This window comes from Dromiciops gliroides, chromosome 1 (genome assembly GCF_019393635.1).
Source record: "Dromiciops gliroides isolate mDroGli1 chromosome 1, mDroGli1.pri, whole genome shotgun sequence".
NCBI lineage: Eukaryota > Metazoa > Chordata > Mammalia > Microbiotheria > Microbiotheriidae > Dromiciops > Dromiciops gliroides.
This window is the reverse complement of record NC_057861.1, coordinates 303,931,437-304,219,794: the sequence shown is the minus strand read 5'-3', so window position 1 is coordinate 304,219,794 and position 288,358 is coordinate 303,931,437. Positions and strand designations below refer to the sequence as shown.

The 288,358-nt window shown below is 39.6% G+C and overlaps 1 protein-coding gene and 2 long non-coding RNA genes across 5 annotated transcripts; 2 read left to right on the top strand and 1 right to left on the bottom strand.

Moving 5' to 3' along the window:
• Positions 1–43,049: 43,049 nt before the first annotated feature.
• On the top strand, positions 43,050–47,167 carry LOC122735199. The gene is made up of 2 exons (XR_006354109.1): positions 43,050–43,269; positions 46,673–47,167. It is a non-coding gene; the product is annotated as an uncharacterized LOC122735199 (long non-coding RNA).
• A 54,276-nt stretch (positions 47,168–101,443) lies between these two features.
• On the bottom strand, positions 101,444–282,335 carry ALPK2 (alpha kinase 2). Its single transcript, XM_043966972.1, is given in 15 exon segments — positions 101,444–102,249; positions 132,552–132,600; positions 140,379–140,596; positions 154,734–154,822; positions 158,361–158,635; positions 168,204–168,239; positions 168,344–168,471; positions 175,491–175,638; positions 179,841–180,254; positions 180,257–183,131; positions 218,420–220,139; positions 261,140–261,257; positions 266,235–266,362; positions 281,251–281,363; positions 282,112–282,335. Coding segments are annotated over 13 exon segments (6,429 nt in total). The 5' UTR covers positions 266,344–266,362; positions 281,251–281,363; positions 282,112–282,335; the 3' UTR covers positions 101,444–101,999.
• LOC122728434 lies at positions 218,595–279,015 on the top strand. Of its 3 annotated transcripts, none has more exons than XR_006353284.1 (7): positions 218,595–218,725; positions 219,811–219,957; positions 221,818–221,906; positions 227,783–227,978; positions 246,036–246,120; positions 262,152–262,262; positions 278,883–279,015. It is a non-coding gene; the product is annotated as an uncharacterized LOC122728434 (long non-coding RNA). The 3 variants fall into 3 exon arrangements; XR_006353289.1 differs by lacking the exon at positions 218,595–218,725 and adding an exon at positions 219,473–219,554; XR_006353286.1 differs by lacking the exon at positions 227,783–227,978.
• Positions 282,336–288,358: the final 6,023 nt, after the last annotated feature.

The following is a 288,358-nucleotide window of genomic DNA, read 5'->3' as shown; positions in this document are numbered from 1 at the left end:
TAGGTGATGGCAAGATCAAGGGTGTGATCATCAGTGTATGGCTGAGGTGGTGTGGAGGAGTAGCTCATGGTAACTGAGTAGCTTGAGGAACTGAGTGGTTAGGGTATTTGAAGGAGAATCTTTATGTATGTTGAAATCCCCTAGTATGAGGATAGGACTTGGGGAGGAGAGGAAAACAATGTGAGCCATATACTGAACTCATTGAGGAAGGAAGAGAAGCAATTTGGGGGTCTGTAGGCAACAGCTATCAGGACTGAGAGTCAGAATAATTAATCTTCATGCAGACAATGAGAATGGGCTATGCTTTTCCTGGGCTTTGGTTTTCTAGGCTTCTATGATATATACTGGAGTGGTCAGAGCTGTGGTTATGGAGGATAATAAAGGGGTAGTGTAAGGTTTAATCAGCCAGTGAGGGAGACTGACAGAAACCACTGCTGCAGGAGAGAATATTATATTATATTATATTATATTATATTATATTATATTATATTATATTATATTATATTATATTATATTATATTATATTATATTGTATTGTATTGTATTGTATTGTATTGTATTGTATTGTATTGTATTGTATTGTATTGTATTGTATTCTATTCTATTCTATTCTATTCTATTGTATTCTATTCTATTGTATTCTATTCTATTGTATTCTATTCTATTGTATTCTATTCTATTGTATTCTATTCTATTCTATTGGATCAAGGATAGGGATGGAAGTTGCAATGAAAGAAGACTGTAATTGATTAGACTGCCAGCTATTGTGAATCATATTTGAATGGAGAACTAGACAGGGGACACTAATTTCCATTATTGTCTCTCCTACTTTAGTCCTATTATCTCTTATTCAGAGATAGGACCCCCACACACACACACACACATACACACAAGTACACAACACATATACATCCCCTCTCTTACCACTTTCCTTGATAAGAGGGTTAAGTAGCAAGTACCCAAGGTTTGGCAATTTACCCTTTTATTCCTGTAGACCTATGAGAGCAAGTGGAGGCTGCTTAGGAGATGGCTGGAGGCAGATGACTTTTTACAAGAATGTGTGAATGATTTCCCTTTTTTCTGTTGAGTTCAGTTAACTTTGTGCCTAATAGGTTAAGTATTTGAGTCCTGTGGATATAGGAGGAATAATAATTAGAGAAAGGAAAGAAAAACCCAGAGTTGGGTTGGGGGTTCATCAATGGGGTGCACAGACCATAGAGTAATATTTTATTTTATTCCTGAGCTTGACCCTAGACCCAGCCAGTACTGCTGCTTGAAGTTATCAGACTCAGCAGTAGGAGACACAATCTGCTGGTTAAACACCATCTGGTGATCCATGAGGATGTTGTAGTCTTTCAGTAATACTATCCCATGCATGCACCAGAGAGATTCTGATGATACCATTTGGCGTGTGACTCAAGTGGGAAAACACCTTGTAGGCAACTGAGGTACTACAGTCCTTTGCTGAATAATAACACAGTGAAACAATGTCTTTCTATCAGTTGAAGGAATCACACTGCTCGAGCTACATGACCCAAGAACACCAGGGAAAGGGCTAAAAGAGTGAGAAGTATCACCCATACTATAGTAGAAAGAGTCTGGATTTGAAATCAGAGGTTCAACTACATTCAAATCTAGGGTTTGTCATTTGCTAAGTAGATTTCCTCTGATGTTCCTACCAACTCCAGTTCAGTGATCCTACTGTGTGAAGCTGGATAAGTCACATAACTTCTCTGGGCCTGTTTCCCCATCTGTAAAATGAGGGGTTTATACTGGATGACTTTGAAAGTTCCTTCCAGATCTAAATCTATGATTCTATACAGAAAATATCTTGGTCAGGTGTAGTTTAGGTTATATGGCCTCTAAGAGTCCTTCTAACTCAAATTATGTTATTCAGAATCATATTCATGTGTATACAGGCACTATTGCTCCTATCAGATTACAAGTTCCTCCAGAATGGAGAGGATTGTTTTGCATTTTCTATCCCTAACCCCTAGCTAGTGCCTTACATAATTAAGCTAGTGCTTAATAAATTATTACCAAATTAAAGAATTCCTGATGGCATCTGGCACAGGTTCTTCACCAACACGCAGGATAACCACAGACTTGAACCTCAGATCCGAAGGAGCCATCCTTCCTCTCTGTTGCCTCTCTAATCACTGATGTAGCTCAAGCCCCTAAAAATTCAGGACATAGGACAGTCCTGCCAATTTTCCACACTCCCAAGGATAGTTCTGGTTTTGAATCATATACAAAATCCTTGTTGCTTGATCAAATTTTATGCTTTCATTTTCAAGTTTATCAATGGTATTTTTGCTTTAAAGCTTTATTTTAGGCCTTGATTGATTTCTCAATTAGCTGATACTAAAAATAAAGGTGTCAGAAGATGTGGATTCTTCCCTGCAAAGATGGGAATGGAATAGATGATCTCTAAGGTTCCTCCTCGCTTTAATATTTGGGGATTTGGGAAATATTATGTTGAGTTAGGATACATTCCAATCCTGGGTGTCCTTCTTGTGTCTGATATTAGGAATGGTAATCCCTATAATCCTTTCTTGTTCAGGGATTCACATATGTCCCTGATTATGATACAATTTACTTAAATACTTGGGTGGGATTATTCTAATTATCCAGGGGTATGAACCATCTATTCCAGTTACCAACCTCTCCTCTGGTGGCAGCTGAATCATTAGCTGCTATCCATCCCGAAGGCACACAAGCCCTCAGGCTATTAACTTTCTACTGAGTCATTTTATGGGAGAAGGAGAGAAGAAGAAATAATTGAGCCCAGTCTCCCTAGAGATAAAACTAATACCTATGACCAATTAAATGATAATATAATGTAATTTTAAGATTAAATTATCTTCATTGTGAACTTGACAAATGGTAAACATGAACATTTATTTGCAAAGAACATAAAAAGATCACATAGGATATTGTGAATATTACATAAAGCTTCATTTTAAGCCTATATTAAAATTAATGTGGTATTAAGTAACATTGCCCTATTTATCTATGTCTCCTTCTGAATTTTCTTCTGTGTTTTGTTTTCCAATTGTTTCATTTCAATCTTTTCTTTCTTTCTTTCTTTTTTTAACACAAGGAACTTCCACAGAGGTTAAAAGGCAGCATGTGTTTAAATAAGTTCCCCCTTAATTCTAATATGGTCTCCCTGTTGATTTCTAGTGTATCCTATAAATAGCTTGTTTGTACATAGTTTGCAGTGAGAGGAAGGACTGACTATCTTTTGCCTTTCTCATAACCTCAGTGTTTAGGACAGTGCCTGGCACACAGAAAGCATTTAATAAATGTTTATTTACTGACTGATATGGAGGGAACAACTATGTCCTACTTAAATGTTTATCTCACTGAATCTCTATCAGTGTTCTATCTTAACCTCTATTGGTCACAATTTTCTCATCTATAAAATGAGTGGGGTGAACTAGGTGACCTCTAATATTCCTGCCAGTTCTAAATCTACAATCCTATAAGCCTACAAACAGGAAGTGCCTTATGAATGTGTGTCAAATTGAGTTGTTATAAACTAGGGAGGGAAAATGACACAGGGGCAAGAGCTGGTTCTGGAGTCAGAAGATCTGGATTCAAATCCTGCCTTTTGGCGCTTACTACTTGTGTGGCCTTGAGCAAATTGCTTAACTTCTCTGGGTCTCAGTTTCTTTATCTGTAAAATAAATGTTTGACTAGCTGGCCTCTGGGGTCTTTTATAGCTCTAGAACCATGAGCCTAAGGCCACTGAGTTCAGAGGAAGGAGACATTACTGTTGGTTGGAGTGGTCATCTTCAGAGATGAGGTGAAACTGGATCTGCATCTTGAGGCTTTGATGACTATGTAGATTTGAGTGATATAAATGAATATAATATATATCTATGGGGCTATTTACCCATATTATATCTATACCTACATATGTATATATATATATATGTTACATATGTGTTACTTGTGCATATGTGTATGTCTGCATGTTCATGTACGTGCCATGTCTTGAGCATAACTTGGATAGATAGAATTTGACACCTGTTCCACTTTTGTAAGAAGTAGGAGGGCTGTGCTTACTCTACTTAGCAGCTTAGCTTGGGGCAGGGAGTTAGGGAGATGGGGAACAAGGAAAGAGACAGTTAAATGATCTCTGCTATCTCAAAAAGGTATCAGGCTAGAGTTGTGTCTATTTGCCACCCCTCAATAACTCTAGTTGAGAGGTATGATGTTTAGGGGATCATAATGAAAGTCACTTCCTTTATAACTAGTAAGCTGGAGGATAGCTCTTAGTTTAAACACACTAGTTTGGCTCCTTCTCATCAAATGCTAGTTTCACAAAAGGTCATCATAAACAGCCATGATGCTAGCATGAGTGCTGTTGTACTCAGGGATTGGAGAAGTTCTATAAATTAGAATATACCAAAGAGTACACAAAAGTAAATGAGCTCTTCAGTTGAGAGTGAGATAATATCTAAGATGAAACCATGAGAAAGAGATTGATTTCTCCCAGAGGAAGTTCAGTGTCAGCCTTTGCTAGAATTATAAGCCTTGGAGGTCAAGGAAAATGCTAGACCAGGGGGAAGCTGGTGGCACAGTGGATAAAGCAGCAGCCCTGAATTCAGGAGGACCTGAGTTCAAATCTGACCTCAGACACTTGATACTGACTGGCTGTGTGACCCTGGGCAAGTCACTTAACCCCCATTGCCCTGCAAAACAAACAAACAAAAAAGAAATTCTAACTGATAAATGAAAAAAAAAATTAAAAAAAAAAAAAGAAAAGAAAATGCTAGACCAGCTCCCATACATGCCCAATGGCTCCAAGGACATCAGTCCAATATTTTAAAGTCACTTTCTCACTTCTTCCTTTCTCTCTCCTTCTCCCCTTTTTTTGTTTCTCTCTCTCCTTTTTCTCTCTTCTTCTCTTCCTCCTTCTTTCCTTTTCTTCTTCTTCTTCTTCTTCTTCTTCTTCTTCTTCTTCTTCTCCTCCTCCTCCTCCTCCTCCTCCTCCTCCTTCTTCTCTCTCTCTGTCTCTCTTTATCTTTCTCATTCTGGAGCTTCTCTTTCCATGCACATCTCCAATTTATCTCTCTGAAGTTTCTGGAACAAACTGATATAAATCCCTTCCACAAATCAGAATCATCATTTTCTCAGTCAATCAGGAGTCATGTAGACATAGTATACAACATAGGACTATCTCTCCACAAAATTGCCCTAAGTTTGAATGTAAGCAGAATCACAGAGACCTTCCAAGGAGAGGATATGACATGACCACAACCACTGAGGAGGGAAAATGCAGACCATGAGTGATGATAAGTAATCCTATCTGCTTTCCCAATGGCATGTCCATCTCAGACCATTAACCCCGCCCCCTCCTTCTACTGAATATACATATCCTACTCTATAACCCTTCTTAATTAAGGCATGAATGCAACTGATTACCTTAAAGCTTTACAGGTGATACAACTCACCCCCAACACACACACACACAAAATCACACACATAACCTTAACTCTCTTATCTTTTCTGGACATTTTCCCAAAAGGTAGATCTAGGGAAGGAAGCAAAATCTTCCAAGAAGAGTCAATTACTTTCATGCCAAGTCCTCCTAGTCCATGAAGTTGGAGTAAAGCAGGCTACCCATCTGATATCTACATGAAGCTGATAAAGCAGATTAATTTTTTTTTGTTTTTTTTCTTTTTAGTGAGGCAATTGGGGTTAAGTGACTTGCCTAGGGTCACACAGCTAGTAAGTGTTAAGTGTCTGGGGCTGGATTTGAATTCAGGTACTCCTGACTCCAGGGCCAGTGCTCTAACCACTTCGCCATCTAGCTGCCTCAAGCAGATTAATTTTTAACATTTTCAAGTTTATGTATGGTAAATAGTTCTATCCTCAGATGCTTCCAATAACTTTCTTGATTCATGCTTCCACAGAAAGGGACCCATTCTACATAGAATTCATGTGTCTTCCAAGGCCCTGGAATTGAGCATATGTATGGGAAAATATATCCTATGAGGAAAAGTTAACAGAATCCACACAATCAGAATGACAGGATCTGATTAGAAGAGTTCTTAGGAACCACCTGCTTCTGAAAGGAATCCCAACTATAATATACTTGACAAGTGGTCATCCAGTCCTGGCTTGAAGACCTCCACCCAGTTAGAACCCACTACATCCTGAGGCAGAATATTTTGCTTCAGAATAGCTCTAGTTGTTATGATTTTTCCTGACAAAAAGCCTAAGCTTACCTTTATGCAAAGTGTTCCAGAAATGAGGATGTTTACTTTAGAGAATAATAGGCTAAGGGGTCAATTAGTTACTGTATTTACCCATTTTAAAATATCTGTCCTATTTTCCCCTTCACATGGTGGTTATGAGGAAGAAATGGGATAATGGATATGAAAGTATTTTAGAAATCATGAAGTATAAATGTAAAGCATGCTACTATAGTAAGATTTATGCGGGGGGGGGGGAGGGGGCAGGTGTGGCATAGCGGATAAAGCACCAGCCCTGGATTCAGGAGGACCTGAGTTCAAATCTGGCCTCAGACACTTGACACTTACTAGCTGTGTGACCCTAGGCAAGTCACTTAACCCTCATTGCCCCGCCAAAAAAAAAAAAAAAAAGATTTATGCAGGGGTAGTGAAGTTACCAGTGAATTGCTGTAGACAGGTATACACAATAAAGGCAAGAGGCTGATAGCCCGGCCTGCTTTTTGTTCTTGCCCCTAGCCTACTTTACTTGCTAATCAGGAAAGATGACCGGAGGGAGGAGAGCCTTCTGACCCCAGCATCCATTTGGTATTTTGCTTTATTTTTGTTTTGTTTTGTTAAGCAAAGTCCATAAAATTAGTTTAGGAGACAGAGATTCTCAATTAGGGATTTGAATCAGTAAAACCAAAGCCCAAACCAAATAAACAAACAAACAAACAACAACAAAACACCCCACTTTCTACCACTACTAGGTCAGTATCCAAAAAGAGATAAAACCCCAAAAGCTAAAGGACCTATATGTACAAAAAATATTTATGGCAACTCTTTTCTGGTGCAAAGAATTTGAAACTGAGGGAATGGCTGAACAAATTGTGGGATGGGATTATGATGGAACACTATTATGTTATTAAAAATGATGAACAGGATGCTCAGAAAAAACTGGAAAGACTGAGTTGATGCAAAATGAAATGTACTGTATACAAAGTAACAACAATATTATAAAATGATCAGCTGTGAATGACTTTGCTATTCCCAGCAATATAATGATCCAAGACAACTCTGAAGGACTTATGATGAGAAATGCTATCCATTTCCAGAGAAAGAATTGATGGTGTCTGAATACAGACTGAAACGTAATTTTTTTTACCTTATTTTCCTTGAGTTTTTTTGTCTGTTTTCTTTCATGGACTGACTAATATGGAAATGTTTTGCATGACTACACATGTATAACTTATATTGAATAGCCTGCCTTCTTAAGGAGGGCAGGGAGGGAGGAAAGAAGAGAATTCAGAGCACAAAGTTTTTTAAATGGACGTTGAAATTGTTTTTATATGTAATTGGGGAAAAAATAAAATTCTAAATAAATGAAAAGCAGGAAACAAATACTTTCTAACCTCCAGTCAAATAGTTGCCTGGAACTAAATAATTTAGACAAGTGTCTCAAAATTTTATTTTATAGGGCAGCTAAGTGGTTGCAGTGGATAGGGCATTGGCTCTGGATTCAGAATAACCTGACTTCAAATCTGGCCTCAGATTATTTTTATTATTAGCTGTGTGACCCTGGGCAAGTCACTTATATCTTTGTATTATGATCAATTTTGTTGGTATACATTGGCAAAATAGTTTTAAATGATTTCCTTTTCGTTACTGTGAATGCTTTTTTGTTTTTGATATTGATAATTTGCCTTTCCTCTCCTTTTATCACATTAGTTAATAGTTTATTTGCTTTATTAGGTATTTAAAAATAGCTCCTAACTTTAGCAATTCAATTTTACTCTCAATTTTGGGTTTTTTTAATTTAAAAATGATTTTTGCTTGTTTACATATTTTTTTTGCTTTTCTAATTGTTTCAGTTGCATGCCCAATTATTCATTTGTTCTTTCTCGCTTTTGTTGATGAAGGCATTTTGATATATACATTTTCTCCTAAAGACTGCTCTGGCTATATCCTGCAAGTTATGGTGTGCTATTTCAATTTTCTCATTTCCTTTGATGAAATTGTCATTTAAAAAATTTCTTCTCTAACACACCTATTCTTTGTATTAAACTATTTGATCTTTATTTAAATTTAAATGCTTACTTCAAAGGTCCTTTATTGATTATAATTTTAATTGCATTGTGGTATGAATATATTTACTATTTCTGTTTCTCTGCATTAGCTTAAGAGGACTGACCAGTTTTTAAAGGTGTCACACACACATGAAAAATATGCATATTCCTTTCTGTTCACAATCAATAATCACCAGAAATCTTTCATATCTATTTTTTCTGAAATTCTATCTAGGTACTTAATTTGCTTATCTATCTTTTAGGTCTAAAAGAAGTACTACTAAAGTTAAGGTCTCTAACTACTAAAGTTTTGTGTTTATTTTCCCTATAATTCAAATGATTTCTTTCCAGTATTTATTATGTATATCCATATGTATCAATTAGCAATATGTTTCATTAATTATGGTACCTTAAAATATAATGTAGTTTCCCTGATTATTTCTTCTTGCTATATTTCTTTTTACTGTTACCTTGTTAAGATCATAATTACTACTTTTGCTTTTAAAAATATCACCTTCAGTATAAATTTTACTCTGGATTTTGGTTATGATATTCTGAGTGTTTTCAATATGAGGTTCACTTGTTTGAAGCATGCACATTCTCTCTAAGGGTCATAACTTAGTCTTACTAGAATAACGTAAAAGTCAATCTTGTGACAACTTTTTTAAAAAATTCTCCTTCAGTACTCATTTTAACTCTATGCAAATCTTTAGCTATTTCAAGTATGTTTCTTGCAAAGATGTTAGATTCTGCTTTCTAATCCATTCTGTTATCCTCTGTTTTATGATTGAACTTGTCTCCTTCATGTTCACTGTTATGGATGATGTTAATTGTTTATTTCTCTCAATTATATCCTATTATTGCTTTCTCCCTCTTCTTCTCCCATTTCCTTTATTTAAAAAAAATGAGGGGGGGAAATAATAAAAGAGAAGAAATCTGATCAACATTAGTAATCTATAATATAAGTAGTTTTTCCTACTCTTCCATCCCTTCTCTCTTTACCAAACTCAGAGCCTCTGGTTCTTAAATTTTTCTCATTTTAATTGTACCATTTATGATCAAAAGCTGAGATTTCTTTTCCTTATGAATTTTTCCCTCTCCAGTTCTACTCTCTCTTTTACCTATCCATCTCTCCTCTTTCTTTGTCCTTTCCTGTTTCCCTCTGAAGCTTAATGTATTTTATATCAAACTCTTTGTGTAGTCAACCTACCTTTATCCAGTTCAGAAAAGATACTTACCTTCTGTTTGTGTGTGTGTGTGTGTCTGTCTGTCTGTCTGTCTCTCCCATCTCTTCTCTCATTCCTTGTCTTTTTCTATTTCCTTGTGGAGCTTGATGTATATCTACATTAAACTCTTTATGTATTCAACATTTCCTTTATTCACCTCAGATAATAGTATAACCATGAAATACTTGATTCTCTACCCCTCTCTCCATGTTGTATGCTCTTCTTATATACACCATTTATATATTAGGCCCCTCCCTATCTTCCTCCTTTATTTTCTAATATATTCATTTTTTCTTCTCTTAAAACCTCCAAAATAGAATATAAACAACCCCCATATGCTTTGATTTATTTGTCTTCCTCTCTGTTCCTAGAAGACATTAAGGTTCTGAGAGGACATTTGTCTCTTCCCCATCACCCCATGGAATAAAGGCAATTAATCATCATTTACTTCCTTCAATTGTTCAAATATATTTACCTTTTCAGATTTCTTTTGACTCTTGTGTTTACATTTCAAAGTTTCTATTTAGTTCTAGCCTTTCACCAGGAATTTTTGGAAACCTTGTATTCTATTAAAAGTCTATTCTTTTCCCCAACAACTCATTGTACACAGTAACAACAATGTTGTGATGATGATCAACTGTGAAATACTTGGCTATTCTGATCAATAAAATGATCCAAGATAATTTCATAGGACTCATGTTGAAAAAAGGCTGGTCACCTCCAGAAAGAGAACTGATGAACTCTGAGTTTAAATTGAAGCATAATTTTCTCACTTTGTTTTTCTAGCTTTTTTTTTGAAATATGGCTAATATAGAAATATGTTTTGCATGATTTTACATGTATAATTGATATCGTATTGCTTGCCTCTTAGTGTTTATGGGAGGGTGTAAGGAGGGAAAGAATTTGGAACTCAAAATTTAAAAAGAAAAGAATGTTAAAAATTTGAAAAGTCTATTCTTTTATAGATTATACTCCATTTTACAAAGTTGGTTTTCATTTGTTTGTTTGCAAGCTTGGAATTCCATATTCTAGGATTTTCTCTCCTCTATGGTCATTGCTATTAAATCTTGTGTATTCCTGTCTGTGGTTCCTTTGTACTCTTCCTGGCTGCTAATAGTATTTTTTTTTTCCTGTAGCCTTGAAACTCTGGATTTTGTCTATGAAATTCCTGGATGTTTTCAACTTGGGTTTTCTTTTAAGGAGACAATCCATGATTTTTATTTTTCACTTTGCCCTCTGGAACTAACAGCTCTGAGAATATGTGTGTGCGTGTGTATGAATATTGTATGTGTATGCGTACGTGTACATGTATATATGTGCATGCAGGCACATTTACATTTCTATTTATATAAAATTTTAATTTTATTATTTATTATACACACATACATATGTATTCTTTATTTTTTTTTTTATTTTTTAGTGAGGCAATTGGGGTTAAATGACTTGCCTAGGGTCACACAGCTAGTAAGTGTTAAGTGTCTGAGGCCGGTGCTCCAGGGCTGGTGCTCTATCCACTGCGCCATCTAGCTGCCCCCATATGTACTCTTTAAATATTCTATCCTGGGTTTTGTTTGGTCATATTTTTAAGGAAATCTGATGACTCTTAAATTCTTTCTCCACAACCTATTTTCCAGGTCACTCATTTACTTTACATTTTATTTTATTTTTTTCAACATTTTAATTTTGTTCAAATATTTCTAGTTATCTCAAAGAAACATTGAGTTTTGTTTGCTCTATCCTATTTTTTTTGAGAACTCTACTACTTGGACAAGGTTTTCCACTTTCTATTATAAGTTATTTATTTTCCTTAAAATTTTTTTCTCTACTGAAAATTAATTTCAATTATAATTTCAGTTTTATGTCTCAATTCTCAGAGCTATTCTTATAATCCTGGTTACTAAGACAGGTTTTCCCCCTGAGGTTCTGCTTATAGTTATTGTGAGGTTATTTTCTTTTTCTGCATTTACCTTTTGGGTTTCTTTTAACCCACAGTTTTTCTTCACTGTTTTCAGTGTCTTCTTCCGTATGCTCATGTTTTTAGCCTCGGTTCTTGGATTAGGATTTCATGCTTATGCCAGTTACCTTCAGCATTCTCAAATGGATTAGTTAGGCTTCATCTGGTCTTGTCCCCTCTGTTGTCTGAATGACACTGCTTCTGATGATCTGGTTGGGGTAGCTAGGACTAAGATGTTAAATCTGTCTCAGTTGTTGGCTTGCATCTCAGTCTCCTGGTGACCAATAGTGGGTTCTGTATTGGTCTTATGTCTACCATCTTTCCATTGCACGGCCCCCAGTCAGGAGTTAGTTCTGTGCCTTGATGTGGCCCTGACAGGCTCTAGTGGGATGCTGGAGGTCATGCTGGTCTCAAGCCTCCTGAACAGCATTTCCCCTGGTGCTGGCATCCAGAACTTGAGTCGGCTCTGTCTCTTGCTGTGGCTCCCAGCAATCAAAGAATGCACAGTTGGTGTTTGTCTCCTCATGCAATGGCCTTTGGGGGCTGGCTCTGTTCTCTGCTTCTATTTTGACAGGCTATAGCTACCATTTGGCAGTCCTTCATCCCTCTCCCACTTGTTTCATTTACCTGAAATCTTCCTGGCTTTCCTGGCATGGCTCCCCTCCTCACTTCTCTAGCTCTGTTGTGCAGATCTGCATAGAATTAATTATGGGATGTTTCTATTTGTTACTAATTTTCTTTATGATCAGTTTCTGAGGTTCTTTTCAAATACTTGCTAGGGTTTTGTGGGAGAGCTGGGCTGTTCTGTGCCCTTTTATTTTGCCTTCTTAACTGTTAGCGTATTGAACTTTCCCTTTGTGAAAAAGAAAAACCAATTAATCAAAAACATCTCATCACTTTAAGCATATCAGACAACACTGTGTTGTAATGGCCACCTCCACTCCCCCACCCCACCCCCCAACTGCAGTAAGGAGAGGAATGTTTCATTACCTGTCCTCAGGGACCCAAAACAGTTTTTTAGTAACTCACAGCCTAGCTTACTTTTAGTGATCTTTTATTTCCATTGTTGTAAGCATTGTGCATATTGTTTTGTTATTTCTCTGTGAATCCATTTATAAATGTTTCCACATTTCTTTTCTTTTTTTTAAATTTTTGCAGGAAAATGGGGGTTAAGTGACTTGCCCAGGGTCACACAGCTAGTAAGTGTCAAGTGTATGAGGCCAGATTTGAACGCAGGTCCTCCTGAATCCAGGGCCGGTGCTTTATCCACTGCGCCACCTAGCCGCCCCCTATTTTTCCACATTTCTCTGAAATACTCATAGCTATCATTTTTATTGTACAAAAATCCATTATATTTATATGCCAGTTTGTTTAGCCTTTCTCCAATAAATGGGCACTCACTTTGCTTTCAGTTTTTTGCTTAATAAATTCTTGCTGACTGACAAAGAGTGGGGCTATGAATAATTTTGGTTTACATTAGGCCTTACTTTCTCTTTTTATCTTTCTTGGCATATCAACCTAATAATAGGATTGCTAGGTCAAAGGATGTGAACAGTTTAATGTCTTTTCCTAGGTCAAGGACAAGGTCAATAAGCATTTATTAAGTCCTTTCCATGTACCAGACATTTGGCTAAGTGCTGTGAATGCAAATACAAACAGAAAGTCTCTACCCTGAATGAGCTTACATTCTTCTTCTTTTTTTTTTCTTTTTAAGTGAGGCAATTGGGGTTAAGTGACTTGCCCAGGGTCACACAGCTAGTAAGTGTTAAGTGTCTGAGGCCAGATTTGAACTCAGGTACTCCTGAATCCAGGGCCGGTGCTCTATCTACTGCGCCACCTAGCTGCCCCTACGAGCTTACATTCTAATGGGGGAAGACAACACAAAAAAAAAGAAGCTGAAAAGGGATGGGGTGGGTATTCGGAAGGGGCATCATAGACAAAGTCCTATGGAGATGGGTCAGGACTACAATCTGGAGAGTAATGAAGAAATAGTTGGCTTGGGCCTCCTCCTTAAAATGGAAGCTCTGAGAAGCACCAGCCAATCAGAAGAAGAAGCCTCAGGGGCAGAGAATACTTCTAATGTGGATTAAGAGGTTTCTATAGAATGGTAGACAAAATCCAACAGAGATGAGTCAAGAGTGAAGTCTGGAGAGAAGTTATATAACAGTAAATAATGATCATGGTATGGATGTTTGGAATGTATGTCCTCTCTCTCTCTCTCTCTCTGGGTCAAAAAATAAGGACATTTTTATCACTTGATTAACATAATTCCAAATGGTTTTCTAGAATGACTAACAGATATGCCAACAGGATGTTATTGCACCCATTTTTCTGTAGTTATTCCCTCTAACATGGACCAGTCTTATATTTTGCCGTCTTTGCCCATGTGTGTCAGGTGAAACCTTGGGGTTGTTCTGATTGTACTCTTATAATTACAACTTCTTCCCTAAGCTGTGGTTATAATCTTCCAAATATGGCTGACATCTCCATGGTTTTTTGTTTGCTTTGGCATTTTTCACAAGTGGCAGCTTATTTCTGCCTTTCTTAAAATCTAGAGGATATGCCCGACTAGCTCCATCACACCCATTTTATGTGAATTTTCAGCTCTAATCACATTACAGTAGAACTGTTTAATGGCCTAACTCAACAGTGGCCTCTCTTTAAGCAAAATAATTACTTGTGATGATTCTTCTTCTTGGAGCTCATGCCTGGGCTTTTTCTACCTTTTTTTCCCCCTTTACACAAACATGGTCAGTACACTAAAAGAAGACTCGATTACTATTTTCTCCTAGCTCCAAGCCTTTGCCTGGGTTATTATTATCCAAAACCCCTATAACCTGGTCTGAAAGGGGCATTAGTCTTAAAGCAGATAATCCTAACCTTTTTCACATTATATGAGCACTTATTTGATTCTGTAGTTACTTTGGGACTTTTAGTAAAATTGCTTGCAAAGTTGATGTCTTCTCCTTCTTCTCTACATTCAGAACTGATTTGTTATTCATTACAGTGTTTTAAACCTTCAATATGCAAGCAGAGTTGATTTTTCCTGGGAGGAATTAGTGGCCTGTGAGTTAGCTATATTTTGCTTCTGGTGAGACAAAAAGTAGGAACAGCAGTTGTCTGAAACTCTGTCACTTGTCATAGCATGGTGCAATCAGAAAACAAATGCTGGATTTGATTGGAGTGAGAGGACCTGGCTTTACATCTCCCTCTTACTTCCTCTGTGTTGATAGGTAAATTATATAACTTCTCTTGGCAGTTTCCTTATTTGTAAAACTAGGGGATTGGGTGACCTCTAAGGTCCTTCCCAGCTTTAAATCTATCCTGCAGTCCTGATGCCTTGGGTATTTTCTCTATATACTTTGTGGAATTCAACCTTGTCAGCCATCTGGTTAGAATGGACTTCTTTGTCAAAGAGTTAAGATGTAGATGCAGTCATTAAAATAATGAGGCTAATATAGAGATTGAAATAATCAGAGAAACTTGCTACTCCTTTTTTTCCATATTTGATTGAGATTCTCTTAGCACTGAAATGAAATGGATGGGGTCACTGAAGGGGATGATCAAGGAATCTGGCAGATATTGGGATTCATTGGATAGTGACTGTTGACCAATAGCTTTAGTTATTCAGAATTTATGCTTGGTCTGGGGAGGGTCACTTTGAAAGAAAAAGTAGTTTCCTATGCACACAAAGGAGGAAATCTTGTCAATGAACAGTTAACTAACTTCACATTGTATTGTATAGACCAGCTTGGGAGTTAGGGACCCAGAAGGTTTCATAAATAGCATTTAACAGAGAACTGGCAACACTTTATGACCATATGATATGGGACCTTCTTGTTAATTCTAGCCTTAGAATTAGGGTCTATATGGTGAGGCTGCTTTTTTATACCTTCACCAAATGTATAATAATATTTAATAGTTTTCAAAGAATGTATTAATTCTTTTTTTTAAGTGAGGCAATTGGGGTTAAGTGACTTGCCCAGGGTCACACAGCTAGTAAGTGTTAAGTGTCTGAGGCCAGATTTGAACTCAGGTACTCCTGACTCCAGGGCCGGCACTCTATCCACTGCGCTACCTAGCTGCCCCAGAATGTATTAATTCTAATAAGACTATAAGTTCCATATTAACAGACCACTGAGTAGTATCATCAATAGGGCATAAAACAGGTAGATGCTTACCTAAAATGTTCTTTTATATCTTGGTGGATGTTCCCAGAGTACAAATAGAAGAGAGATTTCCTACTGATGACATTTTTTGAATGTTCTAATTACAGGTGACTGTACTAATTACATAAAGCCTTGGAACACTACAAAGCTGCTGGACTGAATTCAATTATGATTTGAGAGATTGAACTAACCATATCTTTCAGAAAAACAAAGGTATAAACACCACACACTGTCCAGATTAGGACATTCAGTTAGTGATACATTTAGGTATACATAGTACAGATATTCTAGACAAGTGATAGAAATGGACAATGAGCTTGGCTCAGAAATGCATCAGAAAGGAAGAGCAGACTACATTGTATTTGGCAAATTATATAGTGCTTTCCTTGGAACCAAGTTTTTTCCACTGTCAAAAGAACCTTTTAAATGTAAATCTGGTGTCACAGACTCACTCATAACACAAAGGGTCCAGGCTCACTTTGGCTTCCAGCCCCTACCCAAGAAACTCGGGACAATTTAGATATAGTACCCTTATTATACTGAGACCAACTTCTTATCTACAAGCTTGTAGTTCACAGCATTATAGAGGAAAGTTTCATTTACATGAGGAAGACAAAGTAGGAATTGCAGAATGAGCAATCATTAGTTTCTCATCTTCAGTCACTTTTTTGTAAGAAAATGTCTCTTCTTGTGGAGGCCTCTCATACAAGTCTTGTGTTGTTATTTTGTCATTTTCACTCATGTCTATTCCTCATGACCCCATTGGGGGTTTTCTTGGCAAAGATACTGAAGTGGTTTTCCATTTCTCCAGCTCATTTTACCCATGAGGAAAGTGAGGTAACTGGGGTTAAGTAACTGCCCAGGGTCACACAGCTAGTGTCTGACACTGGATTTGAACTCAGGTCTTCCTGACTCCAGACCCAGTGCTCTAACCCCTGTGCCATCTAGCTGCCACAAGTCTTGTCTTAGCTTACTATATGCTTTCTGATCCTCATAATGAAAGGGGCTATATAAATGAGTAGTGCATACCTCTTCTCACCTCTTCTCTCTTCTCTTCCTTTTGCTCCCCTCCCCTCCCCTCCCTTCACCTCCTCTCCTCATCTTGTCTCTTCTCTTTCTCTTTCCTTCTATCTCCCCTGCCTGTCTTACCATAGGGCTTCAGTGGAGAAAGAAATAATTTGTGTCAAGTTATATAAGGCTCTACATAAGGGGTAACAGCTGGTCCTATACCAAAGGGAACAAACCAAGGGGAGAAAAGAACTGAGGACAGGTACAAAGGTAGGAAAGTACAAGGGCAAAGCCTCTTGGTTGGATAGGGACCTTGAATGAGGTCCAAAATTAATTCTCCCAATACCAAACTTTTCTTTGTAGAGAATGGCACAGTGAATTCTAGCACATTATCACTGCTCTATAGAGTACAGTGAAGATAAGCATCCCAAAGTGCTTTTTACTAAACCCATTTGCTAACTGACAGAATCCAAACTTCACTTTTAAGAAGCCTTTTTATCATCAGTGTGTCCCATGTGAAGTATTTTCAGACCTGAGAACAAATTGATGAGGTCGTCTTTGACAAGATGACAAATAAAAGCTTCCAGACAGAGGCAGGATAATTTGCATCTGCTTCTGGGGTCAGCCTCAGTGCATTTAAATGATGTATAATGCAAGGGATAAAAAGCACTACACACATATTTATTGTGCTTGTAAAGAGACACTTTTATGGGAATGCAGAGAAATGAGTCCATTTGCTGAACAGCTAGTCTTCAATGTAACAAATGAGGAAAAATTGTGTAATCAAACCTTTGCAAATGAAGCTTCCCCATTAAGTCTGACGAGGGAAGCAGGTTGAGAGAATGCCCTTGCAGGAAGTTCCATGTCAGTGACAAGATCAAATTAAGTTGAATATTACTGGTTCAAGAGATTTATAGTTTAAACAAGTCTCTGCATTTAAACAACTTACATTAGCAACTACAAAGGATGACTATTTCTCTGCTATTGAGATGACTCAATCATAAATCATAGTGTTACAAGGGACCTTTGGGGCATAGAGTCCAACCCCCATGTATACAGATGAACTAAGGCCCAGAGTTCCAAGGTCACACAGGTCATTAGGGGGAAAACGGGGGCTAGAAGCAAAGTTTTCTGATTCCCAACCTTTTACTATACCATACTGTGAACCCTGGGCCCTTCTCATGGGACAGTAGTCCCCACCATCATCACTGTCTGACACACGTGAAGAGAGATGTCTGACCCACCTGGGTCCCTTTAAGCCCTTCTAGTAGCAGCACTGGGAAGAGGGGGCCCCAAGACAAGAACCATCAGGTCATCTGGCTGCTGTGTTCTGGATGAATTCAGATTTATTTAAATGTGACATGGCAGGGGCAGCTAGGTGGCCCTGGAGTCAGGAGGACTTGGGTTCAAATCTGGCCCCAGACACTTACTAGCTTTGTGACCCTGGACAAGTCATTTAACTCTAATTGCCTACAAAACCAAAACAAAACAAAAATGTGATATGGCAGTGGAAGAGAAGGGTAATTCTGTGAGTCTTAGGAATGATGAGAGAGAAAAGAGAGCAAATCCCTTCACTTTCAATTTTCATTGAAAGCCAAAGATGCATCTGAAGTCCCAGGAGGAAAGGTTGAACAGTATCAAGTGTCACCAATAACTTGCAAACTAGAATCAAACTACCACAATACCTTCTCTCCCATTGAGGTTCCATACTGCTCCTCAATAGTTTTCTATTTTTACTACCACTCTCTAACCATCAAAAAGCTTCCCATAACCCATTCAACCAATGCCAAACTCTTTAGCCAAGTGCCATGACTCTCCATAATTGGAACAGATGATTGTGTAGGTGGCAGATAAACCAGTTGATGAGATGCCAGTGATTAAGGTGGGGGTGTACATGGGGGAAGGAAGGAAGAATGCTCTTATTCCATATGCCCAGGTATCTTCACCAAATTGCCATTGAGCATATTTTTTATATATTATCTTTCCTTATTAGAATGTAAGCTTCTGGAGAGCAGGGACTATCTTTCTGCTTGTATTTGTATTTCCTTCATGTAGTATAGTGCTTGGCACATAGTAAGTACTTAAAAAATTTTAGTTGACTTACAGTAGAAAATCAACTGCAATTCTGCCTGTTCTCTTTTCATATTTTCACCAAGGTTACCCCTGTTGCATTTGTAGAACATTCTTGTAAAGATTTTCCTGAGGTGAGAAGGCAGGTATATGGCTCAGCAGTTGCTAATGTCTTCTTGATTGCTTTGGGGTGGTGGATAATAATACTATGATTCCTGTCCTGTCTCAATCATTTGGTATAGTCACATTGGGTAATATCTTAAAAACTGATACCTCAAAGTTTTCAAAATTGCATCACCCCAACATGAATTTATTCTGTGTTTACTTTGTCTAATCTAATCACTTTTATTGATGTTAGCCATTTAACTCCCATTTTATATAGCACAACAGTCACTACTGCAGGCTAACTGTGATGGCTGTACTGTCTTCAACAATAAAGGTGAATCTCTATAAAAATGCCAGCAAATCTTTCTTATTTTTCCATTTATTTATTATGCTTCTTCCAGCTTTCCTTATAAATGCTCTTGAAATGATCAGGCTTTCTTGGATATCATGTCATGTTTTCTACAGACTAATTTTCTTCTCCAATTTTTGTTGTTCTGTGAGGTGATAATATTAAAAATCTTATTCCATCTTCCTTCATAATGTTTTAAAAATAAACTTGTATTCCAAGAAAATGTTCTTGGCTTCCATGTATTGCAAGAGATTGGATACTTATTGACTAAACTTAACTTTTCATTGTGGTGATTTCTTTATAGTAAACTTCCCAAGGAAATCAATGATAATCAAAACCTATGTCTTTACTGTTATCAATTTCCTTTTGTATGCATGAGTGTTGACAACCCGTTTGAGCAGATCAAGATGGAGTGGATGTATTTGCACATAGTGTCTTTGTGGTATGGAATTCAAAATTGGATATACAGAGCATTCATCTCCTCCTTTGAACTTTCCCTTTTATATATATATATCTCCCAGGCCAATAAGAAAAGGAGCCTCCGAGCTTTAATCTGTGAGGGATTAGTTTTTATTGCTTGGGAATTAATTAGCCAACAAAGGTGAAACCAATTAGGGAAATAAGGAAGTAGAAATACAGATGAATAGTCTTAGATCTAAGTTTAGTCTATTTGATCCTAGAGATTAAGCTGGTTTAAAGGAATTTAGGATTTTCCTTTTTAAAATCACCAAATCCCAAACTGCCCGCCAGTCCACGAACCAGCACAGCCAAGACCAAACACCAACCACGTGCTTCCGAACTCCCCTCACCCAAGTGCTGCCATGGCTAAGTTTAACAGCCAGAGAGAGCAAATTTCCATTCCTGCCCTCACTTTTAAGTTGTCATCCTGGAAGTTCCTCGCATGTTCCTCCCAAAAAGGGGAGGTCCTTCAAAAGCCGTTTCAGTAGCATGCACAATCTCTCAAATGATTCAGCTAAAACTTCCAATATTACTCTTTACCACAAATAATTTTTACCACAGTGGTCTGATTGCACATATATAGTTTATTTGTTTGTTTGTTTGTTTGTTTGTTTGTTTTGTTTTAGTGAGGCAATTGGGGCTAAGTGACTTGCCCAGGGTCACACAGCCAGCAAGTGTTAAGTGTCTGAGGCCGGATTTGAATTCAGGTACTCCTGATTCCAGGGCCGGTACTCTATCCACTGCACCACATAGCTGCCCCCCATATATTGTTTATTTTTAAAATGACTACCATAAGTTGTGAATTTGTCTAACCATTTTATTTACTTATTTATTTTTTGTGGGGGAATGAGGATTAAGCAACTTGCTCAAGGTCACACAACTAGTAAGTGTCAAGTGTCTGAGGCTGGATTTTAACTCAGGTCCTCCTGAATCCAGGGCCAGAGCTTTATCTACTGCACCACCTAGCTGCCCCTGTCTAACCATTTTTAAAGGCAATTTAGAATTATATTTAAAAAGGGATTAAAGTCCCATACTCTTTGATGTAGAGATGCCCTTGGATATAACCCAAGGAAGTCAAAGAAAGGGCCTATTACATATATGCATTTATATATATGTATACATACACATACATATAAACATATATGTATGTGTATATGCGTGTGATATATATGGAGGTACAAAAATTTATACATAATATTCATTGCACCTTTTTTTGTGGTAGCAAACATCTGGAAACAAATTAAGGCTCTGGGACCCCAACTGAGGAATGGCTAAACAAATGATGCTACATTAATGCAAAGGAATATTACTTTTCTATGAGGAAAAAATGAATATGAAGATGATAAAACTTGCATGAACTAGTGAAGAATGAACTAAGCTGAAATATAAAAATAATATATACAATGACCATGGGGATATAAATGGTAAAAAATGTAAAATGCATGCTATATAATTATAATGGGCAAGTTTGGCCCTGATCATTATCATTATTAGAGAATAGAAAATTGCCCCACCCCCTTCATTGGAGAGGGGAGGTAATATGGGTGTGGAATGTCAGATAATGCTGATTGCTTTTGCTGAACTTTTTAAAAAAAATCTTCTAAAACTAAAAAAAAATCCAGAGGCTTCCAAGGAAGGCTCATTTTGTAAAAACAAAAGATGCCAATAAAAAATAAATCCCTACACATTAATATTTCTTATCTGTTTATATATGGTTGATTTAAATTTTATAATGTTGGTTAATTCTTATCATCAATAATGTCTTCCAACTCACCATAAAATATCTCACATGCCTCATTGTGTCATGGGCTCTCAAAAGCTATGATTAAAGAGCTTGAATTTTGATAGATTTTATGAAGCTGGAAGACTTTAGTATGTTCCAAGACACAAATTGTGTTGACTATCTGAGAATCAACCTAGAAGTATAAAGAGATTTATTACCAATGAATTGATCATCATATGTCTTTTTTATCTGTCAATCTACAAGGCAAAGAAATACAAATGAGTAATCATATATCATCATTCCTTTTCTACTTCTCTAGTGATGGGGCCAGAGTGGTATAATTAGGGAAAAAGGGTCCCAAGAATCACACAGGTTTTAGAGCATCTACAAACATGTATTTAACCCTTGGCAATCTAAATGTTAGTTCCTTTTCCAATGAATTGATATACGATTGGAAGAACTGTTGATGTTAGCATTTTTATTATTAATAAATCCAGAAGATGAAAGGAAGCTGCAGTTAAATTGAAGGAAAAACGTTTCATGGGTTTTTCTTGGAAAAGCAAATAAAGGAGTTGATGAATTAGATTTCTTCCAGTACATAAAAATAATGCAAAACATACATTCATGAGATAGTTGATTATCTCACCTTGTGTTATTAATTTGAGCATAAGCAAAATGTTCATCATATGATAATTATTTCTTTGGCATCAATATCTTGCTCTGTGGGATATGGAGAAAGATAAACCACAGTGCCTTCCAGGAGCTTACAATCTAGTTGTGGAAACAATATTAACAAATACTAGCTATGGAACCAAAATGCCTAGATAGAAACAAAGCATGAGCTGTTACTAGGGCCAGTGTTTTAGTGCTGTGTATGGAGATTTATCAAGTGAAATAGCTGATTATTTAGGAGACATTTTTACACACACACACTTACATGTCTGTATTAGTTTGTTGTTTATCCACATCTTTGCTATTATTTGTCTCCCTGATTTTCAGCCCTTTCAATTGCTTTTTAGATAATGGGAATCAGTCATTTCAAGAATATTACTTGATGGCAGATTTGGTGAAAAGTTAATGGGGGTATGGAAACCAGGTCCCAATTTATACCAGAAAATATATTCTCCATCTTTTAAAGAAACTAAGGATTAGATAGGTTAAAGCTTCATAGAAAATCATGAGGCTAGTAACCTGGGGTTCAAACCAGTCTTTTCATTATATTAGTTATTCAGTCAGTCAACACAGGCTTCCTGTAATTCTATTCTTTTTCTTTTCTTTTTTTTTTTTTTGCGGGGCAATGAGGGTTAAGTGACTTGCCCAGGGTCACACAGCTAGTAAGTGTCAAGTGTCTGAAGCCAGATTTGAACTCAGGTCCTCCTGAATCCAGGGCCAGTGCTCTATCGGCTGCTCCACCCAGTTGCCCCCTGCAGTTGTATTCTTATGGACCAGGTAAAGAACTGGATATCAAAAACTGGATCTCTGTGTTCATGATACCCAGATGAGGCAGGATGGACAAGGTCAAAAACCACTTCATCTATAGAGAATTTTGTCAATGAAGCTCAAGGCCTTAAATTAACCTTGGAAAAATCAGTTATTACTCAATCATGGATGCAGAAAACCTCACAGGATCAGTTTGTTGATGAAATAAATGGGCCTTCTGCCCTGTGGCCAGTGGAGAAAAGACGTGTTCAGTGAAACTGAAAGCAGTATTCTTTAAGCCTGAAGAGAAATCTTGTTTTTGAGTAATGGATAGAACAGTGTCAAATTTCAGGCTTAGTCACTTTGCCTAAGAAAATGAGTTCTATGTAGCACTATAGAATTTTAGAAATCATTTAGTGCAAGTCTTTGATTTTATAGATTATGAAATTGAAAATTATCCTTTCTTCTAACCAGTTTCATGTTTTTTTCTTTGAACAGGCCAGGTCAGTTGTATCATTTGCCTTAAATGGTGAAAGAGTGGGCGGGTGCTGATAGGATAAGACTGATCCTTTTATCTCACTTTAAAAACATTGAACTTAGTAGCCCATCAACAAAAACAAGGTTTCAAATACAATTTTTAAAACGATTGAACATAAAATAATAAACCCCATTATTTATAATTTGTTTTAAAATATGAACACAAACTTTAACAAAATAACAAATGTCCTTTTTACTTTCATGTCTTTAGCCTCTTTTATTTTTTAGACTTTGTTTTAGTTGTAGCCAGTGTATGTTCTTCAGTCTGAAGTTTTCTTTCTTCACTTTATATTACTTTATATGTATGTCTCTTCATTTTGGAGGTATTCTTCATCTTTGTATTTTATGTTGCAGTAACATTCTAGTTTTTTGCTGTTCTATTTTTTTCCTTAGTAATAACATCCTTAGGGTATTATTCAAATGAAGAATCACTGGATATCTGGACCTTCTATTGCCTCTAGTGGGTAAGGATTCTTGATTATCATTTCATAACTGACATCCACAGAAATGAGTTTTTATTGAGTGCAGAGTGCAAAGAGCTGTCCTAGGTATCACGAATTCAAAGGAACTATAAGCTATGGCCCTTGCCATGTAGGAGCTCACACTTTGGGTGGGCAGAAGATTTCTATAAAATGATAAATAACAAATAAAAGCAGCTAAATGCCAAATGAGGCTGCGGAAAAACCCAGGCCAGAGATCAGGGATTTCTGGGGAGCAACCTTTGTTCCAATTTACATAATCCCTTAGAAAGTTAATCTTTTTCTACATTCCTGATCTGATCTTGTCCATGCATGAGTCAAAGGTAATTTTTAACTACAATACCCTTCCTGAATCAGGATGCAGGTTTATTATTATTTGTTGTTGTTGTTATCAACTGATAGTGTTTATAAAGCACTTAATTGTCTACAAAGCACTTTCATCACAACAACTTGGGGAGGTACCCAATTTTACAGGTAAGGGAAACTGAAGCTCAGAAAATTTAAATGACTTGCCCAATGTCATATTCTGCTTATTCAGTAGCAGAGCTGTGAGAGGAGCAAGGAGCTCAGGTATTCTGTTTTCAGTTCCCTTTTCAATATAACATGTATGCCTCCTCTATGATCAGTACTAGGCAAGCACTGAAGGTTAAAAAAGAAAAAGCCCCTACAGAGCTTATTCTAGTTGGCGCATATATAATAATTAGAGAAAAATGAAGACACTATCAAACCATATGAAGGATTGTGTGGTATAAGCACAAGAGGTATTCAAGAATGGAAGACATTGTTATTTTTGGAGATATTCTAGGGAGTCTTCATAAAGAAGGCAGGGCATAGTATGCCCTTTGAAAGGTAGAAAGACCCTTGATAGATAGATGGGAGGGCAAGAAGAATTTTAGGCAGGGAGAATAGTATAAAACAAGTTTCAGGGGAAAGAATAAACATGGTACAGGAAAAGAACAAGAAAACCAATTTATCTGACTGCAATGAAGGGTATATTTGTGTTGAAGAATAATCATTGCATAGGTAAAGGTGTAGTCAGGCTGTAGAGGACCTTAAATGCTAAGCTAACTAGGTTGGATTTGGTATGACAGAAAATGGTGATACAATCACTGTAGATTATTAAACCAGGGTGGCATGACGAAGTGGCTATGCTTGAAGAGTTAATCTTATGGTGAGTACACGGGGTAAGAATTGGAAGAAAGGAGGTTGGTGAGAAAGCCATAGTGCTCTCTATGGTCTGTATATCTGTGTCTCATCTCTCATTAGTAGCTATGTTATCATATGACCATGTGATATGGCCATATCATAAGTTAAGTAGCCAATCTTTGGAGAAAGGCACAGAACCAGACAGTCAGAGCTAGAAAGGATCTTTGAGATCATCTAGTCCAACTTCTTCATTTGAAAAAATAAGGCAAGTAAGGCATGTATCACAAAAGGAAGTGAAGGAGGCAGGAACCAAATAAGATATTAGAGATATATACTACTGATGTACAACTTTGCAATAATGATTGCTTACAATTATAGGTGTATTTATATAGTGCTTTATGGTTACAAAGTATTTCATGGTCATTATGTCATTTCATCCACACAACAATCCAGAGAGGTAGGTGACAATGTTATCATTCCCATTTTACAGATGAGGAAACAGAGGTTCCGAGAAATTAAATTATTTTATTACAGATCTTTTTATTCTATCTAGTACTCTTTCCACTATATGAAACTGCCTCCCAGTTTTCATATATGTATATGTATGTGTGTGTATGTATACATACGTATAGATATAGATATAAATATGAGATTCCAGATTCTTGTGTAATTTAAGATTCTAAATGTGGATTCTAATCTGTTCCCCCAGTTTTGGGGGAAACTGACTAAAATCACTGATAAAACGAGTTTAGGTTTTTAAGGGTTTATTGGAAAATAGAAAGAAAAAGATTGAGAACAGAATTCCAACAGCCTGGCATTCCTATCTTTCCTCAAATTTCCTGTGAAGTCCTCTGCCGCCACCACCATCAAGTCAGGAACCCAAAAAGCCCCAGAGCTCTCCGCACAGGCTCCCTTTCCTCCTTCCTGTCTCCTCCCAGACCATAGGAGGCTCCTCAAGTTGATTGGCTGGTAGCCTTGATAGACAGCACCCATGAGCAAACGTCATTTCCTGACGCCAAGGAAAAGCCACAATGCCTCTGAGGCATTTTCCTCATGGTGGAGCTTTCCCACAGCAAGTTTCCAGTAGGTGGCATCATTCCAATCATTACAGTCTCCCCTTTTGTTCCTCAAGAAACAAAATGTTTCCTTGACAGAACAGTAAAAAGAATATAATAACTATTGCTAACTAATAATATGTGAACAACAATATAGAAAAGGAAGACAGGAAAGTTTTGTCCAGAGGGGCGATTTTTTTTTTGTCCTCATGAACCGTTGCTTTGACATTAGTCTTGCAAAGGGAGAGCCTCTGCAGAGGGTACATGTTACAGATGATGTTTATTATAACAGAAAGGAGATAGTAAAAACTAACAAAACAAAACAGTTTATATAGAGTCTCTGATTTCTCTTGTCTTCTTGAAGTGGTAAGATGTCATCAGGAGGAAGCTGGATTCTGGTCTGGAAAACTGGATTCTGGACTCTGGTCTGGAAAGCTGGATTCTGGACTCTGGTCTGGAAAGCTGGATTATCTTCTTTAACTGTTTGAATTGCTGTATTTTTACTAAACCTTAGCATAGCATTGTCAATGATCAAATCAATAAATTCCATTACATTCCCTCCTTTATATCCTTAGACTTTTAATAAAGGATTGAGGTAGTTATGCAATCAGTAACACTTTTTACCACCATGTGTCTGGATCAAAGTCAAATTTAGTATGTGTTCATGACACCTGAAAATGTTATGGAAAGGTTATCATACCATATCTCATGGTTCCGAGACAGCCAGTGATTGTGCTAGGCCACAGGTGAGTTCAACTGAGTGAGATAAAAAGATAAATAAGTTCAGTTAAATTAGGTTAAATTAGGAGGGAGAGAGGATGAATACTGGACTGTGCCTAGTAATTGTGCTCTACACAGTCACCATCATAAGCAAACCTGTCTCTCCTTTTGTTGCACATATATTCTCTCCAGGGCCTGCATCAGAGTTCACAGCAAGTTAGTCTCTGAAATGATGTTTCCATACTTCCGAAACCTCATTAATTTCACCAAAGACAGTATGATGGTAAAAATGCGTGCTATGCTGCATAACTGAGAATACATTAGTGATATATACAATAATTCCAAACCCTACCCAGAGTATAATGACATATAAATAATAAATGAATGTAAATAGCTGATTATATCAGACATTATTACATAATCTTCTTTTAGACATTATTACATAATCTTCTTTTAGCAAGTAAACCACATCATCTTATACATGAATTCTCTAGTATAAGAGTTAACAGATACTTAAAGTGGTGATTAATTTATCAAAAAGAAATAAGACTTCAATTGGCAAGATTCAATATTCAATGTTTTCAGTGAGGTATCAAGCAATAGGGTTCAATAACCCTTCCTGGTCTTTTTTAGTTAAACAGAACAACATAAAAGAGAAAGGAGAAAAAGAAAAAAAAACTCATTAGAACTCATGGTTCTCTCAAAAAGAGAGAGTAAAAAAAAAGAATTCTGGTAGTTTCTGAGGCCTGATGGCCTCACCCACAGCATATACTTAAAATGTCTTTGAAAAGTCACTTAGTTTACAAAATTTAGTTTTAAAGAAAAGCAAAAGAAACAAAAGTCAAAAAACAAAGCAAAACCAAAAACCAAAAATAAAAAACAAAAGATTCGCTAAGCACCCTTTTGTGCTCTTAAAGAACTTAAAGGTGTGGTGAATTCCAGGTCTTTTCAGTGACTTTCAAAAATCAAAACAAAAAACAAAAAGGATTAAAAAAAATAGGTATAGGGTAGGGAAAGGGTGGGGGAAATTGAGGTGGGCCAGAAAACTAGGCCATGTGCTTCAAGTGCTTTTGCCTGTAGAAGGAAATGCTTGTTAAATTTTAAGGTATTTAAGCTGCTAGAGTTTGGGGTATGCCACATTGTTTTAATTGGTTCCCCAATTCTCTGTATGCCAAAGTGGCAGGGGTTTCTGAATTGTCATTGATCTTTCTAATGCTGTCATAATGTTCTTTATGGTAGAAAATGTGGAGTTCTCTAGCATCAGTTTTGTTTGTGCCACTGATTTTCAATAAGGGATGATTTAACTGATGAACTACCACATTCAGCTGATGCTGCTTAGCAAATGCTACAATTGTATCATTTCCTCCCCACTTTCCAAATTTCTTTAATTCGTCAACATATTCTTCAAAAGGGGAGTCATTTACTCTAAAAGACTCAAACTCTTGTCTATGGTTAATCATATAAGAAGCAGCTTCTTGTCTGTGTCTGAGATGATTTCTACAGTGACCTTCTAGCTGGTCTGCTAAAGCCATAAAAAGGCTTGTTTTGCCTTAAATTTCTTTTTCCACTTTTCTAATTCAGAATCGTTGTAGGTTAGGTTGGAAGGAATATCCTCAGAAGGTGAAAGGTTAAATACATGTTCAGGAGCTTCTAATGCAGCAAGCTTGACTGCAGAATCAGCTCATGCATTCCCCTTTGAAACAGGATCACTATTCCCTGTGTGGGCAGGGCAATGTACAACGACTAGGGAAGAAGGCAGTTTCAGGGCATCTAAGAGGTCCTTGATAAGGTCCCCATTGGCAATAGCCTTGCCCGAGGATGTTAGGAAGCCTCGTTGACACCAAATCATACCAATAAAGTGGCATATGCCAAAGCCATATTTCGAGTCAGTAAAAATGGTGGCACTCTTATCTTTGGCTATATTACAGGCCTGTGTAAGAGCCACAAGTTCAGCAGCCTGTGCACTGAAATGGGAAGGCAGAGAAGCTGCCCAGAGGGTGTCATAATCAGAAACTACAGCAGCTCCAGTAAAATGGGTTCCCTCTCTCATAAATGAGGAACCATCTGTATAGAGGACAAGATCAGGATTTTCTAAAGGTGTATCAAAAAGATCATCACGGGGTTTTTCAGCCATATCAACTAAAGAAGCACAGTCATGCAACGGTTCCCCTGAGAATGGTAAGTTAGGGAGTAGTGTTGCTGGATTAAGAACTGTGCAGCGTTTTAAAGTGATATTCTCATTACCTAACAGGGTTATTTCATACTTAGCCAGCCTTTGATCTGAAAAGGCTTGTGTCCTGTGACGTAGTAAGAGAGCCTCCACTTCGTGAGGGCATTGCATAGTTAGAGGGTTACCTAGGACCAAATCAGAGGCTTTTTCTACCAAAAGGGCTGTGGCCGCCACTGCTCTAAGGCAAGGTGGCGCTCCAGCCGCTACAGGGTCCAGCTGAGTTGAATAGTAGGCTATAGGGTGTTGGTTAGGCCCCAGTGATTGAGTCAGAACTCCAGAAGCCACCCCTCTTTGTTCATGCACAAAGAGAGTGAAAGGCTTACTATTGTAACGATTGGAATGACGCCACCTGCTGGATACTTACTGTAGAAGAGTTCTGCCCATGAAGGGAAGGTCTTTGAGGGCAAGACCAGGAGTCAGGAAGTGACGCAGACTAGTGGGAGGAGGAAGGAAGAGACTGGCGCTCAGTCTCGGTCTTTTTTCCTGAGGACTCTGGCGGAGAAGGGAGCTAGAAATGTGCTCTCCCTTTAATAGATAGGAATCTAGGCCTTTTTCTCTCTCTTTACCAAATTCTTATTCTCCTTAATAAATGCTTAAAAGTCTAACTCTTGCTAAAGCTTATAATTTATTGGCGACCACTCATTAGATATTTTAGACAGACTAGCTAGAATTTTAGCCCTTAACAGATGGCGACCACGAAGAGGACACTTCTGATCTTCTGGTTGGGTAAGAAATTTCCCTTACCCTTTAAACTGCTAAGTACTGGCGTACTGGCTGTGTTTTCCCTTTAAATTTTTTCGAATGGATCTTTTAAACTCCCTAATTACCCTATTTTTGATTTTAGTCTGTTTAACCAGACAAATGGGAGATAAGATCATGTTAATGCTTTGTTTTTGTGGATTTTCTATTTTTCTTTTTATTTTTGTTAAAAGAGCCAGCAACTTACTCACACAAGGAAATATCTCTCCCTCTCCCAACCATGCTTTTTCAGAGAAACCTGAAGAGATTCCTGCAGCTTTTCCCAGTTCTAACACTAATTGTTGCTCTAATTTTGCATGCCTGGAGGCAATGACCCACCCTCTAGAAGCTTTTAATCCCCTAGCACCTGGAGGCAAAGTGGGGGAAGAGGAATCCAGGCCTGAGTTCAAAATCAAGTCGGATTCAAATTGCGCTGGTCCCTCCCCTCCTCCCCAGACCCCACCCTCTACTCCTCCTATGGCCAAGCCCATAGCTTCCCCTGCCTGGGAAGTCCAGAGATCTGATGCGCATGCTCAACTTTTTCTACCTGCATTTGCAGCTTCAGGCTCAGCCCTTCCCTGGCCTGGCTGTGCTTTTGAGACAATCTTAGAAAACTCTTTAAATTCCAGATATGCTCGTTTTGTTCATAATTTTGCTAACCTGCTTTTGTCTTTCATTAGTAATCTTATAAAGCATTTGTATGGTGAAAAGCCCGACAGACAATGTAGAGGGGTTAAAGAAGAAAAACTTAAGCTGAATAAGAATGACAATCATCAACATAGTTCAAGACTCTGCTTCTTTTGCCATGGAAGGGTATATATTGTACAGAAATGTAGAAGTAAGCAGCAAGGTATTGATATGAGTATTGGGGATTTTAGATATCGGAATCAAGAGTGTTCTGAATTCACTCAGATTATTAATGTCAGTTCAGAGGTTACATAGGATTTCTATGCTATTACATATACATTTTGGAATTAATGGTATAGGTTTATTTTCATAGAGATTTTAATGCTTTTGAGATTGTGTCTTATACTTAGTTTCTAAAACAAGGAGAATATTTGTAAAAGCTTTTTATAGTCATGCGATCAAGTTTATATTTTGTAATACTCTTATTAATATTAAGTTCATATTCATTTAGATTTCCCTAGTTTGAATTTCATTGTCTTTTATTATTCCACGTGTATTTTCTTCTGTTCATTCATCTATCTAATTTTGAAACATGGTTTTGATTTCATAATACAATGTTAATTCTAGGAGTATTGTGCTCCCATATTCTGAGTTATTTGTTTTTGCTATTTTTTCTCAACTGATTATTTGATCAAACTCTTTAAAGCATTTCCCTGGCAAATTGTTTGCCATGGCAAGTGTAAATTGATTCTAGAAGTATTATTTTTGATAAGCATATTCCAAAAAAAAAAAAAAAAAAGAGAGGAACATTTGTAAAAGTTGTCTTTGAGATTGTGTTGTGCTTTAACTTGTATTTAAATATGTTCAGATTTTTCAAAAAAGTAATTGTATACTAAGTTAAAAAAGGGGTATTATTTGAAATTGTTGCATAATTATATATTATATTCTGAGTCAAGATGTATTCACATTTTTTGCAATCATTTATTATCCTCAATTTTTAAATCCATATGAGACTTGGATTATGGGAACTTATCATTTAAGACATTAATTGCCTTTATTCTGAGTTATCAGATGCCAGTTGGCCAAGATGCCATCCAATCACAAGAGGAATACATGCAAGAGCAGACACTGAACTGTCACATGAGGGGAGACTCGCATGAAGTCAAGGTATGGCCGAGGGAACGGCTTTTGACTAATGTTGAGGTTGGATTCTCTTGGTTTAATATTTTATTTTATTTTTCCCCACAATATTGTACAGATGGCTGGAAGTATTGATCCCACCCATCTCACTTCTACACCTGGCTTCTATGCTCCCTCCTATATGCCTGATGCCATGGACCATTTCAATCCCATGCATCTGATTAAGTCTGACTCAGTTTCCTCCAATATGTTTGGTGGCATGGACATGTATTCCATCCACCTATTTTAAGCCTGGCATACTGCATGGACAGTATATATTGCTCAAGTGTGGGAATGTTCATATCCCATCATTTCTCTGTTCTTTTATGGTAACCCCCATAATTATCTCAGGTGTCATGATAAATACAGTGTTGAATTTGGCCTTGACACCTGTTACCAATTATATTAGATTTTTTAATTTCTCATAATGGCATGAGGATAATTAGGCAGATGATGCAAAAAGTGATAAAACAAAGATAAAAATTATTTTTATTAATTAATATTGCAGCAATTGTCTTCTCAATTACCCTCCATAAGAGGGGACTATAGTAATATTATAATTTTAAAGAATGGTTCAATTTTTGTTTTATTATATGTTTCATGTGTAACAACTAAGATTCTGAATTCCCTTAGACATGTTTTTGAGAACTTTCATTGTTGGATTTGATTATTGACAAAGCTATTTTAAAGTTGTGTTAAGCTCAATTTTGTAGGAAATTTCCTGGCTGATTACCAGCATCCACACATCAACCCCTGAAAAGACTTCCATTCCACGACTACACCTAGAGGACATCTGAGAAAAGACTTTCAGAGACTTTAAATGAACAGTTTTGATTTGTTGTTTTTGTTGTTTTTTCTCTTTCTGTTATAATATACACCATCTGTAACATGTATTCTCTGCAGAGGCCCTCCCTTTGCAAGACTAATGTCAAAGCGTCAGTTCATGAGGACAAAAAATCGCCCCTCTGGACAAAACTTTCCTCTCTTCCTTTTCTATATTGTTGTTCACATATTATTAGTTAGCAATAGTTATTATATTCTTTTTACTGTTCCGTCAAGGAAACATTTTGTTTCTTGAGGAACAACAGGGGGGACTGTAACGATTGGAATGACGCCACCTGCTGGATACTTACTGTAGAAGAGTTCTGCCCATGAAGGGAAGGTCTTTGAGGGCAAGACCAGGAGTCAGGAAGTGACGCAGACTAGTGGGAGGAGGAAGGAAGAGACTGGCGCTCAGTCTCGGTCTTTTTTCCTGAGGACTCTGGCGGAGAAGGGAGCTAGAAATGTGCTCTCCCTTTAATAGATAGGAATCTAGGCCTTTTTCTCTCTCTTTACCAAATTCTTATTCTCCTTAATAAATGCTTAAAAGTCTAACTCTTGCTAAAGCTTATAATTTATTGGCGACCACTCATTAGATATTTTAGACAGACTAGCTAGAATTTTAGCCCTTAACACTATAATCTGGTAGTCCTAGGGCAGGTGCTGATAACAAGGCCCGTTTTAATTCTTTTATGGCTGAGAGATGCTGGGGATCCAACTGTAAAATGTCTGGGACAGAACTTTTTGTTAGAGCTATGAGAGGTTTAGTAATTTCACCAAAAGAGGGTATCCATTGTCTACAGTACCCAGCTGCTCCCAGAATGGCTCTTAATTGCTTCTTAGTAGAGGGGGCAGAAAGTTGTTGAATGGCCTGGACTCGCTTAGAAGAGACAGAGCGAGTTCCAGCAGCCAGAATAAATCCTAAATATTCCACCTGGGGCAAACACCATTGTACCTTTGACTTGGACACTTTGTGGCCTCTCTTGTGCAGCTCTAGTAGTAAGTGACGGCTATCTTCTTGACAAATTTCAGCATTAGGGGAGGCTAAAAGTAAGTCATCAACATATTGTACTAGTGTGGAGCCTTTAAAGGTAATGGAGGCCAGATCCTGCTGTAAAATTTTGGAAAATAATGTGGGACTGTCTACAAATCCCTGTGGGAGTCTAGTCCAGGTCCACTGTCTATTTTTCCAGGTAAAAGCAAATAAATATTGAAAGTCCTCATGTACTGGTATGGAGAAAAAGGCAGAGCAGAGGTCTACCACTGTGAAGCATGTAGATTCACAGGGAATGGAAGAAATTATGGTAGAAGGGGAAGCCACTATAGCATGTCTAGGGATAACATAATTATTAATTGCTCTAAGATCTTGCACAAAACAATAAACAGATTTACCATCTGGCCCAGGCTTGGGTTTTTTAACTGGCAAAATGGGAGTATTGCATGGAGAGTGATGACATGGAATAATAATACCCTGGCTTTTCAAAGCCTCAATTATAGGGGTGATCCCTTCTATTGCTTCCCTAGACAATGGATACTGTGGAATGGAGGGGGGTGGTCCCCCCTTAACTTTAAAGGTAACAGGCATGGCAGACTTAAGGAGCCCCACCTCATTAGGGGATGAGGCCCATAAAGACTCAGGAATGTCAGAGGGAATTTTGGATACTTCCCCTACTGTTCCTTGAGCTTCTGTAAGTAAAATTGGTAATAAATGAACAGTATCCTCTGGCAATTGTAGGGAGACAGCCCCATCTGGAGCACAAGATATGGTTGCTCTATGCTTGTAAAGGAGATCATGACCTAATAAATTTACAGGGGCATCAGGCATGAGTAAGAACAAATGTTCCACTGTTAAGGGCCCCATAGATACCATGCGAGGATTCAATTTTGCCACTCTCTGGCTCTTTCCTGAGACTCCTACTACATTCAAAAATCCTACAGGTCTACACCCAGCATCTGGTTTTCTTACTAAAACTGATTTAGAAGCTCCTGTGTCTAGCAAACAATCATAATACGTGTCCCCTACTTTGAGGGTCACATGAGGTTCATTACTCTGGGGAGGTGAATGGACTGGCACAAGTGCATTCAAAAAATCCAGATCTGGGAATATGTTGCTTTCATTATCTATGTTCCATTCCTCCCCTTCCTCTTGTCAATCCTGTGCCCCCCTTTGAGGGAGTCCACGGTTACCCTGATTCTGGTTCTGTCCTTCTGTTCCTCCCTGATAGGGTCTACGGTTATTCTGATACTGTCTCTTTGTATCCCCCTGAAAAGATTTATATCCATTTTGATTCTGCCTATAATAAGGCCTATAATTACTCCGGTTGTTTCCTTTCTGATAAAAGTTTCCAAAATTATTTCGATTTCCCCCAAAGAATTCCTCAAATCTCTCGGTCATTGTCCTCTTAAGGTCTTGTTTTCTAGTTCTACATTCCCTCAAGAAGTGTCCTTGTTTTTTGCAGTACTCGTAAAATCAAGGAAAAGCCACAATGCCTCTGAGGCATTTTCCTCATGGTGGAGCTTTCCCACAGCAAGTCTCCAGTAGGTGGCATCATTCCAATCATTACATTCTGGAGCTCAAAAGAACACCAGTGATCATTTAGGTCAACTTCTTCATTTTACACCTTAGGAGACTGAGGTAAAAAAAGGTCAAATTACCTGTTAGGATTTAAACCCCAAATCCTTCAACTCCAAATCAAGGAGTATTTATCTTTTTTTTTTTTTTAATTTTGTTTTTGTTGTTGTTTTAGGTGGGGCAATGAGGGTTAAGTGACTTGCCCAGGGTTACACAGCTAGTATCAAGTGCAATACATCCAGTTAGGCTGAAATTAAACAGAAAAGAAAAAAAACCCTTCAGTTGATTTTCCATTCAGTCCTTTTTTATTTCAATGTTATTACATAGTTTTCTTTTCTTTCCTTAAAGGGACAACTACACACTTCAAATCAATCCCAATTCAGGCCTTTGTAATGAAGATCATCTGTCCTATTTCACTTTTACTGGGCATGTAGCAGGTCTGGCAGTTTTTCATGGGAAGCTCCTAGATGGTAAGTTATTAAAAATGCCAAAACAATGAAAATTGTATTCTGTTCTAATTTTGTTTGTTTCATTTATTTTTCTGATTAGGGATTCTTTTTTTAAAATATTATTTCATTTTTTCCCCCAATTACATGTAAAAAACAATGGGGGGGCAATGAGGGTTAAGTGACTTGCTCAGGGTCACACAGCTAGTAAGTGTCAAGTGTCTGAGGTTGAATTTGAACTCAGGTCCTCCTGAGTCCAAGGCCAGTGCTTTATCCACTACACCACCTAGCTGCCTGAGTATTTATCTTTTAAAGAGGTAGGAAAGTTTAAAAGGAATTTGAAAAGCATGGCATAGTGGGTAGAACAGTAGACTTGAAATCAGGAATACCTGGGTTCAAATCCCCCTTCAGACATTTACTAGCTGTGTGACCCTAGGTAAGTCATTTAAATTCAGTTTTGTCTTTTGTAAAATTGGGGTTGGTGCATGAATGGCCAAAGCTACCCCCACTGCCCAACAGGTGTGCTCTGGATGTGACTCATGGGAGTAACAAGGCTCAACAATGTACTGATGCCTGAAGAAGCAATATTGCAGAGAGGAAGAGAGACAAGTAAGTGAGGATGGACAAGGGTTTGGGGACATCTTAACACCATGTTGGGTGGATGGTCAATATGGAAATCTTACTGAGTTTGTCTACAATTTTGAGGAGCTGTTGCTTGCAATTGACCCACATTCAATTAGTGAAGTTCAGCATTTTGCACTCTACTCCCTCATCAGCAAAAAGGAAATCCAAAGCCATACAGTTTTCTAAGACCGTGGTACCCCTGATGCAGTGGTCTTCAAGCAATAGGTACAGGCTCACTACTACCTTGGCAGTGTGACTGGATACTTCAATGGAGAGTATGCACTTCATCTTCCATAACTTTTCAAGGGTGTCCCATATGGTGGAAATCCCCATGGCTCCATCTATCAGTCCACCTAGCAGGAGGGCCACAGTTCATGAGGTGAGCCAAAAACAATGGTGATGAAGCCAAATAGAGACTCCAATCCCACTTAGGTAAAGAACAGGTTGGCAAAAAAGGACTTAGGTGTATGGGTATCGAGTTGCCCATTGATATTGGTGGCAGGAGGTCTTGAGTTAGGAAAGTAGTTCAGCTGTCCTGTTGCCAGCAAACCCAGTAGGTGCTGAGTGGTTCTGGGAGGTTGCAACTGACAGTTATTGACAATGGAGGCATAGTGATACCAGTCTCCCTCTGTAATGACCACAAGAGCAGTAGAGTGTTTGACAACTTCAAGCTTGAAGGTAAGGTGATTTAGTTTTAAATGTCACAAGCCTGTACCCACACCTCATCTTCAATCAATTCCTCACCCCCTGGGTGCCAGAAACAGATATCAACATCCAATGTCCACATACCTGTCAGACTTCCCATTGGGGTAGTCAGGGTACAACCACTGGGAGTATTGGTGAGGGTCGTATGGAAATCACTAGGGTGTCATCTTTTGGATGGTAGAAATGACTGCAGCAACCAGTGTAGGGGCACCCCTGTGCTCTAGCCACACCTAGGGGTTTAGGGTTGGGGTGCTCTCTCAGATCCATGGCATGATGGCAACCTCCACGTGGAGGGTAATGAGATCTGGGGTGTTTAGGGATTCCATCTTGGTGAGGGCCTAATAGGCCACCAGCAGCTGTGTTCCTTTTTTTTGTGGGGCAATGAGGGTTAAGTGACTTGCCCAGGGTCACATAGCTAGTGTCAAGTGTCTGAGGCCGAATTTGAACTCAGGGCCTCCTGAATCCAGGGCCAGTGCTTTATCCACTGTGCCACCTAGCTGCTCCACCAGCAGCTATTTCTTGAGGGTGGCATATCATATGGAAGACTTGGGAAGGCCCCAACTCCAGAATCCCATGGGTAATTGCTGTGTCAGGTCCACAGGCTCTAGGAAGCATATCAAGAGCCAGGCACTTGAGTACAAAGTCTTGCCCTCATGGGGTCAGAGGAAGAGCAATTCAGACAGCTTGTTGTGGCAAAGGATAGTTGGGGGGAAGCACCATGTAAAGGGAACTTTTGTGAGTCACTTGGTAAATGGGGGCCAGCAGGGTTCTCAGACGGGGAAAGTGCTGGCACCAGTACCCAAAACGTCCAGCCAAATGTTGAGCTTTCTTGATATTTGCCAGAGTCTGAAGAGTGAGCAAAGTATCAATTGTGAATGGTGTGTCCTTCCTGAGACCAGATGTATTGCAGGAATTTGACAGAGTGAGCCAGATCCTGGACCTTGGAAGGAGCCACCATCCACCCTCTGAAAGCCAGGAGGAGAGTGCTTGCCAGGACCTTTACAGTCATATCACCCTCTGATGAGGTGCCAATTAGGATGTTGTTAATGTAATGTCACTAGGAATGGAAGACTTGGGGTAGAGAGGAATCCAGGACCTGCTAGTAGAAGTTATGGGTGATGGTGGAAGCTGACGAGGTACCCCACTGGGAATTGGGTATAGGTATACTTGAACCCATCAAAGGTAAAGGCAAATTGGGACTAGGATTCAGAGACAATGGGGACAGAGCAAAACACATTTGTCAAGTTAATGGACCTTGTGTTATGGGTGGGCCTGAATGTCTTCAAGGAATTCAAAGTTGTTAGGCACAAGGGCTTTGATGGGGGAATCTGGGAGTTCAGTTGGCAACAACTGTAAATTGCTACTCATTCTTCCCTGGCTTTAGGATGAGCCAGACAGGAAATGAATGGGAAAATGGTGGCAATCAGGGCTTCTTTCTGAAGGAGGGACTAGATAGTGTAGTGGAGAGGATTGGGAGGTGATTGTCAGTGGTGGATATTGGGCCTGGAGGCTCTTTGGGGTTCCCTAAGAGGAATGGCCCACATTGTGGATGGCTCTGAAGGTGGAGATCTTGCCTACTTGTAAGCCACCTAGATGGTCCCCCATGCTGTTCCCAACACCTTCGGATGCCTCCTAATTCTGAGACTGGGCCACCAAAGATCAGCCAATTCAGGGCACCAGCATCTCAGAGTTGCCAGTTGCAGGTGACCCTGCTCCAGTGATCGTCCAGGAACCTGGGTCCATGTGGGGTAGAATGCCCTGGGCCAGAGGAGTGAGCAAGGGAGCTCACAAAGATAGCTCTCCCATCCTTTTCATTAACTTTGATCAGCTCTATGGTAACTAGGGCTTTCAGATTGGTTTCTGCTGCCAAGATCATTAGGAGAAGGGGAGCACCCTGCAGCCTCCTGAGGCTGTGCCACTGCTTGTTCTGGCTAAGCATGGTCTGATGCCACTGTGGGAGAAGGGTGGGCTGCTTTCCAGGCAAAGAAAACCCAATCTAACAAGGTGTGTGGGGGAGGGGTTGGAAGTCCTCTGGGGCCTTAACTCTTTCTATTGGCTTTTTACACCTTAGTAGCTGCCTAACTTGTAAGTAGAGGTTAGACATAACTCATCACACTATCAGTCAAACACACACACACACACACACACAATAAAGCCATTGGATCCTTTTTTCCTGTCAGGTCTTTTAACAAGGTCTGGACTTCTGACCTGGTGAGGGGATAGGCACCTTAAAGGGCACTGGATGGGGAAGGGGGGAAAACAGGTGAGGGAGGGGAATGCTACTGGAAGTAGGGGAAACAAGACTGTGCAGCCTCTTCTGCTAATTTGTCCCAACTGACCTTGCCCAGATCAGGGTCACTCATGGGGAGGCTAGAGCTGCTGCAAGGCCAGAGCCAAGGGGCACTTAGGGGTCACTGGGGCAGCTTGCTATTGGGCTCTAAAGTCTTACCAAGTGGCACATTTCAGGAGGAGCTCACAGGCTTCCCTAGGGCTGCTGCATTGTCTAAACCAAAGCTTCTTAAACAGTGGGTCCCAAACCCACATGGGGTCATGTAACTGAATGTGGAGGTCCTATAAAAATGTCTGGGGCAAAAAGGGGTCACAAGTAGAAAAATTTTAAGAAGCCCTGATCTAAAGCATGAGCCAAGTGGGTTGGCACCTTGGGTGCATCAGGGGCAGGGGTGTCCTTGGCCTTCAAAGGGTCATGACAGGGTGAGGTTGATGAAACCCCTCCCTACCAGCAACAACAACCCTTCGGGGGCTAATGAGGTCTTGGACTTCTGGACTGAGACTCAATACAAACTCTCATACCCTGGGCTCCCTCACCCCAAGGCATCCCCCCCTTTTCAAATGCCGGCTTCCTGCGGCCCCTGGGGCGTGGGGAGCTGGGGGGGAACCCGGGTTTGGCCACATCATCAGTTCCTCCACGTAGCTTCAGGAATCCATACAGGGAGACACAAGCGAGGCGGCCCAGGGGAGGCCCCTCACCCCAAATGGCGCCCGGAGGATCCAGGGTCTGGCCCGCACGTGGGGCTTCCCTGGAGGGAGCGCCGCTTCTCAGGCGTCACAACCCACTCCTGGGGACCGCCGGGAACTCGGATGTGACTCGTGCGAGGGTGACCTGATGCCCGGAGAAGCCTGACTGCGGGGCCGGAGGGTGGAGGCTGAGTGAGGGCAGGGAAGGGCTGGGAGGCCAGGCCATGGTCAGCCCCGCCACCGCCTCCCCCATTGCCGACCAACTGGTGATGGCGTCGGTGCCCATCAGGCCCCTCAGCCGCCGTTGGGTCTCTCTGAGGGGCCGGGAACTCTCCTGGACCGTGGCCAAGGGAGAGTCCGAAGGCTTCGCAGGCTCTCGGGGCTCCTAAGGAGCGCGGAGTGGCCAGAAAGCTGAGGGCTGCGTCCTTTGTAGGTTCATCTGCGCAGGCGTTGGCAGGATTGGAGACACGTGGTTTTCCGATTGGAGACACGTGGTTTTCCGATTGAAGCAATGACGTTGACTTCTGGTTCACCGTCAGCTTTGCACAGGAGTCATTTGTACTGGCGTTGAAGACCGGGGACAGTGGGGACATGTGGTTTTCTGGTGGAAGCAATGGGAGGAGGGAAGATTTCGTTAGCCAATGACATGGGCATCTAGTGCGGTCAGCTTTGCAGTCTTCTGCGCAGGCGTCATGGGACTGGGGACACCGTTCTTCTGCCTGAAGCAATGGGGTGGGTCATGAGGTTGCGTCAGCCTATGACCAGCGTTTTTTGTATCTGGATATTTAGAGCACCTGCCTCCCTGACTTGTAAGGATCAAGTGAGATTTCAAACCATAAAGGCTATATAAGGGTTAGCCATTAGCTATTTAAACCAACAAGGGCACGGCACCTTCTCCAACCCCCACCTCTCCAGGATTCAGAAACTTTTCCCACAACAATAGGTTGCTTCCCAAAACTAGTGATCGTAATTAAGCACAATCATTTCCTATTCCCATGTTGTTTCCAAAGGCATCTATGTAACTTTTCACTCGGAAAATTGGAGAATGATGGAAACCCTTCCATAGGCTTACTCCAGGAGGGGTGAGGGTTCTGGATATTGGCTCCTCGGAGTGAGTGGAAATTAGTTTCTCTTTTCAGTGCTTGTTACACATAATTCTGGAAATTCTCTCTGAATTTGTGGTGAAGATAGTCCAGTGGAACTTTGACTTAAGAGGGTCAAAATGGTCTCTTGAAGTTGTCCCCCATTTCTTTCTAAGGAAAGAACAGCTTTAGAGGAAGCTGGGGCTAAAAGGAACTGGAAGACGGCCAAAGTACAAAGACCATCTTACTTCCGACATATCCAAGTCATTGAGAGGCGATGCCACTGGGAATTTTAAAGAAATTAACCCATAACTTCAAGATGAACATTTCCCCTAGCTGTGGTTTTAAAGATGAAGAGAAAACGGGCTAGGTGAAACAAGCTTCAGATTTCACCGAGCGAGAAATGTTGGGGTAAAGTGTTCCAGATGTGCATCCCGCTGAGACTGGAGGTGGGAGGGATCTACTCGTCTCTTGTAAGAATATCTGCCTGGGGAAACTCACTTGGCAAACCTTTTCACTTCTCCCTAAAGGGTTTTAACTAATAATAATCCAGAAAAGAAATATGATCACTGTAACCAAGCCAGGTGGGCGAAACAAATTAAAAAGTGAGTACGAATCAATTTACCACACACCATGCCAGACAATGCCTGCTAAATTCCTTTTTTTTTAAGTTGGGCTTTCTCTGTCTCCCTTAGACAAAAATCTCATGGGTTTGGAGGTTTTGTTTGGGAGCAGGGCAGGAAAGCCTTTTGGAGAATGCATTATATGGTCCCCTATCAGGATGACAGATTAGACTTTTATGGCATAAATGTTGTGCCCTTAAATTACCACCTTAAGTCATGTACTCCTTTTATGGACAGCCCAGGTGATCTTGGACAACCCACTCTTTCTTGGATAAGGAAATAAACCAAGTTGTCATTGGGAAACCGAAGAGAAATGGCTTCTGTTGGGACTAGTATCCTCATTCCTGCTTGGGCCAGCTCTGTACAAACTCCCTATACTTTACTGAGAAGCTGCCTTTGGGGGCCTCCGTTTTAAAAGTGCATTAAGATAAGTGGGAAAAGAACAGTCGCAATTCCTGGACATGCCTCAATGCCATTTATAAAAAACAAAACAAAGCCAGAAAGAACCCCTTTCTCCGTTGCACTCAGTCTTGCCATTGTAGTAATTATGAGCAGAAGAGACAGACAACCACTGCCATTCAGACTTTAAGAGATCTGTCTCCTCAAATTGTTTGTTCACAATGGGCTTTTAGAATCATGATAACACAACTTTTAGAGTCACAAATGGTTGTGGAGAATGTTTTAAAATATATTTTTCTATTGGAGCTCAAGAAAATGAGATACACTTATTACCAAACTGACTTTCTCCTCACAGAGAAGGAAAAATATCCCTCAAATCCCAGGAAAATTAAGAAGTCATAATAAATTAAGTAATGACAGGCAGTAAAGTGTAGTAGATGAGGGCCCAGAATACCCAAGGTCCAGTCTTTCTGACACATATAGGTTGTGTGACCCAGGGCAGGCCATTTAACCTTTCACTGTCCCCTCCCCCCACCATCCCCAAGATAGCTTCCTAAGCATCAAATTACAATTTAATTGTTGATTTAAATTGGTGGAGTTTTCACACCAAGAGTTCACTAGATGGATGAAAACCAAGGTCTGCCACCCTCAGCCCTCCAACTCCCCCAACATCTAGACTGAGGACTAGTGACTGTAATTTAATTTATGACAGTAGAAGAAACGATCACTTTAAAAGGCTAGAATATTATCCAAAGCATTGCTCAGGAACTTGAACTAGGTAGAGCCAGTGAAAAATAATTCAATAGACTAATACTCTCAGCTCATTTTTATTTTATTCTATTTTGTTTTGTTTTGAAAATCAAGAGAAGACACAGTGACTCGTTTCCCCTTTCCAGCCTAAGCCATCTCTTTACAAACTTCCTAGACTTTAGACAGAAGTTTCTTTAGGGAATTTAAATTTTTAAAATGCACTGAGATAGGTGGGAAAAGAACAGAGGTAAGCTGCTAGCTGATGTTTGGTGTGGTAAGAGTTAAACAGGCTTGCTCGGGTTTCAGAAGAAGCACTGAGTTACTGGCCAGGTGTCATTGCCTACGTTCTTCTCAAACCCAACTTTTTAGCTCTCAGCCTCTGCCACTTTTCCTGCACATTAAGCGTGTGTCCACCCACAAGTTGGGGGGGGGAGGGGGAAGGAGGAGGGGAACCAAACCGGGATTTCCAGTTTGTGCTTGGTCTATTTGGCCAAAGGTGACTCTAACTTAGTGGACTGAGGTCGACCTCCCCCTCCCCCAAATCAATAATTTAATGTGACTTATCAGAAAGAGAAAGAATTGTTTACTTTAAAACCCTGGATCCCATAAAGGGAGAGGGGGAAAGGCTTGGGGGAACAGACACTCCGGAAGGCCTTGTTTCTGCCTCTGGGCTGCTGAAAGGCAAGCAAGGAGAAGGCTCTCCAGAGGGGTACAGCTAGCACTAAGAGATGCAGGGAGCAACAAGGCCCAGTCACCATTCATACCAGAACTTGGGACAGACCCTGCCAAGGAGAAGCTCCCCACCATGCAGCCAGTCTTGGAGGTGGTAAGTGTCTCCTTAGGTCCCCTTCTGTCACCTCAGGTGAACTAGACTTTGCTTTGGACGGGCAGAGCTGGCTAATATTTCAGAGGACTGTAGACAAAAACCGAGTAGCTTCTGGGAGTTGTAGGAAATGTGTTTGTCTTTCTGCTAAAATGATAGAACTGTGAGCAGAGGCCTTGGGAAGAAGATAGGCATCTGCCATGTAAAGGACTGGCAGTGCCCTCTCTAGGAAGGTAAATGAAAAAAAGAAGCCTGGCAGAGCCAATTGCCTGGGGTCTAAGAACCAGGGTCAATTAATGTTTTGCTAGCCCAGGTTAACAATAGCATTGAAGTCTTGAAACAAATGGGCAAAATAATGAATGAATACATAAATAAATAAAGCCCATAAAAGAAAGGGGCAAGTTCCAACACCCCAGGTTCCCTTTATACTATATCGCTTTCGTTTATCCTTTGATTTTATAAAATACCAACCTCCACAGACATTCCTCTTCTCTTCTTCCTCTCTCAACTTTAATTGTTCTGTGGATGGTACTTAAGGACAGCTAGGCATCAGTTTAGAAATTAAACCGGCCCCTAAGAGTCATCAGGCAAACAGCCTTTCCCTTTAAAGTGTCAGCCACTCAGCTGATGATTTACTGAAAAGAACTCCGGTTAGCCCTTGGATTGGTGATTGCCTTGGAGAACAGTTGGCAAGAGATCTCATGAGCTTTGATGTGGTAGAAAGAGCCCAGGGCCTAAAGTCAAGAGACTTGGGTTAATAATAACCACCTGCCTCCAAGGGTTGTCATGAGGAAAGTCCTATAGAAATGCTGCCTAGTCTTAGTTTTATTGTAGGGGTATATTATCCACTAAGTTACAAGAGGATTTCAATCTGCATGGTGAAGAATTATTTATCCTGACAAAAATCAAACCTTCTCTGAGGATCATAGAATGTAACCTAGGCTTTTTTTATTTTGAAGGAGCCTTAGAGATTGTCTAGGACAACCCTTCATTTCATTACAAGAAATTGAGGCCCAGAGAGGCTAAGAGATCTGCCCAAATTCACACAACACATAGACATGGATCCAGGACTCAAGTCCATCTCTCTTTATTCCTAATTTAGTGCTCTTTTAAGTTATACCATACTGCCTCTCCAGGGATAGCCATTTTAAGTTGGTAGGCTAATTTTCCATGTGCTGAGGGTAAAAAGTTTTATTGAATTTAGAGGGAGACAGATCAAGGCAGTAATTTTCTTCATGGCATCTTTAAATTCCATTCAGGGAGCCACCATCTCCCTCAGGATTCTTTCCATTGCCTCTGATCACAACTCATTCTCACCTTAGAGTAGATGATCTTCATAGTTTGCTGAGACTGAACAGATTTATCACCTGATGGTCAGCTTTGTGATCTGGACTCTTTCTGGCTGTAAAAAAGTTGGTCCTCTGCTGACACAGACATAGTCCATCCGTGGACAGTACTCAAAGTATTTCCAGCATAGGAACCCTTGCCAGGGCTCATGCTCATGAAGCCAGTGTCCTCTCCAGCTAGCAGCAGAGTAAGACTTTGGTACAGGAGTTCCCTAATTGGGTCAAATTAATGGGTAGCAGGTTTTTAAAAAATACTATTTGATTATTTAAATTACTTTGTAAGCTGAAAACCTTCATTTCGCTCTATACCAGAAACAATAATGTAATTAAGAAAATAAATAATAGCACACTTTTAAGTAGTTTTATATACATGTATATGTCTGTATGTGTATATATGTATTTCCGTGTGTGTGTGTCTAAAAAATCTGCTGGAAGACATTACCATAATTTAAACTCTGAAAATCTTCTTCAGACATAACAAGGTTATACAGGAGAAAAAAAGAATAAGCATCATCACATCATCAGTAAACTGAATGACTGATCCTTTCAATGAACCAGAATAGAAACTTGAGTTTAATGTGCACTCTCTGTCTGTCTGTCTCTGACTGTCTGTCTATCTGTCTGTCTGTCTCTCTCTCTCTCTCACACACACACACACACACACACACACACACACACACACACACACACACATAAAAACAACTGGAGGGGGCAGCTAGGTGGCGCAGTGGATAAAGCACCGGCCCTGGATTCAGGAGTACCTGAGTTCAAATCCGGCCTCAGACACTTGACACTTACTAGCTGTGTGACCCTGGGCAAGTCACTTAACCCCCACTGCCCCGCAAAAAAAAAAAACAAAAACAAAAAACAACTGGAGCACTCAAAGAACTTAGATCCTATGGGAGCTTACAGTCTTTATTCTCACTTGATCTTCTTAACCAGACCTGTGAAGTAAGTACTTGAGCTATTATAATTTACTTTTTACAGATGAAAAAAACTGAGAGTTAAGCAGCAAAGTGACTTTCTAATGGTCATATAGTTTAGTATGTCTTAGGGGCAGAGTTTTAACATAGTTTCTTCTTTTCTCTAAATCCAACCTTCTGTCCACTAAACTACTTCATTTGCCTTAATACCCGTATTAGCAATGCTCTGCCCCCACCCCCCGCAACCCTGGGCCACCAATGGTTGCAAGGATCAAATTAAATAACATGTAAAGTGTTTTGCAAACCTTAAAACATGACATCAATAGCAGCTATTGGTACCATTTTTTATTTTCTTTTGCGGGGCAATGAGGATTAAGTGACTTGCCCAGGGTCACACAGCTCATAAGTATCAAGTATCTGAATCTGGATTTGAACTCAGGTCCTCCTGAATCCAGGGCTGGTGCTTAAACCACTGCATCACCTAGCTGCCCTCACTACCATTATTATTAAGAATTATTAAGAATAAAAGGTAATGATCATTTGAGATAGTAGCAAAATAAAAAAATAACCAAGTTCAAAATTCAGAGTTAATAACTGGCATTTTGTAAATCTTTGTGAGTTGATGTAATTAGGCAAGACAACTAGATCTTACATGAACCATCTGAAGGACTCTGTGGAGAAGTTACTCCGGAGACAACTTTTTTTGCCAAGGTGCCACCTTTTCATGTTCTTGGTGGAATATGACCTTGGTCTACTCTCTGAGTAGAGCCTTTGGATCTCTCTGCTTTGAGAAGGTGTGGAGAAAAAAAGTCCAATGGGAAGACGGGGGTCGGGGGTGGAGGTGTGGATCACTTCTGAGAGCTCCTTCACTTTGTGTTTCAGTGAAGAAATAGGAAATTGAAAGCGTAATGGGGAGTGAAGAAGAGAAGATGGTGTAGACATCACATTAATTTCCTGTCTTTTCTTAGTTCTTATTCCAGCTCCCCTCCATTAGATTGCAAGCCCTTTTTGAGTAAGGACTACTTGTTTGCTTGTATTTGCAATTCCAATACTTAGTGCAATACTTGGCTTTCTTTCTGTGTGTGTCTCTGTCTGTCACTCGGTCAGTTCTTAGCTCTCCTTTTTCTTCCTCCACAGGATTCTTAACAAGTAATGATTGTCGCCCAGCTGGCAGAGTGAAGAGAAGTCTCCACCTCCACCATGGTCTCAGACAATGAAAGGTAGCCAAAAATCTCCACTCAGTACGTTGGTCCTCAAGTAACCACTAAAACTCTTACGGAACAAGCAGTTCACTGCCCTTCAGCTGCTTCTCCACTCTTCCTGGGTTTACCTACATTTACTGTAAGTCCCAAGAAATGGTATGAGGACTACAGCTAAGAAATTGTATTAAGTGATACAGTGTCATTCAATACCAACAGATACTTGTTAAATATTTCCTGTGTACAGAGATACTTTGCTGCTCCCTAGGGATAAAAAGATGAAAAACCCCACCATCCCTGTCTTCAAAGTGCTTTCATTTCACATACTAAGATGTGTGAGTGTCTTTGTTCTAGGGCCCCAGGCACCTGTGAGCAAATGAGAGAAAGAAATCAAATACGTGAAAAAGAAATAAAAACACATATAACTCCCCAATCAACAGATTAAGCATGTATGTGTTTGTTAAATGAGTTGAATGCATCTGAACTATATGAAAGATACATAAGCCATCACAGGTATGCTCACATCCCTTGCATCTGAGTGCTGAGAGGTTGCTATGGCAATAGGAAAGCAGTAAGAACTCAGTTTGGGCAAGTTTTAAGGAAGCTCAGAATTGGATGGCACAATTAAGGGTGCAGAAATGTCTGAGGGTAAAAATAAGAAATAGCGAGTGCACTACCTGTGTTTTAGCTCACTGAAGCTGGGGGCCAACAGCTATCTTGATGTTTAGTGTTTTTAGTGACCCATTGACAGAAAAACACTCAGCTTATTGGAGAGGATTTCTTCAACTAATTCATGCTAGACTACCGATGGCTGATTATAGGCTGTGTGCTTCATCCTTCCCAAGAATATTTGGAGTTTGGCAAAAGACAAAAAGAATCTAGTGCTAGAATAATTGAAATTACTAATGTCTAGTCTATGGAGACACATTTGAGGTAAGAAAGGGACTGGGAAGGGCCTTTCTAACATCCCTCAACTCACACTACAGAGGCAGTCATCTATTTGGCCAATGGTTATAAGCCATCTTTGTCTATATATACACTATGGACCATAGTCAGGTCCCAAAGGGAAATGAGTAATCCTATTGAAAGGATAAACAAACTAAGAAGATAAACAAATGGCAGGAGTCAACTCCCCCAATCTGAGCATGATAAGAATGGCTTTTAAAAATATACCAGTCTTCACAGAGCCTGGAGCCTGGTTGTTTTTGTCAAGGATGCTGATTTCATTTACAGGGAGCCAGGAGACTGGATTGTCTTTAGGAAATACAAAGAAAATTGGTTTTAGGTGCACAAGGATATGACAACATTAGGCGTATAGAATATTTCTGGTTATATTTGGGGAAAGAAGCTATTCTGGGAAACATGAATCTAACTCAACCTCCCTCTTTTTACTGCAAAGGACAAAAGAAAATCAATGAACTGAAATACTTAGCTTCCTGTCTTTTTCTCCTGTGAGAAGGAGTTTATGGTACCATTCAAAAAGTAATTCAAACAGGAAACCAGTGCAAATCCAGAGCAGGGCTTCTTCACACATAGGTCTCCTTTTGGTTAAGAACTGAATGCTATTGCCTCTACAAGGAATTGGTTCTTCTCACTATCCTTATCTCCCATCTTCTTAATTCCACTCCTCTTCCCTTCTACTGCCATGGTAGACTGAGATTTAAAATCCAAACAGAGCCTGGTTCTCAAGCAACCAATGCCATGCTGTTAATATGTGATTGAAACATGTCAAAATGCTATTCCCTAATAGAAGTATGTTTTCTTTCTTGTGAAGAAAACACCTTTCACCAATTAAGTCATAGTCTTTAAGCAGGCACTAATGATATTCTAGGAATTATCAGAAAAGGGGAAGGGAGGGGGAGGGAGCCTTTTCACATTTTTATGCCTGCTTATTATATGCATTCCCACAAAATGTTTTTCTTTTTCAAAGTCTGGTGTCATGTGTATAGTGTCCCACTATGGTTGCTTTATTTTCTCAGCCTTAAAAAAATAAGACATGAAAGCAGATATCCCAATGGGCTCATTACACATTTAATTTCCATAAGAAATTTGCACATATTTTAAATGCTATCTGATAGGACAAAGAATATGTAACATGGAAAAAGTACTAGCTCTGGAATCAGAGAATATGGGTTTAAATCCTTCCTCTGTTCCTTCTTACGTGTGTTACCTTGTAAGTCACTTAATTCCCTCAGCCTCAGTTTCTTCCTCTGTAAAATGAGTGGCCTAGACTAGATAGATGGCCTCTGAGGTCTCCTCCAGTTCTAGATATGTGATCTTGTGATCCTTTGAATGTGGGCGAAGGGCAGATTTGCTAGTGCCCATGTGAACCAAATGGCTACTATCTCCGAGGCAATATGTTTGCACAGGGCGAGGAGTATCTCCTGCTTTTGGATATGGCTTCCTTCAGCTTGTCTCTCCATTTCCTGCAAAGTTTGTCATGGTATCTACTCTTACCTCTCCCTTACAGGTAACATACCAGGATCTGGAGACTTCCTTTACGGTGGGCCTCCGGGGCACGGCTGGCATGTATAGGTACAGCTAACATCCTGCAGGCTGTGCATTATCCCCTGCCAGAGCTATGGAGTGTGACAATGGTGTTTGTGTCCAGTCTATCAAACGCCATTATCACACTAAATAGCTACTGTAGGGCAATCCATCTGTTCAGGGAAGGGCATGTCAAGCATCGAATCATCTGCTGAAGTTGGACAGACCGAAGTTATGCTCCCATTAGTGCCCCTACTCATTCATGGGTGCCAAAGTAATTGCTAAAATGGTGGGCTCATAACAGGTATGTGCTCTGAGAGCCAGAGTTTTCTCGACTTTGCCTTTTATCCACTGCTAGTAATGGATGGTTTCTTGTAGAGTGTAAGCTCCTTGAGGGCAGAGATTGTTTTGTTTGCATTTTCATCTTTGTACCCCAGCTTGTCACAGCATCTGGAACATAGTGGGTGCTTAATAAATGCTTATGGAATTGGAGTGTATTTCTGATTCACTAGAAGGGATGCACATAATCCACCACAGGGCTCAGTATGCTGCTAGACACAGAGGGCCCCACAACAAATATTTCTTGAAATGAAACAGCAGGGAAGGAACAGATATAGGAAAAAGAAATCATCTGGGAAATTCAAAGAACTTGCTTATTATTTAGGTAGAAAATGAAGGTATGTGACTTTTTTCTTTTCATTATAAAATTCCTTTCAAAAGCACACTTGGTAATAAACTTACATCTGGCCTAATTGACCTTCTAGAAATGCTAGCACACATGTTTGACTCCTATCGATTTTATTCAATTACTGTGCTGATTGCTATATTTGTATGCGAGATTCCCCCTTCCCTAACGTCTCCTTTAATTATCTGCTATGTTGAACTGCTGAAAACAACTTTTGAAATTGTTAACTCTTATGGCCTATTTAATAACTGAACTCTGCAGAGATCCTAAGCTGAAATGTTTCTCTCTCTCTCTCTCTCTCTCTCTCTCTCTCTCTCTCTCTCTCTCTCTCTCTCTCTCTCTCATACAGACAGAGAGGCCCTTCTCATATCCTAAACAAGGAGAAGATCTAAAGGTGTGCTAGTTTTAAATGATTTGGGTTAATCAATCAATTGTGTGTTAGTCCAGGTTTGGTCTTTTTCTCAGAATGTAGTTGTTGGGTCCAAATTCTTGACACTACAACTGGAGTGCCTGCTACTTTAAAGCCCAATTTGAGTATGAGGCAATCCCCTTGTACTGATGAGGCCTCACCCATGGTAGGTGCTTCCAGTTGTGTTGAAAATAGAGGCTATATTTTGTGATGTAGGTTGCCTAACAGCACATAAGAATGCCCCCAAATGCCTGGTGATTGATTAACAAAAAAAAGAAATGGAATAATAGAAAGAACACTGGACTGAAACAGGGAACTTGATTCTTTCCTTTGGGAAGTCATTTAACCTCTCTTGCCCTCCTGGGGCAGCTAGGTGATGAAGTTGATAGAGGGCCAGGCCTGAAGCAAGGAAGACTTGAGTTAAAATCCAACCTCTGACACTGACTAGCTGTGCAACCCTGGACAAGTCATTTAGCCCTATTTGCCTCAGTTTCCTCATCTTTAAAATGAGCTGGGAAAAAGGAAATGGCAAACTACTGCAGTATCTTTGCCCAAAAAACTCAAATAGGGTCACAGAAAGACATGTCTGAACAACAAAAATGGAAGACTAGCCTAGATGATCTCTTTAAGTTATAGCTCTAAAGGTTTCTCAATCTAAGTGAAATGAATCAAATGAGTAAAATTTACAAAATAATTCAAAATCCTTTGATGAATACATTATGTTAGTTCAATACACTTAGCAAAAAATCACCCAACTCTTTTTTTTACATTTATGATTTACAAATGTAACATTTCAAAGAATTGAGTGTGTTTATATAGAGTACATAAATACAAATAATTCCAAAGAACAGAGCTTATGGAAGACTGGGAGCAAAGAAAGGAAATGAAGGGGCAAAAAGAGAAGATGCAATACCATCCCAATCCATTCTAGTAGTCTGGGGGGATTTTTTTTCGGGGCAATGAGGGTTAAGTGACTTGCCCAGGGTCACACAGCTAGTAAGTGTCAAGTGTTTGAGACTGGATTTGAACTCAAGTTCTGTCCTCCTGAATCCAGGGCTGGTATTTTATCCACTGTGCCACCAAAGTGAAACAGTTTTGGGGATTTTCACAAAGGAGATTCTTACCAGCCAATGAAGCTGCTAAAAGCAAGAGACCTTTAATTTGACACAATTTCAACTTACCAAGGAAGATTTGAGGCCTCAAGGAACACCCGGGGATGAGAGCAAAGAAGAGGAAGGCAGAAGCAACCAAGGAAGGATACAACAAGATTTGTCGCAATGATCTTCATGCCACAGCAGGAGGAGGAAGGGAGTTCAAAGATGGTCCCATGTAGAGGCTATTTGTTGTCCTTTGTACACCTACCTTCATTTCTCTGTTATCCTTCCTAAATGATATGTAAGATGTCTAGGATCTTGTCTCCTCCACCAAGGCAGCATACCAACTACTCCCACTCTCCCCAAATTAGGTGGGGATTGACACAAATCAATTCCCTATGCTAAAGACATTCCATAGACTATGATGGCCAACCTGTGAGAAGAACTTAAAGAAATGATCTTCTAGAGAAGCAACAAAACAAGTCAGAACTAAGACCAAAGGGTGGGGGTCTTGCTCATGCCGGGTTGATTGGTTTCCTTCATTTGATGTCATAGGCAATGAGATGCCAATTAACCAGGTGGAATGGAGGCATGGAAGATTCTAGAAGACCAAGGTGCTGAATAAAGAGGTGTGTCTGAAACATAGCTTGATTCAAGAAAGACTGGGCCCCACAAAACAAGAGGGGTGTGGAATGTGTATGTTTGTATGTGTATATAAACGCACACATATGTATGTATACAAATAACATATACATGTATATATTCTATGTATAAATTACTACCATAGATGTAGAAAGGGAAAGTTTTTGTTTGGTCCTCAGCTATTGAAAGGCACCTTGTCCAATGACTTTTATCATCTAATTCAATTCCTTTTATTTTTTCAATTGTGATTTTTCCTTTTCCTATTCCCTGGTGTCCCTCAGACTGTTTGGGTAATGACTCATGGAGCTAAATACAACAGGTGAGACCCCTCCCTGTCTTGCTACTCTTATATGATTTTTTTTCTCCTAATTCTTATACCTAATACCTTCCTTTGCCCTAATGGACCCAAGTCTCCTCCTGGTTCCTTCTATGCATTAGCCACTGATCTTGAGAAATGACGCAAGGACCTTCCTTTCAAGGAACATTGTCAGTGGCCTGTTTTGTGTCCTTTTGGGAAGGAAGTTGAGTTGGTTTGGTCACTTCATAGACGTCTCATGTTTCATTGATAATTCTATACAGAATGGCCCATGTTTTATACAAGCTTGGCCAAGGGTCTCAGAAGTACAGAGTGGCATAACGAGGCTGGATCTATATCCAAGATTGCTTTTTGAGCATACAAAAAGTGAGGAAAGGCAAAATACTGGAAAATAGTTTTTTTCTCTCTTTTTTTTTTAGTGAGGCAATTGGGGTTAAGTGACTTGCCTAGGGTCACACAGCTAGTAAGTGTTAAGTGTCTGAGGCTGGATTTGAACTCAGGTACTCCTGCCTCCAGGGCCGGTGCTCCATCCACTGTACCATCTAGCTGCCCCTGGAAAATATTTTTAAGTGATGGTTTAAGGGGCGTGGGGATATATGGAAATTGCCTGTGTCATTAGAAATAGATTCCTTAATGTCTCCATCACATACTACCTGTGTGACCTTGAGCAAATTACTTAACCTCCCTTAGTCTGAGTTTTCTCCTCTGTAAAATGAATGGGTTGGAGCTGATGGCCTCTGAGAACCTTTTTAGTTCTAAATCTGTGGTTCTATGGATACTGGGCTACCTCAGTGTACAGATATAAGCTACTATAACCCTTCAGGAAGAACTGCCTGTATATTGTATGGTACTAAATACAATATGAAAACTTATAAGCTAATGGACAAGATATCAAATTTACCCATCCAAATTGTTTTCCTTCTCAGTGTTTTTACTTCTAGTGGCAATGCCTCAGTATAATGAGCCATCAGAGTAGGGCCTGAATGAACTCAAGTCCTTAACAAATCCTACCAGTCTGACCCAGTGATAGTCTCCATTTTTATGATGAAAATATCACACCCCTGTAATATGGGCATGGCACTCAACCCCCTCTAGGCTGACTCACCTAACTTGAGAGGTTAGGGTGCTCTTAGAGGGGGTGGCCACGCAGCTACAACTCATTCTTAGGGTCCTGGTACAAGGGAGCCACATGACTATTACTTACAACTACAGCCCCTGAGTCCCCACCATTGTGTATCCTGTTTATACAAATCAGCCAACGTGATATCATTAACTAACAATCATGAAAAGATTCTGCTAAACAAAAGATAAGCAAAGATATTCATAACATTAACCTACCCATAAACTTGGGACACATTCTCCCACCAAAATGCACCATGTCCGTGGGGAAGAACAAGCAAACATATAGAAACTTAGCAGGGAGACACATAAGTAAGCAACTCATGTGCTCAGTGTAGCTCAGTAATCTGAAATGCAGTCCTTAATATCCTTGGTCTTCTTAAGGAACAGTACATACCTCAAGTCACCTGCAGTTTGGACTCACTTCTCGGTTGGTTGTTCCACATCAGCTATTCCTTGGTTGTGCTATAAGGTAGGATTATACTCATTTAAGCAAAAACAATTTTCCTAAGCCTAGAACTAACAGAACTACTCCCATCTATTTTCTTGGCTGGGCTCAGAAGGGTTTTCTCTTTCAAGCTACAGGTGATTAAAATAAAAAGGGCAAGGCAGACAAGCCTCTCCTTTTTCCCAGTCATTTTTAAAAAATAAACATTTTTATTTAAAATTTTGAGTTCCAAATTCTATCCCCCCGTAGTTTCCCCCCTTTCCCCTCCTTGAAGCAGATATACATTATACATGTGCAATCATGTAAAACATTTCCATATTAGTCATTTTGTATAAGAAGACTCAAATAAAAGAAAAAGAAAGTGAAAAATAGTATGCTTCATTCTGTGTTTAATCAATATCAGTTCATTCTTGCTTCATCATTACTCCTTTGGGATTGTCTTAGATCATTGCTGAGAATAGCTAAGTCATTCATAGTTCTTCACTGAACAATATCACTATTACTGTGTACAATGTTCTCCTGGTTCTGATCACTTCACTATATATCATGTAAATCTTTCCAGGTTTTATTGAAATTATCCTTGTTGTTATTTCTCACAGCACAATAGTAAATATTACAGTCATATACCACAGCTTGTTTAGCCATTCCCCAATTGATGGGCATCCCTTTGATTTCCAGTTCTTAGCCACCACAAAAAGAGCTGTTATAAATATTTTTGTGTATGTGGGTCCTTTTCCCCTTTTTATGATCTCTTTGGGATATAAACCTTCCTGAATAAAAGGCTATGCACAGTTTTATAGCCCTTTTGGGCAAAGTTTGAAATTGCTCTCCAGACTGGTTGAATCAATTTACAAGTCCACCAACAGTGCATTAGTGTCCCAATTTTCCCACATCCCCTTCAATATCCAACATTTTTCTTTTTTTTTCATATTAGCCACTCTGATAGGTGTGAGGTGGTACTTTGGAGTTGTTTTAATTTGCATTTCTCTGATCAATGATGATTTAGAGTATTTTTTCATATGACTATAGCTTTGATTTCTTTGTCTGAAAACTGCATGTTCATAACCTTTGCCCATTTATCAATTGGGGAATGACTTACATTCTTTTTTGAAAAATTTTTTTGGGACAATGAGGGTTAAATGACTTGCCCAAGGTCACACAGCCAGTAAGTGTTAACTGTCTGAGGCCGGATTTGAACTCAAGTCCTCCCCATGACTTATATTCTTATAAATTTGACTCCATTGTCTATGTATTTGAGAAATGAGGCCTTTATCAGAGATACTTGCTGCAAAAATTCTTTCCCAGTTTTCTGCTTTCCTTAAAATTTTGGTTGTAAAAGTTTTTTAAATTTTATATAATCAAAATTATGTATTTTATAGTGTGTAATGCTCTCTATATCTTCTTCAGTCCTAAATTCTTCCCCTGTCCATAAGTCTGACAGATAAACTGTTTTATGCTCTCTTAATTTGCTTATTTCCCAATCAGTTTTAAGCAGCAGAGGATTCTTCTTCATCCAGTCCCCTCCCAACAACAAATGCAAAGACTATCTCCAATCAGTTCTCATCAGTTCAGGGTTAGGGGGGTGGAGTGGAGGAGAATTCAGGATGTAGGTTCCTCTCTAGTTCTCAATTTGATGCTTTCCTCTAAACCATCTGCTCAGCTGAGCCCATTTTGGACAGAAGAGGGCAATTTCAGTTCTGGGCTTTCTACTCAACTGGAATTAGTAGAGTGTGGCAGCTTTTGCTCTTCTTCTATGTTCTCTCTGCTTCTTTGATGTCTTGTCTTCTATCACAGTCTTTCTTCGGCTTCAAAGAAGAAGCAACTCACTTCTGTTTTATGGTGAAAAACAAAATTCACATTCTTATCATTCATACCACAAATGGGCCATATACAGTTACCTCATAGGCACCAAAAAGTTATACTTATTGGTTTTCTGGGGGTCAATTTCAAAATCAGCATAATAGTCATATATAAATTAGTTGCTGTGAAGCAAGGCACTTTCACTATCTTTGCCTTCAGTGAATACTTTTCTCTAAGAACTGTTTTTTTCAGGTCTTCTTGGAATCATCTTTATTTCTGTTCATTTACACAAATAAAGTTGTTTAAATAAAAAATCCATTAGACAACTGAGGAGGAATATATCACTAGAGGGTACAACTACAGTATTGCAAACTTTGGACACAATGACTCATGAGGATCATAAACTAAAGTGTAGAGGAATTGGCATCTGTATTACTAGAGGGAGGAAATCCTTTGGAGTATCTGAAGTTTCTATTCCACTGGGTTTTAGTGGGGACTACATATTTCATCAGTGTGAGAGAAGTTCTGGTGTAAATGCTCCTTCTATCTGTGTAGTCAACAACTCATTCATAGCTTGGCTTTTAGCATGTTGCTGCCTAGAGTTCAAAGAGATTAAGTGACAAGCCCATGATAATAGCTAACGTGTCAAAAAACAGGACTTGAATCCAGGTTTTCTTGACTCTTCTTGGGGAAAAAATTCCAAAGAATAAGAAGAGCAAGAAAGTAAAATGGCTATCTGATAAGGCATTACAAATAGCTGAGGAAAGAAGGAAACTGAAAGAGAAGGATCTACCCAACTGAATGCAGAATTCCAGAGAATAGCTGAGAGAGATAAAAAGATATTCTTAAGTGAACAATGCAAAGAACTAGAAGAAAATAATAGAATGGGAAAGAGTAGAGATCTCTTAAAGAAAATTAGAGATTATAAAGTGAATGTTTGATGCAAAAATGGGCATGATAAGAGTCAAAAATGGTAGGGACTTAACAGAATTAGAAGAGACTAAGAAGAGGTAGCAAGAATACACAGAAAAACTATACAGGAAAGATTTTTTAAGAATTTTTTTTTCCAATTACATGTTACAGTTTTTGCATTCATATGTGTAAGATTTTTAAGTTCCAAATTTTTCTCCCTTCCTCCCTTCCCTTCCCACTCCTAAAGCCAGAAAGCGATCTGATAAAGGTTTTACATTTGTAACGATTGGAATGACGCCACCTGCTGGATACTTACTGTAGAAGAGTTCTGCCCATGAAGCGAAGGTCTTTGAGGGCAAGACCAGGAGTCTTTTCTTTGGCGGGGAGGAAGTGACGCAGACTAGTGGGAGGAGGAAGGAAGAGACTGGCGCTGACTCTCGGGCTCTTTCCTGGGGACTCTGGTGGAGAGCGGAGCTAGAAATGTGCTCTCCCTTTAATAGATAGGAATCTAGGCCTTTCTCTCTCTCTTTACCAAATTCTTATTCTCCTTAATAAATGCTTAAAAGTCTAACTCTTGCTAAAGCTTATAATTTATTGGCGACCACTCATTGGATATTTTAGACAGACTAGCTAGAATTTTAGCCCTTAACACATTACAATCATGTTAAACATATTTCCACATTAGTCATATTGTGAGAGAAGAATCAGAATAAAAGGGAAAAAACCCACAAGAAAGAAGAAACAAGCAAACAAACAAACAAAAAACCCCCAAAGTGAAAATAGTATGCTTTGATCTGCATTCAGACTCTGTAGTTCTTTTTCTGGATGTGGAGAGCATTTTCCATCATGAATCTTTTGGAATTGCCTTGGATCATGTTATTGCTGAGAAGAGCTAAGTCTATCACAGTTGATCATCATACAATGTAGCTGTTTATATGTATAATGTTCTCTTGGTTCTGCTCACTTTCATTGGCTTCAGTTCACGTAAGTCTTTCCAGGTTTTCCTGAAATCTGCCTGCTCATCATTTCTTACAGCACAATAATATTCCATTACATTCATGTACCACAATTTGTTCAGCCATTCCTCAGTTGATGGGCATCCCCTCAGTTTCCAGTTCTTTGCCACCACAAAAAGAGTAGCTATAAATATTTTTGTACATGTGGGTCCTTTTCTTTTTTTATCATCTCTTTGGGACATAGATCTAGTAGTGCTATTGCTGAGTCAAAGGGTATACAGTTTTATATTCTTTTGGGCATAGTTCCAAATCGCTCGCCAGAATGGTTGGATCAGTTCACAGCTCCACTAACAATGCATTAGTGTTCCAATTTTCCCAACCTTCTTCAACATTTATACTTTTCCTTTTTTTGTTATATTAGACAATCTGATATGTGTGAGGTGGTACCTCAGAGTAGTTTTAATTTACATTTCTTTAATCAGGAGTGAGAACATTTTCCCATATGGCTATAGATAGCTTTAATGGCTTCATCTGAAAATTGCCTATTCACATCTTTTGGCCATTTCTCAATTGGGGAATGGCTTGTATTTTATAAATTTGATTCAGTTCTATATGTATTTGAGAAATGAGGCCTTTATCAGAAACACTGATTGTAAAAATTGTTTCCCAGCTTTCTGCTTTCCTTCTAATCTTGGTTGCATTGGTTTTCATTGTGTAAAAGCTTTTGATTTTAATGTAATCAAAATGATCCATTTTCTATTTCATAATGTTCTTCAACTTATTTTTGGTCATAAATTCTTCCCCTCTCCATAGATCTGACAGATAAACTATTCCTTCCTCTTCTAATTTGCCTAAGGTATCACCATTTATGTCTAAATCATATACCTATTTTGACTTTATTTTGGTTTATGGTGTAAGATGTTGGTTTATGCCTAGTTTCTGCCATACTATTCTCCAGTGTTCTCAGCAGTTTTTGTTAAATAGTGAAGTCTTATCCCAGAAGCTGGAATCTTTGTTTATCAAACAGTAGATTGTGCCTATCCTATTCCACTGATCCACTACTCTATTTCTTAGCCAGGACAAATAGTTTTGATGGTTAATGCTTTATAATATAGTTTTAGATCTAGTATGGCTAAGCTACCTTCCTTTGCATTTTTTCCATTAATTCCCTTGTTCTTCCAGATGAATTTTGTTATTTGTTCTAGTTCTATAAAATAATTTTTGGTAGTTTGATTGGCATGGCACTGAATAAGTAAATTAGGCAGAATTGTCACTTTTATTATATTTTATTATATTAGTTCAGGCTACCCATGAGCGATTGATATTTTTCCATTTGTTTAGATTTTATTTGTGTGAGAAGTTTTTTGTAATTGTGTTCATATAGTTCCTAGGTTTGCCTTGGCAGGTAGATTCCCAAATATTTTATATTGGCTATTTCAAATGGAATTTCTTTTTCTATGTTGGTCATATATAGAAATGCTAATGATTTATGGGGGTTTATTTTATATCTTGCAACTTTGCTAAAGTATTAATTGTTTCAAATAATTTTTAGTTGATTTTTTTTAGGATTCTCTAATTATACTGTGAGAAAATAATGGGATTTGGCAGATACTCAAAGGCTCACCTGGAGATTAATCTAAACTGATTGAATTAAGTGAGAGTGGCTGACTTTGCTGATTAGCCTACTTCAAGTAAATTATATTGTAACTACACCTAGCTAGCCCTTAAGAAGGCATTGTTCTCAGAAGTTAAGGACTTTGAACTCAACTTGAGACCACCTTCAAGTCCAGGAAACCAATGGATTTGGATGACACTAACCAGTCCAGCTTGAAGCAGTGTTTAAGGCCACCTTTGCTCTGGACCTATAAAATGCTTCCACATTCAGTTTTCTGGGGAGTTCATGGCAGAGGACTTGAAGAAGAACCCGACCAGACTGGAACTCTAGAATAGATAGGCCTTTTCTTAACTTTCTGAACTCCACGTGAATATCTGGTATGCTTTAATAAATGCTCAATGCCAAAAGACTGGTGCTAAAGCATCTAATTTAAGGTGACCCACACATTTAGATTTTAAACATCACAATACCATCATATCATCTGCAAAGAATGATAGTTTTGTTTCCTCCTTACCTATTCTAATTCCTTCAATTTCTTTTTCTTCTCTTATTGCTAAAGCTAAACATTTCTAGTGGTAATAGTGGTAATAAGAGACATTCTTGTTAAACCCCTGATCTTATTAGGAACATTTCTAACTTATCCTCATTACATATAATGCTTGCTGATGGTTTTTGTTGTTGTTGTTGTTTGTTTGTTTTTTTGTTTTTGTTTTTGTGGGCAATGGGGGTTAAGTGACTTGCCCAGGGTCACACAGCTAGTAAGTGTCAAGTGTCTGAGGCTGTATTTGAACTCAGGTCCTCCTGAATCCAGGGACATTGCTTTATCCACTGTGCCACCTAGCTGCCCCTCTTGCTGATGGTTTTAGACAGATACTGTCTATCATTTTATATTTGTTTCTATTCTCTCTAGTCTTTTTAATATGAATGGGTGCTATATTTTGTCAAAAGCTTTCTCTACCTCTATTGAGATAATCATATGGTTTTGGTTAGTTTTGTTATTGATGTGATTGATTATGATGATAATTTTCCTAATATTGCACCAGCCCTGCATTCCTGGTAAAAATCCCACCTGGTCATAAAGTATTAACTTGGTGATAAATTGCTTTAATCTATTTGCTAATATTTTATTTAGAATTTTTGTATCAATATTCATTAGGGAAATTGGTCTATGATTTTCTTTCTCTGTTTTGGCCCTTCCTGGTTTAAATATCAGCACCATATTTGTTTCATTAAAGGAATTTGGCAAGGCTCCTTCTTCTCCTATTTTTCCAAATAGTTTATATAGTATTAGAATTAATTATTCTTTAAATATTTGGTAGAACTCACTTGAAATCCATCTGGCCCTGGAGATTTTTCCTTAGGGAGTTCATCGATGGCTTGTTTAATTTCTTTTTCCAAAATGGGCTTATTCAAGTATATTTATTTCCTCTTCTGTTAATCTGAGCAATTTATATTTTTGCAAATATTCACCCATTTCATCTAGATGATCAAATTTATTGACATACAGTTAGGCAAAATAACTCCTAATTATTCTTTAATTTCCTCTTCATTGGTGGTGCATACATTCTTTTTTTTTAAATACTTGTAATTTGGTTTTCTTCTTTCTTTTTTTAAATCAAATTAACTAAAGGTTTATCTATTTTATTGTTTTTTTTATAAAACTAGGTATTAGTTTTATGTATTAATCCAATAGTATTTTTACTTTCAATTTTATTACTCTCTCCTTTGATTTTCAAAATTTCCTATTTGGTATTTAATTGGGGATTTAAAATTTGTTCTTTTTCTAGCTTTTTTTATTTGCATGCTCAATTCATTGATCTTCTCTTTCTCAATTTTATTCATGTAGGCATTTAGAGACACAAAATTTCTCCTAAGTACCGCTTTGGCTACATCCCACATAAACATATGGTATGTTTTCTCATTGTTGTCATTCTCTTGGATGAAATTATTGATCATTTCTATGATTTGTTGTTTGACCTACTCATTCTTTAGGATGAGATAATTTAGTTTTCAATTGATTTTTGGTCAGACTTTCCATGGCCCTTTATTACACATAATTTTTAATGTATCATGATCTGAAAAGGATGCATTTACTATTTCTACTTTTCTGTATTTGACTGTGGGGTTTTTATCCACTAATACATGGTTAATGTTTGTATAAGTGCCATGTATCACTGAGAAAAAGGTATATTTCTTTCTATCCCCATTCAGTTTTCTCCAGAGGTCCATTAAATTTAATTTTTCTAATATTCTATTCACCTCCTTAACTTCCTATTTGTTTTGTGGTTGGATTCTCTCATTCTGAGAGGGGAAGCTTGGGGTCCCCCACTGGTATAGTTTTGCTGTCTATTTCTTCCTATAACTCACTTAACTACTCTGCTTTCTTCACATATGGTTTAGTATTGATATTAGTTCATTGTCTATGGTACATTTTAGCAAGATGTATTTTCCTTCCATATCTCTTTTAATTAGATCTATTTTTGCTTTTGCCTTGTTTGAGATAATGATTGCTACACCTGCTTTTTTTTTTTTTTTTTTTTTTTAGTGAGGCAATTGGGGTTAAGTGATTTGCCCAGGGTCACACAGCTAGTAAGTGTTAAGTGTCTGAGGCCGGATTTGAACTCAGGTACTCCTGACTCCAAGGCCAGTGCTCTATCCACTGCGCCATCTAGCTGCCCCAACACCTGCTTTTTTTGAACTTCAGCTGAAGCATAATCTATTCTCTCCAGCCTTTTACCTTTATTCTATGTGTATCTTTTTGCTTCAGACGTATTTCTTGTAAACAACATATTGTAGGATTCTATTTTTTTAATCCACTCTGCTATCCAGAGTTCATCCCATTCATATTCACAGTTATTATTACTAACTGTGTATTTCCCTCCATCCTATTTTTCCCCTTGTTTATACTTTTTGCTGTCATTTCACACTGTCCCTTCTCACCAGTGTTTTCCTTCTTACTACTACCTCCCTCAGTCTGCCCTCCTTTTTATCAGCCCTACCTCTCTTTTCTTTCTCCTTTCCCCTGCTACTTTTGTTGTCCCTTCCATCAGCACCCCACCCTTTTCCCTTTCCCCACCCACTTCTGTCCTCCCTTCTATCAATCCTCCACCCTTTTCCCCCTTCCCCTCTTACTTCCCTATAGGGTAAGATAAATTTCTACACCCAACTGAGTGTGTATGTTATTCCCTCTTTGAGCAAAATAAATGTGAGTAAGGCTGAAACAATTCCTGCTCCCCCTTCTTTCCCTCTATTGTAAAAGGTCTTTTGTGCCTCTTGATGTGATATGATTTACCCCCTGTCTTTCATTTCCTCTTATCCCAATATAATCCTTTGTTGTCACCCTAAACTTTTTTCTATAATCACATCAAAATCAACTTATACCATACCCTGTGTCTATGTATATTCCTTCTATCAGCCCTAATAGAGATACAGTTCTCAAGAGTTACAAGTATCTTCTTTCTGTGTAGGGATGTAAACATTTTAACTTTATTGAATAACATGGCGGTTTTTTCCTGTTTTACCTTTTAATTCTTCTCTTGCATCTTGTTTTTGAAGATGAAATTTTGTGTTCAGTTCTTTTCATTAGGACATTTTTTAAGTCACCTATTTCATTGAATGTCTATCTTTCCCCCTAAAAGATTATGTTTAATTTTTCTGGGTAGTAGATTCCTGGTTGCAATCAAAGCTCCTTTGCCATCTGGATTATCATATTCCAAGCCCTCTGATCCCTTAATGTTGAAGATGTCAGGTCCTGTATAATCCTGATTGTGGCTCCTTGATATTTGAATTGTTTCTTTCAAGCTGTATGCAGTATTTTCTTTTTCACCTGATAATCCTGGAATTTGGCTACCATATTCCTTGAAGTTTTCATTTGGGGATCTCTTTCAGGAGGTGTTTGTTGGGTTCTTTCAATGACTATTTTTTCCTCTGCTTCTAAGACATTGGGGGGCAATTCTCTTTGATGATTTCCTGAAATATCCTGTACAGGTGCTTTTATTAATCATGGCCCTCAGGTAGTTTAACAATTCTTAAACTGTCCCTGCTGGATCTATTTTCCATGTCTGTTGTTTTTCCAATGAGGTATTTTACATTTTCTTCTATTTTTACATTTTTTTGATTCTGCTTTACTGCTTCCTGATGTCTCATTGAGTCTTTATTTTCCATCTGCCCAATTCTGATTCTTAAGAAATTATTTTCCTCAGTCAGCTTTTGCACCTCCTTTTCCATTTGGCCAATTTTATTTTTTAAGGAGTTGTTTTCCTCAGTCAATTTTTATCCTTTTCCCAAGCTATTCACTCTCTCTTATATAGCTCTTGTAAGGAATTGGTTGTGATTTGGTGTTTCTGTGACCCCAACTTAGACTCACAACCAGTTGCTTACACTCTCATTTCTTTTCCCAATTTTTCTTCTTCTTCTTCTCTTATTTGATTTATAAAATCCTTTTTGAGATCTTTCAAGAGGGCTTTTTGTCCTTCAGACCAATTCATCTTCCTCTTTGCGGCTTCACATGTAAGGCATTTTGACATTGTTGTCTTCTTCTGAGTTTGTGTTTTGCCCTTCCCTATCACCATAGTAGCTTTCTATGGTGAGGGTTCTTTTTGGTTTCTTACTCATATTTTAGCTTATTTCATGCCTTTTAAAGTTGATCTCTCCTCCTGGGGCACAAGGGGCACTGCCCCAAACTTCTTTGACTGGGGGCCAGAGGCCTGATCACTGACTTTCTGCTCTGAAGCCTCAGTGGCTCTTTCTCACTGCATTGGGGTGGCCTGGCATATGTGCTCCTGTTATGTAACAGATACCCAAACTGACAGATTGCTTTTTTCATTGAAGTTGGGGGCCTCACAACTAGCCTGCTGTGCCACTAGCCTGCTGAGCCAGTATTGAGGGGCCTCGGTTGTTGAACTGTGCTGTGGTTAAGAGGCTTCTGCTGGCTTGCCCAGATATCCTTTGTACTGCACTGTACTCCCCTTTTTTCCAAGTGAGACAGAACTTTCCTGAAGTCCCTCTAGATTATCTTAAGCTGGAAGATTGTTTTACTCCATCTTTTTTTAGGTTCTATTGCTCTAGAGCCCAGTTAGAGGGTTACTTTAATGTTGTTTCTGAGGGAAACATAGGATAGTTCAGGTAACTTCCTGGCTTCTTTCTGCCATCTTGAACTCTCTCACAAGAGAGATCTGCATATCACCCATATTCACAATGGTGTGATTACTGATCTAGAACCAGACATCCTGGAGTATGAAGTTGAGTGGGCCTTAGAAAGCATTGTTAACAATAAGGCTGGAAGTGATGAAATTCCAGGTGAGTTATTTAAATTCCTAAAAGATGATACTGTTAAAATACTGGGCTGAATATGCCAGCAAACTTGGAAAACTCCATAGTGGTCACTGGTTTGTAAAAGATCAGTTTACATCCTAATTCTAAAGAAGGGCAATGCTAAAGAATGTTGGAATTACCAAACATTTGCACTCATTTCACATGTCAGCAAAATTATGCTTAAAATTTTGTAAGCTATGCTTTAGCAATATGTGAACTGAGAATTAGCAGAAGAACAGGCTGGTTTTCAAAGAGGTAGACAAAATAGAGAGCAAATTGCCAACATTTACTTGATTATGAAGAAAGCAAGCGAGTTCCAGAAAAACATCTATTTCTACTTCATTGACTACATTAAAGCCTTTAACTGTGTGGATCACAAAAAATGTGGCAAGTCTTCAAAGAGATGGGAGTACTAGATCATTTTACTTGTCTCTTGAGGAAACTGTATGTGGGTCAAGAAGCAACAGTTAGAATTGAAGGTGGAACAACTGATTGGTTTAAGATTGGAAAAGGAGTACAAGAAGTCTGTATATTCTCACCTGATTTATTTAACTTATATACAGAGTACATTATGCAAAACGCCAGTCTAGGTGAAGAAAAAGCTAGAATTAAGGTTCCTGGGAGAAATACCAATAATCTTAGATATATAGTTGATACCACTTTGATAGCAGAAAGTGAAGAAGGATTAAGAAGCAATTTGATGAGGGTAAAAATGGTAAAAATCTAGCTTGAAGCTTGAAAATAAAACTAAAATCATGGCAACTGGTCCAGTCACTTCCTGGCAAATAGAGGAGGAAAAATGGAAGATGTGTCAGATTTTATGTTCTTGGGCTCAAAGATCATTGTAAATGGCAACTACAGCAATGAAATTAAAAGATGATTGCTCCTTGGAAGGAAAGTTATGGCAAATCTGGACAGCATACTAAAAAGCAGAGATACCCCTTTGCTGACAAAGGTGCATATAGTCAAATCTATGGTTTTTGTTTTGTTTTTTTAGTAGTAATGTATGGCTATGAGAGTTGGAGTATAAGGAAAGCCGAGTACCACATAATCAACACTTCTGAATTGTAGTGCTGGAGAAGACTCTTGAGAGTCAGAAATGAAATCAGTTGATACTTAAAGAAATTAATTTAAACAATTCACTGGAAGGTCAAATACTGAATCTTAAATACTTTGGCTACATAATGAGAAAATTGAATTCATTAGAAAAGAACCTGATGTTGGGAAAGTTTGAAGTCAAAAAGAGAAGGGGACAGTGTCATGGAAGCAACAAGCATGAATTTGGACAGACTTAGAGAGATAATGGAGGACAGGAGGGCCTGAAGTACAATGGTCCATGGGAACATGAAGAGTTAGTCATGACTGAATGACTCAATAACAACTTTTTGACTCCATGGTTAGCCTCTATCCACTGTACTTACTCTCTTCCACCTCTCTAGGGTTTTATTGTGAATAGAATGGATTAAATTGGGTATAGAATGAATAATTCCATTTTACTGAGCACTTAGCACAGTGTTTGACACATAGTAGGCACTTAATAAATGTTTATTGACTGAAAGCTTATTGATCGAGTCCTTCTATTAAGATTACTAGTTTCTCTGAGTGAATACAGGCTAGTGACTATTTCCAAAGCTGGCTTTTTAATGCATTGTTGTGATTATAACAAATAGGAGCCTGGAATCTCAGATTTCAGGTTCCTTTCACTCAACCATTGTTCATCTCTAAAAAGCAATTGCAGGTTGCAGACCTCCTGATTCATCATGTTAGAGCAATCTTTAAAAGAGATAAACAGGGGAACTACATTATGATAAAAGGCACCATAGATAATTAAGTCATATCAATACTAAATCTATATGCATCAAATGCTATAGCTTCCAAATTTTTAAAGGAAGAACTAAATGAACTATTAAACTGAGGAAATCAAAGAGCTGGACCAAAACAAACAAACAAAATTATACATTGCAAAGTAGTTGCCAATCTGCTTCACTGGAGTCACCGTCCGAAGCTCACTATGATGATGATATTACAGGTTTGATCCAAAAGTAGACAGAAAAAAAAAATTAGGAGGAGTGTATCAGGCTCCTCTTGGGAATACCTTCTTCATAAAGAAAAGTTTTGTGGACTGATAAAAATGAACTGGGATCAAGGAAGATAAGAAAAACCTTGACCTAAAGAATTTAGCTCAATTGATTTCAATAAATGTATATTAAGCATTCATTTCATACAAAGATTCTAAGTTTTACTCTCTGGAATCTTCCAGATCACTCATGAGGTCTGCTTTGCCAATGAATTCAGTTTTTTATTTGGCAAAGCCAAATTGATAAATTCTTGGAAGAATTCCATACATAGTAGGACTACTGACCAGTTAAATACACTCGACGAGAAGCTAATCTTGTTCAACCTGCGGAACAAATCCTTTTATTTCTATTTAGTGGTAAATTTTTTGAAGTCATGAGCTAATTAAAATCCTGCCTGTTCTCTAAGTCCAGCATTCTTACATGTAACACATCCAGTCCTACTTTTGTTCATAGCTTCCAATTTCAGTACAATTCAAAGAATCTCAGTGATTATCCTATCTTCTTGTTACATGGAGTTCTCTATTGCGCCAGCTGCTGTATTTAAATTCCTTTTCTCTGAAGACTGTCAACCTGACCCTGTGGTTGCTTTTTTACCCTTTGCTTTGCATTATTCTGCATATTAGAATTTCTCATTCACTTCTCCTGCTCAGTGTGGGTGTTCTGAATGACTTGGTTGGTGTCCTGCCCTCAACTCTCTCTTCAAAGTAGTAGTGAATCTGCTTTAGTAGAGCTAGGTAGAAATTCCTTGCTTAGGTGAGATCTGGGTAGTTCAGCTTTCCAGAATTGTCCCAACAGGACTAGGCCACCTGACCTTTCCCATTAAACTCATACTACAACTCTTCATGAACACTATGCATTTAATGCTGGAATGCCCTCTATTCTATGCTAGAATATTCACACAATATGTGAAACACTCTTTCTATGCTGAATTCTTATCTAGCCTTTAAAGTCCAACTTAATTGTGACCTCTTTCAGCAAGCCTTTCATGTTTTCCCAGTGAGGAACAAATGAGAACAAACTCACAAAGCCTACTTTATCTAATCTATCCCAGACCAGGTCATGCTTCACATCCAATCCAATTATCCACACTAACTATCTTCTTCCTTTCACAATGACACTAGAGACATGTAACATGTACTCTCTGCCCCACCCCACAAAATCTTTTTTTTCCTTTTTGTGTGGGTGTGATTAAGACCATTTATCCAAGCCTGTAGCAAAGAAAAATCAGAGAGGTTGTACAGATTAGAATGTGCCTGACAATATATAGAGTGAATGATATATCCAGTTACCAATGATCTGTTCTTTTACCTTTATTATTTTAAATTATATTCTATTTTATTTTTAGATCTGCTTTATCTCACTCCCATATCCCTGCACACCCTCCCCCTACTTCATTGAAAAAAGCAAGAAAAACAAAATATATATTACAAATGTGGAAATTTATTTTGATTTGGGGACCCTACCTTTAGGCTGAGATTAGAAAGCCTTAGGCCCTCAGGGTCTCTTCTGTGTGGGAGGTGCTGATGCCCCTCCCCCTCTGCTTCAGATGAGCCAAAAAGCCCCATGGGCTGGACAAGATGCCAGGTCAGACAGCTGGGGGAAAAAGCCCCCAGCTCCCTCCGACCTGAGTGGAGCTATCCGAGAGATCCTGGCCTCATCCAGGCCAGGTTCTGGTGTAGCCTGAGGCACGTGAGGCTGGAGTGCACCACCCCCCCCACCAGCTGCAGGCCTGGCTGGCAGATTAGCTTGGTCTGTGGGGGTGTAGGAAGCACCGAGATTTGAGTGGAGACAAGAAAAGGTATATATAGACCTGGGAGTTAGATTAGAAGGGGGGACGAGAGGAACAGTAACGCAGGACTAGGAGCAAGGAGGAAAGGCCAGCGGACAAGATTAAGAGAGGCGGACAAGATTAGAGGGGCAGCAAAGGTGGCAGAGGGCAGACTGACGGAGCAGACAGACAGACAGACTGACCAAGAGGCAGCGGAGAGCACAGAAGTGGTCAGCACAGGGTACAGGTTGGAGAAAGTGAAGATCAAGAGGAGTTAGAAGAAAGTAGCTGAGCAGGGAAAGTGTAACATACCCTGAGGCGAGAGGTGGCTAAGGCCCTTATTGTATTAAAGAAAGTCCAGGGGCAGCTAGGTGGCACAGTAGAAAGAGCACTGGCCCTGGATTCAGGAGTACCTGAGTTCAAATGCGGCCTCAGACACTTAACACTTACTAGCTGTGTGACCCTGGGCAAGTCACTTAACCCCAATTGCCTCACCAAAAAAAAAAAAAAAAAAAAGAAAGTCCAGGCCCAGCAGGTGGGAAATAGACGCAGTGGAAAGAGATGCACCACAATGTAGTCAGGTTGTACATTTTATTTTCCTGTATTCTTTTTTAAATAGTATCTCATAAAGAAACTCTGCTTTAATTATTTAGTTAAGAGGCTTCTTAATATTTTGTTTATCAATTTGAGAGTGGAGCAGTGTGGTGGAACTTTATAAACGGCCCACATTAAATTAATAGACAGTCAGATAGTCAAACAGTCAAATTAGTCCCCCCAAATTAGCCCTAGTCAGTAAAAATATTTCTCACAAACATGTTCAGTATTGTATTGGCCATGTTAAATATATCTATAAATACATAGATATATCTCAATTTGTACTTGTCATCCATCACTTCTCTATCAGATAAGTTTCATCTTGAGTCCTTTGGAATTGTGGTTAGTCATTGTGTTGATCAGAGTTGCTAAGTCTTTCAAAGTTTGTTTGTAGGGCAGCTAGGTGGCATAGTGGATAGATCACCAGCCCTGGATTCAGGAGTACCTGAGTTCAAATCCAGCCTCAGACACTTAACACTTACTAGCTGTATGACCCTGGGCAAGTCACTTAAACCCAATTGCCTAACAAAAAAAAAAAACCCAAAACAGTTTGTTTGCTTTGGTTTTTTTCAGGACAATGGGGGTTAAGTGACTTGCCTAGGGTCACACAGCTAGCAAGTGTCAAGTGTCTGAGGCTGGATTTGAACTCAGGTCCTCCTGAATCCAGGGCCAGTGCTTTATCTACTGTACCACCTAGCTTCCCCCATTGTTTGTCTTTATAACCCTGTCTATGTCCACAGTTGTTCAGACAAACTCAACAAATTCAAAATTTAAAATATTCCAAAAATATTATTGTCCTGCAGTCAGGGAGAGGGAGTTTAACCCAATTAGTTGGAAATCTTTGTTACCCAACCTATCATATTGCTCTCCTCTCTTATTGCTCAGAGGAAACATGAGAGAAACATTTCTTTCACTAATAGATTCAACAATCATGAATTCATGAAATTGTTCTGGGTTATTTACAAACAGGGCAGCTAGGTGGCACAGAAGATAGAGAGCTGGGCCTGGAGGTAAGAAGATTTGGGTTCAAATCTGGCCTCAGACACTTACTAGCTGTGTGATCCTGGGCAAGTCAATTAACCTTGTTTGCCTCAGTTTCCTCATCTTTAAAATGAGCTCAAGAAGGAAATGACAAACCATTCCAGTATCTTTTCCAAGAGAACCCCAAATTGGGTCATGAACAGTTGGACACAACTGAAAAATGAGTGAACATTTACTAACTGACAAAACAGACAAACTGCTGCCATTGATTCATAAAGGATTTTGTAGGTCACAGAATCACATATTTAGAGAGTTACAGGAGTCCTCAGGAGCTCTCTAGTCCAACCCATACAAGAAAGGAATCCTCATTAAAATATGCATAAGAAGTAGTCATCCATGCTTTGGTTGAAGACCTCCAAGGAGGGGAGTCTGAGCACTTCTCCAGCTAGGCTGGTCTATTTTTGGATATCTGCTTGTTTGGAATTTTTCCTGATATCAAGCCTAAATTTTCCTCTTTGCAACTTCAACCCATTGATTCTGGTTCTACCCTCTAAAAATCAAAGAATCCCTTCTCCACATGATAGCCCTTTAAATACTTGAACTCCACCATCAGGTTTTTTTCTCCAGACTAAAGATGCTGAAGCTCAGTTCCTACCCCGATATCATGAGCTTAAGGTTCTCCAAGCTGCCCTCCTTGGAACTCTTTATGACTTTTAAATATACCTTCTTAAACTTCAGTGCCCAGAACTAACCATAATACTCCATATGAAGTGTCACAAGGAAAGAACACACTAGAATCATCACCTCCCTATTCCTGAAAACTACGGACTTCCTAATGAAGTGCTAAATTTCATTAGATATATTTGTGTGCCACACCTCATATTGTACTTTCAGTCCACTAATGCCCCCTAATCTTTTTCAGAGCAACTGTTTTATATCAATTCCTCCTCCATCTTATATTTATATTTCTGACATTGATTTTTTCATTCCCAAGTGTAAGACTTTAAATTTCTCTCTATTGAATTCTATCTTTTTAAATTCAGCCAAAGAATCTACCCTGTCAAAATTGTTTTGGGTCTTGACTTTGTCATATAGTGTTTTGGGTATCTTTCCCAGCTTCCCAGCTGGGAAAATTTGATGAGAATGCTTATGTATGCCTTTATCCAAGTTATTGATAAAAATCTTAAGTAACATAGGACCAAGTACAGATCCCTAGGGTACTACCCTGGAGACCTCTGGCCAGGTTGACAACTGAAGAGTTAGCATCTACATATTGAGTCTGGTCATCCAATAATTCTGAATTCATCTGATTGTATGACCATCTCATCTTTATCTCTGTCTTTTTCACAAGATTGTAAGAGATACTTTATCAAAAACTTAACTAAAAATCTAGGTAAACTATATCCATAGTATTTCCCTCATCAACTAGTAATCCTGTCCAAGAACCAAGGTTAGTCTGGCATAATTCATTGATAAAGCCATACTAGCTCTTCCCTTTCTATTCACTTGCCAACCATATGTTTTAACTATCTTTTTCTAGAATTTTCCCAGGAATATGTTTATTGGCTTGTAGTTTACAGCCTCTTTACTCTTCCTTTTATAAAAAACTGGGGCATTTGCCCTTCTCTATTATCGTAGCACCTCATCTACTTTCCATGGTCTTTCAAATATCATTGGAAGTGGACCAGCAATCAAACCTGCCACTTCTTTCAGCATGGCGGAATGTAATTTATCTAGTCCAGGTGACTTGAATCAATCAAGGGTTGTCAGGCACTTGCTTTCTATCTCTACTTACCTTGCATGTCAACTTCTCATTAATCATTTTTGGTTTGTCATTTCCAGTGCAAAAGTAGGATGATTACAATTCAGAGGGGAAAGAACTATATTTTATGACATACAAAAGTATTTAAGTCTAATCCCCATGTGGATAGGGATCATATCTTCTCAGTTCTTTGTACCCCCCCAAGGTCTCTTTCAGCTCTAAGTCTAGGATCATATGTTTCTATACACCCAGCATAGTGATCCCTATGAAGTAGGGGACTAATAAATGTTGACTGTCTGAGAAAGTTAGCAATAATTTAATATCTTTATTTATTTCCCTGCTCAGGCTTCAAGTCAAAGAATCATAGAATCTCCAATTAGAAGGGACCTCGGAAGCCCCCTAATACATCCCTTACTGAAATAAGAATCCTTTCTATAGTGACCCCATTAGGCAGCCATCCAACCTCCGATGATGGCTAATTCATTACTTCTTCTTCTTCTTCTTCTTCTTCTTCTTCTTCTTCTTCTTCTTCTTCTTCTTCTTCTTCTTCTTCTTCTTCTTCTTCTTCTTCTTCTTAATTTTGCAGGGCAATGGGGGTTAAGTGACTTGCCCAGGGTCACACAGCTAGTGTCAAGTGTCTGAGGTCGGATTTGAACTCAGGTTCTCCTGAATCCAGGGCCAGTGCTTTATCCACTGTGCCATCTAACTGCCCCCTCAATTCACTACTTCTTGAGGAAGACATTTCCACTTTTGGATAGTTCCAATTCTTAGGAAGTTTTTATTTATATTTAGCTGAAATTTTGCTTCTCTGCCATTTCCACACATTGTTCCTAGATCTGACCTCTGAGGCCAAGGAAAACAAGTCTATTCCCTTTGATACTTTAACAAAGTTGTGATCTCATCAATGTTAGTACTATCTCTAGCAGTACAGACAGCAGTTTATCCATGACTTCTCCAGCCATGACTACGTTACTCTTATCCATGTCCTCCTATAAATTCTTCATAAAGAGTCCTCTTAATATACTGGGAGCTTTCTCTAGATCTCATGATAGTGTATGGGTATAAATGGAGTAGATGGGCTATCTATCAAAGGGTCATAGATCTAGTGTTGGAAGGGAATTTTGAGGACATCAAGTCCAATCCCTTTATTTTACAGATAGAGAAACTGAGGAACAGAGAGATTAAATGACTTGCCCGAGCTTAGACAACTAGTAAGTATCTAAGGCAGGAGTTAGACTAAGGTCTTCCTTACTCCAAGTCCACTATTCTAACCGGAAACCAGAGGTTGCTAGGTGGTGCAATGGATTGAATGCAGAATATGGAATTAGAAAAACCTGAATTCAAATATGGCATCAGACACTTATAAGGTGTGTGACCCTGGGCAAGTCACTTGACCTTTGTCTCAGTTTCCTATCTATAAAGGGGGGATGATGATAATATTGCTTACCTTCCTGGGTTGGTATGAGAATCAAATGAGATAATATTTGTTTTGTTTGTTTGTTTGTTTTTTTGGTGAGGCAGTTGGGTTTAAGTGACTTGCCCAGGGTCACACAGCTAGTAAGTGTTAAGTGTCTGGGGCCAGATTTGAACTCAGGTCCTCCTGAATCCAGGGCCGGTGCTTTATCCACTGCACCACATAGCTGCCCTGAGATAATATTTGTAAAGTGCTTTGTAAATCTTAAAGCACTATATTGATGCTAGCTAATTTTAATAACCACTGCACCAAGATCTAAGCTTCATCTTTAGCTTCTGCTAGATGAATTGCCTAATTTTTCATCAAATATTTCTCTGCTGATATTTTTTATGCTGCTTCTCATATGCCATGCATCAGTAATATGCTGCACTCTATTTGTATCCATCATTCACCTCTCTGTTGACCTTTGGTTGACCTGCAACTTTAATCCTTTGGAGACGATAGTGTTTCATAGTTCAGAGTCATATAGCGTCCTCAGAAGAATAATAATATTAAAAAGAGGGCTTTTGTTTTAAGGAGAAGCATGAGGTCATTAAAAAACACTCCATTCCACAAATGCAATTCAGTCCCCTCCTTGTGTTCAATTCAGGTCCCAATAAATAAAGAGTGGCTATCCAAGATATGGGGACTAATGGACTAGCTTTATGCCTGGTCATTCAAATACATTAAATTGGCTATTCTATTTCCCCCATCTCTACTTCTTAAACTGATGCTTATATGGAGTGCCTGTCAGTCTTCTCACCATCCTCATAATTCATGTCTGGATATGCTGTAGTTTGTCATTTTCCTGCTAAAAATATGGTGTATGGAACCAAACACAATGATCCAACTTTTGCTTGAATGGAGCAGAATGTAACTGCTATCACCTCCCTTGTTCTAGACACGATGTCCCTATTAATGTAACCTAAATCTACATTACTCTTTCTGTCTGCCATACCATACTAATGATTCACTGAGTGTGAAATTAATGATTACCACCAAATCTTACTGTTAAAACTGTTGTCTATACAAAGTTGTAGATGATTTTTGGAAGCCAATGTTGAACTTTCTAATTACCCTTATTAAAATCCATCTTATTACATTCAACCTATTCTTCTCATCTGTTAAGATCTTTTTGGAAACTGATTATGTTTTCCACAGCACAAATTCATTAAGTATGGCATGTATTTCTTCAACTGAGACATTGATAAAATATAAGCAAAGGTGATCATATGCAGCAGCCAAGGGATAGGTACCCCAGCCAAGGTGTAGAACTTAGAAAGGAAAAAAATGCTTATAGCACAACATATTTCTTTTAGATGTTTGACTCATGTTATAGGACAGTCATTAAGTGAAGACTCAGAAACTCTGGACCTGGATCCTAGCTCCTCCTTGTGACAAGGGGTTTGGATTTAGGACTGGTTGACTTTCCATTCTATGATGGGTCCCTGCAGGGGCCTCTGACAGAATCTGGCTACAGATATTCATCACTTGTAGAACAGGCAGATTGGAGTCAGTGGCAGGCCTTGGCAACGAAAAGTGTGCCATTACCATTTTGCCCTGGCGCCTCTCACTTTGTACTATTCCGTTCAATTTTCCATTTGGCCAAAAGGCATGTCATATACTTTCTTTCTTTACAAGTCCTACACCTTGTCTGAGGTGCCTATCCCTTGGTTGCTGTATATCATTACTTTTGCTTACATTCTTTCCTCATACATCCCATTGGAGTAAAGTCTACCTGATTCACACAAAAGGAGATGAACTAAAGACATGAACATCAATATGGTACTCAACCCTTTTATCAGTGTCTCAGATGAAGAAATAGATGTCATACTTATATGAATTTGCAAATGACATACCAGGGGAAAAATGGTACATTTTTCCTTGCCAAGGCCTGCCACTGAATCCAATCTGCCTGCTCAATAAGTGATAAATGGAGAGTCAAACAGTCCTAAGTCCATAATGCCAGTTACTTGTAAAAACAATTTTTAACATTTGACGGTTTTTTAAAGTTTTGAGTTACAAATTTTATCCCTCTCTAGCTCCTTCCCCTCCCTCTTTCTGTCATGGTAAACAATCTGATATATATTATACATGTACAAAAATGTAAAATATTTCCATATTATTCATTTTGTGCAAGAAGACAGGAAGGAAGAAAGGAAGTAAGAAGGAAAGAAGAGATAAAGAAAGAGAAAAACAGCATGTTTCAAGCTGTATTCAGACAACATCACTGTATACATTTCTTTGCTCACTCATAGGCATAAGCGGTTACAGAGGCTAAGAAAGTAGAACCGTACCTCCCCCAGAACTCCTGGGTTTGGAGGAGCCTATGTACTATCTGGGAAATGCCAGGAACAACGGAAGCTACAGTTTCATCTGTGTAACATATACTTTTTACTTTATTATTTTATGTTTTTGTGTCCATGCAAAGAATAAATGTATAAATCAAGCCAAGCATGCCCCTTTGGTCTGGTAGGGAGCTGATACCACTATGCCAAAGTCAAATTGACTAGGACCTGGTGAAATATAGCAAGTTTGTGGAGGATATGAGGCCACTAGGTGAGAGCTCAGAGCTGATTCTGATTTGGTATATCCTCACTAACCATAGTGAAATGAAGTTATTACCCAGAGAAAGACAGAGTGGGAGAATAGATAATCATTTTGTCTCTGAGAACCACAGAGACCTTGATGGTTTCCTGGCACTTCCATTCAGTGGAATGAATCTCTATAACAAGACTAAATGTATGTATGAGCCTTTCGATTGAATAGGATCAGGTTGTTGGCTAACAGTGCCGCCTGGTGGTTAAATTAATATTTAATTGTAGCAAATGTCCATTAGGCTACCAACTGCTCCTATATTATTGATGCTCACTGATTCTTCTTGTGGCAGATACCTAGTCATTGTATAGTGAATATTAAGATGATACACTCCAGCTATTATTCCACACATTATACCAATCCAATAGTTTCTGCAAAGTTGGGTTCCTGCCAGATCTCCTTGACATTTGTCAGTATCTCTAAACAAATCCAGTTGTTGCATTTTTTTTTCCTGCTCTTTGTTTTTAACTGGACCTGAGATTGATTTCACTGGTGTAGGGAGCTGCTGGTGAGGAAACTCCCTCCAACTTCAGATTAACGACTGTTCTCTGTCTATATTCTCGGAGAGTCCTCAGAAGTTGAACAACTTGCTCAGGGTCACATAGGAGTAAGTGTGTTGAAGGCAAGATTTGAACCCTGGTACTCCTGACCCTCCTGAATCTGGACAAGCATACTATTCACTATGCATGGCTTCCTTTTGTCCAGGCACTTTTGATCAGAACTTTTTAAAGAATACGACTGAATCTGAGAAGTGTTCTTTCTCCCTCCAGGTCTAAGTGGTATCACCTAGAGGGATATTTCTTTCTTAATACTCTAGCCAGTTGTCATCAAAGCCATTCTCTTCATTTCTAAGTAAGGATCTTTTTTTTTTTTACATTCCTGTAAATGACACAAGCATAAACAAACCAGAGCCAAAATAGACTTTAGGCTTAGGGGTATTAGAATAAAATATAACCAGGAAAAATGGAAGGGGGAAAATGGCAGACTAGGATACTGTGAGGCTGCTATTGAAGAGTTTAGGGAGGTTGGCATAGGGAGGACGAGAATGTAGCTTGAGTTGGGTGTCGGTGGCTACTAGAGACAAGAAGAACCATGTTGTTGCTTTTTAAACTAAATATTCTAACTAAAAGCTCCATATAGTCGTTTCAATGTTGCTGAAGAACTTTGAGGATTGTCAGTAACCTCTAAATTTCAGTGGCCTGGGGCATAGCCTGGGTTGCTCTGTCCTAGCTATTGCTCTGAAACAGAATTATCTTCTGCTAGTTAGGCACCCTGAATGAGCAGCCTGCTCTTATTTCAAGGAGTGAAGTCACAGAGCAGAATGTCAGGAACAGGCTGAGACCTGTTTTTTTTTTTTTTTCTAAGAGCCCTTGGCAGGGCTGAGTACCTTCACTTTAAATGTAAATTTTAATGAATATGATGAACTGGTGTCTGATTTACATTTTCTGTCAATTATCTGAGAGGTAGGGTTTGCCTCTTGCCAAGGTTTTCCTCCATTAATCTTAGAAATGGAGAATTGGCAGTTGTGGTGGGGCAGACGGGACTTCTGTTGCGGGGGTAGGGGAGTAGATACAGATTTCTGATCAGCAGTTTTGCTCTTGGTAATAGCAGTGGTCTGAAACGATTTCAAAGTGTAGCTTGGGGTGCTTAATTTTGAAACTGTAATTTTTTTGAGCTTTTTGAAGGGGCCTTCTTTTCCTTTCTAAGAGAAGAACTCTGTGATGTGTAACTTTTTCTGCAAAGTTCTATATGTAAAAACTATCTCCATCTCTCCACTGTGCTGGTCCTCTCTCCACCTCTAAGACAAAGAGAGATGGGATCTCCCAGAGAATACTCCCTTTCCTCTTCAGTAATTATGCAACCGTTCTTCTTGGAAGAATTCTCCTGTCTTCTTGACAATAAGCAGTCACTAAACTCAACCAACCAAAAATAGTAAAAGAATACACAGAATAAACAGCTGTCAAGTGGATTTGTTATAGAAATAGGAGGAGGAGTGGAGTTATGGTGGAAATTCACGACTAGGTCATTGACTCCAGAAATTACAAAAGGATTTCCCTTAAGAAGCTCAGACTTAGTGTTTACTGTGTAGTTTATTCAGGGCAACAGTAGAAACTCTACAAGGTTCGAAGGCTGTAAACATTTAGCACCTAATTAATACCTAGCAAGACATGACTTGATCGTTAGAATTGTGCATGAGAAGCTGATTACTTTTCATGAACTGACAGGCCTCAGCATTCCTCACCACTACCACCCCAGCTAGAGATACAAATATAAAAAGATACTGGAGAACTGAAGAAACAAACTATATGGGAACTGGATCATTATCCCAGGCTTTGATTGTCAGTCACAATCAATCATGTAAAACAATGGATCATTAAAATTTAAGAACAATGTTTTTAAAATGTCACTTATCAGATCCTCATCAACTTCAAGGTATATGCAGTGAAAACTTTAAAAATATAAACTCCTAGGAGAGGAGATCAAAATCAGTGGAAACAGTATTCATTCCCTATTAATCCCATTGGGGACAGTGGATAGAACTCTGGGCCTTGAGTCAGGAAGACTCATCTTCATGAGTTCAAATCTGGCCTCAGACATTTACCAGTTGCGTGACCCAGGGCAAGTCACTTAACCCTATTTGCCTCCGTTTTTTTCCATCGGTAAAGAGACCTAGAGAAGGAAATGGCATACCACTCAGTATCTCCACCAAGAAAACCCCAAATAGGGTCTTGAAGAGATGCACATGACCGAGATGACACAACAACATGATTCCCATTGTCCTGTTTGCTATTGGAATTGTACTGTGGATGCTTTCAATCAGCCTGCCAAAAATGAGTTGTCATTCTAATACTTTGATTCAGCTACATAATTTTGTCATTTTATAAACTTGAGTAAAAGTTTATAGATCATTAGACATAAAAGAATAATAGCAGGATAACAACTTGTCCTAGGGCCATCTCTAGCTAAACCCTCTAGAAAATGATGTGATGAAGAAGAAGAAAGAGGAGGAGGAGGAGAAGAAGAAGAAGAAGAAGAAGAAGAAGAAGAAGAAGATGAGGATGAGGATGATGAACATTTATATGATACCTTAAATTTGCATTAAAAACCTTGAAGATATGATCTAATTTGAGTCATAATAACCCTGTGGGCAGGAGCTACAGTTATTATTGTCTCCCTTTTACAGATGGAAACTGAGGGTCAGAAAGATGAGGTGACTTGCCCAGTCACACAACTAGCAAGTATCAGATGCAAGATTTTGACCCAGCTCTTTCTGGCTCCAATATCTGCAGCTATGACAAGATCAGCTTGCAGACTTTCGAATGGTCTTAGAGGAGCCCAGTTCTCCCACTAATCCCCCAGCAAAAATCTAAAAGGGCAAGAGAGGAAACAGTGATCAAGAAGACAAAGAGAAATATTTGTCAGTTTCTCCATTCACTTCAGGATGGTACAAGAAGATTATGAAAGGCCTAAGGGCACTCAGAGGGTGTACTGAGGCAGTCAGAAGGTTTGGCAGATAGGACATGAAGCATAAGTAGTTCTGATTTTGGAAGCATGCAGGGCCTGAAGCCAGCTCAATCTCCAATAAAAAGTGAATGAAGCCTATAGATGTCTGCTAGAGATTTGAAAGTTAGCCTGACCTCCTATAAATGAGACATAGAACTAGTGGGAACTCTAAGTAGGGATATACCAGGAGGTCATGAAACCAAAAAGAGGTCCCCTAAATAAGGACTGAAGACAGCAGGATCTTGACCCTGCTCCGTCAGAACAGCAGAGGCAGACAGAGCCAGTCCCCTGGTAGGTCCATATGCACGGAGATAGGGATAGGCACTGTATGTCTTTAAGGGAGGAAGTAGGAAACAGCCAGCTCAGTTAATAAACTGTGCTCAAAGAGCCCTTGCAAGTAAGCCTGAGGACAACATATTTTCCAACATCAGTGCGGGGCTGGGGGTGGGGGGTGGGGTACGACACTATCAGAACTTAAGCAATGGATAGAGCCAAATCGTGACTGAATTCAAGAGCAAGGAGATAAATATGATTGAGTTGAGAATTAGCACTGGATCATGAGGAGACAGATTCTAGAAAGTGTGGCAAAGGTCAAAGCCTCCAGAGCTACACCAGCATGAGCCTATAGACCTTACAGGGGAAAGGAACAAACAGAGGCCTGCTCAACCCACCCAACCTTCCAAGGGAGGAAACAGAAGTTTATCTGAGGACAGATTCCCAATTCAGGAACTGAGGTTAGAGATATAAATAAACAGAAGAAAACTCAAATACAATGAAGAGATATTATAGATTAAGAAAAGCTCAATGGGTAAACAGAAGCAGAGAGAAACTCCACAGCAAGCAAAAGTAGGAACTCTGAGAAAAGAATAACTTGGCCACAAGGAGCATAGGAATGGCTGGAAGAAATGAAACGAGATAAAAATAAAATTAGCGTTCCCAAAGGAAAAAAAAATGGAAGAAGAAATAGCTTAGGCAAGAAGATTAAAAGTCTAACTGAATTAGAGAACTCCCTGAAAAGACATAATAGAATAAATTATTCAATTACTCCATGAGACAATAAGAAATGTTAGAAAAAAGACAAAAGACTAAAAAATTAGGACATGTAAGTTATTGACTACTTTTTAAAAAAATGATATGGAAAACAGGTCAAGGAGAAAAAATTTAATAACCATCAGACTTCCTGAAAACCATAACCAAATAGAATATATGTATTTCTTGCTTCAAGAAATCATGAAAGAAAAATCTCCCAGAGAGGGCAAAGGAAAATAGAATCCACCAGTCACCTCCTAAAAGAAATCCCGAGTAAAAAACTCCCAGGAATGTCATAACCAAAATCCAGAGCTTACTGGCCAAAGAAAAAAAATACTATAAAAAGCCAGAATAAAAGAGTTCAAGTTTGTGGGTACATCATTTCTAATGCCATCAGCCTGAGTCCCTACTCATTATGTTCCTTCTCTGTTTAATTGACAGTGACTGGTCCCCTTGTTCCATTTAATCACACAACATCAATTAGCTTTGATAAACTTTAATTTACTTTGAAGATGACTCAATAACAAAAGACAAATATTTCCCTCCAACACCTCAGGGACACACTTTCCCCTATCCCGCCCCAGTCTCTGAATAAGCTCAAACTTAGCCCAGTTTCTAGGTTGCATTGGTCCCACCAACATCACATTGAAATACGGCATCACAGCCAGATGAATCATTGTCTCAGCTACTGTTGGAATGGGTCCTGAAGGTTACTCCCATCCTCCTTGGGGTGATGATGCTGAGTTGATGACAAAATGTCTGAGGTCATCAAAGGACTTTTTGAAGATGTCCCCAGTCCCAGTTACACAATCAATAGACTGAAACCAATTACAGAATAGCTAAGCATACTCCAGTTGGAGTATGATTCCAAAAGTTTGTCATGCCGGGGTGGTAGTAGGGATAAGCTCCCACTCTATAAAATGCTCCAATAGCTGGGGTGGCTAGGTGGCGCAGTGGATAAAACACCGGCCCTGGATTCAGCAGTACCTGAGTTCATATCCGGCCTCAGACACTTGACACTTACTAGCTGTGTGACCCGTGGCAAGTCACTTAACCCCCATAGCCCCGCAAAAAAGAAAAAAGAAAAAAAGAAAAAAAAATGCTCCAATAGCGTGCTTCTCAAATAGCCTCTGACAACCGAAGCCCAACTCCTGGCCTTCTCGTGGCGGAACTGTTTCCACTAACAGGAGAAGGGGAGAAGGCGAGTCACTACCGCCTTAAAACCAGTCGCTTCGGGCAGGTGGGGCTTGTCAGCCTTGGCAGGCAACCCGCCTAGGGGAAGGAAACCTTGATTTTAAACCTCCGCTGCCTTGCATCTATGGGAAAGGCTTCAGGAGTTAACCCCGAGGGAAAATCAGGAGTCGGAGTCCCTTAGGCAGCTGGATGTTGGACATCACATCCCTCTGCCAACTCCTGTGGTGGCACTGATGCCAAACAGTATTGGCTCTGCCTCTCCTTTGGATCCACCAATGTCGAGGAGAGGGAAAACCTGCTGCATGGGCAACAGCTTGTTTTCCATATTGATCCGCCCAGGCCAAAGCCCTGGAGAGGACACTCCAGCTACTCCTCATGGAGTAGATACAACACGGGATGCGGCAGTTACTGGTTATAAGTCACTCAGGAGCTACGGCTCCTGTATGGGACAGCACAGCCACACTGTGGCCTGTGGCTCTTCAAGGTGCTGATCCATGGTTGTCCGCGACTGATGGAGGCCTACACACACTCCAGTTGGAACACCAAGTCACTTCCATTTCATGTTAGCTTGACTCTTTCATAGGCTCTGTGGGCTCCCATGTGGGGAGATGCCATCAGGGGTGTTATGAAAACGCACCAGACCCATGCTCCCCATTAATTGATACATAATCCTCTTTTATGTTCTTCACTTGTGGAAATGTTCATATTTATTGATGTTTGTAAAGTTCATGATAAAAGAAGAGAAAATGCTAAACAAAGAAAAGAAAGCCCAGTTTATTCATTTCAAATATGCCGATGCTTCTCTTAGTGAAGAGAATGGATGACAATGATCCATGCTGTTGTCAGGAAAAAGCACCAGAGGAGACAGTGAAGATGTTCCAGGATATGAGGAGAGTGATGTCAGGGAAAATATCATTAAATACTCAATATGCAGCAACTATCCTAGAAAACAATTAAAAGGTGTGTGGGAGAGTCCTGGGTGTGTGTGTGCGCGTGTGTGTGTGTGTGTGTGTGTGTGTGTGTGTGTGTGTGTGTGCAGAGATTGGGCTATAGTTCAGGGAGGTGAGCCCTGTGCACAGGCAGGAAATGAATGGAGAAAAGACACCTAATAGTAGGCAAACCTATGCTACAATGGGAATCACCCCTTTTTATCTTCCTCAGGGAAGTAGCTCCCAATTCTGACCCCTAAATTCATTCATTCAACAAACTTTAAAGTGCCTACTGTAACGATTGGAATGACGCTACCTGCTGGAGACTTACTGTAGAAAAGTTCCGTCATGAAAGGAAGGTCTTTGAGGGCAAGAACGTGTGTCTTTTCTTTGGCATCAGGAAGTGCCGTTGGAAAAGGAAGAGCTGGGTGCTCTGACTTGCGCTTTTTTCCTGGGGACGCTGGTGGAGAAGGGAGCTAGAAATGTGCTCTCCCTTTAATAGATAGGAATCTAGGCCTTTTCTTCTCTCTTTACCAAATTTTTATTCTCCTTAATAAATGCTTAAAAGTCTAATTCTTGCTAAAGCTTATAATTTATTGGTGACCACTCATTAGATATTTTAGACAGACTAGCTAGAATTTTAGCCTTAACATTACTTTGTGCCAAGCATTGTGCTAGGGGGTAGGAAATGGACCTATGAGGTCACTGGTGCCCCCCAAGTAAGGAAGCTCCTCTACCGATGTAGATCAGGTTGGCATCTTCTGTGCAATTTAGTGTCTCAAAGAGTTGCCTGGAAAACTGAGAGATAAAGTACTTTGCTGAGGGTCACCCAGCCAATATTTATCAGAGGCAAGCCTTGAACCCAGGTCTTCCTGGGCTTTGAGGCTGGCTTTCTATCTACTAGGCCCCACTGTCTCTCTACAAAAACAAAAATTAAACATTTCCTGTCATCAAGGAGCTTATATTCATTCCACTGGGTGATGTAGCATATGCCCAGGCAGGTAAAATAAGATAATTTGGGGGTAGAGAGAAACCTTGTACCTTGGAGGGATTGTGGGTATATTCACAGTGGAAGTAACACCTTAACTGAAGCTTGCAGGAAGCTAAAGAGGGGCAGAGGTGAAGAAACAGTTCATTCTGGGCATGGGAGATGGGGTACATGAAAATAGTCAGGAGATTTATATTGTTAACATGGAGCAAGTACCGCCCTCCACAGAAATAGGGAAGGTAGAAATGGGGCATGTTTAATGGGGGAAGAGAATGTGGTCCCTTTGGAACCTGTTGTATTTGAGATGCAGGTGAGACACCTGAATGGAGAGATCCCATTGGCAATTGGTGATGTGAGATTGAAATTGGAGAGTGTAGTTAGGGCTGTGTGAGATATAAATTGGATATTAGATCATAAATCTACCCTACTTAACCTTTCCCTTAATTTATCTCCCAGACTAGTAAATGGAAGAAGTTTCTAGTTTTCTAGATAGACCTTTTATTGTATGGTAGTCACAAGGTGATGTTGATTAGAAGGATAGGAAAGTAGAAATACAATACAAATCATCTTAAATCTAGGCTTAGTCTATATTCTGTATAAAACTCACCAAAAGCCAAGGCCACCTTTGGGGAGAGAGACCGAGTCAAGCGTGTGCTGTTAACCGAGAGCCGGGCCGAGTCAAACTTCAGTCCGTGTCTGTCTGTGCAACGCAGCCAGGAGACCAGTGGAGCAGGAAAAAAAAAGCCCCACTTCTGTTCTCTCCTTGCCTTTTAAGCTCCCACCCCGGAAGTCAAGTGCTCAGCAGGCAATCTGGCATGCGTTGCAGGCGGACTGGCGTGCATAGCTCATGCTGTTGGTCTCCTCCCCAAAAGGGTGGTCCTAAAAAAAAACCTGGCATCTCTCCATTATCTAACAGACCGTTAAAACTTTTTACCACATTCCCCCCTTTTGTTCCTCAAGAAACAAAATATTTCCTTGACGGAACAGCTGAGTGTATAGATTTGGGAGTCATCGGTAAAGAACTGACCATTGAACCCATGGGAGCAGATGAGATCACAAGGGAGATAATGCAGGGTAGAGGAGAAGAGGGATCAGGAGAGACACTTGCAGAACATTCACACTTAAGAGGTTAAATGGGCAGGAAATTGGTGATGATGCAGCAAGGGAGATTTGAAGGGGCTGTCATACAAGTAGGAAGAAATCCAGGAGAATTAAGGGTCACAGAAGCCAAAGGAAAAGAGGGTATCTTAGAGAAGAAAAGGATCAACTTGTCAAAAGTTACAGAGAGATCAAGGAAGATGAGTGAATCAAAGCCAATCAGATTGAGCAATTTAGGGAGTGTTGTATCAATGACTGGGAGTGGCAGTTGTTTGGCTCAAGACTTCCACCATTGTGTAAGATGAATCACTCTCTAAACTCTTCCTTTTAGATGTGTTTTCATTTCTAGTCCCAATCTTTGGCTCCAATAGACAGGGCACAGGGATTTCCTTGAACCTCCAGTGAGAACAGAACAATAGGAAAGGTAATTGAGACTATTGCCTCAGAGGAGCTTTAGGAGAAATTTTCGCCTTCCCCTTAACACCGTGCCACTCTAATGCCCAGAGGATTCATGATAATCTTGAATTGTTTGAATTATTTTTTCTCTGCTTTTGAGGAGCCATCATACTATTTAGTAGTAAGATCTCTTTTATTAATTTTGAACCTCCAGCTAGGAAAAGCTCAGTAATGTAGAGTCTCAGTCTCTGTCCGTCTCTATTTCTGTGTCTCTCTGTCTCTGCCTCTGAGCAAAGGAGAGTCACATAGACCAATAATGCATTAGGTCAACTACAGTTTTATCCTAATATGGGTCTTTAGAGGCTAAATGAACAACAATGTAAATATGAACTTTCAATAAACGTAGGTACGTTTTGAAATGGATATTCTTTTTCTTGGGGGGGAGAGAGGAGAGGGGAGTTTCACCATTTGTAATTCCTGGCAAATGAAGACAGCTTACAGCTCTCTTTTCTATAGAGGCTCAGGGTTGTCCGGAATCTTTCCCCCCCAAATCCCACCCACCTATCCCTGGCCTTTGTGACTGTAGCAAGGATGGGATCCTCAGTAGCTCCTCCCCTCTCTTTCTTGGTCACTCGGCCTCTATTTTCTGCTTTGGTTGAAACTCCATGGCAGTGGAGGCCAGGGGCAGCCCTCTTGCCTCTATACACCGTACTGGTTAAAATCTCAAAGGCTGATTGCAGCAGTAGTATGCTCTAGGTCCTAGTTTAAACTGTGAGTTGTAATACCATATGGGATCTCATAAGTGAATGTGAGGGGTCATGAAAAAATTTGGCAACAGTAAAAGTTTATGCATAACCTATTTTATATACCTATATAGCTGGGTTGCATAAAAATTTCTCAGCAAAAATGGGTTGTGAGTGAAAAAGTTTGCAAAGCCCTAGTCTAGGTCAACTGACTTGATGACATTTCTCACCACTTGACCCAGATGGCTCTGGACCCAGATTTTGTTGTTGTTTAATTGTGTCTAACTCTTTGTGACCCTGTCAACCATAGCACACCAATATTGTCCATGGGGTTTTCATGGCAAAGATACTGGAGTGGTTTGCCATTTCCTTCTCTAGTGGGTTAAGGCAAACAGAGGTTAAGTGGCTTGCTGAGGGTCACACAGCCAGTGAGTGTCTGAGGCCTGATTTTATCTCATGTCTTCCTTACTCTAGGCCCAGAGCTCTAACCACTGAGCCCCCAAGCTGCCTCCATTCCTTTTATATAGTGCTGCTTTATATCCCTGGTTCTAGAAAGTGGGCATTTACCTCATGTCCGTGTACCATCCTGCTCTCACGGATGCTGGCTCCCTGCAAGCTTGGACATGTTTGGATGCTCTGCATCTTGCCTGCTCCCTTATTCTCCTGACATTGCTCTGGTTGCCCACTGACACATCTACTTAAAGCTTTCCAGTAGACACGAGAGTGTGCTCAAACTGGTTCAGCAGAATCAATTGCTAAATTTTCAGTGTAAGCATTTACACTTCAGAAATCAGCAGTGCTACAAATCAGGGCTTGATTTATTGTTTTGTTTAATGTCTAGAATTAAGAAAGTGAGAAAGAAAATGATACCACTGGACCCAAATGGCTCTGGAGGAGAGAGTGATTTTGGTGACCTTGCACAGCCCTCCCTCACTTAAAAATCCAACTCAGTGCAAATCATGACATTACCCCAATATCATGGTCCTCTTTGAGAATGAAGGACAAACATCAACAGATGAGGAAAGTGAGGCAAAGAAGGTTAAGTGACTTGCCCAGGGTCACCCAGCTAGTAAGTGTCTGGCACTGGATTTAAGCTCAGAAAAATGAGTTTTTCTGACTCCAAGCCCAGCTCTCTGTCGACTGTGCCATGTAGCTGCCCCAAGAGTTGAATAGAATGATTTAATGTGTATTGCTCTTCCTTACCTCAGTATGTATATTTCAAAAGTTTGATGACTTTATCCAAAAGATCAAAGGACTAATGTAAAAATGATTTATTCATTTTACCTACCTGTTAAAAAGTCCTGTTTTAAATACTAACATTTTGCCTATGTTGCTGTATGACAGCAAGACTTGGAACACAGCAGGGCATGGAGTGTGTGAGAAGTTTGCAATATCTAACCAAGGAAGAATTCTGGAACTAGTTCAATGGATGGATGAAGTGAAACAGTGTGGCTGGGGATTCCCAGCCCTGGGGTATGTAGTTATCTCAAGAAAATCTCAAAAGCAAGACTAATTTTAATTTGCTTTAATTAAAATAAACACAAGCCATACAAGTACTTTTGGGGCTTCTGCTGGAAGTTAGACTTCAAGATGAGAGGTGGAAATTGATGCATAGGGATAGTCAGAGCAATAAATGAGGCTACAGTTGCTTTGCATTCTGGTTAATAAAATTTTGAAGCCCTGTCAAGGTTTGTTATCTGCATAGCTGGGGTTTGCTACTCTGCTACCATTGTCCTTTGTAGCTACCACTCTTGCTTCATGGGGATCCCCACCCCTCCACAGGGAGACAATTTGATTTCTCTGCCTCCCATTTCAGAGACTTTGAACTTTGATTTTATATGATTATGGGTTAATTTGGGTGGGTTGCATATTTTTTTGTTGAACAGGAAAAAGTGATGAACTTAGATGAGGGAAGAGCTGTGTGACCTTTAGCTCACCCACTCATATGCTATGCATTTGGGACTGTTTCTTTTTTTAAAAAAAGTAAGAAATAAAAACCACTTTTAGTTATTTGAGGAAGAGCGATGGCAGCTCTATTGAAAAGTCTTCCAAAAGGAAAAAAAAACATAAAAAGGAACAAATTTGAAGTTTTTTGGCTGAATAGTTCATAAGCACCCCAGGAAAAAGGGTATTTTTGCAATCGTCTTACTGAATTTTCTGCTAGGCCTCCCACTCACTTCCCCTGTCCCCCTACCTCCCAGCCTGGCCTCCCTGGGTAGTGCAATGATGTCTGGATTCTAGTCTTGGCTCTCCTGCTAACTAGCTGTTTAAACTTGTGAAAGTTGTTTGAGTTCTCTGCACTTGGTTCCTCATTGTAAAATAGAAAGAATATGTTCTTATTTCTCCATCCTCACCCCATGTCTTGGTATAGGGATCAAATGAAATTATTTATGCTTCAAAAAAAGACTTTGGAGTGGGAGCACCTGAGTCTGCATCCTGGTCCTTTCACTTACTTCCTGTGTGATGTTGGTCCTTCTCTAACATGTTGATCACTGTTTCCCAGTGGTGAGTTTTTCTTGGTGCCTCCACTTTGGGGAAATGTCCCCATTGACCATGTCTCCTTCCCCTCCTGGCTGGGCTTCTGACTTTCTGGACTTCAGAACCATGTACCCATGTGAGTACTTCCCATTCCCCCTTTCAGCTTCCTTTTCTGTCTTGTCTTCCCCCATTAGAATGATAAATCCCTTGAGGGAAGGGATTATTTCTCTTTGTGCTTCTATCTGCATGCCCCACGTTTAGCTCTGTGCCTTCCATAGAGTAGTAAGCTTGTTGCCTTTCCTCGGGTTAGTCCTAAAATTCTCTGAGCCTCATTTTCTTTTGGAAAAATGAGAGGAGTGTACTAAATGATTGTCAGGGTACTTTTCAGCTTCCAATCTCTGATCTGAAGTTTAAAGTATTACCCAAATAAATGGCAGTGGGATTATTGTTCCAGTTTCTCACTTCCTCACCAAAACCAACTTGTTTTGTGCCTCATCCTTCATGGCTCTGTTCCCTCATAAATTAATCTGTTTTAGTGAATTGATTTTACTTTCTCTTGATTTTATATTACTTCCTCAGCCCAGGTAACATCTTTGCATTTTGAGGCATTTGTAGAAATGCAATATTTTTATCCTGAAGGTCTATTAGAGTTAGAGTCTTCTTGTTGGCAGGATAGACTGGACTGGGGATGGCTAGGAATCAAATATTGGCCAGGCTCACTCAGGTAGGGAATGACAGTGGAGAAAAGTTGAGGTAGATGGGCAGTTAGCAGCTAGGAGGTCTGCTCTCGGTGTGCAAGTAAATGGTTAACAACTGCTCTCCATTGTCAGGTTAATCTTTTTCCCCCTATTTTACCTTTTATTTTTATTTTTTTAAAGTAATAAACATTTTTCTTTATAGTTTTGAGTTCCAATTTTTATACCTCCTTCCTTCCCTCCCCTTCCTCCTCCCTTGGGCTGCAAGCAATCATATATATGTTATACTTGTATGATTATGTAAAACAATACCATATTAGTCATTTTATATGAGAAAACTTGAATAAAAGAAAGAAATGAAAGAGTGAAAATAGCACGTTTCAGTCTTTTTTCAATCAATATTAGTTCTTTCTCTGGAGGTGGATAATATGCTTCATCATTAGTCCTTTGGGATTGTCTTGGATGATTGTCTTGTTGAGAATAGTCAAGTCCTTCACAGTTCTTCATCAGACAATATTGCTGTCTCTGTGCACAATGTTCTCTTGGTTCTGCTCACTTCACTATACATCGGTTCATACAAGTCTTTCCAGGCCTTTTATTGTCAAGTTAATCTGCATCATTATCATTTTCTTTCTCACTTTCTTAATTCTAGACATTAAACAAAACAATAAATCAAGCCCTGATTTGTAGCACTGCTGATTTCTGAAGTGTAAATGCTTACACTGAAAATTTAGCAATTGATTCTGCTGAACCAGTTTGAGCACACTCTCGTGTCTACTGGAAAGCTTTAAGTAGATGTGTCAGTGGGCAACCAGAGCAATGTCAGGAGAATAAGGGAGCAGGCAAGATGCAGAGCATCCAAACATGTCCAAGCTTGCAGGGAGCCAGCATCCGTGAGGGCAGGATGGTACACGGACATGAGGTAAATGCCCACTTTCTAGAACCAGGGATATAAAGCAGCACTATATAAAAGGAACGGAGGCAGCTTGGGGGCTCAGTGGTTAGAGCTCTGGGCCTAGAGTAAGGAAGACATGAGGTAAAATCAGGCCTCAGACACTCACTGGCTGTGTGACCCTCAGCAAGCCACTTAACCTCTGTTTGCCTTAACCCACTAGAGAAGGAAATGGCAAACCATTCCAGTATCTTTGCCATGAAAACCCCATGGACAATATTGGTGTGCTATGGTTGACAGGGTCACAAAGAGTTAGATACAATTAAACAACAACAACAAAATAGAAAGGAAGAATTGATTTTGAACTCCTGGTCAATGGATTCTTAATTTCCTGGGCCTGGAGGTTAGATTAGTTTTTGAGCTTATAGCAGGTCTAAGATTTCAGGTGGGAACTAAGTGGTACCAACTGATTGTGGCTATTAGTAGGACTACTTGGGCATGAGCCCAGGGAACCATTATAGGTCCGACTGTCCTGGTAGGAGTTTCCCCCACAATGAGTGGGGGAAATGTTTTTGATGGGCAAGAACTCTTCAGGGCCCTTCCAATCCTAAAACCAAAGTGGCTACCTCAGGTGCCTACTGGCAGAAATAGCCTAGAAGACGCTTATTTTCATTGTTTTTCAAAAATAATTCTTTATTTTTCTGCAAATTGTTACTTAATTGCTGTAGTATAAGAAAATCAACTTTAATATGTCTCCTTCTGCGGAAGTGGGCTAACCGAAATTATAATCAATGATGAGTGTTCACCTTATCTCCCTTCAATTCAATTCAACATATAAGTGCCCACCATGTGCCATGAAAGAAGATAAGAATTCTAAGAGATAGAGCCAAGGAGGGAGTGCATTCCAGGCACAGGGGTGGGAGGAAGCTTATTAAAAGGCATGTAGGTGGGAAGTTTTCTTCATAGTTTCAGGTTGAGGACCCCAATTCTTGGTCTACTGTTAGAATTTCTCTCTAACTAGATGCATATTACAGAGTATTTTCACTAGTTATGTTTCCCAAAGCAGAAATTTCAATGGCCATTTAGAATCTTTCAATTGTTAAGACCAAGAAGTGTGACTTTCAGTATGGACCCCCTGGCAGGCCCCAGAGATGGATTTAGGAAAAGAAAGTATGAGGGGTGGTTGTGATTTCTGTTTCTCTTCCTCCCTGACTTCCTAAGTCTTGCTTTACAGTACCTCCAAATGTGTATGAGAATTAAAAATAGTTCACTAAAAAAATACATCTTATAGTAGAATAAATGAATGAGCTCAAAAACTGACATGTTACCCCCAGCCAAAGGAGGGCAAAGGAAAATGGTTGGGACAATCAGTCAGATGTGCTCCCACATGTCTGCTTTTGGAAGAACTTCAGCTGCATGGGTAAGCAGGCACGACAAAAAGTAGTCCTGTATCTTTCCATTTACCCCCCTCTTTCATTTCTTTTCTCCATGTGCCCAGGAGAGGAAACCGCATCACATCTGCTGTCCTTGGTGCCACTGCTATTTAAAAACAAGAGCAAAACAAAACAAAAACACAAACCCCTGTACTCAGCCTTTTCTCTGCTGCTATTGGGGAAGGGAATGCCTCCTCTTCTTCCTCTCAATATTTTACTCTTTTCTCCTGGCCTTTCTAAATCCCACGGAATCTCCAAACCACACATTTCTTTGCCCCAGGAAATAAGGGAAAACTCAATATCCCATAAGTCTATGTGGGTGAAGGCCATTTCTGCCTGTTGAGCAGTAGGTTCTGTCCTTCTCTAAAGTTGTTAACACTGACCTTTGGCAATAGCTTTCTCTTTGGTGTCCCTCCCTCAACTCTCCACTGCAATCCATCCTCTACTTAGTACCATAGGGATTTTTCTAAAACAGAGGTCTGACTATGTCACTCAGTAAACTCCCGTGGCTCCTTGTTGCTGACAGGATCAAATATAAACTCCTCTGTCTGGTATTTAAAGCCCTTCAGACTTGAACCTCTCTAATCTTCTTATGCATTTCTCCCCCAAATGAACTTGCAGTCCAGCCCTCCTAGCTACTTGCTATTCTTCACACCCAACACCTCATCTCTGTGTTTTTGCAGTGCTGCACCCCTTCCCCCCACCATCCCCTCCCATTCCTGGAAGGCTTGTCCTCTTCACTTCAATCTCTTGGAATCCCTAGTTTCCTGCAAAACTCAGCTCAACCTCTACCTTCTTTCTCCATAAAGTCTTTTGTAATTTCCTCTGCCCATTGTCTTATAGTCATTGGGTATGTATTTTGTATATGCTACTAAATATATGTATATGTATGTATATATATATATATACATACACACACACACACACACACATATATATATATATATATATATATATATATACATATATACATATATGTAGTTTCACAGAGGGTAGGGCCTATTTCTTTCTTGTCTCTGTATTCCCAACACTTAGCCTAGTGCCTGGAATGAGGTTATCATTTAATAGATGTTTAATAATTGATTGCTTCAAAACAATTTAATAGAGACAGTAGCATATCCCAAATCTCGAAACCTGAAAATTTTGGTTTACGTGAAAGGTACATTGAAGGGTGATATATTTCCAATCAGATTCCTTCAAGGAGCAAATATCTGCTCTACTATCCTGAAAATATGATTCAATTGGTAATAATTGGGTTTGTACTTTTTCGATTGATTGGACTTTTGAAAGGCAACCTTGTTAGACAGTTTGAAATATATTCCAAAACATGCAGTGAATTTATTTAGGTCTCCAAGGGAAGTGGGGGAAAGGGTTCATTTGTATTACTTTTTGTTTTCCTTTTTGAGCCTGGTAACACTTATCAAGAATGAAGGCTGTCACTAGGAGACAGAAAAGATAGGCAATTATACTTCTATCCCTACATCCTGGCTTCCTTCAAATTCTACCTTAAATCCCTCCAACAACAACAACAACAACAACAAAACAAAAAAAACCAATCTTTTCCATCGTCCTTTACTTTTAATGCTTTCCCTTGGTTGATTATTTCCAATTTATCACATATAGTTTGTTTTCACATGGTTGTTTACTTGTCGTCTCCCCAGTCAAACTGTGACCTCCCTGAGGGCAAGAGCTGTCTTTTGCTCCTCTTTGTATCCCAGCACTTATCACCCTGTGCTTCCCAGACAGTGGATGCTCAACTTAAATTGACTGATAATTCACTTAGAGGTGCCCCTTCTGTTCATCTGGGCCTTGATTTGGTTGATTTCTTTCGTTTTAACTTTAACCCAGGAGCAGCAATACAGACCTCATTGATACAAGAGAGGATACAATTAAGCAGACAGATCAGTTCTGGCAAGAACAAATCACAGAGCATGGCTGTATCAGGAGAAGTGGGAGGGACATAAGATAGCCTAATCATCAGTCAGAAATCCTCTATGGTGTCCTCATCCTGTGTCATCTTCTGGACTCAGTCACTATCAGTGGACACCCACAACATGAATATTTATGAATCACATCACCTCTGAGAGGCAGCTCTCTAAGACTATAAGCTGCAGAGAAGGTGGGGACTTGCATGGGTAGGTTACCTTGCTAATAGATTTACAGGCCACCAACTAGTGAGAGCCATAGAGCTATCACAAAGAGCTTGACTATAGCTTTGAATCTCCAGGACCTAAAATGGAAGCTGGCATGAAGTTTTAGGCTTAGGAGCTAATTAGAATTTTTATTTGGGACCATTTTGTCCTCTACTGGAAAAGTGAAATTTTAAAATGTTTTCAGCCATGTTTATAAATATCTGTCGGCAACACAGGAATCTGTCAATAAAATTTGTGACTCACTTCAGTAAATAATTCAATTGACCTTAACCTTACCTTCAAGCTGTTCTGGAGCTTCTCAAAGGATCCTAGATGTCTGAAAGAGAGAGAGAACTGGGAGATTCCCCCTTTGGCTATCATGCAGAATCAAAACAGTGTCTCTTGTTTTGTTTGTTTTTTAAAACATTCCAGTCCAAGTAGCATCTGTCCACCCCAAAATGACTTCAATTGAGTCAGCCCTTCTGCTTTGGGGCTACACAGCTCCTTTGGAACAGAGCCAGAAAGATAAAATCCATTTGTCAGCATCTCTCTCTCCTGGCTGGTGTGGCACATGCAAGCACACACGTAACCATCTATATATTTAGAAAAGCACTTTATAATTAGAAAATAATTACTTCTTCTGGCATTCATTTAAAATAATAATCCTATTGAATCTTTGGCTCTAATTACAGGGATGATCAGAAGCATCCCTAGGGAGGTGTGGGTATAGCAAGCAGAGAGTGGAATATTCAGAAAAGCTTCCCATCCATCCAGGGTGAGAGCCAGCCAAGCTCTTATGCTATTGGCATGATGTCGTGATTTTCCTGCCATCCTTATTAGAGATGCACCCAACTCCAGGGACACCAGACACATGTTAATGAAACATTCATTTACTGTGACTTGCAAGGCACAAATATAGCTTCATGACAGAGTCCTGCACAAAAAGAATGCCCTTGGGCATCTATGCAGTCATGGGAGCAGTCAGAAAGGGACAGACTCCCAGGGCTGAGAAATAACAACATTTAAGACTATCCTAGCTAAGTGATTTGAGAAAAGCTGGGGGGAGGAGGTTGGGGGGGGACAATAAAGGATAAAGCGTGAGGATATTTTCAGTATATGAGTCCTTGATATATCTAATAATAAAGCTCACTGATTGGCCAAAGCAGGAAAATCAATAACATCTCATTCTATTACCAGCCTTGGCCCTCTGAAGCAATTACAAAGAATGTGTGTATTTCTGGGACTTCTTGTGTCATAGAGCCCTTGGTGTGAGCACCCTGTTATTTCCCAATACAAAGAAAATAACAATTAATTCTAAAGAAGATGGTCATGATTTGGCTGATTGGGCAGATGGCAAAACAATCCCACCCAAGACCATCCCTAGGGAGACTGAGGGCCAAAGATAATTGGTAGGGGTGGAGGGAAAGGAGGAGCTGCTGAGTGGAAGAGCACATCATCACTCAGTATGTTCTTCCTATTCCCTGCTCCCCACTATTTTTAACTTTGTGAAATTGGGTAATAGCATCATAGGCAGTCTTGAAAGGAGAATGGTAGGGGCCCAGTGGAGACTTTGAAAGGAAGCCTAAGGAGGCTGTCAGTGAGCGTGTGAGAGATGAGGAGATAGTGGGAGGCTGATAAGGGGCAGCTGGGAGTTAAGAAGACCCATCTTCTGAGTTCATATCCTACCTCAGATACTAGCTGTTTGATCCCAGGAAAGTCACTTAACCCTGTTTGCCTCAGTTTTCTCATCTGTAAAGTGAGAAAATGGCAAAACACTCCAGTATCTTTGCCAAGAAAAGCCCCAAATGAGATCACAGTCAGACATGACTGAACAACAGCAAAGATATAAAGGCCTTGAGATGCCTTTGGGATCAGTTTGCTGGGGTCACTTCTTTCACCCAATCTGCTTAAGTCACTGCCCAGCCACCAGTAAAGGGGTGGGGCAAAAAGTAGGATTAGAGTTGTCGATATGAGTTCTAGGATGGTAGGGATCAAACAAGCCAGCAGCAAGCATTCATTAAGCCCTTATTATATGTTGCACACTGTGCTGAGCATTAGCAATAAAAAGAAAAAGGGGAAATAGTCTGTGCCCTGAAGGAGCTTACATTCTAATGGAAATAACATTCTAAGGGTTACATAGCTAGTAAGTATCTGAGGTGATATTTGAACTCAGGTCCTCCTAACTTCAGGGCTAGTGCTCTATCTACCTAGCTGCCCCAGAAAGAAAGTAAGAATTGGAATGAGGGGAGAAGGTTTTTGTTTTGAATTTGCTGTTCACTTGCCTGATCTGGGACAAATGGCTCCACCTTTATAGGCCTGAGTTTCCTAAGTTATTAGGAAATGAGGAGTTTGGAATAGACATTCTCAAAGATCCCTTCCAGCTCTTAAATTTTGTGACTTTCACTAAGAAAGGAATCATTTTCTGACATAAGGGCCAAGGGAATTAATTTGAGAGTGAGATGATTTTTTAGAGACAAAAATATAAACAATAACAAGAATTTTTCCTCCAGATTTTTTCTGACAACAACCTTTTGCCACTGTGATTCCTATTTCTTAAAACATTTTTTGGAGGGAGAAAAATTTTAAATGAAAGAAACTAGGAAATAACTTTACATCTCCTCGGGCAAAATGTTTTGATAAATTAGAAATCTGATAGCCGAAGTTTATTGACTGATTACTTGACTATAGGATGGAGGCAGGAAAAGACTTGTTCTCACTCTAGAAGAACCAAATTCCTTGAGTTTCTTCCTCATATAATTTCTTCCTCAGAAATGTGGTCAAAACAATTGTAGAAAACACCAGTCTATAAAGGTCAGAGGGACCCATAATCCCCTTTTTCTGGTACCACTTATTGGGGTGTAAAGGAAGAATATAGACTTTACCTGTCAAGTTGTCAAACTAAGTCAAACATGAAACTGTCCACCATAGCTATGAATGGGGTGGTGCTTTCTATCTGCCGAATGATCATCACATAGACCACTTTGGGCGATAAAATGTAAGCTCCCTGAAAGTAGGGATTTTTTCATTTTAATCTTTGTATTCCTAATACCCAGGACATTGTAGGTGCTTAATAAATGCCTGTTGAGTGACCTAGACTAAAACATTCTCTTTTTGTCTAGTGGATCTCAAGCATTCAAGTCTGGGCTCCATCTGTTTAATGGATTCAATAAGCCTTTTATCTCTAAGCTTCTCTCTCTGGAGATTGGTAGGAAACAACTCTTTAAAGTTACCTTGGGCAGGTTCCCCATCTCCCTGGGCTCATCTGTAAAATGAGAGAGAGTAAACTAGACAATCTGGGGTCCCTTCCTGCTCTGCCATTTTATCATTCAATGAACACAATTTGCTTGCAATGCTGGGGGAAATCAATGAACCTCTTAGAATGGCAGTAGCAAACAATGATTGGAGCAACAGTCACCCAGAATTTTCCCATTGCCAGAAACTAAGGAAAATAAGTTAACCCTATGAATGAGACTCCACCTGGGTAATATTGACTAAACTCTTATATAAAATGGCTACACAGCTAGGTGGTGCAGTGGATAAAGTGTTGGACTTGGAGTCAGAGAGATCTGTTTTCAGATTTTACTTCAGAGACTTACTAGCTCTTTGATCCAGGGCAAGTCATTTTAATCTTGCCCATTCCTATCTGTAAAATGGGAATAATAATAGGATCTACCATGGAGAGCTATTTGTGAGGATCAAACAAGCTATGTAAAGCTCTTTGCCACCCCCCCTCCCCCGCCTCCTTATCCAATCCATACTCCAACAGAATAGATCCTAGCTCTGGAATGAGGAGGGGGGATGAATGAGGTGGGATGAAAGAGCTACTTCTCAGGTTCTTATCTCCAACTGTAGAATACTTTGTATGAGCTTGTGACCTCATAAATGTGGGCATTCCTTCCATTGATAGAAATTGCAATACATCCATACCTTCTTATCACATATGATTCTTATCTACATTCTCCCATAGATCTCCACAGAAGATGTAGCTGGAGGCCTTCTGTTTCTTTTTACATTTCCTGGGGACCAGAATAGCACATGGATTGTTCATCTAGCATTGCTCATATTTTGCTACATGACTGGCCAGCCTCTTTTTTTGAGCATACATTTCTTTTTATTTGTTTGTTTGCTTGTTTGTTTTCTTAGCATGCATTTCTTGAATGATATGCCTTAAATTGCTTCTTGCTCACTGGCTATCTCTGGAAATATGCTGCATTCTACTTTTGCCCACTATATATACCTCTCTCTGTTACCCTTTGAGTAGCCTACAACTTTAATTTCTTAGAGGTTAATGCTCCAAGATTTACAATTATACAGCATCACAAGAAGAACTTTTGTTTTGTTGTTGCTTTTTTGGATAGTTTTTTATGCTGGGGGAGCAATTTGGAATTATACACTGTACAATTTCCCAAATAAGTTGGTATCTCAGATTGGAATCTGAATTTCTGGAACAGATTTCAAAAGAGTTCATAGAAAAGACACATAAGATGTCATGAACTCAAATTCTGCAGTAGTAATCAATCCAGGAAATATGGGAAGTTAACAGAGATGAAATTCTGAAGGCACAAAGAGAAATAATTCTGATGAGTTCTCTAAAGAGGCCTGTGTTGTTGCATAAAGAATCATCAAAAAACTTACATTTTGGGGGCAGCTAGGTGGCACAGTGGATAAAGCACCAGCCCTGGATTTAGAAGGACCTGAGTTAAAATCTGGCCTCAGACACTTGACACTTAATAGCTGTGTGACCTTGGGCAAATCACTTAACCCTCATTGCCCCGAAAAAAAATAATAAAGTAAAAACCTTACATTTTAAAAAGCCATATACAGAATAAAACCACATCAAGTCCTGGAGAATGAACACTAAAGTGTAGCCTGGTCTGACAAAAATAACACTGGGAACAATTAAACTTGGAATCAATCAGCTATGGCTGACTGGTGGATCTAAAGACAAAAATAACAACAGATTTTTATGTTTTATTTTTGTCTTTAGATATATTAGGGGAAAGGGGAAAAATGGGACAAGATCTCTTCTCAAGGTAAAAGAAGAAATTATAAATAGACATTGGAGATCTCAAAGGCAGAAAGATTCAACTCTTTTTTTTTGGTTTGTTTCTCATTTCTGTGCTAAGGGAATGATTTTTGACTGACAGGAAGTTGATGCCCAAGGTAAGTTAAGGAGAGAGTAAGAGAATACTTAGTTGCTTTTGAAGAGTTCAAGTCATAAGAGGCCTAGATGAAGTATTTCTTGGAATAATCATGAATGTTGAGGTACCATAGGACTGGGGAGAGGCAAATGTCCTAACTTTCCAGAAAAACCCCCAAAAACCAGAGTTTGTAAAGTATAGGTCAGTGAACTAGATTCTGAATCCTGACAAAATGCTAGAATGCACTATTCGAAGGATTATTAATAAACAGGAAAAGAGATAAAGACCACGGTGATCTAGGGTGGCTTTGTCAAGAAGAAATTATGCCAGGGGGCAGTTAGGTGGTATAGTGCATAAAGCCTGGTCCTGGATTCAGAAAGACTTGAGTTCAAATCCGACCTCAGACACTTGACACTTACTAGCTGTGTGACCTTGGGCAAGTCACTTAACCCTCATTGCCCCCCCCAAATATGCCAGACTAACCTCATTTGTCTCTTCCATAGGATTACTAGACATGAGAATGAAGTAGTTACAGGCTGACTTGATTTTAGCAAAGCATTTAACACAGTTTTATAGAAAAGATGGAGAGATGAAGCCTCCACAGTAGTACACTTAGGAGAATTTAGAACTGTTTGAATGAACAAATGCAAAGAGTATTCATTGATGGTTCAGTGTCAACATAGAAGGAAGTTTCCAGTGGAATAACCAAGGCATCTGTGCTTGGCATTCTTTTGTCCAACATTTTTATCATTGACTTAAATAAAAGGAATAAATATATATGCAGATGACACAAAGTTAAGAGAGAAGGCTAACACAGTGGATGAAAGGATACAAAAACATCTTGCTAGGCTAGAACACTAGGCTGAATGGAATAAAATAAAATTGAATAGGGATAAATGTAAAGTCTTACTCTTGGGTACAAAAAAAATCAACTTTATAAGAAGAATCAATTGCCCTAGGGCAACAAAATCTTGAAAGTACTAAGAGCACTACCCTGGTGCATATTTCCTTCCTCCCTTGACCCAACCCTCCATTGATTGGCATTGGCCAATCCTTTAGAAGTAGAAAAACCTAGTGGTATCCTGTGGTACACTTTTTTCCCCTTCAGTGGTCACATCCCAGATCAGCTCCTCCATGACAACACCCACCTTGATGGAAGGAGAGCCCATTAAGGAGCATGTTCTCCCCCCAACCAAAATCCCTCCCCTCACTCCAAAGAAGTGTCCATTCCTTCGATAGCATAGAAATCTCTTGGTGCCCCAGAGGCTAGCTTCTTTTCCCTTGGTGGCTATGCCCCAGGTGAAATTCCTTCCTGTCTGTCTGTCCAACCCCTTGTTCTAGGCAGAAAATCCTTAGTTATAGCTCTTTTCTTTTTTCTTTTGCAGGGCAATGAGGGTTAAGTGACTTGCCCAGGGTCACACAGCTAGTAAGTGTCAAGTGTCTGAGGCCGGATTTGAACTCAGGTCCTCTTGAATCCAGGGCCGGTGCTTTATCTACTGTGTCACCTAGGTGCCCAGTTATAGCTCTTTTCAAAAATACAAGATGAATAAAGCATGGATAGACAACAATTTCTCTGAAAAAGGATTGGGGCTTTTAGTGAACTGCAAGGTCAATTTAAATAAATGGTGCAATGTTGCAACCCAAAAGGGTACTGCAGTCTTTGGTTGAACTAAGAGAGCCATAGCATCTTGGACTAGGGAGGCGATAATAGCTCCATACTCTTCTCTAGTCAGGCCACATCTAAAAGACTGTGTTTAACTCTGGGCACATTTTGGGGAGGTCTCTGATAAATTAAAAGTGTGTCCAGAGTAGGGAAACCAAGTTGGGGAAGTGTCTCAAGTTCATACTATATGAGAACGAGTTAAAGGAACTAAAGGCATTTAGCTTGAAGATCCAAAGACTTAATGGAGATACGGTAAGAGTCACGGGATATTTGAAAAGTAATGAAGAAAAGGAATTAGATTTCTTCTGCTTAAGCTAGAAGCAATGCCTGGAAGTTTCAAAAGGCAAAGGTACTAATGAAATGAGGGGAAAATTCCCAATAATTAGAACTATTTAGCAGGAAATGGACTATATCAGGAGATTGAGTGCATTTCCCATCATCAGAAGTCTTTAAGTAAAGGCTGGATGACTATTTGTCAGATATATTGAAGCAAGAATTCTTTTCTCAGTAGGATGCAAGTTGGGCTACATGGTCTTTCAGCTCTGAGTTTGTGTAAAATGCACCTAATATACCTAATATCTTACTTTCATTCACTTCAGAGCTCAACTCATTGTCCATCTGAAATCCCTGTCCCATATATGCCCTGATGCACTAGTCTCTTGACAGGAAAATTCTTTGGCAGAAAGGAAGAAGAGCCAAAGTTAACAACTTTTCTTCCAACCTTAAAGGTTCTTTGGTGGAGGGTGGATGGTAGAGGGGGAAGGAGGGGAAAGGTCTATGCAGTTGTCTTTTGGAAAATTTAGTGTTGATGTCCTGGGTGGAGCATGTCTGCTCATATGGACATGATACCAGTAAATCTGTCTAGCTATTTGACAATAGCCTATCTCATCAAAGGTCAGCAGATCTGTTCTATTTTCCCAATAACTGCTCAGAAAGAACTGTCATAATCAAGTGGTGAAAAAACAGTTAGTGAGAGCTGGGTTGGGGGTGGCAATAGTAAGGAAAAGGCACAACGTGAGGAGGGACCGAGTAAACCCAGAAGGGTGTAGAGCTAACACCCTCCTGTGTGTAAAGGAGAAAATACGGCCCAATGTTTATGACTCTTTGTGTAACCAGAGAAAGCGTCATCAATCTTTGGGGTTCTGGATTTATAGAAGATAATAGAAAGTTTGTGCCTTTTCAAGTGTAGACCTAAGAATAGAGAAACCACAGATGTCCATTTTTAGAGCTTTTCTGTTTTAAAAAGGAAATGTCATATGAGTAGGTCACCTTATTAGGTGATTACTAAACCCAAGAGATCTGGCTTATGGTACCAATTACACAGAAAAGATGCCGGCAATGATCCAAGTACTCACACAGCTTGCTTTTGTTTAAATAGGAATTTAATTAAACAGAAAAGTACACCTGGTTGTCAAAGTTTCATAAGGGTAACAACTGTGCAAATAATTATGAAAAAGGTCATTATTACTGAAAAATTTCAACAATAAGGCTAGTAATCAACACTAGTGCAAAATCTCAATATAGAGAGTCAGTCATTCCTATTTTAAGTTTATATAGCAGCTGAATGCCATAGCCTCACTGGTCTAGTTTTGAGTGGGAAGTGAAGTAAGGAAGGTAATAGGACAAGGGATAGTCCCATCCTTGCACCAAGTCCTCGATAATACAACAATGTGCAAAACCCACAAATACAAACATGTGAAATTGGTAAAAATTCTGAAAAGTTTGTATGAAGAGAGGACTGACTATCACTCCAGTGGACAGTTTGGTTTGCTTTCCCAGTAAGTCTCTCCTGCTTAACATTTCAATGAGGACAGCAGGTCAGAGTTTCCAAAGCATCTGAAGGCACTGGAAACTGGGAATAGCTACAGTCTTATAACTGACTGTGAAGTCCCTCTTCCATGAGGTCTCTGCTCTTCTCTCTCACTCTCTGCTCACAGGTGACTTAACTGTGGAGTCTGTTTTCTTCTCTGTGGGGGCATTGGCCCCAGCCTTCTTGGCAGAGGTGGCGGGTGGCTGAACTTTGCCTCTCCCAATGACTGGTTTCCTCTGTTTCTGGTTATTGGTTTGAAGGGATTTTAGCCCCAGCATTTCACAATACTTATTACACTGGTGCAGGGCTTTAAACTGATCAATGAAGGTCATGGAACAGTTGCCTTTAAAACCTTTGTACCTACAAGGGAGAAAAGAGAAAATTTTAAATGGAAACCTTGTCATAAATAGCAGGTCTAACTGACTTGAAGGAGAAGATAAATTTATGGATAGAGGAGAACCATATGATCTACATTTAGAATCATCAGATTGTAGAGATAGAGTGGGGAAAGACCTCAGAGGCCAACTCATTCAACCTTCTTCTATTACAGATAAGGGGGACTGAAATCCGGGGTAGGGGGATTATATGGTTTGACTCTTTGTCACACAGGTAGTAAGCAACAGAAGCAAGATATGAGCAAATAATTGAAAGACAAAAATATAACTAATGGTTAAAACACAGTGGATACAATGGAATGAAGGGTTAGTAAAATTAGTCTTATGCAGTAAAGGTCAAATCACCTTTGACATAACATAAAAAGTTCTAAGTCTTTAATAGATCTTATAATGTCAATGTATTTTGCATTCTTGCTTTTATTCATATAGCTTGAGATAGACCCTTTTGACAGGAACCTGGGAGGAATCTCAGTGGCATGAAAGTCCAAAAAACAAACACAAGTAATCTTCACCCTTTCTTTTTCTTTCTATCAAGTTGTCCTTAAGAATGGAATAGTATGATTTTATTTAGATCTGGGCAGCATCTCAAAGATCATGCAGCCACTCTGACTAATATATTGCTAAGAAAACTAAAAAACAAGGAAATAAAATGACTGGTCCAAGGTCACATAATTCCATAACAACAGTAGGAGGACCTCACTCATGATTTATTGCTTTTTTTCCCCCATTATCCTAAGCTGGATCCCCAAAAAGACCATTTGCATTAGACTTAGTAGCCTACTCAGGAGCTTGTCACAAAAAATAATTTTTAAAAATTCTGAACTTAAACACCAAACAAAATGAGCATATCTACACACAAAGTAGAATAGATAGTGAAGATTATGCATGAAACTGTAATCTCTTTTGCATATAGCTTCCCTTTTTTATAAGTATGTAATGAAATTCAATGTTCCTGTAAAGCCAACTTGCTTGTGTTTCCTTCTACATGTCACTCTGTTCTCTTCTGTACATTTGTATATGCCTCATTGACTCTCTTTTCATTTTTTCCCTACAACACTATTGCTAGCCTCTCTTCCTTCCCCCACCAGTTTTTTTTAAAGGAAACACAAATATGCTTACTAAGTAAAACAAATTAGCAGGTTGGCCACATGCAAAAATTATGTCTCATTTTGTACCTTGAGACTATCACCTCTCTGTCAGGAAGTGGATAGCACACTTCATTATTGGTCCACTGGAGTTGTGGTTGGTCATTTCTTTGATCAAATTTAAGCCTGACATCATTCAATTCATTCTGTATCATTTCATACAAGTCTTCCTAGGTTTTCCTGAATCCATTCCTTTGATCATTTCTTATATTACAATTCCATCCATTCCATTTCATTAATATACCATAATTTGTTCACCAGTTCCCAATTGATGGGCACTACCTTAGTTCTAATGTCTTTGCTACAAGAAATAGAACTATTATAAATATTTGTATACAAATGGGTCTTTTTACTCTTTCTTTGATCTCCTTGTATACCCCTAACAATGGCATAGCTGAGTCAAAAGAAATAGAATTTAGTGACTTTTTGGATATGGTTCCAAATTTCTTTCCAGAAGTGTGGGACCAATTCACAGCTCCACAAAAAGAGTATATCCATCACTGTATCTATCTTGCTATAGAATCTCCAGTAATCATAATTTTGCTTTTTTGTCCTCTTTGCAAATATGATAGCTTTGAGACAGCAACTCAGAGTTTTTCTAATTAATATTTAACTAGGGTTTTAAAAATGATTTAAAGTATTTTATATGGTTTTTGATAGCTTGAATTTCTTCCTGTGAGAACTGCCTGTTTCTATCCTTTGATTGTTTTTTTTTTTGGAAAATGGATCTCATTACTATGTATTAGAATCTTTTCCTTATGTATGTTGGATACTAGATCTTTATCAGAAGAAGCTGCAAAATGTTTTTCTAGAAAACTGTTTCTATTCCAATTTTAGCTGCATTGATTTGTTGTATAAAACCTTTTTAATTTATGTAATCAAAACTGACCATTTTATTCTAATTTGTTTATGATATGACCTTTTTTCTCTAGGTTATGTGTCCATTTGGAGCTTATTTTGGGATATTGTGTGAAATATTGGTTTAAACAAGTTTGGGGTGAATAGTGAACCATTACTTCAATAATTAGGGTCTTTGGGTTTATTGAACATATTGTATATTTAATATGTTCTGTTGAGTGATTTTGCTATTTTTTAAACAAATACTAACTAATTTTGGTGATTACTGATTTGTAGTAGAGTTATAGATATGGTACTATTAGTACTCCTTTTACACTATTTCTCTTGAGATTTTTTTTTGAGGGGTGGGGCAATGAGGGCTAAGTAACTTGCCCAGGGTCACACGGCTAGTAAGTGTCAAGTGTTTGAGGTTGGATTTAAACTAAGGTCCTCCTGAATCCAGGGCTGGTGCTTTATTCACTGTACCACCTAGGTGCCCCATCTCTTGAGATTCTTGATCTTTATTTCTCTAAATGAATTTGCTAAAAATAAAAAATCTATCTCTATAAAGTAACAATTTGCTATATTATTAAATAAGTAAACTAATTTAAGTAGCATTCCAATTTTAATAATATTGACCTGGGCCAACCATAAGCAATTAATATTTCTTCAATTATTTAGGTTTTCTTTTATTTCTCTAAGGAATGTTTTATAGTTGCATTAATATAATTTATATGTGGACATATATACATATATATGTATGTATCTATGTTTCTATACACATATATAAGCAAACTTCCAAGTATTTTGTATAGTCTAAAAATGTTTTGAATGGAATTTCTTTTTCTAGCTCTAACTGCTGAGTTTTGTTGGTAGTATATAGAAAAGCTGATGATTTAACAGAGAAATCATTTTGACAGTTCTCTTAGAGATGGTTGTCTTCTAGAATACCAAGACTGCTTTGGGAAGGAAATCAAACTAAAGAGTCGTTAAGAACAAAAAGAAAAAAGTACCTAAATATTGTCATGTTTGTCATCATAACGGGTGATTAGGAAGACTTGATAGATGTAAGCCAAAGACAAGGCTTAGCAAAGACAGCAGCCATATTGACTGATCCATTGAACTTTACTATATCTACAAATCAACATGAAAATAACTTTTATTTTGTATTCTTATTCTGCTATTACTTGGTGTCATCAAGGCTTGGTTAACAAGATATGCCATAGAAAGTATTCAGTTCCTGAACTATGAAAGTAGAATGGACTGCCATGTGAGGTAGTGAATTGTTCATCACTGAGGATATTCAAGCAAAGACTAGATGTTCATTGTTGTCAATTTTGGTGAAGGGGTTTCCATTACCCACCATAGGAACAACAAGCACTCTGTACTTTTTGTCACTGAAGTTTGAAAAATTGCCCAAATATTCTGGGAGCCATTGGGCCCTACCTTCACTCTCTGAATTTGAACTGATAGCCATGGAAATCAAGGTAATCTACCTGGGTCTGAGACTGTTGGGAGCAGTATCTTCTTGGAGAAGATCTTAAAATAGTTCCTTGCAAACTAACCACAGAAGGACAAATCAACAATAATCCTGTGATTTGGATTTGAGTCCTAGTGTTACTGTAAGCTATATATACTGATTTGGGGCTAAACACCATTTTAAAAAAAGCAACCACAACAATTGCACAAGTACTTTTTTTTTTTTAAAGGGAAGACATGGCTTGAAATTTGATCATGTGAAAGTGGACTTAGGTCTCCAAATGAATCAGCAGCATGATGTGGTGTGATTGCTTCCTTCCAAGGTTCAGGGCATTTCCATTCCAGTAACCAGGCCCTACTTATGGGTTGGAATGAGGTCCAGAATAGCAATCTCTTTACTGCTTCCTCCACCTTGCTAACAATGAAATTCTCAGCAAGGCAGGTCCCGGGTTGGTCAGTGGCTCTGTTTTTAGCAGAATGTCTGCTTCAGCAGATGCTTAAATAGCTGAATTTCCCCACTGTGACAGAGCAGCCAGAAAAACTCATGCAATCTTAGTCTACGCAAATAGAATTAAGATGTCCAAAGTGAAAGAGGTGGTAAGTCGACTGTACTCTGTCTGCTCATGTCAGACCACATCTGGAGTTCTGTGTGCACTTGGGGAGCCATAATTAGGTCGAATGTGGAAAAGCTGGAGTGCATCCAGGGAGGGCAACCAGAGTGGATAAAGAACTAAAGCCATGCTGAATGAGGATAAAGGAACCGGGGCTGTTTAATCTAGGGAAGAGAATACATAGTGGGGTTATGATAATAGACCTCAGTCATCTAGATAGCTCTCTTGTTCTACTTGTCCCTAGATGGGAGAACTGAATCCAATGGATAGAATGTATATAGAGAAAGATTTTGGCTTAATACAAGGGAAAATTTCCCTAATAATTAGAATTGCTCTAAAGATGGATTGGCTTTGGGGGGTGGGGTGGGTGAGTAGTGAATTCCCTATCACTAAAAGTCTTTCATGTGATTATTGCATGACTAATTGTGAGGAGTGTTATAGAGGGGATTTGTAGTTTGGGCTGGGGCTGGATAAGTTGACCCTTCCAAACCCTACAATTCTATGATTCTGGCTATATGGTTCTGGGCAGTTTGCTCAATGAGGATAAAAATAACCTACCTTACAAAGTTGTGGGAATTAGATGTGAATGTATAGAATGGGCTTTGGTACTCTTAAGTGCCATGTAGTTCAATACTCCTGAAAACTGAGGCTCAAAGAGGGGAGATGTGCCTTGTCCAAAGCCATGATTCTTCTTAACATAGGAAGCCAACTGAGAACTCAGCACATTGTTCTTCCCATTAGATAGGGCATCCTCTTCCAATTTTGTTCCTAAAATGCACTTGCTCTAGTCATGGATATCACATTAATTGTGGACTTCGAAAAAATCACAGTTTTGTTTTTTACCTGTGTATATTTTCACCTTTTGCCCAAACTACTGCAGTAGCCTCATAATTGGTCTCCCTATCTCTGATCCTTCTTCTCTATAAGGGAATATCCAAAGGGATATTCCTACAGCATGGGTCTCTCCATGGCCCTCCTCTGTTCAATAAACTACAGTGGTTCCCTCTTCCCTCTAAAACCAAACACTAACTTCTCTGCTTAGGACTTAAATCTTCTCACAGCCTGATTCCAACCTACCATGGCACCTTTATTATACACGATTCCCCTTCATGCACTCAGTTAAACTGGTCAACTTGCTGTTCTTCACACATGACATTGTCTCCCACATCCCTGTCTTTGCACAGGCCATTCCCTATACCTAGAAAGCTCTTCCTGAATACCTCAGTCCCTTAGAATCCCAAATCAAACACTTCCACATGTGGCCTTTCTTTATCCCCGGGCTGCTAGTGCACCCTTCCCATTGACTTGTACTTACATGATGTGTTTTTATATGTGTGTATATATATATATGTATAAAACAAAAAGTTATCTTGTTAAAGATAAAGTTAAACTCACAATAGCCCTTGTCCAAAAGAGCCTACAGAGCACTGGGGGAGATTTTATATATATACACACACACACACACACATGTATATATGTATATATGTGCATGTGTGTTTATACATACACGCACATGTGTGTTATTTCCCCTAGTGCTCCATTGGCTTCTTTGGGCAAGGGCTATTGTGAGGATAACTTTATCTTTAACAAGATAACTTTTTGTCAAAGTGCTATATAAAAATCAGCTGCTAGGGGCAGCTAGGTGGTACCGTGGATAGAGCAATGGCCCTGGATTCAGGAGGACCTGAGTTCAAATCTGACCTCAGACACTTGACACTTACTAGCTGTGTGACTCTGGGCAAGTCACTTAACCCCAATTGCCTTGTCAAAAAAAAAATCAGCTGCTACAATTGCTGAGTATTTATTCAGCTTGACTTTTTCTTTCAATCATCTGAATCAATGATATCTCTCATAGAAGTCCAGATCTGTGAGGGCAGTGGCCACATATGTGTAAGTGTGGTGAGGTGCTTAATAGTCTCACATAAGGCAAAAAGCACTTTTTAGACTTGGGATAGGAATGACAGAGAGCCAAAGCATCTGGCTACTTTCATTCCACAGCTAAACTGACTAGAGGACTTTCGCTACATTCAATTTACTTCTGGGAGACAGAAAGATCAAACAGTCCTAGAAAGGATGGAGTCTGGAGCCTGCTTTCTTCACTATGCAATCCGAGCTGGGCTTTAGACAATTATGGGCATGACAAGTTTTTTTCAGCTCTGGAGCTGAAACACCAAGGCATATCATCATTTTGACATGTTTGTTATAATTTTTCTTCTCCCTACCTCTCCCTCTCTATACCCTACGTGGCTCATGCCAACAAATATGTCCTCTCCTCTGGGAGGCTGCATTCCATTGTCTTGTGAAAGATGGATGCGCATGTTCCAGAAACCATGCTCATTCACTGAAAGAAAGTCAAGAGAATGGAGGGATATGAATCTGGCGGAACGAAAAACCCAGCTGTCTCCTTACTTCATTTTTACATCTCTATCTTCCATTTGAGGGGAGCAGAGAGGGAAGTTGAAATGTCAGCATGTCCATTTTCCTACCATGCTCCAGGACTCCCTGGCAGGATGTGAAGCCTCTTGGGGCCTCCTGTGTTTGTCAGACTATGATGGAAAGCATAATCTCACTCTCTGCTGAGGAAAGGTCTTTGATGGATCCCACAGATTTCATGGCTCCTCAGACATACTCCAAATGTAACGCACTCAGGCTAGCACCAATATTTATGCGCATGCAAACAGGGACAAGGGAAGAGACGGTCATGTTCATCCATGCTGTGAATGTCTTAGGGTTGTTAAACACATAGGCAGCTCTGGAAATGACCACTGCACAACAATAATCCGCAATACCACAATTCCCCTGGAAGGATGCTGATGGATCCCTGCCGTGGACTATCAGTTCTGTGGGTGGCTAATGGGTACAGTGGGACTGTGGATTTTTGTCCTCATGCTTCTCTCATGGAAAAAGAAGCATATTCTTGAGCTTGTCAAATGAGGACCAGGGTATATATGTGTGATATGTGGATCAATGGATATGTACAACATACATACACACACACACACACACACACACGAGTCTATACACCTAAAGGGAAAGCACTAAAAGGAAGCATTTAATGGGTACAACATATTCCAAGTTCAGCTGTGTTCAGATTAGATGGCAATGCTTTCTGAGTTCCTTCTGTCTGGACATACTTGCCCAATCCTCAAGAATCCAGACTAATATCCAAATCATGTTCCTCCTCTGTTCCCACCTTCTACCCCTATAGGAAGCCCAACAAACATGCACAGAAGTCAGCTCCAAATGTCTGTTATTTGATTGTAACTGGGCTGGCATTAGCCCAAACATTCCTTTTACTTATCTCTAACTAGCATGATAGCCAAAGAACAGAAAGATATTTGGGCAAGTCACTTCATCTGTCTCATGAGGACCTCAGGTGTTTGAACTAGATGGTTTCTGGGGTCCCTGCCATCTCTGGTCTATGATCCTTTGCAGGTAGCCTATCCACTTTGCTACATCAGCTATTCCAAATCTTTGCTTCTCTCCCTAAACTTCTCATATTGCTCATGTCCCCTTCCCCCTCGGGAAATAATCTCCACCTTCATATTTCACTGAGAAAATTGAGGACATCTGTCATGATCTTCCTCCTCTCTCATCTCTTATCTCAAACTTCTTGATACCAACCTTCATTTTCTCTTCCATTAGTCCATTTTAGATAAAGAAGTAGCCCTTCTCTTCTCCAAAAGCAACTCTTCTACTTATACCCTTGATCTCACCTCCTTCCATCTATTCTGACAGATTGTCCCACAATCAGCCTTTCCTTTGTCAAACTCTCCCTACATATTGTAGACTCCTTCTCTACAAACATGCCCAAGTTTTCCTCATCCCCCTACACAAAAAGCCTTTATTTCACCATACCAATCCTTTATTTTTCTATAATCATCTTTTTTTTACATCCAAACACCTAGAAAAAGCTGTTTACACTTATTTGTTGCCTTCATTTCCTCTTCCATCAATCTCTTGCAATCTGACTTCCACTATCATTTAATTGAAGCTACTCTCTCCAAGGGCAGCTAGGTGGTACTGTGGAAAGAATACCAGTCCTGGAGTCAGGAAGACTTATCTTTGTGAGTTCAAATCTGGCCTAAGACTTCCTAGATATGTAACACTGGGCAAGTCACTTAATCCCATTTACCTCAGTTTCCCCATCTGTAAAATGAGCTAGAGAAGGAAATGGTAAACCACTCCAGTATCTTTGCCAAGAAAACCCTAAATGGAGTCATGAAGAGTTGGACGTGACTCAACAAAGACTCTCTCCAAAGTTCTTCATGATCACTATTTTCACTTTTTTAGTAGTTTTTTCCTTTTCTTCTGATTCTTGTTTCACAACATTACTAATATCCAAAAATATTTTACATGATTGCACATATGTAATCTATATCAAATATTTTACTATCCTAGGGAGGAAGGTGAGAAGAGGAAGGAAATGAGATTTGGAGCACAAAATTTTATTTAAAAATGAATGTTAAAATTATTATGTGTAATTGGAAAAAATGAAATACTATTTTAAGTGGAAATTAATTTTAAAATGTTCTTCACAATCTTTTTATTGCCAAGTCTAATGGCCTTTTCTCAACCTTCCATTTTCTTGATCCTTCTGCAGCCATTGACACTGCTAACTGCCTTCTATTCCAAGATGTTTTCTCCTCTCTGGCTCTTACCATTCTCCTCCTGCCTGGTTGACCCTTCTTAGTGTCCTTTACTTGATCATTATCCATGTCTTGCCCACTTTGTGTAGGTTTACCCCAAGGCCCTCTTTTCTTGTCCTTCTTCAACCTTTCTTGGTGATAGCATAAGTCCCAATGTTCATCTCTATGAAAGTGACTCACAGATCTCATTATCCAACACAAGTCTCTTCTGAGATAGTTAAGTGGAAGAAGAAGAAGAAGAAGAAGAAGAAGAAGAAGAAGAAGAAGAAGAAGAAGAAGAAGAAGAAGAAGAAGAAGAAAATGGGAGTGGTAGTAGCACTTACTTTCTAGAAAGATTGTGAGGGTAAAAGGATTTGACATTTATAAAGGACTTTGCAAATGTTAAAGTATTCTATAAATATTAGCTATTATTATTAGTTAGCTATTATCCCAAACTCTAATCTTATGTAACCAATTGCCTTTTAGATATTTCCAACTAAAACTCAAGTTCAGCATGTCCAAAGCAAAACTCATAACATTTTCCCTTAAATCTCGCCCCAACTTCCTTATTTTTGTCAATGATACCCTCCTCCTACTCCTCCCAGTCATTAAGGTTCACACCATCAGAGTAATGCTCAGCTCTTTACTCTTCTTCAACTCATGTAACTCACATAATCAGCTGACAAATCTTGTAACTTTTACCTCCACAACATCTGTAGCATCTATCCCCTCTCCACCCACACAAGTGTTATTCTGGTTCAGGCTTTCATGATTCTCTTCTGGTCTACTATGATAACCTTGTCACTTATCTCCTGCCCTCATCTCTTATAACTCTCCAATTCATATCCCACACAGTATCTTAGGTGATACTCTTAAAGCACAGTCCACTGCCTAACAGTCTTCTGTTGTGTCTAGGATAAAATACCATCTGACTGGTATTCAGTGCTCTTCATAATTTGACTCCAATGTACCATCCCAGGCTTATTACATTCTATTCTCCTCCCTGTACTGAACAGTTTGGCCAAACTTACTTGTCCATCTCCCATATCCAAGCTTTTATAGTCTGTCACCCATGCCTAGAACACATCCTCTCCTCTCCTCCCCCTCTCAGAATATCTGGCTCCATCAAAGTGCAGCTCAGGTGCCACCTTTTTCATATATAAGGCCTCTCCTGATAACTCCAAGGGTTAGTGCAGCCATACACATTGACATTGTGTATTTTACATTCTTTCTAAGGGCATATGTTGTTTCCTCCCATTAGAATGAAAGTTCCTTGAGGTCAGAAGCTGGGTATTTCTTACCTTTTTATCCCTAGAGCCCGGCACATACTAGGTGTAAGCATAGTAAATGCTTGTTGTTAGTTGATTCATGAACATTCTTCTTTGTGCTCCATTTGGACTTTTCTTCAGGTAATCTCTATTCTACAACTTTTACATGCAATTGTGGTTGGATGTGCCTCCGTGAAAGAGATATTATTTCTATTGTCAATGATACATGAAAGGAAACTCTACCTCTTCCACATTCATAACAGAAAAACAAAAAGACCATAGAACAACTAGCACATCTGTCTGAGAAAGACAATAATAGCTCACATTTATATAATGCTTTAAGGCTTACAAAGCACTTTCCCCACAGCAATCCTAAGTATTAGCAGATGGGAGAACTGAGGCTCATAAGGTTAAGTTTCTTGTTCAAGGTCACACAGATAGTAACTATCAGTGCTACGACTAAAATCCAGGTCCTCTTGAATTCAAACCTAATGCTTTTTTCGTGTTGGGAAAAAAAGAGTATGAACATGAAGAAGCAAAGTAAAAGAATTAAAGCAGCAGTGTGCTCCCCTCCTATTGGAGGACAAACTAATTTATAAATAGCAGCAGCAGCAGCAAAAAACCCCTTGTGCTGGTGGTCTGGCTAGCATCTTGCCTTCCCATCAATGCTCTGACAAACCATCACAATTTGTGGGCAGAAGCTCATGCAAGTCTTAGATCTCTAAGAACTAATTCTAAACTCTATAGTTTTGATTATCTGAGAGGACTCTACGATTGCGAATTCTAAGAAATTTCTCTTTCTAAGGGAAAAGACAATGTTTCCCATGAATCTTTGGTCCTCAAAGATGGGTCTGGTCAAGGTGCCCAGGACTGTAATAATTTTGAAACTGTTTGACTGCCTCCCACAGTGTCTTTTTTTTTTTTTTTTTGGTGAGGCAATTGGGGTTAAGTGACTTGTCCAGGTTAGTAAGTGTTAAGTGTCTGAGCCTGGATTTGAACTCAGGTCCTCCTGAATCCAAGGCCAGTGCTTTATCCACTGCGCCACCTAGCTGCCCCCTACAGTGTCTTTTTATCAGCAAGGTGATAGAAGTTTCTAAGGAAAAGAAAAGGGGAAACACATGGAGGTTGTTTTTTTTAATAGCATATAAGAATAAATTTTTAATAGCATATAAGGATAAGGGGTACCAGCAATGCAGTAGCCTGACTTTTGGCTGCCAAGAGTAAGGTGAGTTGAGTGGAGCACTTCTTGCCATTACTAGGTTGGTGGAAAGTAGCAAACTTTCTGCGGAGGGGACCAAACATTTCAGGAATGCGTTTTCCCTAACCTTTAGTCCAGAAAGAAACATCTGTCATGCCTTCCCTACACTCTGAGCACGAGTCTCACAGGAGTCTCTTTCCCCTACTATGAGAAATATGCTGGGATCAGAACCTAATCCTCAGGGTGAGTGATGAGAGAAACGTTCTCCCTATTCTTTTAAAATTGTTTTAGTCTTGATCAAATGCCTTACTTTTCAAATTCTTATCTAATCGGTTAGCTTGGTAAAAACTGAATTTTAGATGATGTTTTTTTTTGTGTGTGTGTGTGTGTTTTTTGTAAGGCAATTGGGGTTAAGTGACTTGCCCAGGGTCACACAGCTAGTGTTAAGTGTCTGAGGCCAGATTTGAACTCACGTACTCCTGAATCCAGGGCCGGTGCTTTATCCACTGCGCCACCTAGCTGCCCAATTTTAGATGATTTTGAACATCCCCAGCTAAGCTGGACTAGGGACTCAAAACAAATGAAATACACTTATCCATATATCATATTATGTGAACCTGAAGTTGGGCTCCATTCAGGCTGCCTTCCATATGTTTACATGCTTTCCTTTGGGTTCATTCCATTAAACTTGATACCCAAAGGGTGTGTCCTGCTTGTATGTTCCTGTGAAAACAAAGAGTTTGGGTGGAGAAGTCCATAAGTCTGTGTTTAGCTGTGAGCAGAAGAAAGAACTGAGGATCCCAACTGAGCCGGTCAGATTGCTTGGAGAGGGTACCAAAGATGGAGCATGGCCCTCAGACTGAACTTATTTAGCTTGTGTGCATCTCTAGGGTTTCCCTCGTCTCCACTTCTAAGGAATTACATCCATGGTTTCGTTTCTTCTAGCTGCCCTCTGCCTTCTGCCTGGATTCTCCTCTGATAGATTGTTCTCTTAATCCAGGAGTCATAAAGTATCTCCTGAGGGAGACCGTGAGGTGTTTCTTGTTTAGCCAATAAAATGCAGTCAGGTACATACAGTTCTCTACAGCATTATTTCCCTTCCACATTTCTTATGGGGGATTGGGGGAAGGAACTAGGTGGTGTGAGAAGGAAATGGCAAAGCACTCCAGTATCTTTGCCAAGAAAACCACACATTGGGTCACAAAGAGTCAGAAATGACTGAAACGACTGAATAACATCAATAATTCCTTATGGTGACTTCTATGCCTTCAATTATACAACCACTAGCCAAGTCTGAGCTCTCTAAGTTCTGTGAACCAGCATGCACAATCTGTGGCCTTCTCTAGAGCTGGAGGGAGCCAAAAATTCAGGGGTCTATTAATTAGCTCTTCTCCCACTGGCTCAATTTCCAACCACCTCTCCATTGTTTTTCCTGTTCAGTACGTCATAAATTTAGAACTGAAAGGAATCTTGGAGCTCATCTACTCCAACTCCCACATTTTACAGGGGAAAAAACTGAGAACTCAAAAAAGAAGTGACTTAACCATGGTCATTATACTAACAGTAGAGTCAGCAGTCAAATACACTAGAATATTCCACCACATCCCATTGCTAATGAAGTAAAATGCTATATATTTGAACTCTTCCTAATGTTCTCCTCTAGAGAGCTTACTGATATTGAGGCCATACTGACTTGATTTTTAGTATGATATGGTTTGTCTCTGTCTCCCACCTTCCCTATCCTATAGGCTGAAAGGACAGGGACAATTCACAGGCCTGATTCCATTCTGATCTGCTCCATTTCCAACCTGGAAAGATTACCCTTCCTTAGGCAACCTGGAACCCTCTGCCCTGAAAGGGTCCTCCATATTAATGCCAAAAAATTCAGGTGCCTGATCAGCTTAGCTCATTTTAATCCTACTGAAGCTCAGAACTCCTGAGCTCATGAAATCCACCAGTCTTAGCCATATAGTAGCTAGGATGACAGGCATGCTCTACCATATGTCTAACCTAGTTTCTTTACTTCTATTGTTAAACCAAGCACTGATGAAGACATTCACTAGATCGTGGCCAGATTTACTAAAAACTGATATCAGCCAATTTCATTCCCTTGGATCCTCAGTATTGTGTACCTATTCATTTCTTAGTGATTCACAGAATTTCAGGCAATATCCCTGACCAGTAGTCACTCAATCTTTTTATGGAGCCTCTGGTGAGGCTAAAAGGGAACCCATTACCTCCTGATACTCTCCATTACACTTTTGGATAACTCCAATTGTTAGGAAGTCCTCAAAATGTCTATTCCAAACTTTGTCCTCTCTTCTCAAGCCCTCAACTCCACCCCAACCCCTCTCTCAGATGATGACACAACCTTATTCTTTACAGAGAAGACTGTTACTGTTTAACACTAGATTGATACTGTCTCATTTCCCATCCTATGTACCATAGAATCTCTCGGTGCCTTTTGTAAGCTTCTCCTCTTTTCCTCTATTACTCAAGAATGAGGTAGATTCTCCTCCTTACCTAAGTTACTACACTCACCTCTGCTTTTGATTCCATCCCCTCATGTTTCCTACTGAACTATGCTTCAAGAACCATCCCAACTTGATCTATCACTTTCAAATCTCTCCGTCTCTACAAATGGGGGCGACTAGGTGGTACAGTGGATAGAGAACTGGTTCTAGAATCAGGAAGATCTGAGTTCAAATCCAGCCTCAGACACTTGACCCCTATTAGCTGTGTTACCCTGGCAAGTCACTTAACCCTGATTGCCACAAACATCAAGGGACATCTTCAGTCATCCTGATGTATATCTTGCCACTGGATCCAGATGGCTCTGGAAACGAGAGTGACACTGGTGATTCTGCACAGCCCTCCCTCACTTAAATCCAATTCATGGTAAGTGGTGACATTGCCTTCCAATGTGATGATCCTGCTCAAGCAAGAAGGACAAACAACAAACAGCAACAATAACTCTACAGTTTTAGGGAATCATAGCTTTAGAGCTCGAGGGGACCTCAGAAGGTATCTTGTCCAAATCTTTCATTTCATATAAAAGGAAACTAAGGCTCAGATAGGTTAAGTGATTTGTCCAGTCAGGAAGTTAGCATGGTAGAGAAGGAGTTTGAACTCCCATTTTCAGACTCCAAATCCAGTGCTTTTCCCACTGCCTTTCCTCCCCACCTCACCATCCAGTTTTCCTCCCACTTCCTATAACCTTGCTGAGGCATCTACTAAATACAACTCTACACCCCCCCCCCAAAGTTCAATCTGCTCTTGAATCTATTTCCCCTTTAAGGTATCCTCTGACTCTCCTCTTCTTCATTGCCAAACTTCCAGGATGACTAGTCTGTATTCCCTGCTTCTACTTCCTCAACATTTGACTCAGATAGTTAAACCCATGCAACACATGCCCCTGTCTCCTGACTGAAGTGTAGCATCTTTCTCTGCCACTCCACTGAAACTGCTCCCAACAGTTATCACTGCCCTTCTAATCGCCAAATCTAAAGGTCTAATTATAGTCTTAATTCTCCTTGGATTCTCTGTATTGACTTCCCACAAAACTGTTTTGGTGATTAGGAGACAAGAATCCAAGAGAAAGAACAGGGGAAATAGGTTATGATATAAGTCAAACTTGTGACAGCTGCACCAATTAAGTCAAGGTCATGATCACTAAGGACTCAGATCAAAGGAGTTATATATGCTAGATGCTGTTGTTTAAAGGAAGCTGAGCTTAGAGATGAGAAGACCTGATTTCAAATCTAGCCTTAGATGCTTACTAGTTATATGATCCTAGGTAAGCTACTTAACCTCAGCCTCATTTTCCCCATCTATAAAGTGGGGACAATAATAGCACCTATCTCACAACTTTCTTGTGAGGATCAAATGAGAAACATATACAAAGTGCTTCACAAACCTTAAAACACTCTTATTATTGTGAAAGGTCTTCATAAAAATGGTCCCAAATTTAGGGGTCAAAAAAGCCAGGAAAAACACACACTATAGGATTTCCTAGAGACAGAGCCAAGATGGCAGAGTATAGGCTGGGACCCAGCCAACCTCTCCCAACATTCCTCTCCAAACAACTTTAATGCCTCAAATAAAATTTTGGAGTGGCAGAGCCAACAAAAGGTCAGAGGGAGACATTTATCCAGCCTAATACAACTTTGGAGGTCTGCAAGAGAGGTATATAAAACTGGGGTAGCAGGAGCACCAGCAGTAAGCCTTGGGTGGTGCAGTGGATAGAGCACCGGCCCTGGAGTCAGGAGTACCTGAGTTCAAATCCGACCCCAGACACTTAACACTTGCCAGCTGTGTGACCCTGGGCAAGTCACTTAACCCCAATTGCCTTGCTTAAAAAAAAAAAAAAGGAAAGGAAGTAGCTGGATAGCTTCAGCAGCAGCGGCAACTTTGGGAGCTTTCAGCCCAGAGACAGTAAAGGAGTCAGACAACTGGTCAGAAAGACATAATGGGGGACCCTTTGCAGGTACTGGATGTAGTTAGCACTAATTGTCAACTCTATTGCCCATAAGCAATTCTGGGTCAGTTTCAGAGTGGAAAGGAGCACTTAGGATCTGTCACAAGGAATCAGGGGTCTTGGTCACAGTTCCAGGACCAAGAAGAATGCTGGTGATTACACTGCAGGGGGACAGGGGCGTTTTCCTGGGTAAAGATCAGAGCTAAGTCCAAGAGAGCAGTGACCACACCTCTCTCTGAATAATATCATCTTGAAGCATTGAAAACTCGAAGATGTCCAAGAACTATCTCTGAAAATCGTAGCATGAAATAGCCTGAAGCTTGGCACAGTGCCTCACCACCTGCAAGGTAAGCAGAGTCCAACTTTCACATAAAGTTCAAAATTAAAAAAAAATAGACAAGGAAAACGAGCAAATAGCAACAAAAAAAGAACTTGACCACTAAATGTCACTATGGTGGCAGGGAAGACCAAGACATGGTTAAAAGACAACGATGTGTAAACAGCTACAAGCAAAGCCTCAAAGTCAAAATGCTAATTGGATTCAAGACACGTAGCCTTACTGGACAAGCTAAAAAAAGGGATAAGGGTTGTAGAGGAAAAAAATAGAAAAGAAATGAGAGTGATGCAAGAAAAATATGAAAAGAGAATTAAAAGCTGGTAAAAGAGGCACAAAAGCAGAACTGGCCTAATGGTAAAAGAGACATAAAAGTTAACTGAAGAAAAGAATTCCTTTAAAAGCAGAATAGGCCAAATGGAAAAGGAGGTACAAAAATTCACTGAAGAAAATATTTCTTTAAAATTAAAATTAGGCAAGTGGAAGATAATGACTCCAAGAAACACTAAAATGAAAGTAAAAGAATGAAAAAATAAAATAAAATGTGAAATATTTCATTGGAAAACCAACAGACCTGGAAAATAGATCTAGGAGAGATAATTTAAGAATTATTGGACTACCTCAAAACCATGATCAAAAAAATAACCCTAGATATCATATTTCAAGAAATTAGAAAGGAAAATTGCATCAATATCTTAGATCTTGAGGGTAAAATAGAAATTGAAAGAATCTACTGATCACTCAAATGAAAACTCCCAGGAATATTATAGTCTAATTTCAGAGCTCCAGATCAAAGAGAAAATATTGCAACCAACCAGAAAGAAATAATTCAAAAATCTTGGAGCCATAGTTAGGATCACACAAGGTGTAGCAGCTTCCATGGTAAAGGGGTTGAAGGCTTGGAATGATAATCTGGAGAGCAAAGGAGCTACGATTACAATCAAGAATCACCTCCCCAGCAAAACTGAGTATAATTTTTCAGGAGAAAAATTGATGTTTAATGAGAAGAGAAGACTTTCAAGCATTCCTGATGAAAAGACCAGAGTCAAATAGAAAATTTGGTATTCAAATGCAAGACTCGAGAGAGGCATAAAAAGGTAAGCATTAAAGAGTTATCATAAGGGACTCAATGAAGTTTAACTGTTAACATTCCTATATGGGAAGATGATAATGTAACCTCTAAGTGTTTTCTCATTATTAGGGCAGTTAGAAGGAGTCTGCATAGACAGGGGGCAAGGGTGTGAGTTGATAATGTCGAGATGTTCTCCAAAAAAAAATGTAGGGGTGAGAAGGAAGGATGCATTGGGAGAAGGGGGAAAGGAGAGGTAGAATAGGGCAAATTTTTTCACATAAAGGAGGTACAAACAGAAGAACTTTTATAGTGGAGGGAAAACTGGGGGCAGTGGCAAGTAATTCTTTAACCTCAATCTAACTGGAATTAGTTCAAAAAGGGAAGAATACATACACACTCAGCTGGGAGATAGGAAAGGAAGTGGAAAAGAGACATTAAGGGGAGGATGATAAAGAGAAGGGTAGATTGGGGGAGACAGTGGTCAGAAGCAAAACAGATTTTTGAGGAGGGACAGGAGGGGGGAGGAAGGGAGGGAGAGAGAGGATAAATAGAAGAAAATGGGATAGAGGGAAATGCACAGTTAGTGATCATAACTGTGACTAGGAATGGGATGAGCTAACCCATAGAACCAGAAGTGGATAGCAGAATGTATAGGAAGCCACAATCCAACAATATTTTGTATGTAAGAGACACACTTGGGACAGAAGGACATATACATGTTTGAAATTAAGGACTGGAGCAGAGTCTATTATGCTTCAGCTGAAATGAAGAGGGCAGGAGTGGCAATTGATGATTTCAGACAAAACAAAAACAAAAATAGACCAAATTGTGTAAGAGATAATCGAGGAAACCACATTTTGCTAAGAAGTACCATGGACAACGAAGTAATATAAAAAAATTATAGCAAGTTTCTTGGATGAAGGCCTCATTTCTCAAATATGTAGGAACTAAGTCAAATTTATTAAAATAAGAGCCATCCCCGAATTGATAAATGGTCAAAGGATATGAACAGCAGTTTTCAGAAAAAGAAATCAAAGTTATCTATAGTCATATGAAAAAATGCTCTAAATTACTACTGATTAGAGGAAGGCAAATTAAAACAACTCTGAGGTACCACCTCACACCCACCAGAAATGACAACTGGTGGAGAAGATGAGAGAAAATGAACTGTTGTGGATTAGTGAACTGATCCAACCATTCTGGAAAACAATCTGAAACTATGCCCAAAGGGTTATAAAACTGTACGAACTCTGTGATCCAACAATATCACTACTAGGACTATACCCACAAAGAGATCAAAGAAAAAGGAAAAGGACCTATATGTACAAAAATGTTTATTTATGTACAAAAATTCTTTTTGTGATGGAAAAGAATTGGATATTGGGGTTATGCTCATCAGTTGAGGAATGGGTAACAAGTTGTGGCATATGATTCTGATGGAGTATTGTACTATGAGAAATAATGGGGGTGGTTTTGGAAAAAAAAACCCATGAGATCTATATGAACTAATACAAAGTGGGCCAAAAGTCATGATATTTTAATAATTTTTTGAAATGTTTTTCTTTATTTTTGCTGTTTACAAGATTCGATTTTTCACACATAATGTGAATTCATTTCCTATATATGATGCCATGGTATTGTAAATTAAAAACAAAAAATAAAAGAGTTATTAAATATTGAAACCCCTTCATGGCTTTTGGCCCACCCTGTACAGAGTAAAGTAAGAAGAACCAGGAGATTATTGTGCAACGTAAAATGGCAATGTTGTAACAAGGTCAACTATGAAAGACTTGGCTACTCTGATCCAAGACAATTCCAACGGACTTACAATGAAAAATTGCTGTCCACCTCCAGAAAGAACTGATGAACTCTGAGTGCAAATTGAAGTATAATTTTTCTTGCTTTACTTTTTTTGCTGTTTCTGTGATATGACTAATATGTAAATGTTTAAATGATTTCACATGTACAATTGATATATTGTTTGCCTTCTCAATGGGTGGGGGAGGGATGAGAGGGAGGGAGAGAATCTGGAATGCAAAATTTAAAAAGAAAAGAATGTTAAAAAATAAATTTTCTAAAAACTGAAAAAACCCACACTATATAGAGAGTAGCAGTAGGTATTAGGAAAATGATTGTTTTCTCCTTTTTTTCCTAGAGAGTAACCCTTTCATTTTTTCAAATTGTCTCATATCTTTTATGTTGAAAATAACTCATGATCCTAATCACTAGTGTTAGAAATAGGGAGAAAAGCTATTTGTAGATATTATCACCTGTGAAATAAAAGGTGTTAGCAATTGATTTCTAATGCTCCTTCTAGTTTTAACATGCTATAGTGCTAGGGGCAGCTAGGTGGTGCAGTGGATAAAGCACTGGCCCTGGAGTCGGGAGTACCTGAGTTCAAATCCGGCCTCAGACACTTAACACTTACTAGCTGTGTGACCCTTGGCAAGTCACTTAACCCCAATTGCCTTAACGAAAAAAAAAACATGCTATAGTGCTGACTTTTCATAGTGATCCTCAATCAGCATTCTAACTGGTGAGGATAAAAGGACTGGCTAGAAACCTAGTATTCTTGGAAAATAATAGATGTGTGACCCCAATACCCCCAGCCCCAAGAACTCCATGCTTACCTACTGGGAGTCCTGTTTGTATGACTTCCAAAGGGCCTTTTATCAGTGATCTAGGATTCCTGAGCTCCTGGTGAAAGTGCCAAATTCTGAGTATTATATTCAGTTCTGGGCATTTTAAAAAGGATGTCGACAAACTGAGCAGTATCATATGGTCAGCATCCCTTATGGAGATCAGTGGGAGGAAAAGGGAATATTTAGCCTAGAGGAGAGGAACCTTCGGGTAGATGTGACAAGTAATTGAAGGGCTGTCACATATATGGAGGAGGGATGTAACATTAGAAACAATTTGTGTAAGTTGTGGAGTCAAATCCAAGTTTGCTGCAAAGAAAAACTTGCTAAAAAAAAGTAACCAAGATGTCTTTAATTGCAGTGGGCTGCTGTAGGAGGTAGTGGGTTGTTACTCATTAAAAGTCTTTTAGCAAAGGCCAGACAACATCTCGTCAGGGATGTTGTCAAGGGGATTCTCAGTCAGGTATGGGCCCCTGAGGTACCTTAAGCTCTGAGGTTCTACAATTCCATCAGTCAGGACTCAGGAGATGTTAAGTATCTTGTTTGCTGTTCTATATCCCTTTGAGGGCCAGAATCAAGCAAACAGGGCATGCTTTGGCCTTTTCCCTCTCTCCTCAAGTCTAATAACTGGCCCAGACTGCCTCCATGGAAACCAAACCTAGCACACTCTCTCCCTATAGTCACCGTGGAAGAAAAAAGCAGTATACTAAAAATATCCTCATTTTTTTTTTCAGAAAAGTGAGAGAAGATGGAGAGAGCCTCCGTCACAGAAGGCTGACTAATCAAGCAGCAAACCATCCAGGTGCTAGCTGTATGACGTGGTTTCTGCTACCATTGCAAACTTCTAAAGGTCATAGAGCTAACTTTCCACAACAGGACAAAAACCTCATTGAAACCAAGAGTATTTCAGTGACAAGCAGAAGAGCTACATGAATAAAGCCACAATGAGGCTATCGCAGAGAATGGCCAACTATCAAGAGCTTTTATTTTTAAAATCCACTAATTCCATATACTATCTCAAGCCAGTACCCCCTGGCCCAAGAATCCTTAGGATTGTATAATGTACTGACAGATTATTTTGGTGAGCTTTTGACCAAACTATACATCACAGTCTGAGCAATGGGATTCTTCTTCCCACTTGGTTCTTACTGTGTGGATTGTTAAGCTAACCTTTTCTGAGTAGTTGTGAATCTCATTTAGGAGGCTCTCTGGTATTTCTAGCACTTTTTGTAATGACCGCAATGTCCCCTGAAAATGGAACCCTCTGTAGCACCTCTTTCATTGCGACTCAGTGCTGAACATACTCCATGACACTGGCAAATGCTTTTGGTGACCATATTGTGGAAGCACATGAAAAGCCTCTTTTTCTGTTTTTCTAGAAATATTAAGAAATTATTCTTTCTCTAGCCAAAAAATCCTTCCCAGACATTTTCCTTTAGGAAAGTTGGTAGGACAAAAACTAAGGCCTTTTCAGGGGAAATAGATTATGGGTGATAACTAAACTTAATTCTTGTCTTGTTCAGACTATTGGCTTTCCCTACCCCTTGAAGTGATTGGGCTATTATTGACCAATCTAAGAGCAGTCTCCTCTTTGTCTACATCCATAAGAGACAGATGCTATGACCCACACTTCTCTGTTTAGAAAGAATGTTACAGATATTGATCAAAGGGTGACTTTTCAGTCATGTCTGACTCTTTGTGACCCCCTTTGGGGTTTTCTTGGTAGAGGTAATGGAATTGTTTGCCATTTCCTTCTCTAGTTCATTTAGTTCATTCTAGTTCTCTAGTTCACTTTACACATGAGGAAACTGAGGCAAACAAGATTAAGTGACTTTCTCAGGGTCATACACTTAATAAGTGTCTGAGGTCAGATTTGAATTCAAGGAGATGAATCTTCTTGATTCCAAGTTTAGTGCTCCATCTACTTTGCTACCTAGCTGCCCTTCAAAAGGCATAGGTCTCTAAGATTACTCGAGGGAAACATTTGAAGGCAGGAGTCAGTGAAAGAACTAAGTAGTGCCAATTGTTTTGGAATGTTAACCCAGAGCTGCATTTGAACATACAACTTTTTCCCCCTCGCTCATTATTCCTATAAATGTTACCTCAAGAGTAAACTCAGGGCAGAGTCAGGTCCAAGGGAATGAGGAGTTGATGTAAATTTAGATATTATTCTTTCTAGACTAGAAATGCTCAGATTTAGGATGAGGATAAATTCAATAAAATTGTTTCTCTCAGATTTGTGCCAAAAATGAGGATTAAAAAATTAATATTTTTTCCACAGATGACATATCTCCCTGTTTTATGCTTCTTATGTACAGCTCTTTACTCAATAAAAGTAAAATGGAGGTTGGAGGTTGGGAATTAGAGTCTGAATTGAATATCAGTGTTCATTGAATTGAGTGAGATTTCCTCCCTAACCACTGGGGTTTTATTCATTAGAGACCATCATGTCAATTTTCCTATTATATCCTCTTCTCTAGTACCTTCAGCCTCTCCTTCTCTTTTTTTTTCTTTTTTTTTTTTTACTGAGGCAATTGGGGTTAAGTGACTTGCCCAGGGTCACACAGCTAGTAAGTGTTAAGTGTCCGAGGCTGGATTTGAACTCAGGTACTCCTGACTCCAGGGCCAGTGCTCTATCCACTGTGCCACCTAGCTGCCCCATCAGCCTCTCCTTCTCTATGGGTTACTCTGCTGTCAAACAGGTTCCTGACACATGTGAATGTGAGGGTATGCATACCTAACACATGTAACAATACATATATGCAACAGCATATATAGAATGTAGCACATGTGTGTATACGCACACATATATGTTATGTATGTAAATAACAACATTTGTTGTGTGATGGGTGAAAGATGAATTGACTGAGGAAAAAGAAAACTTTATCCCATTGCTTGAACTTAGTCCTGAGTGGCTGCAAAGCTGGACCATCTCTGCTGGCGGCTTTGAGACCCTTATCAGAACCTAGGTTTGCTGACCAGATCCAAAGATGGATGCAAGGAGTTTTCTCATAATTGTACATCTCAAGCATCTCATAAGTCTTATCTGAAAACTGGCCTCATAGTGATCAATTGTTTCCATGTTCCTTTGATTGTTTACAGACATTTGGGGGTAAGTGGGATACCCCCTTTTCTAATTTTAGGGAAATGAACCTGTTCACTCTCTTCCCAATATTTAAAGTCCTTAATATTTTTTTCCAATCAGAAATCAGATTACCTACTGTATCCCAGATGTTTCCTTTTAATTAATTGCTCTTATTTAATTGTTTTTAATGTATAAAAATCTGTCTCCCCCTGTACTCAAGGTCTAGTACCAAAGCTGAGGAAGGCTACTGGTGCTGATTTGTTGGTTAATTGGCATGTGTTGCTTAAATAATATGTTTGGAAGTTTCAACCTTGGTTTTCTGGTTCATTTAATCTTTCATCTGCCACCTCTTTCTAGCTGTCATACATTCCCTCTTTTTCTTTTAGCTACCAAACTTCTTGATCGTGAATTGCCTCCATTGTCTATCTACCTCCTCCATCTTTAACACTCTAGCTTCTGGTTTCCTCACTTAAAAGTGGTTTCTCCAGAGTTATCAATGACCTTTTTGTCTCAAGGATCATGTACTCAATCCTTATGTTCATCAACCTTCATGGAAGATTTGACATTCTAATTCATGTTCTTTTTGACATATACTTTCTTTAGCTTCCATTAACCTATATTTTTTGCCAGTTCTCCAACTCTCTTATGATTCTTTGTCTTCTCTGATAACTTCTCTTTTCCTTGCCCACTTGCTGAAGGATGTCACCTGGTGTCTGTCTTCATCCTTAAGTCAAAGAAACCAAAGATGTCTGGCTGGGATTTCTGCAGATCAGTGAAGGTATTCAGTCATAGTGACAGCTGGTACAGAGAACATCAGCATCCTCAAATCAAAGCAATGGAACAAAACCTCATCCCAACCAAAAAGTCAATTTGAAACCTTAGGGTTGAGTTCCAAGGGCAACTACCACTGTCCTTCCTCCTCCCGAAGGACAATATCGGACAATATTAGAGCAGAGGGTACAGAAACCTTTGGCCACCAGCAACTTAAGTGACCTTGCTAGAAAGACTAGTGCTGTGCAAAATAATAAAGGTGATAAAAGACAGCATGGGACACAAAAGCTAGAAGGCTGACCTTGTGTAGCCCTTCCTTTGACACATGCAAATTGGATGTTCCTGGATAAGTCATTTAACTTCTTAAAGCTATGGACAATTTTGTAAGACTATGAGTTATAGATCAGTTGTTCAGCTTCCCTGGTTGGGAGAATTTCCCATACTGGAAGTGCCTTGCTGATGAAATCTCAGGCTTAGACAAATAATAATAACAAGAACGATGATGATGATGATGATAACAACAGTAAGCATCTATATAACACTTTGAGGTTTGAAAGAGCCTTACCTATATTACCTCATTTGATCCTCACAAGAACCCTATGAATTAGGTGCTACTGTTATACTAATTTTATAGATAGAGAAACTGAGGCTGAGGGGTGTTATGTGACTCGCCCAGGGCCACACAGCTAGTAACTGTCTGAAGCAGGATTCAAAATCAGGTCTTCCAGACATGAAATAGAATGTTCTATTCACTACAACAACTAGCTGCCTAAAGTAAAATGTAAAAACTAAAATTCTTCCCTTTACCACATCTACCCATCCTTCCTTTGGTATCATCTTTCTAAAAGATGTCCATTATGCAAGTGCTGTCCACAACTTTCCACTGTTAGGCCCTGCCTGAAGCTGTCCTTCCCAAGTATCTCCCATATTCCTAACCTGGCTTTCCTCTTTCAGCAGACCTTGAGTTACTGTCTGTATCTTTCATTACAATTGATTGGATAACCTAGTGAATGTGCTGGCTAGCTATATGACCTCCTAGGTAATAGTCTTCACCTAGTCAAAATGGGATTTGTTAAAACTAATCCTGCCATTGCACTTTACATACATTATCTCATACAAGCCTCCTAAAAATTCTGTGAGGTAGGTTTTTTAGTAATTTTTCAATCATCGGACTCTTTGTGACCCCCTTCTGGGGCAGCTAACTTGGCAAAGATACTGAAGTGGTTGCTATTTCCTTCTCCAGCTCATTTTACAGATGAGGAACCTGAAGCAAACAGGGTTAAGTGCCCAGGGTCACACAGCTAACAAGCGTCAGAGGCTGAATTTCAACTCAGGTCTTCTCGCCTCAGGCCTGGCACTGTATCCACTGAACCATCCAGCTGTCCCAGTTAGGTAGCTTATACAGAGATAATTCTCATTTTACAGATGAAGGATCAAAGAATTAAGTGACTTGAGCACATCATCCCACAGCTAGCAAGTGTCAGGGGCAGGTTCTGAACCCAGGACTTCTTGGTGCAAAGGCCAGTAGGTTAACCACTATACTATTCTTCCTCTTGGGAGGAGCTAATGGGTGGGGATTTCGGGCTCATTTCAGGCTCTTAGAGGTATTATGTGGCAATGGTATACTTCCTAAATCTGTATCTTTGGAATAGGGTTGATTGCCCATAGCAATCCAGAGTTACCCAGCACATGCCAGGCAGCAACCAGTTAATAGGAGAATTCCTTGCCCTCCTGGAGTCTAAGGAAAGAGACAAAAAGATCAGAGCCTCACTCTGCTTTCTCTTCATGGGGAATACAGATCCTGGCTTCAGGAACCAACAATTAATTCCATTACAGATCCTCTTTTCTGATCATGAAAACCAATTTCCCGTTCCTAACAGTGCTTCCCCTACTGGTCCAGTAGTATTCTTTGATTTCTGAATGTGCCCTGAGTCCCAAGGGGCACCCCTGCTCTCCCCCACCTCTTCTTTGTTTGCCATTGTTAGTTCTGAGGTCCAGGCAGTGCCACTTGCCTCGGTAGGTCCAGAATGAAACATTTGTTCTGCAAAGGCAGAATGATGAAAGGAACTCAGGCTTGGCAGCAATTGCAAACCTAATTCAAGCCATTCTATTATTATTATTATGGTTTGTAGGACCCGGGTTGGGGGAGGAGACTGTGTCAGTGCTGGCTTTCTCAAGGCAACCATCTGAACCCTACTTCTGTAACTTCAGAGCATGGGGGCCCCCATCTCCCCACATTAGGGACCCATCTGTTATTCAGCACCCAGTGTCTCAGGAGTTTAATTTTGACATCTCTGACAAATGCCATGAATCATTTATCCCTATCATCATAACGTCTGGGGATAGGAAAGCAAGAATTGGCTCAGCTGGTTTCGGCAACTATCCAAAAGAAGGAGTACTTACTCTTCTTTGCTCTTGTTTCTGTCTTATTTTGGCTCAGCACTTCTGAGTGAGAGAGAACCCTATTCAATGCACTTCTTTTTTCTTTGTTCTACTTAAATCTAGAGATGGGGAGTGGACCTTTTTTTGTAAAAAATGCAATTAAATCGTTGACTATGGTGCCCTCTGCTGACTGAATTTTTAACCTTCATCTCCAGCCTGGATAACAGAAGAAAACAAAACAAAATGTTTATTTGGATCTGTCCTTCTTTGTTTCTTTTCTACGGGATCAATAGAAAATAAATGAGAAGTCACAGTACTTCTGCACACTCTTTTCAGTGATGGTTGCTGTTGTTTTTACTTGCTTGTTCGAAGGCAACTATTATTTTCATGATACCAAGCAACCACTATGGAACTAGCTGTTTTTCCCTCTTGGAAGGCATTCCCTCCAGAACATTTCATGTTGGCTGAGGAATTTTCAATGAGAAAAAAAATGTGCAGCACTAAAGTCAGCAGATTGAATCTCTCTAACAGGGAGCGGATGATGAAAAGTCAATGGCTAAATAGATGTCAAGACAATTCAATTTGTTAGAGTTTCTGACTAACCACTTGGAACTTTTCTTTCACCTTTGCCAAAAGATTAATGGGGTTGGGATATATATGACATGCTCTCAAGCATAATAGTATCTTCTTTCTCCCAGAAGAAATACCACATATTTCTGTTTTAAGAGTAAAACTGGGGTTGGGGGTTATCATAGAACAAATGAATAATTCATGATGCTTGCTCCATATTCTTTTAGGAAGCTCATGAATAACAATTTACCTCCAAGTCACCAACTCTGGAATCCATTAGCTTAATTAAGGTATGACTACAGTACAAGTTGCATTTGTGAGAAGTTAGGGTATTCTGATAGCACGGCATCACAAGGCAGTGTGAAGCCTCTTCTCTAATGTAGGTTGTGAGAGAAATGAGAGATAGCTTGGCAGAGTGGGAAGATCTAGGCTTGCTTTAGAGTCATGATTTGTTCAAGCCCCCTCTTACTAAAATGAATAAGAAATCATTTCTCCCACCTCCAAGTCACTGAAATCTGCCATGAACAAACAAACCCATTTCTGTGCCCAGCTCCATCAATCATCCCAAACACTGGTCCCCACATTCTCCCCCCACCATCAGTTGTTTTGGATGGTAGCAGGTTCATCTGTGGAAATAATTCAAATGTAGGTTTGGCATTGGATTTTTCTTTCAACTTTGTTGAAAATGGAATCCAATGGAGAAAAGCTATTTAGAGTCTAATTTGTGTATACTTTTTTTTTAACCTGGTTTTAAAAAATGTCTTTTGTGCTCAAGACCTTGATTCAAATCCTACATCTGTCTGTCATTTGCTACTTGTGTGACCCTGGACAGGTCACTTCCCCACCCTTGGCTTTAGTTTCTTAATTGGATACCAACTTCTGTAGAGCATAGGAAATAAATTTATGGCCCTTTGTTAGTTTCCTTTTGTTTCTGTTGTAGACAAAGATGCCTATTATCAGTAATAAAATCAATAAAAAAGTTGCAGTCTCTGAAGGTGTGTGTAGTATTTCTCCCATTCTTATGCTTTCATGCATTCTAATCAGGTTATTAGATAATCTGTCTCCTTCCATGAACAGATTTTGTCTATTGGTGGTTTTCCCCGCTTTGATGTTATATGTGCCCTGGGGCTATCTATAGGGCATAAATCTATGTGCTAGCCCTAGCCTGTTGTTAACATTCAACTCTCTAGTCCTGCCATGAGTGAAATAAGCATGCACTCCCTGGGGTGAGACACTGCATGGGTGATGACAAATCCTTATTAAAGTGAATTTATATGTATACCTCATCTTCTGACATTGCTCTGTCAACCTTTTTCAGTCTGATCCCTGTTATACTAAGTTTTTTTACTCCTTTTTATTTTCCCATTGCTCTTCCTGTCTTATCCTGGAATCAATTTTAAAGCTTCTCCTCCTCCTCCTCCTTCTTTTTTGCTGGGGCAATGAGGGTTAAGTGACTTGCCCAGGGTCACACAGCTAGTAAGTGTCAAGTGTCTGAGGCCGGATTTGAACTCAGGTCCTCCTGAATCCAGGGCCAGTACTTTATCCACTGCACCACCTACTTGCCCTCTTAAAGCTCCTTCAATATGTCCTTTTGTTTTATTTACCTATTTGGGATTCTAGGAGAGTCACCTCGTAACAAACTTCTATTGCATAGAGTTCATAATCAGCTTTCCTGTTTCTCTGGCAACGTCTACTGGACTGGGAATTAGAAATGGATTTTAGACCTGTTCCTTCCACTGTGTGACTTTGGACAAGTTACCTCCCCCCTCTGGGCCTGGATTTCTTTATCTTCAGGGATTTATCTGAAGCACTTAGGCCAGATAATTTTTAAGGCTCTTTTCACTTCTAACATTCTCTGGAAAACTTGATCACATTCCTACTCAGCCCAGTATCTCCCTTCTTGATCTCATTCTGTACAATACAGCAGAAACTGAAAAGGGTTTGTGATCAGCCAATCAAGAGAGCGGAAAGATGGATTGTATCCCAACCTTCCCAGAGAGCCAGTAATGGGATTTGCTTTCAACACAATCACACCTGCCCTTCACTCATTACAGCCCGATTCTGTCCCTACCTTCCCCTCTCCCTCTGCTCTGCAAGCTCCCAACATTTCCTCTTCAGAGCCAGGTATTAGCCTATTAGGACAGTTATAACTTAATCCTGATACCTATGGGTGTCATTGGAAAAATTCTGAGGCATATCCTACCAGGACTATTTTTCTTCACTGATAGCGGTACACAATCAAAAAAAATGGGGGACATGAATAAACCTTTAGATTGTTGTGTAGCCACCACCTCTAATGGCATCTGTCCAGTCCAGTGACCTTAAGAGGCTCATACAAAACCAATGGATTGGTTTGTCCATAAACTGGAAGGGGGAGGGGAAGGGATAAGAGGGAGGAGAAGCAGCTACTTGGGCTCTCCAAGGGTCTGAATTCCTCAGGGTTATGGTCCGTATTTCTAAAACAGCTGCTAAATGATTAAGTACTATGCCAGAGCACTGCAGCTTTTGGTTTGAGGTTTTGTTGGATTGTTGTTATTGTTGTTTTTTGTCTTAATATTGAAGAGGTTAAGGATAATGTAAGGGGTTCTCTAGTCTGTGATTCTGTGGCTCTGAATGGTAGGATTTAAGTTTTCCTGCTCTGATGTTAGGACAGAGATTGTTCTAAAAAGGCAGAGATGAGCATGTGGGGGCATATACAAGGAATGCCTTCCCCCTCTAAACCCCAGCCCCATGCATTATAACACCTGACCTCAAAGGTTACAATGATCACAACCAATCTGGAGCCAAGAAAAATGCCTGCTGCTGTACAGTCTAGTGGTTTTCTGAAGGAAAGTTTACATGACTTTTTCTTTTGAAGGGAGCTGAGAAAGGAGAAGAGAGGGAACGCCCAATCTAAGTTATAGCCCAGAAACCCAAACAGATTTGGATACAGGACTGCTATTCCCACAGATCCTCAAGAAATACCGGGTGATTGATTTTGCAGGTTAAAGGGAAGAAGTATTTCCTTTTTTACTTTCTTTCAAGCGTATCTTTATATTCTCATCTTCCACCAAGGCCAGATAGCAACACTGTAGCCAAAGAATACACAGCTACCATAAATCTCAAATACAGAAATATTTTAGAGCAGATAGGGAGTAACCCGCCCCACCCCCTCCACACACACACATTCCCAAGGCCATTCTCTTTTTATCTTCCTTTCTGGCAGAGTAAAATAATATCCTATGTTGAAGGAGAAGATTGGGGGAGAAGGGAGGTGAGGAGATAGAATGGGGGACTAATGAATTTTTTCACAGCTATAAAGAAATCACCATTTTCTTAATATTATCCACTACAAACTAAATTCATTACGTTCACTTGATTGCAAAAGGGAATATTTCTTAGACAACTCTTTTTTCTACTTTGGAGATAATGCTAAATTTTTAGCAATGCTGAAAAAAGAAATCTTAGAAAACCAAAGTGTGCATGTGAAGAGGGAAAACAATGGTACCTTTATCTATTTGAAGATAAAGCTATAAGGAATGAATTCTAAAATAAATATGCAATACACCTTAAAAAAAAGTAGACAGTAAATGTGTTTTACTTAAAAGGTCCATTTCCATAAATAATTGATGGAAATGAGAGAGGTGAATTGAAATCACACTAAGATATTTGTCTTTCAAAGTTATGACAAGAGACCAACATTACACACGCCAGTTTCTATCGTGTTTGCCCAGCGAGGCGTTGGAAATACAATGCAAAAGCTTACGCTGTTGGATTTCTTTTTCCACTCACCCTTTCGCCAGTGTTGCTATGCCAACGTCAGTTAACTTCATTCCTACACCTACAGGAAAAGAGAGGAAATATAGGGCCTGTGATACCATGAGCTTCTCAGAAGGGAAATCAACAATCCACTACTGATGGGCCCTACTGATGCTTCTAATCACTTCCTGCTTAAGGGAGATCATTTTCCACCCTGGTTTCCTCTGCTTGGGGTTGCTTTCTCTTGGCTGGTGACTGCTAGCCTTTCAGAAATGTACTGTCTGTAAGTGAATGATAATAGGAGTGCCAGGCCTTTGACATAGCAGTAATGAGGAACTGTAGGCTGCACATCCGGAGAAGGACAGTGGATTCCAGTCTTATGTAAATAAATCATTGTGGCATGAATACCCGGACAATGGAGTGCCTCTCACGGCCCTGAGAAATGGCATTCCAGGTCTGAGTTGCCCCTTGTGCAACACTGCCTGTCCGGGAGTACTCCTTTTGGTTACATCCAGTTGAATTCATCTCGGCCTCTTCTATCCTTTTCCCAGGAGCTCTCTCCAAGGAGATGCATATGGGGTTCTTTGGCTCTTGCTAAAAGGCCCGAGTCCAATTAAATATTGAAAAGGGAAGCTCTTAGATGGCAGAAGATACTGAGAGGAGGAGAGAGCATGACACGGACAGGCAAACCCTGATAGTGAAGGAAGTTAGGGCATTCCTTCAGTCAGATAGAAACCAAGCTCCAGCTCTATCAAATGATGAGAATGGAATGAGTGGGCACTCTCTGCTTTGCAGAGTAAAGGTGCTCTAATCATACCCCCACTAAGGGTACACCTTCCTACCCCTGCTTTGCTACAGTAGAGGGATAAAAGTTCCAATTCTCCTGATATTACTCAAGTGCTACAGTGGGGGAGGGAGGTGGCATGTAGCATCTCTCTTTTCTTAATTATTGAGTATAATTTCCCGAATGTCTTTCCTCTGTCTCCTTGACTAGATCAAGCACAGATGTAGCTTCTATTCTGGGCTCCATTCTCAGTTCCTGTATTCTAGCCCACCACGATCTCCAGTTTAAACCCTGAAAAAAATCTGCTGTTTGACCTTTGGTAAGGATTCAGAGAGCATCCTCACAAAGATGTGCCAGCCTCTACGGCAGCCACCCTGCTGGTCCTGCCTGACGCTTGGTGTCTGCCCCTTGCCTACATTCCAGTTCTGGGAAGACAGACTGTGGTTCCTGGTATTTGACCCTGTTCTGATGCTATTAGTCCCTTTGTTCCCATGGGGAAAGATTTTGTATATTGTTGTTTTGGTTTTTTTCTTTTTTTGGGGGGGGGTGATAGCATTTTGGAACCAGCTTAGGACAGTGGTGGTGAAACTAACTGTCTCTCTAACTCTGCTCCTGGGTTTGAGTCTGCAGGATCATTTAAGAGTTGTGTGACCTGGGACAAGCCACTTCATGTCAAAGAGCTTCAGTTTCTTCACTTCTAAAATGGAGCAAATCATACTTAAATTTCTGACCTCTAGAGAGTTTTTATGAGAATTATATGGTGGGGCAGGGCAGTTAGGTGGCACAGTGGATAAAGCACTGGATTCAGGAGTACTTGAGTTCAAATATGGCTTCAGACACTTGACACCTTGACACTTACTAGCTGTATGACTCTGGGCAAGTCACTAAACCCCCATTGCCCCGCAAAAGAGAGAGAGAGAGAGAGAGAGAGAGAGAGAGAGAGAGAGAGAGAGAGAGAGAGAGAGAGAGAGAGAGAGTTATATGGTGGATATTTGAATTTGTTTCTTTGTTTGACTCCCCCCCCCCCAATCAAATAGGATTAGCAATTACCCTATCATTTACAACCTCTAGAGGTCAAGTGACTCATCCAGAGTCCCCCAGCCAATGTATAGCAAAGGCAAGATTTAATCCCAAATCATACTGACTCTGAGGCCAGCCTTCTATACTATGTTCTAAGGACCAAAACAAAGGAATATATGTGAAAGCAAAGTAGTAAGTTGCTACAGAGATAGGGACTGGATGTATGACTATTAGGAATGTGCAGATGAGGAAACTCCTGCTATTAATGCTAGTCTCCATTGTCTCTTCAACTGGTAGTTTTAAAGGGTTACCTGGGGCCCAAGAGGTTCAGTGACTTGCTCAGGGTCACACAGTCTATATGGGTCAGAAACAAAAACTTAAAATGAGGTATTAAGACTCTGAGGCCAGCTTATCCACCATGCACTTTTTCACCTCTCACAAATAGCTATTCTAGTTTAATATATCATTATGACAACAGCTATCTGTATTAGGTAATCTTCACTTATCTACAATATTATAGACAATTCTTTTTCAAGTGCGGTTTGGAGTAGACAGAAGTTGAGATCCCCACACCCTCAATTTCAAGATTCTATGACTCTGCTTCTGGTGCTCCTCTGGCCCCCCATTAATCAAAAGCACATGCTATGTGGTTCTAGGGGCTCAGCACAGTACTCAGTGCTAAGGATAGAAAGACCAAAGTGAAAGAATCCTTGCTCCTCAAGACCTTCCATTCTACTGGATAAAGATTTATACATATAAAAAATAGAAAATATATATAAGTCTTTTCAGGTTTATATGAGCTTTCTTAAGGGGGAGTAAGGGGCAGGGAGACTAGCATATCTTCCTTCCCCTGCACCCCATCAAGCAGGAACTAGACGGAACATCACTGCTCTGAAACAGCGGGGCCTGTGTGGAGCCCAGCAATGGCCTGGGCCATTTTTCTTTTCAGTCTGGTTAGTCATACAGAAGCTCTGAGACCTATTTTTCTGTTTTGAACCTTCGAGCTAAATTAGAAATGGTACTTTGGTGGACGGCAATGAGCATTTTTAAAAGTGTTTTCCACAGTCAAGAGCTGATTTATCTCTCTATTCTGACACTGTTAACTACCAAGACACACAGAAATGCATCATGGGGCTTGGAGAACAGGGCCTATTTTAAAAAATAAAAATAAAAACTCTCCTTGAGGATCTTGCTTCACAGCGCATGCAAAATGTATTGTAAAATCACGAATCCATTTTCTAGAGTTCCTTTAAGGTTCTTTCTCCCCTAATCACTTGGCAAAAGGTCCTTGAAACCAGGTTGTTGCTCTCTACTCCCTTCCCCCATTACCAGATGTCCCTGCTAGATTAGAAAAAAATGAAATGTGGCTTTAAAAACAAAATAGAAACAAGAAAAAAAGTTCTCTTTAGCAAGGACTGCAATTCACCAAGAGTTATCAAACAATCTTTACAGTATGATATTACAACTGGTAATATGAAGTCATCAGGACAGCTTTGGCATAGCGGTCACTTCAGAGACCCAGAGCTGGAAGGGACCTCACAGGTCATACAATTACTTCCCTTATTTTACAGATGAGGAAACTGAAGCCCCGGGCTGTAAAGGGACTTGGCCCAAGGTCACGCAAGTAATAAGTGGCATTTGAACACAGGTCCTTATATTTTAGAGCCAATACTCGTTCTACTGTACCCCAGTGAAGGGATGGATGGTGAAGGGATATGCTTGGCTTAGCTTTAGGTGACTGGTTTCCGCAGTATTTATTTATTTATTCATTCATTCATTCATTCATTTATCTATTTATTTAATTTTAAAATGTATTTATTTGTTTGTTTGTTTATTATCTTTTCTGGGGGTGAGGCAATTGGGGTTAAGTGACTTGCCCAAGGTCACACAGCTAGTAAGTGTTATGTGTCTGAGGCTGGATTTGAACTCAGGTTCTCCTGCCTCCAGGGCTGGTGCTCTATCCACACGCCACCTAGCTGCCCCCACAGTATTTATATCCTTGAAATCTGTTGGTGATAGCATCATGGAACTTTACTAGTATCACTTATATATTTTTTTTTTTGCAGGGCAATGGGGGTTAAGTGACTTGCCCAGGGTCACACAGCTAGTAAGTGTCAAGTGTCTGAGGCTGGATTTGAACTCAGGTACTCCTGAATCCAGGGCCGGTGCTTTATCTACTGCACCACCTAGCTGCCCCCGTCCCTTATATTTTTGAGGGGAGAGGGGAATTGATTGGGGCTTGGGGCAGGGAATTCCCAGGGGGAAAAAACTCTCATTGAAGTTCAGAGCCTGCTCTGCAATGAACAGTTTTAGAGAATTGCCAAGGCCTTTAGAAATTAAATGACTTCCCTGGTGTCACTGGGCTAGTATGAGTCTGTCAAAGGCAAGACAATTCAGATCCCCATTCTGGCTCTCTATCCCCCCTGCCACACTGCCTTTCTCTACTGCTATTTAAGTTCAATTCCAAGCCTACATTTCTAAGTCTTACAAGTCTACAAGGATCATAGCTGTGTGATCTTGGGCAAGTCACTTAACCTTCATTGCCCTAACTCCCCCCAAATAAATAACAAGTCTGCAAGGGTCAGTAAATCACTAGAAAGCTATGTTCTTGGAAAAGGTATTTTCCAAGAGCCAATGAAAATATGATAACTCAGGCTTAGGAACTAAAAGCACACACTCATGTGTAGCTGAAGGCACAAGGTGTATCATGTTTATAAATCCATGTAAGGCAGAATTCAAAATCAGAGAAAGCATTATATAGCACACTTAGAGATGGCCTAGATGGAGAGTTTTTCCTGGCCTAGGATTGGCAGATGTACTGTAATTTAATACCTTGTTGACTTTGTATTTCATTGTTTTGGACTTGCAGAATGTAAGCTCCCTGAGGCCAGAGATTGTTTTGGTCTTCTCTCCTCATATCCTCAGAGTCTAGCAGAGGACTTGCATTATTTGTTTCTTTATTTTTTGTGTGATTTGGTTTGGTTTGGTCTGGACTTGAGCTTTCTTTAGGGTAGTCAATTCCTTGTAAAGGAACTTCCTCTACCAATGCAGGTCTACAATTGTCCTGTAACTTCTAGTCTTCGAGGGTTGCCTGAGTGACTTGCCAAGGTCACACAACCAGTATGTGTCAGAGGCAGGACCTGAACCAAGGTCTTTTTAACTCTAAGGCCAACTCTCCATCCACTATACCATAATGCCTCTCATGTTACATATACTAAGGGCCATGTGTGTAGTAGGCACAATGTTTGTTGAACTGAAAAGAACTGATTCTTTCCTTTTTCCGTTCTGTTGGGATGTGCAATGATCTTTTGTTTTGTTTTGTTTTGCAGGGCAATGGGAGTTAAGTGACTTGTCCAGGGTCACACAGCTAGTAAGTGTCAAGTGTCTGAGGCTGGATTTGAACTCAGGTACTCCTGAATCCAGGGCCGGTGCTTTATCCACTGTGTCACCTAGCTGCCCCTACAATGATCTTTTATTGGAGATCATTCAAACACTATTGACCATTACTGTTGTCTTCTTCCTTCCTCTGCTCCTAACTAAAAACTGGCATATGCATCTTGGTCAGAATAGATTGATCTCTATAACTTTGCTCAAGAAAACCTTTTTTTTTTTAAAGAAAAAAGGCATAAAGCTTAAGAGATGAAGAGGAAAGAAGCCAGATTTCTCAGATCTCCAGCAATGCTGTAGAGAACTATAGTTCTTTGTTCCCTTATACAAAGTCCAAACTCAAAATCCTTCTAGCTCATAATCCTGGAGCTTTGGTCCCAGCTGTTTTCAGGGTATACATTGTAAGTGAGTTGCTCTTGATGTCCCAGAGCAGTTTTATAAGAGCAGATGTCATGAGCTAGTTGATCCTCACTCATTCATCATAGCACTGTCTCACTTCATACTTGTGTGTCTCATAACATCAGTAACTAGACCATCTCTGGGATAGAATGGTTGTTTTTGGCTGCCCTTGTGTGTGAGAGTCACACAGACTGACTAGTCCATGAAGATATGATCCACTCATCACAATGACAACTGAGACAGTTGTTTCCACCAAACCCGGCCCAATTATTTCAGTTGTTAAGATGACTGCTTTGGATTCGCCATCTGTAATCTAATCTTCTGTTGCCCAATTATTGCCACTCTCCAGACCACTCAATTGTGTAAAACAAGGATTCATTATCTGCCATGGACAGATTTCTGGGGGTACATGAACTTGGGATGGAAAAATGACATCTTTATTTTCACTCATTCCTATCTGAAATTTAGCATTTCCTCTGATTATTTAAACACATTATTCTGAGAAAGTTTCTGTAGACTGCCAAAGAGATGGGTCAATAACACAAAAAAGGTGAAGAACCCTTGATGTAGGGCCAGTCTGAGTAAGCAGGAAGGAGCATGGAAATTGTTTGGAACAGGGATAGAATTATCATGTGCAACTATGTGGCCATCAGTTTAAAAAAAAGGCAGATTTCCTGTTAGGGTTGAGTAAAGGAACACTCTTGTGAAACACCTCAGTGGTACATTCACTAACATTTTTCATTTTATATCTGGAATGTAATGTTGTTTTATGGCTGTTTATTGCCAATTGCAAAGGGAAAAAAGGATGCAGACAGCTTCAGGCTATTGCTTCATATTTAATGCAAAATTAACACTAAAGAGGAAGAGGAGGGAAAGGAACATCAATGATTGCACAACCAGAGTCTAATTAGGATAGAAAACTACCTAGGCTTATGGAGGAAGAGGTTTTTTACAGCAGTGACATCTCTCCTGAGAGTAAAAGAACACAGCTACTTTTAGAGTACTGGCCTCTTGGGGTCATCAGAAAGACCAAATATTCCCCACCCCCTCTTTTTCGGGGTGGGGGTGGGGGTGAACAGGGTCTTTTGGCTGGAAGAGGGATGATCAATCTGGGAGTAGCCAGGACAGCAGGAAGCAATGGAACAGACTTGAAATGAACTTTACTGGTTAATTGGAGGGGGAGGCAGGCTTCTTATAGGCCAACAACATCATTATTGAGTTTTATTAATGCAGAAGAGCACAAAGAAACACACAAAAACCCCAGCTCGGTGTATCTTGTACCTTGTGTTGCTGAAAAGCTATGTATGAACTGAATTATCCTTTAAATGCATTAAGGAAGTTTGATGTTTAAAGGAATCCTGGCGTGACTCCTTTTGTAAAAAGAAGGCAACCTTCTGTAAAGTAGATAATCACTTCCTTAATGATCTTTTTCTAATTCTGACTTTCACATGTGGTGTTGGGTTTGCTTAGAGAAGGACATACTTATTTAGCCATCCTTTTATTATCTAGGGCTGAGGTTCTTAACCTGGAATCTACCATGGATAAATTTCCAGGGGGCCATGAATTTAGGTGGGGAAAATGACATCTTTATTTCCACATAATCGGTTTCCTTGATAACCCTTTAGATTTAATTTTATTCATTTAAGACTTGGTCTGAAAAGGGGTCCAAAACCTCCACCAGACTGGTAAAGGGGACCATGATACACACGCAAAAAAAATTAAGAACCCCGATCTAGAGTAATCAGTCATTCTATTTAGCATGGGAAATAACTGTAAGTTATTCTACCCTTCTTTTTGGCCATATGTTTCACCAAATTTTTTTAAATTTAAGAAAATGCTGTGTTTTTTTTTGTTTGTTTCATTTTTTAAACAGTACCACATAGGTAGATTGGAGCTGCATAATACAATGGAAAAAGAATGAGATTTGAAGTCAGGAGACCTGAGTTCATATCCTAGCTCCGCCACTTGCTATTACTCATGCACATTACTCAAACTCTCTGGGCCTCAGTTTTCTCATTTATAAGATGAGTGAGTTGGACTTGATGACGTCTAAGGTTCCTCCCAGCTCAAAATCTAGGTACCTATGAGCGTAGGTTTTGTGTTCCTTCCCTTCCCCCATTCATCCTCTGGTAGAATTACTTATGACCATCAGTGAAGCAATAAACAGGTCCCCCCCCCCCTCCCCAAGGAACTATCTACTCCAGTTAATCACAAGTGAACTCTCTTTCTCATTTGCTCGTTCTGTTCCCAAAGGGAGCTAGTCTTCTTACCTTGCATATCAGTGACAAGCAGACTGCCACTTGTTTTCTGATATACCCAGTGCTGAAAGGTGCAGCACTTCTGACCAGCTTCTGATTCTCTTCTCAGGAAGTTGATTTCCTTCCCATCCCTTATGGAATACTTCACAAACTCCCCGATCAGCTCCTCCTCCACAGTGGCATATGGGATGTTATTCTTAGGCCGATGAATAAGAAAGATTGGAATGATCCTGGAGGCAAAGGGAGCAGGGTTACCCAGGCAGTCCTCATGCAGGAAAGAAAGGCTAAACTGTTTATTACTCCAGTCTAAGGCTACTAGAAACTCCTGAAGCTCATCCCAGAGCCCCCCATTGAAAACAAATTGAATGCTAACTGAAAGGCTGTGGGGCTATACTGAATCACCAGATAAGATGAAAGCCTTGTTCAGTTCCAGTTTTCTCAGTCAGTCAGTCAGTCAGTAAAGTCACCTTCCTTCCAAAATTGGTTGGTAGTCAGTTTTAGGACAAGGTTTAATGTCTTTGGTTGTGATAAAAGATTAATAATACCTGGCATTTGTACAACTTGTCTGTAAAGCATTTCACATGCATTTTTCTTATTTGATCCCTGCAACTACCCTATGAAGTAAGTGCTGTGGTTATCCTCATTTAACAGATGAGGAAACTGAGGCTCAAAGAGATTGAGTGATTTGTCCCAGTCAAATAGCTAGCAAGTGTCAGAGCCAAGATTCAAACCTATCTCTCTGAAAGCTTGTACTAAGTTGACTTTCTAAATGAATTAAATATCTAGAAAGTTCCAAAGGATCATATGAGCCTATAATTTAAATGAGCAGTCCTCAAACTTTTGGTCTCAGAACCCTTGTACTTGAAAATTAACAAAGATCCCAAAGATCTTTTTTTAAAAAAACAAGTGAGTAAAAATCTCTACAATATTTTCTTAGTATTATTATTATTAGGAAAATAGTTTTGACCTCATGGACCTACTGAAAGGGATCCCTGGACCACACCTTGTGAACCACTGGTTTGAATCATCTTCTTCGCCAAATATTTGTCCAAGGCTTGCTTTAAACAACAAAATGGTCATATTTGAATATCATCTTTGAGTTCTACCCTTGTGCAATCTGGACAAGAGTAGCATACACTCACAAGTGCCATGCTATGGTTCTGTCCTTGGCCCTCTTCTTTATTTGCTCTACACTATCTGACTTTGTGTTGTCCTCAGCTCCCATGAATTTAATTATCTCCTCTGTGCAGAAGATGCCCAGATCTCTATGCCCAGACATACAATGACCCTGAGCTATGGGCATACATGTTCAACTGCCTCTTGTATATCTTGAAATGGATGTCCTGTAGGCCCTCCAAAAGAACTCATAATCTCTCTCCCCAAACCCACCCATCTTTTGAACTTCCCTTTTACCGTCAAGGGCACCACAACCTCCCAGTGACCCAGACTGACAAACTCTGTGTCATCCTTGATTCCTCATTCTTATTCATCCTACATGCACAATCCATGTTCAAACCTTCTCGTTCCTACTTTCACAGCATCTCTCAGACACATCCTTTTTCTCTCCCTTTATATAACCATAATCCTAGTTCAGGCCCTCACCACTTCTCACTTGTTCTGCTGAAATAGCCTCTCAACTTATTTCCTCGCTCCAAGTCTCTCTCCACTCCAATCCATCACCTGCCAAGGTGATTTTCCTAAAGTGAGGGCCTATCATATCAGCTTTATACCCCACCCCCAACACATATGCTCAATGAGCTCCACTGGTCCCTATTTTCCTCTAGGAAGAAATATAAAGTACTCTATTTGGAATTTCTAGCTCTTCATACATCTTACACTTCTCCACATACTTTATAAACAACTTATACAAGCAACATTGATCTTGTAGCCCCTTGAATACAGCATCGCGTTTCCCACTGCAGCCTATGCCTAAAATTCTCTGGCCCCAACAGCTCTGCCTCTTGGTTCTCTTTGCTTCCTTTAAAGAGGATCTCAAGTTCTACCTGTGGTAGGAGGTCTTTTCCAGCTCCCCTATATTTCCAGATTGCCTTCCATCTTCTCTGTCTATGTCCTGTAGTCACCCACTTATTTATATGCTGTCTCACCCATTAGAATGCACACTCCTGAATGTGGGGCCCAATTTTTTCCCCTTTTTTTGTATCCCCAGTGCCTAACAGTGCCTGGCACATAGAAGGCGTTTGGTAAATGTTTGCTAACTGGTTGTACATATTTTCTCCCTCCTACTGTCTACATGCACTTAGATGCATAGCTCAGGTTTTGGGGGCCATGATGCTAATGAAGCCAATATCATGGTATCTGGATCCATGTAGATCAATTAACCTGGCCCTGTTCCATGGTAACAGTCTGTGGCCCTAATTCTGACCAGCCCTGTCAAAAATATGTTTTCTATTCAATAGGGAAAGTGAAAGACAGAATGTGGGAAAAGAATGCAAAATATGTTGTGCTTATGGTGGCCCAGTAATATCATTTTATAGAACTGGAAAATTTTAGGCTTAGAAGCAGTGTTATACTTATAAATGTCAACAACCCACTTTCAAAATAAAATGTATACAGGATACATTTAAAAATTGAATCGGCACTAATCTGCATTTTCTCCATGACTTTCTTGCATCTAGACAATCAACAAAACAACAAATCAAACCCTTTTTCACTTGGGAAGGATTGTCCATTTTAAATGTGTGACTGTGTCAATGGATCTATCTTAGATTGTAAGCTTCTACAAGGCAGGGACCAGATCTATGTTTTTGCCCTACAATGAGCATACTATTAACTTATATGAATAGTCTCTTGACTTCATTGAGATAGTGAGCTGCCAGAGAGAAAACTCTTTCTGCCAGTGCAGACTAGCACCTACTCTGAAATGTATAGTTTGAGAAAATTTTCTGGGGGACAAGAGGGGACAATGACTTGCCCAGGGTGACAGAACTAGTATATGTCAGAGGAAGTACTTCAACCTAGGTCTTCCTAACTCCTAGGCCAACTCTCTATCTACTTCCTATACTGTCAATATGATGCCCCCCTTTTTTTGCGGGGCAGTGGGGGTTAAGTGACTTGCCCAGGATCACACAGCTAGTAAGTGTCAAGTGTCTGAGGCAGGACTTCAATTCAAGTCCTCCTGAATCCAGGGCCAGTGCTTTATCCACCGTGCCACCTAGCTGCCACCCCTACAATGATGCCTTTTAATAAAGCAAGGATGGTAAAGAATAGCAAAATGCCTTTATGCAGACAGGTGAAGAAAGGAAAGAAAATGAGAAATAGTCAAAAGAAGTCAAAAACCAATTTCTAAAGAGTTGATGTGGAAAGAAATGCATATTATAGCTGGATTCAAATCCTGCCTTTTCTATTCACTGTGTACTTTAGGCAAATCACTCTACCTGTCTAGGGCTCCTTGTCCTCATCTATAAAATGAACAAGTTGTAATAGATCATCTCAAAGGATCCTTGTAGCTCTAAATTCATAACACTATGACCATGACACTCAAGAATGCGAGGCTTCATAACACCTGAGAAATCAGTGTGTGCTTTACCAAGAATTTCATCATGGGGCTCACTTTCTGCCAAATGATCTGAATGATTCTGCAGTTAGCACTAGCGATGCTCAGGAAGAACTGTCCCCTTTCTTCCAGCAAGAATCAGGCCTGGGGAAGCATTTTCAATTCCAGTTTTATCAAGTTCTGAGTAACTAGTAAATAATTAGATCAAATACTCCAGAAATGTATTTCCAGAATCAAAGATGGCAGGGAGTAATTTGCAGAATGTGGCGATATACATCTCAGGAATGGGTGATGGCAGAAATGGTATATGAATGAACAAAATGGTGGAATTAGTGACAGACCAAAAGAAAGTGTCATATTTGCAAATAACAGAGAGCAGAGAGTCCCAGGTAAGTCAAGTGTGCAGACAAAGAAGCGGTGATGTTGTTCTCTACACCTAAAATCACACGAATTTGACAAAGCAGTTATCTATTCCAGCCCTCTCATTCCATGAAAGGGAATAATGATATGGCTGTACTCTCCAAACACTTGTTATGAGGTATCAAAAAGGTGCACCAAATCAGTCAACTACAATTAATACTGTGAAAGACAACAACAAGCATGCTGGAGCCAGCTCAAACTGGCTTTTGAGAGCCAATTATTAAATTTTGATTTATACCTTTAAAGTTGGCAAATACTACAAACCAGGGTTTAATTTATTGTTTTGTTGATTGTCTATACTTTAGAAAGACTAGAGAAAATGTTAATAATGCATGTATTCTGCTTACATTCCCCCGCCTCTCTTACCCCTAGTTCCCCAGAGATCTGGTTGTTAAACCTTTACCAGTGGACCCCAGGCAACATGGCTTTGGACTTGGAGTGAGAAAGTGGAGTGGGGAGAACAACTTAAAGAGAAATACAATGATAAACACATGGGGGGGTGAATATCAAGGACAGTCCTTGAAAAAATTGTGAAAGAAATAAATATGTCTGTGTATTTCTGTTATCCTTAACCTCCTCCTCTGTCAAGGACTCAGTCTGATATGAAAACTTGTTCTATGGAAAGTATCCACTATCAGTAATTTGTACCTTAGTGTGAATTTATGCCCGGGATTATAGGATCATAGATCAGGAGTCTGAAGGGACCTTGTGAACCACCTAGTCCAATCATTTTACAGATGAAGATATTAAGGCCCAGAGAGATTAAGTGACCCTTATAGCTGGCAACATGGTTTAGTGGATATGGTGATGGAATGAGATTCAGGAAGATCTGGGTTTGAATTATCTCAGATTCTTGCTAGCTGTGTGATCCTGGGCTAGTCATTGGACCTCTCTGAGTCCCAATTTCCTCATCTGTAAAATGAGCTAGACACAATGCACTAAATAAATAATTATATGCTTTATTCATTTTATAGCTGAAAAAAATAGCTCATTAGGAGCAAATCCAGGCCTAAAACCCATGTCCCATATCTCCTAATCATGTGGTCATCTGTTTTACTTTCCATGATCTTCTCTATCTCTTGTTTTGTTATAAACTTTCTTCTTATCCATAAATATGATGCATAACTTTCCCCATGCTACTCTAATTTACCTATGATATCATCCTTAATGTCTAAATCATGTGCCCATTTTGACTTTATCTTGGTATAAGGTATGAGATGTTGGTCTATGCCTAATTTCTTCCAGACTGCTTTCCAGTTTTCCCAGTAGTTTTGTCAGATAATGAGTTCTTGCCCCCAAAGTTTGGATCTTTAAGTTTATCAAACTTACTATGGTCATTTAATTTTGTGTGTTGTATACCTAATATATTCCACTGATCTACCACTCTATTTCTCAGCCAGTACTAGATTAGTTTCATGATTATCCCTTTGTCATAGTTTGAAATCTGGTATAGCTAAGTTACCCTCCTTTGCTTTTCCTTTTTTCATTGATTCCTTTAATATCTTGACCTTTTGTTCTAGCAAATTAATTTTGTTATCATTTTTTTCTAGCTCGAAAAAATAATTCTTTGGTAGTTTGATTGGTATGACAATGAATGAGTAAATTAAGTAAAATGATCACTTTTATTATACTGGCTTGGCCTACCCATGAGCAATTAATATTTCTCCAATTATTTAGATACAGATTTGTGTGAAAAGTGTTTTGTAATTAGGTTCATGTAGTTCCTGGGTGTGTCTTGGCAGGTAGATGCTCAAGTATTTTATACCGTCTGTAGTTATTTTAAATGGAATTTCTCTTTCTATCTCTTCCTGCTGGGTTGTGTTGGTGATATATAGAAATGCTGATGATTTATGTGAGTTTATTTTATGTTCCTATCACAAAACCTTATCTCTTACAAGAGTATTTACATTTTTGGCATTATCTGTGAATACCTCCTGTTTTAGAGGTATTCTAATTCACAGAGTTGGGAGTCAGGAGGCTCAATTTTGCATTCTGGTTCCAACATTAACTAGTTGTGTGTGACCTAGAGCAAGTAATTTCAGCAGGGGACTTGAGAGGGCTGTTTATTTTCTCATTTAAAAAATGAGAAGAAAATCTCTAAGATCCACTCCCAAGCTAAATTTCATTTGTCTCTTGGGTTGTAAGCCCCACAAGGGCAGGGATTCTGTCTCATTTGGCCTTGTATCTCCCCTTGTACTGAGCCCTTGATAGGTGCTAAATGAATGTCTGTGGTTTGAATGATGATTCTGTAACACCAAGTCCCTCTGTTCCCTCTTCTCAGGGATTTTGCATTTTACATTTCATCTATAACTACAGAATGAAAGACTTTATCCCTTATTAGAGGAATTTCAAGCTTGGCTGAAATGTGAAGTGGGTAATGGGGGAGTGAGAAGGCAGAGGCAGGGGCCTTTCCTGACAGCCCATACTTTGAGGCCATCCCTGGTGGGGAAAGGAAATAGGTGAAATGAAGGGGAACAATGTCCATCTACCAGCAAGAGTTTGAATAGTTCTCGAAGAAACAAAGAAGTGGTTCCCTCCCCACAACTCCAATCCTACAGATGTAGTTTTCATGGAGCATCTGCTAAGTTTCCCTGTTCACTTTTACTCCTCCCGTTTTAGAGGTATTCTTGGCTGCACAGTTGTATGCCTTAGCGAGCCCTTGAGAATCCAACCAGCCACTTGTCTTCTCAGTGGAACTGAAAGGGTTCACAGACCGCATGTGCACTCATTAATTATGTGGCATTTATAAAATACCAACAATGGCTAGGCACTGTTCAGCACATTAATTAAGCCTGGTCTCTGCCCAGTGGGATTTCATTTGCATACCTAATTTGGCTCCCTGGATGATCATGAATTTTTAAAGGGAAGCTGTCTTCACATATAGCGTTTTCCCTTTAAGACCCTGATTTTCCTATAAATAAATCTCAGAAAGGGAACTCCCAGGGACTGGTATCATCCTCTGAAGAAGAAAACAGAGGGGCTGGCTTGGCTTGTCAGAAGTTGCACCATGAAATTCTCCTCAGTATTTGCAGGGACAAAGATTTCTTTATCAAATTCAATTCTGGCATAGTCGCTGCTGGTGTTTTCAGTTCAGGCCCCTTTGGCTCAGCTCCTTTTCCTTCTGTATGGTTCAAAATAGAGAAGACCCTTGAATATGTGGGGAGCAGATTGTGTGACCTTTCCCTTCTGCTCTTCATGAGTCCCTTTCTTTCTTGATCTGTCCCTTCTCTTGGCTAGCATTACTGCCAACTGGGATTGTTCTGCCTCCAAGCCTCCAAGCCTCCAAGCCTCCAAGCCTCCAAAGCTACAAAGCCCTCGGATCTTAGTTTATTCCCCGCATATACACAATGTGCCCGTGTGGATGGCATCCAAAAGGCTGCCTGTTTCCAGCTTTTCTAAAATGGGTCCTAGGGTGGAGACCTACAAGGAAGGGCTTAGACCCTTTAGATATTCTGCTTAAAGATGACCTTTCAAGATCCTTCCCAGCTATTTCCTGGAATTCTTCCTGGGATTCTAAAATTCTGAGATATTGTCCCAAATTAATTACTCTCTTATTTGTCAGAAAGGGAATGTATGGCTTGGATGTAAGAATCCCCTGCTCTGCCTTAAAAGGAGACATGGCTTTTGTAGTTGTGAATATGCTAGGAACAGATTGTCTGACTTTCCCATTCCAGTGTTCATGAGTCCTTTTTCTGCCTTGAGAGGCTGGGACAAGTGAGACTGATTCTTACTATGTGTGACCTTAATTCAGCCTAGTTCTTGTCTTACTGTGTATGACAGAAATAAGTCCTACTAAACTGTATCTGTGGGTATGCATTCTTTGTGCTACTCGGAATCCATCCCCTTCCCCTCCTCTTATAGAGGAATACTCATGTATAAATAAATAAATAAATGAGTAAACAAGTCAATAAATAAATAAGTAAATAAATAGACAAACAAGCAAGTAAATAAACAAATAACTGAATGAAGAAATGAATGAATGAATAAATAAATAAGTAGGTAAATAAATAAATGAATAAATGAATAAATAAATAAATGTATGTATGTAATATATACATATATGTGTGTGTGTGTGTGTGTGTGTGTGTGTGTGTGTATTTAAAGCTACTGACAACAGGGGGCTGAAAATCATCTGGTTTTATATACAGATGCTGCTCAACCCAGCAGTATATGGAGAATATTTTTTCTGGGTGGTTAATTTAAAAAACAGGGGGACAGCTATACAAAGTTCCTTTCTTCCTTATAAAGTATTCCATGTCTTTATCCTAAACCAAGCTCATTTCCTCCCTCCAAACCTGTTCATCCTGACTTCCCTTATTTCGGTGAGATGCCACCATGTAGTAATCTCTGAATTGCCCTCTCCCTTCCTCCACAGCACCCCCACTCCAGACAATCCATTGTGGAATCTTGTCTATTCTGCTTCTGAACTATTCATTGCATCTCCCTCCTCCCCCATCTATTTTGTTACCACTCTAATTCGGGACCTCAATTACCATAAGAGCATCTTAAGTAGTCACTTCACCTTCAGTTCAATTCAATATTTAGCAAGTATTTTTAAGTGGCTGCTGTGTGTAAAGAGCACCATGCTAGGCTCTGGAAGAGATAGTGAGTTTGGGAGAAGACACTGTTCCTGTCCTACTGGTGTTTATAATCTAATAGAGATATAAGCGATTTTTAAACTTAAAATCCTAAAAAAGTATAAGTTAATATTATATATATGTATATATGTATGTATGTATGTATATATATATATATAAAATTCAAAATAAGATCAATTTAAACAAAGTACCTAAAATCATCACTGGCTGGAAGGATTTAGGGAAGCATCACGGAGGAGCTGGCATTTGAGCTGGATTTTAATAATTACCGGTTTAATAGAAACCACCTTGGATTTGGAATCAGAACACCTGAATTTGAGGCCTGGCTCTACCATTGAGTTGCTGTGTGACTTTAGACATGTCTCTCCACCTCTCTTGGTCTCCCTGTACCTGATCTAAAAATTAAGAGTCTGTGCTAGCTGACCTCTAAGATTCTTTCTGGCTCTAGAATGCTATGATTATATTCTATGAGTAGGGATTCAAAAGAGCAAAAAGGGAGGAAGTGTGTTCCAATCACAATGTGAGCCCCTGTATGGAGGGAGGGGTGTGTTTGAGGGATGACCAGTAGGTTAAATGACATGTAACAGGGAGTAGTATGTGATAAGGTTGAAAATAAAAGTTCTGAAGAAAAACAAAGATAGGAATGCTTTGTTTCTCCTGCCCACCTCCTAGCCCCTAAACCTAATCCTTCTTAAATGCCGACTACTAAATATATGTTCCTTGAGCAAACTATAATCACACCACTCTTCTGCTGAAAAACTTTAGAGACTTATTGAATTAATTTCAGATTCCTTACTCTGGTATTAAAGATTTTCCAAAAGATGGACTTAGCATATCTTTCCAAACTTAAATATCACAACTCCCCTATATCTGTCCTATATTCCTCAACATCTTCTGCTCTTTTTCACCTCTAAGTCTATGATCAAGTTGTTCCTTTTACTTGGGATACCTCTTTTCCATCTACACCCTGTAGAGAACTGATTCTGGAGTCAGAGGACCTGGGTTCAAATCCTACTTATGAAGCTTACTATACTGACATGTGAATTATTTGGGAGAAGCAATAATTTTGATGTGGTATTATTTTGTAACTGCAATGGTCATGCATGTGTGCTTCTATTGACACTATACTGACTCAGAATGTATGACCCTGTCCAGATAAGACCACACTGAATTTTAATTCTTTGTCAGTTGAGTGCTGGATTTCACATTATATACATGTGTTTCCATTGTTTATTTATGTTTTTTCCGATTATTTATTTATTTGTTTGTTTGTTCATTCATTTTGGCATAGCAATGAGAGTTAAGTGACTTGCCCAAGGTCACACAGCTAGTAAGTGTCAAGTGTCTGAGACTGGATTTGAACTCAGGTCCTCCTGAATCCTTTATCCACTGCACCACCTAGCTGCCCCACTCTTAGTTATGTTTTTAATTCTGTGATTTTAAATAACGAATAAGGTGCATACTTCAATGACTGTTAGAGATATTGTGGCAGCTGTTGGTGTGGGAATTCAAGTATTTCAAGGGGCAGTTGCACCAAAGAGGAAAGGAAAGTATGATCAAAACCAAAAAATATTAAGAACTGACAAAGAATTGCTGCAAAATAGCTTAATTAAACTTCAGAAAATAAGCAAAAACCTTTAGAAGGCCCTGACAGTTGAAAAGGATGTTACTGATTCCTAGCATAGAATTCTCAAAGTTGAAAGAACAGCAAAAGACCAGTTTAAAATATAGCTGCTGGGGAAGCTAGGTGGCACAGTGGATAGAGCACCGGCCCTGGATTCAGAAGGACCTGAGTTCAAATCCGGCCTCAGACACTTAACAATTATTAGCTGTGTGAACCTGGGCAAGTCACTTAACCCCAACTGCCTCACACACATACAAAAATTATATATGTGTATATGTATATATATATATATGTATATGTATATATATATATATATATATATATATAGAGAGAGAGAGAGAGAGAGAGAGAGAGCGCTGCTAATGATTGCTTTGAAGATAAACTTCTCATGTACAAAACAATACAAAGACTGGGGAAAAGTAATTTTTTTAAAAAATGAAACTCACTTTTTCATTCAAAGCTATACCAAAACCATTGTGAGAAATCCAATGGGCCTATAAGATCTGTATATCTTCATCAAACTATAAAATATATACCCTCAAAATTGTTTTGGGAATTCTTCCCCCTACAGTTGGCCTAAAGTCTTCTATACTTTTAAGGAGATGATGAACTCTGATAAATATAATGACATATTGAGAAGCAGAGTTGTGGTAGAATTATGGGAATTTTCAAATGCTGATAGATTACTGCAACCCAACTTTATACCATATCACATAACATAAAAGGTTAAGAAATTTTTCTAAGATGTAAAGATAATCATGCCTCAATGACCTGGGAGCTCTATGCTCTATAACCAAAGCTAACCCTGAAAAATGAACTGCTCATTAGGATTTATGGTTTCATAATGAATAACTAGAGAATGTAAAAATCTTGAGAATGAAATACTATATTATGAAAAACAATGATTTTAGCAAAGGAGGATATCATATTAAAATATTTTAAAATGCAAAAAGGTATAAAATTTATATCATGTCAACAAATTATTTTACTCTGTCCCAGTTAATATGAACACCTCTGTACCTTTGTGACCTTGGGCAATTCACTTAACCTTCTTGGGCTTTGGTTCCTTGGTAAAATGAGAGGAGTGAAATAGATACCCTAGAGGTCCCTTCCGGCTCCAGATCTATGAAATTCTCCTTGTCCTTCAAGGAACTATTTCAGTGGCATTGCCTTCCTAAGACCCTCCTAAGCCCACATCTGGATATGATCTCTCCTTTCGGTGAATGACTATCGTATTTTGGTTGCACCCCTTTCAGCTTTTTATGGCATTTATCATAATCTACTTTGTTGTTCAGTTATTCAGTCATATCTGAATTTTTGTGGCCCCACAGACTATATCCATGGCATTTTCTTGGCAAAGATACTGGAATGGTTTGCCATTTCCTTCTCCAGTGTGTTCTCATTTTACTGATGAGAAACTGAGGGTCACACTAGTTAGTACATGTCTAAGCCTAGGTTTGAACTCAGATCTTCTTGATCCAGGCCGAGTGCTCTATCCATTGCACCATCTATTCCACTTTATATTATAGTAACTCGTGTACTTATTTCCCCCGATAATCTATTATAAATGCTTTGATGGGAAGGACCTTGTTTACTCATAGTGGGTACTTGATAGAATATTGCTAAATTCCTCCCTCTTTTTTTTTATTCATTTCTCAATATTTCCTGTTTCAGATAATCTCAGTGTACCCTACCACACTCTTTCTACTTTCAATGTGCATACATACACAAATATAAAATATCAATCTTACAAATCAACAGGCAATCACACACATATCTTGGGTGCCTAACATTTTTGGCTGGCTTGATAAATATTTAGGCAGTGGGCTGAAAAAAAACAAACCACAATGTAAATGAGCCTGGATCTATCTTTGTAAGATTCTATGGGGTTTTGTGTTTGCTTTGTAAATAGGATTTATTGGCATTCATATGAAAGAGAACATCACAATGCTTAATTATGGTTCTTTCTTTTCTGTGGCCAGTTGGTTCAGCGGATTAGAGCTTTGTGCTTCATTAATGAAGCCATGGCCAGGGACTCACTGCCCATCTGGGTCACTTCGCTTTGGGAGGTTCCATAGCTACAGACTCTGCTTCTAACCTTGACCAGATGTCTGGCAAAAGTATGCCACTGGTCATCAGATATACTGTTTGGGGGTGGGGTGTGTGGCTAATGTGGGAATCTACTATGACCAATGCTGAGATAGCACAGCAAAGAGAGCAAATAAGACTTGAAGCCAGGAGCTAAAATTCTCGTTTCAGCTCGGCCATTCACTAGGTATGTGATCTTAAGCAAGTTACTTAAAGGATATTTATTTATAAAATGAGATTAATAATACTCACAGGGCTTCTGTATAGAAAAAGCTCCTGAAACACTTAAAAAGTACCAGAGAAATGGTCAAGCTTGTGGCATGAGAAGCACTGTGGCTTAATACATACTAGGCCACCCTCTACTGCAAGTCCTATGTCTGACATAGGCTGTCTGTATTATCCTGAGTAAGTTATTTAACTCTCAGTGCTTTAGGTAACTAACTCTCTGTGATATCAAGTTGTAGAAATACTGACCTACTTTGGTAGAGGGAGTTTCCTCGCCTGAGAATTTCCCTGTTTCAAAGAAATCATAGATCCCCTATTCCTCTAAAATGGGAGTTATTATTTGAGAGGCACTGTGGTAGAATGGAAGAAGCCACTGGGTTAGAAGGTCTCCTCCATCACTGACTAGCTTTGACCAACCTACTTACCTGTATCGGGCAAGTCACTTAATCTGACCAAGCCTCAATTTATGCATCTGCCAAATGGAAACAATAACACTTGCAGCTCATACCTTACAAACTTATTGTGAGCAAAGTACTTTGCATACCTTAGGACAATGCTTTGGGGATCTGTAACTTCATAGATGTTGGAACTCCCTGCACTTACACAGATCACCATCTACCCATAAGCCACTAGAGAGTCATAGGGAGATGCCTGAACTCAGGTCTTTCCCAATCTAAGACCATCACTTTGGCATGCTGCCACTTCTTTTTGAGGTTGTGAATCTTACAACTTTATAAATATCAATCTGTTGATCAATAAGCATTAATTGTAGGGTGTTTGCCTCAGAGTCAGGAAGACGTAGGTTTAAGTACCATCTACGTGATATGCTGGCTATATACACGGAGGACAAGTCTGTTAAGCTCTCAGGGCCCCAGGCAATTCTCTAAGACCATTAATCATGGAGAAATTTCTGATTAGCCCTGAGGTATCAATAAAATCATGGGTCTAGTCTCCCCAAAACTTCCCTGAGCATTTAATAAGTACCTACTCTCTGGCACCCATTATGCTCGACACTGGTCAAAGACAAAGACAAAGACAAAGACAAAAATGAAAGTCCCTCAAGGAACTTACTAACAGGGAAAATATGTACACATTTAATACAGATGAAATATGTATAAAACAGAATATATATGTATATATATTTATATATTTGTATCATTGGATTGTTACAAAGCTCCTATGATAATGTATATATAAAAGCACTTTGTAGACGTAAAGTAGTACACAAATGGAAGCTAATGTTATTAATAGCCAATAATAGCTAACATTTGTATAGTGCTTGCTATGTGCCAGGGACTGTGCTAAGTGCTTTAACAATTATCACCTCCCTTGATCTTCACAACAACCCTGAGAGGTAGGTGCTGTTATTATCCCCAGTTTATAGTTGAGAAAACTGAGGCCAAAAAAGGGTAAAGTAACTTTCCCAGGATTACTCAGTACGTGTCTGAGATTGGATTTGAATTCAGGTCATCTTGATTCTAGGCCTAGCACTCTGTCTACCAGGTCAACTAGCTGCCCCTGGTAAAACAACTCATCTTCTGGATGAGAAGACAGAAGTATTATGTTCCCAGATAAACAACATATCATATTCATCCTAATTGAGTGTAAGCCAAGGGCCCTACCATTAATCTTGGCTGTCCCTTGAATGAGATCATCTCCAGTAGGGCTATACCTCTAAGGGATAAGGGCTCCTCCCCATGGAGGTAAAAGCTTTCCTTTTGTGGCTTTTCTCTCTCCTTTTTGGGACAAAGAAGTGACTCTGTGATCCTGGGGATTTTCAAATGAATTTTATTGCTGGGCTTCTCTTTGCAGCCTTTGTATCTATCCCACTATTGCCTCTAATATCATCTCTGGTGAAACAGATGGGGGACATTACAAACCTGAACATGGCTACTCACTCTGGTACTTCTCCAAAGCCTTCCAAAGGCTGGGCTTCAGCTGCATAGATCTTGGCATACTGTCTGGCAGTATTTTGGACATAACATTCCTGTATCACCAAGAGACACAGAAAATACATGTTACTAGGAGAAAGCCAGGCAGCAATCTCTGGTGAGGATAAGGAACATGCTTACAATAGAGTAGGTAGTACATGGCTGCTGGGTAGATTCATTTTGCTTGACTATACTTATTTATTAGAAGGCTTCTCCTCTTCCCCTCTTTCTTTGTCTCTCTGTTTCTCTGTCTCTGTCTGTCTGTCTGTCTGTCTCTCTCTGATTTTTAACTGGAAGACTTGGAATTTGGGAAGGCTGGAGGGGTAGGAGTTATCAATAATGATGTGAAAAGAGAGAGAGAGAGAGAGAGAGAGAGAGAGAGAGAGAGAGAGAGAGAGAGAAAAGAAGACAGAGAGGCATCAAAACATTTTTAAAATGCACAGAAGAGAACAGAAAGACTTTCAAAGGGAGCACAGATAAACAGGACAGTTTTTGAAAGGAATGTATAGAATTTATCATATACTTTAAGAAAAATAAGCAGTATGAAATGGATATGCATGGTTTCATATTCACTCTTTCTTTTTGTGTACTGCTTTGTATATGGAAATGCTTCTTTTTGAATGTTTACATTCAAATAAAAATAATTAAATCCCAAAAAATTAAAGAAATCAAAAGAGTTCTAAATCCATGGAAAGATTGTCCCAGAGAGATATCTAGAGGCACAAATCACCTGCTTATCCAATTTGCAGATGTTATGAAATGGAAGGAACTATGGATGAAATCAAATAAGGTGAATTTCAATAGGAATCAATGTAAAGTTCTAAATGAGTTTGAAAAAGTCGATTTCACTAGTACAGAAGGGGTAAAATGTGTGCTCTTAGGTAGTTTATGTAAAAACAACAAAAAAACATCCCTGAGAGTTTTGGTGGACTGCAAAGTTCAATGAGTCAGCAGTTTGTTGCGTCAGAAAAAAAATTAATGTCATTTTTATCATTAATAAAAGAAATATAGTGTCCAGAAGGAAAGAGATTATAGTTCTACTGTACTCTACGCTGTTTAGAACATATTTGAAGTGTAGTGTGCGGTTCTGGGAACAATATTTTGGAAAAGACAATGACAAGTTATAATACATCCAAAGGAAGGCAATTGGAATCATGAAGAAATCTGAAATCACTTAAAGGAACTAGGGATGGTCAGCCTTGAAGAGAGAAGTTTTGGGAGAAACTTATGTCTGTCATCAAATATTTGAAGTGTTGTCAGGTAGAAATAATATTATTAGACTTATTTTCCTTGGCTTATAAGGGCAGAACTTATCACAATAGATGGAAGCAATAGAGTCAGATTTTAGCATCTCCTAATAAGTAGGATTGTTCAAAAAAAGGGATTCCTATGGGAGAAGTGAATTGACTATCACTGAATGCCTTGAAACTGATTTAGAGAACTACTTTCCTAGGATGCAATAAAAGAGATTCATGTTTTAGATAATGGTTTGAATTAGATGAACTTCGAAATTACCTCCAAATAGGACACTCTATGATGTGTTCCCAGGCCCTAATATGTCTACTCCACATTAGCTCTGATGCCACAGTGGCTGCTGATAGGCATGCTCAGTTAGATCGGCTCTATGAGCCAACCTAAAACCAGAACTAGTACGATTGAAAGAGAGGCAAGAAATGAATGAATAAATCAGGATCTATGACCTTGTGAACTCCATAGAGTTTGCATTTGAAATTCCATTTTCAAAGATGTCATTTGAGAAGTAAATAATTCATAAGACCATGGTGAGATGTTGGTTTGGAAAAGTAATAATTGGATACTATTGAATCCGTGTTTTCTTAGGCACGAGGGCATTTCTCAAAATGGGGCCCTGAGTGCTATTGAAATTCATCATAATTGGGATTAAAAAGTGGTTGAAGTATAAGGGATAAACTTTAGAAAAGGGGAAGGAGTGATATTTTGAATCAAAATTAATAGTAATGGGCAGAATTCTCTGTGTGGAGTATAGTGATAGCCTTCTCTGACTCAGGGCCAAAGATGATATATGATATATATATGATATATCTTAGAATTGTAGAATTATGGAGTTGGAAGACTTTAGAGATCATAGACTAAAAGACTAACACTTAATTTTCCAGAGATCCAGAGAGGGTAACTTGACCAAAAGTACATAGCCAATTAGTAACACATCTGAAGCTATGATACTGACTCTCAGGCCAGTACTAGGACAGAGGTATACAAAATAAAAAGAGAGAATACCTCTGTTACTTTAAATAGTATTTTCCAGACCTAGGTCTGCAAGAACTGTGCTAGGATTCAGGTAAAGTAACAAAAGTCCCAGCCAATCATTTCCTGAATCAATATCTTGAATTGAATCAAACACAGATAGAAATAGATTGGGAAGAAGGAAAGGAAATCTGTATCTGTTGAATTTCCCAATGACTAGTTCTTCTCTAGGCCATCATTAAGGATTTGAGCCTCAGAGATCTGGTGTGACCAAGAATCACTACCTTCTGAATACATTTTCTATCTACTCCTAGAAAGATAGTGTGGATTCAAATCCCAGAGGACATGCTAAGAGTTTACAGGAAAAGGGATGACATCAAGGTAGGCTATATAGGAATAGTGAGTGGATGGGATCCTAGAAATAGTTTCTAATACATAAAAATCTAGCACTATTCCATTCTTTCCCCATTAATGCTACTGACTAATTGATCTATCAGTCAGCTTTGAATAATGGTTTTAACTGGCTAGCAGGAATTTAACAATCATTACTGGTTGGTCACATTTGAATTGATTGCTCATCCATCAAGGGAGAGTCTCAGAAGTCTAGGGGGACCAAATTACCCTCTTTCTGCTCCATTCTGCTGAAACAACCCAACAAGTTCTGGGCTATAGTTGGGAAATATGAATATCTGCTTTCGCTGCATAAATGCCAAAACAGAAGCTGTCTTCAAACAAGGCTTAATGTCTCCCTCGAAACTTGGTAAATTACTGGCAAAGAGGGATTTCTAGGTGTGGCCCTGACTTTACTACAGTGGGACATTGTTCCCCTCAAAAACCTGAAATGTAGTTAAAACCCTGACTTCTCCAAGGCCTGACCAAACCTAGTCAAAAAGTCCTGAAATTTATACAAGGTCTGAACCCTTATCGTGAAAAACTGGTGGGAGAGAGAAGTTAAATAAAATCATTGAAAATCAAATAATTTGCCATGTTTATTCTAATATCAAAGCAAGTCCCTAGGAATGAGAGATACAAAGAAGTCGTAGGCTGAAGTTTTTCAAAATTCCTTCATTTAGATTGCAGGCTCTTAAAATGGGGGTCATGGATTTGTTTAGATAAGTAGATAGACAGGGAGATAGATAATTTATTTTTTACATAATTAATACTATGTATTTTATTTTATGCATTTAAAAAGGAGTCTATAAGCTTCACCAGACTGTCAAAGGGGTCCATGACACAAAAGGCTAAGAAACCCTACCTTAGAGCTACCCCCATTGACCTTGATTTAGATTTTAAACTCAAAACATCAGTAAATCTCATACCCTGAAGGATGATCTTTTGGAGATGACTCCACTAGGAGAAAGAAGCACCCACCTGTGCAGCAAGTTTGTAGTTCTTCTGGACAAGTTCATCATTGTTTTTGGTCCCATAGGCAATTGCATTGTGCACTTTGAGTACACAGGCATGGCCAGGGCTGAACACGGGAGTGAGGCCCTGCATCACTTTACTTCTGAAGGCTTTGCGGTGGACCCCTTCTCCAAAGTGGAGTTCTTCTGTTGCAATCTGACCACGCAAGTTGCCCCCAAAATAGCTGTCACTGATAAAGTCTTCTCTGAAGATAAGCTGGCTGAATTCAATATCTTCAAATTCTGAAACACAGAACAGTTTTGGCTGGGTAGAGCAGTTCTAACTATATATAGCCCATGTTCAACCCTAACCCATAACTTAATATGTTTATATGAGGACAGTATCAACCAAGGATAGAGAAGGAAAGTGGGTCGTTTATAGGCTTTTGATTTTTTTTATTGCGTAACCCTATGTATGCAAATATTATAATATTATAAAGCAAACTCTAGAAAGGATCGATGATTAGGTAAGGAAGAACTAAATAAACAGGAGAGCCATGTCCCTGAAGAAGGGGGCGGGGGGGGGGGGAGATCCAGTGCTAGACCAGTTAGAGGCAAATGGAAGACAACATTAACTGAAGCAAATGTTGTGAGGCCGACCAAAAAGGCCTCACAACTGAATCCAGAAAATGGGAATGGGAATAGTGCATAAATACAGGTGGGAGGTGGGGGGAAAGACCGGAAAATATGAGGTGTGGGGGTTTTTTGGTTGGGGCAGGGGTGCAGTAATTGTTGGGTGGATTTAATCAACATAAGGAACTCCTGGCACGCAAATCCTCCCTACAAATGCAGATAAAATGTTCTGCAATTTAGTCTTGAAGAGTTTCCATGAGGCAATAAGAGGTTAAGTGATTTGCCCAGTCATCCAGATAGTATGTGTCAAAGGCAGGATCTGAATCTAGGTCTTCCTGATATCCAGGCTTCTCATTTTACTACACCACACAGATGCTCAAATACAATGTTCAGAAAAAAAGAACAAATCACAATTAAAACGTCCTTTGAAAAGGATTTTTTTGGTTGTCTTGTGGAAAGGGGAAGTACTTTTTCTGAGCATTCTGATAGTGCCTGTTTTTATATTATTGTTGTTCAGTTGTTTCAGTTGTGTCTGAATCTCTGTGACTTCATTTTGGTGTTTTATTGGCAAAGATACTGGAGCAGTTTGCCATTTCTTTCTCCAGTTCATTTTACAGATGAGGAAACTGAGGCAAACAGGATTAAGTGACTTGCCCAGGGTGACACAGGAAGTAAGTGCCTGAGGTAAGATTTGAACTCATGAAGATGAGTCTTTCTGGTTCTAAGCCCAGTGCTCTATCCACTGAACCACCCAGCTGCCCCTAACAGTGCTATTATTCAGTGTCAATTCAAGATATCATGTTTCACATGATAAATGATTCACTGAGATTGTTTCTTCCACTATAAGGCCGAAGTGTCTTAGCTAGACTTTTGATTAGTTGAGAGGAGAAAAGATGGATTTTATTCAAATGTTCTTCTATTTAGATTTTTCTAATGTCCACCTCTTTCCTCAAGCTCACAATAATATATTTTGGGTTAAAAATCTTATTGTGTTCTGTTTATATGTGTTTCAAATAGCATACTCTGGGAAAAACAGTATGGTCTGTCTGTCTGTATATCTGTCTGTCTCTCCATATGATCTCTTTAAAAGAATACAGTCTGGAGGCAGCTAGGTGGTGCAGTGGATAAAGCACCGGCCCTGGATTCAGGAGTACCTGAGTTCAAATCCGGCCTCAGACACTTGACACTTACTAGCTGTGTGACCCTGGGCAAGTCACTTAACCCCCATTGCCGCGCCAAAAAAAAAAAAAAAAAAAGAATACAGTCTGTTGTGTGTGTCAGATGTCATGTTGTCTCTTCTTTTTCTTTTCTTTTCTTTCCTCCTCCTCCTCCTCCTCCTTCTTCTTTTTTGTGGGGCAATGGGGGTTAAAGTGACTTGCCCAGGGTCACACAGCTAGTAAGTGTCAAGTGTCTGAGGTCGGATTTGAACTCAGGTCCTCCTGAATCCAGGGCAGTGCTCTATCCACTGTGTCACCTAGCTGCCCCTAGATGTCATGTTCTCAAACCTGCAGAGGCCTGCAGCTATTTGTCAGGAATTGAATTGTATATAGAAGCAATTATTGATCATAAAGGATTTGGGGAATGAAGAAGCTGAAGGACTTCTTAAATAGAAAATTCAGGTTCACATTTGAGAGCTAGCCACCAGGGAAAGCAGAGATGATGAAAATTACCATTATGAAATTGTCACCCAGACCTGTAGTCTCTTGCTGCTGCTACAGCTACGTGATTTTTCTTTCTCTTTCTACTGGGCCATGAGAAGGATAGCAGACAATATGGACTTTTCCTTGCTGTGGTAGTGGGAGAAAGCTTTTGGTTCCTTTTAGCATAGCTTTGGGATATATAAATCAAAGAGATCACATAGGATCTACCTGAGTGTTTAAGCATTAATAAGGAATATAGGTGAATGGCATACACCAGTGCATACACCAGTGATAGAAATAGAGAGATTTCTCTTTTGTTTACAAGAGTAAGATAAAATATATGGAAAGGGAAAATGGTAAGAGACAGCTTCCATCAGCCATAGATAGGCTGCAAGATAATCTTCTGGGCCTATTTATTCATATATAAACACATATATACATACATATAGATGTTATATACATACATAAATATATTTATGCACAAATACTTGTATTTATGCATATATGTATTTTAATGATGATTTGCATAAGAGAAGAATAAATATCTTTATATGCAACACAAAGACTTTTCAGTTCTTGTGCATGACTATTTCTAATTCAATAGGTTGGCTCCTGACCCCCATTAGGAGAACAAGGTACACTCTATAGGGACAAAAATAGTAGTCAACTAAGAAACGAATCTTTATATCTGATAATCCCATTGCTTAAAATCTAGAGATACCTAGAATTAATTAATGAAACAGTTTAGTGTGATTCAGTTTATCAAAAGGGTTTAACATTTCTGCAAATCAAGCAGAATTCCAAAATTACTTCAGTCAATCCTTGAAGAAGATGGTTGTCCAGGAGAACATGTTGGGGTATAGAAATGAGAAGCTGCAGCAACAGCAGAACACGGGATGGGGCATCATTTGCAGCCCTCCCTATGATTTACAACAGACCTGGGCTGCTTGACAAAGACACAGAAACAGAAGAAACAACACCAATCTCCTTCCTTCTCTTGGCCAAAATGATAGTGTCCCTCAGGATACAAGAGAGTAACACAAGGCAGAATCTGGTGCAGGGATTTTAGAAAAAAAAAATTCTAAAATGCAATCCCTGTTTTGGTCTTTGGGTTTTATTGTTTGTTTTGTTTTGTTTTGTTTTTGTCTAGACCTGTGATTCCATCAATGAAGAGACGTTACCCATAGTCTTAGAGAATTGATGGGGTGTACTAAAGCTTATGCAGCTTGTCCAGGGTCATACGGCCAGTATGTGTCAGAGGCAGGATATGAACCAAGGATGTGAACCAAGGCCACCCTTCTTATCCATTATGCAGGCTGTCACTATAAGGCTTTATGGGAAGTGGGAATAAGCAATTGTCTATGTGATATGAAGGTAATGACAAACCACTACAGTGTCTTTGCCAAGAAAACTCCATGGACAGTATGGTCCATGGAGTTATGAAAAGCTGGACATGACTGAACAACAAAAAGAATGTGGCATGATTTCAGGGGCCTTGAGAAGACACCCCCAGCTAGATAATCAGCAAAACATTAAATCAAACCTTGATTTATAGTATTTGCTAATTTCTGATAAATAAATCCTCATACTGAAAATTGAACAATTCACTCCCAAAAGCTGGCTCTAGCAATCCTTGCTTCTTGTCCCAAAATGATGCTTGTATGATACTGAAATTGTGGCTTAAATGTCTACCCTACAATTTCCTATGTAGAGAGGGTTTGCAGGTGAAGCAGTTCCAAAGAGATCAGAGGATCAGAGTTAGAGCTGGAGTGAGCCTGAGGTCATAGTCTTCATTTTAATGATAAAACAAACAAAGCAAACAAAACAAATAAAAACTGTAGCCTAGAGAGTTGATGTGACTTTCATGAGGTCACATATGTTAGAAGTAGAATTTAAATCCATACCTTGTAAGTCCAAAACCACACACTGCTACAGTGTATTTATAGACTTGTTCCATTTCTTTCTATGTGTGTGTGATTTTATTTTATGTTTTTAGTTTAACATGCACCCCAGATTTAGGGAAAGTAGGCTGCTTTCTTTCTTTTTCCAATTATGTTAAACATTTTTATATGAGTTATTTTGTATAAGAAGACTCAAATAAAAGAAAAATTAAAGTGAAAAACAGCATGTTTCTGTCTGTGTTCAGTCAATATCAGTTCTTTCTCTGGAAGTAGATAGTATGTTTCATCATTAGTCCTTTGGGATTGTCTTGGATCATTGCATTACTGGAAATTTAAATCACTGATGGTTCTTCATCAAACAATATTGCCGTTGCTGTGTACAATGTTCTCCTGGTTCCGTTCACTTCACTATACATCATCAGTTCATATAAATCTTTCCAGGTTTTTCTGTAATCATCCTGCTTGTCATTTCTTATACCTGCTCAATTTCTAACAATTCTCAACCTATGCCTAAAATTCTTCCAATAGTTATGCATTCCTATGGGTTAAGGCATTTTAAAGAATATATGCTTTGATGTGTTGCATGGGAAGGCAATTAACACCTAATCAAATAATTAGATTCCATTTCCACCCAGGTCATAAGGGGAAAAGGGAGGAGAAAAATTAAAAGGTGTGCAGGACAGGAAGAGGAAGATGACAGAGCTAAACTTCACCTATATGACAATTTTGCAGAAGACTATTCCAATAAAATTTCTTATCTGCTAAATATCTTCCACATTGTAGATGGATAGATAGCCTAAAATTGTGAGAAAAACCAAAAGCATCATTTGGACAGGAAATTACCAGCGGTCTTGATATGGTCCTTAAATAAAGCATGAAGCATGCCATGAGTTGGCAAAAACACATTTGGGTCTATTTGTTGGAACTGTTGACTATCAATCAGCATCTTAGCTTTCAGAAGGCTTTATTACAAGCCGCAGATTGCATTCCACGCAGAGAGGAGGAGCAGAGCCTAGAGCCAGTGGTATAGGATATGGGTCCTAAAGATAACAAGAGGAAAGTAATCCCCAAATGCATCCATAACCTTAATAATGTCATCATGCACAGCTTATTGTTTGTAGCTGGCATGGCATTCATCCTGGAGTTTCTCATGGGTATAGCTTTATTAGCTTTGAATCAGAGAGCAATTTGCAAAATGCAGGTTGTAAGACAGAAATTATAATAACATTCAGAAGACATTTAGTGAGAAAGGGCAGACAGGAGCACCCCAAAACTGAATAAAAAGCTAATAAAGAAGCAATTTACTGCTACGGTTTCTGTTCTACCTTAAGAAGGCAGGGTAAGGCTGGACATGGGCCTCACCACCCCCAGAGAACTGTGGACACTGGAGCATGGTAATTATAGTCACAGGGGAGCTAGAAGTTCTGAGGAGTGTGTCTGAAGCACAGGAGACCTCTAGACTAGAGAATGACTAGCCTTATTGTGGGGCTAGGGTGAAGGCACCAATGCCATTGGGGCACATCTTCACGCTAACAGCAGGCTCAGTTCTGCTGAGTAGTTTTAAAAAACACACTTAAAACCTGAACCTGCAAACCCAAACTTACAAAGCAGTAGCAAGCATCACCGGTATAGACCACAACAAAACCATCTCTGTACAGACTGCAAGAAGGGGCCCCTCTCCACATCAGAGTTCCATTTGGTGATTTACGAATGAAGAGGGAGGCCTGTCTGACATTTTTTGTTTGGAGGCCACTGGCAGATCTAACACACACCATCCACACTAGAAGCAAACTTATTTTCTGCTCTACTGGCTTTGTTCAGAGGTACCAAGAGTCATATAATTATAGAATCTCAGAGCTGGAAGAGACTTCAGGGATCATCCAGTCCAGTGCCCACCTGAAGCCTAAATCCCTTCATCATCAACAGTGACAAGTGTTCATCCAAGTGATCTGATTGAAAACTCCAGTGAGAGAAATTCACTGCCTTTCAAGGCAAGCCATTTAATTCTGAAATAACTCTCATAGTTAGAAAGTTCATCTGATATGGAGTCAGAAACTCATTATTTAAGTTAGTCACTTTTTTGTAACGTAGTATCCCTGTAAAAAGAGAGTCTAGTATAGTGGGATAAACAACTAGCCTCAGGAGAACAAGAAGACCTGGGTTCAAGTGCTGACTCAAAAATTGATTGTGTGACCCTGCCCTTAACCTCTCAGTACCCCAGGCAATCTTCTAGGACTATAAATTGTAGAGCAGGTGCTAATTTGTATTCGTATACCAATAAAATCAAAGGTCCCACCCCCAAAATATCAATGTCACAACCTCTCCCAGATCCAAGTAAAAGACAAAAATTCACCGATCTAGAGTGTCAAAGAGCCTCAGAGGACATCTAGTCCATTCTCCTCCTTTTACAGATGAAGAAACTGAGACTGCGTCACTTGACCAAAGTCACACAGGGAATACTCGCCAGAGGTGAGATTTGAACCTCCACACTCTGATGTCCACACTGGTGCTCTTTTCTAGGGCACTCTAATGCCTCCTGAGTGAAGCAGCCTTTGCCCATTACCTTAAATGAGCAAAATAATATACACATCCTAATTACCCTTCTCCTGATGTTTCCACAAATAGTTCATTAAATATCTCTTCAACCATAAGTTTGGGGTTTGGTTTGTCTTGTCTTGTGCTTTGTTTTGTTTTAGAATCAGCACAAGCTATAAACCATCAGAATGACCCAAAAGCATTTTAACCAAAGTGAAATTCAGTTCTCTCCTGAATCAGCTGCAATTTCTACCCTGCACAGAGGGTGAAATTTCCCTGAGGAGGGATAGGCTGCAGAAGAGCACTTTGCCAGGGAACATTCAGTGGAGGAGATGATCAGGACGTGAGCAGATTCAGGAATGGCTCCTGAGCCTTTGTTGAGCTGAGAGCCCATGTGGGTATCAAAGGCAAACATCAAAACCCTCCTTCATTTGCATTGAAGTGCAGATGAAAGGATTTGCTCTTGCCAAATACCTGATGCTTTTTGGGAATGTGCTTATCAGCATGCACAGCTGAACAGCCAATGGAAGCAATCAAAGGGGTTGCTTGTGAGCCCATGCAGAAAAGAGGGAGGTAGAATAGTGGAAGAAAGTCTAATCTTGGTGCATGGCAGTTGGGTTTTGTTTTGTTTTGTCGCGGGAGGGGAATTGCCCTCAACTATCAAATCTACATACGATAGACACTTTCAAATAGAAGCTCTAACCTGAAAGTCCTCATTCCAAATGCTTATTATAGCATTAGTGCTATTCATAGCAACACTTTGTGGTAGCAAAGAACTAGGAACAAAATGGATGCCCATTGATTGTGGAATGGCTTAACAAATTGTGGTATATGAATATAATGGAATATTATTTCACTTTGAGAAACAACAAATCAATGTTGAAGGGACTGGAAAAACAGCCATACTCAGATGCTTCTGGTGAATTGGCCCAAACAATTGCTCCTGGGAAGCAATTTGAAATCATACTTTTTTAAAAAAGTGACTAGAATGTCTATAGCCTTTAACTCAGATATTCCACTGCTAGGTGTATATACCAAGAAGGTACAAATGATAAGAAGCAATGAATATGAGGAATTTTGATAAAATAAGAAGACTATATGAACTGATACAGTGAATTGAGCAGTATGAGGAAAAGTACATATGTATATATGTGCGTGTGTATATATATGCACATATCTATATGTGTATATAGATATAACAATGTAAATGAAAAGAAGTATAAAACAAAGCTGAATGTTGTGCAATTGCAATTACTTATCTTAATTCTGGACAAGAAATGAGAAAATGCACCAACCTAAATATTTTGGAGAGGTAGGAGACTATGGATATGGGGGATTAAATGTTGTACTCTACCAGACAGTGTTTTGCTTAATTTTTCCCCCTTGTTACATGAGAAGGTTCACAGTAGGGGAGGAATATATCCAAAATGTCTGTATAATAAATCTGTCATATGTATGGCTAGAGGAAGATTTCATGCCTAAACAAGAGATAAGTTTGCAGGAGTTAAAATAAATAATTTTAATTACATTAAATTTAAAAGATTTCACATAAACAAAACCAATGCATCTAAAATTAAAAGAAAAGCAGGAAACTGGGGAAAATTTGCTGCAAGTTTCTCTGATCTGAAAGGCCTAAAATTCTAGCTATACTGTCTAAAATATCTAATGAGTGGTCACCAATAAATTTTAAGCTTTAGCAAGAGTTAGACTTTGAAGCATTTATTAAGAAGAATAAGAATTTGGTAAAGAGAGAGAGAAAGAAAGGCCTAGATTCATCTATCTATTAAAGGGAGAGTGCATTTCTAGCTCCCTTCTCCACCAGAGTCCTCAAGAAAGAGAACGAGTCAGAGTGCCAGCCTCCCCCTTCTTCCTCCCACCAGCCAACTTCACTTCCTGATGCCAAAGAAAAGCCACATGGTCCTGCCCTCAGAGGCCCTCTCCTCATGTTGGAGCTTTCCTACAGTAAGTCTCCAGCAGGTGGTGTCATTCCAATCATAATAGATAAAGGCCTCTTTTTTAAATATACAGGGAACTAAGTCAAATTTACAAGAAGAAAGGACACTCATCAATTGACAATTGGTCAAAGGATACGAATAAGAAGTTTTCAGGGGAAGAAATCAAAACCATAAATAATCATATGAAAAAATGTTCTAATTCACTAATAATTAGAAAATGCAAATTAAAACAACTTTGGGGGATGTACCCAAAAAGCTATTAAGTTGTCCCTATCCCTTGGTCTAGCAATACCACCACTAGTTCAATATTCCAAAGTAATTAAAGAAAGAGAAAAAGGACCCATATATACAAAAATATTTATAGCAGCTTTTTGTGGTGACAAAGAATTGGAAACTGAGGACATGCCCATCAATCAGGGAATAGTTAAATAAGTTATGGCATATGAATGTGATGGGATACTACTATGAGATAAGAAATAATGAAGGGGCTGGTTTCAGAAAACCCTGGAAAGTCTTGTATGAATTGATGCAAAGTGAAGTGAACAGAACCAAGAAAACAATTTATACATTAACAGCAATATTGTAAAGATAATCAACTTTGAAAGACTTAGTAACTGATTAACACAATGACCAACCACAATTCCAAAGAACTAATGATGAAATATAATATCCATCTCCAGAGATAACTGGAGGGGCTCAGACTGAAGACTATTTTTCTATTTCTTTTTTCCTGATTCTTTTTGGACATGGCTAATGTGGAAATTTGTTTTGCATGCCTATACATACTTGTAATGGATTTTATTTTTGTTACCTTCTCAATGGGGAGGGGAGGGGGAGAGAATTTGGAACTGAAAATTAAATTAAATTTAGAACTGGAAAAATGAAATGTGGTATAAAAAGAAAAGCCATCAATAAATTTAAAATATTATTAATGTTGTCTGATCCCTATCTCTGATAATGATAAAGCTCCAGGATGCTAATAACTTGGCAAAACTACAGCAGTGAATATTGTGAACCAAAAGCAGCAGAATTAGAGATTGGAGTGGCTTGCTGGTTGCCATTCACTTTTCCAGCCACACTTGTAATTTATCTGTTCTACCTGTTATCTGTCTGAAGGAATGTATTATTTCCATCATTTATCCCAGGAGGTGCCTATTTCATGATTTAATAGTGAATCCATTTTCTCTGATAGCCCATACTGACTTACCTTTAATATCCTGATGACTTGAAAGCTGACCCAGAACTAAAAGGAGAGAAAAGATGAGAGAGAAAGGCTGTAGGACAAGCAACATCAGTGAAATGACTGTAACTGTGCTTTCCATCTGAGAGAATTAAGTTGAGATTTACCTTCAGAAGTCAGGTTAAATTCAGCTGTCACCTTCCCATAACTGTTCCTGAGGCAACAATAATACAAGCCTTGATCTTTTTTACTTGCTTGAACAATGGCCAATGACACAGTTGAATTATCTCCTGCACTGATAATGGAAAACATTAACATTTACAAACTTAATCATTTTAAAGTGTCATATTCTTAAGACACAAGGAAAAACTTCTGTTCTCCCCCTCCCTTGTTGTTTGCAACCAATTAACTGAGAGGAGCCCTCCATTGTGGTGTGTTGTTTAATAATTTATTTACCTGTAAAGAATGCTTGGCCCATTAAATTTTGTAAAAGGGCCTATTGGCTTTAAGAACCCTGATCTTGCACCAATATTTGTGCACAACCATGAAATATTAATATGCCCATCCATTCAGATAATGAATCTACCATTCCAGTACAAATCACTGAAATGGATGGAGCTGTCTTTGAATTACCATTCATGCTTTTTTCTTTTGCACACTGCCCTGATTCCCTTCAATCATATTAATACTGTATGTATGCTCTGCTTTAGGAAAACCAGGCATATCAAAATTGAATCTGACTAAATGGATCAATTAAAGGGCAATTATCTAAACTACTAGAGGGTACTTTGACTTACAAAAGTATTAAAAGTGGCATTTCTTTGAATAGTGAGCTACTTAGTGAATTTAAAAAATAATTTGTCATATAAATATTTAATGAAACAACTCTTTGCCCCATGTTTAGTTTGGTGAATATTTTGATATTTGTGTCATGTTCGAGTTCAATCATTTTAGAAAATGTATAGGTGTAGGGGGTGGCTAGGTGGCGCAGTGGATAAAGCACCGGCCCTGGATTCAGGAGTACCTGAGTTCAAATCCAGCCTCAGACACTTGACACTTACCAGCTGTGTGACCCTAGGCAAGTCACTTAACCCCCATTGCCCCGCAAAAAAAAAAAATGTATAGGTGCTTTTTGGTTCAAACTAATTCTATATATATTTCATTAGACTGTCATCTCCTTGAGGGCAGAGAATTTTTTTTTACCTTTTTTTGCATCTTCAGTGCTTAGTACAGTGGCTGGTATAAAAATGCCTGTTGACTTACTGGGGAGGGGGGAAAACCTTTGATTTAGTAGAAGAAAAAAAGAAAGAAAATCCCCACCTGACTGATTTTTGAGTTTGTGTTAATTGGAGTTCAATAAATGAATGTATCCCATTCTAGTGTTTTGGTCAAGTCCTCCTGATTTACACACAATTTTCATACAACTTTATGAAAATATAATTATTGTATAAAATGATACACATTTATATTTATATATTTTTGTCATAATATTGAGAGCACATTGTTAGTCTCTCAGATATTTAGTAAGTGCCTAGTATGCATAAATCAGCATACTGGATGCTCAGGGTAATATAAAGGTGAAGGAGATCCAGCCTCTGCCTCTCAGAGCTTTTAATTTGGTGGGGGAGATAAAAGAACTAAGCTAACCCAATAAGGACAAAGAAAACCATAAAGAGACATTTAAGTAAAATTTTATAAGAGTTCCAAGAAGAGAAAGGGGCTTTCTGGTCAACTCGATCATGGAGGTTTCATGTAAGAGATGACATTTGGGTTGGATCTTGAAGGATTGGTATGATTTCAATAGGATATTGGTTGGGACAAGGAAGAGAATACACTAAATACGGATATAAAAGGACATGTTCATGGAAGGGTGAATAGTCCAGTTGCCAAAAGTATCAAATATAGAGATCATAGGCTTTAGAGATAGGCTAGCAATAATCATGTCCATAGAAGAGGAATAGCATGAGAGAGCTATGAGTGATAAAGTGAAGTCATGATTGTAGAAATCCTTAAATTCCAGGTTAAGGAGCTGAGCTTTTATCCAGGAGAAAATAGGGAGCCATCTAAGTGTTTTAGTGGAATGGAGTAACATGGTCAGACATGCATGTGGTATTTAAGGTGAATTTAGAATAGGAAATGACCAAAGGTCTCAACAAATTCACTGTTTCACAAGCTTGCTGTATATTTCCTCCCTCTGCCCACTATATTTATTTAAACTATCCCCTATGCCTGCTCTGTGCTCTCTCTCTCATTTCTGCCTATTGATATACCCATACTTGAAGGCCCGCCTTGAGTTGAGCCTTCTTCAGGAAACTTCTCCTGATCTTGCAGCTAAAAATAGACTCTCCTTCCAGGAATTTCTCATAGAATTTTGCTTTTGCCTCTCCTATGCTTTTAATACACTCTACTAAGTATTATATTTATTTATGTGCATATCTTTTTCTCCCATACTAGACTCTAAGTTCTGAGGCTTCATTCCATATCTTTTTAATCTTTTTATAATCTGATTTCTAGACAATTATCTTACATGTGATAGATGCTTAATGTTTATTAAAATGTATGGAATTGGGTGGGAAGAACATGAGGCCACTGTAACATTCCAGGCTGAACTAGGATAGTACCATTGAAAGTAAAGCTTCTTAAACTGTGGGTCGTGACCCAACATGGGATCATGTAACTGAATGTGGGAGTCATGAAAAATTTGGCAACAATAAGAGATTTTGTATGCCTATTTTATATACCTATATGCCCTGGGTCACATAAAAATTTGCCAGGGGAAAAGGGGTTGTGAGTGGAAAAAGTTTAAGAAGCCCCAATCCAGAGTGGAAAGTAGGTGATGGATGACTGATGCATTGTAGTGGTAGAATTGACATGACTTGCTAATCGATTGGATGTGGAGATGAGAATCCTGTAACTATAATTTCACTACTCTAAGAATCTGTGTTTTCACTTATATGGATACTCCTTCCAAGAATGCATATGGAAAGCCTTCCATGCATTACTAGATGGATCTTTATGAATTGCAAATGCCAAAAAGTTCATCACCTAGGTCAACCTAATGATGAGCTTTTTTTTTTTATTGTTCCTCATATAATATTCAGTCCATCTTTGGGCCTGTGTTTGTATCCATACTAGCTTGATAGGAGCTGCCAGAGCTGATGCTCCACTGGTATAACTTTCGAGAGCCTAGGGTCTCTTCCACACCAAGAGCAGGCATCAAAGGAGGCCTTAATTAAGGGTTAAACAGAACAGATTATAAGACTTTTCAAATTGTGCTCCCTGTTGATTGTGTCACACTTGTTAGTACCCCTACTTTCACCAATCACTCTGTATTCTTTTGTTGTTTATATTCTATTTTGTCTGTGAATCTGTTGAATTCTCCTGGTAGAATATAAGCTTCTTGCATTCAGATTCCTTCTTTGCCACTTATTATATAAGTGTCCTTGGACAAACCACTTGACCTCTAAGGGTCAAAGTTTCCTCATCTATAAAAGGAAGGGGGTTGGACTAGAAGACATCTAGGGTCCTTTCCAACTTTAGAATTAAGATTCTGGATACTTTCTCCTTTCTGGGTTTTTGTTACACTGCTCTCTCCTGGTTCTCTTTCTATGTAACTACTCCTCATACTCCTTTGTTGGTTCTTCATCCATATCATATACTCTAATCATGGGTATCCCCCAAAGATCTGTCCTGGGCCCTCTTTTCACTCAATATTATCTCACTTGGTGATCTCATCATCTCCCATGGATCCACCTTTATAGATCTCTATACAGATGATTTCCAGACCTATACAACTAATCTCTCTGCTGACCCACAGCCATGCATCTCCACTTGCTTCTTGGACATCTCAAACAGAATGTCCCCTCTGCATTGAGAACTCAATATATCCAAAACAGTATGTCCAAACTTCCTTATTACTATTAAGGGTACCATTATCCTCCCAGTCACATAGAACCTCAGTTATCATGTTATCCCTGATTCCTCACTCTCACTCACTCTACATATCCAAATCATTGGCACGTCTTGTTATTCCTATCTTTACAACATCTCTTCTGTGTGTATACACACATACACACACATACACATATACATGTATCCTTTTCTCTCAACTCATACAGCCACAGCCCTACGTTAGGCCTCAACTCTGTCCCTGCCTCCAATCCATCCAACCGCTTAGCTGTCAAATTGATCTTCCTAAAGTGTAGGACTGACCATGTCACTTCCTTATTCAATACACTCCAGTGGTTTGTTATTATCTCTTTAGTTGTCATTCAGTAGTTTTTTAGTTGTGTCAGGTTCTTCATAAGCCTATTTGGGGTTTTCTTGGCATCGATACTGGAATGGTTTGCTATTTCCTTCTCCAGCTCATTTTACAGATCAGAAAACTGAGGCAAACAGGGTTAAGTGATTTGCCCAGGTTCACACAACTAGTGTCATCTGAGGCAAGATTGGAACTCATGAAGACGAGTCTTCATGACTCTAGGCCCAGTGTTCCATCCTCTGTGCCACCTTTCTGCCCTCTCTAGGATCAAGTATAAATTCCTCTGATTGACTTTTAAAGTCCTTTATAACCTGGCCCCTTCCTACCTTTGCAGTCTCTTTACAACCTTATTCCCCTTTGTGTATTCTAGCTGTTTCTCAAATATGGAAATAGCCTCCTAGTTTCCTTACCTTTGTTCAAATCTCAGCTAAAGTTTCACCTTGAGCAAGAAGCCTTTACTTCTTTTTTTTGTTTGTTTTTTTGTGAGGCAATTGGGGTTAAGTGACTTGCCCAGGGTCACACAGCCAGTAAGTGTCAAGTGTCTGAGGCCGGATTGGAACTCAGGTACTCCTAACTCCAGGGCCAGCGCTCTATCCACTGTGCCACCTAGCTGCCCCGAAGCCTTTACTTCTTAATCTTGGTGCCTTCCTTCTGAAACTACCCTGAATTTCCCTGCATATATCTTTTTTGCTCATAGTTGTTTGTATGTGGTCTCCCCCATCAGACTGTGAGATCCTTAGGATCAGGGACTGTTTGGCTTTGCCAGTCTGTATATCCCCAGCACTTAGCACAGTGCCTGGCACATAGGGGGAACTTAATGCTAGTTCAATGACTAATATAGTTTTTTTAATGACAACCAGCAGTCCTCTAATTCTGATTATTGTTATCAGAATTTCTGTCATATGGGGCTGGTGATCATTGGAAAACATAGGGAAAGATGAATGTAACCCAAGACTGGCCTGGGCTCTGGCTTTACTCAAGAGCTCCTTCTAGTGTTTAAATGAATATTACATAGATAACAAAAGGTAAGACTGGAAAAGGGAACATTTCATGGCTTTCCCAAAGCTTGTCCTTAGCCACAACCAGGCCTTGCTGTTTGCTTATAGATCACATCATTTTTTTATCCCTTTATTTTTAAAAGTCTGTTTCCTGAAAAAATGAAGGAAATGCTTTTCTGGTATGGGGATTCAATGAGATTAAATGACATTTAACATCCACTTGCCAAAAATTAAGCAGCTATTGTTCCAACAACAGAGAATGCCAAGAAGAGTCAAAAGTGAGACAATACTTTCTAAACCAGGGAAGAAACAAAGCAAGCTGCACAATCTTCAAAGACCTTAGGCAGCACACCTGATGGGTTTATTAATGAAACAAGTCTCATTACCCCTTCCACTCCCCACCTCATCAATCTCCTAGAAGCAGAAAAACAAACTAGTCCTCCCATTCCTAGAAATGGCTAGTCAGCACTTCTCGATTACTGCTATTTGGTCTGAGGGTGACAAGTGCTTCTTTCAGCTTCATGCTGAGGATGCCAGACTTGTTTACATCCTTTGGCTCATCCACTGAATTTTGACCTTTGTTTGATCTTATACAGTACTTGACAGGTTAATGGAGATAGTTACGAAACATCTACACAATGCCATATGTAAGGAAAAAAAAATCTCAGATGTAAAAGAGTCGCCCAGAATTTCAGACCTGGAGGGCATACTGGAAGCATCCACTCCAGCCTCCTGATTTTGCAAAAGAGGAAATTGAAATCGAAAAGTGTGGCAACTATCACAAGATCACAAGCTTCTTAGCTGCAAAGCAAGCACCAGATTGTAGGTCTCTAGTCCCATAGGACTGTGCTCCTTTCACACCCTGGGTTCACTGTAGCCTTTTGTTGCCAATGCCTCATGCACTTAGCTCATTGTGCCGTTCAGTACAGAAGCAGGGGGACTGGTTTGAGTTCCCATTTTGATACCAACTAGTTGTATGACCTTTAGCGAGGGTGTTTGACCTCTCTGAGATTATTTCCTCATCTGTAAAATGGAAATAATGAGACTTATGATACCTGATTCACAGGGGTATTATGGGGAAGATGCTTTATAAAAGAGCTACAAAAATGTGAATTATTATTATTGTTGTTTAGTCATTTTTAGTCACATCCAACTCTTCCTGACCCCTTTTGGAATTTTCTTGGCAAAGATACTGGAATAGTTTACCATTTTCTTCTCCATTGTGTCCCCATTTTATAGATGAGGAACTGAGGCAAATAGGGGTTAGATGCCTATGGTCACACATCTAGTGAGTATCTGAGACTAAATTTGAACTCAATTCTTCCTGACTCCAGGATCAGTGCTCTATCCACTGAACTTCAATAAATAGAGGCAGTGTTACATAAGGGACACAGAATTGGCCTTAAAGTCACAAAGACCTGGGTTCAAGTCCCACACAAGCTGGGCAAGTCACTTAAAGTCTCAATGCTCTAAGATACTCTCTGAAATTTTAAGTTGTAAAGAAGGTTCTGGGGCAGCTAGGTGGCACAGTGGATAGAGCACCAGCCCTGGATTCAGGAGAACCTGAGTTCAAATCCGGCCTCAGACACTTAACACTTACTAGCTGTGTGACCCTGGGCAAGTCACTTAACTCCAATTGCCTCACCAAAAAAAAGAAAGAAAAAAAGAAAAAAAAGAAGGTTCTGACTTCTATCAATAAGGGGTATTCCCTCAACCTGTCCTTCCCTATATCAATGAAATTATAACTCTAGTCCTTATCCCTATTTGACAAATATTAATTGGTTACTAATGCCAGGGTTGGTACATTCAGATAAGATACTGGATCTTTACCCTAATGAAGTTTTCTCATGACCTCTTCTTACTATTTCTACCACCATCATCCTCCCGAAACTATGTCACAAGGTAGTAACAGAACCACAGAATTATGTAATGTCAGACATGGGAGAGACCTTAGAGATCATCTAATCCAATCTCCCCATTTTACAGATGAGAGAAAAGCCCTATGTGGTTGTGAGAAGTGCTTAAAACCGGCTAGTCCAAAACCAGATACTTTACCTTCTTTGAACCTTTGCAATTAACTTAGAATCTTTTGTCCACGAGATGTTGGAGTCTTCATGGATTTCTGCAAACTGACAGCTTAATTTTATATTTCCAGAATGATCAGGAAACATCTCAGCCTGGATCTTCTTCAGTAGCACTGGAGCTGTCGATGAGAAATTTACAATTCTTCATCATTATAAAAATGAGAAAATCAATCCTCTAGAATAAGCTCCCATTTGGTTTTGGTATTCAAACATTCTGGAGTTACGTGTATCACAGAGAGTGAAACAGAGTATGCCCTCCCCTCTTTTTAAAGTGAAATTGGACATTGTAGAGACACCATCTACATGTTTCAGCTAACGAAACTGCACTCTACCCTCTCTCCCAAACCAACATCAAGGAGGTGGGGCAGAGGGCATGGAATAGGGCATATCTGAATTGTACAGGTAACTGTGGGTAGACCACGAGGATGCAAAAGGCAACTCAATAATGCATTTGTGCTGTTTTCTTCCTCACATTTCTTTGGTTTTTTAAAAACAAAAGAAAAACAAAAAAAAACCAAAAACCCTAATAGAACGGAAAATTCAACTGCTGAAAGGCGAGGCTATCTGAATAATCGCATCATTGGCAGCTGCAAGAAAGTGGAATTCCAGATAAGGGAACAATTACCTGGGCAGCCACTAGGTGGCAATACTAACACGATATCATTTATAGCTGGTTAAGGATTACCACTATGTAAATGGCCAGGATTTGTAAGAATCTAGAAGGAAAGCGAGTTTTGCTTTATTTTGCTGCAGGTTCTCCCTGAGAAGCAAGGAGCTGGTGCCCCAACATCTAAAGAATAAGCTATTTCATTTGCTATAATGGGAATAACAAAAGTCAGCATTCTGAGGCTGCCAGGAGGGTTTCTGGGAATGTTTGCCTAGCCTCAGCCCTAGGTGTCTATGCAATACAAGTCAAATCCCATTAACTGGCAGCACTGATGTAACAACAACAATCAAAAAATGACTGTAATAAAAGCATTCTGAGCCCCAGCCAAGGCCCAACATTGCTTTGTTGATCTGTCACCACAATATTCACTACTGTGAATAAGTCAGTAGATCAAAAACTGTTGCCAGCCATTGTTAGAATAACAGCTACTTGTATTAAAAAAAAAAAAGCTTAGTCTATGTAAGAGAGGTAGTGGGCACATTGGGTAATAAGTTCTACAACCAAATAGTAGTTTAGACTTAATGGCTTTCTTTTTAATGATCTCTCTCTCTCTTTTACTTTGGGGAAACAGGTACAAACCCAGGAGTCAAAACTTTCCTAGTCCTCAGTTCTTTCCCATTCCTGTTCACTCAGATGCTAATAATTTTGTCATTTTAGGTGGCTGGGGTGGGGAATGTTGGTTTCACTTTTGTTTATTTTAAGTTTTATCGATGTTATTTTATATCATATCAATTTCCATGCATATGTCATATATATGTGTATGTGTGTGTATACACACACACACACACACATTCCACCCTACTCCAATCCCAATTGTGATTCTTCCATTGTAACAAAGTAAAAGAATTAAGCAAAAATTACCAATTCAACAATGACATCTGACAGCATATCTAATGTTCTGCAACCACAGCCCTCACCTCTCTGAGGGAAGGAGTGAATGATGCTATTGATCTGTGCTGACTTCAAGGACTTCCTAACATACATTTCTAGGATCCCTTCTTTGGCGATAGAAGGCAGGTGGGGTCAGAGTGTTGGACCTGGAGTCAGGAAGATCTGTGGACAGATCATGTTGCAGATATTTACAAGCTGTGTGATCCTGAGCAAGTTACTTAACCTCTCTGCATGTCAGGTTCATCCTCTGTAAAATAAGAGGTTCGATTGATTGGCTGGTCCCTTTCAGCTCTAAAATCTAAGATCCTATGAAAGTTAAAAGGAAATTTAAAAGTTGTTTACTCCAGCTACCTCATTTTCTGATGAAAAGTTCATTTTGCAAATGTCCAAGGCATTAAAGTGATTTGTTCAAAGTTACTCATTAGTAGCAGTAAAACAAAAATAAAAACAAACAAAATAATGTCCTGGTCTTTAGTGTACATATTATTTCAGTCATTTTAGACATGTCCATTTAGGGTGTTTTGGGCAAAGATACTAGAGTGGTTTGCCATTTCCTTCTCCAGTTCATTTTATGGATCAGGAAACTGAGGCAAACAGGGTTAAGTGATTTGCCCAGGGTAACATAGCTAGTAACTGTCTGAAGCCAGCTTTGAAGTTTGGGAGATGAGTCTTTCTGAATCCAAGCCTGGCATTCTATCCACTGTCTCATCTAGCTGCCCAGTGTACATATATACTGTGGCTATTACTATAAACAATAATAATCCTATGTCGGCCTGGACTCAAACTCAGATCCTTTGACTCCAAATCAGAGGTCCATCATACTATATCTCAGGAATGTGTAGAGCACTGAAAACAGGACCACAAGCCATCTTTGATACATATAGTATAGCCTGCAAACCCTTGTCTAGAGTTCTCACATTGTTTTCTGCCCAGTCCCTTTCCCCTCCTGTGATGTAGGGCTTTCATATTCACAGCGGAGTAGACAAGACTGAGGGTGGCATTTGGGAACAAATGGTCCTCTTCCCTGTAAACAAGGTACAGAACATGGCACAGAAATATGGTGGCACCTGAGGTATGAAATCTAGGCTCCTGATTTTAATTAATGTAAATTGCTTGCACTCCTTTAATGCCAAAATTCACAAGAATCTTCTCAGGTACTAATCCTTTCTTAGGATGCTGAAACTGGGAGGCACAGGACCTGAGTTCAAATCCCAGCTCTACTTTTTATTACTAGTATGACACAACTTAGCTAAGCCTCAGTTTCCTAATCTATAAAATGGGAAACTGGACAAGGCCTCTAAAGTCCCTTCTAGTTTTAGATCTATACCTATGATCCATTGTGTGTGGGTAGATACACACATGTGTGTCTACATGTGTGTTTGAAATCTTCGCTTCAACATGTTAGTTCTGCTCTAAATGCATCCTTCTTTGCCTATGTGTGGTTCTATAAAGGATTTAGTCCATTGCCCAAGTGTGCTCTTGCTATTCTAGGCCTAATTATTCAATGTCTGATGAAGCTGCTCTGGGGTCATCACCAAGTGCTTCAATAGCACAATATGATGAAGAATAATACCTCCTAGACAAACTAGAAAGCTAGTCCCCTTTATGGAGTTTCAAATACAGTGGTTGTTTTACACTGGCAAAATTATTTTATGTCTTTCTTATCTTTGTTTAAAAACATGAGGTTCTGCTTAAAAGTGTTTAAAAAGTTACATGTGGCAAGCTTGGTTGGGGAACTACAAGCTCTTTTGGAAAAAATAGTTTTGTATCAAACCCCATACTTGATGGTTGCTAAGGAACCACCCAATAGGTAATAAGAATAACAGAAATTTGAACTTCAAAAGCTAAGAGCTAAGGTAAAAAGGGGGAAATTGCTCCCAGACAATAACAGTGTTTCCATTACAGCTAACATAGAGACATACTGTATCTATCTGTAATGTCTTTTCTTGGTCTCTTCCAAGTTTCACTGATAGAAAAAGAAGAATTTTTTTCTAAAAAGAGGACTGAAACCTAAGGAGAATTTCTTCAGTTTCAGACTATGAAAATGAGGTGGTGAAAAGAATGGTTTTTAAAGTGAAGTGACTACAGCTGTCAGGGAATTCTACCATTACCCAGAAGCCTTCTGACTAAGATAAATTTTGAGGTTGGGGAGAACAGTGTCATACTCAAATGTTGGGGGAAAAAACAGGGTTGGATTAAACAATAATTTGTAAATTAGGAATTAGTGAGAAAGATAGTAAATAGTACCCAAGTATGTATTTATTTGGATTTTGCTTTAATACTTAAATATTGTGGTTAATACTTATGTTTAGCTTTCTTCATAACAAGATTTCTCTTTTAAAGCACAATTGCATAGAAATGTATGATAATCTTCTTTTCCCTCCATCTCAGTCCCACAGCAAATCATATATTCAGGAAACCAAATTATTCAAAATGTAAGGCTAATTTTTTAAAAATAAAGAAAAAGACTCCACTGCCCACCTGATGACAACTTATTTGACTGTGGGCAAAAAACTTAGGAGTCAGTAAACAGCTTCTTCAAAGTACTCTTATAGGGGCAGCTAGGTGGCGCAGTGGATAGAGCACCGGCTCTGAATTCAGGAGAACCTGAGTTCAAATCTGTCCTCAGACACTTAACACTTACTAGCTGTGTGACCCTGGGCATGTCACTTAACCCCAATTGCCTCACTAAAAAAAAAAAAATACTGGAAAGTACTCTTATATACCCCATCTATAACGAAATGGAAATTAGCCCAGCCTTACCTTTGCCTTCTTTTTTGCAAGATGATTTTGAGGGGTCTATTTTCTCTTCATTTTGAGTGAGTGTTTCTGGTTTGGGAATCTTTTTACTAAAAATTGAGCTCTTTCTGGCCCTTTCTTTCTCTTCTAAGCGCAATTTCAGAGCTGCCACTTTGGACAGAATTTTCTTCTTCACACCCTCAGCTAAATGCCCAGTCCCAGATATTTCTTGCTTCTTATTTCCTTCCTCAGGGGCTGGTGCCAGAGAATCTGGCACTTTAGATTTGGGGGGCATCATATGACAATGTTTCCTTTCCTCTCTTGCCTTTTGTGCAGTTGCTTGTAAAGAGCCTTTCAGACGGTGATTTGGTGGCACTTGGTCTTGACGTTTAGGACTCGTTTTAGAGGTACATTCTGCTGGAATGAATGCCAAGGTTCTACGGGGGATCCCAATGAATTTGTGGCCTTGGGTTCTCTAGTTGTGAGCCCTTCTGTTTTACCATCCTTTGCAAAATGTGTGGCTTCTCCCTCTAGAAATGAAGTCGAGGTTAATGCAACAGGCACACTTGAAGGAGGCAAGGTAGGTGAGAAATTTGGGGCACATTCATTCTCAGTGTTTTTACATTCCTTTGAACTAGTACAAATCCGTTCATGATGTTTCAGTGCAACTAAGTCATTCACAGGCACATCTTGTGTTTGGCTTATGGCACTGTTGGTATCTCTTTCATTGGAAGTATCAGTTACTAGTACAACAAGACTATTTGAAAGAACTGAGGATGCTGAAATACAATCAGCAGTACTGTCTTGGGCCTTGTGACCTGGCTCACCTAAGTCACTCTCCATAGTCTCTTGGCTTTGTCCCTCATTCCCTGCACATGGAATTCCTTCCCCAACATGTTCAACTTCCTTATAACATGGAACTTGCAAAAGGGCAGGTTTGACTTTCACCTCCTGACCAAAGCTTTCCGTATTCAAATCCCCTTCCTCTGGAATTACCCCTATTGTAAACTCAGAAGTCATTAATTTTCCTGTCCCAACACACTCCATAACTCCTAATCCATCTGTGAAATCTACAGAAGATTCCAGGATTTGTGGGTGAGTCAAAAACTGTGGAAGCAAGATGGGATGGGCCTTTATTGGCTGTCCTTCCTCTTGTGCTTTATTTATATGGTCAGTGTTTTTCTTCCCAGAGATGTCTGAGACCCCACCCAAGGCCCCTTTAAATAGTGGAGCTGCAATACATGTTTCGTTTTCATCTACGGGATCTACTGATGATTCTAGGATGCTGGCATCTTTCAAATATTGGAGAGAAGGAATAGAAATACATACATTATTTCTTATATCTTTTTTCTCTTGAGTTTTCCCATCAAAACAAATAATTGCCGAATCAGACTGATTACGGCTAGTGGATGTGTCTATTTCAGATGTGGCTAGTTTTTGCACCGAATTGTCTGCCCCAAGTTCCTCAGAAATCACACAGACATTGTCCAAAACCACAGAACCAACTTTGCTTTCCGAATCCACTGTCTGCATCGGTGGTGAAGGCTCTGAAATAAGATCCATCAAAATTAGAGATTTTTGCCATCCTCCTGACTCACAGTCTCCCTGACTACTGTTCACTGAATTTTTGTTAGTCTCCTCCTGGAGATTTTCTAGAGAATGTGGAACCTTCTGGGAGGCCTGCCTATCACTTTCATCACTCATCATGGTAACTCCAGCACTGGGGCCTCCCAAATTCCCTCCCTCCTCCTCACAATTATCTGTTGAATGTCCCAGTGGCAACAGGCTACTTTGCCCCCATGCAGCTGCAGTGGCATAGAAGCCACCCTGGAGGGTCTCTTCAGAGAGTGAACCCTGGTGAGGTTGAATCTCCTTATGCCCATTTTGCTCTGACTTTCTCACTTTCTCTTGACAATCCTCTTCCCAGCTTTCAGCCACTGCAATCTCAGAGCCCTGACGTTCACTTGTCAGTCCATCAGCAATGGCACCCAGGGAATTGCTCAAAAAATCCTCTCCTTGTAGCAGCTGTGGATGGGGTAGATGAGTTGCTGTCCCAAGGGGATCTTTGAGGGTCAGCTGCTCTGCAGCCTTAGCTGCCCAGTCACTTCCAGCAGGGGCAGGCTGTTCATTAGAAGGAAGCTGAGCAATGCTTCCAGCTGGCACCCCAGGAAAACTTTCTTCGGTTCCTTTCGAGTGATTGTTTTGAGCAATTGAAACAGCAAGGTATTTGACCTGATGGCTTTTAAGAACAGTTCCAAGAACAGGTGTTTCTTCCCCATTACTGGAAACCTGAGAACCTCTGATATTTTCACTCAGCATCTCATTTGATTTCTGTTCAGGATGCTCTGCAATCATGCTACAAAGAGGAGGTATCTCTGTTTCATCCTCATTCCTGAGAAGGAGCCTCTCATCACCTGCTTCTTGGAGTTGGGAAAGGCAATTGTTCTCTGAAGAAAAATTCTGGGCCTTCCACGCACTGACTAGGTTACTGGGGCTAAGACTGTCTTGGTTTGTTTCTAGAATTCCAGTCAATTCTTTGACAGAGTTCTGGTCACCTATTTTATTTTCTTTTGTATCATTTTCATATACTGCTTCCAACCTATTCCCCATGAAAATGCTTGTGGGATACGGTGTTGTGTTTGCATCTCCTGCCTCTCTGTTTTCACACATTGGGCAAGGGAGGTCAGCATCTTGTGCTTGAGAAAGTTGTTCTGTTGTCATGTCACTGAGCAAATATACATCAGATGCTCCACAGTGACCTTCTGCCAGCTCTGAACCCACTTGAGGCAAACTATCATCACATGGCAATGAAGAGGGAAAATCTGCATCCCCTGTTTCATGGAGTCCCCTAACCAGGGGTTCTTCTGCATCCTTTGGCAAACTGAGGGAATGTTCTGCAGTCAGATCAGCATGTGAAGCTTCTGCCAAAGCAATGTAGAGACTCTCTTGCTCACCAAGATCAGCATCACTCACCCTTTGGTAATGGGCTGAGAGTTCACAGGCATTTTCATGACTGGCCTCAGAGCTGATTTGCTCATCTAGCTTGTCTTCCCTGGGACTTCTGGGTTGGCATATGTTACTCTCTTGCTCTTGTCTCTCACTGTGTTGTGGGCCTGGAGAGCAGCTCTCCAGCTGCATGTGTTGGGCCAGCGATCCATCTCCTCCACCGATACTTTGCAGAGTGTCCCCAAAGTGCGTTATGGTCCCACTTAAGGAAGAAGCTTTCCGAAGAGATTCAGAATCTATCATGAGTTCTGAAGAGCCTTGCAGGTGGTTTTCGGTAGTACCCTCTGCACTGCTTTCCTCTTTTTGTACCTAGAGAGATAAAAAGAATATAATTATCACTTCTAGGTCCTATAATAAAGCATATCAATTATCCAGAGGATAGTTAATCCTTTAATTACCTGTACTAATGGCAAGCAGAGATAATATGAATAATTGAAATCCACATTTAATCCAATAAATATCTTCTTAGCCAGTGACTTCCCAAACCCCTCCAGGGTACTATAAATCAAGGCAATTACATTGGGTCCCTCAGAATACACTAGAGACTAAATAATTGGAGCCAAAATGGAGTTGACGCTGCCAGCAGATGCTAAAATAGAGCCTTGGTGTGCATGTGCATGGTGTAACTATAATGTATAGAGCCACATTACAACAAGCCACACATGAAAATAAGGGACAGAGAACTGATGCTGTAACTGCAAACAAGGTCATGGCTTCTCCTCTGACTTCCCCAGCTTTGACTGCCTAGTGTTGTCCTTTCCTGACTTCTCATTACTTTTTTCTCCTGAAGATTCCTCTTTTTAAAAAATAATAATAATACACATTTTGAAGATTCCTCTTGACCTGGGGTGTGGGTAGAAAGCATGGCCATATGAGGAAGGAAAACAGGAAGTCCATTGCATGAATTGTTTCACCCCTAAAACTTTCTCATAAAAAATCTATTGATATGACTCTTACATGTAAGATGGAAGAGGGCTACAGAGAGGAAGAGCTGGATTTGTTGTCACAGGCTATGGGTTTGAATCTTGCCACTATCTCTACCTGTGTGACCTTGAGAAAGTCACTTAATCTTCCTGTGCCTCAGTTTCTTCATCTGTAAAATAGGGGAGAAAGGTTGAACCAGATGATTTCTGAGGTCCCTTCCAGATCTAAATTCATAATTCTTGACTATGGATGTGGCTTTTTTTTCTTTTAAGAGAGGTTTTTCAGGAATGCTGAGCAGAATCCTTATTGTTCAATATGCTGTTATTGCCCAATAATATGATTTTTCTATTTTATTATATTGTCTCTGGGAGAGGCAATATGACATAGTGGATAGCAAGCTGCCCTTAGAATCAGGAAGATGCAGTTTCAAGTCCTGCTTCTGAGACATATTGGCTATGGGACCCTAGGCAGGACACCTCACCATTAATTCTAATGCCTTCTCTCTTGATTATCTCCAGTTTGTTCTGTATATAACTTGTTTGTGTATAGCTGTTTATCTGTTGTTTCTCCTATTAGACCATGAGCTCCTTGATAGCAGGGGTTGCCTTTTACCTTTCTTTGTATCCCCAGTACTTAGCACAATGCCTGGCACATCGTAAGCAATTTACAAAAATGTTTGTTGACTGACTTCCATCTCCTCCTGGGTGTACTCTGTGCCTTGAGGAAAGGCTTCAGGAGGCTAAACTTGGAGTCTTCTGTCTGCCCAGGTAGTCTGCTACTTCCCAATGCCTCCTTATAGCCAGCCCCTTCAGCCAAGAAGTCATCAGCCCATGTGAGCAATTTATTACCTTGATCCTTCCATCTTCCTGCTAGGAATGGCTGCTAAGGGCCAGGCATCTTTCATCAACCCCAAAGCCACCACTTCCATCTGTATCAAAACAAGGATTCTTCCACCTCCTGCTGCCAGCCCTGTCTCCAACTGGAATGCAAAAAACCTCCCATTCAAAGAAAAGCAACTCTCTTTGGCCTCAGGCCTCCCATCTCTTGCTTTACCTGTCTTTTGAGGATAGAGGAGTGGTACCCTCCACTTAATAATGAACACTGTCAACCCTGGTCAGACCCTTCATATCCCAGTGGCGCTGAACTCCTGTAGATTATAATTCAAACCCCATTATACCCTTACCACCAATTCCTCATTCCTATTCCCTTCGACTCTCCTCCCGTAAAGTTTCATCCTAACTCCTTCCAACCCTTACACTGTGTGCTCTGGAATGCCTGTTTTATAGATAACAACTTCCCTTCATCCTAAATCTTTTACTTTCCCATTCCTTTCATCTACTAGCTCTTCCTGAAACCTAGCTTCCTCTGACAACACAGTCTCCCTGGCCAACCTTTCTAGTACTAGCTGCACTTTCGCTCATTTACTTGGCTCACTGGTCAAGGAGAGAGATTTGGAATACTCCTTGCTCTTCATTGCCATTTCCGGGTTCTTTCCCTTCCATCATTCAGTTAACTTTATTTCTTTGACGTTCATGTTTTTTATCTACAACATAATCAAAATCATGGTAACTGTTCTCTACAGATCCCTACATCACCTCCCTTCTTTCCTCAATGAGTTTGATACCTGGCTCACATTTTTTCCTCTCTTTTCCAACTCCTGCCCTCATACTAAGCAACTTCAACATATATATTGACTCTTCCTCAAATACCTTAACCTTCAGTTCCTCAACATACTCACCTCCCATATTCCTTCACCCAACCTCAACCACACATAAATATGGTCATTCCCTTGATCTTGCCATCACTTATATTCAAGAATTATGAAATCCCATTATCTGAACATAATCTACTGGTTTGTCACTTGTCCTTTAAGCCTCCTCCCCTTACATAATCCTAATCATCATCTGCACTGTAACTTCCAATCCCTTGACTCTTCAATTTTTTCTTCAGTCATCTCCCCTGAACCAACCACCCTCTCCTCTTCTCTTTTGTGAACCAGTTCAATTCTACTCTGTCTTCCTCCCTCGAAGTCCCAGCCCCTTTATCATGTTGCCATTTACACCCAGCCAAGATTTAGCTTTGTATCACTTGTGCTATTCATTGCCTTCATTCCTATACATGTGCTGAACGAAGGTGGAGAAAACCATGCAACTCTTCTGAATAGATTCACTACAAATTTATGTTACATAGCCTCAACTGGGCCCTCACTGCTGCCAGGTAATTTTAATATACCTCCCCCATCAACTCACTATTCCACACTCTACATTAACTCTTCCAAAACTTTTTATCCATCTTCAAACCTCCCATGGTTTCCCCTCCCCCTACTCTCTCAGTTGAGAACCTTGCCTCATATTTTACAGAAAAAAAATTGTGGCCATTAACCATCAACTCTCTCTTCTCCCCTCTTCCTCATCTCCTATCACTCAAATACCTTCTTCCAGTTTCTTCTCCTTCACCCCTGTCTCATATGATAAAGTAGCCTTACTCCTTACCAGGGCTAACACCCCCCTACTTGTTTAAGTGATCCCATTCCATCTTGTCTCTGCCAACAGATGTCCTCCTCTGTCATCCTCTCTCTTTCTCTTATTTGCAATCTTTTAATTTCTATTGGCTCATTTCCTACTGTCTACCAACATGCCTACGTCACCACTGTCTTGAAAAACTTGATCCTTCCTTACCCATTATCATCCTGTATCTCATCTGGCCTTTGTAGCTAAACTCTTCAAAAAGATTGTCTATAATCAGTGCTTCTGCTTTGTCTCCTCTCACTCTCTTCTTAATCTCTTACAATCTGGCTTCTAATCTTGACTTCTCTCTTCAAAGTTACTAATGATTCTTAGTTGCCAAATCCAATGGTCTCTTCTCAATCTTCATTCTCCTTGATCTCTCTGCTGCCTTTGACACTATTGATCACTCTCTCCAACTTAATAATCTTTTCTCTCTAGGTCTTTATGACAATACTTTCTCTTGCTTCTCCTAACTATCTGACTGCTCCTGCTCTGTCTCTTTTGCTGGATCCTCCTCCAGATCACACCCTCTATCCATAGCTGTCCCTTAGGATTCTGTCCTAGGCCCTCTTCTCTTCTCCCTCTACATTACTTCATTTTAACTCCCATGGATTTAATTACCATCTCTATGGTGATTATTCTCAAATCTATTTATCCTGCCCCAGTCTCTGCTGACTTCCAATCTCACATCTCCAACTGCCTTTCAAACATTTCAAATTGGATGTCCAATATAGACATCTTAAACACAACTTGTCCCAAAAGAACTTAACATCTTTCCCCCTAAACCATCCCCTGCTCCCACCTTCCCTTATCACTGTAGAGGACAACATCAAACTCCTAGTCTCGTAGACTCACAACCTAAAAGTCATACTAGATTCCTCACCATCTCCTGCCCTCCATATCTAATCTGTTGCCAAGGCCTATTGATTTCACTTTTGTAAGATCTCTTAAATACATCACTTCCTCTTTTCTGACACTGCCGCCACTATAGTGCAGGCCCTTTTCATTTCATGTCTGGATTATTGTAAAAGCCTACTGGTTGATCTCAAGTCTTTTTCACTTCAATCCATCCTCTGCTTAGACACTAAAATGATTTTCTTTAAAGTGCAGGTCCAGCCATGTCACCCTACTACTCAATAAATTTCCTATTGTCTCCAAGAGCAAATACAAAATGCTCTGTTTGGCGTTTAAAACCATTAATAACCTAACTCCTACCTTACTCACTGTCTAAAGACTAAATCCAGTGATACTGGCCTCCTGGCTCTTTCATGAACAAGAAGTTCCATTTCTTAGCTCCAGGTATTTTCCCTGGCTGTCCCTCATGCCTGGAAGACTCTTCCTCTCCTCTCTGACTACTGACCTCCCTGGCTCCTTCAAATCCAGTTAAAATCCTACCTCCTCTAGGGAGCCTACCCTAACCCTCTTAATTCTAGTGCTTTCACTCTGTTGTTTCCTATTTCTCCTATATATAGCTTGCTTTGCATATATTTGTTTGTATATTGTCTCCTCCCTTTGATTGTAAGTTCCTTGAGGTCAGGGACTATCTTTTGTCTCATAGTACATTGCCAGGCACATAGTAGTAAATGTCCATCAATTAATTGATTGATTTACTGACTCCTCTTGATAGGGAGGTGGTGATCTGTACTTGTAGAGAATATTCTTTACCAGCCCTAGACCTATGAATTCACTGGTATAGGGAAATGCAATTCTATTAGGTAGTTTTCCTTCTAGAACTCTGTTTTTATCAAATTAAAATGGAAAAGGGGAAGAGGAAAGTCATTTAAAAAATTAAAATGTAGGATCGTCTTAGTTTTAAAATGCTGTGGAAAATTAGTCTTGACATATGTGATAATCTACATCTTTCCCTAAATTATACCCTGCAGGAACTGCTCATATGAGTTGAACCTAAATTCATGTAAAATATGCTGGAATACCCCTGAACTAAGTCAACTCTTAGTATAAGACTTAGAGATGACACATTTCATATGATGCATGCAATGCTTTAAGCCTAGTTTTTTTTTAAAAAAAGACACCAAACTTCCTCGTTGTCCTGCCTATAAAACTGAAATTCTCAACATTTGAATCAATCATGCCTTTGAGTTGAACCATTGTCAACTTCATTGCCCTCCTCATCAATGTTTATTAATAATTTCAAATGTTTATTGTTTCACTGGTCCATGGACTCCCTCCACCCACACCAGGCCATCGCTCTCTATAGCTTAGTTGCTAATTTTTCAGAGTTGCTGGAAATTTATCCTCCATGGGTCCAAGCTGGTGACAAGCTTCTCCAAACTTCTTTTGCTAAAGTACCTCTGTAATGAATCCTTTGTAATGCAAATAATCATATCCCATTTAACTGATTTTCTACATTTTATCTCTCAGGTTTTCTTAAAGGTGGACCCACCCAGAACAATACAACATATTGCTTTTCCAAAATCATACTTCATATTTAAATAGCACTTTATTCTTTACAAAGATATTTTCATATGCATTTCATATCGCCTTGCTTAATCCTCCAGTAACTTAGTTATTTGTATTCCAAGTATCATTATACCCACTTTGTAGATGATAGAAATGAGAATTAGAACCCTTGAGCAGCTTAGAACTCAGAGAATTGAAGGTATAAGAGATATGAAGATGAAGAAACTGAGTCCAAGAACAATTAAGTGATTTCCTAAAGGTCACACAAGTAGTAAGTGATAAAGCTAAAATGGATACCCAGATCCTGACTCCAAGTCCATGACGTTCTATTATGGAATAGCAAGCTCTGAACTTGAAAGAAGGACAGCTGGGTTCAAATCCCAAATTTAATACAAATTAACTATATAATTTGAGCAAGTCAATTTTTAACTTCTCTGAGCCTGGGTTTTCTCATCTGTAAAATGGAGATAAGACTATCACTACCTACCTTTCTAGAACAAGCAGGGTCCTGCCTGAGGCAAAAGGTTTCCATACAAGATTGCTATAGGGGAAAGTGCTTTGTAATCCTTAAGGTACTATAGAGATGTGAGTTCTTATTAAATAACTTGCCCTTGGTTACACTGCTAATAAGTGACAGAACCAAGACCGAAAATGTAGACTTTAGGGACATCAGCTCTGTGCACAGGATGCTCCAGTCTCATTTTTCATTTTGAAGAATAATTTAGATGCGAATCAAAACCATAGAACAAAACTTTCTATGTGAGTCAGCCATTCCTTTGAAGGCCATATTTCTCAGTAAGTCATTATGAAACAACCTCAGTAGAGAGTGAGTCTTCTGCTGCTCGATTTTTGTCAGAGGACCCGTGACTAGGCTCATGCAGGCTTCCTTTATGTCTTATCTTGTGGGGAAACTCTTTGTTCAGGTGAAAATAAAAACTGCTGATGGAGAGTCAATTTCAGTGTTCTGTTTTTAGCTGCTCCTTTTCTTGCCAAGCTCACACGTTTTAATATGAGAAATAGAAACAAACCCCTGTATCAGAATTAGACATCTTCCTTTAGAATAATGTGTGTGTTTCAGGTGGGTGGGTGGGTGGTAGGGATGGAGATCAGAACTGTAACCTACAGGAAGCCACCAGGGCTTTGTCCCAGGCCACTAAGATTTAAAGGACGTGAAAGTTTACCGCACGAACTCTTTCAGTAACTAGAAGTCACTAGATGAATTCAGTTGAATAGTTCTTAATTACTTCTTTTATTTTCACATCAATTGCAAAATTTAACTTGTAGACTGTTTTGTGCTACCTGCCTCAGGTGTCAAAATGGCTGGTTATAATTCTTGGAGGTCAATGTTGTACAGGAGAGGGAGGAAGAAAGAATAAATCAGATGTTAGCAACTATTCTGGACCCAACTTTCTTTTAAAGGCAATATTAAAACTGCATTTTATAAGGCTACAAATTCACACTCAGGCCAACATGTCCTTTTCAATCCTTCATTCCTTGTTCAAGATTCTAATTGTGTAAATATAACGAGGTATTTGTCTTGTAATGGTAAAGGCAGAGGTAGACACAGAGTTACATTCTCAGAAAAGTGTCTCATTAACCTCATCAGGTGCCAGTTTTCATTAACAACCATTATCCTTTATAATCTGAGTAGTTTCAGTCAGTCTCCTCACTCCTTCTAGGCCCTCATAGATAAAGATTAGTGGCGATCCCCACCACTAATCTGGTTCTTCTTCTCAGTAGAACATGGGGACACAACATTTCTTTCAAATGCCAATGAAAAGGACAGTATCCCAGCAGCTAGACCACATACATGACTTCATTTTGTCTTTCCTCTGCCAGTCCTACTGCTATTTTCCAGGCTCCCAAGCAGGAGTATGCTGGTAAATGTTTAATAACTGGCAATCCAGGGGCAAAAGCAGGACATACTTTAAAGTTTAATCTGCATTATTAATATGTTCTTCATTACTTTTTCAAATCTGGACAATCAACAGAACAATAACTCAATCCCTGATTGGTGGCTTTTGCAGATTTTTAAGGTGTAAATACTTACACTGAACATTTAACAAATGTCTCAACATCTAACTCCAGCACCCCCCTCCTTCTCCCAAGTATGACAGCAAGTTCTGTTGGCAGTTTCTGATAAGTAAGTGTTTTTCCTGCCCAGTGAATATAATTTATTCCTTTGCCTACCTCTGCCTTAAGGACACTTAGGTGGTACAGTGGATAGACTGCTGGGCCCTGGAATTAGGAGGACCTGAGTTCAAATCCAAAGTCAGACACTTCTTAATCTGGGTGACCCCAGGAAAGTCACTTAACCCTGTTTGTCTCAGTTTCCTCAACTGTAAAATGAGCTGGAGAAGGAAATGATAAACCACTCCAGTATCTATGCCAAGAAAACCCCAAATGGGGTCATGAAGAGTCAGACACAATGACATGACTGAGATGACTGAACAACAGCAAAACCTGTGCCCTGGAGTTCCTTGGGCATGACTGCTAGAAAGCTGTCTTTGTTGCCACCTGTGTAAACCCTAAACTAACTACTCAAAGTTTTCTTAAGTTCTTTCTAAACTTCCATCTCCCACATACCTGTCCTATGAAGCCAGGAGAGAGATTTTGTTGCTTACATGTCATCATCAATCATTGTCATTATAAATAAACTTTTGCTAAGTGCTGGCTATGTGAAAGATATTGAGATATTAGGTATGTACTTTACGGGCATGACCTCAAAAAGCTTATAGTACATTGGGAGAGAAAGGGCATATGAATTTACGGTAGGGGTGGGGGTGGAGAGTCCTGTGTTTTCATTAATATAGGGATCATTCTGCCTGGCAATACCTCTACTACGGTGCATCAGCAACTCTTCTATAGTCTTAGAACTTCACCTCAGTTGGCACTGACGTGAAGTGACTTGTCCAGAGTCACACAACTAGTAAGACTCATAGGCAGGAGCCAGAGTCATATTGCAGAAACAGGTCTTCTGGACTCCAAGACCAATCCTACACCAACTATGTCAGGCTAATTCTCTGGTATGTTACAGTTAAATAACAAAATGAAGTATCATATGCAAAGTGCCAAATGAGACATGTAAATCATATGTATTGTAGAAGTTCAGAGGAAAGCTAGGTAGGTAGATACTTACATGTATAAATATATACATTCATGAATACATAGAGATGATGAAGGGATAGATTATATAAATAGATAATATTGATTTAGTAAGTGCTTACTATGGGCCAGGTATTGTGCAAGGCAGAGTAGTGGCTGACCTATCTCTGTTTCATACAATCTTCTTCCTTTGTTTCATCATCCATCCTTCTCTGTAGCCTACAGGAGGCATGCCATAGGGTAAGGTACAGCACTAACTGTTCTAAGGACAATGCAAACATATGCGGTTCCCTGCTCTACAGGATATAATTTTGTTTTTTTGTTTAAAAGCCCTAGGGTTCTAACTAGTACATCATAGACTATTTAATTCCTATCTCATATAGTAAAAGATTTGTTAAAATCATATTCTTGGAGAGCAAATGAAAAGATCCTTCAAATCTGTATCTCAGTCAGAGCCCTCAAAGGGCATCGGAGAGCTTGGGGGAGAAATAAGCCTGTGAGGATAGTGTCACAGGGAGTGAAGGCAGTGGCCCATCAAATAGGCACTAAAGTATGGAGGTGATAAAAGATGTGCCGAGGAAAAAAAGGATCAAAGCAGATAAGAGGAGGCGAATGCCAAGGAAAGCAATAGGAGGAAACGTGAGACGCGCTAAAGCAAAGGAATAGGGCCAAAGGGGTTGAGGGGGCGAAGGGTCTTGAAACCACAAATACACGGATATAAAGCCTAGAAGAATAATGATACTCATCTCTCTTCCTCAGGCTCTGCTTTATCGTGACACGTGCTAGAAATGAGTCTTACTGCAACATAATTTCCTAACTACAGCATCCATCTTGTTTCCCTTGTATTTTCCTTCCTCCATGTTTGGAATGGGTGTAAATAGCAGTGTGTCCATCAACAGTTGTCTTCACATCATCAATTTCCTCCTCTGGCTCCCAGACACTTTAAATGGGGGACTCTCCCAATCCTCAACCATCCTGAGTTACTGCATCCTTAGCCACAGTTAACCTTTCCCAAATATCTGCTGAGCTTTCACTAAACAGACATAACGTCATTCGATAGATCAAATCCATACCACCTGGTGGTGTGAAACTGAAAATAGACAGAACAGACCTGTCCCTGGGCCAGTAAAAGCTTAAAAGCAAAATGCAGAATATTTTAGGGACCTGTATTTATTTTTAGGAGTTGGGCAGCATAAGGTGGGGGGGGGAACCCACCTTCACTAAAGGCTTTGGATTTCAAAACAACACATAACAAAAGATGCAAGCCTAAAGTCACAGCATGCAACTTGTTAGAATTCACCCCCCAATGTGTTTTGATGCCCTTCTGACTCTCCCACCCTTCGTAATTGGACCTACCACATGCCTGGGATTTGACTTGCTCTCCTTCATTCCAGTGACTCCTGTGAAATGAGAAAACTTCAGCGGGCTATGTTTAGAAACCGGGCTTATTTCTGGGAAAGTCACTGAGTTTTTAATGCTGGTGCAGCTTATTTATAAGGGGCAGAAACATAGGGTTTGCCTCCCTTTCTTCTATGATGCTATGAACTTGACCTTGGTACTCTAAGAGGGTGTTCAGGGGGCCCGCAAATCTTGATGTGGATTCAGCAGGGAGTTTTTGCCAAGGAGTGTGGTATAGTAGAAACAACATCAAAGCAGAAGCCAGGAGACCTGGGTTTTCATTTTGGCCTCAACAGCTATGTGACCTTGGGCAAGTAAGTCACAGGGCCTTCCTCACATGCAACATCCTTTTCTAGAGCAGGGCTTCTTAACCCTGGGTCTATGAAATTGATATTTGAATATTTTGATAACTGTATTTCAAATCAATTGGTTTCCTTTGTAATCTTATGTATTTTATTTTATGTATTTAAAACCTTATTGTTACAAGGAGTCTATAGACTTCACTGGACTGTTCAAAGGGCCTATGACACAGAGAAGGTTAAGAATGATGCTGTCAGGGGGCAGCTAAGTGGTGCAGTGGATAAAGCACTGGCCCTGGATTCAAGAGGACCTGAGTTCAAATCGGGCCTCAGACACTTGACATTTACTAGCTGTGTGACCCTGGGCAAGTCACTCAACCCTCATTGCCCCTCAAAAAAAAAAAAAAAAAGAATGATGCTATCTCACAGTTATTGTCAGAACAAATCAATCAATCAAGAAGCACTTATTAAGCATTCCCTGTGTACCAGACACTATGCCAGGCACTGGGAATTTAGACAAAGAATGAAAAAATTCCTACATTTTATCTACCTTCTACTATATCTGCATCTATCTATACTCTATAGAATGAAGGGGTCTACATTTTATCCAGTGAAATAATTTATATGAAAGTACAGCAGAAATAAACGATGCTATCTTTACATTTGAGGTACTGAATTCTGAGAGAATTGCGTTATCTTTCAGATAGCTGACACCATTTTTATGATAAATGCTTACTGAATGAGTGAATAAGTGCATGATAGGAGTAATTTGTTGTTTTGAGTAATTTTTCAGTTGTATCCGACTCTTCATGAGCCCATATGGGATTTTCTTGTCAGAGATACTAGAGTGGTTTGCCATTTCCTTCTCCAGCTCATTTTACAGATGAGGAAACTGAGGCAAACAGGGTTAAGTGACTTGCCCAGAGTCGCATAGCTACTAAATGTCTGAGGCCAGATTTGAACTTGGGGAGATGTCTTCCTGACTTCAGATATGGCACTTTAACCACTGTGCCAATTAGCTGGCCTATAACAGTAATAGTAGCTGACATTTATGTTTTAAGGTTTTCAGTACACTTCCTATGCATTATTAACATGAATTTTTATATTCAATCAGTTGCCAAATCTCACAGTGATAGCTGCATAACGTCTCAGGCCTCAATAACGCTTAACCTGTACTATTATAATCATCTCCTAATTGAATTCTCAGTCTCTTCCTTCTCCCATCCATCCTTAATACAGCTGGCAAAGTGATTTCTTTAAGTACAGAGCTGACCATATCACTCACTGCTCAATTAGCTTCAATGGCTCCCTGTTGCTGACAGGACACAATATAGATTCATTTAGCTTTTAAAATCCTTCACAACCTGGCTTTCACCAACCTTTCTGATTTCATTCTACATTATTTCCCTTACTGAAAGGCCCTATGATATAAGTAATAGAGAATTGGCCTCAAAGCCAGGAACACCTGGGTTCAGGTCCCCCTTCTGATACATATTGACTTTGTGACCCCAGGCCTGGAACATCCTCCATCATAAAGTCCCTGCCTTCCTTCATTTCCAAACTACCTTATGCTTCACTAATTTGTTTCTCTCTCTCTCTCTCTCTCTCTCTCTCTCTCTCTCTCTCTCTCTCTATATATATATATATATATATATATATATATATATATATATGTGTGTGTGTGTGTGTGTGTGTGTGTGTGTGTGTGTGTGTTTGTGTGCATATACATAAATATGTATGTTTCTTAATCTTATATTTATATTGTGTATATATACACTTATTTCTTCCAATAGAGTTTAAGTTCATCGTGAGTAAAAACTATTTCATTCTTTGAATTTCTATCCCTAGCATATAGCAGACACTCAATAATACTTGTTGAGTGATTAATTGATCCAAAGATGAGTGGATTAACCTCCCCCAGGGACTGGGGGAAATTTATTCAGTAAAACCTAGGTATAGAGGTACAGGTCTCAAGTCCACTGTGAAGGGTGTTCATCTAGACAGGTGGTGAGGAGCAGCTTGGTAAAAGCAAGCAGATGATGGGATGGCCTGTATGGGATGGATAGTAGGATGTGATAGCAAGTTGAAGCAAGAGCAAACATGATATCATTTTTGTCTTTATGTCCCCAGAATCTAGCAGAGGGCTTGGCACATATTAGATGCTTAACACATGCTTATCAATTGACTGATGGATGCATTATCTTTCTTGAGCTTGTGAGGAAGATGTGATTATTATCCCCATTCTGTAGATAAGAAAACTGAGGCCCAGAGAGCTTTAAGTGACTTTCCCAACATCACACAACCCATAAGAGTCTGAGGAGGAATTCAAACCTAGGCCTTCCTGACTTCAATTCTAGTCATGTTCTGTCTACCATGTTATATCCATGTAGATGTCCATGTATATGTGTGTATGTGTTTGTGTATGTGTGTCTGTATATGTACATATACACATGTGTATATTTATTTTCTTAGTATACATGACTCTATGAATTACAGCCTTAAAAACTGGAAATAGCAATTTTCCTTTGGGAAATTGAGCTACTCGGTGAGAACAAGGGACTCTGCAAAGTAAAAGGGCTCTGTTATTAGAATTAGAAGGCAAGGCCTGAGATATTACTGTTCCTGCTACATGTGATAAGACCCTGATACATCCCATATTTGTGCCTTTGGGCTTCTCCCATTACCAGAATTCATTTCTTCCTCAGAGACACATCATAGAATCTCTAGCTTCTTTCAAAGCCCAGCTTAGGTGCCACCTATTACATGAGGACTAACATGATCCCTTTTCCCCAGTTGCTGGTTTCCTCCTCTTACTCTCAGAAATTAACTTTTAGGGGGCAGATAGGTGGCACAGTGGATAAAGCACTGGCCCTGGATTCATGAAGACCTGAGTTCAAATCTGACCTCAGACACTTGACACGTACTAGCTGTGTGACCCTGGGCAAGTCACTTAACCCTCATTGCCCCACGAAAAAAAAAGGAAAGAAATTAACTTTTACTTTTATTTGCTTCTCTGTGTTAATTTCATTCCTTCTTTCCCCAATCAATGGTAAACTCCCTGAAGGCAGAGATTATTCTCGTTTTTTTTTTTCTTTATATGCCTAGCACTTAGTATATACTTAATTAAATGCTTCTTGAATGAATGCATGAATGGGTTATGTGCACTTTCCTGTATCTAAGCTTTTTCAGGTTTTTACCTATCCCAACTCATTCACCATCTTCTACTGACTGAACCCTTTGATCTATGAGATGGGACTCCCCCAAACAGAAGATTCAACAGCTTCTTTAAAAATTGTGTTCACTTGAATTTCCATGGCTACAATAGGAATGACGTGCTCCTGTGCTGGTCACGTTGATAGAGGAGTGTAAAGTGCAGAGGATTTTGGAACAGACAGAAGAAGAGATGGTGACACTATTTTATAAATATAAAGGTTTGGGAATTAGGAGATGTCTATCATACCCAATTATCAGAAGAATCCAGAAAGCTCTCTTAAGACCATTCCCCTTCCCTATGGAAAACTGAAGAATCTCCTGTTAGCATAATAACTAGTGAACCCCAGCAGAGACCTGGGGAATGAGTGGCAGGTGCTATAAGTAGCTGTGCTGCCATTTCACAGTGCAGAAGGGGATGATGCATTAAAGGAAAAGGAAGGGTAGTTTCTCTTACAGATGTAGGCAAGATGTTTTTAAGCAGAATTGGTTTAGCAGTGGAAAGAGGAACTGAACCAATTATAAGCTTTTATCATCCACAGAAGGGCCAGCTGTAGTTGTGCAAGTAACACAGGGTTTTCCATTTGATAGATACCCCATGCATTCTATCAGTGTGCTGACACAAAAGGAAATGCAGCTAGATTGACTGAGAGAAGGGTTATAGGGTTATAGTATGTCTGTATCTTCCCACTCAGGGAGACTGGGGTACCTATCCCCAACATACGTTGTCAATTCACCCAAAGGGTGAATCTGTGATGACACAGTAACTTAAATGAAACAGGCTGTACGCTTCTAAAGGCAACTGATCTGATTCTCTGCCACACCAATCTAAGGCATGTTTGGGAGCCCTGTCTTAGAATATAAGTCAAACAAATTCTAAGCTTTTCTCAGATCTGTTTCTAAGGTTGAATTGTTTCATAAACTGTATACTTTTCTTCTCCATTGTATTCACTATTCTTTAATCCACTCCTGAAAGTTCCTTAGTTTGTTGGCCATGTGTTGTGTTCCAAAGCCACAGACCAAATGCTCGGTCCTGCAGGTTACACCCATAGAAACAAACATAACCATGGGTGGTCTTTAGCCCCCTGTCTGTATCTTTGAATGGACACATAGACCATCAGCATTGGGGTGAGTAAAAGCTGCTGGGGCACATTATATTTACTTCATGTAGGTTTGGCCTTAGAAAGAAATCTCAAAATGGACAGAAAAAGAGAATTGGAAGGATAGTCAATGATTTTAAAATGTTGATTTTATTTTAATAAATTAAGACCTGGAGGTAGCTAGGTGGCACAGTGGATAAAGCACTCAGGAGGATCTGAGTTCAAATCTGACCTCAGCCACTTGACACTTACTAGCCGTGTGACCCTGGGCAAGTCATGTAACCCCAATTGCCTCACCACTATCATACTGCAGTGATGATAATAAATTGTACAAACAAACCAACTTCATGTAAAAATGTTAGAAGTCCAAACCAGAAACAGGAAATATATATTATAAATATCACCCTCATGCTCAGCTTTTCAAAGGTAGCTTCAAACATGTGGCCATAATGATACTTAAGAAAAACAAATGTAAGTATAACTGTTAAGCCTGTCTCTTTTAGACATATGACTATTTTTGTAAATAACAAAAAGTAAAGAGAAATATATTATGCTTCAGGACTCTGTGGATCACAGCACCTTTCTTACTGTTGGTTGCTAGCTCTTTGCCTTCACTGACACCAAAGTAGGGTTTAGGGTCCATAATTCCCTCTTGCCTTGTGTCCTCTATCTACCTCCTATAAGTCATCAACACAGCAACTCACTCTAGGCCAGTCTCCTTTAGTGCAATGAAAGAAACCAAATTCTGGCAGATAGTACAGAAATATATGGGTATAAACTATAATACACAAATGCAGAGAAAAGGTAGAAGGGCTGTCTCAGGCTAATTTAAGAAACAAATTATACTCCCATTTCTTCCTGGAATGCCTTCATCCAATTTATTCTTTATCCAAGATTCCATTGCTCAGTGACATACCTATACTTCTTTAGATTTTAATCTTCTTTCACTTCTACCTGAGACATCTTTGGCTTTACTAGTTGCCAAACTTCTATTGGACTAGAACTTTCCCCCATTTCAAATTAGAATTTTGCTTTGAATTGGAATATTTGCTCTCCTAATTCATGGAGTGTCAGGATATACTTTTTACTTTCTTGTTTTCTTAAACATGAACTGTTTGATTTCTCTTAGAGAAAACAGGCATCTCTTGTCTACTCATAAAAACTAACCATTTGCATATATATATATACATATATATGTAGAAAATATAAGCACAATTGCATGCATGATACTAGTTAGGTATATACAATTGGGATAAGAGGGGGTGCTATTTATCATGGGCCTAGAATTTAAACTTAGTCACTATGTTGAGTGGTTTTTTAGCAGATTTTCCTTTTAAAAGAACAACAAAAACCTTTCCCCTATCAGCTTTCTTTTCTAAGTAATAGAATGACAAGAAGACTGCAGTCCAGAAAAGAATTTGAGAGAATTCAAAGACCACACTGGGTTACTTCCTGCTGAGAGAAGGCCATTCCCTCTAACTCTATGCCAAACTATTCAAAGCAGGATTTTTTATAGTAGCAAAGAATTAAAAACCTAGTAAATGCCCATTGATTAGGGAATGGCTAAATATGGTACATGAAGGTAATGGAATAGGACTATGCTGTTAGAAATACTGGGAAGACTCATAATATGTTTGTTATGTATAGCTGCTTGTCTTCTTATTAAAGCAGCCATAAACCAGGCTTTGTCTGGATGACACTTACAAATCTGTGTGGGACAAACGCAAATGTTGCAGTCTAATGAAACTTTCTGTGGGCCCAAACAATCTTTGAACCCATATTGGAAGGTTCACTTAAAGTGCTTGAGACTTCTTGAAACTTTCCCCATTATGTAGAAACACTCTATGTTTTTATCATAATAAATCCTAATAAAAGATGAAAATCCTGTAAGATCCAACTAGATTTCTCTCAGGTGTCTCTAAGGGCTCTCGATCTGCCTGCCTTGTGGTCTCCACACTTTTGGGCTATAAGCTCTATTGTGCTAGCTATAAGTGATTGGAAAGTTCATACCAATTCATTTATAGCATGTGGCTATATAAGTGGGGTATACATCCTGCCATTACAAGAAAATGTTTCTCCAACATGTGTATGTACACATAAATATTCTTGATCTCATTACTGCACAGTGAAACCTCATTAATTCATACTTTTCTAATATGGAGTTTGTGATGATTATATCCAGCTAAAACAAAAGTTTCTACTGTTTATGGAAAAAAGGCTTAATTAAGTACATTGAGAGTATACATAATATTAAAGGGGGGTACTTTAATCTACATAATGAAATTCAACTGCAGTTAAATTGCATGCTACTAACTACAAATATATCTTAGCTATTCAATTTCAAACAAGAGGTGAGAAGCTAAGAGATGGATTTTTGAGGGGATGTCTGAAGTGAAAGGGAAGATGGAATGAACATGTTCAGGGTGCATAGCTAAATGAGATGGGAAGTGTGATGTGGTCTGGGGTGGGGACGGTTGGATATAGTAGACTATGTGAGTTTCTGTTCACTCTCTCACCAATAGCTCAGACCACTTCCAGAGCTAAGTGGATTAGGTTCCCCAGAGCTTGGTTTTTGGAGGTCCAGTGATCCAGAGGGTGCATCAGAAGGGCAGATGGCAAGAAGATGGTAAGGATGGATGGATAAAAGTCTGTATTATATAGAAGAAAGTCTCTCAAGGAAAAGTAATGTGTGCTAAGGTGTTACTAAAGATACAAGTGTAACAGGCCACTGGTTAGACTGTCAGACAGTGAAATTTGAATGTACAAAATACAGGAAGTAGCCCTAGACCCCATTCTTTTAAAAATAGGAACTACAGCCGGTTACGCTGACAGCTGTGGAACAGAAGAGAAAATCAGAGGTAAGGACTGGAGTACTAAGCAGCAGTTTTTTTTTTAAGGTAAGCTATGTATAACCTATACTGATTGCTTACCACCCCAGGGGAGGGGAGAGGGGGAGGGAAGGATAGAATTTGGAACTCACAACTTTAAATAAAAATGCTTATTATTAAAAAATAAATATATACTTTACCTAGGGAAAAATTAATAAAAATAAAAGGTATGCTACTCATACATGAATAGGATTCAATAATGAACAATGGCATCCTGGTTTGGTGTTTCTCAGGGGCTTTTTGAACTGACCAATTTTTATTACTCATTGAGCTAAAGGACACATGTGTTTCCTTAGCCCCATCCCAACTTCTCCTGTTGCCTTAACTGCTGTAACTGTTACCAGATAGGGAAATTTTGGGGTGGGGCTTTCCCAGAATGCTCATTGCATTGATATAATCTGGCTGATTTCCATTTATTTATGTGATAACTTCCATGCGTGCAAAAGTCAGGTCATAATGAATCCCTGTTCCAGGATCTCTGATACATATCTCAGTTCTCTGGATTCTTATTTGCCTTTGTGACAATTTTCTATTTTGCATTAGAATATGCTTTGCTTTCATTTTATGCCTCCTGCCCAACTAAATAAAAGCACGGAGCTAGAAATGTTTCCTTTCGGCCCTCCTACTGGGATTCTCTCCCTTTTGGGAAGAACAGGGTTAGGCATTTGGGTACTTTCCATGAATGGGGTGGGAACAGCACTGGCTTCCTACTGGCCTGATTTCATGGAAGCTTGCCCAGCTTGGACCTGAATCTAATCTAATTTGGACTCTCTGTTCTGATGATGGGTTTCTTCTGATCTAAGCTTCGGGTGAAAGTGACATCCCTATGTTCATGTGGTTTTTTGGGGGATGTTTTAAAAATTTGAGGGATAATTGCATATGTCGTCTAATGTAGTTCATGTATTGGTTTGTTTTGCTGAGCTTCCTGTTTTCCTCTTTCCCTTGATATTTGGTTTAAGGAACAGCCCACTGGGAAGGAGAGAAGGGAAAGATACTTTTAGAAATAAAGGTGATGTAAAAGCAAAAGACATAAAAAATACGATTTTTAAAATTAAAAACTCAAGGAGATCTTCCTGGCTTATTTTAGTTTGTAATGTTTTCACAACTGAAGTAAGAATTCATATTAGTGCTCAGGCTAAGGGGCTCCAATAAACCCATTGTTAGGGTTTATAGACAATAACCATTGTCCTTTTAGAGACAATAGGCCATGTTGGTGCAGCTGAATGATTCCATTGAATAGCTGGGGTTATTTTGCCTGAATGATTCTGATTGATTGAATGATTCTGATTGATTTTGTTGTTGCTGTTCTGCCCATATTCACCTTATAGATCATAGGATCACAAATTTAGAATTGGAAAGAAGCACAGAGATCATCCAGGTCAACTCCCTCATTTTGCAGATAAGGCAACTGAGACCTAGAGAGATAGTTCCTTGTCCAAGATCACATCGGTAGTAAGTGATAGAGAAGAGATTTCAGCCTAAGTTCTCTGACTCCAAAGCTAGCAAAGTGTCCACTTCACTAACCGTGTGTCTTCAACTGTCTATTTGCTTGATGCTATATATTTATGGCAAAACAAAAACAAACAAAATAGCTTGTCTTCATTTTATGCCATCCAGTGTTTCCAAGTCCTATCTTGATAGATAGCACCTTCTGTTTCTTCCTAAGAAAAACTGACATAACAATTGATATTGTGACCTCATGGTGTATACCCAAGAGATGATTCACCTTATAGCTTCCTTGGCTACAAACGCAGGATTGTGTTCTTGACTTGCCACCTAAGCTCTAGAGAGGCACAAGTTCAGTAATTGTGAAGTGCCCAAGGAAAGGGTGACATCACTATTATGCATAAGGCATTGTAATGTTCTTGCCATCGTCAGTAGGAAGGATTCTTTTGGAATATGGTTGTAAATCAGAACAGATAGAATTTTCCAAACCATGGGATTGTACAAAAGGGTACAAAATGGTGACCCAAATTATCTGAATACATGAGCATAATCTCCAAAAGTAACAACATAATTCTAGAGAGTAGCTTTCCCACTGAGGAAATTTAGCTCCACGTAAGATAAATGCATTTTTCAAAGATTCCCAGAACAAAGTAAAATGGTCCTTTCTTTTAAAAAAAATACCCTTGGTGGCGCAGTGGATAGAGCACCGGCCCTGGAGTCAGGAGTACTTGAGTTCAAATCCAGCCTCAGACACTTAACACTTACTAGCTGTGTGACCCTGGGCAAGTCACTTAACCCCAATTGCCTCACTAAAAAAAATACCCTTGGGAAATGGAAAATAATTAATTCCCCATAATGATTGGATCCATATTTGTCTAAATGAAGTCATCTTGAGGACTCGTGACTATCTTAAAAGGGTCAAATAAAATATCTTACTTTAATCAGTCATGTTATATTCTCTCTGCCCACAAAAATACCTTTCTTGCTCTTAAATAATGTTTCTTTAAATAAAGAGATTTACAACTGTGATAGACAACGCTTCTCAGCAATACAATGGTCCAAGATAGTTCCAAAGGACTCATGATGGAAAATACTCTCCAAATGCAGAAAAAAAAGAACTATGGAATCTAGATGCAGATTGAACCATACTATTTCTATTTTTTTTTCTTTTTTGAGGTTTTTCCTTTTTGTTCTGATTCTTCTTTCACAGTGTGACTAATGCAGAGATATGTTTAATGTGATCGTACATATATAACCTATATCAGATTGCTTGCTGTCTTGGGGAGGGGAAGGGAGGGGAGGGAAGGGAGGGAGGAGAAAAATTTGAAACTAGAAATCTTATAACAACAAATGTTGAAAACTATCTCTACATGTGACTGGAAAATAATAAAACACTTTTATGAAAAAAACAAGTGTTACTAGGGAATAAATTACCTGTTTTGCCTATTTTTTAAATTCAGAGATTTAGAAAAATTGTAGCACTCTGTTCCTATTGAATAGACTAGAATTTGCCTCTGGAGTAAAGAACTCAGGAAAGAAAGGCAATACATTATTCTCCTCTTTAAAACTAATAAATGCATTTTAATTTGCCCTCATCAGGCACAAAAAATGTCTTATTGTGAGATTAACCCATTTGTGATAGGAGTCTAATGTGGTTGATGAAGTTGGACTAAGGATCTTAGAGCCGGGAGTCATGGGTTGTATTCCCCACCTCTTCTGTAAACTAATTTTGTGACCTTGGACAAGTTACTTAACCTTTTTGTTCAGCATTTTCTGCATCTATATTGAGGGGTGGGTCAGATGGTGTTCAAGGTTTATTTACCTCTAAAATTCTATGACTCTATCCTGAGTCATAGGAACCGAACCCCTATACCCCTTCCCAGACTCTGTAGAGCTAAATTCTATAGCCTATAGAGAATGGAAGAACCTACTACGTAGGATTGATATGATTGAGTTTTAAGTCAGACCAGATGAAACAGGCAAATGAAGCATTGTTTTTGGCACTGGGCTCCAAAACAAGTCAGCAATGAGTGATTTGTTTCAGGAGATTAAACCCACACACCAGGAGGTTCATGACCCGCCTCTCACCAGCCTCACCAGCAGTCACCCAAATTCCGATCCCTGAACTGCTCCTCAAAATAAAACTCGGCTGTAAATGGTACACCTGTTTTGGATTAGTTACAATAAATCAACATCTGTGCTTATTTCAGTTACCCTGGACAGGTGAAAACGAAGACATGTTTTTAGCAAGGAAACTAGAAAACGGGGAAAATGAGAAGGTAAAATGGGAATGGATAAAACAGTGTTATTATAGCTTCCGCCTATGAATGAATCACTGAAGAAGCTTCCAAGTCCTATGACAAGCTGTGATTACTTACTTGACTAGTAAGTGCCTACATCACCTAAAATTCTTCCTCCTAAACACTCCCCCTGCTTTATCATTAACATACCCCTCCAGCCTCCTAGTTTCTAACTCCCTGGTTTCCTAATCTGTATTATCCAGAGTTATCACCATAGGTGAAAAGACTACTCTTTCCCATTGCCTTTTATATTTTCACTCTTATTCAACAAAAGCCTTCCAAAGTCTATTCCACTCTTATCTATTTTTCTCCTAGTTCCTTCTACTGAGTCTTTTTGGAATTCTCATTCTATTATAAACAAATGTCCCGGCATATTTTCCTTGAGTGCTGCTTCTACCTCAGTTTACCTGAAATAGACAGGAATTTCAGTTTCTTCCCAGGGCACCACTACCCTTTTGGTGGCCTACATTTAAAACTTTGGTGTCAAACTTAAACCTTCATTTTTCCTCAATTCATAAATCAAAACAGTTGCCAAATCTTGTTGCTTCTAGTTCCACAGCATATCTCAGATCTGTCTTTTAGTCCCACAATGACCACCCCAGTTCAGTCTCTCATCACTTCTCTCTTGGTTTATTGCAAAAGCTTTCTAATAGGTCTCCCTCCAATTTCTTCCCCTTCCAATCCATCTTCCATCCCGCAGTCAAAGTGATTTCCTTAAAGAGCAGGGCTGACTCTGTCACATCCCTATTCAATAATCTCTAGTGGTTTTCTATTACCTCTGGAATCATATATAAAATCCTCTGATGGGCATTTCATACCTTTCACAATCTGGACCCAATCTACCTTTCCAACTTCATTATACCTTACTCCCCTTCACATATACTATAGTAGCACAAAGCTTACAGTAGTCCTACTGTTCCTTATACATGACACTTTATTTCTAATCTGTGTACCTTTGCACATGCTGTCCCCTACACCAATAATACGTACACGGTGCCCTTACTTTTGTCTCTTATAATTAATCCCCAGTTACTTTCAAGACTCAGCCCAAGCACCACCTTCTACATGAGGCTTTTCTTGATCCCACCAGCTGCTAGTGCCTCCTATCCTGCCCTTTCCCATCATCAGGTATTGGTTTTGAATCTATGTAAGCAAGGAGCAGAGCTGAAAGATGCACCTTGCTCCCCACTGTTAATTCCAGGTCATTGTTCTGGTGCCATCCTCAGCATCATCTCCTCTTCAGCAGGTTTCAGCCACACCTTTCTCATCCTGATTGCTGTTTTCTGCTGGCAGTGAGGGCACTCTCCCTCTTTCCTCAATGGTCCCAGCACCTGACAACCAAAGTCTTCCTCTTCACACTGTCCCATGCTATCACCCCTAGGGACATCAACTAAGATTTTAATGGACCTTCTTAGCATTCTGAATTAATAATTCCTCAAGCTCTTCAAGTCCACTGATTTCCATCTTTCACCCACCTCAATTAAGGACCAATAAGGCCATACCTCGTTCCTCACTTTCCCTTGGACCTGCACTACTTCTGAGATACAGAACCCTGAAATCACCCCATCAGATCACACTCTCCTATCCTTCTACTTCTTTGACACCTCACTCCTAATGGATTTATTCTTTTTCCTTACTGCTACCTCTAGCTCCTCAACTCCTCTATGTTTTCCCAGTTTGTTAACCCAATTCTGGCTTCACTTGCCTCCCTCCCTCCCCAGCTTAAACCCCATAGTCATTCTGTGAGCTAAGACACATTCATCATCACCCTAGAAATTCCTTACCCATTTAGTAATAATAGCAAATATTTATGTAGCAGTTTAAATCTTGAAAAGGACTCTATTTCATTTGATCCTCATACCCACCTTGTAAAGCGGTTATTTAAACATGTTATTATCTCAAATTTACAGATGTAGAAACTGAAATTTAGAGTGGTTCCATGACTTGCCCAAGGTCAAACTGCTCCTAAGTGTCACTCGATCTCAGGTCTACCTGATACCGCATCTAGCATTGTATCCAGTACACCATGATGCCCCCCTTCCTAAGTACACTTGACCTTGTTCTGTTCCCATCCAGCTAATCCTTAACCGTGGGTAACCTTTGCAATCTGCTTTCCCCATTCCTGTTTCCAGGGCTTCTGAGTTTTGATGAACAAAGTTATGTAACCATGCTGGCTAAGGACACTAGAGATTCATCTTATTTGTCCTCAGTGGGCCCAACATGCTACTTAGCAATCCTATTTTTCATTTCTTATTAACTCCCTAACGTAGTACCTATAGCAGCTGTTTCAAACATTCTCCACTCTCCTCAAGACCCCAATCCCAGCCCTGACCTACCTACTCACTCTTTTTTTTTTTTTTTTTAAGTGAGGCAATTGGGGTTAAGTGACTTGCCCAGGGTCACACAGCTAGTAAGTGTTAAGTGTCTGAGGCTGGATTTGAACTCAGGTACTCCTGACTCCAGGGCCGGTGCTCTATCCACTGCACCACCTAGCTGCCCCCTACCCACTCACTCTTAACAGCCTCACTTTACTGAAAAGGTTAAAGACATCAAACACAATCTACTTCAGCTCTCCTCATATATGCCTTTATTTATTTTTGTTTGTTTTATGGGCAAGGAGGGTTAAATGACTTGCCCAGAGTCACACAGCTAGTAACTGTCAAGTATCTGAGGCTGGATTTAAACTCAGGTCCTCCTGAATACAGGGCCAGTGCTTTATCCACTGCACCACCTACTGCCCCCAACATCCCTCCTATATGCTTTTTTTTTTTTTGACAGGGCAATGAGGGTTAAGTGACTTGCCCAAGGGCACATAGCTAGTAAGTGTCAAATGTCTGAGGCTAGATTTGAACTCAGGTCCTCCTGAATCCAGGGCTGATGCTTTATCCACTGTATCACTTAGCTGCCCTGTTCCTATATGCTTTTTTTTTCTGATAAAAGTATTTTTTTTCCAGTTACATGTAAAGATAGTTCTCAACTTTTGTTTATACAAGCTTTCCAATTTCAGACTTTTCTTTCTCCCTCCCCCCTCCCCTAGACAGTAGGCAATCTGATATAGGTTTTATATATATATATATATATATATATATATATATATATATATATATATATATATATATGTATATGTATATGTATATGTATATATACATACATATATATAACATATTTCTGCATTTCCTATATGCTTTTTAAAAATATGTATCCATCATTTCCTCTTTCCTTCCTCTCTTGGAAGATAGAGTCATCTTCATTTTATTCCAAGGATAAACCTTTTCCCTAAGGCCCTGATCCTCAAATGAAGTTAACAAGCATTCACTATGAACTTAGTATGGGCAAGAAACCAACCCCTGTGCTCAGCCCTGAAGCTACAAATATGAAAGGAGACCCTCTTCCCAAGGATCTCACATGCTAATGGGGGAGAAAACATTCAAACAACTAAATAAAAACAAGAGAGGGTGAATTGGAGCTAATCTCAGAGAGAATGCTAGCATTGAAGGGTGCTAAGAAAGGCTTCTTGCAGAAGATAATGTTTGAGTTGAGACTTGAAGGAAGCTAGAGAAAGCAGGAGAGAGGGGAGATATGGTAGAGGGAATACTGTGTGTGAGGAACAGCAAGACAGACACTTTTTCTGGATTTGTAGACCATGTAGGGAGGAGTAAAGTGCAAGAAGATTGCAAAGGAAGGAGATTGCAAAGGGCTTTAAAAGCCAAACAGAGTGTTTAAATTTTTATCCTGGAAATAATAGAGAGCCACTAGATTTTACTATAAAGGGGCTGACCTGGTCAGACCTGTGTTTAAAGGAGCTCTCTAGGCAGCTGAGTATAGAATGGACTCAAAAGGGGAGAGACTATTGCAATAGTCCATGGCTGAGGTTATGAGAGACTGTACCAGGGGAATATGTACAAGATAAATACAGGTTGGTGACCGAGGATGTATATGAGAGATATCACAAAGGTAGAAACAAGAGTACTTGGTACCAGATTGCATAAGTAGGGTAAATAATATTGAGGAGTTGAAGATGAAATGGGTTTCAAGCTTGATGGTGGTGCCTTCAACAGTAATAAGGAAGTTCAGAAGGAGGGAGGTTTGGACTAGGGAGTGGGGAGATGAGTTCAGGTTAGGATATGATGAGTCTAAGATGACTATGGGACATCTAGCTGAAGATGTGTAATAAGGAGTTGGGAAAGTGAGGCTGGCAGTCAGCAAAAAGGTTAGGTCTGGATAAATAGATCCGAGAATCATCTTCCTAGAAGTGATCATTGAATCTGTGGAAGCTGATGAGATCACCAGATGACATGGTATGGAGAAAGAAGAGAAGAGAGTCCAGGACAGAGTTTTGGGGGACTCCCATGGCTAGCAGGTGTGATGTAGATGAAGATTCAGCAAAGATGACAGAAGCAATCAGATAAGCAAGAGTAGACATCTCACAGACATTTATCTCTAGCTTGAACTTCTTTCCCAGTCTCTGCATCCTCATTTCCACCTGTCTACTAGCTATCCCTTCCTGGATGTCCCACTGGCAATCTTGAACTTTGGACTTTGTCCAAAGGCAAAGTCACCTTCCCCTTCGTTCTCCTTACTCATAAAAAATGACCTCTGAGTTACCTTCCAACTCATCATATAACCCACATCCCATCCTGCAAAAAACCAAAAACCAACAACAAACCTACTCTTTCCATTTCTGTTCATGTAAATGGTATTACAATTCTCAAGTCTTATAGATTTTGCCTCTCCAAACTTTTTTGAATTAGTATTTCTTTCTCGCTTCCTACTTTCATTACCATAGTTCAAGCTATCATCATCGTCATCACCATTTTAATCATTGTTTTTGTTATAGCAGCTTTATAACTGGACTGATGCAGCTTGAACCGTGCTTCCAGATTATTCTTCCTAAGGTATAGCTTTGCTCTCATATTCTTCAGCACCGTAACATCGGAAGAGAAAATACAGACTATCTAGTTGGAACCCTTCATTCAATAGGTGAGGAAACCAAGAAGTTGAGTGACTTCCCCAAGTTCACACAGCTAAGGTGGTGGCAGAACATGGAGTTTAAATACAGATCTCCTGAGTCCTAGCTCAGTGCTTGTTCTACTGTATCATGTTGTTTCCCTTATCCTTCTCATTCCCAAACTTTTATTGGCTGCCCATTACTGTCACATGAAGTCCTCAGTCTGGCATCCAAGCTTTTATGTAACTGGACCCCAACCTATCTTTTGGCCTTTGTACACCTTGCCTTCCTTTCATACACTCCATGCTCTAGCCAAACTCAACACTTATTGTTCCCTAGGCATGTTCCACATTTTCCTGACTCCATGAATCATTCACATTCTTCCCTGTGTCTAAAATGCTCTCTCCCCAGCAACTTTGTCTGTTGAAATCCAACTTAAACTTCAAAGCCTAGATCATACTTAAACTTATCCCTCACTAAGCTTTCCCTGATTCCTATCCCACTCCTCTTCAATTCATAGCCCAGGTGGTAACGATTGTTCTTAACTATTCAAGAGTAAATATCTTGACCATCCATATAATTAAGACTTGCATGAAATAATGAAGAATGAAATGAGCACAATCAAGAGAATGTTATACATAATAATAACAATATTGTTTTAGAACAACTTTGAAACTAAGTAGTTTTGACTATTATAAATACTTAAATTAACTACAAAGGACCTATGAAGTAAGGTAGGAAGGTGCTATCTGCATCTGGAGAAAGACATGATAAGTAAAAGTGTGTATAGAATTATTTTACATATAAATGCATATATATACAAACACATACACACAGATAGTTGTGTCTAATGGTAGTCATCTCTAGGGCAAGGAGGGGAAGAGGAAAGAAAAATATGTTTTAAAAAGTTACATGCTGGGGGTAGCCAGGTGGTGCAGTGGATAAAGCACCAGCCCTGGATCCAGAACAATTTGAGTTCAAATTTGGCTTCAGACACTTGACACTTACTAGCTGTGTGACCTGGGCAAGTCACTTAACCCTTATTATCCCACAAAAGAAAAAAAAGTTACATGCTAACTTTATTATATATTTAAAAGGAATACCAAGTTGTACATTATAGATTTTGGAAATGCTTATTTTATTTCTTAAGTTCAGAATAAAAATTTTAAAACCCACAAACTGTATCATTTGGTTAAAAGTTGCACTAAAATTGTCTCTCCTTCCCCTTGCTGCATCGAATGGTTCTGTAATACCCCATACATCTTGTTTGTTAGGGTTGTACAATACTACCCTGAATTTCATTCCATAGTTTCTATTCCAGAGAATGCTGCTGGTCATGGGGTACCTGCAGAATATATGATCAGATCCCACAATGATTATAGAGGTCATATCATAGTTTGATTCAAAATAAGGTAGAACTATGGACCATCTTCCAGACCATATTTATCCTCAAGGGTTCACTGTGGTTCAGTAGCCCCTAAATTAGTAGCTCATTCTAAGGACACTGAATTTCTGGGATGCTGGTGGGGCAGCATGGTATTAAAAACATAAAGAACACTGTACTTTGAGTGAGTAGATCTAGTTTTGATTCCTGAATCTGCCACTAAGTATGTGAACTTATGTCAATTATCTCTCTGGGCCTGCATTTCCATATATATAAATTGTGTCAGAGCTAGTAATTATCTGAAGTGATATTTGAATGCAGGTCTTACAGACTCCTAAGTCTGAACACTCTGTCCACTTTGCCAGTGGTATTAAACTCAAATAAGAAAGGGGGTGCATTAAGTTAATGATTCCCATAGGCTATATAGTGACTTAATTTTAAAATGTATCACTATGTATGTTTTATTCTATCTTTATTTATTAAATATTTCCCAATTACATTTTAATTGCACTTGGGCAGCACTGGCACTAGGGAGCATTGTGGGCATTGTAGGCCCACTAGTGGCCTGTTTGATACACATCTCCACACTCCTCTACCTAGCTGCCTCCTATTACTTGCACTGCCTATCTCACGGGACCAATTGAGATGGAGTAATTAATGATGATTTGAATACACAGAACATTTTGTAAATGTAAGTTATTATTACATGCTTGGCTTATGTGCAGGTAGTGTGGGAAGGAAGATCAAGAATAAGCTGTTTTCTTGAAAACACCTGAACATATAAGAAGCCAAAAAGAAGTCATAGAATTAGCCTGTTTGGAGTCTGTTGGGAGGTCCCTATGCCCTCATGGTACCAATTATCCTTTATACCAGACCATAAGCTCTAAAAGTCATCATGATGACGATAACATAAGGGTATGTACTCAACAACTTTATTAAGGTTTGCTGGGAAGGAGGGAGTATATGTGTAGGAAAATGAGGTAGGAATCTCAGAATGACCCAAGGATTATTTTATTCATGCCATCTCAGCTCCAACTGGCCACAAATGATGAGAAGTTTATACTTCCTGGCCTCTAGATATAAAAGAGTGACACCCTCGCTGCAATATATTGGGCATTTTTATAGGTCTTTTAACACAAATGGTGGGATTACAGTAAGCCAGACCTTAAGTACACATCAAAGTAACTGGCTAGTTCAGTCACCCTGGCAGGACTTAGAAAATGGGCTTCTTGATCAAAGAGCAGAATCAGCATTAATTATTCTTGGGGTCACATATGGGGTAGTTTTGACAGTGTCCTGAGTACAGCTTATTAGAACAGAGGTTCTCAACTTGTTTTGTGTTATATACCTTTCTGAAAGAGTAATGAAGCTTATGGAATCCCCATAATGTTTTAAATGCATAAATAAAATACATAGCACTACAAAGGAAACAAATGATATTAAAATTCAGTTAGCAAAAAATTTTTTTAAAATTCAAGGACTCCAGGATAAGAAGACCAGAATTAAAAGTTTAGCTTTAAGAAGGTTTAAGTATGGTATTCATATACTAGGCCCATTTGGGGCAGCTAGGTCATGGAATGGATAGAGCACTGGGCTTGGTGTGAGGAAGACCTTAGTTCAAATCCAGCCTCAGAAACATCATCTCTGTGTGACCTTGGGCAAGTCACTTCACCCTGTTTGCCACTGGAGAAGGAAATGGTAAACTACTCCAGTTGCTCTGGCAAGAAAACTCCGTGGACATAGAGCCACAGGTTTACAAAGAATCAGATATGACTGAACAACAATAAAACTAGACCTATTGCTGGTACTACTAAGTGTTATTAATACTATTACTATTGCTTCTGTTATTAGTGATTCATTGGTATCCTTGATATGTTGAGAGAAAACAAGGAAGACCTTCAGCATGTTAGGTGTCCCCCTGTGGCAAGGATATAAGGGAGGATATAGACAAGGGCCACACAGGATGGGCAGGCATGGATGGAATGTGGTCAATCTCCTTGGAAGGAATTTCCACATGGATGAGATCACAGATTCATCCGAGCCCTGAGTATCACTATTGCTGTTATTATTGTTATTTAACTGGGAGTGATAGCTGATGCATGGAATCACAATTCAAAGGGACTTCCATAGGCTAGGACAGTACACCATCAAAAGTCTGGTTCCCACCAACCTTATTTCACACTGTCTCTGCAAAAACTCTATGTTCTAGCTAAACTGGATGAGTAGGAAGCTGTTCCCCAAACTCAGCTCTCCATCTACCAAACCACTTGGATAAGCATAAGAGAGTTCAGTCTTCTATTGTGTCACATAAAATCCAGATCTGCCCCAGATACTGAACCAACAGGTTCAGCTCCCTCCATGTCCATGTCCGTGCCTGCTAGCAGGCAAACCCCTTAATGAGGTAACTTAGCCTTTGTCAGGCCATAACAACACCATTTATTGCTTTAATTCCTACAGCATATTGCTTGGGATTAGAGTTCTGGTTTCCTTTTTTTTCCCTCTACTTAATCCCCTTGTTTGTTTTTTTAAGTCGGTAAATAGATACGTTGTTGACAGATATAGAAAATTAGATGTACCCACTCGTTATGGAGAAATGTCAGTGTCATGCCTCGCGCCACATCCTGGGGTGGTGCCCTACACAGAGTGGGCACTTGGAAAATGTTGACTAACTGACCCTTGCACACAGAAAAACAATCAAGAATCTCAGGATTGAAAAGGACCTGAGAGGTTGTCAGGCCTAGTCCTCCTACTTGATCAGGAATCCCATCAACTTCCCCTGCCTTCTTGTTCTATTGGGCAGTGATTGAGTTTGATTGAACCAGTAGCTTACTAAGTAACTTTAAGTAACTGATTACTTTTCTTTTATGGATTAGCTCTCTGGATTTCAACTGTTGGTTTGTTGTAGTTCTGACTATTGGTGGTATCCCTGATAACGAAGTAGTCCTGGTCCTTGCTGTTTAGTCATTTTTCAGTGGTGTCCTATTCTTCATGACCACATCTGGGTTTGTTGTGGGGGTTTTTTGGCAGAGATACTAGAGTGGTTTGCCATTTCCTTCTCCAGTTTATTTTATAGATGAGGAAACTGAGGCAAAGTTAAGTGACCTCCTCAGGGTCACACAACTAGGAAGTGTCTTAGGATGGATTTGAACTCAGGAAGAGGAGTCTTTCTGACTCCCAGCCCAGCACTCTATTCATGATGCTATCTAGCTGCTCAGTCCTTACCCTACAACCTGATTAGAGATTGAGCTCCTGCTGTCTTGAGGATGTTGGAGATAAAAAGAGGTATGACAAGGTCTCTGTGCTCCAGAGATTTACAGTTTAGTTGGGGGAAAAGGGTATACACCTAAAAAAAGTAAGAAGAAATACAAACTACCTTGTATTAGTTTGGAAAGACACATCTTAGCATGAGTCCATTCCCACTATTAGAAAAACAATTCAAAGACACATTCCACTAATGAGCATTCACTCAATCAACAAGTATTTATTCATTAAAGATCTACTATGGGCCAACCACTATGCTAGGTATTGTGGCTATAAATGAAAAAAACAAAGTCTCTGCCTTTAAGGAATGTGTGCATACATACAGACATGTATACAAACACACATACATACCTGGATGTATATATTCATATGTATACACACACATATACATTCCTTGAAGGCACAGACTTTGTATCTATGTATATGTTTATATACCTGTATACATAAACACAAATATGTAGATATACATATATGGATACAAATATATTTGTGGAGTGTTAAGGGATGTTAAGGGGTCCCTGCTGCATGGAGACACTATGTACAATAAAAGTTTATGCAAAATAAATAAAAAAATACAATGATGATGTAGGAGCACTATCTTTGCATTTGTAGGAAAACACATGTCCATGAAACAATGTGATGTATTAAATAAATTATGCTATCATTTAATGAAAAATCTTATTATTATTTATGTTATTACAATGTCATCTACTTAAAATACATGGATTGTACTGCAGTGCTTCATAACTACCAAGTGCTAAATCCCTATCCAGAAAGTTTATAAAATACCTTAACTGAAGATTATATTTCCTTACTGTACATATGGGAAACCCATTACCTGACACCGCCCCCCCCCAAAAAAATACACACTCTCTGGGGCAAAGCTGACAGTTACCCAGCAGGATCCAGGACTCCTCATTTAGGAGTGAAGCTTATGTGACTCCAATGAGGCACCAGAAGAAACTTTAGATGGGCAGAATGTCATTCCTAACCTCCGAGTTGGACCAGTGCATTGAGTTTTAAATCAGAGTAAAGGTTTTGTTGGTGTGACCTTTGGAGAAGATTCAGATTGGCCTGAGCTACCCTCTTTGCTCTCAATGGCTAAACTTCTGAGACTAGCTTGGAGGGACTAGCTTAATGGGGGTGCACTTGGATAAGTACTACTTCAAGTGAGACTAAAATGGTATTTTTACTTTTGTGAAACAGAGGATAGCAAGTGTAAAATGTGAAGATATGAGTTTAGAAAGGAGTAGAAGGAGATTGTGAGTAGTATTTAAGCTGGGGTTTACAAACCTCTTTGTTAAAAATATTTTGATAATTATATGTCAATATAATTGGTATCCTTGGTAATCCTGTGTACTTTATTTTGTGCATCTAAAAACATTCTGAGAAGGGGTTACATAGACTCCTGGTCTATGGTATAGCCTCTTTAAGTAAAAGAACTAAAGTGGTAGATGAGTTGGGTTTTTTCCCAGTGCTGCACATAATATTCTATCTCCTGTCTCAGTGCCTTTGCATTAGCTATATCCTCTGACTACAATGCTTTCCCTTCACTCCTCCATCCCCAGCTCCCTTCCAGGCTTGGTTCAGGTGCTGTCTCCTACTTAGGGCCTTTGTTACTTCCCCCATTTGTCAGTGCTCTTCCCTCCCTACCCCAACAACCAGTGCACTTTGTATTTGTGTGCTTTGTATTTCCTTATCAGTCTTTATGTTGTATACTTTCACTAAAATAGAGTTCCTTTAGAGAAAGAACAGAAAAATGCTTAAGATGAAAATCAAGGGAAAAAAACACAGGAGTTGGTCTACAGGCACTTAAAGGGAAATGAATTATAGCATGTGCCCATCAGCTAGTGGGGAGAGATGAAAGAGAGAGGCACATTTATCATGACTATCCTGAAATTCAGATTTTCATTTTAGTCCTTAGGTCCACTTAGAGTAGACAGGAGAAGGTTTGGAAGCAAAAGCTACAAATCCAAAAATTAACACTTAAACTTCAAAGTCTAAGAATAAAGGCTTAACGCAAACCCAGTACATTTTCCCAACTCTGGTAACACATTTTTCACATGATTCTCAAAAGCTCCCAGTGATCCCCAATGCCCACCCAAGCCTCAGGGTTATGAAGAGGTTTGTTATGAATGTTGATTCAGCTTCCAGTTAGGGGCATAAATTTGTATGGGAAGAAGAATCTGCCTTGTCAAATATGCCCATCTCTTCTTCCCCCATTCCTATAACAAAATTTCCTAACCAAAGGACAATAAATGTTGTAGGAATAAGGAGCTTTCTTCACAACTCATCCCGGGTTGTACAAAGCAGATCTTGAGGACACAGTTCCCTTTGAGTTTGCTGGGTGTTCCCCTAGTGGGAGTCAGCTCTGCTGAGGATCACAGCCCATTTTACCCCATGTAAACTGCTCTTCAGCTTATTTTCCAATCTAGATCCTTACCTAATTTCTTTAGTTTATCCCAGTTTATTCTAGGTCCTTGACTAATCTATTTAGTTCCTAAGCTTTTCTGATGAAGATGTCCTATGTGACTGTGTTTCTATAAATGTGAAAGTATAAGTGCATGACTATAGATCTTGGAATGAACATGAGAGAGAGGAGTTTGGTCTCAGGAATGAAAGTATTTTTATTTGGTTGACTCTCATTGAAACAAATGAGCATAGTGGCTAGTGGTCAGTGGGTCTGAAGCCTAATGATGGTGAAGATAGTAGGGGCCCCTTTTCCTCAGGACTAATAAAATTGAGCTTCTGATGATGGTGGGTCTGCCCCTCCCACCCCCTTAATTAAGGGAACCTTTATTTTTTTATTCCTATCTTTGCTCATATTCTATCATCTGAACTGATATCACATTCCACAGATCACTAGTAAAAGGGATATTCTGCTTTATGGTATGCACCAGAAATGGACAGACACATGAAAATAGTAATTAAATAAGATATGGGAGGAGCAATTTCATGGTTAGGAAAAGAAATCATGTATAACATGATTCCAGGAAAACTTTATACAACAACCTATTTGTATAACTATTTCATCAATTCAGTAATATAAGTTATGTCTAGAAATAAATTTGTTGTAAATCATTTATGTGTGAGTGCTAAATGAGATCAGGCATAGATATGTCATTAGCGAGAATACATTTCTACAGCAAACAGTGAAGTGGAACTATTATGTGGCTAATTGGCTAATTAGACAACTAAATAGAATAATGGAGGCCAAGAAAAGTCCACTGTGGAGCCAAAATTTAGGCTTTATGGTCAGGGTTGTGGGAATCGATACACTGCATTTTAAATAGTATAATTAAAGTTTTCTCTGAGAGAGTTCAAGACCCTTCTGAATACCTTTGAAGTGTACAGGGAGTCAGTTTCATTCTCCTGGGAGCAGAGGCAGGTAAGTGGCAAGTAAGGTTTAGGGGTTTGGGGATTTTTTTGCGAAAACAAAATAACAAAACCCAATTCTTGCCATAAATCTCTGTTCCCCCATCCCCCTGCCCAAATGCAGTAACTCATACTCTCTTAACAATTTTATATCAGGCAAATCATTCCTATGAATCAAGGGCAAATTTCTGAGATATTGAATACATTCGAGACATTATAACTTTTATTATGTAGTGTCAAAAGCCAATTCTAAGTTTATCAAAATTGAACAAAAGCGTTTCCAAAGAAGTAAACTCCTTTGTACTTGAGTTATTTCTCTGCTTTTTAATTTTTCCTTTTTAAAATGCTTCCTCCAAGTAATCAAGAGTAGAATCCATAGTCATTTGCTTTCTGGGTTTTTTTCCCCTTTCACCTCTTCTCTGATACCTTATGTTACAGGAGAACAGCACATCAGAGTTCACAAGGTACTTTCATAGAGACACACAGATAAAACACACATAGTTAAAAGTAAAAGGCAACAACAGACCACATGATTTAACCAGGATCACAAAATGAATCACATAAATAAAAACACCCCAAAATCACCCATTCCCCCTGGGAATATGGGGTAAAGTCATGTCCCACCTTTCCGAAACTGCTCCCATCAAACGTGACTAAATAGAGAGAAATTTTTCAAAGGCTCTACTAAAAACATTTGCTTGAGAAACTTTCTGAATAGACACACTGCCTGCTAAAACACATGCAGAGGATGAAAGATCAGGTTTCTCTATCCAGCTGTCCAGAATCCCATTAGTCCCTCTTACTACTATCTGTCTTTTTCTATAATTAGGATGGCTTAAGGTTTATCTGGGCCTTTTTCAAAACCAGATTTCCTTCCTAGCAGCAGCAGCTGTCACTCACTCTTGCCTTAATGGTATCTGAGGGCTTACTTTTGATTTACATTATGGTGGAGCTCATGTGAACCTGAAGTGGGGGGATAAGGACATGGAAGGATGCTTTCTGTTCTGTTATTTTTTGGAAAAGAGTCTTACCTGAGGATGGGCATGTTGGTTTGCCACCTGATCTGTCTGCAGTAGGCCTTTAGTACACTTTCCTTTCTTCTTCAATTTTGTCTCTTCTTCTATGGGAAGTAACTCTCTTGGCGTTGGAAGGGTTTCTGTTTCTTGCTGTGCTTGGGTTGAAATGGCACATTCTCCTCCATGGAATTGGGAATTAAGATGAATAGCTTCAGCCTCTTTGTGAAAACTCTCTTTTGTATCGCCCTGGCTAAGTTCAAGATCCCTGACTTCTCCAGGACCTGGAAGGCTAAGCGTGGCATCTGTTACATTTTCTTTCAGGTTGGTGTTCGGCTTTCTGGGTTTCCCTTTAGCCCCTGGTCTCTTCACCCTGACTAATTTCTGTGAGCCCTTCTTCCGCGGTAGGTCTCCCTCTACACTTTTCTCTGCTGGGTTCTCCGAAGGCTGGTTTGTCACTGGCTTTTCTAACTCATGAGTCTGGGGCATCATCTCTCCAGGTGTCTTATCCATGTTCATCAGACTGTCAATGTCGAGATACTGTCCTGCCTGGTGACTATCTGCATTTTCTCCTTTCATTCCTGGTTGATCACTGTCTTTGGCTGTAGAAGTGACAGGGAACTTATATCGCTCTTGGTCTTTCACTGGGGATGTTTCATCTTGAGGGTGTCCCAAAGTGAGAGTCATTCCTGATTGCAAGGTAGATTGATTGGAAATGGTTAGACTGTTCCTTCCAGCTACTTCTTGGAGTTCTGAGTGATGACCACAGAAGCCAATGGTGGTATCCATAGGCACAATGTTATCTGACACCTGGCACTGACAAGCCATTTCACTGTGGAAATGCTCACACCCACCCAGACAACCCTCCCTGAATTTTGTCTCCTCGTCATCTCTTTCTAATAAAAAGACAGGGTCATTCCCTCTGAGGTCCTCTTGCCAGATCGCATTAGAGTAATCTGTCATAACATCGGAACATTCCAAATACTCAAGGTCATCATCTGAAAACTCCGTGCAGGTTAGGTTTATCTCTGGGCAAAGTTCAAAATCTGTGTCAGATTCTTCACTGGAAATTTCTGGGGAGACATTCTGCTTGGTTGTGGAGCTGTTCACTGGGTAAATACATGTGGTTTCCTCAGGCAGTGCCATGCTAAAGGTAATATATTTCTGTATTTGGGGGTCTTGATGACTAGATGGTAAGACTTCATCATTGTGACTGTAACTGGCCATACAGTCATCAATTAACCTTGATGGTTTGGAATGTACCAGCCCACTGCAACATTTTTCCAGTCTGTCTGTTTCATCCCTGCATTTAGGGAAAAGCAAATCAAATGCATTTTTCTCTGTGTAATTGTGATAAGAACAATCCTCTTGAGTTTGAATAGTGATTTTGACACCTGTGTCTTTTTCAGGACTATGTGACTCATTGTCATTGTTGGACTGTAACTGTGATAAGCAAGCACCTCTGAATTTGGGAAAAGAAGAACCAGACAGAGTAGAATTGTCCTCAGTGCCATTTCCTTCCTTCTGGAAAAGTTCTTCTTTTTCATCAATTTGATGTGAGTTGTCCTTGCACATCTCAGTCTTATTCTTCCAGCCCCTAGCAGCATCTTCTCTCAGGTTAGGGTTGAGTTGTGGGCTCTCTGATAAACACTCAACTTCAATAAAAGCTGAACAGCAAATCATTCCAAAACAGTTTTGAGCAGAGATCTGATAAACCGCAGCATCATTTTTGGTGCAGCTGAGATGAAAGAGGGGAAAAAAAACACATTATTTACCACATGATGGATTATCAGTAGAGTCTCAGAAAAACTTTCCACACCACCACCCCAAATGGAGAAAGTTGGCTGGTTTACCTAAGTGAAAAAAGTGTCTCATTTTCCTCAATTTCCCTCCTATCAGGGAGAAATTCTATAACATTTTTGGAGACCTGGGAATTTGAGAAAGTATCATTCTAGCATTTGTTTCTGAGCAAGAAATTGTAGCTTATACTCAAATAGCTACCCTATTCTGCCCCCTATGATTGAAACAACCTGAACAAAAAACGTATTTAAAGTCATGTTTAAAACTGTGGCTCTTGCCATTAGGTCTCTCTGATTACAATGCCCCTAATCATGGCAAAATTAGTTTTGTTAAACTCAATATTCTCAGCCATTAGACTGGCTAGTGCTATCAAACCATGGTCCTTGAGTGATTCTGGCTGAGAATATTAAGCTTTATTAAGCTTAAAGTCTACAGAGCAAAAAACAAAATTGACTCTGGCACTGTACTTAGTTGTTCAAATATGAGCAAACATCATTCGGGATACCTTAGTATTTTTTTTTAATTTGACCCTGTATAATTGCCATTAGAAGGGAGAGGAGGTATAGCATAAAAATCACCAAATACTGAAGTGAGGAGACCTGGGTTTGAGTCCCAGCTCCAGTACTTCCTACCTGTGTGACCTGAGGTAAATCATTTAACTTCTCTGAGCTTAATGTTGATCATCTGTCATATAATCATAACAATATTTGCATGACTTCTCTCTTGCGGTTATTCCAAACATCAAATGAGATGGTGTATATAAGGTTTTTTTTTTAATTCTGGTTTGGATTTTTTGCTAAGAGAATGCAAGCTTTTTGAGTAATGGGCTGTTCAATTTTTGTCTCTGCATCCCAGATCTTGACACAGGGCTTGGCACACAAGATCACAGATTCAGAGCTGGATCTTTGAGACCATTGGTTCTTATCCCTTCATTTTACAGATGAAAAAATGAGGTTTAGAGAAGTTAAATCGTAGTCACATAATAACAGGGGTGCATATAACGCAGGATTTGGGCTCTGGACCTAGAGTCAGAAAGACCTGAGTTCAAATCCAGACTCAAACACTTAATACCTGTGTGACCCCAGATCAGTCACTTAACTTCTTTTGGCCTGTTTCCTCTCCTGTAAATCATGGATAATAACAGCACCTCCCTACCAGGGTTGTTGTGAGGATCAAATGAGATAATATTTGTAAAGCAATTTGCAAACTTTAAAGTACAATATAAATACTAGCTATTATTATCATCATCAATTATTCTAATTCCTGACTCGAGGTTCAGCACCCTTCCTAATGGAGACACTTAAATATTTGTTATGTATCAATATATAAATATTTGTTATATGTAATAAATATTTGATGTGACATTTTTGTTATTGACTATTGACTTCATAAGTTGTGCCCTTCTGATTCCTTTTTCCATATGACTCTACTCCGCAGTTCTGGAGAGCTTTGGTCATATTATTATGACCTATTAGAGGGAAGACCAGTGTTATCTGTTTATAATCACACTATTTTATGAATGCCTTGAATTCATAAAGGACTTGATACTTGGTGACCTTTCACCTACCTATCACTTGATCTCATAATATTACTAACCCCTGTTTTACACATTTCAGGAATCCACAGCCTTTCAGAAGAGGAATACCAAGTGCCTGGTTCCAATTTGTCAGAGGAAGAGGAGTACTTAAGCCACAAGAGCCATCCGGTAAGGCTGATATCCTCCAAAAGGTCTCCAATGAACACTCCATCAATTAAAAGGGAATTTAGGTTAACAGGCACACCTAAGGAAGGATCAATCCTTCCTCATTGTGAAGTACTCAAATAACAAACAGGTCCTTAAGATCTCATCCAGTCCAACTTCCTCATTTTATGTTTTTTTACATTTTTATTTATTTATTTTATGGAATAAAATAAACAAATTCATTTTAAAAGAGAAAACTAAGGCATAAACACTAAATGAATGGCCCGAGACCATATACATAGAGGAAGACCTAGAACCTAGATAGTTTGACTTGAGAACTTGGACTCACTGGTAGTTTACTACACCAATAAAAATCATGAGCCTGGTCCAAAAGAATAATAATCATAATAATAATTGTGATTTTACTTTTGACATCTATATGATGCCTATCTACTCAATAAATACTTGCTGACCATTGATCGATGACGTATAGTGTATAGGCAAAATGTATGGATATACTATCCAGAAAAAGGCAGTGTTATACCCACATGTATAAATGAACACAAAATCTTTCAACTCCCTAACCCTTATTCCTGGGATGTTCATTTCTCTAGGACAGGTATGTAGGACAATGGTTGGAGTGATTCATCCCAAATAAGGAAGATCTGAGTTAAAAATCTGACCTTAGACACTACTAGAGATGTGACCTAAGGCTTTCTGCCTCAGTATCCTTTTCTGTGAAATGGTGATAATAACAGATTTTGAAGATAAATTGAGATATTTATAAAGTATTTGGCAAAGCTTAAAGTGCTATATAAATTCTAACCATTAAAATTCCTGGATCATGAGATTCCCTCTCCTTTTCATTCTCATTCCTAGATGCTCTCTGAAGTGCATACTCACTTAAAAACCATTTCCCTGACCTTTGGCTTTCACATGCACAGTATGTGCAATGTACATGGATGTGCTTCCTTTTTAGTCTGAGAATGATTGCATTTCCTTAACACATTTCCTCCTACCCTCAAACACACTGGTGAGGTGCTGGGATGATTAGCACCCAAAGAGGATGGAACCACCAATGAGATCAGTATAAACATTTTTACATGTTGCTTGACCTAGAGTTATTTGTAATCAAATTAGAATTATCAGTTCAGGGACAGCTAGGTGGCACAGTAGATAAAGCACCAGCCCTGGATTCAGAAGGACCTGAGTTCAAATCCAACCTCAGAAACTTGATGCTTACTAGTTATGTGACCCTGGGCAAGTCACTTAACCCTCATTGCCCCACCCCCAAAAAATTATTGGTTCAGGTCCCCATAATTTGGCATCGGCGAGTATGTAGGGAGAGCTCTGTTTGTTCTTTTTTCTTGTTTTCCGGTTTTTGACATCCTCATAATTTTAAAACAATATGTTGAAATAATTCAGAAAATTTAGAAAGGATGATGGGTGTTATTACACACTTTCAAATCTGTTTTTAACAATTTTGCCATTTAAAACCTTAGGGTCAACTTAAGGGAAAAGCTTTAGACAAATTCTTTAAAAAGCCATGGGGGTGGGCAGCTAGGTGGCGCAGTGGATAGAGCACCTGCCATGGAGTCAGGAGGACCTGAGTTCAAATCTGGCCTCAGACACTTAACACTTACTAGCTGTGTGACCCTGGGCAAATCACTTAACCCCAATTGCCTCACCAAAAAAAAAAAAGCCATGGGGAGTGAATGAATGAACAAATGAATGAATGAAAAAGCATTTATTAAGCACAGTGTTAAGTGCTAGGAATACAAATAGAACATGGAATCTCCTATTTCTTATGGTAAATGTGCTTACAGGCCTAACAGTGATGGAAAATGGTTGAGGATTTTGAAATACACAATACACTAGTATTACTAGAAATAAATACTGCTGAGTAACTAATAATAATCACAATCATCATTATCCTTGTCCCAATAGCTAACATTTATATAGCATTTGAATTATAATTATTATATCAGTTGATCTTTACAACAACTCTGGGAGGTAGATGCTATTATTATCCCCATTTTATAGATGAGGGAACTGAGGCAAATAGAGATTAAATGACTTGCCCACAGTCACACAGCTAGCTAGTATCTGAAGTTGGATTTGAACTCGTCTTCCTGACTCTGGGACTCTACTGAGCTGCCCCAAGATAGCTCACAGTCGAGAAATGTACTCTCAAATTGACTAATGTCTAAGAGTTTAACATCAAGGCCTTTATTTACACTCAGAATGTGTGGATTCATTCACGGAATTTTGAGTATAAGGGACTTTGAGCATCACCTCACCTTTAGCAACAGGTGTGGAAACTGAAGTCCACTAAGGTTAAATGACCAGCACAAGATTTTGAAGCTATTATGTAGCAGAGGGGGGATTGAACCCAGGTCCTCCAACTAAATCCAGTGTGATTGCTATTATACCATAAATTTACCCGAAGAAGAGAATGAGGATATGATAATGATGTGAAATTTCAACTATCCACATATCTGCTGGATCTCCCTCTGCCAAAATCTGACAGTCAATAATTTCTCAATATGCCTTAATAATTATCTTATCCTTCAAAATGATTGATCTGATTCTCACAAGTAGAAACTAATTTCATTCTTCAAAAATTCTACCTTTTCAAAAGTTTCCTTTAAGAACCAATGAATGGGGACAGCTAGATGGCACAGTGGATAGAGCACTGGCCCTGGAGTCAGGAGTACCCGAGTTCAAATCCAGCCTCAGACACTTAACACTCACTAGCTGTGTGAACCTGGGCAAGTCACTTAACCCCAATTGCCTCACTAAAAAAAAAAAAAAGAACCAATGAATGGCTCTGGAGTCAGGAGGACCTGAGTTCAAATTTGGCTTCAGACTCTTGCTAGCTGTGTGCCCCTGAGCAAGTCATTTTACCTTGATTCCCTCAAAAAAAGTGGAAATTATTCTTGGCCTAATTCCCACTAATAAGGAGGCAATGGCTACTGTGGTAGGGGGCGGGGGGAGATGATGGGAACTCTGTAGAAAAGCAACCATTCCCTTCTAGAACTTCCAATAAAGGAAAGGAAAATTGGACATAGTCTGACATGAGGCTAAGATTTGGGGACAGGAAAATTTTGAGGGTTCAGAGGGAGGATAGGTAAAATCCCATACACTTAAATTCTATAGGGGAAGTAGGCTCAAAGGAGATGGGAAATTGTCAAGAATAAAATTCTAAAGACAATTATTTCAGTAAGGAGGAAAACTGAGAGTTGTCTGAGTCAGACAACTAGCCACTTACTAAGTGCCAAACTGTGTTAAACACTGGGGATACAAGGAAAGACAAAAGACAGATCATGCCTTCAAAGGAGCTCATGGTCCACTAGGGGAAGATGATATGCAAACAGCTGTCCTGTTACAACCAAACCAAGAGGGGAGATCTTTGCCCAAGGTGGGGCATGAGGCTCCTTGTCCATCCTTGCTTTATTCCAATGGGTTCACAGCACCTTGCTAGCCCACTGAGAGGTGTGCCTATGAACAATTAGTCCCTGTCCTGGTGCCCTTGGTTCCTGTCTAAAGGAAAGGGATCACAAAAGGGTCCCCATTAATTCAGGGTGATCATGCAGAGTTTTTGGATACTTCCTGGGAAAGATCAGCCTGGCAGCAAGTAGGGGAGTAATGCATTATTTACACTTTAATAGAACACAGAGAAGACAGAGGTAGACAGCACCACATGGTAATGGGGTGGGAGAAGGAGACAGACAACTCCGGGGAGAGACTGGGGAGGGAGAGAAGCACATAGAGTCACATGATTGTGGATCTTAGTTGGAAGCACTTGGGCAGCATGGCCCCATCACAGGTGGAAGGGTACTCAAGGGGCAGGGTTTGGGGGTCCCCTTCTAGTAGGGTTCTGGTGATGGAGGATGGACTAACTTTTATCCAGAACACTTTAGGATTGTTCATTAAAATATCTATATCATCTCAAAGTTATCATTCCCAGGTGTGGGTTCCTTAGCATAACATTTCTTTGGTTTTACTGCGCATGTCTGGAGCCTATCTGTAGCTTAAAGACTAAGGGACCATTAGTGGGACAAAGGGACCATTATGTTGGGGCCCAGCTGGCTTCTTCTAATTTGGTGCATAATCTCTGGGTGTGGCCTTAATTAATTTAGGAGGCAGTTTTTTCAAGTGGCTTCTATGTTCCCCTTTACACTCTTAATTCCTATTTATTGTTACCTTACACCTGCTACTTATAGATTTACTATGGTTGGGGGAAGAGGGGGAGACTATAACAAGATAAAATTTCAGCACACAACTATGTGTGCTGAAAAATTGAAAGTAATCTTAGAGGGAAGGCACTAAAATTAAGAAGGCCTGAAAAAAGAATTCTTCTAGAAGATGATAATTAAGCTGAGGCTTGAGAGAAGTTAAATAGAGGCAACTTTTCATTTAATGAACTTATTCCATTAATGAGTGCTTTCCATCTCTTGGTCTCATGGTGTAAGAGATCAGTTTCCTTTTAGAGATGCAATTTTTGATAATTTGAAGAGATTAATGAGGATGCCAAGGGAACTCGTCAGTCAATTTAGATTTTTTAAAAAGATATTTATGAAAGATGGAAGCAGGGCAGGTAACAGAGGATGAATATAAGAGTGTGGCATGGTCTTATAGAAATAGTGCCAAGTGATGGCTCTAAATGAACTGAGTCTGTAAAGGAAAACTAGAGACAACAAAATGGTTTTGATTTTAACTATACCAGAAGGGCATCAAAAAAGAGATGGTACTTGGGGCAGATAGAACAAGGATAACTGGCACCAGAGAGAAGGTAGAGATATATCTGTCTGAATTTGCTTCTGTTTGTTTGTTTTTGCCAAGGACAATGACTTCTGCACTAGAAATGAGAGAACAAAAATGACTAACAGGGAATTTTGTATCCAAGATAAGTAAAGAGATAATGAGAGAGCACCCAGTTGCCTTGCATGGATTTGAATTTCGTGGCTCAGATGAACTATATCTTTGAGTCACCATAAATAGTATAATACATAGTGTGCATATATACATAAATAATAACATATTTAGCAAATAATATGTATGTATATATGCAGATATGTGCATATATATAACAGTATTTTAAAGTATATATTATGTATATATAAAAATATATTATATATAATAGTATTTAAAAGATCATGGAAAAAAGGAGAAAGACAAATGCTGACCCATTTGTCAGAGGGCAGAGTCTCAAAATGATATATGCCATATATGTCAATTCCTGGAATTGAATTCCTTGAATTCCTGGAATGTATCACTAAAGAAAAAGTGATTACCTAGAAAAAGAAGTGATTATAAAGAATCAGAATGGTTTCTTCAAGACCCAGGAATACTTTTATTTCCTTTTTTATTGGTTTACTCAGGGAAATGTTTTAGATACAATTTATTTAGCTTTTAGCAAACCATTTGATAAAGCATCTTATACTAATCTTGTGGAAAAGATGGAGAAATGTGGAATAAATTAACGAATGAATGAGTGAATGAATGAAAAATAATTTATTAAGCACTTAATATATGCAAAACACTCCACTAAGCAGAAAAAACAAAATATTCCTTAATCTCAGGGAACTTACATTCTAGTGTGGGAGACAATACATTTAGAAGGTTTGGGTTTTAAGTCAGGTAGAATGCTTTTATAAATATCAACTTCTTATTATTACTAGAGCAGACCCTCCATGCCTACCATACTCCAAACTTGCAAATGTAAGCTACTCACAACTAGGAAGCCAGGACCCGAATAAGGGAGTGAGGAATATTTATGGGTTATAGGCATGGTCAGAACTGAGACTGGGAGTAGGCAAGGTGGATAGCTACCTAGAATAAAAGAGGAAAGAGCTTTTTATAAATATCATTTTTATGACTCCATTTTTTTATCCTAGAAAATTCTAATTTCTAAGGCATGTATATACATATGGACAGCCTAGAAGTCTTTCCCAGAAGCACTCCCAGGATATAAAAAGGACTACAGATGGAGAGCTGGATGGGACCTTGGAGGCCACCTCATCTAATCAATCCTTATGACAGATGGGAAAACCAATGACCGGGAATATAGGTGATTTGCCAAAGGCTCCACAGGTAATTAGCATCAGAGGAAAGCCTCTGGTGTTTTGATTAGATCCTCTATGAGGGTTTGGTGAAAACATAAACAAGACTCATACTGATTGAGAAGTCATGGAGAAGTTATGATCTGCTGTAATGAAAGAAACAACCACATAGATGGGTGATTGAAAAGGCATTTATCCAATCCAATCAACATTTATTAAGTACCTACTATGTGTCAGGCACTGTTCTAAGTACTGGAGATACAATCAATAAAAAGAAAGACAGTCCTTGCCCTCAAGGAGCTTACAGTCTAGTGGGGGGGGGGCAACACAAAATGGGGAACAGGAAAGCAGTGGGGGTGGAGAGGAAGGACACCAGGGAGTACTGGTGTGGGGGTATCTTATTCCATGCAGTTGAAATCAGGCAGGGAGGCAGATGCAAAGTGAAGTGAACTGAAAGTCCAGTTTCTGCCCTCTTTTATAGAGGAAGGCATCGGAAGAAGTTTGGTACTTTTACTTCTTGTCCTCCAATCAGAGGAAAGAGAAGGCTGAGGGAGGTGCTGTCAGTCAAGGTTTGAGTCAGCATCTTAGAATGGATGAGCTTATCATGAGAGGGGCATCTTGTTCCTTAGAGTTGAAACTAAGCAGCGTGGTGATGAGATTAGAGCTGATGAGAACATGTGTCATGGTAAAACCTCATCACCTTTTCAACTTCACCTGTGTACATAAAAGTTTTTCCTGGGTTTGGTCATAGTCTCCTAATCCATGCAGCTACAGCTTCATTTACCTCCCTAGTCTCTAAGATAAGAGGGAGTGGTTTGGAGGATATTTGCTGCTACACTCAGCTATCTTTTAGTCCTCCCTAGTCATACCTTCTTGGGTACCGAGGTACCAAAGGATCCTACAGGGTCAGTGAATGGGGGTGGGAAAGGGAATGAGTCATGATAACTCCTGCCCTCACCCCACTTCTTAGGACTCAGTCACTACTATACACAGAGAAATGAAGCTCATAACCTTTCCCACCAGCATAAGCAGATGCAGGAGATGGAGGCTACTGGGAAGCTACTACAAGGCATTTGGCATTATCCTCCAGAGTCGCAGGGATCTCCAGGACCATGTTCCTCATAAAAACATTGATGAATGTCTGTAGCTCAGCCTACCTGCCACATAGACTGATGGGCTCATATCTCATTTCTCCAGGTAATTTTGCCCATGTCTATAAAGAATGATTGAGGTGTTCAAGGAAAGATCAGAGGTATCTTTCACATGACTTCGTATGTATAATGGGTATCATATTTCTTGCCTTTTCAATGGGTGAGGGAAAGGTAATGAGAGGGAGAAAGTTTGGAACTGAAAATTGAAGGAAGGAAGGAAGGAGGGAGGAAGAAAGGAAGGAAGAAAAGAAGGAAAGGAGGAAGGGAGAAAGTTAAGAAGGGAGGAAGGGAGAAAAGAGAAAAAGAGAGAAGGAGGAAGGGAGGGAGGGAGGGAAATCAGAAGGAAAAATGAGTTATCCTGTTTGGGTGAGCCTCCTCCTTTGCACCTCAGTTTGCTCATCTGTAAAATACTGTGGTTGTCCTTCTTAGCACAGAAGCAGACAAGTACAGGGACAGAGTGTTCAGTGCATTGTCAGATGAGGTCACTGTATCAAGTTGTTTTTGCTTTCAAGGATTCAATTCTAGTGAGGGGTATGGGGAGTAGAAGGATCAGAATATGCAGCAATGACTGACGTAAAAAAAACAAGAGGCATGAATAAAACTTATTTAATGTTGAAAGGAGAGATTGGGCTGGAATGATTTCTAAGATCCTTTTCAGCTCTTGAATCTCTGATTCTAAGGCTGCTCTTCCATATGACATATTTATTCTAGCCTTTATCTCTTTGTAATATTGGCAGACATTTATAAACTGTTTTAACATTTGTAAAGCACTTTATGTACCTGTTCTCCCTAGATCCTCACAACAACCACATGATGAAGGTACTATTATTATTGTCATTTGCAGAGGAAAAAACCCCTAAGATTCAGAGAGGATACATAATTAGGTCATGGTCCAATACCACTAAGCAGCAGGGGTAGGATTTAAACTTGGGTCTTTCCCATCTGGAGCTCCTTACACTCCATTGGGCTCTCTAGGTGTTTCTTCTTGCAATGCCCTCCTTCTTTCCTTCCTGCCTATCCAAATCATGTCCAGCCTTTAAAGCCCAGCTCACATTCCACCTTCTCTGGGAATTCTTCTCAGACGTTCCTCCCCAAGCTGCCTTTCTCATGACTCAGAAACCTATTCATCCTGGAAGATCACCTCAGAAAGCCCCTTGCTTTCAGGTGATGGCTCCTCCTTCTATTTAAAGAGGGAACATAATAGGCCACCTGTCTTATCACATCTCACCAATCTGTATTAGGTATTTCTCCATCATGCATCCAAGCTAAGCACTGCCTTCCTCCTTTGGGGTCCTTTCATGGCTTGTGGGCTCCCTGAGGGCTGGGACTATCTTTTTTATTGTATTTATATCCCCAGATCTTAGCACAGTGCCTGTCACTTAATGACAAAAGCTTGTTGATTGACTGGCTTTGTCTATCCCTCATTTGATATAGCTTATTCCTCCTATAGTTTATTGTTGTTGTTCAGTTGTGTCCCAGTCTTTGTGACTCCATTTGGGACTTTCTTGACAAAGATACTACAGTGGTTTGCTATTTCTTTCTCCAGTTCATTTTACAAATGATCAAAGTGAGGCAAACAGCATTAAGTGAGATTCAGGGTCACACAGCTAGTAAGTGTCTGAAGACAGATCTGAGCTCAGGAAGATGGGTCTTCTTGACTCTAGGCCCAGCACTCTGCACTGAATCACCTGGCTGCACCATCCTATAGTACAAATTATGTAAACCTTACAATTTAGGATTTCTGGTCAAGTCTTCAGAGTCCCCCCCCCATTTAAATTCTCTTGTATTCCTCACAGAGCCCCTCCCCCAATATGCTGGACCCATAAGGGATCAACTGATAATTGTTTACACATTAGTGTGAGAAAAAAAAGCCTGTGCTCCCAGATGTGGCAAGTACTTTGTTTACTTATCTAGCATCCGGGCAAGAGTGTACTTCCCCTCTATAGTTGTGAAGAAGATTGTTATGAGAAAACCCTGCAGCCTGAAAACATATTTGTTTAGTGTTTCTGGGCAAAGATTCTACAAAATTCATAGAACTAAAACTAGATCTAAGGAGAAATATCTAAATATTTAAATATACATGTGTGTATACACACATATGTACACAATGCATATTTAAAAACCTCATGTTCATATATATGACTTCATATATACATGCATAATACATATAACTTCATGTCACTTTAAGAGGTAGAGTCCATCTCCCTAGCACACAGCCTCATCCACATTTCAGTAACAAGCATGAAATGGAAAAAGAAAGAAAGAAATAGAACCAGTGATGAGTAGTGAACCGAAGAGAAAGGTCGATGTAACCAGGGTAACCTGAATAATATTGACCCAGAGGATACTGACCCATGACTCCTTGATCTCTCCCCCTCACCACCTAATGCTACAATCAATAATCTGGACCAGGGATTCCTGGGGAAACTCAATTGAGGCAGAGCTCTATTTAATTCCTTCCCTGTGGTTCAAATATGATTTCTGAGCAGGACTGGGCAGTGGAAAAGCTTCATTAGAGATCTGGGCGAACAATCTGTCCCTCTACAAACAGCCCTGTTTCTTAGTACTTCCTACAATCCTGGGCCTGAAGTAGGTGTGTAACAAATGCATGTGTGTACATAACTAAAAAATTACAAAAGAGAGGGCTGAATGCTTAGGAAGAGCTCACCTACCATCTTCCCTCACCTTGCTTCAATAATTCATTCCTTAAAAAACTCTCCTAGGGCAAATCTTTTCAAGTCAAAAACATAATTGCCATTAATTTCAATGGGAAAACCTATGCATTCCTAGGCCCCTCATTTATGATAAATAACGTGATTATTTCAATAGGAGGCCTCCCAACTGTGGCCTGTGGACTCACTACAACATCCAAGCCCACAACATCCCCACTCTTTCCCAGAATGAGTTGGTTTCTGGTTCCATTCATCCATGCCTTTATTTTTTCTTTCTTTGGGTCTTTTTGGGGATAGACTCCCCTCACTTACCAGCAGCGAAGGCCTCACAGCAGGCCAGGAAAAGCCATGAACCCCTAAATCATTTCCAGTAACAATCCAGGGGGCAAGCCCAGATATATCAGTTCATTATAAGGAGAGATGGCAGGAAATGATGCCCTGTCCCCAGGGCTGCCCCCCCCAATGAAATCTTCCTGACTCCTGCAGCCTAAGACTCATGTAAACACTCTCCTGAGCCAGCTTGATCCAATGCAGTCCCAACCCCACCACATGTTACTATCCCTGTTGTGCCAACTAGCTGGCCTGGGGGATGAGGGGGCCTCATCCCAAAGAGGGGGTTCATCAATCACTTAGTGATGGAGCCTTTTCTCTCATGCGGAAGAAACTAAGAGGCATATAGCCAACTCCACAACTGTGAAGAGGATAGTGTGGTAGCTGTCATTTTGCCTCTGGCTGCTAAAAAGGACTTGGAATCCAAATGGGTCCTTAGAGAGGAAATTTGTAAATGCCTCATAAGCCAAAGGAGGGAGTTTTAAATGAAACTGCTCTTAAGAATTACTACAGGGGCATCTAGGTGGCTCAGTGGATAGAGCACTAGCCCTGGAGTCAGAAGGACCTGAGTTCAAATCCGGCCTCAGACACTTAACACTTACTAGCTGTGTGACCCTGGGCAAGTCACTTAACCCCAATTGCCTCACTTAAAAAAAAAAAAGAATTACTACAGCCTCAACAGTCATGTGTTGGGGTATAGGTTACCAAAGCAAGCAAGGCAACAGCAGATATTCCCTTCTGGTATGGCTCTCTTGGCAGATGACCCTGGGGCAGCCCGACTTAAAATATACGTGCTCCAAGAAGTCCTTCCATGAACACCACCCTACTCTGATCACAACTTCATGAGGCAACCTCTAAGTGTTCAGTTGACGTTATATTAAGTTGTACTTGTTTTTAGGTCGCAGGATTATAGATTTGGAGCAGGAAGGTATCATCGATTCCAATCTCCTAATTTTTATAGATGCGGAAACTGAGGTACAGAGAGGTTACTTATATAAAAGCTAATATATAATGCTTTTTTGAAGGTTAAGTGGCTTACCAAGGGTCATAGAGCCTGTAAGAGTCTGAGGGTAAAATTTGAACCTAGACCTTCCTGAGTACACTGCTCTATGTACTATACCACACTGCCTCTCAATTGTTCCATTATTGTTCCCAATGTTTTTATACTAGTTTTATTTTACCCAGGTTGGCAATGTAACAGTCACTCATGATCCTGATGACAATCCTGACTGGCATGGGAGTATTAATCTGCTCCATTTTTTGCCCTGGGCCCATTCATCTCTCCTTAGGCAACCTAGTAACCCTCTGCTTCCAAAAGTTCACCCTATTGGTGATGGACTTAGTATAGATACCCAGGCAAACTCTAGGTTTACTGCAATTCAGAACTTTTGAACTCAAATAATTTGCCAACCTCATCCTCCCCTGTAACAGAGACCACAGTTTTGTGCCTGCCACCATACATGGCCTCTCCATTGATTATAAATGTGTGAATTTTGTCTCCATAAATAATACCTCCAGGGATCCATGTTCTCATTGATGTGGATATTCCATCCATCATTGAAGCTAACAACCTATTCTCAGTTGTTCATCCAGCATAATTCCTGTTCCTGTTCTCCCATTGATCTTCCACAGAGAATCTATCCAGTATTGTAGAGGCCTTCCTATGAGGATTTTTATATTCCATAGATTTACCAATGGAGTACTCAGGCCACTCATCCATTATGACTCACTCCTACTTCATGGATGGCCTACCTCATTTTCTTATCATGCTTTTCCTGGCTATATGCCCTACGACACTTGTATATAGGTCACTTGGAAATATTCTATGGCCTACTTATACCCATCATCTCCCCATTGTTCATTGAGTAACTTGCAGCTTTGATTCTTTGGAGACTGTGGGGTCTCAAGAAATGGAGCTATGCAGTGGCATCATGAGAACTCAGGTACTTAAAAGATAGGGTTTTATATTAGGGAACCTCTTGGGATCATTAAGCATGGCATAATTTTTCAAATGTAATTCAACCTACTCTCTTGATACTATTTAATTCTGGACCTTGTTATTCTTCTTCATAGTTTATTCTGCATATATTTATATAAACATCTATATATGCACATATATTTATATAACACACACATAGAGCGAGAGAGACTTATAGATATCTATGCTTATGGATATATAGATGCACTAACTTATTGGGCTAGCTATTCAGATGCATGTCATATACTCTATAATAGACATTTGGTTTCTCCTCTATGGATTGGTAGGCTGATTTCTTTTGAGTAATCATGGAGACAAACAGACAGACAATACAAGATACAGACAGACTGGATCCCCAGAGAAGGAATAATTGTCCAACTTAATCTGCTTGGTATTGCCCTAACTGCTCAAGCCACCTTCAAACATAATACAGGGAGCACCCAGGTGTCCTGAGTTCCTAAGTCATCTCAACTGAATGGACATCAACCCATTTGCTGAGAATGCAACATTTCTTTGGTGAATACCTACCAGCTGCAGGTGGGAGCAAATAGAAGGAGGAACTAAGTTCTTGTGGTTTGGTGTGCTGCCCAAAAGGGGAAGGGAGGGAAAGAAAGCTACCTCATCTGGGAAGAATTTATGGGTTGGGATAAGATGCCCATGCCAGTGTTTTGATGCTTTTATTTATATTCTTTTCTAATGGTATAAATAAAGCACTGTACACTTGCCTTGGCAAGTGACCTCAATAAAGAAGAGCAGAGATCAGACAAGGGGGTGGGGGAAAAGTTTTCTCAGGTATGATAAGGGCAAAGCTCTAAGACTGATCAGATAAATCCATAATATAACTTTCATGGGTCAGTGGAAAGAACACTATTTGGAGTCAGAGGACCTGTGTCCAAATCCTGATTCTGTCCCTTACTACCCATGTGACTTTGGGCAAGTCACTTTTCTTCTCTGGGCTTTGGTTTCTTCTTCTGAAAAAAAAATGAGGGGATTAGATTACATGAGTTTCTATGACCCTAACCCTTTCTTTTTTTTCTTTTTTCTTTTTCTTTTTTTTTTTTTGTGGGGCAATGGGAGTTAAGTGACTTGCCCAGGGTCACACAGCTAGTTAGTGTCAAGTGTCTGAGGCCAAATTTGAACTCGGGTACTCCTGAATCCAAGGCTGGTGCTTAATCCACTGCACCACCTAGCTGACCCTGACCCTAACTCTTTCAACTGTAAACTGGTGATGATGAAAATATGCATCACTATGCACAAATGGGTGAATCTAAGAAAAAAAAAATACAGCTAGCTCTTTGAGAGTCAGAGTGAGAATAGCAGATCCCCAGAGCAGTCTCTGCTGTTGGCTTGAGTGCTTTCTTGGCTGCACTTGGTCCTCAATACTGAATAGGGCAAGGGATTTTCTATAGTATCATCCATCTCCTTCCTTCTCCTGATCCCACAATATCATGTAAAGATGAAAAATAGGCAGATACATTTGTCATTTTGGATTTTTAAAAAAATAGAATCATCAAGGGGGCAGCTAGGTGGCACAGTGGATAGAACACCGGCCCTGGAGTCAGGAGGACCTGAGCTCAAATCTGGCCTCAGACACTTGACACTTACTAGCTGTGTGACCCTGGGCAAGTCACTTAACCCCAATTGCCTCACCAAAAAAAAAAAAAAGAATCATCCATTTAGAGTCAGAAGGGAAATGAGAGGCCAATGAATCCTTTGCCCTCATTTTACAGGTAAGGAAAGTCAGGCCCATTCAGGACCACACAGATAGTAAGCATCTAAGGTAAAGGTGAAGTTTTAACACAGGTATTGCTGAATGAAAATCCAGCTCCCCATTCACTACACCAACCAAGCTAAGCTCCCTCTCAAAAGGTGATATCTTCCATATACCATTTTTGGGGTGCCATCTATTCTATTTCCCATACTTTTGTTATTTTCTTCTCCCTGAGATACTTTATAAAACTAGTCCCTCAAGACCTTCAAGATCATCATCTGTAGATGGCGGAGGAGAGGCTGTGACTCCCACAAGCTCCAGATAAACCTGTCCATTCATGCCCAAATAATGCGGTAAAAATCAAAACCCAGAACAGCCTAATGCACATAAGAACAGAGTGAGACTGTTTCTCCGCAAAAGAGGGCGATTCTGATCACCTACTGATCAGGCTGAACAGCTCAGCGCGCGGTCCGGACCCAGCCAGGGACAGTGCTTCCAACACGTCAGAGTCTTCAGCACCAGCAGCTTCTGAGGCTCCGATCACGGACTGGTGAGGGGGTTCGGAGGTAGGCCGGGGTGAAGTGGAGGCAGTATCTGCTGGAGTTGGGGCAAAGCGCCCTGGGTCTGAACCAGTGGGCTGAATGGAGTCGTGGTGGCCCAGTGGGGGAGGGGTAAAAGCACGCCAAGCTTCCGACCATAGAGAATCAGAGTTCAATCAGACTTCTGTTTCCGGGTCAAAGAGAAAGTGGCTGTGATTACTCACAAGCCAGGCAGGCTGAGAAGAAGCCCAATCACCCCCTGGGCCACGCTGTAGCACGAACGGTGTGTCCGGGAAGCAGCACTACACTTTAAGGAGTAAAAAGCCAAGAAACAGTAAGCCAGGATGAGTAGGCAGAGAAAGCAGAAGACCATCGAAAACTTCTTTGGGGGAAAGGTAGACCACAATACATCCTCAGAAGAAGAAGATAATAATAGGGTCAAAGCTCCAACATCCAAAGCTTCCAAGAAAAATATGAACTGGTCTCAGGCCATGGAAGCTCTCAAAAGGGACTTTGAAGAGAAAGTAGGAGAGATAGAACGAAGATGTAGAGAAAGAGAGGAAGGAATGGAAAGAGAAATGAGAGCAATGCAGGAGAGTCATGAGAAAAAAGTCAACAGTTTGAAAAGCCAAATGGAAAAGGAGATTAAAAAACTGTCTGCTGAAAATAATTGCCTAAGAATTAGGATTGAACAAATGGAAGCTAGTGAGCTTATGAGAAACCAAGACACAGTAAAGCAAATCCAATTGAATGAAAAAATAGAAGGCAATGTGAAATATCTCCTTGGAAAAACAGCTGACCTAGAAAATAAATCTAGGAGAGATAATTTGAAAATCATTGGACTACCTGAAAACCATGACCAAAACAAGAGTTTAGACACCATCCTCCAAGAGATTGTGAGGGAAAATTGCCCTGATATTCTAGAAGCAGAAGCTAAAATAGAAATAGAAAAAATCCACCGATCACCTCCTGAAAGAGATCCCAAAAGGAAAACCTCCAGGAATATTATAGCCAAATTCCAGAACTCCCAGGTCAAGGAGAAAATATTGCAAGCAGCTAGAAAAAAGGAATTTAAATACTGTGGAGCTCCAATAAGGATAAAGCAAGATCTAGCAGCTTCTACATTAAAGGACCGGAGGGCATGGAATATGATATTCCAGAGGGCAAAGGAACTGGGACTACAGCCCAAAATCACATACCCAGCAAAACTAAGCATCCTCTTTCAGAGGCAAACATGGAACTTCAAGGAGAAAGAAGACTTTCAGGCATTTGTTATGAAAAGACCTGAACTGAATAGAAAATTTGACTTTCAAATACAACACCCCGGAGAAGCATAAAAAGAAAACAGGAAAAAGACTTCATGAGGGATATTAAAAGATCAAACTGTTAACATTCCTATATGGGAAGATAATACAGAGGACACAGGTCTGAACTGAATACGAAGGGAAGTTATGTTTTGTTCTTTGTGGGGTGTCTTATGTATGGGGCCGGATTTGGGCTTGGGGCCTCCTGGGTCCAGGGCTGGTGCATTGTCCACTGTGCCACCTAACTAACCCATAATGACATCCTTAAAATAGGGTTGAGGGTAGGAGAAATAGACTGGGGGAGGGGGAAGGGGAGAGATGATCTGGGGAGAGGTTATTCATATGAAGGAAACAAGAAAAAAGCTTATGGAGGGGAGGGGAAGAGGGGGAAGGAATTGGGGAGTGATTGAACCTTAATATCATCAGAATTGACTCAAAGAAGGACTAACATACATACTCAAGTGGGTATAGTAATATATTTTGCCCTGAGGGAGGGGAGGGAGATAAGGGGGGGGAGGGGAAGGAGGGAAAGGCAGATTCTGGGAGAGAGTAGTAAAAAGCAAAATACTTTCAAGGAAGGTGAAGACGTTCTGCATAACAGCACAAGTATGAAATATTGAATTGCTTGATTTCATAGGGAGGGTTGAGGAGAGAGGGAGGAAGAAAATTTGGAACATAGAATTAGCTCAAAGACCTTAAACTCATCAGAGTTGGCTCATGGAGGGAATAACATTCACACCCAGTTGGGAGGAGTAATCTATTTAACCTTACAGGAAAGTATGAGGGGAAGAGGATAAGGAAGGAAGTGTGGAAAAAAAGGGAGTGTAGAGTAGGGGAGGGGACAGTCAGAAGTAAAATACTTTTGAGGAGGAATAGTTTAAAAGAAGATGGAAAATAGAGTAAATATCATGGGAAGGGAATAGGATGGAGGGAAATAGTTATGATGACTTTGCTGGGCTAATACGAAGAAAATTCTTTGTCAAGTTTAAGGTACATTATTTAGGGTATGATGAACAGGATACTATTAGAAAACCCTGGAAAGACCTACATGAACTGAAGCAGAGTGAAATGCACTGTATACAAAATAACAGCAATAGTGTAATGATCTGCTGGGAAGCATGTGGTTATTTTCAGCAAGGCAATGGTCCAATATAACCCTGAAGGACTATGAAAATGGCAACCCATCTACAGAGAAAGAAGTGATAGTATCTGAAATAGTTGGAAACACATTTTTTTTTCTTTTCTCTTTTTTTTTTTTTCTTTTTTGGTGAGGCAATTGGGGTTGGGTGACTTGCCCAGGATCATGTGGCTGGTGGGTGTTGGGTGTGTGGGGCTGGATTTGGGTTCGGGTGCTCCTGGTTCCAGGGCCGGTGCTCTGTCCGCTGCCCCACCTAGCTGCCCCTGGAAACACATTTAAAAAAAAAAAATGTTTTTTCTCTTTGACAATTCCTCAGTCTGAAGTTTTGGGAGTTTTTTGACTGTTTTTTCCTCACAACCTAGCTAATGTGGGAATGTTTTCCATGACTACTCATGTATAATTTATTTTGAAATGCTTGAGTTCTGGTGGGTGGGGGTGGGAATAGAGGAGGAAGAGAAGTTGGAACAATTTTTTTTTAAATTGATGTTAAAATTTGTTTTTACATATATTTTGGAAAATAAAATTCTATTCTAAAAAAAATTAAATTAAATTTAAAAAAAAAGATCATCATCTGCAGCATAGATTAACTCTATCCTTGTTCTGTTCTAACCACTTTTCCTGGTTTTACATCGTTACACATGATTTTTGTTTTCTACTGTATCACAATAGGGACTGAGGTCATGATTCTAAATTTGGTGGTTCTAATTGATAATGGAAATAGAATCATCATATGAATGCTCTCAAATTTGTTGAATTTTCATGTATTTGTGGATCTTCTGCTAGTTTCATCTCTGAATCCTCCTGGAATGATGTGGCTTAGATTGGTCTTAACGACAAGCTTTCCACAGGATTATTTTTGCTTCTACTGCTTTTCGCTGTTTTGTGAGACAAAACTGTAATATTTTTCTCTCCTCCTCTCTGGAGTTTTTATGAAGCAGAAAAGGGGATTGAGGGTGCCAGGAATAACAGAGGTTATAGTTGCTTTATATATATTAACCGTAGGTACTAAAATGTAAGATACATTCCCAATATCAAATAAGTTAACAATTGAAAGAACAAACCCCATATCAATATGAAATCTCAAGATATATGAAACTAGAAGGCAAAAAGGAAAATTTTAACTGGATGACAGGATGCCTTACAGATTCTAAGACAAACAAAGGTGTTGGTAGTGATCCCATTTATGCCCCCCAAAATAAGAAATATAACTTCTTAGGATATTCACTCATCTTCTACTGAAGATAGTTGCAGCGTATACACTGACATCTATTGTAAAGGATGAAGATGAAGAGGTAAAAAGAATACACAAAATACTTGATAAGAAAATAAATCTTGTCAATATATACACTTTGGTATTTGGCTACTTTGATATGAATATGGGCATAGAAGAAAATGGCAAAACTATGATGGAAAAATAGAGTTCAAGTATAAAAGATTAAAAAGGCTCCAAATCTCACAGACTACTCAGAAGCCACATATATCATGAATACTTCCTTCAAGAAGGGAATTGGAACATCACCAAAGGGGAAAAAACCCACCCTGAAAATATCTCAATCTTAACTGACAGGAAATAACTTGTTACTGATGTGGGGATCATAGCAGAATCAGTTATCTGTGAGCAGTCTACCCATGACTAGTTACAGCAAAGATCAAAGTTAACATCAAGTAAGAAGGATAAAGTTGACAAGGAACTGCATATACTTATTAAACCTTTAAATTCCTACTGGAATCCTTTTAAATAGTGCCTTTCCCCTCCTCAAATCATCTTGTACTTAGCTTATCTGTGTAAATGCTATAAACCCACTGTAGAATGTAAACTCCATGAGGACAGGGAGTCTTTAGTTTTGTTTTTTTGTATCTTTTGCACATAAACAGTGCTTAATAAATGCTTGGTGAATGAATTAACTTGACCTACTTAAACACGTTGGTCAATGTCTAAAAATGGGAAATGGAAAAAGACAAAGACATTGACATTGATGATCACCGTTTTCTGAGAATATTCAGCTGACATGAAGCAGTTATAACAAGAATCCTAAAGAGCCTAGAATTTGCCTTAAATGAGCAAATGTTTTATTTCTTTGGCAACAGGAGAGATGGTAGCAAGTACCAGGTCAATTAAAAAAAAGGGGCAGCTGGTGGCTCAGTGGTAGAGTGCCAGGCCTGGAGTCAGGAAGACTCATTTTCCTGAGTTCAAATCTGGCCTCATACACTTATTAGCTGTGTGACCCTGGGCAAATCACTTAACCTTGTTTGCCTCAGTTTCTTTATCTGTAAAATGAGCTGGAGAAGGAAATGGCAAACCACTCTAGTTTCTTTCCTAAGAACACTTCAAATGGGATCATGAAGAATGGGACATGACTGAGAAAATGACTGAACAACAAAAAGTAGAAAATACAATCTACCTTAAAGCAAAAGAACCATATCTGTTATTTCCTTTATAGACTTCCAGTGGCTTGTTGTCTGACAAATGACTCATTAAACAGTGGTTCATCCCATCAAATGAGCACAATCTTCTTCATTATCCTTCTCTACCTTCACTCCCCTCACCCCCCAACACAACTCCTTATTCCCATTTCCAGCCAGAGACTCAGGATAGTTAAATTGGAGGGTAAAGAAAGGAGGGTGCCTGGAGTGAAAAACATATAGATCCTAAGGAACTATTAGTAACTCAAGACTTAGTACGCTATTTTGTGTATCCCATAACCTTTGGATACAAACAACCAGAGTTGGGCTTTCTCTTCCAATTCTTTTCTACGGCCAATTACTCAAACTGGTATTTACTGAGCTTTTACTGCTGCCCAGCATATAAGCCATGATCCCTGCCCTCAGAAACCTAACAATCTGCTTGGGGAAGCCAGGTTCAACACTCAGAAAGAAGTGGGATTGCCAAGTGAGGCCAGAGAATGGAAAGCAGTACTGCCAGTTTACAGAGGGAGTGAGTCTTGTGTTATATCTCTAGATTTGGTAGAGTTCCAGGTTATGTGAAGCTAAGACTAAATCAGCAGCAAGGGAACACAAAGCCTGAATATTTTGGTTTAAGTCATACATATTTTTCCTTTGAGATTGGGGAAGTGGTATTGTTTCTACCAGTGAGCTAGCTAAATCCTTCACATTCCTTAGGCTTTGCTCTAATTGAATTTAGTATTTCCAGGGAAAAGGAGAGGAGAGAACACTTCATTTTCTATCTTAGATTGGATTTGAAATCTGAGTGCTTCCCTTTCCCTATCAGTTAGAACTTAGGATAGCATCTATTTTTTTTTTTTTAACAGAGAAAAATCTTTCACCGGCTAGTTATATTACATATGCACCATTCCCTTATGGCATCTTACCTGAGGGGAATGAAGATTCTGCCAGAATCTGGAAGAGGAAAATCAATACAGATGGACGGCTAGTTTGTCAAATACAACCATGGCAATGGAGAAGGAGGGAAGTAGTAGAGAGAAGTAATGCTCACTTGGAAAACCTATCACAAATTCAGATTTATTTTTAAAACCAAAGAGCTTAATATTCCATGTATTGGGAACACATTTAATTTTATATACTGTTTAGTGTTGATCTTAATGCTACATCTTAAGGAATGAAAACAAACTCAGCGGTCAATACAAAGGGAAAATGGCCTCCCTTCTCCCTATATACACTGTGGAAAAATAGGAAATAGAGGCATGTAGGTAGAAGAGTAGAGTATTGAACCTGGAGTCAGAAAGACCTGAATTAAAATCCAGCCTCAGACACTCACCAGATGTGTGACCCTGGGTAAATCATTTAACCTTTCCTTGTCTCAGTTTCCTCCACTGTAAAATCAGCATCTACCTCCCGTGGTTATTGTGAAGATCAAATGAGATAATATTTGTGAATCAGCTAGCATAGTACCTAGCACATTTCAGGTGCTTAATAAATATTTTTTTCCTTCCTGGCGTCTTTCCCCAGACAAATCAGAAAAACTTACAAAATCCACTTTGGGTAGCACCGCACCAAAATATTTCTTCATTTCTCCTGCATTGTCTGTAACTAGCATAGATTTTCTCAATTAAAAAATCAAACTCTCTAAGTCCAAATTTGTTGGTCCCACAATTCAGACCATTCTGGCTTTGAGTCATACTGCCAATGCCTTTGATAATTAAGTAACTTCAAGTAAAATGGGTCTTCTTTTTACCCTTCAGTCCTTGTTCTAGAGGTAGCTGTCACTGCCTTAGTGAGATCAAACAAAATTCAGTTATACAAATACCTGCCTTCTTTCATTTACAAATGTGTTGAGACATGCTTAAAAATGCATGAATCATGAGTTCCCAGAGGGAATCATGAAATCCCAGAACTCAGAGGTGAAGGGTTATTCAAGATTATCTCATCCAGTCTTTCCCCCAAAGTAGGAATCCCTTTTATAACAATTCCTACAGGTAATCTTTCATCCGTGTTGGAGCATTTTTAAAGGGGCTTACTGTCTCCCAAAGTAGCCCATCTTGGTTTTGAATAGTAAGAGGCAGCAAGAACATTGTATTTCTTCTATAGTCTCACATATGACCTGATTGCTAGATTCTACATCATTTTGACTACTTTTCTCTGTGTGTGTGTGTGTGTGTGTGTGTGTGTGTGTGTGTGTGTGTGGCAATGAGGGTTAAGTGACTTACCCAGGGTCACACAGCTAGTAAGTGTCAAGTGTCTGAGACCGGATTTGAACTCAGGTCCTCCTGAATCCAGGGCCAGTGCTTTATCTACTGCACCACCTAGCTGCCCCCATGACTACTTTTCAATAGACATTTCTCTTTAAATGTGGCACCTAGAACTATACCCATTGTATGACCATACCAGAGTATAATGAGACTCTTATCTTTCTTGATGTAGACATGCTGCTCCATTGTTGAGCTTTTATCAACTAAAACCCCCAAGTCTTTTCCACATGAAAACTGCTGTTAAGGTCTCCCTTCCCAACCCTATCCCTGCTTTATTCAGTACTTGTACACTTCATTTTTTTCTATCTAATTACAAAAATCTAATGAGCATAATGTATCTTTATTTTAAAAAGGATGCAATGATAAAGTCACAACAAAGTAATAACAAAGTATCTCATACTATTCCTATGGACTAAATGAAGAAGTATGTGTTGGATGATCACATAATTCAGTAGATTCATCCTCAGCTGAACAACCATGCCCAAATAGGGCACTCTGTAGAACAATCACAAATGGTTTGCTTGGTTTTGTCCTTGTTTCTATTCTGGTCCACATATGTCCTCTTGTCAGATCCAGATCAGCTGATCAGGGTCTTTTACAACATTGATTCTATCATCTAAATATTGGCTAACTTTCCCAGTATTGTGCTACTTGCAGGTCTGATAATAATAGTCCATATTTATATAGTATTTGAGGGCTTAAAAACACTTTCCTATTTGAAACATTGTGAGATAGTGGGTACAGATCACAGAGGTTAAATGATTTGCCTATGTTTATACAGATAGAAAGTAGCAGAGCCAAATTTGAACCCAGACCTTCTGACTAAAACTCCAGAGCTCTTTTCACTGAGCTACTCTGTTTTCTGTCTTCTTACAAATCATCAATTAAAATGTAGAATAGGACAAAGCCTTGCAACAAGCCACTGGAGATTTCCCTCCAGGTTGGCATCAGTCTACTAATCAATATTCTGGGTGCCATCATCATCCAACTATAAATTTGATCAACTATACTATTACCCAGGCCATTCTTTTAATAATAACAATTGATAGGGGCAGCTAGGTGGCGCAGTGGATAGAGCACCTGCCCTGGAGTCAGGAGGTTCTGAGTTCAAATCTGGATTCAGACACTTAACACTTCCTAGCTGTGTGACCCTGGGCTAGTCACTTAACCCCAATTGCCTCACCAAATAATAATAATAATAATAATAACAACAACAACAACAATTGATACTTAGCCAGGTGTGCCTATAATCCCTGCTATTAGGAGAAGCTGAGGCTAGTAGATCATTTGAAGTTAGGAGTACTGAGCTGCAGTGGAGTTTAAACCATACTAGGTCAGCATCTACACTAGGTGTCTATAGTATGTGTCTATACTAGGTGCCTATACTAGATGTCTACATCCAAGTGTCTACACTAGGTCAGCATGGTAAGCCCTATGAGTAGAGGGTGGGAGGGTACTAGGCTGCCTAAAAGAGAGTAAATCAGTCAGGTCAGAAATGGTCAAAACTTCCATTCTGGTCAGCAGTGGGATTAGGCCCATGTGTGGCTTCTGGACTTCCAATTTGGATGAGATTGGGAGATTCAGTCTCAATAGTCTTCTTCCTCTTTATCCTCCTGCTATCAAGAATAATAATAACTAGTATTTATATTGCACACCTCAAAGTTTACAAAACACTTTGGATACATTATCTTAGCAGATCCTCACAACAATCCTAGAAAGTAAGTACTACGGGGCAATGATTTCTAGGATGCGGAACATAAGGTCTAATATGATTTGCCCAAGGTCTGATAGCTAAAGTGTCAAATGCTGGATTTGAACAGTTTTTTCCTAGTTCCAGGTTTAGCAATCTTGACATCTATACCACATTTCCCATTCTCCATGAGGGCAGCATGAGAGACTTTGTGGAATGTCTTAGAGGATTAGCAAATGTTAGAAGAAGCAATCCCTTTAAAAAGTTTAAAACATTTTAACTTCATTTTTCCCTTCTAGAAATAGTACTTCTCAGCTGTTATTTATAATAACTGCCACTTGATCATGTAATTGCTGCTGCCCCTTGTAATTCCTAGTTTCCAAATAATAGTACTGTGCATTTGTAGAGCCTTTTACAATTTTTCTAGCCCTTTCACAAACATTATCTCAAATGCACTGGTGCTTTGAATTGGAATATTACACATTTTTCAATACAGATGTGACAGTTAGAGCAACATTTATCTGGTGATTGCATCTGTTAAAGGAAATTAAATCAAGTCTCAGTTACTAAGGAAATGATTGTCTAGTTGGCAGATTATTCTGGCTCCTTGCTGGGCCTCCTCTTCCCTCTGACTGACTGCCTGAATCTTGGACATTTCACTTTTCTTAGACAAGAACTACCAGAAAAATACAAATTGCTGAAACTCAAAACCAGAGAGGCTCTTTGCTGGGGCTCTGGTGAAAGGTTTGTTGGGAAGCTAAACCCAAAGTGAGGCCTTGGAATCCTATTTGGATTTTACTTATCTCTGCCTCTCCCTATCCTTGAACCCAGGTAACTGAGTATAATCTATGTAGAATTTAGCACCTCTTGAGTTAGATAATAATATACATAATCCTTTCCCATTAAAGTGCCACAGTCCATCTCCCAGTGGAAGAAAAAAAAATCAAGGAACAAACTGCACCTGAATTACATGTACCCCTGGCAGTGAAAGAGGTAAGTCCTCTAATGTTTCTCCTCAAGGGGGTGTGAATTTTCTGAATCAGACACCACAAGGGTAAGTGCTCTAAATAATTGCAATATGAAAACTAGGTCCTTTTCTTGGTGGTGGAACTCAGTTAGTTATATTTTCTTGAAATAAGTTTTGGGATTTAAAAAAATTCACCAATATAATTTCTGACATCAATTATTTTACTATTCTGGAACTTTTAAAATTTATTCAAATTAATCATATTTCAAGGGAAGGAGTGAGGCTTGTAACAATCAAACCTTGCAACTTAGAATTTTGTATAAAATTAAAAGGCATTAGTAATTACTGGACTATAGAAACACCTTAAGTTTCTCTCACCTTTTTTTTTCCAATCCAAAATAGCAGTCAGACCCTTGCATCTATTCATTTGGTCATGAATTCCATGAATCAAGAAATATTTTTGTAGCTTCCTCTATATGCACCCCACTATGTATATAAGTCAGTGTATAGAAGATCTCAGAATGGGCTTGAAATCCAGGAAGACCCACATTCTTATCCAGTCCCTGAAACTTGGCAAATAGAGATAAATCATCTGCCTTTCAAAACATCAGTTTTCTTATCTGTAAAATAATAATAATGCCTGTTGTACCTCCCTCCCTAGGTTGTCGTGAGGCTTATATGAAATTATATATGCAAAGCTCTTTGCAAACCTTAAAGTACCATGTAAATGTCAGTCATTATTATTATAGGCAAAGCTCTGAGCAGTGTGAAGGTGCTAACGGGGCCCCGCCTTCCATCCAAGAGTATATGAGATGTACATAAATTATTAGGACACAAATTATAAATGTCATGTGAATGGCACAAAATTTTAAAAAGGGGGAGATCAGTTCTGCTTATAATGATCCTTCCTGTAGGAGATAATAGTTGACAGGGACCTTAAAGAATTAGAAGGACCTTGATAAAGAGGGAGGGCATTTGTGGGGAGGGACCTTATAGGTTTAACAAAACACAAGATTCAGAAGAGGAGAAGGATGGGATATGTTGGAAAACAGCAAACAGGCCAATTGTACTAATGCATTGAGTAATATGCCTACAAAGATAGTTTGAATCCAACCTCAAATGCCAAGTTAAGGAGATGGGCCTTTTTTCAGCTACATGTATAGACTGCTGGGCCTCGAGTCAGGAAGAACTGAGTTCAACTCTGGCTTCAGGCATTTGCTAGCTGTGTGATCCTGGAGAAGTTATTTAACCTCTGTCTGCCTCGGGTTCCTTAACTGTAAAATAAAAATCATAATAGCATCTACCACACAGGGTTATTGTGAAGATGAAACAAGATAAGATTTGTAAAGTACTTAGCCCAGTTCCTGGCACAAAATAGATGCTTGATAAATGCTTGCTCTCTTCTTCCCTTCTCTTTCCTCTATTTCTGTAATGAAAACCACTGAAGATTTTTGAGCAAGAGGATGACATAATTTAGGGATAAGTTAGAAGCCAGTTGTCATAATGCTGTACTGTCGCATCATTACACAATAAAATGGGGTTGAAAAATAAGCATTTTCTCAGGTGATCAGGACACAGAGTTAGAGCTGGAAACTTCTTGTAGCTTAGGTAATCCTGATATGGTAGAGAAGGCACTGGGCTTCCCCATATGGACTGCTGGTTTTCAAATCATTCTATTCTCAGGAGCACTTCTTTGTTCCTTAGGTACTCAGCATTGTGCCAAGTGTTATGGTAGTTTAAAAAAAAAAGGGATTTGGATAAGACACAAGATCTGCCTTCCTGGAGCTTTACAATCTGGGAGACCAGAACTACAGAATGCTAATTTAGGAACAATATAAGATGATATGTAATCTACAAAACTGAAAGTCATCAAATAGTAAAATGAGACATTAAGCACTTCGGGTAATTTTGAAGGAGAGAGGTCAATGTAGTTTGGAGGTGGTGGGTATGACTTCATGACAGAAGTGGGTAATAAACCAGACCTTATAGGATTAAGGAGATTTTTACAGATGCATATCAAGGGGAGAAGACATCCCAAGCAGGGGCAATAACATTAGCAAAGGTCTAGAGATGAGAGCGATCATGGCCCAGTAGAGAAGGTAATGGGGAATCAAGCTGGCTGCAAGAGAGAGGATTTGGGAGGAAGCTGTGGGAGATAAGGCTGGATAGGTGAGGTGGTTTTAGATTATTGGGGACCAGATACACTGGCCTCCTTATAGCTCCTCAAACCCAACACTCCATCTCTTGACTCCATGCTTTTTTTCAAACTGGCTATCCCCTATGTCTAGAATATTCTGCCCCTCCAGCTCTACTTCTTGATTTCTCTGACTTTCTTAAAGATTCAGCTTAAAGGGCAACTAGGTGGCATAGCGGATAAAGCACTGGCCCTGGATTCAGGAGGTCCTGAGTCCAAATCCGGCCTGAGACACTTGATACTTACTAGCTATGTGACCTTGGGCAAGTCACTTAACCCTCATTGCCCTGCCCCCCCCCCAAAAAAAGATTCAGCTTAAGCTTCTTCAGGAGCCCTTTCCCTGTCTATCTAGCTGCCAGTGACTGCCATTCTCAATTTACCTTCCAACTACTCTTTACATCTAATTGTGTAAACATGTTCTCTCCTTCATTGGAATGTAAACTTTTGCCTTGCTTTATATACCCAGAGTTTCACATAAAGTAGGTGCTTAAAAGATGCTTTTTGACTGTTGACTGACTGACCCTGAAGAAGAGTTTGGAACTTAAATCCAAGTTATAGAGAGTCATCATAGTCCTTGAGCTAATTCACATTAAATATGTATTCATATACTTAATGGCATCCATGTAGCTTAGAAGCACCAAATTTCTTCTCCACACATTAGAGCTCAAACTAGGAAGTTTAATGTCTTGAGTATGCATCAGAAAACATGTCTAAAGTGAAACATTTGAAGACAAATTCAGTTGACAGAGTGAAAAGAAACAAACATAGGGCCCCAAAGTGGAAGAGACTATGACACTGACCATCATGGGCAAAGACTTCAAAATACTGTTAGGGTGGCTGCCAAAGGGTGGGAAGGAGTTGGGGCAGGGGAGGAAGCTGGGCAGAGGAAGAAGCAAGATGGGCTAGACCAGTAAGAAGTTCAATTGGGGTGCTATCTAATAGCACCTACTTTAAGTATTCTTGCTAGTTAGGTAATCAGTTCAATCACTGTTATGTGGCGGAAAGAGTGGAGGTGATGACTGTACCCTGGAACAAAGCCTTGGTTGCTTTGTCCTAGTTATACCTCTAAGCTACAGGCACAATCCTGGTGAGAGTAGATGATGGTGAAATCGAAAGCAGAGAAGGGTCAGGAGCATAGTAGAAGAGGAAAGTTTCTCTTCTATTTCCTTCTTTTTCCTATATTCTAGAGGGTTAATTTCCTAACTCCTACCTAGAGCTAATTTGTTATTCTGGTTAACAAATCAATTTGATCAATTGTAGTTATCAAAAAAACTTGAAAGAGAAACAAATAAATGACATTCAGAAAATTCCTAAAGACGTTACCATCATCAGATCTAAAAGACCAAGACATAGAAGCTCGATTATCAACCCAATTGGATCATTTCAATTTTAGTTACTTTTTTTTTTGGCAGGGCAATGAGGGTTAAGTGACTTGTCCAGGGTCACACAGCTAGTAAGTGTCAAGTGTCTGAGGTCGGATTTGAACTCAGGTCTTCCTGAATCCAGGGCCAGTGCTTTATTCATTGTGCCACCTATCTGCCCCATTTTAATTATTTATTAACATACAGATAACTATAATTATCCTATTTTATTTTTTAATATGGTGTTACCAATAGGATATGATGAAATAGATAATGAATTGGAGGCTGCTCTATAACAGGAACAAGGACCCTTGAGTCCTGGTCCCTCCTTTGTCTCTTTCTACCCTTACTTGTCTGTGACATTGTACCTCATAATCCCTTGGGCTCATAGAAGGTTAGAGCTAGAAAGGATCTTAAAGATAATCTAACTGAGTTCCCTAGTTCTATAGTTGAAGAAACAGCCTCAGAGAGATAAAGTCATTTGCCTTATGTTACACAACTAGTAAGTGGCTTTGGGTATTGGCTCCCTTGTTTTTGTTTTTAGTTTTATTTATTTTATTGTGAACTTAAGAAATAAAACAAACATTTCCATAACATAGTAGAATAGGGAAAAAAGGATGATTGCACATGAAATTGCAAATCTATTATGTACAACTTTCAATTTCTTTTAAATATATAATAAAGTTATGTAAATTTCTTTTTTCTCCTTTTTTTCTTCCCTCCCCCTCCCCCTGCCCTAGAGATGGCTACCATTAGTACCATTAGACACAAATATCTGTGTGTGTGTGTGTGTGTGTGTGTGTGTGTGTGTGTGTGTGTAGAGAGCATTCTATACATACTTCTATCTATGAATGTAGATAGCATTTTCTTTCATGGGTCTTTTGTAGTTAATTTAGGTATTTATAGTAATCAAGATGATTTAAAGTGAACAGGTTGGATTAGATTATCTCTAAGAGCCTCTTCTACCACTGGGGGGGGGGGGCAAAATGGCACAGCAGAGAGAAACGGACTTGGAACCAGGGGATCTGGGGGTCAATACTCTTCTCTTCTGCTTACTATCTATAAGACTTTGGAACAGTCACTTCACCTCTCTGCGCCTCAATTTCCTCATCTGTGAAATAATGGGTTTCCATTCTAAATCTAGGACTCTATCAATCAATCAAATATTTATTAAGTATCTACTATGTGCCAGGCACTATTCTAGGTGTCAGGGATACCAAAAAAACAAACAAACCCAGACAAACCCCAAAACAGTTTCTGCTCTCAAGAGGTTTGCATTCTACTAGGAGAAGTAACATGTATATATGTGAGGATATACAATGGATAGAAGATTATTTTGTGGAGGGAGGCTTTAGTGGCTATGGATTCCAGAAGTACCTCATGTAGAAGGTAACCCTTGAGTTGAGCTTTGAAGCAAATTAGGAAGCCTTGTGATCATTTCTAATAACTTTTATCTGCCTTAATTTCCTCATTGTTAAAATGGGAATAATAATAATAATAGCACCTACCTCCCAGGATCAAATGAGATAAGATTTATAAAGCACTTAGCACAGTATCTGGCACATAGTAGGCAATTAATGGATGTTTCTTTCCTCCCCTCTCCTTTCCTTTCCTTCCCTTTCTTCCTTCCTTCCTTCTTTCCTTCTTTCTATGATAATTCCCCATTTACTGTCTTCAGAAAGTGTCATCTGTCTCTTGACAGCTAAATTTGAGCTGGAGAGCACCCAAGAAAGGTTCCTCTTTCACACTACCCAGTGGATTTGGGGGCATTTTAAATTGCTGTAGACAGGCAGGGAATATAAGCCAAACAGTATGTGAAATTTTTCATAAACAGAATCCTATAATCCATATCAGAAGAGGAGTGCAGTCACAATCTATTTCTTTGCTTTCTGTTGTCAGCATCGACTCTCTGGTGCCTGAATTGCTCTTCTTTGTCATCTCAACAAGGTCAACTCATCAGGCCTTGATTCTAGTGTTCCTTGGTTGAACAAGGGCAAGCTGAACTGAGGGCAGAGTATCCAGGCCCAATAACTCAGTGATTCAGAACTGGCAAGAAGACACATCTTATTGGGGAAAGTCACGTTAGGGATGTCCTGCTTCATAGAAGGGGCCACAACAAGAAAATTGGGGAGGAGGGAGGTGATTAGAGCAAAAGATATATACTCACAGTCAAAACTAAGTCTAAGAGCTTAGCTGTTGGCAAGGATTGTCAAACTCATCAATGTTATTCAACCACAGTTTCAAAAGAGATTTTAACATTACATTTATGTCCTCAAAATAGCTTTTGAACAGCAATACTAACTCTGAAAGTGGTGGAATGGTCACTATGGAAACCAAATCAAAAATTTAATTCAGATTGTATTTGTAGAGTGAGAAGGGGCTTAGAGGCCATTTCCTTTGCTTTTTAGACTGAAGAGACCAAAGCCCAGAGAGATTAAGTGATTTATCAAAGGTCACCCAGGCAGTAAGTAGCAGAGATGGGATTCAAACCCAGGACCTTTGACATCTTGTAACATGCTGCCTCTCTTATATCTTCTCAGATTTTGACTGTTACACTCAGAGTAGACTTTTCTCCATTTTTGTCTCTGCTATATTCATTATTACCCTACAATTTGGGGGCATTCACTTCTGCAAAGAAAAAACTCCAGTATGAATGAATGAGAGCCAGTCAAAGCCCCACTTAGGGTTCCAAAAGTCATCTATAACAGGCACACATCCAAGAATTTCTGGAAGCTTCTCTCTTTGCCAGTCTGAGCCTGGAGGCCTCTATTTGGCCTCAAGCATTTTCTTGTAGTTTTGGCCAAGAATAAAAATAAATTTGCATGGATAGAGTATGAAATGGCATAGGCCTCTTCCACCACCTACTCTGTTTCACACCAGAAAACTCTAAAAGGATTCAGCACTCAAAGAAGACTCATGGAATTGAATTAGATATTTGCTTTACTAGCTGCGTGACCCTGGGCAAGTCACTTAACCCTCATTGCCCCACAAAAAAAAAAAAAACGAATTAGATATTTGCCTATTCAGCTTCATATCTTGTCCTCACACATGTCCTATCTGCACATCTAGGTCTTTAGACTGTACCACACCATCTCCTGAATCTGTATCAGCAGCCTTTCTCCAGATATGTGTGACTGTTTGACTTCTTCCTCCCATAGGTTAGGGGAGACAACCTAAGTTCTATCAATCAGGCAAAAAATGTTCATTTATTAAGTCCTTATTAAGTGTTAGGCACTGTGCTAGATACTAAGAGTACAAAGACAAAAATGAAACAATCCCTGGCCTCAAGGATCTCACATTCTAAATCCGTATTCAAATTGTAACTGGTAAGTTCTAATATATAGATATGCCTTGAATGACAGGATTAACTGGTTCCACAAAAATATAATGTTAGGCAAAAACAATATTACCAGGGGACAGTTAAAGAGGAATGATGATATAAATAAATGTTATATGGCACTGTCTCGTGATATCGTGGTGGGGTTCAACTAGAATGTATTGATCAATGATACTGATAGAGTCATAAATTTAGAACTTGAAAGGACCTTAGGAGCTATCTAGTCCAATCCCTTCATTTTACAAATAAGGATACTGAGGCCCAAAGTGTAGCTTCATAGGTGGTAAGTGGCAAAAATTGGGATATGAAACCAAGCCCTTTCATTCCGAATGACATTTCCCTGCCTCCATGCTTATATCAAAGACTACACATGAAGTTCTGAAGAGCTATACACAATCCTAGGGCTCCAGCTTGTCTGAACTACAGAAGATTATCCTCTTCTTCCCTGATCCACCACCTACTCACAAGTTGTCTCTCCTTCCTCTGTGTTCCCTTTATACCTTCCCTATAACACCGACCACCTTCTGCCTTATAGTGTAGTTATTTTTATATTTATTGTCTCCTTCCTGGTAGGCTCTAAGATCCTTGAAAGAAGAAATTGTTTTTCATTATTTTTTTTTATTCCCCCCCCCTCCACCATGGTTCTTTGAGTGGTAGCACTCCACAGTCCTCAGATAATCAAGTAATCAGGAAAATGGAGTTCTAGTTCCAAATCTTTACTAGTGTTTTGTGTAGACCTTAATTAAATCACTTTAACCTCTCTGGACTTTATTTATATGTCTATCCTCCATGCTCTCTTCCCACTCTACCTCATGAAATCCCCAGCTTCCTTTAAGACAGCTCAAGCAGCGCATGCTACCTAAAGCCTTTCCTAATGTACCCCTCCCACCAAGAAGCTAATACCCTACCCCCTAAAAAAAATTACATTTTATTGTCCTTGTATATATGTGATTCCTATCTGCATTCATACAGTTTCACCCTCAAAAGAACAAAAATGTCTAGAGGGAAAGGACTGTTTTGTCTTTGTGACTTTTTCAATGAATCTGTGAAACGAGGAAATGAATTTGATTATAGGAGATGCCTAAAAAATGCTTGGGGAATGAATGAATGAATGTTTTAAGTTCTTTTCTAGCAATAGTAGAAAATTCTGATTCTGTAGTTCTAAAGTAGGCCTGAAACCTGGATCAGTCTTGGGACTACCCCCAATCTCCCTGGAAGATCCTAGACAGGAGTTTCTTGGGGACGGGATGATAAAATAAGGTTGTTTGGGGCTTTAATCTCAATTCTTCTTTTCTAATAGTCAGTCTGACAGGGAATCTGCCTCTGCTTGTTCTGAGACATCAAGGCACCTGTTTGGGTACTTTGGTTGCCTTCCCCAGCCTACTCTTGTTTTGTCCCTGAGGGGTCATCACCATTAGGCTAGTAGCAGCTGCCTAAGCCTTCCTGTCTCCTGGTACAGATGAGTAAGCACTTAGAACGGGCAAACAGGCCCAGAATCTCCTCTATATGTGGCCAGGTCAGCCTGCCTGGCTCCTCCCTCTCAGTCATTGACTCTGTAGGGATGCTTACCTCCCCAGGCACAACTGTAACAGTGATGATTGACAACAAGTTCCCAGCAGCCGACTTACCACCCTGGGGACTCATAGGGCACGTTTACATCAGAGGCAGGGAACTCATTCAAGAAACCTTGCAGCCAGGAAGCACTGTCTGAAGGAAGAAGGGCTGGGATGATGTGAGCCTGAGGAATTTGTTTGGGATAAGTGTGTGTGTGTGTGTGTGTGTGTGTGTGTGTGTGTTTTTGGCAGGGGAGGGCGGGGGGGGGGGACTGCAGGCGCCTTTGGGGCCTCAGAGAGATCTTCCAGGAGTGCTTTGGAGGGATTCTGCCCTCTCACACTTCCCCAGCCCCAGATACAATATCTTTGCAGTGCTTTCAGATTCTTTCAACCAAATCTTAAGAGCAGACATTTCTAGCTGGAAGGGACCTTAGGGGACATCTAATCCAAACTCCTCTTTTTACAGACCAGGAAACTGAGAACCAGACAGGTTAAGTACCAAGATCCCATAGGTAGTAAGTGGAAGAAGAAGAAGGAAGCTGAGGTTCAGGGAAGGTGTGACCTGCCCCAAATCACAGAAATTAGAAGTAGCAGAGTCAGGATTCAGTTCCTGGTCCTCTTACTGCAAATCTAACACTTTCCCAAATATTGCCAACCAATCATTACTTAATACTTCTAGATGATTCTTTGGACATTTATGAAACTTTACTGCCCCAGATGGAGACAACTTGATTTATAGGAGTGGGGGGTGGGGAGCATGAAGGGGGGCAACCCAGAAAGGGAAGAAGGATCTACCAAACTAACTTGAATTTCTTCCTTTCAACTTACCCATTGTTCTTCCTTCTCAAAGCTACACCCTGGCATTGTGTATGGATTCAACATGTGGTATTTGGAAGTTTTTTCAAGTGGGAATAATGTTCTGCCCTTTGTATTTGGCAAAAGCATTAAAAGTCTGCCAACAGTGAGATGGAAGTTTCAAGATTATAGTCTCCTATTTGTATCTGCTCAACCCAATTCAATTCAACAGGCATTTATCCTTGTTCAGCACACTACCCCTACTCAGTGGGTCCATCCTATTGTGACTGACAACTACCAAGAGTCTGTGATGTAGCTGGCCAGGATTGGGGTGTAGTCTATGGGAATAAAATGGAATGAAGGCAGCTACCCGGTCCTAGGGTCATAATACAGGAAACTTGAGCTAAAGAAGAAAGTGAAAAAAGTATAAGCTGTGTCATGGAATCATGGCTTTAGTGCTAAAAAGCACTTAGACAATGTCTAATCCAACTTCCCTTTATATATGTGTGTGTGTGTGTGTGTGTGTGTGTGTGTGTGTGTGTGTGTATGCACATACATAAAGAAACCAAGGCTCTAAAAGGTCAAGTAATTTTTTCCAAGGTCACACAGCTAGAAAGTATTAGAGGCAGGATGAAAGTAACTGGTGGTGACAATTTCCATTTAGGGTCCAGGAGTCCTCAAAGAACCAGTGTCCAAATACTTCAGTATAGTTATGGTCTTCACTGGCTCCTAAAGGGATCAAACCATAACCTTGGTGTAATAAGGTCAACACTCACAAATCTGATGAACCCATCACAGACAAAAACTAAACCTATCTCAGGCTGTCAGAGGCTTTCACAACATTTGCACAGTATGGACAGAGCTACACATAACTTGCATCATAACTGAGCAGCTTAAAAGTAATTCTAGTTTTCGTAAGAATCCTTAAAAGAAACAAGAACCTGGTCAGCGATAGACCTGCAACTGGCAAAGACATGAAGAATATCATTACTGCCAGTAAAACTAAGCAATGATTAAGTTCATAGCATGTGTAAGGCATTCTGTGAGCTACTAGGGACATAAAAAGGTTTCAAATGCAATTCCATAAGAAGTTTCTAATATACTGGGGAAAGCAGAACTGCATCAAAATTATAGGCTTGCAGATTTAAAGCTGGAGTAGACCTCAAAAGCCATGTAGCCCAACTCTCTCCTGTTACACATAGGAAACTAAGGCTGGAAAAGGCTAAACAGTTTGCCCAAGGTCACAGAAGTATAACTAACAGAGCTTGGAGTTGAACCCAACTTCCAGATCCCCCCCCCCAACCAACTACATATATGTACACATATATACACACATACATACGTGCATGTATGTGTATATGCACACACATAAATGAATATGTTGTGCATATACACATATAATTTGACCTGTAAGGGAGTCGTGGAAAATAAAGCTAAAAAGGAAGGTTGGAGCTAGATTGTGGAGAGCCCTGAATGCCAGACTATTAGTTATAGACTTAATTATACAAGTAATAAGGAGACATTGACAGTTTTTAAGCAAGAAAGTGACATAATTAGAGCCATCCATACCCTTAGAAGGATTTACCAGGCTATAGTGCCTAAAATGGACTGGAAGGGAAGAGTATCAAGCAGAAAAATGCCAGAGGTCAGGAGGGAGGCAGCAGGGGCTAATAGAAAGACAACTAAACTTGGAGAGCCAGGATCTGAATCCCAGATCTGCTACTTATTACCTGTGTTACCTTGAACAAGCGCCGTAAGCTCTCTGGGCCTTGGTTTCCTCATGTGTAAAATGAGGCAGTTAGACTCCATGATTTCTAAGATCCCTTTTGGTTTGGAATCAAAACCTATGTATGGGGGCATCTAGAAGAAGCAATAGATAGAGCACTGGCCCTGGATTCAGGAGTACCTGAGTTCAAATCCGACCTCAGATAATTGGCACTTCTTAATAGCTGTGTGACCCTGGGCAAGTCACTTAACCCCAATTGCCTCACCCAAACAAACAAACAAAAAAAGAAAACCTATGTATGATCTGATGAATAATTTTTATTTAAAGCATAAAATCATAAATGAGTAGAGAAGGGGTAGGTTAGAAAAAGTTAAAAGAGAGAGAGAGAGAGAGAGAGAGAGAGAGAGAGAGAGAGAGAGAGAGAGAGAGAGAGAGAGATTGGGAATTAAAGGAGTAACAAAGGATTTTTTTGTTGTTGTTAACCTTGGAAAGAAATGTCCAGGTTGGGGGTGAGTTATCAGATATATTATTTATCCTTTGACTCACCTCCTGGATTGTTTTTAATCTTGTTTTGTGATGTCAGATAAAAGTTTACAGCCCCTTTGGTCAATGACAGAATTGTATGCCTGATTTTAATGCAGTGTTCATGTACACACTAAAGCTAGTAGGGATTCAAAAAGGCTGCATTCCTCCCAAATGAATTGAACCTTCCAGTTATTTTGCCAACAATCTTTTTCAAGCTTCTGCTGCTAACCATGCCTTGGCCTGAATTAACATAACACTGATCACTGAGCTCCCCCTGGGGGAGATTAGGGACACACATCTGAAGCTCACTCTCCTCTACCCCTAATCCAACCATCTCTCTCTCTCTCTCTCTCTCTCTCTCTCTCTCTCCCTCCCTCCTCCTCCTCCTTCTATTTCTCTCCCCCTTTCCCTTTTTGTCCCTTTTTGTTTCTATCTTAATTGCTGCTTCTTTGTGTCTCTGTCTTTCTATTTCTCTTTCCCTGTGTACATATCTCTGTGTCTGTCTGTCTCTACCTTTCTCCACCTCTCTGCTTATCTCTGTCTCTGTGTCTGTGTCTGTCTGTTTCTCTCCTGCCCCTTTCTTCCCTCCCTCCCTACTGCTCTCATTGTGATTTGCTCAGGGACCTGATTGGTCCCTCTGAGGAGTCCATCTGCTTCCTCTGTTGCTGTTATAAACTGTGTTTTTTTCAGTAAAGTTTGGTTGGATTTTTGAAAATCAAAATAAGCTTGTTTGTTGTAAGAATGGGTGTAGTCTTTTAGGTGTGGGTTCCTGTCTTCTCTTGATTTTTATCTGTTGCATTGCTGCCTTGTATATTGCATTTGCATAAGCCACAGTCTTTCACTATGACATAGAAAACATTTATTTATCATTTCTTCCCATTCCTTCTCCCTCTCAATAGACCTCCACCCCCTTTCCCAGAAAGTTAATTAAAACTATAAAGGATACTTTAATGGTTATTCTTGATTAAATACAGAAAGATAGAAAGAGGAAAGGGGATAATAAGAAGGAAGGAAGGAAGGAAGGAAGGAAGGAAGGAAGGAAGGAAGGAAGGACGGAAGGAAGGAAGGAAGGAAGGAAGGAAGGAAGGAAGGGAGGAAGGGAGGGAGAGAAGAAGGGAGGGAGGGAGAGAGGAAGGGAGGGAGGGAGAGAGGAAGGGAGGGAGGGAAGGAAGGAAGGAAGGAAGAAAGGAAGGAAGGAAGGAAGGAAGGAAGGAAGGAAGGAAGGAAGGAAGGAAGGAAGGAAGGAAGGAAGGAAGGAAGGAAGGGAGGGAGGAAGCTGTCTATAACTCCTCTCTCTTCCCTTCCACCCAGATCATTGTGTAAGCATAAAGATCACATAAGCATTGATTTGTCTCACCAAAGCTGTCTCATTTGTCAAAACCTATATGGTCCAGTTAAATGAAAGGGGAAAGCAAGAAGGGAGGATTGGGGGAGGGAGCACCTAGGGAAAGAGAAAGGTGGGGCAGAAAATAAATGTTTCAGTGCCTCATGAAACAGAGAAAGTTTTCCAGATTAGACTTCCTAAACCAGGAAGAGGCCTTGAGAAAGCCAGAAATAGGAGCTTCTAACATCTGGAAGAACTCAAAATAAATGACCTGAAGGGAAAACCCTTGTAGATAAAGAAAAGTTCTTTTTTCTTTGGAGCACTATGAGGTTAATCTTGTGGTTTGTGGTTTAGCCAATAATGGCAAGAAAAAACAAACAGGCCAACGTTTTAATTAATGAATAACAAAGGCTATGAAAGGCATTGTATGCTTTTTAAATAAACCATTTTCAGAACTGTCCCTCATCCAACATTTCTGCACAAATGAAATTGCTTTATTTAAAAAAATGCTTAGGGTGTAAAGTATCAAAATTTCAAAGTTCTCTTTGGTGTATGTACAGTAATTTAGCCTTGAGTTTTATTTAATAGATTCCCCCCAAAGTGTTTAAAATGCCTTTTCCCACATTTATTGCCCTATCCTCTCCATCATCAGTCATATTTTCTCAGTGGCAGGCCAAGAGATTAGAAATGGTTTATTCAATTATAAGAAATTTAAATCCCTCAGGGAAAAAAGTTGCTGTTCACCAGCAACACTAGCAGACCTAACAAGTTTCCCTGAAAATTTTCTATAACTAATTTCCTCTCTTGTTTATCATCACAATGTTTCAGTTTTCCACTTTATGAGGCTCTAGTATTCCCTGGACTCTTCTCTCCCACCTCTTTACCTCAATGCCCTGCCCACTAAGTACTCCTATTCCTCCCTCCTGCTGGTCTAGTTCCACTGTATAAGTGACTTGTAATTTAAAAACAATTCATCAGATTTTAAAATGCCACTCTACTGACACACACGTTGTCTAGGCCAAAACTTAAAATTAACATCATTTCTTGGGTTTTGATGATGTTGGAATCAATCAATCACAAAGTATTTGCTGAGTACCTGCCATCTGCTAGAGCTAAAAGACTTCCAGCCTATTGAGTAGATCCTACAGCTAGAAGGGACTTTAGAGTCCACAGAATCCAATCACCTCATGGTACAAATGAAGAAGCTGAGGCCCAGAGAGGTTGTGACATCCAAGGTCACGTGGGTATCAACTGGCAAATTTGGAATTTGAACGAGTCCTCTGATGTCAAATCCAGAGCTTTTTTTTTATTGTACCACAAAAGGAGAATGTAGAGGACAGAGTCAGAGTCACAAAAGATAAGAAGGTGAGGATGGGTTGTGTGGGAAATGTGGGACCCCCCCCCCAAAGTTAATTAGAACTGTCTGGGAATATCTGGGAGGTGGATTGGGTTTGGCTGAGAACAGAGGCAGGCACTTGAGATGTCCACAGATGGGGGTTGGGCTCCTCTCCTAGCCTAGGAACCCAAGACTAGTCACCTGGGGGAGGAGTTTGAAGGGCTGTCCCTGTGTCGCCTCCCCCATTGACTATACTGCATTCTGATTGGCTAGTTCCTGACACTGGTCTTTGGAGCACAGATTGTGGCTGAGGAAGAAGGGAGGGGCCAGTCAGGGAATAAAAGGGGTTCTCAAACTGCCATTTTTGGGCCATTCCACTAGGGAATGGGCCCATTCTCTAGAGAGTATAAATAAAGACCTTTGATACTTTCTCCAACGCTGAGTCTCAGAAATCTTTGAATGCTTTTATTTCTCACAGGTTGTGACCTGAATCATTGGATGGAGTAACCCACATTGATGAAATTACAGATTCACCAAACTATGGAAGCACTAATAAATGATTACTAGTTATCTACCATTTTAACCTTTCCCTCCTCTCAAAGAAATACATTGATCAGCTTGGATAAAGAGTCCTCATAATTCTCAGATTGTAATATCATTACTGGCACCAAATAATACAACCTAGAACAATCAAGTTACCCAGAAGAACCAAGGAAATCTTGGGTAACTTTTTCTAATACTATCAATGGGAAAGAAGTCAGTCCTCTGAAATTGTTACTCAGTAAAGAAGTTGAGACCATTTATCTGGCCTTGCTTCCATATGTTCCCAATAGCCAACATATGACAGAATACAGATTTTGTTAATAAACAGTATGCAGAGAGACAGCCACTTACCTATATAAATGTAACATGTGAATATACTGATTCTCCAAGGTTTCATAATTGGAAATGATGTTTGATTCACTGATAGCATGGCCATTTTTATACCAAGTTACCTCTGGCTTGGGTTGACCTGGCAACATAGAAATAAGGACATTACTTATCTTTTCTTTAAACTGATGTTTTAGAAAAAAGTTTTAAATCTGCTGATCTGTGATCACACTGAATAGCCCTGGGAACAGCATGGGCATTACCATATAGCAGAAAGACCGAAAAGGTTGACGCCTCCAACATGAGTTAGGTTCCAACAGAGATTAAGGGCATGACTGAGAAAAAAGCTAAACTGGTTTTACAAAGATCATTTTTCTTTAAAGAACCCAAGAATTAAGGAATATGAGCTGCTTGGCTAGGTGCTGTGCTGCCAATCTGGATGCAATTGCCAGAAATTTGTCACTAGCCCTTTCTATGCTGTCCTCCCTCTAGTGAGTTCATTAGTCAGTAATATAGCATTAGGTAATGCAGACTGGGTGGATATGGAGAAACACTGGAATTTCCAACCTGTGGGCTCTTTCCCATTTTCATGAAGCTTCTGGGTCAGGCTGTTTAGGGTATAGGTTATGTAAAGTCCCAGTGAATCTCTCTCTCTCTCTCTCTCTCTCTCTCTCTCTCTCTCTCTCTCTCTCTCTCTCTCAAACTAACCTCCATCTCAGGGAAAAACCCTTAAAGGTGCTGCAACAGGAAAAAAAAAAGTATCAAGACTCTGACATGTCTGGTCATCTTAAATTCCCCTCCAGAATGTGCACGTCATAATCCTCTCATATCAGGTATCTAGGAATTTCTGGCTGACAGCCCCAGCTATCATTAAAGGTAGTGATTCTTATCCCTTCTAAGGATATTTAAAGGAGAAAAAAAAATTAAAGGCAGATGAGGGAGACCATGCAATAAAGACAGCAGTGACATGTAGAAAAAAAGATTACAGAGTTTAAAAATGTCCACAAAGGTCACTCTGTCTCTCATTCATTTTTAGACTCCCTGGCCTCAGCTCTAATGGCTGCTGCTTGACCACCTCCTCTGAGCATGCTGCGAATGTCCTTCCGGGCAAATGCACAAATTTTTCCTGGATGTCTTGTCCCTTCAGGTAGGAACCTGAGTAAGTGAACTGCTGAGTGAGAGGCAGACAAGCCAGCAGGCCAGGACATGCCTTTCCCCTGGGCTCTTGCTATGGGTATAACTTCCATGGGTGTCTCATCCAAGCAAATGATTAAACAAATAGGAATTACTTCTTTGTGATTATTTCTGTCCATTAGGGAAGCGGAACCTGACTTGGACCTTAGAGTCATATGACCTTTCTTTACTTCTCTGTCTTAATGGTTCCCTTTCAATCAGTTTTTATTATCTTAATTTCTTCTGTGATTTATTTCTTTTTCTTTTCAATGTGGTTCATATAGAGCAAGGTTTTGACTTTATTAGGTCTATTCAGCCTGATATTAGGTTTAAAAGTATAAGATGGGTTTGATCATGTGTAGGGAAACAATCACTTTGTCAGGATACAAGGACCATAATTAGCACAGGACAAATTGCTCGCGGGCACAGACATGGGTTTGGGAATAGAAATAGCAAAAATAAGATATAGATGGGACCACCCTGTGTCGTCAGGAACTCACTGAGTTACAAGCACACCCAACTCTTGGATAGGCTTGGGCCATCTGGACCCACCTATAGACTATATATTGAAAACCAATCCCTTAGACTGATAGTCACCTAGTGACTTGATAATTTAAGAAGCCCCTGGATGGGAGAGAGTAGGGGTAATGGAGAAGTCTAATCTGTAGGATTCTGTAACACTGGGGTTCTCCAGATAACATTGAAAAATCTATTCAGGACACAGAGAAGAGCTAGGAAATATCTAGTTTTTTGCCTCTACCTCTGTCTGTCCTACTATAGATGCATAACCAAAAAAACAAACCAAACAAACAAACAAACAAACAAAAAAACAACACAGAGCACATCCCAGGGCATGGAGTCACCTAAGCAAAGCCATTCCATAACTCAACCAAAGACACGCCTATAGCATAACCTTTGCTGCAAAAGTACAGTATCTGTCCTTTTTTCCCCCCTTCCAATTAAATATATAAGACCTAGATTAAGAAATGACTACCATGGAGCAGCTAGGTGGTGCAGTGGATAAAGCAACAGCCCTGGATACAGGAGGAAATGAGTTCAAATCCGGCCTCAGACACTTGATACTTACTAGCTGTGTGACGCTGGGCAAGTCACTTAACCCTCATAGCCCCACAAAAAATAATAATAATAAAAGAAAAAAGAAAAAGAAATGAGTACCAGAAAGGGTTCGAGTCCTGGACTTAGAGTAAAAAGACCTGATCCAGGTGTCCAACCTGCTATGTTATGCTGGGCAAGTTATATGATTTGTCTGAATCTCAGTTTCTTCAACTCTAAAATGGGAATCGTAATGCTTTTTTTTCCCTCCTACACACAGTCCAAATCTACTTTACACTTGAAATTTTATATTATGCTAGATACATATGGTAACATGAACTCTGGTTTCAAGTCCTTCAAAAAGCAAGAGAATAGAAGGAAAGAAAAGAAAAGGGGAGAAGAGGGAAGTGGAGGGAAGAGGAGGGTAAAAGAAGGGAGGAAAATGAATCAGAGAAAAATGAGGATAATACTTGAAAGAGAAGCATAGCTAAGCTCTAGGTGGGATCAGCTCCACCCCTTGAGGAGAAGTAATCATGTGATTTCTCAAAGTAATAACTGACTCACAGAATTGTTATAAGGATCAAATTAGATCATTTATAGAAAGCACTCTAGAAAATAGGTTCTCAGCCTGGGGGTCTGCAGATTTGTTTCTTTAAATATTTTAATAACTATTTCAGCACAAATTTGTAAATCTGTGCATTTTATTTTTACAAGCATTTAAAAACATTATCATGAAGTGTCCGTGAGCTTCACCAGACTCCCAAAAGAGCCCATGAGTTAGAAAAAGTTAAGAAACCTTGGTCCATTGGAAAGAACACAGAAACAGGACATCAGGACACCACGTTCTTGGCTATTTACTAGACCTGTGAGCTTGGTCATGGCATTGAACCTCTTGGTGTGGAGTTTCCCAATGTGTAAACTAAGAGGGTAGTGTTGATCATCTTGAAGAGTCCCCTTCAGATCTTACAATCTATAATATTTAAAAGTGAATACATGGTGTTACTTCCTATTTATATCCAAGTAGGTAAATGGAGCACACTTTCTTGCCCATTAAAGGGGAAAAAATGGTTAAGTAATTTATACCAGTTTTAGTTTATTTTATTAGGAAATGAGTATAGTCACAAAGGATGTTACTATACTGTCAACTCAATTATTTTTCCATTTGACAATTATCCTTTTGCTTCTCTATTCATAGTTTACCCAAGTTTTATCTATTCATTTATCCATTCATTTGGTTTTATTTTTTCAAAGAGGACATACAGGGAGAAGGAAATTAATTCAAAAAGTCATGTTAGTTGGTAGCTGCTCTGGTAGGAAAAAAAAGTAGGAAATAAGGAAAAAGATCTAAGATAGCATCTAAACCCTAGCTTCTTAAACTGTGGGTCACGATCCCAAAGGGTGTTATGTAAATGAATGTGGGGGTTGTGAAAAATTTGGCAATAGTAAAAGGCTATGTATGCCTATTTTGCATACCTATATACCTAAGGGTCACATAAAAATATCTCTGGTAAAAAGAAAAAGGGTTACAAGAGGAAAATGTTTAAAAAACCCTGATCTAAACAAAGAATTCTGGATGAACTGTGGGTTTCAGGTATCTCTACTAGCTGCCACAGATCATTAAGAGTGGATCTATGGGGGTAATAATATGAGAAGGCAGCAAAACTCAGGTTAAATGCAATGGATCCTATTGGTCTTCTACCTTCAAATTTAAAGTATCCATCCTGCTTTTCTGTGAACAATCAGGAAACTACAAAAATAGAAACTTACCTGTGTTATCAGTTGCAATCTTGCCCTTTGGCAGTTTTGCCTGGGAGGGAAGGGGAAAAGCATTTATATAGGGCCTGCTATGTGACCAGTACTGTGCTATTTTTCCAGCCAAAGACAGCTTAGAAGGTTGGAAGGAGGGGGCTGCTGTGCCAAGGCAAGAAGGAGAGTCCAACCTCACAGTCACAATGACACAGATCCAGTCTCAGACCCCCAGAGTCTCTGAATCAGCTGCAACGCCAGTGTTGTCTAGAACTAAGCTCACAGTCTGGTGAGAGGGCTGAGTGGTTGGCCAGGGGGAGAGTATAGGGGTCTCTGCTGGCACTGAGGTGGAACTTGGATTTTTCGCCCCTACTGGGAACCAGGAAGTAGGCTTGAGTGGCAGTGGCCCAGGTGGGGGAGGGGCGCAGGCTCATCAGAGCTAACAACCCGGGGCACACAAAGTTTTGGTGTCTGGTTAATTAGCAAGCTGGCCTGGAGTTATCTATGGGCCAGGGAACAGACCAGGTGAGTGAAGAACCTTTCCCTCCTTAAATCATACCACCTGGGACCCCCTGAAGCTTGGGACAGTGCAGCTTGGAAACAGTGCCCCCACTTTAAGGAGCTAAAAGTCAAGTAAAAGACAGACAGGATGAGCAGACAGAGAAAGGTGAAGACCATAGAAGATTTCTTTAGTGACAAGGAAGATCAAGGTGCACCCCCAGAAGAGGATAGAAACATCAGGGCTCCTACATCCAAAGCTTCCAAGAAAAATATGAATTGGTCTCAAGTCATAGAGGCACTCAAAAAGGACTTTGGAGACAAGTACTGTGCTAAGCATTTTGAGCCTTTGATCCTTACAACAACCCTGCAAGGTGCTATTTATTAAGGAAACTGAAGCAAACAGAGGTTAAATGACTTGCCCAGGTTCACATATAGCCACTTAAGAGGGAGGGTAGATAAAGGTTCTTTTATGTTTGGGAGGATTTTCTATTGTATCAAAAATATTGCATCAGTGAGAAGTTGTTCCTCATAAGAAGCAGCATCGATAAGTGTGCAAAATTAAAACATGAACAAAATATAAATGAAAGAGAACAAAAGGCTTTTTCTGCAATTAGGTTTCAGATGCAGATTAGCCAGTGATGGTTACCAGATATTATGCAGCGAAGAACAAGATCTGATTTCTCAGGAACCTTTTGAGAAGGCAAAGTTGATAAGAAACGCAGAGCATTCCTCGGGGCCAGCTCAGAGTCTGTCATCCTTTTGTGCCATGTAAATCTGGGGGAATAAAGTCTTCTTTGTCAATTGTTCTTCATACTAAATTCTGAAATATATTCAAATTATAGTGAATTCAAAAGACAGTAGCTGTACACCATCACTGTTACTTCAGGGAATCATCTCCATTGGGTAATGGACATTCATAGGGATAAGTGAGCTTTCATAAAATCAAAGTCAGTCAGTCAATCAGCATTTCTGAAGTGCCCACTGTGTGCCAGGCACCATGCTATATACTAGCCCAGGGGTATTTCCTGTGGGCCAAATGTGGTCCTCCCCCTGTTTTTGTACAGACCTCAAACTCAGAATGGTTTTTCCCACCCTTGGACTAGCAAAATTTATGAGTCTTCATAACTAAGATGGAGAGGGAAAAGCTATAGGAAACAAGATGAAGGAATTCGCCGGAAACCAGCAGTGTATTCTATAATGAAATGTATCTTCTCTGATTCTCCCTTCAACACATTGCTCTTGTGCTAATCTTTCTAATGCATGTTTTGGATCATAGAACTACTTTGCTCAAAAACTTTTGATGCTTCCCTCTTGCTTACTGAATAAACTCTTTATATAAACTCTTTATCCTAATATTCAAGGCTGTTTAAAGGTTCCAAACTACCTATCTACTCCTATCTCCTACTAGTCCTCAGTTTGGACTACTCCTATTCCCTATTCTCATCCCAACATGTGTTTTCTATTTCAGGGCCTTTGATCATGATGTCTTATTTAAATCAAATGAAATAATATCTGTAAAGGGCTTAGTATGGTGTCTGGCACATAGTAGGTGGTAGATAAATGTTTTAGCAGCTAGGGAGCTCAGTGTATAGAGTGTCAGGCAGAGTCACAAAGACTCATCTTCTTGAGTTCAAATGTGGTCTCAGACACTTAATAGCTAAGTGAGCCTGGGCAAGTCAATTAACCCTGTTTGCTTCAGTTTCCTCATCTATAGAATGAGCTGGAGAAGGAAATGACAAACAACTCCAGGATCTTTGCCAAAAAAACCCCAAATGGGGTCACAAAAAGTCAGACATGACTGAATACCCCAACAACTGCTAAGCTATTATTATTAGCAGAAGCAGCATATTATGTCCCCCAAGAATAGAACAGAAGCACTATCTCTGCCGACAGATATTCATCATTTTCAAAATCCCAACTCAAATTCTGCCTCCTCCATAAACCAGCCATGCCAACCCCTGTAGCCCTCTTACCTAAAAATGACCATCCCTCCTCTAACTTCTTGCACCATTTTACATTTTTCCTGTGTACATATGCCATTCTCTTTTGCATTATAGTTACTCTGTGTTCACACTTTATTCACACACAAGTTTATAAGATCCTTAAGAGCAGTATATGTCTAGCATTGTGCAGGGCTAGAATCCCTCGACTTGGAGCCAAATGATCTAGATTTGAATCCCAGCTCTGTAACTTCCTACCATTTGAACCGTGTGCAAGTCACTGAAGGACCTCACATTCCTCATCTGCAAAATGTTTTTGTGCAGTCATGTCTAACTCCTCATGACCCCATCTGGGGTTTTCTTGGCAAAGGTACTGGAGTGGTTTGCCATTTCCTTCTCCAGATAATTTTGCAGATAAAAGAAACTGAGGAAAAGAGAGTTAAATGACTTGCCCAGGGTCATTCTGCCAGTAAGTGTCTGAGGTTGGATTTGATATTTTTTTTGGTTGTGTAATGAGGGTTTAGTGACTTGCCCAAGGTCACACAGCTAGTAAGTGTTAAGTGTCAGGTTGGATTTAAACTCAGGTCCTCCTGACTCCAGGGCCAGTGCTCTATCCACTGTCCCACCTAGCTGCCCCCCTGAGGTTGAATTTGAACTCAGGTCTTCCTGACTCCATGCCTAGCACTCTATCTACTGAGCATCTTGTGCAAGTCAGTTCTATGAGCCTCTCTTTTATCATCTGTAAATGGCCACAATAATATTTGTATCATCTAGCTTGGAGTGTTGCTATGAGGACAAAATGTGATAAATATACATAAAACACTATGTAAATTATAAATCACTATGTATGTAAATGCGAATTATTATTATCTTTATAATGCAGGTGCCAAGCACAGTGCCTTGTTCATAGCAATATGTTTGTTGCATTAAATTGAATCTATCAATTTTGGTTTGGTCATCCCCTCTTCTCATGCATCTCCAATAGTTGTTTATCCTTTGTAAATTAAAAAAAAATCCATTCTTTGAACTTTCTGTCTTATCTAGCTATTCTTTCACCTCCTTCCTCCTCTTCCCTGCCCTGCCCTGGTCAGAGGATATATGTAGTAACTGTGTTTGGGTCTGAGTCATTGATAAACTGGAAAACATTTAGAGCAGGATAACCAGGGTGGAAAAGGGCTTCCCAATCCTGCCACATAAGAATCAGTGGGAGGAAACAGGGATGGTTAGCTTGGGGAGAACCAGAGACTTGAGAAGAACATGATGAATGAATGAATGAATGAATGAATGAATGAATGAATGAATGAATGAATGAATGAATGAATGAATGAATATCTCTTATTAAGTGCTTACTGTGTGCCAGCCCCTATGCCAAGCTCTGGAAATACAAATGCAGACAGATGGCTATTTTCAAATAGCTGAAGGGCTATCCTGTGGCAGGAGGATAGGATTTGTTCTGCTTGGCCCCACAGTGTTTAATTAGGAACAATTAATCATTAAAAGTTAATACTTTCAAGAAAATCACCTCATACAACATATCTTTCTTTCAGGAAGAGGATAGATTATGTGATCTCTGAAGTCTCATTTAACTGTGATTCCGTGAGGGTGAGAGTACAAAGTAGTGGGGCCAAAATTTTGGCACCTGAAGTGAGCCTTGCAGAGAGATAAGAATTCTGAGGATTTGAGATGAGGAAGGGCCGGGTGGGGTAGATGGCTTAATAAATGCTGGGAAGTGAGAGATAAAAGAGTTTAAATTTGGAGGAGTCTGATTTGGTTAGAATATCGAAATTGAGGTGTGTGAGGTGGAATAGTATGAAATAAGTCATATGAAACAAAGAGCATAGCCTTCAATAACCACCAATAAAACAAAATATACTTTATCCTTCATTAGCATATCAAATTTTGTCAGAAATAAGCCAATTCCTTTGAAAATGATTATAGAAAACATGACTATGGAATCCTAATGATCATATTTAAAGATACCTTACGCTTTTCAGTCAGTAACCTTCCTTTCATTTGAATTATCATAATCTTGATATTTTTTAAACATGTAGCTAATGTTAATGGTATTCCTATCAACCCAAAAAAGCAATTTCCCCACTTATTGTGTAATTCTCACTTTGCCATTGCTATTATGGAGAAAGCTCTCGTCTTTCTCTCTCCCTAGAATCAAGGTAAGAGAAGGAGAAGACAAACAAAGTTATAAGGACTATGTCGACCTGGGTCATTTGTGTCTCTACTCTCAGTTGCTCATGTGCTGTAATACTGAAAAAAGCACTGCATTTGATTCCTCTCATCATCTCAGTTAGCACATATTGCAACCACAGGGCACTGACTGTACCCTGGGAAGAAGGATGATAGCTAGGGAGGGTTATTTGAGGCTTTCTTTGAGGCTAAGAATCATTGCAGATAAATGCTAAGAGGTTTATTAACTGCAGCTATTTTAATTGGAATTTAACTCTTCTGGAGAGTAAATCCAACATGTACAGTCAACCTGAAGTTACTAGGATGAATGGGCAGGAACGGTGGTGGGGTATTAGCTAATCTTAGATGGTAAATCCACCTAAATGGGGTTCCCTGCCCTATGGTCATGAGCCAACTGAGGACTGTGGTAGCTGTCAGCAAGGAGCAGTGCTTCTGTGAGGAAGGCCACATGTCACCTCTAGGTGACAGGGAACAAGTCCCAGACAACGCACAGAAAAGAGCAGATACTTGGAAGCTGATAGTTAATATTGCAGTACAGATAATTTCTCACCACAGGTAGGCTTGGTCCTGCTTATGCAGAATAATCCTAAAGTCTGACTATTGTAAAATTTTCTGAGTAATAGTGTGGTGTATTGATATATTGTTGGACTTGAAGTCAAGAAGACCTGAATTCAAATGCTGCCTCATACAATTACTAATTTTGTGACCTTGGGTAAGTTATAGCTTTGGTTTTACCATTTTCAAAATGAGGGGGTTGGACTCAAGGATTTCCAAGAAATTTTCCAGTTCTAAGTCTCAAAGCCTATAAATATATGCCCCTTCTAATGAGAATTAGGGGAAGGCAACACTCCTCTAGTATGTAGTGGGACAGGCTGGTTTAGGACTATTATGAGGGAGTATATTAGGAACCAGAGCAGAGAAAGAGAAAGTCTAGGGGAGTTAAAATCATAGAATGTGAGGGCTAGAAGACCCCTCTCCTGCGGCAACCACCATTTAATAGATGAGAAAACTGAGCTCTAAAGAGATAGTCATTTATCTGACACAACAACTATTTAAAGAAAAAACAAGTATTCATATGTAAGTATCCTGACTTCCCATCCAAGACATGACAAGACTGGACATTGATTGATCTCACTGTCCTGCTCCTTTCCATTTTAAGGTCCAGGATATGGAAGGCAAGTGAGATTGTGCTATTATAAATGTACAATATAGAACTAAAATAATGAAGCAGATTTTCACATACTTCTCAACCTCAGTTTCCTAATCTCTAAAATGAGCATAATGATAGCACCTACTTAACAGAGTTCTTGAGAGATCGAATGAGAAAATATATGTAAAGTACTCTACAAATCCTAAAACTATATAATTGTTAGCCATTATTATTATTATCATTATTTTAAAGTGGTGGGGGTTTTTATGGCCATGGATTGCTGACTAGGGCATCCAAATTTAATTTTCAGGTTCCCTCAACCCTACTCTCTTCTTCATCCTTTGTCCTTTATGGTGACATTTTCCAACCTCTTATTCAATCACTCTCACACTTTCCCTCTCTCTAAACAAAAACCTTTTCAAATCCACATTCATGCTAAAATAAACATGATTTTTCCTTGGGATAGTCTTCCTCTGCTGCTTCAGTGGTATAGAGTTGACCTTGAATTCCCAAAGTCATTGTCAGCAGTGCACAGCAACTGGTAATTTCTATCTAGATAAAATGGTTTTAGTTGTGGTCTTAGTAATGAACTTTGCTCCCCAAAAAACAATCAAGCTAAGTACGAAAAGAATTATAACTAGAAGGTAATGAATTCTTTTGCCTTGGGCAATCCACAGAACAGCTAAAAATACAAAATGACCCCAAACCATGCAACCTCCTTCCCCTTCCATAAGATGTTGGTGGAATGTGGGAGGAAAGGCCTAAGGATGCTAAGAATTGTATCAGTTAGGTAGCACAGTGGAGAGAGTGTTGGATATAGAGTCAGGAAGACCTAGGTTTGAATCCTGTTTCATATACCCACTGGCTGTGTGACCCTGGATTTGTCATGTAACCTCTATTTGCCTCAATTTCCTCCCCTGTAAAATAAAGATAATAGGGGCAGCTAGGAGGCATAGTGGATAAAGCACTGGCCCTGGATTCAGGAGAACCTGAGTTCAAATCTGGCCTCAGACACTTGACACTTACTAGCTGTGTGACCTTGGGCAAGTTACTTAAGCCTCATTGCCCAGCAGCAGCAGCAGCAGCAGCAGCAGCAGCAGAAGAAGAAGAAGAAGAAGAAGAAGAAGAAGAAGAAGAAGAAGAAGAAGAAGAAGAAGAAGAAGAAGAAGAAGAAGAAGAAGATAATAGTACCTACCTCCCAGGGTTGTTGTGAGGATCAAATGGAATAACATTTTTAAAGTGCTTTGCAAACTTTAAAAGCACTATATAAATTATATATAATATATGTATACATATATGATACATTTATGTTTGTGTATGTATATATATTACTATTATTATCATTATTAGACAGCTAGGTGACGCAGTGGATATAGTGCTGGACCTGGTGTCAGGAAGACCTGAGTGCAAATATGACCCAGGGTCATATTTACCAGCTGTGAGACTCTAGGCAAGTTATTTAACATCTGTCTACCTCAGTTTCCTTATCTCTAAAATGGGCATTAAAAATAGCACCTACTTCCCACAGGTGTTATGAGGCTAAAATGAGAAATCTGTAAAGTGCTTAGCAATCCTTAAAATGCTAGATAAATCCTAGCTATTACAATTATTAACAGCTGACATTCAATGTGAGAACTTTGTCTAAGATCCAGTGAACTTACATACTTTTGGAAGAAGTGAACCGCTTCTAAAAAAGTAACAGAGGAAACGCTCCAGCAGAGGGTTATAGTGGGATAGATCCTCTGTAAAGGACTGACCCTAACTAATGGATGAGAAGGACAAAGAGTGAGGCCATGTGGAGAGGTTCCACTGTATCTTCTTCCATGAGGTCACAAGATCCAGTGAAGTTCTAAGTACATTTGTCTTAATAAAATCTAAAAGCTGCCTTCTTGATAGGCAATTTGTATTTAGGAGGGACCAAAACCTCAAATTAAGGGAATAAACTGAGGAATTTAAGACAAAGAAGGAGGAGGAGGCTCTGAGGCAGAATATAGCCTTACTCATGCCTCTTTCATATGCTCAATGATTAGCAGCCCATTTGCTAGGTCTTTGTATCAGCTGTGCTCCATTAACAGCCATGTCCCCTCCTTCTCTTAGAATCTCTTGTTTTCTTCAAAATTCTTCTCAAGTGCCATTTTCTATATAATGTCTTTCCTGACCTTTCTAGCTTCTGTGTACCCTTGTATTCACTTTGAATGTGTTTATTTATGTCTGTTGCCTCGCCTAATAGAATGTAAGCTTCTCGAGAGAAGGAACTGTTTCATTTTTCTCTTTGCATCTCCAGTGTCTGACACATAATAGGTTAATACTAAGTATTTGTTGATTGATTGCTCCACGGCCAGGGCCCAAAAGCAGTAAATAAGTAGGTGGGCCAAAAAAAATGGATATAGGGAGAACATTGACTCCTTTCCTTATTTTAGCCTTCATTTTCTAACTATGGACTAGACAAAGAGACCACAATGCCTGGCACATTGATGTTGTTGTTCATCCTTCTTTTTCAAAAAGGATCAAAGTATCATGGGGTGATTTGCTGGTGAATTGGATTTAAATGAGGCAGAATTGCACAAAATCATCAGCCTCACTCTCCTTTCCAAAGTCATCAAAGTCCAGTGACAAGACAAAAGTCAGAACAACTGACAATGGCCCAAGATGCAGTCGATAACCTTGACATTTTCAATATCTGACCAAGCTCCAAGGGCTCCATAGCATCTTCTTTGACTACTTTCATGACCATTGGAACAAATTTTTTTCATCTGCCCATTCCACTTGGCATATAGTAGGCAATTATAAATATTTGTTGATTAAGTTATTCAGGATGCTCATCACCATGTTAGGTGGGTAGCAGTGATGAAATTCTTTTCTATAAAGAATGGATATGGCATTTAAAGGGTGGATAAGAAAAATTGATGGTCAGCCTACAAGGGTGTTGTTAAAATTGTATCAGGACATCTAGGACCAAGGTAGTATGGGTCTTTCTGCCCTACCAAAATTTAGGAAATACCTCAAAGTTCCCACCCTACCTGCTAAGTTCTTCCAGACAAGTCTTTGTGTCCAGATTTTAGAGACTGTTGAAATGAGTCCTCATAGAGCAAGGGCTGAAGCTCACCCCTTCCTGTCCCTCTTCCCTGACTACATGGATTGCTGCAGGACCTTGGGAGATGGAAAATCATATACTTGAGTTACTGTGGCTTGGAAAGGGGAGAAGACACCAGATATCTAAAGGGCTGTAAGATACTGGCAGCCGGGTTGCTATTTTACCTTTAACAGCTTCATAGTGTTACCCTGGTTTCTACTGGAGATTTGGATAATACACTACTGAGGTGAGGAATACGTTTGTTCAGGTAGAAGTGAGTGAAAGACCCTCTGTTTGAGCCTCTGTTATGGGGCTGAATAAAAAGGAGTGTCTTGTGGGCAGACATGAGTTCTTGGAAGTCAGTACTGGATTTGGGTATTTATATTAGTTTTTATGCCAGATATTTTGGGTAGGTCCAAATGGAAGTCCTTAGAGTTGAACCATCCCCTGCAGTCAATATTAAATGACATCGGGTTGGAGGATGATGGTGAAAGATATTTCCTCCCAGTAACAGAGATGAAGGAGGCTAGAGTATTCTGCTACAAAAATTCCCCCTTTAATAACCCTACATGGCCAGTGAAGACAGTGGGTGTTACCTGGTAATTAGTACCTAGATTGTGGGGGGAGTTGAACATTCCAGTTATCATGCTGATTGCTACAGCTATTCCTGATTTCATCAGCATGGTACCAGATTACTCAGGTCCCAGATGAGTGGCATGAGGTTATTGATCTTGTCAATGATGCCTTTTTCTCCATTCATGCCACTGAGATCAATCAGTTTGTCTCTACTTGAGAAGGAGTTCAGCATACTCTCAGCCAGTTTATCTCAGACCTGAAAGGGACCCTACTCCTGAGGACACTGATGTTCACCATTATATTGATGATGTAATCCTGACTGGGCCAAATGAAGTCACAGTTGCAAAATCCTTAGATTTGATGGTGGTACATATGAGAGACAGGGGAAATAGGAAATTAGCCCAAGGAAAAATTCAGGATCTAGACCATTCTAGGTATACATTGGAAGGGAAGAACCTGGATGATTCTAGATATGGTCAGAAATGAACTTTTTATTTTTTAATTTTTTTGTGGGGCAATGAGGGTTAAGTGACTAGCCCAGGGTCACATAGCTAGTAAGTATCAAGTGTCTGAAGCCACATTGGAACTCAGGTCCTCCTGAATCCAGGGCTGGTGCTTAATCCACTGCGCCACCTAGCTGCCCCAAGAAATGAAGCCTTGATACTTACTCTACTATAAACTAAAAAGGAAACTCCAAGTCTTACTGAACTCTTTGGGTTTTCCCAAATATTCCCAGATATCCCAGATATTGGTTTTTTTTATTTCTTCTATCAATCAAAAATCTTTCTCTTTTGAATAGAAATGAGAACAGGATTTGGAAGCTTAAAGGTGCTCACTATCAATTTCTCCCTTTCGGCCCTTATGATCCTTTTGGGACCTATGTTTCTGGAGTGTCTTGCATAGGGACCAAGATGAGTGTCCAGATTAAGTGACCATTTAGGCTTTTGTAACCATTAACTCCCTGAAGTGTCCAGCTATTATATTGTTTGAGAAACAATTGCTTTCATGTTATTAGACCCTGGTTACTATTGAACAGATGATGCATATTATTACCCTTGGTTCAGATATTACCATCATGAGTTGATAAATACAAGATGGGTCCTTTAGCAAGATGGGCAGAGGACAAGAAGCTTCCATTGTTAAATGAAAATGGTACATCCAAGATCATAATCACCTAGGCCCTTCAGGTCCTAGTGTTCTTCATGAACCGGTTGTAACATTGCCCAAGGCTGATACTTTCAGTTTTAGTGCCAATACTTTGCCTGTTTGGTAACCCAATGAGTCCCTATCTATGAGGACCTTAGCTTTTTTGCCTAGTTTACTGATTGCTGTGCCTTTTAAGAAAAGGGTACATGTACCTAGACTTCAGCAACTACAAACTCAGTGCTGGAGATACCCTAAGGCAGGGTCATAGATCCCTTTGGTGGTCTGATGAAACCCATGGTCTCCTCAGAATAATGTTTTCCAATTCATAAAATAAAATACATAGGACTATAAAGCAAACTATATGGTAAGACTGTAATCAAAGTATTTTTTAAAACAAGTTCACAGACTCCAGGTTAAGAACTTCCATTCTAAGGGATGAGGTCTTGCTGTGTGATTGGCCTATGAGAGAGCATTGAGGGAAGACAATGATAAATTTTATTTTATTTTATTTTGTTAAATTTATTTATTTTAAGCAAGCCAGCATTCTCTTTTTTTGGGGGGGGGGCAATGGGGGTTAAGTGACTTGCCCAGGGTCACACAGCTAGCAAGTGTCAAGTGTCTGAGGCTGGATTTGAACTCAGGTATTCCTGAATCCAGGGCCGGTGCTTTATCCACTGCGCCACCTGGCTGCCCCCGATAAATTTTATTTTTGCTTAATTCTGGTGGCTACAGATTTGGATAAGTATCCTTCAACCAGGGGAGAACAGAACTGGATAATCTGCATAATTAAAAGTCCTCTACTTTAAGGACATAATCAATGGAAGAAGAGGTTTTCTGATTCTTTTCATATGCTATATGCCAGACTGAATAACCAAGGGGGTACCCTCATAAGAAAGAGATTGGGTTCATTACTATGATACTATGTTGGAGTAGATATGAGACAATGTCATCATTATCACTAGCATTTATATATCACCTTAGGGTTTGGACAGAACTCTAAAAATATAATCTCATTTTGATGCTCATAACAGCCCTGGGAGTTAGGTGCTATTATTATCATCTCCATTTTGCAGATGAGAAAACTGAGGCAGATAGGATTAAGTAATTTGCCCAGCATCACACAGCTAGCAAGTGTTTGAGATTAGGTTTGAAGTTGGGTCTTCCTGACTCTAGCTCAGTTCCATGCTCTATCCACTATATCATCTATCTGTCTCAAGGCATCATTTGATCCCCTTCATGATTTCTACTGTAGGGGCCAAATTTTTCTTTTTTTTTTTTTTATGGGGCAATGGGGTTAAGTGACTTGCCCAGGGTCACACAGCTAGTAAGTGTCAAGTGTCTGAGGCCGGATTTGAACTCAGGAACTCCTGAATCCAGGGCCGGTGCTTTATCCACTGCGCCACCTAGCCGCCCCAGGGGCCAAATTTAATATGGGGGGAATTAATTGGGTGGCTTGCCAAATATTGGGGTTCAGAAAATAATGAGGGACCTCTAGGTCCAAAGTTTCCTCCCCTCCGAACTGCCTTTTTTAGTTATTCCTCCCAGGCCAATAAGAAAGGAGATTAACAGCCTCTTTTCCACAAACAAATCAGGTTTTATGAATGGGAATAAAATACACAGAAAAGGTGAAATTAATAAGGTCAAGGACAAGGGAATAGGGAAAGAGGAAAATGGAAAATCTCCCTGGCTCTAGCAAAGACTGTTTCAAAACCCAAACTCACTTTCAGCTCAGCTAATTCAAAGAGCTAGGTTTTATTAACTCACCACCAGGGGTCCATACTTTCTATGGGGGTCAGTTGTGCAGCCAGTCTCCAGTCCGCTCTGAAAGCTCCTCCAAGGCAAGAGAGACCACTTCCTGTTGGGGGTCCATTTTTCTACCTTTTTTTCCATCCCCCAAAGGGGAGGTCCTTCAGGTTGTGTGGCTGAGACTGGTCCTCTGTTGATGACACAGTCCACAGCTTCTGAGGACACTCCTTCTCAGGGTTGGCCAAGTTTAAACTAGGTTTAACAGGGCTGCCAGGTGTGGCTAAAATCTCATCATCTTAAGTGGGTACTTAGTAGTTTCGCATTCACACCCAATTCAAACATTACTAAATCAATCAGGTGGGACCCCTGGGCATCTGGCAAATTCCATTAAAATTAGACTACTAGCTGTTCACAAACTCAACAAGAAGTGTACTACTAATAATAGCTTACATTCATATAGCACTTGAAGGTTTTCAAAGTTTTTAGATATATTTTCTCATCTGATTGTCACCAGAACTCAGTGAGGTAAATATTATAACAGATGAGGAAACTGAGGCTAAACCAGGTTAAATGACTTGCCCAAAGTTACAAAGTTAGTAAGTATTTGAGACAGCAATTGAGCTCATGTCTTCCTGACTCTAAATCCTGGGCTTTATCTACCACTGTACCTAGCACTCCATCTCCCTTATCTGTGAAGTTATTCAAGTTGTCCCCATACCTCAAATCAAATGTATTCCTCCTGCATCTCAGAATCTGTATTCCTTCAAGGATCACAGAGCTCAGGTGCTCACCTCCTTGTTAAAGACTTCCCTGATCTCCTTTCCCCTTCTCCATTCTATCTCTCCTTGTACCAAACTTGTGTGTGTGTGTGTGTGTGTGTGTGTGTGTGTGTGTGTATTCTCTCTCCAGTAGTATGCAAGTTCCTTGAGGGCAAAGACTGTTTCCTCTGTGTCTTTGTATCCCACTAATTAACATAAGTAACAAGTAATGGAGCCAGGACTCGAACCCAGGTCCTCTGACATTAAATCTAGTGTTTGTTCTTTGCACTATACCGTACTTCTCCTATTACCCAGTCCTCTGTAATATTTCATTTTTTTCCTTACTATTTTTTGATATATCAACAGTGGGACTTTTGTTATTGTTGTTTTGCATTATTTTATTTTTATTCATATCTGTAAGTTTTTTAAAAGGGAGATCAGAGTTCATTTAAAGTGCGGAGGTGAGGGGCGGCTAGGTGGCACAGTGGATAAAACACTGGCCCTGGATTCAGAAGTTCCTGAGTTCCAATCCGGCCTCAGACACTTGACACTTAACTAGCCGTGTGACCTTGGACAAGTCACTTAACCCCCATTGCCCCGCCAAAAAAAATAAAAGTGGGCAGGTGCTCTTATACCACTGTCTCCTCACCTAGCTCAGCCTTCATTTCCCTACTCATCAAAATTTTTGTTCTCTCTTTTCCAGTTTGCAGATTGGTGGAGAAGATGGCAAGAGAACTGAAGTGAATACCCTAGCTTTCTCTTTGTCATGGATTAACTTTCTGCCCCAAACAGTGGGCCTATCCCTTCTTTGTTCTTTTTCTTCTTCCAAATAAACCTAAAAGAACTCTTTTATCATTCACATATCTTGCAACTCTCTTCATTTTTGGTTTTAACCATCCTGATACTGTTGTTCCAGGTTTATGCCACTTCTCTAGTCATCCTTGATCACATGCCTTTCCTTGTAAGCCCCCTTTCAAAATCTGAGACCTGTGCAGCAGCCACACAAATTTCTTAGGTGCATCTCCCTTTTCTTCTTTCTCAGGATCACTTGTCACTGTGGAATGTGATGCTCAAATACCCTTTAAGGAAGGCTTTCCTCATTAGTGGAGTTTGACAGTGCTCCTTTCCCACATGCTATGTGCAGGTTCCTTTCTTCCTAGAGTCTTTCTCTCCCTCCTAGATTCCCTGAAGAGAATCTGAAACCACCAACTATCTTCTCTCTTGATGCAGAAAGTCAGAAGACTAAAATCTGTCTTCTCTCAGATTCTCAACAACTCTGCCTTAACACAAGAAGGAGCATTCAGTAATCAATCTCCACCAGCGAGAAAAGTCCCACAAATAGTTTTTGAGCCACAGGTTATAATTATATTGTCAAATTTTTGTTTGTTAGAGCCTCTCCATCCTTTGGAGTTGCCTTTTCTTTCAGAGACTCTGATTATTGAAGCATTCCTATCTTTTCTCTCTCTCTCTCTCTCTCTCTCTCTCTCTCTCTCTCTCTCTCTCTCTCTCTCTCTCTCTCTCTCTCTCTCTCTCCCTCTCTCTTTTGGTGGGGCAATGAGGGTTGTGACTTGCCCAGGGTCACACAGCTAGTAAGGGTCAAGTGTCTGAGGCTGGATTTGAGCTCAGGTCCTCCTGAATCCAGGGCTGGTACTTTATCCACTGTGCCACCTAGCTGCCCCCTCTTATCTTTCTTATACCTATTTTCCTAAAGTCTAAGTATATATGTCTGATTATGTCACGCATTCTTTAATTTGCTATTACAAACTAAAGTGAGATGGATGCTTTGTGCCCAGGTAGTTGTCACCTTCCATTTCACCAATCCATTTGTTTTTGTTAGAATTGAATTCATAGTGGCAATTACTCTTGTTTCCTTTACTCTCCAAGGCATGAAGTCATCAGTAAAGTGTCTAATGTATTTATCAGATGCTCTACTTTATAAAAATGAGAATTCCAACATATAGTTGAAATCCTTCATCAACACTAGAATAATAGAATTTTTTAACTGAGAGAGTCCTGAAAGCTAATATAGTCCTATCCCTTACCTCTGTGTCAATGTTGTAACCTCTTTTCAGAAAGTATTGCTCATATTATCCATCCAGTTTGGTGGTCTGTGGAATACTCCCAGTTATATCATACCTATTTTTTCTATCCTTTTATCTCTATCCAAATACCACCTTTAGGTTGATAGATTTCATTAGCTTTTCTTTTCTTTTTAAGCAGAGAAGGAAATGTAATTCAGGTCTAGCCTATTTTATTTGTGTAGAAAAAGTTAAACCAATTTTTTAATGTCCATAGGTAGATTTTAAATTCTAATTATATACCTTATGATGTATGTATACATTCAGTACAGATTTGGTTTCAGTCTTATTCTGTGATAATTTATACTTATCCATCATCTAAATTTATGTTTTAAAGAATTCTCATCTATATTTTTTAAAATTTGAGCATAAAACCCTATCACTTGTTATCCCTATCAAGGTAACTTTATTTTATTAGGCATAGCACTTAAATGCAATATTTTAATTATACTTTTATATATTATTGAAAATTACTTAATTTTCCTAACAACTAAAATAAACCAAATTTTATATTCTAATTACTCATTTGCTTTGTTTATGATCTCACACATTTGCAAAATTTTTGTTGGAAAAATATTAAAGATTTTTTTATGTTTACAAAAAAAAAGTAAGGGAAAGACCAAATACTCATATTGGAAAATTAGACCATTTATCATAAAGTATACATATATACATATGCATATGTATGATACATTTTAGAAATGAAATTCAATTAAAGAACAATGTTTTAAAACTACAAAATAAGAATGCTAGTCTTCCCATGTCAAGAAAAAAAATCCTACATTTAATACAGCACATTTCCCATGTCAAACAGGAAAGGTCATCATTTAATTTGCATGCTTGCATCGAGTTTGCAAATGTCTGAATCTCAATATAATGAAAAAATTCTTTTTAGCCACCATATAGATTATACCAATCCAGAATGGTGCTTTTGTCTTAAATTTCAGTTCCTAAGATTTCCAGCCGAAATGTTATTTTTCATGTTATCCTTACCTTGCTTCAATGTACTTTCATGAAATGCATTATACATCCCTTCAAAGGAGTAAGACTGTATCACCATCCAAGGAATTCATTCTTTAATCTTTAAAGATGAAGCATACCTTTAGCTAAGGAAAAGGTAATGGATAGTAATTATAGCAGCAGCCCCAGCAATGTTGTTCTTGCTTTTATCTATTTTTAAACGATTGCCAGATGCCTGTAACTGACACCCTTAATCAGGGCAGTTTTAAAGTTTAGATGGGTTCATAAACAAGCGAGATTATGGTACTACTATCTTACCAACCTTTTTCAGTTGGTTCTATTTTGCCACAAATGCAAAATCTCTGTACTGACACTTTGAACCTATTTTGATTGTCCGAAAGCCTTCTGGCATTTCTCACTACCTGCAGTTGGCATTCTAGGGCTAAACAAAAAGTAGGAATTGCCAGATAACTCCAAGAAAAGAAGACTTCCTGGCCTAAATAACACAGATAAATTCAGGTCAAAGCTTGTGGAGCCTAAGTCAGCTGGATAATTGCCTCTAGGATTGGCGTAGTTGTTATGAACAGATCTATTTCTTCACACATTTCCTACTTGTTTTCATTGCTGATTCAGCTAGAGAATTAACGGAAAACACCCTTAGTTAAGGCTAAGCAAGTTGGATCAGAGTTATATTCAACTAAAAAAACGTCATTGAGAATATTGTAAACTAAAACGGTGCATAGGGAAATCCACAAACCAGCCCTTACTTCTTCCTTTATTTGGTTCTATTTTATGGCATTCCACCTGCTTTTACATCCCTCTAGAAAATGTGAGCAGTTATATTTCTAAAGCACAAGCCATTTCAGGGGTGAAGACCGAAGCGTGCATACTTACTTTTCACAACATTTTTGTCCAGGAGTCTCTGGAGGAGGGCTGATGCTGGGAGGGGCTCACGAGGATTAAAATCCCAGGCCTTGGATTTGTAACACAAGACTTAGGGGTCCTTCTGCAGGGTCTGGCCAATGAGAAGGTATGTTTATTTTCAGGAATGGGTCTCTCTTCCTAGAAGGTCCTTGGGAAAGTTCGAAAGGAGGAGCATTTTCGCTTGCCCTTCAATTGGCTAGGTCATCAAGCAAAGTGGAGTGTATTTTAGCATCACTGTGATGAAATTAGAGGGTTGTTTCTGTAGTAGGTGTGATTGACGCTGGTGGGGCCCTGGCAGAGGGCTAAGTGTGAAAGGCTGCCCTGGAGAACTGATGAAGCCCAGGGACAAGCTATCACCAATGGCTGGGGAGGCTGAGCAACATGCTGCAAACTTCACACAGACTTTGGGCTCAGCTATACTAACCTTAGAAAAATAAAACATGCCATCATGGAAGGGGGTGGAGTTAAGGCTAAAATAAAATGACTGGCTATAAAAGATAGAGAATTTTAGTGACTAAAAGTACATGGAGTGTAAACAGTTGAATAGGTAGATCATAATTCCGTGCTTATTCATTTAGAATTGGTCTTCTACTCAATCTGTGAAGTCCCCATACTTCAGGGCTGCCCCCAGCTGCTCTTCCCTACTTCCTATTCCTGACCAGTGTGAAAGAAAATGAAATGAGTCCGGAAGAAACAGCCAGGTGAGAGACCAGAGACAGCAAAGGCTCTTTCCTCAATGACCACACTCACCACTCACATTTATACAGAGCATCCCAAAAGTCTTCATGCAGTTTTAAGCTTTTAAAACTTAAAACCTTACAAAACTTTTGGGACACCCTGTATATTGCTTAAAAATTTACCAAGCACAGTCCTTATAACAACTTTGTGGAAAGGCAGTGCTAGAATCGGTTTTTTAAAATAGCTGCCGATAATCTGGTTCAGAGAAATTAAGAGCTTGTCCACAGATACAGCTGCCACCTCTTTCAAGAGACTTTTCCTGATATTCCGAGATATTACCCCTCCCCCCCCACACACACACTCAAATCACTATCTATTTTGCCTATATCCTGTTTGTATTTATCTGTGAACATGTTGAATCTCCCCCTAGTAAAATGTAAGCTCTTTGAGGGAAATGTCTGTCATGTTTTTGCTTTTGTATCCTCCAGAGCCAGCCAGCCTGGCACATAGTAGATGCTTTAATAAATGTTTTTTAGGTTTGAGAAAGGAAGCGGTTTGTCTTTTATCTGTGATGTGCTTATTGATTGATGGATAATAAATGACAGTTTAGACTCCAGTCCAGGTCCAAGGTTCTTTCCATTACATGATGCAAGCAGTATTTAGTGCCCCTATTCATTTAAACCATCAAGAAATCAAGCTGCAAAACCAAGATATAGTTATTTTTTTAAAATTGGATCTTCTTTGAGTCCATGGAGGGGCCATCACCCCGTAACAACTTAGAGTAGTTATAATACTTTAAAGTATGATATCTGAATACTGACAACACAGGGGAAAAGGGATCTAATTGGAGCCTGGCAGCTAAAATTAGCAGCACAGAGAAATGAGTAGGGCAGAACCAACGACCTTGAAAGGAATATACTGTAAATGTCTATTCTCTAGTAAACAGCATGATGTTTTCCAAATGTAGAAGGATCACGTATCAAACAATATAGAGTGAATAGATATTATTTATATACATATATGTCCGTATACCCACACATATAAGTATATATGTGCATGGTATACATGTGTGTGCCTGTACACATATGTATAGACATAGACATATGACTTACATCATAGGAAGGTACTGGAAAGTACCTTTGAGGCCAACTAGTTCAACACCCTCATTTTACAGATAAGTTAACTCTGGCTCAGAGAATTAAGTGATTTAGTCAGGGAGACACACAGCTAGTGTGTGATCTGGACCCAGGTCTTCCTGACATTCCTATGACTCTACTACAACACACTGCCTCACCATTACCTAAACGTCTACCATTTCCTTGGTCAAAAACTCCGACATTCCTCTGTCTGACCATAAACTTTTATGCCATCTCTTCCTTCACCTCACCCCTCCTAAACCTATTCTTTCTCCCTCGTTGTGACTTCCACTCTCTCAACCTGTTGGGATTTTCTCAGCCCTTCACGCCTGCTGAGACTTAGCTTTTCTCCTAGATCCTATAATTAACTGGTTCAATGCCATATCGTCCTCTGCTTCTAAATCCCTTCCCACTTTGTCCTATTGCCATTTGTCCTTTACCAAGCTTATCCCTGGATTACTCTCACTGTCTCCTCTTGTCCAGCTCACCCTGTTACTTAGCAGAACTGGCAAAAGCTACACAATGGTGAGGCCTGAGTTCATTACAAATGCATCTTATCTCATCTCATCTGAGTTCTCATTGCAGCAAGACAATCCTTTTTTCCTCCCTAAATCTATATCCTATTTCACTCCCGACAGAAGTTATTTTAAACTTTCCCTTCTCTTCTCAGTTCTCCTTCCCCACCCTCCCACCCTCTTAGCTGGATACCTCATCTCTTAAATTAACTGAGAAAACTGAAGCCATTTGCCATGAGTAGCCTCTCCCACTCCTTCATTTCATCTCAAAACTCCTTGACATCAAGGGCTTCTTTCCTTTTTTCCTTCAGTCTCTGATAACAAGATGACTCTTCTCTAAACATTCCACATGTGTTCTCAATCCTATTTACTCCTACCTTCTCCAACAGATTGTTCCTTCCATTATCCTTCTTTTTTAATGTTCGGTCTCTCTCTGTCTACTGGTTCCTTCTCTCCTGCCTGCCTGCCTATCTTGCCAATCCTTAAAAAACTTTAACTAGACTCTACTATCCCCTCAAGCCATAATTCTGGATTTCTCTTCCCTTTTTCTAGAAGCCAAACTCCTACAAAAACTACTGCCTCCACTTCCTCTCCTTTCACTACTCAACCCTTTGCAAGCTGGCTTCCAAATCATCGCTCCACAGAAACTACTCTCTCCCAGGTCATCGACAATCTTTTATTTGTCATTTCCGATGGTCTTTCTCAGTCATATTTCTTGACTCCTCTGCTGCGTTTGACATTGTTAATCAACCTCTCCCATATACTCTTCTCCACTCTGAGTTTTCATAACACAATCTCTCCTGGTTCTCCTACTTGTCTGCCAGCTCCTTTACTGGCCCGCCATCTGTATCACAGCCACTAAATATGGGAGTACTCCTGAAGCTTCGTCCTGAATTCTCTTCTTTCTCGGAGGTCTCTCAGAGACCTCATCTGCTATCGTGGGTTTAATTATCATCTCTCTGCGGCTAATTGACAGATGTCTATATCTGGCCTCAATTTCTTCTGAGCTTCAGTCCTGCATCACCAGCTTACTGTTGAACACTTACAAATGAACTGTTCCATGAACATTTCAAACACAAACATGTCCAAAACAGAACTCATCGTCTTTTCCCTCAAATAAACATCTTTAACAAATGTCCCTATTTTTCTTGAAGACACAACTGTTCTTACTGTCTCCCAGGTTCATAAGCATCACCTCTGCACTGGCTACACTTTCCTCACTTTGATATCTTAACCCCTTGGTAAACAGTTTAACTCTACACTAGTCTCTTGCCTCTGGTCCCTTGTCCCTTTTTCCTATTACCTACCACACCCTGTCAAGTAGCAGCCTTGTATTAATCCCAGGATCCACTACCTTCATTCCTATTCACATAGCGCTGAATAAAGCTGAAGAAAATCATGAAACCAGTTGGATTGGGTCTACTACAAATTTATGTTATGTAAGCTGTCCTATAGGCCCTTACTGAGGTAAGGCAATCTTTGTATACCCCCCTAACCCTAATTCATTATCTCCCTCATTAGAGTGGCTTTTCCAAATATCATACCTGTTCAAACTTCCCTTTGCTCACTCTAACTTCACTCTCTCATCCGAGAAGCTTGCCTAATATTTCACTGAGAAAAGAGTCCCTTTTCTCCCCTCCTCCTCATCTCACAGCCCTGAGATACCTTCTGCCACTGAAATAGTGGCTTTTCCACCCATCTCCCATAAAGATTTGACAAGGCAAATCTCTCTGCATGCACAAGAGATCCAATTCTATCTCATCTTCTATAGCAGATTGCCCACCCTATCATCCCTACTCCCACTTCTCTAATCTGTCCCTGTCTGTTAACTATGTCCCTTCTGTCTACAAATATGTCCATCCTCAAAAATAACCAAAAACCTCTCACATCCATCCATCCCTTCTATTTCTCCATATCTATCCTCCTTTTGTGACTAAATTCTTTTAGAAGGCCACCACATTGGTGCCTCCACTTCTTTTTCTATTATTTGACTCTTTTTTTGGAGGCAATAGAGGTTAGGTGACCTGCCTAGGGTCACGAAGCTAGTAAGTATCTGAACCTGGATTTGAACTCAGGTCCTCCTAATTCTAGGACCAGCATTTTCTTGTTACCTCTCTGCAGTCTGACTGCTCATCTCAACATTCAACTGAAATTGCTTTCTCGAAAGGTAACAATGATCTCTTAATTGACAAATCTAATGGCATTTTCTCAATCCTCATCATTACTAGCCTCTTTGCAGCCTGTGACACTTTCAGTTACCTTCTTCTCCTCTCTTCTCTCCAGATTTTTGTGACATTATTCTCTCCTCGTTTCTTCTCCATCTCCTTTGCTGGATCTTCTCCCTGTTACTCCCACTAATTGCATCTCTTATGGCTCTGCCCTATTCCCTCTATACCATTTAATTTGGTGATCTTATCAGTTCCCATAAATTCAATGATCATCTCCATGCTGATGGTCCTGAGATCTACTTATCCAAACCTAACTTCTTTCCTAACCTCCATGCTCTCATTTCCAACAGCCTACTAGATATCTCAAATGGGGCATTTCATAGACATCTTAAACTCAACATGTCCAGAACCAAACTCATTATTTTTCCTCCCTCTCCCCAAACTCTCCAGCCTTCCTATCTTTCCTGTTTTTCTAGAGGATACCACCGTTCTCCCAATCATCCAAGCTCACAAACTCTCATCCTCAACCCCTCGTTTTTGCTCTACCTATACTCAAACTGTTGCCAAGTCCTACTGATTTTACTTTTGTTATATATTATGTGTACCCCTTTCATCAGGCCCTCATCACCTCAAACCTGAACTATTTCTTTTTTTTTTTTTTAAGTGAGGCAATTGGGGTTAAGTGACTTGCCCAGGGTCACACAGCTAGTAAGTGTTAAGTGTCTGAGGTCGGATTTGAACTCAGGTCCTCCTGACTCCAGGGCCAGTGCTTTATCCACTGCGCCACCTAGCTGCCCCTAAACCTGAACTATTTCAATAGCCTCCTGGTTGGTCAAGCTGCCTCAAGTGTCTCCTCCCTCCAGTCCAGTCCATTCTCTACTTTGCTATCACATTAATCTTCCTAAAGCACAGATCCACTACATGACCACTCTCCCCATCCAATTCAATAAATTCTAGTGGCTCCCTATCACCTACAGGATCAAATACAAAATCCTTCTTTGGCACATTCAAAGCTCTCCATATCCGGCTCCCTCCAACTTACAAAACTTTTTACAGTGTACTCTCCCCCCAGCTCCCCCCTTCCCTGCAGTATATTGACATTGCTGTTTCTTGCATATCTCTCAACTCCATACATTTTCACTTGTTGTCCCCCCTCCCCCTGCCTGGAACTCTCTCTTCATCTCTACTTTATGGTTTTCCTGGCTTCTTTCAAGTCCCCACTAAAATCTTGCCTTCTGTAAGAGGATTTTTCTGATCCCCCTTAATGCTATTACTTTCCCTTTCTTAATTATCTCCAATTTATCCTGGATATATCTTGTTTGTATGTCGTTGTTTGTATGTTGTCACCTCCAATAGTCTGTAAGCTCCTTGAAAACAGGTACTGTCTTTTACATGTTTTTGTATCTCCAGCAATTAGCATAGTGCCTGATACATAGTATTAGGCCTCCACCAGTTGCGGATGACCATGGATCAGTGCCTTGAAGAGCCACAGGCCACAGTGTGGCTGTGTAGTGAGCCACAGCTCCTGAGTGACTTATAACGGGTAACTGCTACCCCATGAGGAGTAGCTGGAGTGTCCTCTCCAGGGCGCTGGCCTGGGCAGATAAATATCGAAAACAAGCTGTTGCCCATGCATCAGATTTTCCCCCTCTGCAACACTGGTGGATCCAAAGGAGAGGCAGAGCCAATACAGTTTGGCACCAGTGCCGCCGCAGGAGTT